Genomic DNA, 288,358 nt, shown 5'->3' on the forward strand with positions numbered 1-288,358 from the left:
CTCCGCGCTTCTCTCCAATACTAAATTGGTGATCCCTTGATGCCTCAGAACGCGTCCTAGGAATCGATTCCTTCTTCTAGTCAAGTTGTGCCACAAATTCCTCTTCTCCCCAATTCTATTCAGTACCGCCTCGTCAGTTACGTGATCTACCCATCTAATCTTCAGCATTCTTCTGTAGCAGCACATTTCGAAAGCTTCTACTCATTTCTGGTCTAAACTAGTTATCGTCCACGTTTCACTTCCATACATGGCTACACTCCATACAAATACTTTCAGAAAAAACTTACTGATACTTAAAACTATACTCGATACTAACAAACTTCTCCTCTTCAGAAATGCTTTCCTTGCCACTGCCAGTATTCATTTTATACCCTCTCTACTTCGACCATCATCAGTTATTTTGCTCCCCAAAAAGCAAAACTCATTTAGTACTTTAAGTGTCTCATTCCCTAATCTGATTCCCTCAGCATCACCTGATTTAAATCGACTACATTCCATTATCCTCGTTTTGATTTTGTTGATGTTCGTCTTATATCCTCCTTTCAAGACACTGTCCATTCCGTTCAGCTGCTCTTCCAGGTCCTTTGTTGTCTCTGACAGAATCACAATTTCTTCTCCAAGTTTTCTTTACTGTTCGCTCAATATACAGATTGAATGACATCGGTGATAGGCTACAAACCTCACTCCCTTCTCAACCACTGCTTCTCTTTCGTTCCCCTCGACTCTTATAACTGCTATCTGGTTTCTGTACACATTCTAATAGCCTGTCGCTCTCTGTATTTTACCCCTGCCACTTTCAGAATTTTAAATAGAGTATTACAGTCAACATAGTCAAAAGCTTTCTTTACGTCTACAAATGCTAAAAACGTAGGTTTGCCTTATCCTAATCTGTCTTCTAAGATAAGTCGTAGGGTCAGTACTGCCTCACCTGTTCCAACATTTCTGCGGTTCCAAACTGAACTATCCCGAGACCGACTTCTAACAGTTTTTCCATTCATCTGTAGAGATTCGTGTTAGTATTTTGCAGCCGTGACTTATTAAGCTGATATTTCGGTGATTTTCACACCTGTCAACACTTGCTTCCTTTGGGATTGGAATTAGTATATTTTTCTTGAAGTCGAAGGGTATTTCGCCTGTCTCATACATCTTGCTCACCGTATGGTAGAGTTCTGTCAGAGCTGGCTCTCTCAAGGTGGTAAGAAGTTGTAATAGAATACTGTCTTCTCCCGAGGCTTTGCCTCAACTTAGGTCTTTCAGTGCTTTGTCGAACTCTTCATCTACTTCCTCTTCCATTTCCATAATATTTTCCTCAAGTACATCGCTCTTGTATAGAACATTTATATACTCCTTCCACCTTTCTGCTGGTTGGTTCAAATGGCTCTGAGCACTATGGGACTTAACGTCTGTGGTCTTCAGTCCCCTAGAACTTAGAACTACTTAAACCTAACCAACCTAAGGACGTCACACACATCCATGTCCGAGGCAGGATTCGAACCTGCGACCGTAGCAGTCGCGCGGTTCCGGACTGAGCGCCTTAACCGCGAGACCACCGCGGCCGGCCACCTTTCTGCTTTCCCTTCTTTGCTTAGAACTGGTTTTCCATCTGAGCTCTTGATATTCATGCTAGTGGCTCTCTTTTCTCCAAAGGTCTCTTTAATTTTCCTGTAGGCAGTACCTATCTTACGCCTAGTGAGATAAGCCTCTACATCCTTACATTTGTCCTGTATCTATCCGTGCTTAGCCGTTTTGCACATCCTGCCGATCTCGTTTTTGAGATGTTTGTATTCCTTTTTGTCTGATTCATTTACTGATTTCTTATATTTTCCCCTTTCATCAATTGAATTCAATATCACTTTTGTTACCACAAGGATTTCTACTAGCCCTCGTCTTTTCACCAACTTGATCCTCTCCTGCCTTCACTATTTCATCTCTCAAAGCTACCCATTCTTCTTCTGCTGTATTTCTTTCCCCCATTCTTGTCAACCGTTCCCTAATTCTCCCCCTAAAACTCCACAACCTCTTGTTGTTTCAATTTATGCAGGTCCCATCTACTTAAATTCCCACCTTTTTGCACTTCCTTCAGTTTTAATCTACAGTTTCCCCTGGAAATGTCTTACAATTTAAAACCTGATTCATAAATCTCTGTCTCACCATCACATAATCTAACTGAAATCTTCCAGTGTCTCCAGGCCTCATGCACGTATCCGAATATGGGACTATTTTACATCCAGAATATTTTACCCAAGAGGACACCATCATCATTTCACCATAAAGTAAAGCTGCACGCTGTCGGGAAAAATTACGGCGGTAGTTTCCCCTTGCTTTCAGCCGTTCGCAGTACGAGCAGAGCAAGGCCATTTTGGTTAATGTTACAAGACCAGCTCAGTCAATCATCCAGACCATTGCCCCTGTAACTACTGAATAGGCTGCTGCCCGTCTTCAGGAACCATACGTTTGTCTGGCCTCTCAGCTGATACACATCCGTTGTGGTTGCACCTATAGTACAGCTATCTGTATCGCTCAGACACGCAAGCCTGCCCACCAATGACAAGGTCTGTGGTTCATGGAAAGAAACTACAATTAAAAAAATTAATTAAAAAGGTCGAAAGACAAGGAGAGGTTCCAAGTCAAAATGAAATCCAAACAAACCATCCAAATTCCCGAAGAGAAAAGAAAAACAAAATCAGAAAGAATGACACAATATTGTGCTAACCGGAAGGCGCTGATGGAAAGACACAAAGCATAAGAAACTGATTGATTTAACTCTCCCTAAAGTCGGGTGAAACGAAAGAAGACGAAAAAACTACTTTGTTATGTTAGATTAATGCATCATAATCTATATTCTGTAAAAAATCATACAACTGAAAATTTGTTTCCAAAAATCTGGAAAGGTTCTTGACCAATTTATTTCATATTTTTATACAATAATCAAACATTTGGACGTAGATAGACGATATACGTTTTTAAACAACAATCTACAGATCGTCTGTTAAAAGTGACTGTGAAAAGCAAATACTGTGCTGTGAAAATATGTAGTTTCCTTTTCTTCATGGTCACTTTTAACTGGGGCAACAGGGGATCTAAACCATTAGACAAATTGTTTCCCTCATATACGAGGTGCGCTCAAAAAATACGGTGAATGAATTTTTTTAGCAGCAGCCGCTGACCCTACAGCAGTTTTTCCGCTATCTTGATCCGTTGAGACAGGCGGCGTCAAGTTAGAATACGTCCTTACTTGTTAGTCAGCGTTCAGAGACGCTGGAGAGGTTATCTTTACCGTTTTGCCACTCATTATGGATTTCGAACATCGTGTGAACATTAAGTTCTGTTTCAATGTGCCAAAAAGTGCCAAAGAAACTCATAAATTGTAGAAATTGCTGTATGGCGATAATGCTGTTATTATAATGACTATTTACAAGAGATTCTAAATACATTTCATAACTTTAGATTTTTTAACGAAAATAGTACTTCAGAAGTGCATGAGGATCCAACTCCGGAATTACAAAAAGAAGTCAGGTCAGCTATCAATGACGCAAAATTATTAGTCAAACCTTTCCATAAGAAAATGCTTATCAACATGAACCCTCAGCCCCCAAAACTTGGTTCTCAACTCAAAAATTCGCAAACCTAACAATTCGATACGCCAGATTTCTAATACTACGAATAACGCGTACCATGATTCAGCCAAATTCCTGCATGAAACTCTGAAAAAATCAGTCGTTTTCGAGAACAATTGTTCCATCCTCAATAGTCATTTAAAATGCAGCCCTGATACCAAGTTGTTTGCACTAGACATCAAAATTCTTTGTACGAACGTTTCCGTACAAGAAACGCTTAGGGTCGGAGTAAAAAAATTCCGTGATTTCAAAAAAGAACTTTCAGATGAACAGCTCACTGACTTTATGAATCTAATTACAGTAGTGGTCAAATACAACTGTTCTGAATTTAATGAACAATTGTATCAGCAAACCGACGGTCTCACTATGGGAATTCCGTTAACTAGTATCCTTGCTGACATTTTCATTAACTCTCTAGAAGAAAAGTTCTTGAACTGTTTCTGAGCTACAGCATTCTCTCCTATTTCGGATATTTCGATGCTATTCCAGTCATCTACAAAGGACCTGTTGATGCCACTGACCATATTTTCAGTCTCTTTCACGAGAAAATATCCTTCAGCAGAGAACTCGACAATGAGGCCCTTCAATTGAATTTTATTCACTTGACGCTTACAGAGAAAAAAATAAAATCTCATTTAACTTTTTTCGTAGTGAAGCATATACACATCAGATCATACCTGCGTCTTTTTTGAAACCACAATCTCATAAAAACGCTTTCTTTCGCTCTGCTATTCATAGAGCTACTTCTATTCCACTCTCGAAAGAAAAATTCGAGGAAGAAATTAATTTAATCAAAACGTTAGCAGTTAATAACGAGTACGAACCTGCCATAGTGAAACAATCCTTAGAAAGAAAACTTAAAAGAGTTACTACACTCGGAACCTCTATCATTGAGACCAGACTAAAGAAGAAATTTTTTTCTGTTCCTTTCTTGGGGCCCATCTCCTATCAGATTCAACGCCTTCTTCGTAATAAATGCAACTGTAATGTCGCCTTTTCAACTAATAATAGTTTGAAAAAAAATGAATTCATAATTTAAAATCGACCCGTTCCCCTTTGAAAAAGTCTGGTGCCTACAAGATTTTTTGCGACACTTGCTCTTCTTATTACATAGGACAAACTGGACGTGCCTTTACAGTCAGACACAAAGAACACCTTTTAAAAAAAAATGGTACTAGCACCCAAAATTAGTCTTTGCCGACCACCTTCTGATTACAAGTCACGCGCTAAAGCTATTCACGATATCAACATTTTGCACACTGAGAAGAAAGGGCGTAGATTAAATGTTCTCAAAGAATTAGAAATTTTTAAATATCTTTCTGGAAATGATGGTTCAAATGTCTCTGAGCACTATGGGACTTAACATCTATGGTCAGCAGTCCCCTAGAACTTAGAACTACTTAAACCTAACTAACCTAATGACATCACACACATCCATGCCCGAGGCAGGATTCGAACCTGCGACCGTAGCAGTCGCGCGGTTCCGGACTGAGCGCCTAGAACCGCTAGACCACCGCGGCCGGCTGTAAATGATGGCCTCATTCTTAATGAGCAGCTAGAATTACGTAATAAAAGCTTCTTCAACGGTATAAAGCCGTTACTTGATATTCGATTTCGTGTTCCCTCGTGCAGTTACAGGAATATTCTCCTATCTAAATCGATTCATAACGTTTTGTTCATTAAATGGTTTGCATTAACTACATTTCATGTTATACCGTTTTTCTACTCGCTGAGTTATTCAGCCCCATTTTTAATTGTGTAACGGCGTTTTTAGCCTTTGAACTGAACTTCTAAGCTCTTATGTAGGCAAATCGTTACCATGTATGCTGCTGTCATATAAAATTAGCCTCTCACTTCAAGTATGAAATAATGTTCGCCATAATATTCGTCTGTCTATATTTTGAATGGTAAGTAGCCTGCTTGTGTTAAGCGGCTACTAATGTTCACCTGCCTGCAATTGGAAACCAGGGCGCCTCATTCTGATGCTACAGTAGCTCGACGTGTGAGCAGCCCATAGTGGCTTGCATTCTATATTTTCTATTTTAAAATGTTGTGCCTAAAGCTTTATCGCTTCATATTATTTTATATGTGACATGTAAGTAGTCTTTCTTTTTTGTAGTGCTAGTCAGTACTTACGATCAAAAAAAATTTTTTCCTAAAATTTTGTGCTTATGTTGTAGGCCAGTTTGAATGTGTTACCTCTGATCGAGGCACTCATAGTAGTGCGGAAACATAAGTCAAAAGACTTCATTTTTGCGACCGAGGGCTGTTATTGCTTTAATTTTAATTTTTTGTATTTTGATATGAACGATTTAAGAGCGGAAAGGAGTCGGCAGAAGACGAGCAACGGTATAGACGCCCACTGACCTCAAAAAACCGAAGAATACGTGCAAAAACTGACAAAAATCCTTCTTTCGAATAGGTGAATAACTATTAGAGAGCTTACCGAAGACATTATCATCTTGTACAGGACTCTGCAAAGCATTTTAACCGACAGTTGTCAAATGAAACATTTAGTGCAAAATTCGTTCCCAGGGTTTTGAGTGATGAATAGAGGGCTAATCGTGTGTCGGTTTGCAGAGTTGAAGGATTGTTTTCAGTCAGATCCGGTCTTCATGCCCAAAACTGTACTGGAGATGAAACTTGAGTTTGTGGGTATGAGTCTGAGACGAAAATTCAGAGTCTCCAACAGAAAACCAGGGATCTCCTCTTTCTAAAAAGTCATACTCGTTGAGTTTTTTTTTCGAAATTGATGGCATAGTACGATCAAAGTTCGTTCCAAGGGGAAGAAGTGTAAACGCCAAATTTTACCAGGGCGTACTGCAACGTTTGCGACACAATGTACGACGAAAGAGAAGAGAAAAATGGGAAAAAGTCTTCCTTCTGCATCAGTAAAATGCGCCGTGCCAAATCTCCCGTTTGATTCGCGAGTCTTTGGCCGGAAAAATTGTTGTCGTCTATCAAAAGCAGCCTTACTCACCAGATTTAGCGCCACGCGATGTCTAGCTCTTCCTAAAAATTAAAACCGTTCTTAAAGGGAGACGTTTCGATACCATTCCTCACACCGGGAGGTCCACGACAGAGCAGCCGAACGCCCTTCCAAATGAAGCCTTCCATAAATGTTTCCAGCCATGGACTCAACGTTACGTTAAGTGCATTCCTAGCCAAGGGCAGTATTTAGAAGAAAATTGAATCAAAATTTTTGTATGTTTATTACTTCGTTTCTAATAAATCATCGTATTTTTTGATCAAACCTCGTATGTTGTTTCTTCAATATGTTGTTGTTTTCGTCTTCAGGGCAAAGACTGTTTTGATGCAGCTCTCCCTGCTACTTTTCATCTCGAAGTAGCTACTGCAATCTACATCTTGCTGTGTCTGCTTACTGTATTCATCTCTCCCCCTACGATATTTACACACTTCACTTCAGTGCTAGACAGGTGATCTTCATCTACATCTACATAGATACTCTGCAAGCCACCGTATGGTGCGTGGCGGAGGGTAGCCTGTACCACCAATTCCCATTTCCTTTCCTATTCCAGTCGCAAGTAGAGCGAGGAAAAAACGGCTATCTATATGCCTCCGTTTGAGCCCTAATTTTTTCGTATTTTATCTCCGTGGTCCTTACGCGTAATGTATGTTGGCGGCAGTAGAGTCGTTCGGCAGTCAGCTTCAAACGCCGGTTCTCTAAATTTTCTTAATACTGTTTCTCGAAAAGAACGCCGCCTTCCCTCCGGGGATTCCCATTTGAATTTCCATAGCATCTCTGTAATACTTCCGTGTTTTTCAGACTTACTGGAAACAAATCCAGCAGTCTGTCTCTGAACTGCTTCGCTGTCTTCCTTCAATCGGATGTGGTACGGATCCCAAACACTCGAGCAGTACTCAACGATAGGTCGCACCAGCGTCCTATATGCGGTCTCCTTTATAGGTGAACCACCCTTTCCTAAAATTCTCCCTACGACACTTCTAACATGGTCGTTCCACTTCATATCTCTTTGCAACGTGACGCCCAGATATTTAAACGACTTTACTGTGTCGAGCAGCAGATAATTAATACTGTACACCTTGATGTCTCATAATGTGCCCTATCAACCGATCCCATCTTTTGCTCAAGTTGTGCCACAAATTTCTTGTCTCCCCAATTCAGCACTCCGGCATCTGTTACGTCATTGACCCATCTAACATTCAGCATTCTTCTGTAGAACCACATATCGAAAGCTTCTATTTTATTTTTACCTAAGCTGTTTATAGTCCACGATTCACTTCCATACATGACTACAGTCCAGAAAAATACTTTCAAGGAAGACTTCCTCAGCCCTGAGTCTATACTCGACGTTGACAAATTTCTTTTCTGCATTAGTGCTTTTCTTGCTATTGCCAGTCTACATTTTATGTCCCCTCTACTTCGACCATCATCAGTTATTTTGCTTCCCAAATAGTAAAACTGATTTACTGCTGCAAGTGTCTCACTTCGTAATCTAACTCCCTCATCAACACCTCATTTAATTCGACTAAATTGAATTATCCTCATTTTGCTTCCGATGATCTTCATCTTTTATCCTCCTTTCCAGACACTGTCCATTTCGTTCTGTTGCTGTTCCAAGTCCTATGCTATCTGTGGCAGAATTATAATGCTTCTATTTCTTGTCCCTGGACTTTAATTCCTACTTCAAATATTTCTTTCGTTTCCTGCAATGGTCACTCAATGTGCAAATCGAATAATATCTGGGATAAGCTATAACCCTGTCTCAGTCCTTTCCTGCACCTCGATTCTTACAACTGCCAGCTGATTTCTGTACAAATTGTAAACACCCTTTCGTTTCCTGTATTCTACCCTTGCCACCTTTAGAACTCGCAAGAGAGTATTCCAGCCAATTTTGTCAAAAGTCTACAAATGCTATAAACGTAGGTTCGCCTTTCCTTAACCTATCCTCTATGACAAGTCCTACGGCCAGTATTGCCTCGCGGTGTCCTTCATTTCTCCTAAATCCAAATTGATCTTCCCCGAGGTCGGCTTCAATCAGTTTTTCCATGTTGCTCTGAAGAATTCGTGTAAGTATTTTGCATCCGTGACTTAACAAAGTCATAGCTCGGTAAAATTCACCCCTATCAGCACCTGCTGTCTTTTGAATTGGAATTATTATAATCTGGTTGAAGTGAGAGGGTATTTCGCGTGTGTCATACACACCAAATGGAAGAGTTTTGTTGTGGTTGGCTCTCCCAAGGCCATCTGTAGCTCTAAGGGAATGTTGTCTGTTCCCGGGGCCTTGTTTAGAAGAAATGGTTCAAATGGCTCTGAGCACTATGGGACTTAGCATCTGAGGTCATCAGTACCCTAGAACTTAGAACTACTTAAACCTAACTAACCTAAGGACATCACACACATCCATGCCCGAGGCAGGATTCGAATCTGCGACCGTAGCGATCGCGCGGTTCCAGACTCAAGCGCCTAGAACAGCTCGGCCACAACGGCCGGCGGCCTTGTTTCGACTTACGGCTTCCAGCCCTCTGACAAAGTCTTCTTATAATGCTACTACGGAATCTGAATGTTCCGAAACGTTGTAACGCTACTCATTTCCCACTGTGACTGTCGATACGATGTGCGAAATGCCACGCTCATACTTCTTGGTGTGCGCCGCCCTCTCTTGATGAAGCTGTGTATCGCATCTGACGGAGTCACAGAAAGAATAGGTCGTAAAAGATGTTAGTGATAGGCATGCGGAAATAAAAATACCAGCGCAAAGTACAAGGGCCTGGAATGGTGCCATCAAGCCAGAGGAACGGGCGTGAAGGCCGTGCGTGAGTCAGTATCCCCACGCGCCGCACCTTAACCAGCTCCGCTCTGCGGCCGTATTGAAGAACACAGCATTTACCGTAGTTGGATGAGATTTACGGCACAGTGCCCGGTGTTTTCTTTGCGGTATCCTTGTGGCCGTGAAGGTATTTACGGATACAGGCCAAGCACCGTGCGTTGTGCACCTGACAAACCTATCCAGATTGCTATTTATGTACTTGATACGGATACCAATCATGTGCGGCTTACTTACAGAACTGCTGCTGCCCCTTCGTGTACGACGTACAGTTTTACAGTCTCTTGAATTGCCATCCCATAAAATGCCACGCTGTTTGAACTACCCTTTTGTCTGGGCGTAAGGCAAATAACTTATCATCGTAGTTATTTTACTGGCTTCGGATCTAGATACGTAAAATACGCTACTGGCCATTAAAATTGCTACACCACCAAGATGACGTGCTACAGACGCGAAATTTAACCAATAGGAAGAAGATGCTGTGATATGCAAATGATTAGATTTTCAGAGCATTCACACGAGGTTGCCGCCGGTGCTGACACCTACAACGTGCTGACATGAGGAACGTATCCAACCGATTTCTCATACACTAACAGCAGTTGACCGGCATTGCCTGGTGAAACGTTTTCGTTATGCCTCGTGTAAGGAGGAGAAATGCGTACCATCACGTTTCCGACTTTGATAAAGGTCGGGTTGTAGCCTATCGCGTTTGCGGTTTACCGTATCGCGGCATTGCTGCTCGCGTTGGTCGAGATCCAAGACTGTTAGCAGAATATCGAATCGCTGGGTTCAGGAGGGTAATACGGAACGCCGTGCTGGATCCCAACGGCCTCGTATAAGTAGCAGTCGAGATGACAGGCATCTTATCCACATGGCTGTAAAGGATCGTGCAGCCACGTCTCGATCCCTGAGTTGACATATGGGGACGTTTGCAAGACAACAACGATCTGCACGAACAATTCGGTGACGTTTTCAGCAGCATGGACTATCAGCTCGGAGACCATGGCTGCGGTTACCCTTGACGCTGCATCACAGACAGGAGCGTCTGCGATGGTGTCCTCAACGACGAACTTGGGTTCACGAATGGCAAAACGTCATTTTTTCGGATGTATCCAGGTTCTGTTTACAGCATCATGATGGTATAATCCGTGTTTGGCGACATCGCGGTGAACGCACATTGGAAGCGTGTATTCGTCATCGCCATACTGTCATATCACCCGGCGTGCTGGTATGGGGTGCCATTGATTACCTCTTGTTCGCACTGACGGCACTTTGAACAGTGGACGTTACATTTCAGATGTGTTACGACCCGTGGCTCTCCCCTTCGTCCGATCCCTGCGAAACCCTACATTTCAGCAGGATAATGCACGACTGCATGTTGCAGGTCCTGTACAGGCCTTTCTGGATACAGAAAAAGTTCGACTGCTGCCTTGGCCAGCACACTCTCCAGATCTCTCACCAACTGAAAGCGTCTGGTCAATGGTGGCTGAGCAACTGGCTCGTCACAATACGCTAGTCACTACTCTTGTGAACTGTGGTATCGTGTTGAAGCTGCATGGGCAGCTGTACCTGTACACGCCATTCAAGCTCTGTTTGACTCAATGCCCACGCGTATCAAGGCCATTATTACGGCCAGAGGACATTGTCCTGGGTACTGATTTCTCAGGATCTATGCACCCAAATTGCGTGAAGATGTTATTACATGTTTCGTTCTAGTGTAATATATTTGTCCAATGAAAACTCGTTTATCATCAGCACTTCTTCTTGGTGTAGAAATTTTAATGTTCAGTAGTGTATTTCGAGGAACGACGTACACAAGGCAAAAATTCATCAACTTCGGGAGCTTTTACGGTAATAAGGTCTTAATTAGTACAAAATTACTTAAAATGTAAACGTCAGTAAATCCTCTCCAAGTAATGGGCATTATACGAGGGCTATTCAGAAAGTAGACAACGTTTTGGCATTAAAAAAACTAAGTGCAAGAAATACATTTTACTATATACATCTGAAAGGGCAACTTACATATTACTTTTCCACATAGTCACCAGACTGAGACACTTATCATAACGGTGGACAAGCTTTGAAAGACCTTCGTCGTTAAATTCTGCCGCCTGAGACCTCAGCCAGCGAGTCGCTTCCGCCTGGAGTTCGGCGTCGTCATCAAAGCGCTGCGTTGCAAACCAGCTCTTCATCTTTGGAAAAAAGTGGAAGTCGCTTGATGCACGATCGGATCTGTAGGGCGGATGAGGGAAAATTTCCCGTTTGAATGAATTAAAGAGTTATTTTGGGCGGTTTGCGTTGAGGTCGGGCATCGTCGTGCAAAAACAAAATTTTGGACGTCAGCTTTCCTCGGCGTTTGTTTTGAACTGCTCCTCTAAGGCTTGGCAGTACCGGGCAGAATCAAAGAACAAAGTCCGCGAAACTTGTGGAAAAGAAAGCGAAACCTCCGTTATCGTGAAGCGACGGTTTTCACTAATCGTTTCATCAACTTTAGCGACAAGATCGTCAGGCACAAAGCTCGGGCGTCCTCTCTTCTCTTCATCATGAACGTTGGTTCGGCCATTTTTTAACCAAATGCACCATTTCCGGGACGGAATATTCACTCATTACGTTGTTTCCGTACACTTCACTCAGTTCACGATAAATTTCTGTAGGTTTTAGTTTTTTTTGCCAAGAAAAACCGTACTATAGACCGCACCTCACAATTGGTGGCATTTTCGATTTCAGCGCACATTTCAAATTCGAATATCGAAAAAACCAGACGCGCAGAGACGTTCCCGCTGTCACGCATGGATGCCGACTTAACTGCCGAGCACGCACGTACCAAAATATACGCGATCGATGGGCTTAGCGGCGTTAGACGGAAACGGTCGCTACTTTCTGAATAGCCCTCCTAGTTTTGGAGACTTTTTTTTAAAAGAAATAAGTAAATTAGAAATTGGATCGTAATCTCTAAACTGATTTGTTATTGTCTGTCTCAGGTGAACCGCTTCTATTAGGAAAATACGAGGGATGTCCAAAAAGTTACGCAAAGCATTTTTTCTCGGTCAGTTTTCGTTGAAAAAACGGGGAATTTGTTGTGCGACATTGCAGTGCCCTTATGCTTGCATGGATGCATGTCCAAAGGGACCTTGCGTAGTAATTCAGAATAACGCAGGCACTGTAACACCGTATTTTTCCGCCGACACCGGGCAAGCGACTTTCAAGTAAAATGCCTCACTTGCACAGAAATATACATAATGGCTGTCGAGTACAGGTTGACGGCATATGGAAGCTTGAGCCTGTCTCTGATATGTGTGCGGATGGCCGAATGGTAACTGAGCGCTAGTGATAACCGGATTCTGGTACGAGTCCGGCACAAATTTCATTATTGCCATTCCTTCCTGCAACTGATGGTTGTCCGTATTCGGAATTCCGAAGACACGTAATGAATTTCTTGTGGAATAACGTGAAATATTCCCGCTTCAGCCCCTATAGTTCCAATAGGGGACGGTGCTATACATAGCATTCGAAATGACTTATGTATCGGAAGAGCGTTGATTTTGGCTGAAAACAATAGAGGTTTTGTATCTCATTTTGTTCTATATTGTTCGTTGAATTTGTTCGGGGCAAACGTCTGATGACACCCGTTCAGATACTTCGTTCATCCGTTCATTCAGTTTCTTTATTACAGGACCCCGGGAGTAGACATCATTCCATTACAACTACCGATAGCCTTGGGAGAGCCAGTGCTGACAAAACTCTACCATCTGGTGAGCAAGATGTATGAGACAGGCGAAATACCCTCAGACTTCAAGAAGAATATAATAATTCCAATCCCAAAGAAAGCAGGTGTTGACAAATGTGAAAATTGTCGAACAATCATTCTAATAAGTCACGGCTGCAAAATACTAACGCGAATTCCTTACAGACGAATGGAAAAACAGGTAGAAGCAGAACTCGGGGAAGATCAGTTTGGATTCCGTAGAAATGCTGGAACACGTGAGGCAATATTGATCCTACAACTTATCTTAGATGATAGTTTAAGGTTGGGCAAGCCTACGTTTCTAGCATTTGTAGACCCAGAGAAAGATTTTGACAGTGTTGACTGGAATACTCTCTTTCAAATTCAGAAGGTGGCAGGGGTCAAATACAGGGAGCGAAAGGTTATTTACAATTTGTACAGAAACCAGATGGCAGTTATAAGAGTCGAGGGGCATGAAAGGGAAGCAGTGGTTGGGAAGGAAGTGAGACGAGGTTGTAGCCTATCCTGGATGTTATTCAATCTGTATATTGAGCAAGCATTAAAGGAAACAAAAGAAAAATTCGGAGTAGGAATTGAAATCCATGGAGAAGAACTAAAAACTTTGAGGTTCGCCGATGACATTGAAATTCTATCAGAGAAAGCAAAGGACCTGGAAGAGCAGTTTAACAGAATGGACAGTGTCTTGAATATCAACAAAAGCAAAACGAGGATAATGGGATGTAGTCGAATTAAATCAGATGATGCTGAGCGAATTAGATTAGGAAATGAGACACTTAAAGTAGTAGATGGGGAGAGTAGATTTGGGGAGCAAAGTAACTGCTGATGTCCGAAGTAGAAAGGATATAAAATGTTGACTGGCAATGGAATGGAAAGCGTTTCTAAAGAAGAGAAATTTGTTAACATCGAGTATAGATTTAAGTGTCAGGAAAAAAAAAAGGTCGTTTCTGAAAGTATTTCTATGGAGTGTAGCTATGTATGGAAGTGAAACGTGGACGATAAATAGATTGGATAAGTAGAGAATAGAAGCATTCGAAATGTGGTGCTACAGAAGAACGCTGTAGATGGGTAAATCACATAACTAATGAAGAGGTATTGCATAGAAGTAGGGAGAAGAGATATACGGGCACAACTTGGCTATAAGAAGATATCAGTTGGTAGAACATGTTCTGAGGCATCAAGGGACCACCAATTTAGCACTGGAGGGCAGGGTGGAGGGTAAAAATCGTAGAGGGAGACCAAAAGATCAATGCACTAAGCATGTTCAGGAGGATGTAGGTTGCAGTAGGTACTGGGAGATGAAAAAGCTTGCACAGGGTAGAGTACATGGAGAGCTGCATCAAACCAGTCTCTGAACCGAAGATCACAACAACAACAACATTACGAAGGGCAGCTAACCCTGTGAACGAACCCGCTGAGCTACCGTGCCGGCATAGAAAACTAATCTGGACTTCTTACTACGGCAAATATATAGTGTTAAGGATAGTCCTTAACATTGTTGGCATCACATTGTCAAGCAAATTCAGGTAAATAATGTTAAAGGACGCATCTAAACACTGTTTACTTGCGAGCTTCGCAGATGTACATAGTCGCTTACAAAATGCCTACGTAGACCTGCCAGTCGACAAAAGCACCCTGAGCCGGACGAGGTCTCTACCACAATCATAAAGAGGTCGCTGAAGCCTGTCTGATGCCCTGCATTTCGGCCGGCCGCAACTAGCTGTGACGCTTACAATGTTGGAACGTGCGGACACTCTCATTTCAGTTGATCCTCGGGTGACAAACAACTTGCTATTCAGATTGAGATTTTCACTCTGCAGCAGAGTGTACGCTGATGTGAAACTTCCTGGCAGATTAAAACGGTGTGCCGGACCGAGACTCGAACTCGGGACCTTTGCCTTTTCCGGGCAATTGCTCCACCAACTGAGCTACCCAAGCACGACTCACGCCCTGTCCTCACAGCTTTACTTCTGTCAGTACCTCGTCTCCTACCTTCCAAACTTTACAGAAGCTCTCCTGCGAATCTTGCGGAACTAGGACCCCTGGAAGAAAAGATATTGCGGAGACATGGCTTAGCCACAGCCTGGGGGATGTTTCGAGAATGAGATTGTCACTCTGCAGCGGTGTGTGCGCTGATATGAAACTTCCTGGCAGATTAAAACTGTGTGTCCGACCGAGACTCGAACTCGGGACCTTTGCCTTTCGCGGGCAAGTGATCCACCATCTGAGCTACCGAAGCACGACTCACGCCCGGTACTCACAGCTTTACTTCTGTCAGTATCTCGTCTCCTACCTTCCAGACTTTACAGAAGCTCTCCTGCGAACCTTGCAGAACTGGTAGAGGACTTGCCCGCGAAAGGCAAAGGTCCCGAATTCGAGTCTCGGTCCGGCACACAGTTTTAATCTGCCAAGTAGTTTCAACTTGCTGTTCAACCGGGCGTCTCTGTTTCTGGTGCTGACGTACTCGTCCAGCAGTTGGGGTAGAGACGTGTGACCGCCGGATTCCTCGCCGCCTAACACAAGACCGTAAAGACCCCAGGGGGACCATCTGGACGAAACTGCTTTTGTGTAACGATGCTGATCGTGAGTTTTTGTCGAACACCGTCACAGGCTATGAAACGTGGACTCTTCGAATTGGAAACAAAACGGTGATCTAATGAGTGATGCCACACCATCTCACCTCTGCAGAAACGCTTCCAGTGCACACCCCCGGCATGGGAGTCATGGTCTTACGGGAGTGTGTAGAAGTATTCTATTTTATGTCCTCCCTCATACTGCAACGAACAACTCGGACCTTATTGTGGTATCCTCAGGGTATTTAAGAAACGACTTCAGCGCGTTTGTCACCACAAAAATGCAAACCAACTTCTGCTTCCCCCTGAAAATGAAACGCTTCTCACAAGTGTGCGAACCTGACAGGAGCTCACAAAACTTCATTCGACTGTTCTTCCTAACTCACCCTACATCCCGGATCTCTCACCTTCCGCTTTTCATCTGTATGGTCCAATGAATGATGCTCTCCACGGGTAGCAGTACGAGATGGAGAGGTCACTGGTAAAGCAGTGCATAGGCTCCGACATCGACCTATAGAGTGGTACCAAGCGGACGTACAGGTCCTATCCGGAAGTTGGCGTAGGGCTGTGTCATTGACCGGAGGTTGAATTGGAAAACAGGCTTTGTACAGCCAAAAGAGTGAGGAATAGTTTGTTGTATTGGAACCATGAATAAAATCAACCTACCTCCACACACAAAAAAATGTGTATCATTAGTCACTAAATGCCCATCGTAAAAATAAAATGCACCTCGTAAAATTAATTTGCCATTATAGAAATCGTAACTGGGGCCCTAGAACATGTATGCGACTGAGGAGAAGCCATAGTCACTAAAAGCGTGCAGGGATGTAATGTCAAAAAGACGTGTCTTCCAAGAAACTCGCCGGCCGAAGTGGCCGTGCGGTTAAAGGCGCTGCAGTCTGGAACCGCAAGACCGCTACGGTCGCAGGTTCGAATCCTGCCTCGGGCATGGATGTTTGTGATGTCCTTAGGTTAGTTAGGTTTAACTAGTTCTAAGTTCTAGGGGACTAATGACCTCAGCAGTTGAGTCCCATAGTGCTCAGAGCCATTTGAGCCAAGAAACTCGAGACGCCATAACGGTTTCTGTATTTAATCGTTTCCTTACTATGACTTAGTGTTATGACAATATTCCGTTTCACGAAAGTGGCGCAGTGAAGATTTAGCATAAATACGCCACTCTTCATGCGACTGGTTGTAATTAATATCAGTTAATGACAAATCATGGGCAAAAGCCTTCAGAAGGTCCTTAGATGAATATTAATTTCTTGTACAGCATTGTGGAACACCTTGGCGGCGATTCCGCAACTGTGGTGATGGTTTCGAAGAAAATTTCAGCACCAGTTGCAATGGAACTTACATATTATTCAGAATGAGAGATGTTGTAATGCATCCTGCAAAATAAGAAATGAATGACTAAAATGAAATTTTTAATGTTAATTGTTCGGGAGGTGGGACACATTACAATGACGGCAATAGCAGCACATTAATGACATCGTCAAGTAGAATTTTTGAGATGGAAAGGAATTAAGAACTCCTACTGTAGAAGACTAACCTACTTGCTGGATACGTTAAGGCACAGAGGCAAAGAGAGAGGAGAAGCTTGGTGATACCAGAGCGTGAAAATATGAAATCCAGTGTAATAAATTATCTGCATTGTAACAGAACTAGTAACCGCACTTCTAAAACGGAATTTAGACTGCAGGACAGACTTATGAGAATATAAACGTGCATTCGATACTGCCCCGGAGGGAAGGAGACGTTCTTTCGATGGGACACCATTGAGAAAATTTAGAGAACCGACATTTGAAGCTGACTACAGAACGATTCTACTGCCTCCAACATACATTGCAAGTAAAGACGACTAATATAAGATTCGAGAAATTAGGACTCATACGCAGGCATATAGACAGTCGTCTTTCCCTCGCTCTATTTGCGAGTGGAACGGGAAAGGAAATGACAAGTAGTGGTACAGGGTACCCTCCACCACGAGCCGTGCGGTGGCTTGCGGAGTGGCCGGCCGCTGTGGCCGAGCGGTTCTAGGCGCTTCAGTCCGGATCGCGCTGCTGCTACGGTCGCAGGTTCGAATCCTGCCTCGGGCATGGATGTGTGTGATGTCCTTACGTTAGGTTTAAGTAGTTCTAAGTCCAGGTGACTGATGACCTCAGATATTAAGTCCCATAGTGCTCAGAGCCATTTGAACCAGGTGAGGCGTAAAGCTTTCTGTCGCGCAGTCATCAAGGATACACGAGTGGGCCTTCAGTTCCGAAAGCCGATATGGATGAAGATTCGTTGAATGCTTCGCCCGCTGACACCTGTTGATGGTTCAGAATTGAAATCTGCGGCAATTTGCGGAAGGGTTGTTCTTCTGTCACGTTGAACGATTCTCCTCAATCGTTGTTGGTCACGTTCTTGCAGGACGTTTTGCCGGCCACAGCGATGTCGGAGATTTGATGTTTTACCGGATTTCTGATATTCACGGTACACTCTTGATGAAGATGAAGATGAAATGGGAGATACGATACTGCATGAAGAGTTCGACAGAGCACTGAAAGACCTGAGTCGAAACAAGGCCCCGGGAGTAGTCAACATTCCATTAGAACTACTGATAGCCTTGGAAGAGCCAGTCCTGACAAAACTCTACCATCTGGTGAGTAAGATGTATGAGACAGGGGAAATACCCTCAGACTTCAAGAAGAATATAATAATTCCAATCCCAAAGAAAGCAGGTGTTCACAGATGTGAAAATTACCGAACTGTCAGTTTAATAAGTCACAGCTGCAAAATACTAACACGAATTCTTTACAGAAGAATGGAAAAACTGGTAGAAGCGGACCTCGGGGAAGGTCAGTTTGGATCCCGTAGAAATATGGGAACACGTGAGGCAATACTGACCCTACGACTTATCTTAGAAGCTAGATTAAGGAAAGGCAAACCTACGTTTCTAGCATTTGTAGACTTAGAGAAAGCTTTTGACAATGTTGACGGGAATACTCTCTTTCAAATTCTGAAGGTGTCACGGGTAAAATACAGGGAGCGAAAGACTATTTACAATTTGTACAGAAACCAGATGGCAGTTATAACAGTCGAGGGACATGAAAGGGAAGCAGTGGTTGGGAAGGGAGTGAGACAGGGTTGTAGCCTCTCCCCAATGTTTTTCAATCTGTATATTGAGCAAGCAGTGAAGGAAATAAAAGAAAAATTCGGAGTGGGTATTAAAATCCATGGGGAAGAAATAAAAGTTTTGAGGTTCGCCGATGACATTGTAATTCTGTCAGAGACAGCAAAGGACTTGGAAGAGCAGTTGAGCGGAATGCACAGTGTCTTGAAAGGAGGATATAAGATGAACATCAACAAAAGCAAAACGAGGATAATGGAATATAGTCAAATTAAATCGGGTGATGCTGAGGGAATGAGATTAGGAAATGAGACACTTAAAGTAGTAAAGGAGTTTTGCTATTTGGGGAGAAAAATAACTGATGATGGCCGAAGTAGAGAGGATATAAAATGTAGACTGGCAATGGAAAGGAAAGCGTTCCTAAAGAAGAGAAATTTGTTAACATCGAGTATACATTTAAGTGTCAGGAAGTCGTTTCTGAAAGTATTTGTATTGAGTGTGGCCATGTATGGAAGTGCAACATGGACGATAAATAGTTTGGACAAGAAGAGAACAGAAGCTTTCGAAATGAGGTGCTACAGAAGAATGCTGAAGATTAGATGGGTAGATCACATAACTAATGTTGAAGTATTGAAGAGAATTGGGGAGAAGAGGAGTTTGTGGGCCATCTTGACAAAGAGAAGGGACCGGTTAGTAGGACATGTTCTGAGACATCAAGGGATCACCAATTTAGTATTGGAGGGCAGCGTGGAGGGTAAAAATCGTAGAAGGAGACCAAGAGATGAGTACACTAGCAGATTCAGAAGGATGTAGGTTGCAGTAAGTACTGGAAGATGAAGAAGCTTGCACATGATAGGTTAGCATGGAGAGCTGCATCAAACCAGTCTCAGGACTGAAGACCACAACAACAACAACTCTTGAAATGATCGTACGGGAAAATCACCACTTTATCGCTATCTCGGAAACGCTGTGTCCCATCGCTCGAGCGCCGACTATACCACCACGTTCAAACTCAGTTAAATGTTGATAACCCGCCACTGTAGCAGCAGTAACCGATCTAACAACTGCGCCAGACACTTGTCTTAAATAAACGTCGCCGACCGCAGCGTCGAATTCTGCCTTTTACATATCTCTGTATTTGAATACGCATGTGTATACCAGTTTCTTTGGCGCTTTAGTGTGGATTGGATGCTTCGACCACACTCAGTGATATGTTTTTTGAGTGGACAAGATGGATTGCTGATGCAACTAATTAGGTCTGAAGACGATCCAGTTTGATCAAATCATTGAATCTAATTACAAACTACACAAATGAGAAGAACAATAAAAGAAAATTATCTTAATTATGTAAGCAATTGCTGTCCCTCTCATGATGAGTATGTTGAAACGATTTTTTGGTTGGTCTGATTGAACTGTATGGTGCGATCAGATTTCAGCCTGTCCTGTGCTGGCTTCTTGGTTCACGTTTTTGTCGCAAATTATAGTCATCACTTTTCCCCTTCTTTCGAGACATTCCTTACACCGTTCAACACCTTCATACCAATAACTTGCCGGTTTACAGTATCGAACACAAATTACTTGAATTTTATTAATTAATTACTGTTGCCTGCACGCTGGCAAAACGGCTCACTTTTAATGGCTTAAAGACGACCTTCTTTACGCTTCCACATTACAAGCAGATGTACGATAAAATCTGAAGATCTACAAAGGTTTTTACTGTCCTCTTTTATTTAGATCGAAGCGGAACGTTCAGTTCAGCTTCTGTTAAAATGTTTCTTTGACTGCGCAATCGATCTATTAGCGTCCGCGCTAGATGCGCATCTTTACATTTACGTAAATTATATAAAACAAATGTCTTTCAAGGAATAGGCATCATCTCATAAGTTGATCATTTAATACACAGACAATGTTTTTTATTTCAGTCTTTGATCACAATATGAATTCTTTAGACGATGACCAGTTTCAGTCCGTAATGACCATCCTCAGATTTTTTTACACCGTGTCCTAAAGTGATAAGGCCATAATGGCATCGTCAAAACGCTTTAGGACATGGTGTAAAAAAAGATCTGAGGATTGTCATTAAGGACTGAAACCGGTCATGGTCTAGGGAATTCATGTTGTGATCAAAGACTGAAATAAAAACATTTGACAGCATTGGATCACTATTTGTCACAGTTGGTGAATACACAGATAGGTGAATGCCTTTCCAAGGGTACTCACAGCTTTCATACGACGGAAATCCCAATAATATTACACAATCCATACGCATCATACAACATAGCACCAAATTGTGCCGAACGATCTTCGTAGCGAATAAACATTTTAGAGATTTCTGGTGAAGCAGTTCCGACGAGGAGTATCAGTGAGATCGTCGCTGCGGGATATATAGGCTTATTTACCTCTCCTGTGGTATTTAAAACCGAAAACTTATATTCTTTAGCTTTTAAAAGACTGAAGCTAAAACCTAAATAAAACCACTGGAAATCATAACTAAAAACACCAAAAATAAATAAGAAGCAGAGAATTTTCTGAAACAGATTTCTTAAATAAATAAATAAATACATAATAAACAATGCATCGAATGCGTAGTATGTTAATTCCTAGTACCACGATGACTATTATTTTGTCAGTCCGCTACGTTCGACTGTGTGTTCGATACAGTTCCGCACTGTCGCCTGATAAACAAAGTAAGAGCCTACGGAATATCAGACCAGCTGTGTGGCTGGAATGAAGAGTTTTTAGCAAACAGAACACAGCATGTTGTTATCAATGGAGAGACGTCTACAGACGTTAAAGTAACCTCTGGCGTGCCACAGGGGAGTGTTATGGGACCATTGCTTTTCACAATATATATAAATGACCTAGTAGATAGTGTCGGAAGTTCCATGCGGCTTTTCGCGGATGATGCCGTAGTATACAGAGAAGTTGCAGCATTAGAAAATTGTAATGAAATGCAGGAAGATCTGCAGCGGATAGACACTTGGTGCAGGGAGTGGCAACTGACCCTTAACATAGACAACTGTAATGTATTGCGAATACATAGAAAGAAGGATCCTTTACTGTATGATTATATGCTAGCGGAACAAACACTGGTAGCAGTTACTTCAGTAAAATATCTGGGAGTATGCGTGCGGAACGATTTGAAGTGGAATGATCATATAAAATTAATTGTTGGTAAGGCGGGTACCAGGTTGAGATTCATTGGGAGAGTCCTTAGAAAATGTAGTCCATCAACAAAGGAGGTGGCTTACAAAACATTCGTTCGACCTATACTTGAGTATTGCTCATCAGTATATGATGCGTACCAGATCGGGTTGACGGAGGAGATAGAGAAGATCCAAAGAAGAGCGGCGCGTTTCGTCACAGGGTTATATGGTAACCGTGATAGCGTTACGGAGATGTTCAACAAACTCAAGTGGCAGACTCTGCAAGAGAGGCGCTCTGCATCGCGGTGTAGCTTGCTCGCCAGGTTTCGAGAGGGTGCGTTTCTGGATGAGGTATCGAATATATTGCTTCCTCCTACTTATACCTCCCGAGGAGATCACGAATGTAAAATTAGAGAAATTAGAGCGCGCACGGAGGCTTTCAGACAGTCGTTCTTCCCGCGAACCATACGCGACTGGAACAGGAAAGGGAGGTAATGACAGTGGCACGTAAAGTGCCCTCCGCCACACACCGTTGGGTGGCTTGCGGAGTATAAATGTAGATGTAGTTTCGTAGTCCGCTTTCTCTGACACATTTACGTCTCTCTAAAAATTGCTGGCAATCAAGACCACACCGGCTGCTTTGTAACGACAGCACAGCTGCGTGGTCCCGACACCGAGACAAATTGTCTCGCTGTTTGTCCCTCGAGCCCCGCATGACAGCAGTAATAGAGTCGGCCTCACATCAGACTGCGATGTCAGGACATTTGTCAGTAGCCAGCTCCGGAGCTCTTTAAGGAACGCCAATGTCGCAAACTGCTTTAAGATTAATACCTTACAATTACTTACAGCGGTCTCCTTTTCTGAGAAGTTTTGCAAGTGAAGCACATCGGTGCCTTGCGCTCGGTCCTTCTTCGTAATTCCACTTTCTCCGCAAAAGCGCGCCCAGCGAGAGTCACTTGTTTGCAAAGCACCGAGTACATAGCTAGTCGATAGGTCAGCGGCAAATATCTTAACACTGCTCCGTGTGATATTTCCGTCAGTTCAGAAACTTTGACCAATTCGGATCAATTAGAGTTCACTCCACCATGGGGAAATTTTTATACCGGCTCCTCGGTACTGCTCTGGTGTGCTTTAGACGTTCGGGCAAATGGCATTGGTGTTTCAGTTCTTCAGTATGTTATATAATGCAAATGGGCGAGGTTCCTGAGTCGATTAGGTTCTAGCCCTGCAATTTATTCGTAATCCACACACGGTTTTGTGTTTCCAGTGTATTTTCAAGTGATTTTTATTCAGAATAGCCTCTCGTTAAGCGTATTTGTCGATTTTTACAATGGGACTTGGTTATTCCTTTGTGACCATCCGAATCCAAGAGCACACATCGTTCGCTGCAGCTCTAATTATTTCATCCATGAACGTACACTGGTCAGCCAGGACGTTACGACCACCGACCTACTATTGTTGTAAACCCGTCCAGATGGCAGCAGCATCACATGGCGAGGAATGACTGCTACCCCAGATCACGTAAGAAACAGATTGCCCGATCGCTTAGTCTAGCACGCAACCCTTGTCAGGGAACGGCCACCAGGCGGCAACAGCGTCACACCCTTACTTGTGGCACCAACCACTAAATGGCAGTCCGTTCTGTGAAATATGTGGCAACATCGCCCGAACGCATGCAGCTTTCCCCCATTTGGCGTCTGTGAAGTACAGCTGTTTCTGACATACCGGTGGTGGTGGATCGAGTTGTCATGCCGAGGGCCTGCGGGTATATCAACTGTAGAAGAAGTAGACGGACAAATCCTGAACTAAAAATGTTCAGATTTCCCGTCAAAGATAAAGAAAGGTTACGGGAATGGATTTTAAATTTAGGTAAATCAATAAATTAGTTACGAGTATGAATTAATAAAGAGCCCTAAGCATTCGATCCTATCTAAATTTTGTCGATCTTATATTCTGATATAATGTGGCAGCTCTTCCTGTACAAGAATCATATCGTACAATTTTTAAATGAAATCTTTGCTGCGATTTGGACTTTTTTAAACTGTTTATTCACTTCACTATCGTAATTTTGGCTGTAGAGGCATTTTTGTGTGCAATGTGAAAACTGAAACCAATATAAGATATGGATAACAAAATGCAAAGCATAGTGTGGTAAAATTTGGTAAACAATTTAAGAAGCATTACCTTACAAGACCTAACCCTTGGTACTTGAAAATGGCTCTAGAGCTAAAATCGCAACAGTGAAATAAATGAATAATAGCCGTCATCTAACTGCTATGCCATCGGTCCCTCTAAATCCTGGTATATACTAGAGTGACCGAAGTGAACGAGCATCTCCGGCGGTAATTCAGTTGAATACCACCCTTCGACTGTGCTCTTTCGGTGCCAATCGAAGCGATAGGTGTTGAAGGTTCCAGCCAGCCAGCCCATCGGCGTGCAGCAGTCCAGCCAGCAGCGGTCCCCGCCAGCAGCCAGCAGCGGTCCCCGCCAGCAGCCAGCAGTGATCCCCACCAGCAGCGGTCCTTGCCCGCAGCCCACAGCGGTCCCTGCCAGCACTGGTCCCCGCCAGCAGCCACCAGCGGTCGCAGCCAGCAGTGGTCCTAGCTGCCCCATCCCCGGCTCCTCCCTCCTGCGCCTCCTCTGATCCCTTCCCTCCACTTCCTCCCTCTGTTCATCCGTTTCTGTGGCCCCCACTAGGATGGTCGCCCGGTGGGCTACGGCCCACGCTCAACTCTCCCCTTCGCCTTCATCGTCATCGTCTTCACTGTCGCCTTCACCATCGCCCTCACCATCTCCGGCGCCGACTCAAGCACTGGCACCTGCCACTCCCCACCACATTCCAGTCGTTCCCATCCCCCACACCTCCTCCGCCGCCATCAAGCGCCCCAGTGGCACCCCTGCCTCCTCTACTCCAAAAAAGGCTCCACCTCGTCCCCCTTCCCCACCCATGATGCCATGGATGTCTCCCTGCCTGTCCCTGCCCCCTCCTCCTCCGCTAACCCCTCCTCCTACCGCTACCTCCTCTCCCGTCCTGATCCCTCCCTTCTTGAAGCCCAGAACCTCACCCTCTTCCTTCGCCAGAATTTTCCTGGTGCCCCCATCTCCCTCCTCACTTCTCGCCGTGATTCGGTGCTCATCTCCTCCCCCAGCCCTACCCTTCACACAGACCTCCTTTCCCGCATCCCTGTCACCTGCTTTGGCCCTCATGCCTCCCTCACCTCTGCTCCTTCCCCACCTCCCTCCTGCCAACCCCAACCCCCACGTTGCCCGCCGACCCACACTGCTGAGATCACTCGGCTTAGTCCAACGATCATGGAGGAGGAGGTGTTGGCGGAGCTTCAGGCACATCCCCATCTGGAGGTGCGTGCGGTTTGTCGCATCCACAAAGCTGCCGGCCACACCCGCTTCATGCGGGTCTTTTCCGCGCACGTCCCCTCCAGAGACCGTCGCCTGAACGAGGGTTCCCTCCTTTTTAACCAACGTTATAAAGTTTACCCCTCCTGTTCCCCTCCTCAATCCATCTGCTGCCAGAGGTGCTTGCGATATAATGCACACACGACATCTGAGTGCTGCGAGGCCCCCACCTGCCCGCACTGTAGACAAGCCCACTTCTTATGGCAGTGCCCCAATCTCCAGTCCCCCCCCCCTCCTGCAATACCTGTAACCTCCCTCATCCTACTTACTCCCAGAAATGTAAGGCCCGACCCCCTCCTACCACTCCTGAACTCACCGTTCCTGTCCGCCCTCTGGACGCCCCCACCCCTCCCAGCAATTCCCTTCCCCCACCCCCTACCGCTGAGGACATCATCAGATTCCTCACCATCGTCCTTCAGAATGTTCATCCTTTTCAGCGACCCCACACCAACCAACAGATATCCCTCGCCGCCCGTTCCGTTTTCCACCTAAAAATGTATGCCACCTACTCCAACAACCAGGCCCATTTCACCTTCTCCTGTCTTGACACCCTCGTTTAAATCCCTGTCATGGTGCGACAGCACTGTATCCTTTTCAACAACATCCGTCCCCTTCCCGCCAACAAGAACCTCTTCCTGCACGCCCTTGCCACCCACCGCGTGGATGACGTCCTCCTCAATGAAACCTTCCTCCAACCCCACCACACTGTCCACACTTCGCCCTACCTCCTCCATCTCTCCGATAATCCCCTCCCGACTGCACGTGGCAGAGTTGCCATTGGTCACCACTGCCAGATCCCCATTAGGCTCCAACCTCTCCTTCCCGACCCCACCAAACACCTGATCCTCAGTCTCTTCTTCCCTGGCCTTACCGTTACCTGAGCCACCATCTATGTATGCCCTAACACCCCTATTCCCTTCGACTTCCTCTTCCACATTGACCGTACCTTCTCCTCCTATGTGATCGCCGCCGACCTCAACATCCATAGTCATTCCACCGCCTAGTTACGGCAGTGGCATCGGTTCCTCTCCTCCCTTCAAGGCGACCTCATCCCCATCCCCCAGCACGCCCGTCCCAAATCCAACTCCACTCCCGATGTTATCCTCTCTTCCCCCAACCTCCTTGGCCGCATAACGGTGGATGTCCTGGAGCCTATTGGTAGCGACCATCTCCCTGTCCTCCTCACCGTTTCAGATGGTCATCACCCCTGCCCCGAACCTTGTAATGACCCTCCCCCTAAGTACGTCCATGACTATTCCCGTGCCAACTGGAATGCCTACCGGGATACCCTCTCCACCCAGGTCGATAGCCACCCCTTCACCTTCCACCACGCTGACAATGTCACCCATGCCGCCTCCTTTCTCCAGCAGACCTTGTCTGAGGTCGTGGAGGCCCACGTCCCTACTGTCGCCATCCACCCCCACCGTCCTACCTTACCCCCACAGGCCGTCCTACTCCTCCATGAATCCCGCCGTTTCTACCATGCCTTCCTCCACACGCGTGACCCGGGCACACTATGACACCACCAGCAACTCCAGCGACACATTCGTAATTTGCTTGCGGCTAAGAAACGCCGGGACTGGCGACAGACATGCACCCATTTAAATGCTACCCTACCTATCAACTTGTCCAAGTTCTGGTCAGCCTTCTGTCGCCTTACCGGAACTACACCCTCCCCCTACTATCCTCTTCTCCATGAAGATCACCCCTTCCCAGACACCCTTAGTGAGTCCAATCACTTTGCCTCCTACCTCTTCGATGTATTTTCCATCCCCGATGAGCCCCAATTCGATTACTCCCTCTTCCTGGATGTCCACGATCGAACTGACACCTCTGTCCCTCCCCTCGCCCCTGGTCTCCAGTACTTGGACAACATTGCACACACAGAACTCAATGCCCCTATCACTACACAGGATCTCATTGCTACACTCCGCACAAAACGCAACACTGCTCCTGGTCACGATCGTGTCACCTACCGTCACCTTCGTGAAGCTCCTGTCTCTTTCCTCTCCACCCTGGCCAGGCTCTACAATGTAGTCCTGTCCACCAGTTACTACCCTGACCTGTGGAAAACTCCCCGTATCCTAATGTTCCTTAAACCTGGCAAACCTCCGTCCCCCGTCTCCTTCTACCATCCCATCAGCCTTACCTCGGTCTTCAGCAAGGTCCTGGAATCTATCCTCAGCCGACGCATCCACCAGTATCTCCACCAGCACCACCTTCTTCCCGTTACCCAGTGTGGCTTTCGGCCGTCCTTCTCTTCCAACGACCTTCTCCTTCACCTCACTCATCTCCTTTTCGACCAGCTTAATTCCTGTCGCTCCGCAATCTTCCTCTCCCTGGACCTCGAATGAGCTCATGACCGCGTATGGCATTCCGGTCTCCTCTTCAAGCTCCAAACCTTCGCCTTTCCCATTAACTACGTCCGTCTGATCAGCTCCTTTCTCTCCCGCCGTCCTTCTTATGTCACGATCCATAACACACATTCCTACACCTTTTTCCCCTCCACCGGTGTGCCCCAAGGCTCCGTCCTCTCCCCCCTTCTGTACCTTTTGTACACGGCGGACATGCCGCCGCCGTCACCCCCCGTCCACCTTCTCCAGTTTGCCAATGACACCGCCTTCCTTGCCTTTGCCCCCACCCTGCAGCACTCCCAACACCTTCTCCAATCCCATCTTGACCGGTTCACCGCTTGGTGCAACCAGTGGTTGCTCAAGGTCAATCCCTCCAAAAGCCAGGCGATCATTGTAGCCAAAACCACCCCTTCCTTCCGCCTCCTTGATTTCTATCTCACCATCTATGGCCGTCCTATCGCCCTCACTCCCACCCTTAAGTACCTTGGCGTCACCCTCAACCATCGCCTCTCCTGGACTCCCCATCTCCAGACAATCCAAGCCAAGGCACACTCCCGACTCTGTCTCCTCAAGCTCCTTTCCAGCCGTACGTGAGGTCTGGACCCCTCCACCATCCTCCACACCTATAAATCCCTCATCCGCCCTATCCTTTGTTACGCCCATCTGGCCTGGGTCTCCGCCCCCCCTACCTTTTATAAATCCCTTCAAATCCTTGAACACCATGCTCTCCGCCTCGCCTATCGCATCCATCTCCCCTCCCCCACGCGGATCCTGTATGATCTCATCCCCTTTCCCCACCTTTTCCTTGAGAGGCTACAGATCCTGTACACCTCCTGCAATCTTGAACCTCCTCATCCACTTGTCTCACCCATCCTCTCCCAACCCCGCCTGCTGCCGTGCCTGTATTCCCACGTCCCACCCGGTCTCCATCTCTCCACCCTCCTTACCCTCTCCCAAGGTGGCTTCCGCCAGCTCCCCCTCCCTGATGATGTCCTCCTCCCCTCCATCTACCCCTCCTCTCAACTTTGATCCTCCCCCCCCACTTCCTGTGTCCTTTCCTTTCGGCACCCTCCCTCCCTTCACTTTCCTTTTCCCCTGTCCCCTTCCTCCACCCCTTTTCCCCCAGGCTTTCCCCTCCTCGTTCCTCCCTTCCCCCTATCTCCCCTGCCCATGGCATCTGCTCTCCCCTCTCCCTCTCCCACCCCCCTCCCCTCTCTTGGCAGGTCTCTGGACTCGTACACAGTTAGTGAACATTCGCGCGCTGGAGATCAACGCCTCGTGTTTCTGTGTGTGCCGTCGTTTTGTGCTTAAGTGGATCAGTGTTATTCGTTCACGTGTGACAATTTTCGTCTCTTATCTGTCCACCATCTTTTTTTCTCTAAATGTCTTCGTTTGTATCTTTGTGTTTCTTTGAGGCCAGAGAGCGGCGTAGTATGCTGCTGCAGGCCTGCCTGTAAACAGGTTTCAAAATAACAATAAAGGAAAAAAAAGTGAACGAATGTAAAACCTCATTTACACTGCTGCAAACGAGTATTTATAGATAATTCGCCAATGTTCACTGCCATTCGTTTATACTTGTGAACAAGCGTTTATACTGGAATGAAGGGAGGAGAATAGAAGAGAAGGAGCATAACATCCAAACTATAGACGCTGCCTATTTTAATTTTTTTATCTGTGCGCTAATAATCCTCACACAGCTTTCACTCGAAAACAACACTACTTATAGTTACAGGTCTGCGCGAGTGAGGATATCCCCAGTAATAACTGTGTTGCAGATAAAAGCGTACGTCTGTTGCGAATATTTGCGGGTTATCTTTAAACTGTTCAAAGTAAATTTTTAACATAATTATGGTTTGCCGTCTGTGGCTCTTCAAAGTTGACACCGCCAAAATATGCTCGAAAAACACGCTTTCACTCGTATATTACCGCGTTTGCAGCCCCCTTTCAACAACAATCCCAAATTCATCGTTTTGTGCCACTCTTATATCATTTACGATAAGTTACATGCAAAGTAAAAGAATTTAAATTTGAAATGACTGTCACTGAAATAAGTCCAGCCTTAATTCGCGTCATAACCGAGTGCGGATTTTGAAAACTTTATAGTGTTAACCTGCACACGGAGATCTTTTTTACCACCATATTCCGTATCAGAAGAGCTGTATAGCAAAGAGGAAATAGACGGCATGGAAGGCGAGTGCAAAACCTATGCGACTGCATTACAGTAACTCGCGAGAAATGTTTATATGTTACTTTTCATTTATTTCATTTCGCATATGATTGTGAGAAATAAACTTGGTTTGTAGAATTATAGGAGCTAATCTACATTCTTAGATTGAAAACTGGGGAAAAACCACAGCCGATCATGAGCCACAGTCAGCAGTGTGATGAATGCATTTCGCCCGCAGCGCTCTAGCCGAACACAAATCAGCGTCATTCACGTCATCGAAGATACAGCGTTGCCAATTCCGCGACATGGACAGGTCAGTCAGCATTGTAGCGTCGCCTGCGACATCTGTTGATCGACGAGAAAACTACTTTTATGGTTGCCTCTTCCGCCGTAAGGACGGTCAATCTGTTTCTTACGTAATCTGGGCTGCTAATCAGACACGGGCGCGGTGCGTGTAGTATCAGTGAACGTGCTCTCCGTGTGTAGAATGGGAAAGATGCGCGATCCACTCTACTGGCCATTAAAATTGCTACACCAAGAAGAAATGCAGATGATAAACGGGTATTCATTGGACAAATATATTATACTAGAACTGACATGTCATTAAATTTATAATCAAGTTAGGTGCATAGATCCTGAGAAATCAGTACCCAGAACAACCACCTCTGACCGTAATAACGGCCTTGATACGCCTGGGCATTGAGTCAAACAGAGCTTGGATGGCGTGTACAGGTACAGCTGCCTATGCAGCTTCAACACGATACCACAGTTCATCAAGAGTAGTGACTGGTGTATTGTGACAAGCCAGTTGCTCGGCCACCATTGACCAGACGTTTTGAATTGGAGAGAGATTTGGAGAATGTGTTGGCCAGGGCAGCAGTCGAACACTTTCTGTACCCAGAAAGGCCTGTACATGACCTGGGACATGCGGTCGTGCACTATCCTGCTGAAATGTAGGGTTTCGCAGGGATTGAATGGAGGGTAGAGCCGCGGGCCGTGACACATCTGAAATGAAACGTCCACTGTTCAAAGTGCCGTCAATGCGAACAAGAGGTGACCGAGACGTGTAGCCAATGGCACCCCATACCATCACGCAGGGTGATACGCCAGTATAGCGATGACGAATATACGCTTCCAATGTGCATTCACCGCGATGTCGCCAAACACGGATGCGACCACCATGATGCTGGAAACAGAAGCTGGATTCATCCGAAAAAATGACGTTTTGCCATTCGTGCACCCAGGTTCGTCGTTGAGTACACCAGCGCAGGCGCTCCTGTCTGTGATGCAGCGTCAAGGGTAACCGCAGTCACGGCCTCCGAGCTGATAGTCCATGCTTCTGCAAACTTCGTCAAACTCTTCGTGCAGATGGTAGTTGTCTTGCAAACGTCCCCATCTGTTGGCTCAGGGATGTAGACGTGGCCGCACGATCCGTTACAGCCATGCGGATAAGATGCCTGTCATATCGACTGCTAGTGATACGAGGCCACTGGGATCCAGCGCGGCGTTCCATATTACCCTCCTGAACCCACCGATTCCATATTCTGCTAACAGTCATTGGATCTCGACCAACGCGAGCAGCAATGCCGCGATACGTCATCTTCGTGGTGTAGCAGTTTTAATGGCTAGTAGTGTATTTGAGTTCGACCGAGGGCAGGCTGTGGTGGCCCAGAGGCTCGCCACAAGTATTTCGGAAACTGAAGGATTTGTCGGGGGTTCGCGGAGTGTTGTGGTGAGTGTCTTCAACACGTGGCGAAACCAAGGTGACACCGTGTCCAGACGTCGTGGGGTTCGGCGCCCACCTTCATATAGGACGTTGTTGGCTGGGGAGACTGATAAAACAGAACAGTCGGCGTACTGTGGCGGAACTAACTTCAGACTTCAATGTTGGGCACAGTAAGAGTGTGTCTGAACACACAGCGCACCAAACACTCCAAACAATTGGCCTCAGGACCCGACGACCCATGCATGTGCCAATGCTAGGACAATGACAACGCGAACTACGACTGAAATGTGCTCTTGACTATCGGCTCTGGACGTTGGCACAGTGGCAGAGCGTAGCATTGTCTGATGAAGTCCGATATCTTCTTCACGGGCGGCCGGGGTGGCCGAGCGGTTCTAGGTGCTACATTCCGGAACCGCGAGACCGCTACGGTCGCAGGTTCGAATCCTCCCTCGGGGACGGATGTGTGTGATGTCCTTAGGTTAGTTAGGTTTAAGTAGTTCTAAGTTCTAGGGGACTGATGTCCTCAGAAGTTAAGTCCCATAGCGCTCCGAGCCATTTGAACCATTTGAACCTTTTTCACCATGCGGATGGGAGGGTGCGAATCTGTCGTCACCAGGGGAACAGCTCCTTGACACCTCCACTGTGGCACGGAGACAACCTGTTGGCCACTGTATTATGCTCTGGGGAACATTCACGTGAGCATGCTTGGGGCCAGTGGAGCTCGTGCAAGGTACCGTGACGACCAAGGAGTATTGTGCACTGGTGCAGACCATTTATATTCCTTCATGATGATCATGTTTCCAGACGGCAATGGCATTTTCCAGCAAGCTAATGCACCATGTCACAAGACCCTAAGTGTGATGACAGTGGAGAGTCCTAATTGATCTGCTGGCCTCCCCACCTCGCCAGATCTGAAACCGGTCAAACATATCTGGGATGTGAAGTTGGCGTCAAAGAGCTCATCGTCTCCCTCCCCGTAATTTACGGGAATTAGGTGATTAGTGTGTGCAGGTGCTGTGCCAACTCTCTCCAGCGACCTACCAAGGCCTCATTCCTTCCACGCCACGAAACCTCGTCGCTGTTATCCGTGCCAAAGTTGGAAATACCGGCTGTTAGGAAGGTAGACATAATGTTCTGGCTTGCAGTATATGTCTCCTTCTCTCGTGGAAACCATGGGAAACCTTTGTAGCATTCATTATGAGTTTTGTCAACTTGTACCGAGTATTTGTGCCATCCATGAGGGATTACCATTTATCAAACGACTCAAAAATGAGATCGACAGGAAGTGCAAAATGGCTAAGCAGGGATGGCTAGAGGACAACAAAAATGGTTCAAATGCCTCTGAGCACTATAGGACTTAACTTCTGAGGTCATCAGTCCCCTAGAACTTAGAACTACTTAAACCTAACTAACCTAAGGACATCACACACATCCATGCCTGAGGCAGGATTCGAACGTGCGACCGTAGCGGTCGCGCGGTTCCAGACTGTTCGCCTAGAACCGCTCGGACACTCCGGCCGACGGTAGAGGATAAATGTAAGGATACTGCCTACAGAAAAATTAAAGACACCTTTGTATGAATATCAAAAGCTCAGATGAAAGAAGAAGGGAAAGCAGAAAGGTGAAAGGACAATATTATGGAAATGGAAGAGTATGTAGATGAAGATGATATGGGAGATACGATATTGCGTGAAGAGTTTGACAGATCACTCAAAGACTTAACTCGAAACAAGGCCCTGGGAGTAGACAACATTCCATTAGAACTACTAACAGCCTTGGGAGAGACAGTCCTGACAAAACTCTACCATCTGGTGAGTAAGATGTATGAGACAGTCGAAATACCGTCAGACCTCAAGAAGAATATTATAATTCGAATCCCAAAGGCAGCAGGTGTTGTGTGAAAATTATCTAACTATCAGTTTAATAAGTCACGGCTGAAAAATACTCACACGAATTCTTTGCAGACAAATGGAACAACTGGCAGAAGCCGACCTCGGGGAAGATCAGTTTGGATTCCGTAGAAATGTTGGAACACGTGAGGCAATATTGACACTACGGCTTATCTTAGCAGCTAGATTAAGAAAAGGCAAACCTACGTTTCTTGCATTTGTAGACTCATAGACAGCTTTTGTCAATTTTGACTGGCATACTTTCTTTCTAATTCTGAAGGTGGTAGGGGTAAAATACAGGGAGTGAAAGGCTATTTACAATTTGTACAGAAACCAGATGGAAATTATAAGAGTCGAGGGACATGAAAGGGAAGCAATGGTTGGGAAGGGAGTCAGACAGGTTTGTAGACTCTCCCTGATGTTATTCAATCTGTATATTGAGCAAGAAGTAAAGGAAACAAAAGAAAAATTCATGGAGAAGAAATTAAAACTTTAAGCTATTTTGTCGAAAAACTTTAGGGTTCGCCGATGACATCGTAATTCTCTCAGAGACAGCACAGGACTTGGAGGAGCAGTTGAACGGAATGGACAGTGTCTCGAAAGGAGGATATAAGATGAATATCAACAAAAGCAAAACGAGGATAATGGAATGTAATCAACTCGGGTGATGCTGAGGGAATTAGATTAGGTAATGAGACGCTTAAAGTAATAAAGGAGTTTTGCTATTTGGGGAGAAAAATAACTGATGATGGTCGAAGTATAGAGGATATAAAATGTAGACTGGCAATGGCAAGGAAAGCGATTCTGAAGAAGAGAAGTTGGTTAACATCGAGTATATATTTAAATGTCAGGAAATCGCTTCTGAAAGTATTTGTATGGAGCGTAGCCATGTATGGAAGTGAAACATGGACAATAACTAGTCTGAACAAGAAGAGAATAGAAGCTATCGAAATGTGGTGCTACAGAAGAATGCTGAAGATTAGATGGGGAGATCACATAGCTAACGAGGAGGTAATGAATAGAATTGGGGTGAAGAGCAGTTTGTGGCACAACTTGACTAGAAGAAGGAATCGGTTGGTAGGACATGTTCTGAGACATCGAGGGATCACCAATTTAGTATTGGAGGGCAGCGTGGAGGCTAAAAATCGTAGAGGGAGACCAAGAGAAGAAGGCTGTAGAACGTACTGGGAGATGAAGCAGCTAGCACAGGATAGGGTTGCATGGAAAGCTGCATCAAACCAGTCTCAGACTGAAGACCACAACAACAACGACATTAACTTCTCACATTTCTGTATACATATTTGAGGTAGAAGAACATTTTCCTTCTCTCGTATATACCACCACATGGCTTTGTTCATTCATATTCATATGAGGTGTTGTCGTGGTACCTAGTCTCATTTGTTTCGGAAACAACGCACCTACTCACCCGACAATGAGCGCACACAATATCTTCCACAAGATGAAGCAGCGATCAGGTGAGGAAGCCGCAATGAATTTCCTGTAGCAATTTTTGAAGGGTGTCGCATAGTCCTGCTGGAATTGTTTAAGTCCGTCGGAATGCACAATGGTTATAAATGGATGCAGGTGATCAGACTGGATGCTTACGTATGTGTCACCTGTCAGAGTCGTATCTAGACGTATCAACGGTCCCAAATCACTCAAACTGCACACCCCTACACCATTACAGAGCCTCTACCAGCTTTAACAGTCCCCTGTTGACATGCAGGGTCCATTCATTCATGTGATTGTCTCCATACCCATACGTCCGTCCACTCATCCGACCAGGCAACCAGGCAACATGTTACGAGCCATCAACAGCCCAATGTTGGTGTCGACTGGTCCAGGCGAGGAGTAAAGCTTTGTGTTGTGAAGCCATCAAGGGTACACGAGTGGGACTTCGGCTCTGAAAGCTCATATCGATGATGTTTCGTTGACTGGTTCCCACGCTGACACTTTATGATGCCCCAGCTTTGAAATCTGCAGCAATTTGTGGTAGGGTTTCACTTGTGTCACGTTGAACGAGTCCCTTCAGTCGTCGTTGGTCCCGTTGTTGGAGCATCTTTTTTCGGCCGCAGCGATGTCGCAGATCTGTTGTTTTACCGGATTCCTTATATTCACGGCACAGTAGTGAAATGGTCTTACGGGAAAATCCCCAATTCATCGCTACCTGGGAGACGCTGTGTCCCATCCCTCGTGCGCCGACTATAAAACCATGTTCAAACTCACTTAAATCTTGATAATTTTTAATTAACCAAACAACTGCGCCAGACACGAAAATGGCTCTGAGCACTATGGGACTTAACTACTGAGGTCATCAGTCCCCTAGAACTTAGAACTACTTAAACCTAAGTAACCTAAGGGCATCACATACATCCATGCCCGAGACAAGTTTCGAACCTGCGACCGTAGCGGTCACGCGGGTCCAATCTGACGAGCTTAGAACCGCACGCCCACACCGGCCGGCTGCGCCAGACACTTGTCGTCTTATATAGGCATTGTCGATTGCAGCACTGTACTCATCCTGTTTACGTTTTACGATTCTAACTTTTAATTGTAATCAAGACTTTAATGAAAATGGCACAGGTAATGTTAATCAGAACACTGGGAGGAGCTGTGGTCTAAATAACAATAGCTTTATTTATTCTTAACATCAAAAGATACAAAAATGCTAAAGAAAAGGCACACAAACATTTTTATTGGACAAACGCTTTGAATGATATGCGGTCTATGGTGAACAAACTAATCAGCTGTGGATCAATACACGACACTAAGCAGAACTAATGGCTTTACCTGACTTCATATAGGGTGATAAAAAAGTCAGTATAAATTTGAAAACTTAATAAACCACGGAATAATGTAGATAGAGAGGTAAAAATTGACACACATGCTTGGAATGACGTGGGGTTTTATTAGAACGAAAAAAAAAACAAAGTTCACAAAATGTCCGACAGATGGCGCTGGACAGCAAAACTGCTACCGTGACGGCTGAGAGGTACTCCGATATGCTACAGAATCGCATCATCCCCAGCGTAGCTGATAAACACCTGCTGGAACGTACGATGTTTATGCAGGATGGCACTCCACCCCATATTGCTAGACGCGTGAAAGATCCCTTGCGCGCGTCGTTTGGTGATGATCGTGTGCTCAGCCGCTACTTTCGTCATGCTTAGCCTGCCAGGTCCCCAGACCTCAGTCCGTGCGATTATTGGCTTTGGGGTTACCTGAAGTCGCAAGTGTATCGTGATCGACCGGCATCTCTAGGGATGCTGAAAGACAACCTCCGGCGCCGATGCCTCACCATAACTCTGGACATGCTTTATAGTGCTGTTCACAACATTATTCCTCGACTACAGCTATTGTTGATGAATGATGGTGGACAAATTGAACATTTCCTGTAAAGAACATCATCTTTGCTTTGTCTTACTTTGTTATGCTAACTATTGCTATTCTGATCATATGAAGCGCTCCTGTCGGACGTTTTCTGAACATTTGTATTTTTTTTGTTCTAATAAAACCCCATGTCATTCCAAGCATATGTGTCAATTTGTACCTCTCTGTCTACAATATTCCGTGATTTATTCAGTTTTCAAATTTATACTGACTTTTTGATCACCCAGTACATGTGACTCGATGGTATGGTCCAAAACCTATGCTACTATCAAGCATCTATACTCTACTATTCCATAAAGAAAAATATTGTTCCAAATAACAGGGTGCTGAGTAGCGAATACTTTACCCTCCTGCTGGTCAGGGCGGCACACCACGGCGCGCTCGACGACTCGAGCCGTGGACAGCGGCAATCTGTTATTAATGGCGCTTGCCCGGAAAAATGCAAGTACACGGTCTCACAGTCAGCTGATTCGGAATGAAGGTACTTCCCTATGAGCCTCTGAAACCCCGGTGGATTCCAGTGTGCAGGTGGACGCCTTTGCTAGTCTGCCAAACCAATTTGAGTCCGTGACATGACTATGCATGATGGAATATGTCAAATGTTTAGACGGTCGACTCAAAAGAGGTAAGTGCACCCACACATCACTCATTGTTTTGGTGATGCTAGAAGCAATACCTGTTACGGTTCAAATTGTGACTGGCACAGGGTCTAAGTGGCACACTAGCAAAGGCCACAAGTCTCACCATTTAGGTAAAGACCTGCAGTTCTTTACTAGCAAAGCACCAGTACAAGAGTGACCTCTTCCTTTTCTCTCTGTTTTATTCACCAGCTCGGTAGTCATGTCATAGAGTCAAATTGGTTTGGCACACCACCAAACGTGTCCACTTGCACATTTACATACTTCGACTACTCTCACTTCAGCCCAAGCCAATCACGAGCTGGAGCGCGGCACTCGAAGCTGGGAGACCAATCAGCGAATTTGAAAATTAATTGGCAGAAAAGGAAAAAAAGATTCAGCTTCGCGGCCCCTTTCGCACGTGTTTACGCCATGTCTTTTGCTGAAAGCTTGACCTGGATGGAACCACAGCCCTCCATAAAAACCGAGCGAGGTGGCGCAGTGGTAAGACACTGGACTCGCATTCGGGAGGACGACGGTTCAATCCCGCGTCCGGCCATCCTGATTTAGGTTTTCCGTGATTTCCCTAAATCACTCCAGGCAAATGCCGGGATGGTTCCTCTGAAAGGGCACGGCCGACTTCCTTCCCCATCCTTCCCCAATCCGATGAGACCGATGACCACGCTGTCTGGTCTCCTTCCCCAAAACCAACCAACCAACCAACCCTCCATAAAAAGATCGTTATCTCCCCTGTTGCGTCCATTTAGAACTTTTCAAAGAACGGCCATAAACTCCATAAAAGCCTCATGTCTTCACAAATATGTTTTGTAGCAGAGTCTGGATGTCTGGGCGCCATTTACCTATTCCATTGAAATTCGCAGAAATACAGTCGTCTCATCGACTTCCTGCTTAACAAGGGCTAATCCTCTGCTTTGCTGGCAGTCATCAACGCTCTGCACGTAGCAGCGCCGACACCTCAGCGCTAGTTAGCCAGCCGCTCCCCTCGGCCCAAAGCCGCCGTAAACTTTTACTGCAGTCGTTTCAATCGACACTCTCTTCATTTGAATGTAGGTAAATCTTGCCGCTATTCTGTCACTAGAGCACACGAGCAAGGGCGTTAACTACTGCCAACCATTTCAGCATACGAATGAAGTCAGATCGTATCCAGTATAGCAACCAAGTAATAAAGATCGACTTCTCTGTGAACGTTACAAAGCATAACACCCTATCAGAAGTAAGAGTGCCCTCTGTATTTGAATACGCTTGGCTATATTAGCTTGTTTGGTGCCAAGGACGTAGCGTGTAATTGTTACTCTGAGATGAAAAGTTCGCAACTGCTACTCTGAGATGAAAAGAATGGCACAGGAGAGAAATTCATGTCTTGTCTGCATCAAACCAGTCAGAAGACTGATGACTGAAAAAGAACGAAACTATATGAAAAAAGTATTAAAAAGACAACAGTGAGCCGTGTATCGATTCGTGCTACACCTTGTCTTTAGATTGCATTGGTTTGCCTTTTCTTCCCCTGGCATGTTTGTTTGTTATGTTGTCTGTCGTTAAGTGGCTGCTTGGTTGTCTTTTCCCTCTGCTATCAATATTTGCGTTTTTGCTTCCGGGAACCTGCTATGGAGGAAGTGAGATCTCTGACCGGTTGTAACCTCGTGTGGTGGCGCGGAAGTAAGGGCGTTGCGCTCAGAGAGTGTGTGGTGGACACGGGAGGGCAGTGTGGCTCTCCAGCGCGAAGCAGGCGTGGTCGGTTGTACCGAGTCGCCACGTGATGTATGTCGGTTGTGTGTAACGAGCGGGGTGTTGTGTGATGTCCTTAGGTTAGTTAGGTTTAAGTAGTTCTAAGTTCTAGGGGACTGATGACCATAGATGTTAAGTTCCATAGTGCTCAGAGCCATTTGAACCATTTGTAACGAGTGGGTCGAGTTGACGGAAGAGCACCCCGCGTGTTGGTTGTATACTGAATCGCTCCACGAGTAGTTAATGTTCATTTCGCCTTGGTGGGACGTTAACAAGCTTCTTTAAGTCCTCCGTTTCAACACTGGAGTTTAAAAAGGAGACACCTAATATGAAGGAGCAGTCACTAACCGTCAACGTTGCAGAGAAGACGTGAACTCCGGTGACAGCGTGTTGTCGCGTGACCGTGGCGTGTTGGGTACAGTGGCGACGCGTGCGCGGTCGGATGTGTGGATCCTTGTCATCGGAGGTCGTGGACTGCCTGTTCCAGCATAATTGCAAGTTAAGTTAGAGGAAGGTTTAATCATTAAGTAATAATTTTGTGTAACCAGCGTCTCTTCTGCCTTGGCCCTCCGGCGACCGGGTTTCCTGTCCCTGGCACCGGTGTAATTGAAGACAGTGATCTTTCCTCCTCCTCTCGTTACTGTCCGATGGGAGGTGTAGTTTTGGCAGTTTAATTGTTTCGCTATTCTGTCGTGGGATATGAGTAAACTCATGCTTCTTGTTGGTTGATCATGTGGTCGCTCATTCAGGACTGTGTGGTGTAATGTTTCTTTGCACGAGGTTAGCTCTAATTCTGTCAGCAAGTTAAGCCATCTTATTACAAGTTTTCGCTGGCTAAAAGTCGGCGTAGTGACCAGCCTGAGAGTGGCAATTGTGTTTACGGGCGTATTTAAATTGGTCAGTATTCTGTCTAGCCTGGGCATCCCTGAGTGGGTGATTTGTGGCCGCCTTACACGGGTCCGTCATATCTGTTACGTTCTAATTATATTCTAGGACACTTTCGTTTAAAATTTTTTTTAATTCCTCCAAGTTTGTATATTCCTTTTATTGCCATTAATCGTGTGTTTGCTGAGACCTGTTTAAATTTTTTAATGGCGGTGTTGGTAGCTTCACTAACTCACCGCACTTTATTAACAAATTTCTGTATTTACTTTAGTAGCCTGTTTACTAATGTTCTTAAATTTTTTTAAAATTGTTGTATTGTTATAAATAACTTCGATTGGCGTTAGCGTGTTTAAAAGTCTATTTATTCCCGTACTGCCAGTTTCTGTAAGATATGAATAAAACCTTTATGAAAATCTCAACTCGACAATAAACTATTAGAAATTTGGCCCCGTTTCCCAACTTGTGGTGTGGCTTGTAGTAACCGTAACCACTATGTCTGTCAAACAGGTTAGGACTAGATCGAAGGCCATGGTAGGTCTTACAATGTATACGTACACCAACGGCCTTTAGAACTGCAGCACCATGAAGGCAACACGCATGAACTGTACTATGTGCTTGGATACGAAAATGATCACCATTTTAGCACAACTGCATAAATGCGTAGGAATTACGCCATGTAAATTCTGTATATAAGGTAAGATCATGCAGTGCATTTCTTATTGAAATATCGGTGAATAGCGTTTGAATGCACGTATCTTATGAGTGAATCGTGTCATGGTTTGGGTAAGAAGTGGAAACATCTTGAGTCAGACGAGATTGCAGCAAGAGACGTGTGGAACACCATACAGCGACCACCTTTCCCTCTTCAGTGCCAACCTCTCCATCTCTGATCAGTACTTACAGCCAACAGGCTCAACAATTAGTTGAATATGCGGCAGGCTATTGAAGCAGGTAAAAAGGGTTCAGATAAGTGATTTTTCGGACAATCCATCGTTTATACAAATGTATTGTACCAATGTTCACGTGAATATGAAATGAATATGAAATAAACAAATACTGGATTAAACACATCTATAGGTCTTTTCGGGTTATAAGGGTAGATGTTTTTATATGTGGTACCTTAATATGACTCCGGGAGTAGACAACATTCCATTGGAACTACTGACGGCCTTGGGAGAGCCAGTCCTGACAAAACTCTACCATCTGGCGAGCAAGATGTATGAGACAGGCTAAATATCCTCAGACTTCAAGAAGAATATAATAACTCCAATCCCAAAGAAAGCAGGTGTTGACAGATGTGAAAATTATCGAACTATCAGTTTAATAAGTCACAGCAGCAAAATAATAACGCGAATTCTTTGCAGACGAATGGAACAACTGGTAGAAGCCGACCTCGGGGGAAGATCAGTTTGGATTCCGTAGAAATATTGGAACACGTGAAGCAATACTGACTCCACGACTTATCTTAGAAGAAAGATTAAGGAAGGGCAAACCTACATTTCCAGCATTTGTAGACTTAGAGAAAGCTTTTCACAATGTTGACTGGAATACTCTCTTTCAAATTGTAAAGATGGCAGGGGTAAAATACAGGGAGCGAAAGGCTATTTACAAAGCAGCGGTTGGGAAGGTAGTGAGACAGGGTTGTAGCCTCTCCCCGATGTTATTCAATCTGTATATTGAGCAAGCAGTAAAGGAAACAAAAGAAAAACTCGCAGTAGGTATCAAAATCCATGGAGAAGAGATAAAAACTTGGAGGTTCGTCGATGACATTGTAATTCTGTCAGCGACAGCAAAGGACTAGAAAGAGCAGCTGAATGGAATGGACAGTGTCTTGAAAGAAGGATAAAAGATGAACTTCAACAAAAGCAAAACGAGGATGATGGAATGTAGTCGAGTTAATTCGGGTGATGCTGAGGGAACTAGATTGGGAAATGAGGCACTTAAAGTAGTAAAGGAGTTTTGCTATTTGGGGAGCAAAATAACTCATGACGGTCGAAGTAGAGAGGATATAAAATGACTGTCAATAGCAAGGAAAATGTATCTGAAAAAGAGAAATTTGTTAACATCGAGTATAGATTTAAGTGTCAGGATGTCGTTTCTGAAAGTATTTCGATGGAGTGTAGCCATGTATGGAATCGAAACATGGACGATAAATAGTTTGGACAAGAAGAGAATAGAAGCTTTCGAAATGTGGTGCTACAGAAGAATGCTGAAGATTAGACGGGTAGATCACATAACTAATGAGGAGGTATTGAACAGAATTGGGGAGGAGTTTGTGGCACAACTTGACTAGAAGAAGGGATCGGTTGGTAGGACATGTTCTGAGCCATCGAGGGATCACAAATTTAGCATTGGAGGGCAGCGTGGACGGTAATAATCGTAGGGGGAGACCAAGAGATGAATACACTAAGCAGATTCAGAAGGATGTAGGTTGCAGTAAGTACTGGGAGATGAAGAAGCTTGCACAAGATAGAGTAGCATGGAGAGCTGCATCAAACCAGTCTCAGGACTGAAGACCACAGCAACAGCAACCTTAATATGTACGCACATCGGCGTTGGTTGTATTTTCTGTGTCAAACAGTCTCCCCACAAACAGCTCACAAAATTTACGAGAAGATGTTTCCTGTTGGGTCATAACCGCACCACTAAATGCACTACGCCTCTCAATATAGACTACCCGTTTTCTATCCAGGCGTTCGCGCTTCCACATCTGCCCTGCCGCCGGGCGGGATAGCCGCGCGGTCTCAGGCGCCTTGTCATTGTCTGTAGGGCTCCTCCCCATTGGAGGTTCGAGTCCTCTCTTGGGCATGAGTGTGTGTGTGTGTGTGTGTGTGTGTGTGTGTGTGTTGTCCATAGGGTAAGTTAGATTAAGTAGTGTGTAGGGTTAGGAACCGATGACCTCAGCAGTTTGGTCCCATAGAACCTTACGACAAATTTCCTAAACTTTTCTGCCCTGCCGCCCATGAGAAAATAAGCATTAATGCCTTGCTGTTGCTGCAAACTCTAGGAGGTATTAACCAACCTAAAAACGTAAGACTTGTAAAAGCTATAATTATTAGTCCGCAAACAATGTAAATACTTGTTTAATGGCGTTCAATACACTTTCCTCAGTCACCAGTAGCATTATCTACCCTTACACCATTACAACCTGTGTATTTTCTATGACACATTCAATCATAAGGTTTTAACTCTAATCTCTAAAGTCGCCACCTCGCGATCTAACGGCTTGCGTTCCTGCTTCTGGATCATGGGGTCCAAGGTTCGATTCCCAGCTAGGTTGGAAATTTTCTGTGCCTGGGGACTGGGTGTTTGTGTTGTCCTAATCGTTTCATCATCATCATCATTTGTAACAGTGCTCAGACTGGATTGTGAAAAAACTTGGATTGCGAAAAAAATTGGACTTTGTACAGCTGCTGATGACCGTGCAGTTGAGCGCCCCACAACTCCGACATCATCAATACCTCGAAAATATTAGAATTTTGTAATTAATTCTGTCCAAGTCATCTTGTATACTCCTATGGTCACTCAGAGAGGATGCATTCACATACATTACAGCATCATGAGCAAACAACTGCAGATAGCTGCTCAAGTTATCCAACAAATCATTTGTGCATATAAGAGCAGACCTACTAAACTTGCCCGAGACTCTCCTGACGATACTTTTGCCACCGATGAACACTCACTGCCCAGGACAATATGTTGATTTCATTTACTGCTCTACTTCAAAGACTTTCTGCAATTATAGAAGTATGGAATCTGCCCATTGGCCTTCATTTCTGGTTCGTAGGACATTGTGCAAGAAAATGGCATGCTGAGTATCGCATGAGCCATGTCCTGCAACAGTGCTGTAACTCGTGAAGTGTAGAAGTGCTCTGATTTTTCATTTTGTTTTTTGCTCTTTCGTTTATCACGAGTGGCATGAATGACAAAAAACTAATTAATTCAGTGCTCAGGTATCCCATGTCATATTATCTGTACAATCCAAACATCTGTAATTATGCCTGGAATGAAACTGGAGTGGAAATGAAAACAAATGCTAAGACACTCAGTCTATTTGAGTTATTATTTATTACATTAGTAGTAGCAACAACCAATGAACAAATATTTTAAACCATTTTTTGAAGATCGCTCCTTTGCATATAGTGTATTTCACACCTTCATTTTCTTACATGCAGGTATTTCATTACAAAACATCGGAAGTGCAGTATTCAATGAATATTTCTCTTAGGTGATATGTGTTAGTCATTGTGTCCTTCATTTTCAGGTAAGTAGTGTGTGACCACAACTCCTAACGTTTTAGACATGATTGTCTTAGGGAGCAAGACTTAATGTAAGTTTTTTAAAAAAATTATTTCAATTCAGTACAGTAGTCAAGCCATAGTTGCAGTAAATTGCAGAAAGTTCACACAACTAGTTTCGGTGATCCTCAGTCACCATGATCAAATCAACAAGTATGAAACAAGTCTGATTTTAGTTATAAGAACCTGAATTATAAGTAACATCTAACCACAAGACCTATGTGATGGGAATTAATAGTGCCGAATTTATCATGTTAAATTAAACCTCGTTATGCAGTAATGGCAAAGAAGCAATATCACTGCAAACTGATCGCTGTGAAGCCTTTATCTACACAGAACATTAAAATCTTAACTTGGTATATGTTCGATTAGGATCGGCGTTGTCCAACTACTTGCATAGCGAACCTGACAGGTGAAACTCTTCTCTTATTAATCTTAGTAATTCTGCCGTTATTCTGAAACATACATCGCTCAAGAATGAGATGGAACCGTTAACTGAAGTGTAATAACGGACCTTGATGAAGTTCATAAAATAACTGTGGCTTTACTACTGTACTGAATTCAAATAAATTTGAAAAAAAAAAATGGAAACTCATAACATTCACTTGCTTTGGTACATTCTTGTGCGTATTTATATCGTACTTGTAACGAAATCAAACGATAAGCAAGAGGTAGGGAGTAAGTCGTTTTTGCGTTTTGAAAACGCGTGAAATCATTATTTTGTATAATTTTTTAAAAAGTAAGCATTTCGGGAGAAGAAATAAAACCTTTGAGATTTTTATGAACACGTTATAAATCTGACGGAGGTCGCAAAGCGCTTCGAGAAGTAGGTGATCGGGAAGAATAGCGTCTTGACAAGAGGTTGCAAGATTGACACCTGCAAAATTAAATTGGAATAATGGAATGCTGAGTTGTTGTTGTTGTTGTTGTTGCGGTCTTCAGTCCTGAGACTGGTTTATTCAGCTCTCCATGCTACTCTACCCTGTGCAAGCTTCTTCATCTCCCAGTACCTACTGCAACCTACATCCTTCTGAATCTGTTTAGTGTATTCATCTCTTGATCTCCCTCTACGATTTTTACCCTCCACGCTGCCCTCCAATACTAAATTGGCGATCCCTTGATGCCTCAGAACATGTGCTACCAACCGATCCCTTGTTCTAGTCAACTGACTGACAGACAGACTGACTGACTGACAGAGAACGCCGGCAGTAGAAGAGGGTCATAATGTGTAATAGGCAGACATGTATCCAGACCATCACACAGGAATCCCAAACTTCATCAGGATCCACTGCAAGTACTATGACAGTTAGGCGAGAGACGCGAAAACTTTAATTTCATGGTCGAGCGGATGCGCATAAGCCACACACCACGCTGGTAAATGCCAAACGACACATCGCTTGGTGTAAGGAGCGCAAACATTGGACGAACGGTTGAAAAACGTTGTGTGGAGTGATAAATCACGGCACACAATGTGGCGATACGTTGGCAGGGTTTGGGTATGGCGAATGCCCGGTGAACGTCATCTGCCAGCGAGTGCACTGCCATCAGTAAAATTCGGAGGTGATCGTGTTTTTCATGGAGGGGGCTTGTACTCATTGTTGTTTTGCGTGGCACTATCACAACACAGGCCTCCATTCATGTTTTACGCTTTACTTCCTTCCCACTGGTGAAGAGGAATTCGGGAATGGCATCTTTCAACACCATCGCGGATCTGTTCGTAATGCACTGCCTGTGGCGGAGTGGTTACACGACAATAACATCCCGTAATTGTCTGGCCTACTCAGAGTCCAGACCTGAATCCTAAAGAATACCTCTGGAATGTTTTGGAAAGCCAACTTCGTACCAGACCTCAGCAACCGACATCGACACCTCTCCTCAGTGCAGCACTCCGTGAAGAATGGGCAGCCATTCCCCAAGAAACTCTCCAGCACTTGACTGCGAGAGTGGAAGCTGTCATCAACGCTAAGGGTGGGCCAACACCATATTGAATTCCAGCATTACCAATGGAGGGCGCTACAAAAATTTATGTCATTTTCAGCCAGGTGTCCGGATACTGTTGATTACATAGTGTACATCTGATTCACGAAATATGCGATTCAATAAAGTAACGGGTACAGTTGTTGTTGTTGTTGTGGTCTTCAGTCCAGAGACTGGTTTGATGCAGCTCTCCATACTACTCTTTCCTGTGCAAGCTTCTTCATCTCCCAGTACTTACTGCAACCTAGATCCTTGTCACTCTGCTTAGTGTATTCATCTCTTGGTCTCCCCCTACGATTTTTACCCTCCACGCTGTCATCCAATACTAAATTGGCGATCCGTTGATGCCTCAGAACATGTCCTATAAACAGATCCCTTCTTCTAGTCATACACAAATACTTGTATGTGACCTGTGGTAGTAGACAAATGCACGTTGACAGCTGCGAACCACCTGCATCCCTTTATGCATGATGTCTTCCCCGACAGTGATGTCATTTTCAGCAGTACAATTCTCCGTGTCTCGGAGCCAGAACGGTGCTACAGTGGTTTGAGGAGCATTATAGTAAACTCACGTTGATGTTTGGGCGACCATATTCGCCTGATGCACATCGAATGACCATTGTTGCATAAAAAGAATACAAAATGTAATCCCAAATTGTTATCAAGGAAACCTTGCATTACTGCAGGTATTAAAGCATCTTCAGAAATAAAAAGAAAACTGTATGAGGCAGCAAGAATTAGTGAAGACTCAGAAGTCATATTACACTGTAAAAATTATTGTAACATACAATGAAAAGTTGTCAGAAAATCAAGAAATATATGTGTTAGAGATCAAATTAAAAACTCGAGCAATAAAATCAAATCAATATGGAATGTGAGAATTTGAAGCCATTTGACTAATTTTCGATCGTCACTTTCTCAAAAATATGTAAAGGTTTTTTAACTACCGCTACCAGTCACAAAATTTGTTAACTAATATTTATTTATTGTGCGAAATGTTTCAAGGGTATACCTCATCATCAGGCTATATGGCATAAAAAGAAAACAATTTCACAATGGGACCATCAAGATGTTAAACAGTCTCTCCGTAAGTGCTGAGGCTATCTTTGTTCTTATGGCGTGGCAGTCTCGTTGTTATGAGCTGAGGTGTTTCCATTTCTGTGGCTCTCTTCGCTTTCTTGATCACTGTTCATGAATTTTCACAAACGTGCAAGTAACATGGAAACGCGATCACAAAAACAAATCTGTAGTGCAGTGGACAAGAAGGCAATCAAAATACAGTTAGTTTCGATTTGAGTATTGATCTGTCGATGGCCACATTCATTCAGGATCTCGTTATTCCCAATGTGGCCATGGATAAATATTTCCATTTCATTTGAAACAGGATTTGACCCCCAAATATGTAAAACGAAAGACAAATGGCAGTTCTTAACAATAATCCAATAAAAGAAGCTGAAGAAGAGAAACAGTACTTACAAGGGAACCTCCTCATCGCACCCCCTCACATTTAGTTATAAGTTGGCACAGTGGATAGGCCTTGAAAAACTGAACACAGATCAATCGAGAAAACAGGAAGAAGTTGTGTGGAACTATGAAAAAATAAGCAAAATATACAGACTGAGTAGTCCATGCGCAAGATAGGAACATCCAGGATACTGAGAGCTCAAGAGCGCCGTGGTCCCGTGGTTAGCGTGAGCAGCTGCGGAACGAGAGGTCCTTGGTTCAAGTCGTCCCTGGAGTGAAAACTTTATTTTCGCGAAGTTATGATCTGTCCGATCGTTCATTGACGTCTCTGTTCACTGTAATAAGTTTAGTGTCTGTGTTTTGCGACCTCACCCCAAAATCGTGTGATTAGTGGACGAAAGGACGTGCCTCTCCAATGGAAACCGAAAACATTTGATCGCAAGGTCATAGGTCAACCGATTCCTCCACAGGAAAACACGTCTGATATATTCTATACGACACAGGTGACGGCATGAGCGTCACATGACAGGAATATGTTGTCGGCCCACCTAACTTGTACACTTGGCGAATGGGTTAAAAGATTCTTCTACCTTGTCCGATTTAGGTTTTCTTGTGGATGTGATAATAACCCCCCAAAAAAGTGATGAAAACATAAGAGTTTGTGACATAAACTGTAAATAAAAAATTAAACTATTCGCCCGAGGGAAGACTTGAACCAAGGACCTCTCGTTCCGCATCTGCTCACGCTATCCACGGGACCACGGCGCTCCTGAGCTTACCCTCTCCTTGATGTTACGTATATTACGCATGGACTACTCAGTTTGTATATTTTGCTTATTTTTTCATACTTCCACACAACTTCTTCCTGTTTTCTCGATTGATCTGTGTTCAGTTTTCAAGGCTTATCCAATGTGCCAACTTATAATTAAATCTGAGAGGGGTGCGATGGGGAGGTTCCCTTGTTAAAAACGTCAACAACAAGCTCATCGAGGGCAATGCACTAGCAGTAAAATATGACAAAGGAAATACAGTAGTTATGATGGAAAAACATGATAAATAAATAAAACACTCAAGTTCTTTCAGAATAATCATATACAAGAAATCTCTCATGACCCCCTACAGAAATTGAACAGTAAACTAAATAAACAGTTGAATATAACATGCTTCTTACTAAAAAGGAAAGAAACACAGAGATAATTATGAACCCAACAGCCCCAACGTTAAAAGACTAGGCAAATATCCATAAACCTAATATTCCTATCAGAGCAATTGCAAATGCTATAAGTCATCCAGGCTACGGAGTATTGCGTAAGCTGCATTCAATTTTACAACAACAATACAAATTTAAAACCTTTTTTTTCAGTGAAAAATAGCTACCAAGCAATTCAGAGCATTAAGGAGTTTCGTATCCCATCCACTGCAAAGCTCATCTTCCTTGACGTAGTAAACTTATATAGCAGCGTACCTATCAAAGAATCCATAGGTATAATAATTTTTTAAAAGGTCAGACTATGTACACAGCTGAAGTAGTTGAATTAACAAAATTGCTCTACCTTGTACTTTCTTACAATAACACTACTGGCCATTAAAATTGCTACACCAAGAAGAAATGCAGTTGATAAACGGGTATTCATTGGACAAATATATTATACTAAAACTGACATGTGATTACATTTTCACTCAATTTGGGTGCATAGATCCCGAGACATCAGTACCCAGAACAACCACCTCTGGCAGTAATAACGGCCTTGATACGCTTGGGCATTTTGTCAAACGAAGCTTGGGTGGCGTGTAAAGGTACAGCTGCCCATGCAGCTTCAACACGATACCACAGTTCAACAAGAGTAGTGACTGGCGTATTGTGATGAGCCAGTTGCTCGGCCACCATTGATCAGACGTTTTCAGTTTGAGACAGATCTGGAGAATGTGGTGGCCATGGCAGCAGTCGAACGTTTTCTGTATCCAGAAAGGCCCGTACAGGACTTGCAACATGCGGTCGTGCATTATCCTGCTGAAATGTAAGATTCGCAGGGATCTAATGGAGAGCCGCGGGTCGTAACACATCTGAAATGTAACGTCCACTGTTCAAAGTGCCGTCAATGCGAACAAGACGTGACCGAGAAGTGTAACCAATGGCACTCCATACCATCACGCCGGGTGATACGCCAGTATGGCGATGACGAATACACGCTTCCAATGTGCGTTCACCGCGATGTCGCCAATCACGGATGCGACCATCATGATGCTGTAAACAGAACCTGGATTCATCCGAAAAAATGACGTTTTACCATTCGTGCACCCAGGTTCGTCGTTGAGTACACCATCGCAGGCGCTCCTGCCTGTGATGCAGCGTCAAGGGTAACGGCAGCCACGGTCTCCGAGCTGAGAGTTCATGCTATTGCAAACGTCGTCGAACTGTTCGTGCACATGGTTGATGTCTTGCAAACGTGCTCATCTGTTGACTCAGGGGTCGAGACGTGGCTGCACGATCCGTTACAGCCATACGGATAAGATGCCTGTCATCTCGACTGTTAGTGGTACGAGGCCGTTGGGATCCAGCACGGCGTTCCGCATTACCCTCCTGAACCCACCGATTCCCTATTCCGCTAACAGTCATTGGATCTCGACCAACGCGAGCAGCAATGTCGCGATACGATAAACCGCAATCGCGATAGGCTACAATCCTACCTTTATCAAAGTATGGTGCGCATTTCTCCTCCGTACACGAGGCATCACAACAATGTTTCACCAGGCAACGCCGGTCAACTGCTGTTTGTGTATGAGAAATCGGTTGGAAACTTTCCTCATGTCAGCACGATGTAGGTGTCGCTACCGGTGCCAACCTTGTGTGAATGCTCTGAAAAGCTAATCATTTGCATATCACAGCATCTTCTTCCTGTCGGTTAAATTTCGCGTCTGTAGCACGTTATCTTCGTGGTGTAGTAATTTTAATGGCCAGTAGTGTATTTCACTTTTGATGGTAAAATGTACAAACAAGATGTAGGCCGAGCAATGGGAAAGCCTCTGAGAGGAATAACTGCAGGGATTTTCATTAACCACCTTGAAAATAAACTTCTCAACAACAAATACGTAATAAATCAAAAAATGGTTCAAATGGCTCTGAGTACTATGGGACTTAACATCTGTGGTCATCAGTCCCCTAGAACTTAGAACTACTTAAACCTAACTAACCTAAGGACATCACACACATCCATGCCCGAGGCAGGATTCGAACCTGCGACCGTAGCAGTCGCGCAGCTCCGGACGAAGCGCCTAGAACCGCGAGACCACCGCGGCCGGCGTAATAAATCAGAAAATCGTACACTATTGCAGATATGTAGATGACACATTCATTGTATACAATGGAACTGATGAATAAAGAGAAACTCTATCATATAGGTTCAATAATTTACACCATACCATCCAGTTCACCATAGAACATGAGAAAGATAACGAAATTAATTTTCGAGACATTACAATATCTAACACAGACCAAACCCTAAAATCAATGTATACAGAAAACCAAAATACACATACACAGTCTTCAATAAATCTTCCACACATCCCAACTCACATAAAAAGCTGCATTCAGATCCTTTTTAAACAGAGCACAGAAATTCCCACTTAACGCAGCTGACTATGAGACAGAAATGAACACTGTCAAATATATTGCACGTAATAATGGCTATCACAAACTTGAAATAGACTCACATTCACAATGCGTAAATATAAATGACAACAAACTATGTGAAACAACTTCCTCACACAACATCCAAAATCCCAAGTACATACCGTGACCATATTTACGTGTCATATCTGAGAAAAAACATACATCAGGATCACCTTTGCCATCAACAACAACTTCAAAAAGAAACTCAGTTTCTCACATCCTACAGAGAAACTTAACAAATCAGGAATTTATAAAATTATATGTAGTCATTGCAACAAATATCTTATTGGCCAAACAGGAAGAAATTTTAAAACCCACTTTAAAGAACACATTGACTGTTTCAGACATGGCAAACCGAATAAATGAGCTATAGCGAAACATATAAATGAAACAGGATGCAGTGTTACAACGATCTCAAAGTACTACATAATTTAGAAATATAGCTGGAAAATGGACATCTTGGAAGAAATGAAAATATTCATCTATGGTCACATAGGGAATAACGAGATTCTGAATGAAATGCCTGACTTCAAAAATTCCCATTTATTTTCCAATTTCACTACAGTACTCTTGGAATAAAAGATACATAATATCACAGTCATTTGACTCCAGCCCCAGCAATAGCTTAGGGAATGTGTAAAATAAATAGCTTTATATCATCGTTTGTACAATACTATTGTAACAGGTGCTCGCTCAATTTCTAATGTGTTTCGTCAACCTACTTCTGCAATACTACAGAAGACATTGTAAACATCTGACAGCACATAGAGCAACAGACCGATAGTCAAATCGAAACCAGCTGTATTTTCACCGCCATTCTGTCAACTGCACTACACATTGGTTTTGTGATCGTGTTTCCAAGTTGCTAGTGCATCTGTGAATATTTGTGGCCAGTCATCAAGAAAGCGAAGAGAGCCACAGAAATGGAAACACCCCAGCTCATCACAACGAGACTGCTACACCTTAAGCACAATGATGACAACCACACTTATGAAAAGACTGTTTAACATCTTCATGATCCCATTGTGAAATTGTTTTTGTAATGCCATATAGCCTGATGATGAGGTATACCCTCCAAACATTTGGCACAATATATAAATAATACATTAGTTAACAAATTTTGTGACTTGTAGCAGTAGTTATAAAATATTGAAATATGGAATGATGTTAGAAAGGAGAAAGAAAAAGTAACCACTGGGGGTAGGTAGTATTAGTATTAATTACAATGAGACCATTTAACCAACAGTAGACTAGCAGCTAATATATTTAACAACCATTTCTTAAGTGTAGGTGAAACAATTGGTGAGAATAGTTAAAAAGGTAAAGCCAAGAAGTACATGGAAGAGTCAGTTTTGAGAATCCTAGTCATATTAATTTTCACCTAAAAATCTCTTGTGAAATAAAGAAAATAATTAAATCTATGAAAAATAAACAATCTGTTGAAGTAGACGACATCTCTAACAAGTATAAAAACAACGTTGAGCAGTTACTGCTGATGTTCTGAGTGACATACGCAATGCATCACTATCCCAACGTATTTTCCCAGACAGGTTAAAACATGGCATTGTCAAGCCTGTCTACAAAAGAGAGGACACCACAAATGTCAATAATTACCGGCCAGTATCCTTGCTTACAGCATTTTCAAAACCCGACAAAACACTAATGCACTCAAGAATGGTCACCCACCTCAACAGTCATGGATTACTTATTAAATCACCGTTAGTAATTAAAAATTCTGTTCTATTGAGACTGTAACATACAATTTCTCTGGCCCTATAGTAGCCTTTCAGAGAAAACTGTCACCAATAGGAATTTTTTGTGATCCAAAGCATTTGATTGTGTGAACCATGACATTATGTCACAGAAATTACAATTCTATGGTATAAATGGAACAACATACGAGGTGCATTCAAGTTCTAAGGCCTCCGATTTTTTTTCTGCGGACTGGAAAGAGATAGAAACATGCACATTGTTTTAAAATGAGGCCGCATTCATCGTCAATACGTCCCAGACATGGCAGCACCGTACGGCAGATGGAATTTTACAGCCAGCGGCGAGAATGAGAGCTGTTTTAAATACTTAAAATGGCGACGTTTTCCTTTCTTGAACAGCGTGCAATCATTCGTTTTCTGAATTTGCGTGGTGTGAAACCAATTTAAATTCATCGACAGTTGAAGGAGACATGTGGTAATGGAGTTATGGATGTGTCAAAAGTGCGTTCGTGGGTGCGACAGTTTAATGAAGGCAGAACATCGTGTGACAACAAACCGAAACAACCTCGGGCTCGCACAAGCCGGTCTGACAACATGATCGAGAAAGTGGAGAGAATTGTTTTGGGGGATCGCCGAATGACTGTTGAACAGATCGCCTCCAGAGTTGGCATTTCTGTGGGTTCTGTGCACACAATCCTGCATGACGACCTGAAAATGCGAAAAGTGTCATCCAGGTGGGTGCCACGAATGCCGACGGACGATCACACGGCTGCCCGTGTGGCATGTTGCCGAGCAATGTTGACGCGCAATGACAGCACGAATGGGACTTTCTTTTCGTCGGTTGTGACAATGGATGAGACATGGATGCCATTTTTCAATCCAGAAACAAATCGCCAGTCAGCTCAATGGAAGCACACAGATTCACCGCCACCAAAAAAATTTCGGGTAACCGCCAGTGCTGAAAAAATGATGGTGTCCATGTTCTGGGACAGCGAGGGCATAATCCTTACCCATCGCGTTCCAAAGGGCACTACGGTAACAGGTGGATTCTACGAAAATGTTTTGAAGAACAAATTCCTTCCTGCACTGCAACAAAAACGTCCGGGAAGAGCTGCGCGTGTGCTGTTTCACCAAGACAACGCACCCGCACATCGAGCTAACGTTACGCAACAGTTTCTTCGTGATAACAACTTTGAAGTGATTCCTCATGCTCGCTACTCACCTGACCTGGCTCCTAGTAACTTTTGGCTTTTTCCAATAATCAAAGACACTCTCTGTGGCCGCACATTCACCAGCCGTGCTGCTACTGCCTCAGCGATTTTTCCAGTGGTCAAAACAGACTCCTAAAGAAGCCTTCGCCGCTGCCATGGAATCACGGCGTCAGCGTTGTGAAAAATGTGTACGTCTGCAGGGCGATTACTTCGAGAAGTAACGCCAGTTTCATCGATTTCGGGTGAGTAGTTAATTAGAACTTGAATGCACCTCGTATAAGTTGTTTAAGTCATATATACAGAACAGGAAGCAAAAAGTTTCGTTATATGGTTTAAGTGATGTAAGGAAGTTTACCACTTCATCTAACTAGGCTGAAATTACATTAGAGTCCGATCATATGTCCCCCTCTATTCTTGATATACACATATCAAAAAAAAGTTTTGGACCACCTCGGTTCCGAGAGTTCCGGAACCTGTACAGAAAATTGGAATACAGATCAACATAAACATCATTTCTGCCCTTTTTATTGTTCATGAAAACCACACATTGCATGTTGTACCACGATACAGAGAGACCTTCAGAGGTCCAGACTGCTGTACACACTGGTACCTCTAATACCCAGTAGTACGTCCTCTTGCATTGATGCACGTCTGTATTCGTCGTTTCATACTATCCACAAGTTCATCAAGGCACTCTTGGTCCGATTGTCCCACTCCCCAACAGCGATTGAGCGTAGTACCTTCAGAGTGGTTTATGGGTCTCGCTGCCCATAAACAGTCCTTTTCAACCTATCCCAGGCATGTTCATTAGAGTTCATGTCTAGAGAACACGCTGGCCACTCTAGTGAGGCGATGCTGTTATCCTCAAGGAAGTCATTCACAAGATGTGCACGATGGGGCGCGAATTGTCGTCCATGAAGACGAATGCTTGGACAATATGCTGCCGATATGGTTGCACTATCGGTCGGAGGATGGCATTCACGTATCGCACATCCGTTACGGTGCCTTCCATGACCACCAGCGACGTACGTCGGCCCCACATAATGCTTCCCCAAAACATAAGGAACCTCCACCTCGCTGCACTCGCTGGACAGTGTGTCTAATGCGTTCAGCCTGATCAGGTTGCCCCCAAACACGTCTCCGACGATTGTCTGGTTGAAGGCATATGCGATACTCATCGGTGAAGACAACATGATGCCAATCCTGAGCGGTCCATTCAGAATGTTGTTGGGTCCATCTGTACTGCGCTACATGGTGTCGTAGTTGCAACGATGGACCTCGCCATGGACGCCGGGAATGAAGTTGCGCATCATGCAGCCTATTGCCCACAGTTTGAGTCGTAACACCACGTCATGTGGCTGCATGAAAAGCATTATTCAACATGGTGGCGTTGCTGTCAGGGATCCTCCGAGCGATAATCCGTTGGTAGCGGTCGTCCACTGCAGTAGTAGCCCTTGGGCGGCCTGAGCGAGGCATGTCATCGACAGTTCCTGTCTCTCTGTATCTCCTCCATGTCCGAGCGACATCGTTTTGGTTGACTCCGAGACGCCTGTACACTTTCCTTGTTGAGAGCCCTTCCTGGCACAAAGTAACAATACCGATGCTGTCGAACCGTGGCGTGGACGGCCTGTGCATGATTGAACTACAGACTACGCGAGCCGTGTACCTCCTTCCTGGCGAAATGACTGGAACCGATTATCTGTCGGACCACTCCAGTCTAATAGGCATTGCTCATGCACGGTTGTTTACATCTTTGAGCGAGTTTAGTGACATCTCTGAACAGTCAAAGGGACTGTGTCTGTGATGCAATGTCCGCAGTGAACGTCAATGTTCAAGAGTTCTGAGAACTGGGGTGATGCAAACCTTTTTTGATGTGTGTATGTGAATGACCTCCCTTGTTATCTGAAACAAGAAGCTAAACAGATGCTGATGATACAAGCATCATTATTAATCCAGTAAAAGAAACCAATAGAAAAATAAATAATATCTTCAGAAAAATTACTGATTAGTTTACTGCTAATGGGCTTGCTCTGAACTTTGAGAAAACACATTACATCCTATTTTCTACTGCAAGGAGTAAAGTTCCTTCAATAAATGTAACACATTAACAGAAGTCAGTTGCCAGGGTAGAGCATACTAAGTTTTGGGTGTACATATAGATGAGAATTGTAAAATTCATATTTTGTATCTCCTAAAGTGACTAGATTCAGCAGATTTTGCAATCAGAATAACTGCCTTTTTGAGATTACAGAAATTAGTAAGGTAACATACTCTGCATACTTACACTCTCTGATGTTATACGGAATAATATTTTCACACAACTCAACACTTAGGTGAAGGTGAAAGTTATTCACTGCTCTAGTGGTTAGAATAATGTGTGGGACTCATAGTCGCACATCGTCTAGCCACCTGTTTAGAAGTTTATGAATTCTTACAACAGCCTCCCAGTATATTTACTCAGAAATGAAATTTGTTCTTCTCAACGACATGGACCAGTTTGAAAACAACAGTGACATTCATGATTATAAAAGCAGAAGAAAGAGGGACTTACACTATTCTCTATTTAACATATCTTCACCGGCCTGAGAGGCCGTGAGGTTCTAGGCGCTACAGTCTGGAGCCGAGCGACCGCAACGGTCGCAGTTTCGAATCCTGCCTCGGGTATGGATGTGTGTGATGTCCTTAGGGTAGTTAGGTTTAAGTAGTTCTAAGTTCTATGGGACTGATGACCTCAGAAGTTAAGTCGCATAGTGCTCAGAGCCATTTGAACCATTTTTGAACCCATCTTTGGTACAGAAAGGGATAAAATATGCTGCTGTAAAACTTTTCGGTAAATTACCAGATGAAACAAAGTGTCTGACAGCAGTAATAGTTTCAATAATAAAATGAAATCATATCTCCTCGACAACTATTTCTGTACCACAGATGAACTCTTGAATAGGAATAAATAAATGTGTTGGTATAATATGTGCATTTTGTTCCATTTGAGGGAGTATGGTAGATATAAAAACTTTAAACTAAAAAAAAAGAAAAACCAATTGATTCATGTGTGTATTTCTTATGCACTCGACACGTTCCACATCATAATAGTTACGGTGAGATTGATCAATTGAACATATAACCAACTAACAAACTATGGAACCCATCTGGGTCGCTATTGGGCGCCATCATAGCGTACGCATATCTGTGGGCCGTTATTTACCGATAGCACATGACCTGTGCGGTCAAATCTAATGCCACATATCTCCACAAACCTACCAACAAATTGTCGGATCTCTGATACATAGTCAGTGACGAATTTCGTTCCAAACAAGCTGTTTAGCAGGTGGATATGATTTTTTTGGCTTATCAGTCTAGACGATGTACAGTTTTAAGTGATTTCTAAGTAAAGGACGATATGGTGCAAGGTAATGTTTATACATTCAAGAAGTGTTTTCTTGTGCTTTATTTTACAAAAACTACTAATCATGAATTATGTCGCTGCAACCCGAGTTCCCTATTATCTACATCTACATCTACATTTATTCTCCGCAAGCCACCCAACGGTGTATGGCGGAGGGCACTTTACGTGCCACTGTCATTACCTCCCTTTCCTGTTCCAGTCGCGTATGGTTCGTGGGAAGAACGACTGTCTGAAAGCCTCAGTGCGCGCGCGAATCTCTCTAACTTTACATTCGTGATCTCCTCGGGAGGTATAAGTAGGGGGAAGCAATATATTCGATACCTCATCCAGAAACGCACCCTCTCGAAACCTGCACAGCAAGCTACACCGCGATGCAGAGCGCCTCTCTTGCAGAGTCTGCCACTTGAGTTTGCTAAACATCTCCGTAACGCTATCACGGTTACCAAATAACCCTGTGACGAAACGCGCCGCTCTTCTTTGGACCTTCTCTATCTCCTCCGTCGTCCGCCCCAGTAGCTGAGTGGTCAGCGTGACGGATTGCCGTCCTCTGGGCCCGGGTTCGATTCCCGGCTGGGTCGGAGATTTTCTCCACTCAGGGACTGGGTGTTGTGTTGTGTTCATCATCATTTCATCCCCATCCGGCGTGCAGGTCGCCCAATGTGGCGCCGAATGTAATAAGACCTGCGATATGGCGGCCGGACCTGCCCCGCGAGGGGCCTCCCGGCCACTGACGCCAAACGCTCATTTCCATTTCCATCTCCTCCGTCAACCCGACCTGGTACGAATCCCACACTGATGAGCAATACTCAAGTATAGGTCGAACGAGTGTTTTGTAAGCCACCTCCTTTGTTGATGGACTACATTTTCTAAGGACTCTCCCAATGAATCTCAACCTGGTACCAGCCTTACCAACAATTAATTTTATATGATCATTCCACTTCAAATCGTTCCGCACGCATACTCCCAGATATTTTACAGAAGTTACTGCTACCAGTGTTTGTTCCGCTATCATATACTCATACAATAAAGGATCCTTCTTTCTATGTATTCGCAATACATTATATTTGTCTATGTTAAGGGTCAGTTGCCACTCCCTGCACCAAGTGCCTATCCGCTGCAGATCTTCCTGCATTTCGCTACAATTTTCTAATGCTGCAACTTCTCTGTATACTACAGCATCATCCGCGATAAGCCGCATTGAACTTCCAACACTATCTACTAGGTCATTTATATATATTATTGTGAAAAGCAATTGTCCCATAACACTCCCCTGTGGCACGCCAGAGGTTACTTTAACGTCTGTAGACGTCTCTCCATTGACAACAACATGCTGTGTTCTGTTTGCTAAAAACTCTTCAATCCAGCCACACAGCTGGTCTGATATTCCGCAGGCTCTTACTTTGTTTATCAGGCGACAGTGCGGAACTGTATCGAACGCCTTCCGGAAGTCAAGAAAAATAGCATCTACCTGGGAGCCTGTATCTAATATTTTCTGGGTCTCATGAACAAATAAAGCTAGTTGGGTCTCACACGATCGCTGTTTCCGGAATCCATGTTGATTCCTACATGGTAGATTCTGGGTTTCCAAAAACGACATGATACTCGAGCAAAAAACATGTTCTAAAATTCTACAACAGATCGACGTCAGAGATATAGGTCTATAGTTTTGCGCATCTGCTCGACGACCCTTCTTGAAGACTGGGACTACCTGTGCTCTTTTCCAATCATTTGGAAATTTCCGTTCCTCTAGAGACTTGCGGTACACGGCTGTTAGAAGGGGGCAAGTTCTTTCGCGTACTCTGTGTAGAATCGAATTGGTATCCCGTCAGGTCCAGCGGACTTTCCTCTGTTGAGTGATTCCAGTTGCTTTTCTATTCCTTGGACACTTATTTCGATGTCAGCCATTTTTTCGTTTGTGCGAGGATTTAGAGAAGGAACTGCAGTGCGGTCTTGCTTTGTGAAACAGCTTTGGAAAAAGGTGTTTAGTATTTCAGCTTTACGCGTGTCATCCTCTGTTTCAATGCCATCATCATCCTGGAGTGTCTGGATATGCTGTTTCGATTTAACGTAAGACCAGATCTTCCTAGTATTTTCTGTCAAGTCGGTACATAGAATTTTACTTTCGAATTCACTGAACGCTTCACGCATAGCCCTCCTTACGCTAACTTTGACATCGTTTAGCTTCTGTTTGTCTGAGAGGTTTTGGCTGCGTTTAAACTTAGAGTGAAGCTCTCTTTGCTTTCGTAGTAGTTTCCTAACTTTGTTGTTGCACCACGGTGGGTTTTTCCCGTCCCTCACAGTTTTACTCGGCATGTAACTGTCTAAAACGCATTTTACGATAGCCTTGAACTTTTTCCATAAACACTCAACATTGTCAGTGTCGGAACAGAAATTTTCGTTTTGATCTGTTAGGTAGTCTGAAATCAGCCTTCTACTACTTTTGCTAAACAGATAAACCTTCCTCCCTTTTTTTATATTCCTACTAACTTCCATATTCAGGGATGCTGCAACGGCCTTATGATCACTGATTCCCTGTTCTGTACATACAGAATCGAAAAGTTCGGGTCTGTTTGTTATCAGTAGGTCCAAGATGTTATCTCCACGAGTCGGTTCTCTGTTTAATTGCTCGAGGTAATTTTCGGATAGTGTACTCAGTATAATGTCACTCGATGCTCTGTCCATACCACCCGTCCTAAACATCTGAGTGTCCCAGTCTATATCTGGTAAATTGCAATCTCCACCTAAAACTATAACATGCTGAGAAAATTTATGTGAAATGTATTCCAAATTTTCTCTCAGTTGTTCTGCCACTAATGCTGCTGAGTCGGGAGGTCGGTAAAAGGAGCCAATTACTAACCTAGCTCGGTTGTTGAGTGTAACCTCCGCTGGACAAGGTCTCACTATCTATGTTTTAAGAGTGAATGTCTCTTCAGCCACAGTAACGTACTGGACTTGAGGGTTGAGTTCGTTGGCACATCTTCTTAATTTCGTAAGAGCTACTTCTACTGATAACCGGTCATCAACAAAAATACAAGCCCTATCACATTGTGGTTGTGTGCGAATATATTTTTCATCACCTCAAAGGGAAGCGGCGATCCTTTCATCGAGCAGAGCATGTACGACTTCCTTCCGTGTTCTCATCCAGAAAGTTCAGCGCTGCGTCGTTCGTGACCTCGACGGTCTGCCTCAATGTCCCGTCGTTTTTGTCTTATTCTTAGAACTTCAGCTCTCCCACACCTTTTGTTTGCGTAAAACCGTAGCTGCAGCTTATTCGGAGTGACAGGAAATTGTTTGAAGCGTTGCGTTCTGCGAAGCACTCAAGCAAATTGCGCTCGCTTTTTTCTGAAAGCAACGCGGCTACAGAAGCCGGCACGGCGATCCCATGCATTTCCTTTCTCCGAAAATTCACAGTGCTGGGTCGCCGAAATGGAAATTTCACTTCAATAGTCGCCTTTACACCAGAGAGAATGGAAGCAAACGCAATCGAATGCCTATCTGCATACAATTTGCTAGCGTTCACTACCCTTCGCTTGCATTTGGAGCAATCGTTTACACTAGAGAGATGACAAATAACAGGACATAACACGAGAACACGAGATCTGAACGCTGAGATCATTTTTTTCGTTTGGTTTGTGGTAAGTTGCTGTGGAACCAAACTACTGAGGCATCAGTACTAGGCTTACACACTACTTAATGTAACTTAAACTAACTTACGCTAAACACAACACAACACACACACACACACACGCACACACACACACACACACACACACACACACATACACACAAGCCGACCGCAGTGGCCGAGCGGTTCTAGGCGCTACAGTCTGGAACCGCGCGACCGCTACGGTCTCAGGTTCGAATCCTGTCTCGGGCATCGATGTGTGTGATGCCCTTAGTTTAGTTAGGTTTAAGTAGTTCTAAGTTCTAGGGGACTGATGACCTCAGAAGTTATGTCCCATAGTGCTCAGAGCCATTTGAACCAGACACACACATGCCCGAGGGAGGACCCGAACTTTTTGCAACCCTCGTTCACAGTACGAGCAGCCCTTAGCGGCTCGACATCTCACAACTGTTCATGACGTCGCCTTTCCGACTTAGATATTTTTTTAATATGTGACTTGTAAGTACTGCATCTTTTCGAGTCAGTACAAACTTTAATTTTATTAATGTGCTATATACCTAATATGTTTTAGAACAGTTAGTCTAATTCTGAAAACGACGCTCATAGTAGCGTCGAAACCAGGTCAATTTTGACTTAATATTTGTGACCGAGGGCTTATTTGTTCCAATATAATTCTGACACCGTCACTGAACTTTAGCAGCTATGTTTAAAGCTTTTTTTTAAAAAAAAAAGAAGTTACATGGTCAACAAAAGGCACGGCATACCTGCATTGCTCTTGGTCTTCCGCTGTGGCTTGGTGACTAATTAATTTTCCACATTAAGATTACGATGTGAACAATTGAAATGCATAGTGTCAAAAATATGTAAGTGATTAATGATCGAAGCAGAAGAAATCAATTAAAATTTGTGCGAACCCGGGTCTTCTTGCTTGCTAGGCAGACATGCTAACCATTACACCACCACAGTGACTGGCCTAGAAAACGTTTTGTTTCTACTTAACAACAACCGCAGCCCTCATGATGCCTTCCTTAATGGACGAAATATAGACAACACTTCAAACTCTCTAGGATTTTGCAGTAACTAAGCTCGCCATTGTTCCTTGTGTGTCGCCGCTGTCACATTCCAAGCGTGAGTGTTGTGGGGGATTGAGCGACAGGGGCTACTCGTTAAAAAATATATCGGCTCAACCACTTGTTTATAGTGCAAAACACTAAGATTGACGCGTTTCGGAAGTCAAGCTTCCATCATCAGAATAATAAAAAGTAAAAGAACCTGTTGAAACTCGCTAAAATGGAACATGCACCAGGCACAATAAAATTGATAATAAAATTAAAACATCGTGGCTACTTCCGTTGTTGCAGCCGTGTCTTCAAAGGGACAGCAGCGGTGCACCGATGCGACTAACGTGAGTTGCAGGGATTTTAGCTCGCTAATACTGTCTCCCGCCTACCCAGCCATGACAAACCCAGAACACACTCTAGCCTGTGTTGCGTCATTGCAGTCTACAGTGTCAGTGAACTTGCATTGGAACTGATTTGTGTTACCAGCAATAGAATATTTTTGTTAGTAGCTAGTTTCGTAATGAAGAAAAGAAAATATATTTGATACACACAGTGGTTACGGTTACTACAAGCCACACCACAAGTTGGGAAACGGGGCCAAATTTCTAGTGGTTTACTGTCGAGTTGAGATTTTCACAAATGTTTTATTCTTCTCTTACATACTTACGTACTGCTAGTACGGCTATAAACAGCCTTTTAAACACGCCGCTAACAGCAATCATGTAATTTGTAGCAATACAACAAATAAAATTTCTTTAAAAAAAAACACAGAAGCTAGCAGTACGGCAATAAACAACATTTTAAAACACGCCGCTTACGGCAATCAAGTAATTTATAGCAAGACATCAATTTAAAAATTTTAAAGAACATTAGTAAACAGGCTACTAAGCTAAATACAGAACTTTGTTAATAAAGTATGATGAGGTAGTGAAGCTACCAACACCGCCATTAAAACAATTAAACAGGTCTCAGCACACGATTAATAGCAATAAAAGGAATTTACAAAGTTGAAGGAATTTAAAAAACATTTGAGAGGTGGCGTGAGCCCCCTCTCATATTTCTGTCTTACGATTTTCGTCTCTAATTGCATGCGGTGAAAAATTGCTATTCCTTCACACGCGGACTTCTCACGCAGCGTCTCTCGTCACCCAGGTGGTCTGGTGACAGGCGGGCTCTGCGGATCTCGAGAAGGTTAAGCCGACGAGTGTGAGGGAGTCGAGTGAATGCTTTCCAGACGCCGACATTGTCAAAAGACACGCCTGGAGGGGCCTGAAGTAGCGGCTGGGCTAGAGGTTCCGTTACTTCGTAGAAACTTAGCGAAAAGGCTTTCTGGCGGGCTACCAGCGAGGAGTGGGAATGACTTGTGTACCCAGGCAGTTGTGGCGGGAAAATTCCCGCGCTTTCTACAAAATAGTAACTGTGATTGGCTTGCTCAAGGCATAGCTCCGTGACATAGCAAAATCAGCGCAGAAATTGGCGCCAAGAATCTCCATTGGTGGAATGGTAGTGCTCCGGCAATGGAGTGGAATTTTCCGCCGGTTTTCGAGTTGCTGATTGGAACATTTAACCACGGCCACTGTCGTGGGGGCGGGAATGTTCTGTGTTCGGCCTGTACTGGTGCTCAGGGTAGTCGGCTCTCGCCTTTCGGTCGAGGACGTCGAAGCAACCAGCCATCGCTTCCAGTACGCCAGATCGTGTTCTGGCAGTTAAGAAGACAGTTTGGTAATGTATGTCCGCAGCACCGGAAGATAGGGATTTTCCTAGGTGATAATCAGAGCTCGGCAGAGTGCGCCTGTTCGTCTTTTTCTTTGTTCTGTCTTGAGTAGCAGCAATTAATGTTGGCTTAGCTGTGTGTCTCTCTTAAGATTTGAGTGGCAAGGAATTGGCTCCACATACCACTTCGTCATAATCCTTACAATCTAGTTTAGGGACAACTTCACATTCACAGCGTTTGTTTGAGTATCCAATTTGAGCCAATTTGATGTATTGTAAATGTTTCATGTGTTTTTGTTTATTATTTTGTGTTTAGTCTTAATAAATCATATTGTTATTTTGGACAGAACTTTCATTCTGTTAATCGGTAGAGCAACACTATCATTCCTCACTATGTTAATGAAACCTTCGTTTATTTAACTTATTTATCAAATTAAATTATTGCAGGTGCCAAACTCTCTTCTACTCTACTGGCAGGGTTGATTAGAGTCAGTTCGTGTATTTTTTTTAATCCTTCTGCAACAGCAAAAGTCGGAGTTAGAATAGGGGGGGGGGGGGGGGGCTTAGAGCATCATTTACATATGTAGATTCTAGAAGAATTTAGTGTTAAATACACTGCTAGCCCCGGCACCTCGCATAAAATGGCGACCCTTACCCTCGGATCTTTACTGTGAATCACTGATTAACAAACAGTATTCTTAGTAGGAACATTCAAATTCTTTTTCTCTATTTTTTTTTAATAATTAATACCCTAGTTCTGTTTCTTGTAGTTCCGCGATTAGTTTTTAAGTAGCGGCGCATGATTACAGTTTTTGTTTTCAGTGTATATATTTTTTTTGTTCATTTTTTTTGTGTTTCGTTGATGTGGTGTCCGTACCACATCGCACTTTGTCGGATTTGTGTGCGGTTTCTGTACCACATCAAATTGCGTTTGTGATTACAGCGTTGGAACAGCGTTGTTGAAATTGTATGTCTATGTGTAAAAATACAGGGAGTAGATTACTTTTACTGGGTATTTTAGATAAATTTTGTTTCTCATGAATGATCACGAGAAGTAAGGCACGACTATTAGTGAGCGAAGCTAAAACAAAAGTGGATACTATAATGGATAAGGGGCACGTTACTGACGGGGATAGGTTCGGAGGTGAGATGGGCACATTTTTAGCAGGACAGGACGACAGGGTCATTGATGAGGACGGTGATTTGGACGCGATCTTAGAGCAACGTCGCGACCGTGATTATGATAGTGAGGTAGAGGATGAAACAGAGACAGGCACACCGGTCGAGACGGCAGCAGAAGTTTATAATCAAACGAACGAGAGCAGACAGGGGCCAGCTCGGTCACGTCAGAGCTCTAGTGCCCAGGTGTCCAGAGTTACATCGCCCATGTGTGACGAGGATCAAAAAGATGACATTAACCCAATACTGAGCTTCCTACGATCAATGAAAGAAGAAGATGAGAAACAGCGTAAGAAGGACACTCAGACTATAATTTCGCATATAGGAGAAATTCGTGGGGAATTACTAACAATAAAGAAAGAATGTGGAGAAGCAAAACAATTGTCAATGGTAGCACAAAAAGTAGCAGGCCTAGCCAAAACGGCAGCAACAGGGGCAATGAGAATCGCAAAAGTAACTTCTCAACTTGCAGGTCGCTTGCGACGTGCGACACAAGCCCACTCAAAATCCCTAGCGTTCTTAAAAACCCAAGGTAATATTGCGGTTACGAACATCACGAAACGAATGAAAGAAGTAGAGAGTCGGATAGCAAAACTAGAGCGAAACGGGCACACGAGCACTGCACGTTCGGATACCAATGATGGAGTACACAGAATTGTGTCTCCGAGGAAAAGCCCGCCGTGCTCTAGCCCAGTGACAGAGTGCGGAACTAACAATGCACACGCAGAAACACCTAGTAATAGCTCCAATAATTGTAGCCCACTTAGGAGAGTGAATTCTGAGTGCCACTGCCACTGTGATACAGAGGTAGCACATCACAGTTATCAGCAGACGTGCAAGTATCGGAAACGAGTGACAACACCAGTGCGAGGATCGGACAGGATTTTGATCACAATCACTTCCTGTCGATACTAAAATTCCAAAAGTTCAGAGATAATGGAGGGTCGATGCATCCCAAGAGATGGGTGATGCAGTTTACAAATTCATTACCGTCATCATGGCCAACCTTGGCAAAATTAGAATTCATGTGTGGACACATCGAAGGCCAATCCGCAGAAAAGATGCGGGGTGTGGCAGCGACGTGTCAGACTTATCAGGAATTTGTTGATGCGTTCCTGGGGATCTACTGGTCAAAGGAAACGCAAGACAGGATTAAAGAGGAAATAATATTTTGTCCTGAACTGGAAGTGTCCGGGCAAAGGAGCGCAACCAAATTTTTTGATGATTTACTCAAGAAGAATCAATTTTTAGATAGTCCATATAGCAAGGGAGAAATCATAAAATTTTGTTTTTCCAAATTGCCTGTTAGGTATCAACAGACACTTGTCGCCAAGTGTGGATCTGACATAGAAGCATTCAAGAGTCTATTGCGCGAACTCGAAGTAGTCTTCGATAAACAAGACGCAAAGGACAGGAAGAAGGCGCAAAATAACAAATACCACGGGCCAGCAAGGGCAGACGACAACAGATCGCATAATCGCGCTCGTCAGTTAGGAAACCAGGGTTACGGAAATCAAGGTTAGGCAATTCATGATTATGGAAACCAGAGACACGGAAACCAGAACGTCAGGGAACAGGGTCAATCTAGACAAGGAATCTGGGACAGGAGGAATAACGAACGGCAAAGCGACCGTAACTGGAGAGAGCGAAATCAAGGACCACAGGAGAACCAGGAGATTGAAATTAGACCTGCAAATCCTAATGCACGTCAGAGGAGGGGGAGTCTGACAAGGGATTGGCGCTAGTCCATAGGACTCCACCACATCTCTCACACAAAGAAGTTCGTGGAATAATAGTAGTTTAAGTGGTGTACATAGTAGAACAGGCAAATATATGAACCTTTCTTCGGGGAACAATAATCGTTACATTAATAGATTAAGATTGCTAAAGTATTAACTCGCTGCGTTGTCTTGCATAAGAATTTACTGCTGCTATCCTCTTTTTGTTTATGTTCGCGATCTCCAATGTCGATGGAGTAGGAGACACTACCTTTTCATGAGCAATGTTTTTGTCCTTTCCTGTCTGGTGTCCACGTTAAGGGATAAAGATGAGTGACGAGATGTCGCACAAACGGGTGCATACAAGAACGTGCTCTTAGAAGCGTTCTGAGAAGTCGTGATACGCTCCATAGCGGCCACAACCAGTTCGTGAGACGTTCATACCAATGCTTGCAGGCACGCGTCAGTGCACTGCAAGATTGTGGTATATTGCGTGATTTCGAGGATGAATATGGGCAGTATAGTTTTTGCAGAGCTGTGCCAGCATCGTTGTCTTTCAAGTCGGGGTGAACCTGTGAGCGTTTGACCCCAATGGTGCCCTAGACGATAGAAATGCGGGCACAAAGGCTACCATGCCAATGTGCAGGTTGGGGATTTAGCGTGCTACTCGTGACTGTCACAGATGAATAACCAAGGAATTATACTTGGAGATTCGTGACATACTCTGTAGCTGGCGTGTGTTGGGCGACTCAATCCGCAACAGGAACCAGTCCTGGCTTGGTCATATTACATTGCCTCTGGTAAGGTGTGCTTTGATCGCGAAAACCGCATCACATAGAGAAGGAAGTTGCAACTATAAATTTATTGTCGTGTATAGCCATGGCTAACCCAGTCTCTGGAGTTTCAGTGAGGCGTAATGAAAACTTGGAGGTCATGTCGTACGGCGCGCACATCACTGTCGTCAATAGCGGCGAGCAGCGAGACATCTCAACGTAACAGGAATTACGTAAGAGTATTGTATAAGGTAAACAAAAAAAAAGAAAAGAAAAGAAAAGGGGGTACGATATACTAGGATAAGTTAAACTGTAGGATTTAACAATAACTAGATTAATATAGTGGGGGTTTTCTACCACAAGTGTTTGGTGCGCGCCTGTTGGGACGCTATTTTTCAGGTCACCAAACCACAGACCCGAGATGGAGGGACGACGGGCGAGCGTAAGTAGAATAGTTGCATGTTCTTTATAGCACAGTAAAACTTCGACCTGCATAATAACATAATTTATTCAAAAGACATAGAATGTAGATCGTTGGCAAATGGTAGTTAATTCATCAGCATGTCTACTGTCGATCTATATAATTAATAGTAATATTAGTGCGGGCCCGCACATTTAGTTGTCCATCCAGTATAGCGTCACACACCATGTACAGTAGTGATATTGGTCTCTACACAAATATCAAGATAAATTATTTCCATACACCAAGATTTTGTTTAATGATAGCCATAGATTAATAACTATAAAAGTAAAATAAGAGTGTCTGGAATGACAGACTATCAATGTGTCATTATGTAAATTTATTATAACATAGAAGGTCATGGGAAAAAGTTAGGCATAAGATTTTTGTCAGAACTGTGCAGATGACGGGTATCGTGGCAATGCAGAGGCCAGCCAGAGCAAAAACAAGAGGTCTTCGGCTACCTGCAATAAGGCGAGCGTCCGGTCCTGCAAGCTGACAGTCACCGGGCCGTATACCTGAGGGATTAGACGGGATCCTCGCCAGGCCACAAGCGAAAGTGAGGCTGGCCATTGACACTGACACGTGACCCACACGCAACAGCCTGCTAGCTTTCCGGACGCGGCAGCCGTTTGGAGGGATTCCCTGCGGCAGACCACGTTGTCGTGAGTACACGAAGAAGATCACATATCGTGTCAGAACCTGCGCCTCATGTGCCTCAGGACAGAAAGGGACGCTATATACTCACCTGTTTGGGTTTTTACAACTCACTAGCATTGGCCGATCTGCTTACACAAAGCAGTATCGTGCCACACACTCTAACAAATGAATGATCTCATTTCTAACAACTCCTCTCTATTTGAGAGCAGTTGTAGCAATCGTCGCTCCTAGTTCGATCCTGTATGGATGACCTCACACACTTGTGGAGTCACTCCACGTGCCATCATCCCTCGTTGAACTGCACTGCGTCTTCCTACCGTACTGCCATGATCATATGCGTGGGTCTTGCTGCAATCTCAACAGAGTACTGCAGATGATCCAGCACACCCCATTGCCGTTGCAACAACGTAGCAACAACACCCGACGTTTAGCCCTATGTGATGTTTCTAACAATGTGATTTAGTGCCTCATTCTCAGCACAGTCGTGAACATTGTGCAATGTGCACGCACAACTTGATGCCCCATGAACCTTGTTTTCTTTCTTAAATTTCTTTCTGTAGTGTTGTTTTTGTAATGTATGTTATATCTTGTATGTGTTTGTGTTTTACACTGTAATTCTTATTACAAATTACTGTATTGTTCTCCACACCATGTTTTTTTTGTATTTTGTATTTATTGTTGTGTGTATGCAAACAGTGTGCCTGAAGTCCCCATAAACTGAAGCAGATACCATCACTGTCATTGTGAATGGACCATCAGTTCAGGGAACATTTTGTAAAGGTTATTCTTGCTGCAGGGAGACAGAATGAATCGGAGGTTGTAACTAGATTCTGAAAGCTCACAAAGAGATTGTTAACTTAAATAGTATCATGTGTGAGTGAGTTCAGGTTAGTTTCACGATTCAAATTGTTGTAAAATCTTGGGCATTTAATTGCGGAGCACTCCAACTCTGATTGTAAAGAATAAACTGTTCCATATTTGGCTCACATGCCCGGGCCATATTTTGAGCGTGAATGTCTGTGTGAATCGGTGTTTGGAAGGGGCTCCCTGGGTATGGATGTGTGATGTGAGTGTTAGTGTTCCATATTAAGAAGGTGAAGTTGGCTACATCATAAATAATCCTCCCTCTATGAGCTGCATTTCTCAGTTGCAGTGATTTTTTTATAGAGTGCGGCATGTGGAGTCAGTTTGTAAGATTGTTCTTGGGCTATTGACTCACTACCTTGCTCCTAAGTGACCCAACCGCTCACCAATTACAATCTAAAATGGCGTAGGGGCTATGAGAGGTGGCATGAGCCCCCTCTCATATTTCTATCTTACGATTTTCGTCTCTAATTGCATGCGGTCAAAAGTTGCTATTCCTTCACACGCGGACTTCCCGCGCAGCGTCTCTCGTCACCCAGGTGGTCCGGTGACAGGCGGGCTCTGCGGATCTCGAGAGGGTTAAGCCGACGAGTGTGAGGGAGTCGAGTGAATGCTTTCCAGACGCCGACATTGTCAAAAGACACGCCCAGAGGGGCCTGAAGTAGCGGCTGGGCTAGAGGTTCCGTTACTTCGCAGAAACTTAGCGAAAACACTTCTGGCGGGCTACCAGCGAGGCGTGGGAATGCCTTGTGTACCCAGGCAGTTGTGGCGGGAAAATTCCCGCGCTTTCTGCAAAATAGTAACTGTGATTGGCTTGCTCAGGGCATAGCTCCGTGACGTAGCAAAATCAGTGCAGAAATTGGCGCCAAGAATCTCTATTGGTGGAATGGTAGTGCTCCGGCAATGGAGTGGAATTTTCCGCCGGTTTTCGAGTTGCTGATTGGAACGTTTAACCACGGCCACTGTCGTGGGGGCGGGAATGTTCTGTGTTCGGCCTGTACGGGTGCTCAGGGTAGTCGGCTCTCGCCTTTCGGTCGAGGACGTCGAAGCAACCAGCCATCGCCTCCGGTACGCCAGATCGTGTTCTGGCAGTTAAGAAGACAGTTTGGTAATGTATGTCCGCAGCACCGGCAGATAGGGATTTTCCTAGGTGATAATCAGAGCTCGGCAGAGTGCGCCTGTTCGTCTTTTTCTTTGTTCTGTGTTGAGTAGCAGCAATTAATGTTGGGTTAGCTGTGTGTCTCTCTTAAGATTTGAGTGGCAAGGAATTGGCTCCACATACCACTTCGTCATAATCCTCACAATCTAGTTTAGGGACAACTTCACATTCACAGCGTTTGTTTGAGTATCCAATTTGAGCCAATTTGATGTATTGTAAATGTTTCATGTGTTTTTGTTTATTATTTTGTGTTTAGTCTTAATAAATCATATTGTTATTTTGGACAGAACTTTCATTCTGTTAATTGGTAGAGCAACCCTATCATTCCTCACTATGTTAATGAAACCTTCGTATATTTAACTTATTTATCAAATTAAATTATTGCAGGTGCCAAACTCTCTTCTACTCCACTGGCAGGGTTGATTAGAGTCAGTTCGCGTATTTTTTTAAATCCTTGTGCAACAGCAAAAGTCGGAGTTAGAATAGGGGGGGCTTAGAGCATCATTTACATATGCAGATTCTAGAAGAATTTAGTGTTAAATACACTGCTAGCCCCGGCACCTCGCACATTTTAAACAAAAGTGTCCTGGAATATCATTAGAACATAACAGATATGACGGACCCGTGTAAGGCGGCCACAAATCACCCACTCAGGGATGCTCAGGCTAGACAGAATACTGACCAATTTAAATACGCCCGTCAACACAATTGCCACTCTAAGGCTGGTCACTGTACCGACTTTTAGCCAGCGAAAACTTGTTATAAGATGGCTTAACTTGCTGACAGAATTAGAGCTAACCTCGTACGAATAAACATTACACCACACCGTCCTGAATGACCGACCACATGGTCAACCAACAAGAAGCATGAATTTACTCATAACCCACGACAGAACAGCGAAACAATTAAACTGCCAAAACTACACCTCCCATCGGACAGTAACGAGAGGAGGAGGAAAGATCACTGTCTTCTATTACACCGGTGCCCGGGACAGGAAACCCGGTCGCCGGAGGCCACAAGGCAGAAGAGACGCTGGTTACACAAAATTATTACTTAGTGATTAAACCTTCCACGAACTTAACTTGCAGTTATGCTCGAACAGGCAGTACACGACCTCCGATGGCAAGGATCCACACATCCGACCGCGCACGCGTCGCCAGCGTACCCAACACGCCACGGTCACGCGACAACACGCTCTGTCACCGGAGTTCACGTCTTCTCTGCAACGCTGACGGGTAGTGATCGCTCCTTCATGTTAGGTGTCTCCTTTTAAACTCCAGTGTTGAAACGGAGGATTTAAAGAAGCTCGTTAACGTCCCACCAAGGTGAAATGAACAGCAACTACCCGTGGGGTTATTCTGTGTACAACCAAGACGCGGGAAGCTCTTCCGTCAACTCGATCCGCTCGTTACACACAACCGACATACATCACGTGGCGACTCGGTACAACCGACCACGCCTGCTTCGCGCTGGAGAGCCACACTGCCCTGCCGTGTCCTCCACACTCTCCGTGCGCGCAACGCCCCTACTTGTGCGCCACCACACGAAGTTACAAACTATCACTTCCTCCATAACAGTTTCCAGGAAGCAAAAACGCAGATATCGATATCAGAGGGAAACGACAACCATGAAGCCACTTCATGACAGACAACATATCAAACAAACACGGCTCAATATTCATTTGATCGGAGCTATAAACTGGAAGTTTTTGCATATGTAGAAGAACATGGAAACAGAGTAGCTGAGTGACATATCGGCCCTCCATCAACAGAAAAAAGCCGCTCTCAACTTCGGGCTCGTAAAGAAGAACTGAAAAAATCAGGGAGACTATATGTGCAAATAGAGGATTAATGAAAAATGGGCAAAACTAGACGACATATTGAAATAGGTTCAAGGACATCGTCAAAATGTCATTGGAATTAGTAAAAAAAAAAAAAAAAAAAAATCAAATACACGCTCGTAAGCTAGCCCTACTGTTGAACTTAACAGACTTTAAGGGTGGAGTTGATTGGTGCTACGCGTTTATGAAGTGTCATAGAGGTAACATGTGAGTTAAAAACCAAAATGTCCTACAAATTGCGACAATATGGAAAGAAAAAAATTATTGCCTTTCCTTTGCTTTATTATTCAACATAGAAAGACAACCAGTGTGGAACTAAGCCAAATAGCGAACATGGACGCAACTCCTCTGACATTTGATGTGCCGAGTAACAGTACTGTTGCCATAAAAGGTGCTAAGACTGTAACCATAAAAACAAGTAGACGTGAAGAATGTCCCTTCATGTTGTGTTGACGATGCTAAACTTAATCCAGTGATCATTTCCAAGCGCAGAAAAATGCCAGATCCTGAAATAAAGCCGGACTCTGTTGTTCATGTACTAGACTAGTGTTGGATGGACGAGTCTCGTATTAAATTCTCCATTTACAGGGTGTGGGAGAGGGGGACATGCGCTTTATTGAAAAACAGTTCTGTTCTTGTGCTAGATCAGTTTAGTAGTTAATTGAAAGATGCTTTGAAAGAGAATCTGAGACAGGTAAATGCAGATCCTGCTGTTATTCCGGGAGAACTCACTTTGTAACCTCCCCACAGAAATGTTAAATGAAAAACAAGAAAAATGGAGCCAAGTGTAACCACTCCACACGTAAATTTAATTAAATGAAAATTTGAAATGGAAATGGAGCCAAGTGTAACCTCCCAGCAAAAATATGTTAAATAAAAAAAAATGTGAAATGGAACCATGCGTAACCTCCCCACAAAAATTAAGGAATGAAAACTGACCAAAAACCACACAAAAATATTAATTAAATAATGACCCATGAACGAAATGTGACCTCCTAACAGAAATAATAATATCTGGTAAATTTTATAAGGACAGCAGCGCTGACCTTCGGCCCTGTATTCTGAATAAAACAAGCAAAATTTCTTACCTCAATAAAAAACTGCAACTATATCTGCTCTTATTTATCGACACAGGTTCGTGCAATGCTGGCGTATATATATATATATATATATATATATATATTATTCTTGGAAGGAATGCATAGGAAATATTCTTTAAATTGAAATGAATGCTTTTTCTTCAAAAGAGTGGAAAAATTCTTTAAATTGAAATGAATACTTTTCTTTAAAAGAGTTACTTTATAAAAAAATTATTATTGAGGCTTTTTTCTGAACAATTTAAATTACAATTAACATACATTATTAAATATGCGCAAGGCTGCTTCTTTACCTTCTACAACAGTACTCATCCTCCAGAGTCCTGACCAGAGTCGCGACCAGAGCACTCAGCCGACGCATGCCGACTCCCTACTACCGTATCCGACTGACTACTACTGTCGACTCGCGCAGACTAGCCCAGACACGCGACAAGCAACAACTAACAATAAACTACTCTCTGGTCAGAGATTCTGTCATGCCTCGCCCATCGCCAGCGAAGCATACACCTTACATAACCCTCCAATGGGGGGGGGGGGGGCAAAAATTTGGCAGCGATGGTGAGTCAATTGGACTTGCCATGAGCAACAAATTTTTCTTAATTAATTATCTTTACAATTACAGAATATATAACTGCAGAACATGAAATAAAATATAGTGCACACGCACTGAGTACAGACATATCAAGCAATGGCAAAATGTATACACAATGAGTACAAAACATATTAACAAATGGCAAATGTGCACACGCCCTGTAGTAGTGAACATATCAGGAAAACACAAATGAATAAGCAATGAATACAAATCATGTTAACAAAATGACGAAAGTGGACACGCATTGTAGTACAAAACATATCTGGGAATCACAAAATGTATACGTAATGAGTACAAATGGCATAAAGTGCACACGCACTGTAAAAGTCTCTAATATTTTTTTTACAACAAATAAACATATTAAGAAGTGAAATAAAGTGCACATGCACTAAAGAAGTCTTTAGTATTTTTAGGACAACTGATCTTGTTAACAAATGAAAGGAAGTGCACACGCACAGTATATGTCTTTATCATTTTACGAGAATTAGGAAAGGAATGGGAAGGATTGCGTCATGGTTGTAGCACTTTAGTTTGCACGCAGCTGCACTGAAAGTCCATATCTTTCTACAGAAGCACAACACCAAGTGAGACAAGCTGAAGCTCTTTTCCTTGAAGTATTAATCAGTGTAGCCAAGACACTGAAATGTCGTAATAATATTCCATGCTGTCATTTTGGTAGTACACTAGGTACACCAAACAGTGGGACAATAATAACATCTCCATCGCTCAAGGTGGTGGACAGCATGTCGTGTCAACACAATGTTCTTGTAAAGTAGACCAACGTAGAATTAGTGCAAAAACCAAATATAGTGCTTCATGATCATGAGGATAGACAGGACAAATGGATATTGCAGTAATTTCTGGTAATTAGGTCAGAAGGTGAAGGACATTAAGTCACATAGTAGTCTTCATTGAGAATTACACTACTCTAACAACTGATTTGAGTAATTGGCGGCACTCATCGCCCAGTTATTGAACATTTCTGTACCATGTATGTAGTATTACAGAATAATGTTCATAAAATTAACTGAATATAGTAATTATTGGCACTCATTGCCCAGTTACAAACCATCAGAAGTCATCATTCAAAACAGAAGCAAATGATTGGCATAGTATTAACATAATTCACTTAATTATAGTAATCATTGGCATCATAGGTAATCTTATTACAATAAACAGTGGCATTCATTGGCCAGCTACAAAGCAATTTTTTTTTTGTATTATTCAGAAGTCATTACTCAAAATGAGTTAATTATTGGCATAGCATTTATACATAATTAATCTAATTATAGTAATCATTGGCATCATAGGTAATCTTATTACAATAAACAGTGGCATTCATTGGCCAGTTACAAAGCATTTTTTGTATTATTCAGAAGTCATTATTGATGTGACATACTATTCAGAGCTGATCAGTATTATTCAGAACTCTCTTAAATTAGTAGCATTATTTGGGACTGGTAATTACTTTGTTTGCTTTTGAGTTATTGCTGCAAATGAAGATGTGTAACGTCATTCGTCATGAGTCAGCTGTAGCAAGGTTATGAAACAAGTAGAGTATATGTGATCACATTCATAAATGACATAGGTTTAATAAACAACTATTTATACCATATTAATTTCATGAATAATTTCTCCTGCAAAATATACAAAATGGATTATGAAACTGAAAGAAGAAACGCATATAGTGCTGAAAAGTAGTGAACTTCGAATTAACAGGTAGTGAGATGTGCAAAGAAATATATATGTTCTCTAGCTGTCCTTTCCAAAATATTCAGTCATCATATCACGCGATATAATGCATACTGTCAAAACGAACTGCAACAAATACTTAAATAACTACATAGCATCTCTTAACTAACAGTAAATATATAAACTTCATCATTATTTTCATCTGCAAAGAAAAACTTCATTATCCATATCACCATAACTCCATTATTATCATCACCTGTAAAGAAAAACTTCATTATCCATAGTAGCATATTCTTCATCATTATTCATCACCATTCATTATCATCTGCAAAAGAGTCACTTCATTATTCATTATACAACTATTCCTTATTTCTATCATATTTCACCACTAAAACTAAGATGTGTAGTTCTGTCTGACAGCCTGCATCAACCGCCTCGTATTCTGAAAGAAAAATTAGTTAATACTGCTATTCTACGATGTGTATAGTATATTCTTGTTAATGCTTGTTAATTCTGATCCATTTACTCTTCATCACGAGTTATTGCATCCTCTTTCGTTCATTCCGAAGGTGAAATTCCCATTTCTATTTAATTTATTTCGTTTACACGTTATTTCTTTCTGAAAATGATGAACAAAGATTAATGTCTTGCATTTAATTCATATACCCTTTAGATAAAAACTGGTTTATAGTAACATCATTGAGCATACAGCATAGCATGACAGAAAACGTAATATGTCAAAAACATCGACAGTGTTTACAAGCAAAATGTACACAGTGTATCACAATGTAGCAGCAAAATATATATATATATATAAAATAGTCACGATGTTTAGCTATCATAAGGCAAAATGTTAAAGTCAACTGGTGTTTGTTATATCTTAAATATTTCATAGTACATACAAACAAAACAGTAAAACAATCATACATACATAAAAAATGGAAAATATGTACGGTCTGATGTGTAACGACAACAAAAGTGACCTGCTAACCTTACCTTTCAGGGCACTTGCCAAAAAAAATACGATAATCATCAGTAAGTAGTCACATAAATATAATTGCATAAGTGATCATAAAATGTGTAAGTTCATCTGGAAAAATATGCACGGTCTGGTGTGTAACGACAAGAAAAGCGACCTGTTAACCTTACCTTGCCGGGCACTTGCTAAGAAAAAAAATACGACAATCATCAGTAAGTAGTCACATAAATATAATTGAATAAGTTGTCATAAAAATGTTTAAGTTCATCTGGAAATATATGCACGGTCTGATGTGTGACGACAAGAAGAGCGACCTGCTGACCTTACCTTGCCGGGCACTTGCCAAGAAAAAATGCGATAATAATCAGTAAGTAGTCATATAAATATAATTGCATAAGTGGTCATAAAATGTGTAAGTTCATCTGGAAAAATATGCACGGTCTGATGTGTAACGACAAGAAGAGCGACCTGCTAACCTTACCTTGCCGGGCACTTGCCAAGAAAAAATATGATAATCATCAGTAAATAGTCATGTGAATATAATTGCATAAGTGGTCATAAAAAATTAGGAAATGGCATTACAGTGTGATAAATCATAAAGTATGTTCATTCAATAAAAGGTTTGACGTTGGATACGTGGTGGTTCCCTTTGGTTTTTCTGGTTCTCAAAGTTTCGACGTGTGCTACATTGGGGTGAGGAATGCTGCGAATTCGATATGGACCTGCGTATAGAAGCTCAAATTTACTGCATCTATTCTTTGCTTTGTTGGATAAATAGTGTGTACGTACTAATATCTTCTGTCCAATGTGAAAGTCACGGCATGTACAAACCTGTTTTTGCTGTCTTCTCAGGCGCTCTGCGGCACGTTTGATGTTGTTCAGCGCAATGTCAATTATTTCATGGTGTCGTAGTCGACGAGATGTAGGAAATGTTACTAATTCTTGAATTTTGTTAGGTGGTTCAACATTTTTCAGTATAACCGACGGAGATAGCATACTAGATTCATTCGGTATGGAATTAATTACATCTTGGAACGAGAGTATGTGTGTCCCCCAATCAATATGTTTTTTATGGCAGTAAATTCTACACAGTTTACCAATTTCTTTCATTAATCGTTCACAAGGGTTCGAAGAAGCATGGTACCTGGATATATATATCGGAGAAATGTTTCTAGCTCGTAACATACGTGTCCATATAGCAGATCGAAACTGTGGTCCATTGTCGGAAATTACTTTCAACACATGCCCTACATGAAATAAAAAATGTTTTAAAAATGCTTTCGAAGCAGTTTTAGCAGTAGCTTTGTGTAACGGAGTGAAAGTAACAAATTTTGAAGTGAGTTCAACAGCGACAAAGATGTAGCAAAAACCTCTATTACTTCTGGGAATCGGACCAAAAATGTCTACAGCGGCCATGTGTCTTAATTTAACAGGTACAATGGGATGTAATGGAGGAATATGTGAAGTATCTGATTTAGCTTTCTGGCAGATTTTACATGACGCTAAAACTCGTCGAATACGTTTCTCCATGTTGGTAAAATAACAGTTCTGTCTCAGTATAAGAAAGCATTTTCTGGCTCCGTAATTTGCATAACTTAAATGAGTACACCAAATTAATTTGTTAACAAGTTCGTCAGGAATGCATAATAACCAATTGTTGCTGTCAGGATGAGAGCGGCGAAACAGAACGTCATTGCGTACAGTGTAATGGTTTCTAATGGTAACATTATTCCTATCTTGCCAAAGGTGTTTAATCTCTTTCCATACGTTGTCTTTATTCTGATCTTTTGCTATGTCCTGTAATGACGACGAAATAAAATTTTCAAATGCAACTTGTTGAATGTACATGACGCTGAAATTTGCTTTGCAGAAGTTGGTTGCGACGTCTTGCTGATTGTTGCTGAGAGAACGGGATAGTGCGTCTGCTACAATATTTTGTGTGCCAGGAATGTGAACAATTGTAAAATTAAATTCCTGCAAATAATGTTTCCATCCGCTTAATCTGTCGTGTGTAAATTTATCCGAAAGTATAAATTGTATCGCTCTGTGGTCTGTGTAAACGGTCGTATGTCTTCCATTAAGAAAATGCCGAAATCTCGTAAAAGCCCATACAACACATAATGTTTCAAGTTCAGTAACAGAATAATTGCGCTCAGCAGGTGGCAGAATGCGACTTGCAAAAGCGAGGTTTTTAATTACTGTACAACCATCTTCTTCAATTTCCTGAAAAATGTGTACACCTAAAACGGTGTTAGAGCTGTCAGTGGCAATGGAAAAATTTCTGGTAAGATCTGGGTGCGATAAAAGTGGTGCATTCAACAAGGCACGTTTCAAATAACATTCTCGTGAACAAGATTCTGCGTATCAAAAGTATTGCTTGCGTTACTGGAATATGCAACCCGTACTGTATTTATTCAAATTTTCTGACGTGTTATTATTTTCGGGAGGATGCTGTGGCATTTCGATTATTTGAACTGCTCTGTTATTTCTTCCAGACGTATTACGCTCTGAATGATATCTACTGTCTGGTTCATTCATGATAATATGTTGTTGCTGATGTTCTTGCTGCTGGTAAGACCGACTGTTATTAAACGTACGCTGAAAATTGTGCTCATTATTTTTACGTCTGTCATGATTGTCATTTCTATACGGTGCATTGCGATACGAATTGAAATGGAGTGTTTTCTGTACGTACTGATTTCCTTGTTGCTGTGCGTTACTGTTTGTTGGAGCTGACGCTATACGTGTACGCGGCGAAACATTAAAGCTTGGTTGACCTTGTAGACTACATTGTTGGTTAGGTACGCTAACCGGCTGGTTTTGTTGCTATTGCGGTGAAAAACCTCTATTATTACTAAAACTGTAGTTCCTTTTGCTGATAATTTTTTGCACATACTGATGATTAAAATTTTCTCTGATATTAAAGTTCTCGTGGTTGTCATTTCTGGATCGTCTAATGAAAAATCGTCACTTTCGGTATATACTTGTCTTATCGGGTTTTCTTTAGTCATTTTTCTTAATTCTAGGTAGATCGATAGTTAAAGAGCTGTTTTGATAGATATGATAGATACAAAGGATAGTAGAAGAGAAGGCAGCAGTGCAGAAAACTAAAGATGAAACAGCACTACTACGGCTCGGGGCCCTGTGCGCGCTACGGCACATATTCATTAAAGCGTAATGAATCCCCTGAGGTCTATTACGCGCTGCAAATACATTTTAGCTTTTGCGTTACAGGCAATGCTGGTGAAAATTAAAAAATAAATTGCTGTATCCATGCTAATTGTAGTTTCTGCATTACAGATAATGGCGATGAAAGTACAAAAATAAATCGACGTATCCAGTTCAAAGCGTGTATCTGTGCTCTATCATTTTCGAATACCTTAAATTTTTTTACAGTTACAAATTGCTTATAATCAACGTTCTCGTCACTGAATGTGTGAACAGGTTCACGATTACATAAGAATCTGTTTGTCTGTATCTTTTCGGATTTTAAGTCGCGTAGTTTTTCGGATTTTAAGTCGCATAGTCCATGTAAATTGCTTAAGTTATACTGGCTGTGTGAGTATGACAAATGATCGGAATGTGCCGTATGCTGTGACATGTTAGTGACTGAAACATTTTCCATTTCTGTCACTTTAATACGTTCGTCAATTTGGTTGTTCTGTTGTTCACATTTTTTATCGACTTCTGTATCCAGAGTGCGTGAAAGTTCTGGTGACTTTAAATTAAACTCGTCGCGTATCTGTGTTGCGTTTTCTGAACATTGTTCAGTGACTGCATTAATTTCATCTCTAATTGATTCTGTTGTGGCTGCATGTGTATTATTTAGTTCTTGTGCAACAGACGTAATTCATTACGTTTCCTAGCATGAGCCTTACCTTCTTCACATGATTGTTCTTTCGTGTCGTGACGTTGCACGGTAACAGCTATAATCTGTTCACAAAGTTGTTTGTTCTGTTCATTACGTTGTCGTGGTTTTCGTTCGGCTGTTTAAATCTTTCATTAATTTGTTTGTTATGTTCACTAAGTTGTTTGTTCCGTTAATCAAGTTTTTTGATCATGTCGTCTTGTTTTTTAATAACTTGTTTGAAATTTTCACTATTGTGTAGCAATAATGCCAAAATTTGTTCCAATTTAAAATTAACAACTCTATTCTCTGTGCTGTTTCATGGCGTACCTGTAATTGTCACGTTTTGTGTAACCATTCGGTCATTTTGTGATTTTTGAAATTGTTTGCTAATCGGATGTGCACTGGTAGTCACTACCTCGCAATTAAATAAATCTGTCGTACTCTGATTACACTGTTCATTTTCATTAGAAAAATTTATTTGCTCGTCACGTAAATCCTGCAAATCGGGTGTGTTAAGCTGGGCAGCGCTCATTGCAACAGAACGCCCCGCGTCATCAATAGTCGTTAAATTGACAGAGGACACAATTGAATTCGTCTGTTCATCACTAGGATCAAAATCAATATTAGTGGTCGGTACGCACTGATTGTCTACAAATGGAGGATTGTCATCATTACACTGAGTGTCGCAAGTACTATCGGTCATATTATTTGGCTCGGCTATTTCACTCATTATACATCGCGATGTACTGTTAACAGTTTTTCGCGGCATTTTTCACAAATCAAAATTATTCACTAATGAAACAAACACAATGCAAAATGCAACAAACACAAATACAACAAAGAGCAACAAATTGCCGATGATCTGTGGAAGAAAGAGTGACAAATTAGTAAATGCGTTGCGCCAAATGCTAATTACATTTAAGTAAATAAGAGCAGATATATGACTACTTCTCAGAAGATTCCCAAAGAAATACGATCCTCGCCGGATGTCGCCAAGTGTAATCCCCCCACAGAAATGTTAAATGAAAAACAAGAAAAATGGAGCCAAGTGTAACCTCTCCACACGTAAATTTAATTAAACGAAAATTTGAAATGGAAATGGAGCCGAGTGTAACCTCCCAGCAAAAATATGTTAAATAAAAAAAATGTGAAATGGAACCATGCGTAACCTCCCCACAAAAATTAAGGAATGAAAATTGACCAAAAACCACACATTAATATTAATTAAATAATGAACCATGAACGAAATGTAACCTCCTAACAGAAATAATAATATCTAGTAAATTTTATAAGGACAGCAGCGCTGACCTTCGGCCCTGTATTCTGAATAAAACAAGCAAAATTTCTTACCTCAATAAAAACTGCAACTATATCTGCTCTTATTTATCGACACAGGTTCGTGCAATGCTGGCGTATTTTTTTTTTTTTTTATTCTTGGAAGGAATGCATAGGAAATATTCTTTAAATTGAAATGAATGCTTTTTCTTCAAAAGAGTGGCAAAATTCTTTAAATTGAAATGAATACTTTTCTTTAAAAGAGTTACTTTATAAAAAAATTATTATTCTGAACAAATTAAATTATTACAATTAACATACATTATTAAATATGCGCAAGGCTGCTTCTTTACCTTCTACAACAGTACTCATCCTCCAGAGTCCTGACCAGAGTCGCGACCAGAGCACTCAGCCGACGCATGCCGACTCCCTACTACCGTATCCGACTGACTACTACTGTCGACTCGCGCGGACTAGCCCAGACACGCGACAAGCAACAACTAACAATGAACTACTCTCTGGTCAGAGATTCTGTCATGCCTCGCCCATCGCCGGCGAAGCATACACCTTACAACTTCACAATTGCAACCTCTTGATTCGATGAAACCTAACATGAATTCAGACCGAAGGTAGCTGTAAAACGACTTACAATCTAACAAATCTGTCAATGAATAAAACAGTCGTTGTCTAGAAGAAGAGAAGACATTACTGTTAAATCTTTCAAAAAGTGCGGCATAAGTAACGCTCTCGATGGCAGTGAAGACTATCTTACACTCCTGGAAGTGGAAAAAAGAACGCATTGACACCGGTGTGTCAGACCCACCATACTTGCTCCGGACACTGCGAGAGGGCTGTACAAGCAATGATCACACGCACGGCACAGCGGACACACCAGGAACCGCGGTGTTGGCCGTCGAATGGCGCTAGCTGCGCAGCATTTGTGCACCGCCGCCGTCACTGTCAGCCAGTTTGCCGTGGCATACAGGGCTCCATCGCAGTCTTTAACACTGGTAGCATGCCGCGACAGCGTGGACGTGAACCGTATGTGCAGTTGACGGACTTTGAGCGAGGGCGTATAGTGGGCATGCGCGAGGCCGGGTGGACGTACCGCCGAATTGCTCAACACGTGGGGCGTGAGGTCTCCACAGTACATCGATGTTGTCGCCAGTGGTCGGCGGAAGGTGCACGTGCCCGTCGACCTGGGATCGGACCGCAGCGACGCACGGATGCACGCCAAGACCGTAGGATCCTGCGCAGTGCCGTAGGGGACCGCACCGCCACTTCCCAGCAAATTAGGGACACTGTTGCTCCTGGGGTATCGGCGAGGACCATTCGCAACCGTCTCCATGAAGCTGGGCTACGGTCCCGCACACCGTTAGGCCGTCTTCCGCTCACGCCCCAACATCGTGCAGCCCGCCTCCAGTGGTGTCGCGACAGGCGTGAATGGAGGGATGAATGGAGACGTGTCGTCTTCAGCGATGAGAGTCGCTTCTGCCTTGGTGCCAATGATGGTCGTATGCGTGTTTGGCGCCGTTGAGGTGAGCGCCACAATCAGGACTGCATACGACCGAGGCACACAGGGCCAACACCCGGCATCATGGTGTGGGGAGCGATCTCCTACACTGGCCGTACACCACTGGTGATCGTCGAGGGGACACTGAATAGTGCACGGTACATCCAAACCGTCATCGAACCCATCGTTCTACCATTCCTAGACCGGCAAGGGAACTTGCTGTTCCAACAGGACAATGCACGTCCGCATGTATCCTGTGCCACCCAACGTGCTCTAGAAGGTGTAAGTCAACTACCCTGGCCAGCAAGATCTCCGGATCTGTCCCCCATTGAGCATGTTTGGGACTGGATGAAACGTCGTCTCACGCGGTCTGCACGTCCAGCACGAACGCTGGTCCAACTGAGGCGCCGGGTGGAAATGGCATGGCAAGCCGTTCCACAGGACTACATCCAGCATCTCTACGATCGTCTCCATGGGAGAATAGCAGCCTGCATTGCTGCGAAAGGTGGATATACACTGTACTAGTGCCGACATTGTGCATGCTCTGTTGCCTGTGTCTATGTGCCTGTGGTTCTGTCAGTGTGATCATGTGATGTATCTGACCCCAGGAATGTGTCAATAAAGTTTCCCCTTCCTGGGACAATGAATTCACGGTGTTCTTATTTCAATTTCCAGGAGTGTATATACGAAGAGGACAACTAAGACGACAAAGAGGGAGAAGAAGAAAGTTCAGATGACGATTTTCAGGGATTTTTAAAGGTCAAATCGGTTTTATAAACTAACAAAGGGACCGTCCGGTCTCGAGAATTCTGTTCGGGATGAGACTCACGTGGTTGGTAGTATACCTCAAGGGTGTCCACTCCTAGAAATCTTAAAGCGCACTATCCAGAAAATTCCGAGAAAAAGGGCTCTAAAGTTTTAAGTGTAGCGCATATGCACCTCATATAGGTGAGAAATAGCATTTCAGTATGCAAGCGAAATAGCTCATCTAGTACCTTGCTAGAATGTCATACGGCCTTTCCGCGTTCGATTCTACCTGCGGGCTCGCCTTTCATTTTTTTTCATGTTTTAAACATTATACCAAGTTTTAAATAATATGAATATATGAAGATCGTATCTGTTCTTTCGGACATGAACAGATACCATTGGTGATCCCGCAGCTCTCGAAGAATGAAATTATAATGAAATCCAGACCATTAGCTTCTTACATGCGTTGATAAATATCAACAGCGACAGTTCAACTTACTTCTGGCACGCTCCCCGAGAGACCCACATTTCGAACTTACTGTCCACACCATACATTTGTAGTGCCCCTGGCTTACCTGCCAATGATCTTCAGTGTAGATGCACTCACATTGCTCAAACTCTTACGGGAATCAGTAGATTGACTGCCGCGAGTAATGAGTGTAGCGGGCAGGGGCACTACAAATGTAGTGCGTGGACAGTAAGTTGGAAATGTGGGTCTCGCAGGGAGCATTCCAGTCCCTACAGTCGTATTATCGTCTCAGTCGGATAGAGCGTCTCTCATCCAAGCGGGAGCTCGCGGGTTCGAGTCCCGGTCTGGGCACACAGTTTCAACTGTCCCCGTTGATATTTATTAACGCCTGTTAGCAGCTAATGGTATGTATTTCATTTCAGTTCACGCTGGAAGTAGAAAAGAATGGTACAATCCCATTTCTAGACGTCGAAGTATGCAGGAGAAAGGAGGGCACACTGGGGCACAGAGTATATCGCAAGCCTACACATACAGACAGGTATCTGCACGCCCAATCCTACCACCACCCAGCGCAGAAGATGTCTGTCATCCGTTCTTTGGCAATGCGTGCTCAGCGCCTAAGTGATGCTCAAAACATCACACCTGAGCTTAAAAGGTTACGCACAACGTTTCTAGCCAATGGCTACAGCAGTAAGTCGATCCACACAGCCTTGTCGACCAACATAAGCAGGAAAGATAAGTAGGAAATAGACAAACTGCAGCCAACAGTGCGCTTACCCTACGTGAAAAACGTTACTGACCGAATAGGCAAACACCTTCGCCGCGTTGGGGTGCAGCCGGTCTTCTATAGTGGTCGTAGGATCCAGGATGTGCTAGGCTCCACCAAGTTTTCCCACATTAGACGTTCCTTACGTTAAGGCCTATATTTGATATAGTAGACTTCTCTTGGCCAGGAATGCCCTTTTTGCCAGAGCTAGTCGACTTTTTATGTCCTCCTTACTCCATCCGTCATGGGTTATTCCCCTTCCAAGATATCAGAACTCCAGCACTTCTTCGGTTTCCTGGTTTACAGTTTTTATCTTATCGTTAGCCGTCTTCAAAGCGGCAATTCTGAAGCTATCTGTCTGTCTTCTTCAAACCCATATTTGCACGATACAGATGAGACTGTAGACAGACAGTTCTTTCCTTTCGTACCCTACACTGTTTATTCACTGAAAGCGCTAATTTTTAGTGAAAGCACGTTTTAGTCTTTCAATTCCTGATTTAGCTGCGTATGTCCCTGTAAGCAGGTAGTCCAGTTGCGTTTCCACCTTCTATCTGACAAATATTCTTCATTAACGTGTGTAGATATTGCAGAGTTACTGCTTGTATTTGTGATTCTATGTGACTTTAATACTAGGTACGTTGATTCTGTACGTTATTACTGGAATAATTTGGAAGATGTAGTATGTTATACTGCAGTCTCATTATTTTATTCTTGTTGTATCTACAGGACTGATGTTGGTGCTGACCGGTGTGGCCGAGCGGTTCTAGGCGCTACAGTCTGGAACCGCGCGACCGCTACGGTCGCAGGTTGAAATCCTGCCTCGGGCATGGATGTGTGTGATGTCCTTAGGTTAGTTAGGTTTAAGTAGTTCTGTTCTAGGGGACTGATGACCTCAGAAGTCCCATAGTGCTCAGAGCCATTTGAACCATTTTTGAACTGATGTTGGTCACGCAGTGATTGAAATCGATTTAAGACAGAAATAAAGATTTCTACTTCAATTACCAATGCTGACTCTTTTTTTTTTTTTGTTGCTGATCCAGATGTATTTGCTATGAAGGTCCTCTTAATGTTTGTGATGACAAAGCTAAAAAAGGGAAGTATCAAAGACCAACCTTTCGTAAACTAAGTTGTAAATCCAGGTATATGTTGCTCACCTTCAGTCTTCACACTTCATTCTTTTGCCTAAGTTTCATATTTTCTATCTTTTCGATGTATGTGTGCATCTTTGAAGATCAAGAAGAGTTTCTTCCAGATATCGCTCCCAAATAGCTTTTCAACCGGCCACTACGACTCTCTATTAGTTAAAATCTTCTCTCTCGCGAACCAATTGGCGGCACTAAAGAGAGAGCTGTTATTGTTCGAAGGACGGACTGAAACTGGGGGAAAACGTGGCGGCGAGAAGGAAGGGGCACATTTTACAGACTCATCGCCGATCATCGGAAAATATGACTTCAACAAATTTTGAGAGTTACCTGGAATTCTGGCGAATGGGACTGTGTCGCAGAGAGATGCAAAGCCCGAATGTGACACTGCCAAGGCGTGTTCAAACAAGAGCGTTTGTCGAAGAATGAGGGTGGCTCAATGATCGTAAAAATCCAAGACCAAATCGCCACTATCATTCTCTCGCTCTTTAATTAATTCATGTAGAATTCATCTTCAGATTCAAAGTTACATCGAACAGTTACTCCTCTGACAAGTCGAGGCCACCAGCTTGGAAAACGTTCTCTACAGCTACACACACTCTATTGAGACAGGAATCTTTTACTTGAGTGTTGCTAGTGTGAAACATAGCTGGAGTGTATTCATCGCGGAGCACTCAGGTAAATTACAGATCGTTTTATCTCTCAGAGCCGGGCAGCGGAGAACACCGCAGCTACCGTATTTATTTCCTTTTCAAAACAAGCCTCGGTCCTTGTACAAGGGCACGCCGAAAAGAAATTTTATGTGAAAACTCTTAAAGCTTTTAAAATAAAGCAAACCTTATTACAGTTCTACACCTTTTTTTCTTAGTGTTTACATATTTGCAGCCCTCTGCCGCTAGTGGAATCTGAAAAAAAAAATGGTTCAAATGGCTCTGAGCACTATGGGACTTAACATCTGTAGTCATCAGTCCCCTAGAACTTAGAACTACGTAAACCTAACTAACCTAAGGGCATCACACACATCCATGCCCGAAGCAGGATTCGAACCTGCGACCGTAGAGGTCGTGCGGTTCCAGACTAAAGCGCCAGACCCGCTTTTTTTCATTATCCTTTTTTTTTATTCCACAAAAACAGTAACAAAAATGGCTACAATGAAATGACATAAATAAGGTGACAGATAATTGCAGTCGTAAATTACAGCATTCAAAGACTGAGTCTTTAGCAGTAGCATAGTTTAGCACCTTCACTGTCACCTTCAACTGGTGGCAGTTCAGCATGGCACATTTTCTTCTTCTGCAGCCTGAGGCTCCTCATCATCATTTACCAGACCCAAATTAATCACTCAGTAAATCCTTGATGTGTGTTCCTTCCAGGGTAAATTACGTGGTCAGGAGAGAAGTCCCGAACAGCGACGTCGCAAAACACTTCACTGCCTTGTTATTTTTGTCAGTTCCAGCCTTCTAAACGCATCCTTAGCGAGTTCTTCCTTTATATCAGACACCAGATGTTTGTCGTCATATTCTTGTATGCGCTGTACTACTGATTTATTTTTCATGTGTGACTTGCAAGTGAGGTTAGGGCCGGGAACATGACCCAACCCATTCCCTCTCTACTAGGAATCTAGTTCCTAACCTATACCCATTCTGTTGAAGACAATTCAGAGCATGTTACCATATTTCTTATTGTGATTCTGATATTTAAGTATTTTCTCGAATTCATTTTCCATATACATCTTGTATTCAATATGTTCATGGCTCCCAATATTGTTAAAAACATAACTTGTACATTTTCCCATTAACCAAATCTTAATGGGCAAATATACATGTTATGTTTTTAACAATATTGGGAGCGATGAACATATTGAATACACGCTCGGCCACTCCAGCTGGCGAGAAATCTGAACTGTAGCGTTCGTATAACATGGCAGTGTATGGGGTCTCTATATCGATGGGTGAGAAACAGCATGCTGTAATCGAATTTCGAATTCGAAGAGTTCTCCCACACATGGAGCGCCCTCTCCCCCAGCGTGAAAATGCTAGACCACACACGAGCGCTGCGTTATCTGCAACAATGCGACGCCTTGGGCTCACTGTTATCGATCATCCTCCAAACAAACTTGGCTCCATCCGATTTTCATCCGTCCCGAAACGTAAAGGATACCTTCAAGGACTTTACTTTGATAGTGATGAAGCGGTGCAACCAGCTTGTAGCTCCGTCAACAAAGTGAAAAATTCTACAGCGATGTTACCAACAGACTGGTCTCTCATTGGGAGAAATGTGTTTGTGACTATGTTGAGAAATACGGATGCAGAGTGTTAATAATGTCCGTTTTTCAGTTTCAGTATGTCTTCTGAGCCGTGTTGCGGCCATTGGTAGGTTGGCATCGTGTAATAGGGATAGTGGCGCCACGTTTTCTTCTTCTGTTTACTAGCGCCACTGCGTTTGCAAGCATCGCGATAATTCCGTTAGTATGGTGACCCTCGCAGATACTGAAATCTAATATACCAGTGATCGAATAGAAATAATTCAAAAGCCGAGATCTATTACATACTGTTTCAACACACTAAAGGTGCCATCATCGGATCTGAACATAGATTAACATTTATAAACCATTTGGACATACAAGGTGTTTCAAAAAGACCGGTATATTTGAAACGGCAATAAAAACTAAACGAGCAGCGATAGAAATACACCGTTTGTTGCAATATGCTTGGGACAACAGTACATTTTCAGGCAGACAAACTTTCGAAATTACAGTAGTTACAATTTTCAACAACAGATGGCGCTGCGGTCTGGGAAACTCTACAGTACGATATTTTCCACATATCCACCATGCGTAGCAATAATATGGCGTAGTCTCTGAATGAAATTACCCGAAACCTTTGACAACGTGTCTGGCGGAATGGCTTCACATGCAGATGAGATGTACTGCTTCAGCTGTTCAATTGTTTCTGGATTCTGGCGGTACACCTGGTCTTTCAAGTGTCCCCACAGAAAGAAGTCACAGGGGTTCATGTCTGGCGAATAGGGAGGCCAATCCACGCCGCCTCCTGTATGTTTCGGATAGCCCAAAGCAATCACACGATCATCGAAATATTCATTCAGGAAATTAAAGACGTCGGCCGTGCGATGTGGCCGGGCACCATCTTGCATAAACCACGAGGTGTTCGCAGTGTCGTCTAAGGCAGTTTGTACCGCCACAAATTCACGAAGAATGTCCAGATAGCGTGATGTGGTAATCGTTTCGGATCTGAAAAATGGGCCAATGATTCCTTTGGAAGAAATGGCGGCCCAGACCAGTACTTTTTGAGGATGCAGGGACGATGGGACTGCAACATGGGGCTTTTCGGTTCCCCGTATGCGCCAGTTCTGTTTATTGACGAAGCCGTCCAGCCGTCCAGGTAAAAATAAGCTTCGTCAGTAAACCAAATGCTGCCCACATGCATATCGCCGTCATCAATCCTGTTAGCGAATGTCTCTCGTGCAGCAATGGTAGCGGTGCTGAGGGGTTGCCGCGTTGGAATTTTGTATGGATAGAGGTGTAAACTCTGGCGCATGAGACGATACGTGGACGTTGGCGTCATTTGGACCGCAGCTGCAACACGGCGAACGGAAACCCGAGGCTGCTGTTGGATCACCTGCTGCACTAGCTGCGTGTTGCCCTCTGTGGTTGCCGTACGCGGTCGCCCTACCTTTCCAGCACGTTCATCCGTCACGTTCCAAGTCCGTTGAAATTTTTCAAACAGATCCTTTATTGTATCGCTTTTCAGTCCTTTGGTTACATTAAACCTCCGTTGAAAACTTCGTCTTGTTGCAACAACACTGTGTTCTAGGCGGTGGAATTCCAACACCAGAAAAATCCTCTGTTCTAAGGAATAAACCACGTTGTCTACAGCACACTTGCACGTTATGAACAGCACACGCTTACAGCAGAAAGACGACGTACAGAATCACATCACTTGCAGCGCCATCTGTTGTTGAAAATTGTAACTACTTTAATTTCGAAAGTTTGTCCGCCTGAAAATCTACTGTTGTCCCAAGCATATTGCAACAAACGGTGTATTTCTATCGCTGCTCGTTTTGTTTTTATTGCCGTTTCAAATATACCGGTCATTTTTGAAACACCCTGTACATGATACAGACCAGCTGATATAAAATCTTTGTCACAAAAATTAAGAAACAACTGCTCTCCTGGTCATTCTTTTCGAAAGATACGTAAAACCGAAATCACAAGATAAAACTATATGGTTCTCCACAAAACAATGTTAGAGTGTCCAACCTCCCGCCGGAAGTTGATGACACTTTCAGAAGGACTTATTGACTCCTTACGATAACGCGAGAAACCTCCGTCGTGAACGCTCCTCTACTCAGCACAGATTACAGTGTTAAAAGTGGAAATCGTTCCGTGTAAAAGCAAGTCATACGCAATATTCCATCACATTAAATGTGCGGTTACCGCGTCCGTGTCTTGTATACTGGTCAAGAGGGAACCTGCTTCCTATCTAATTAAAGTGGATAACTTCGGTCTAATTGTCTGCGGAGGGTTTTTGTATTAAGGCCGTCATTAGTGCAGCGCCGCAAATTAACAGTTGCTGATCTTTTTCCTTCTACTCCCGCCGCCCGCCCTACTTCTGCTTCGGATTATACAGGGTGTTACAAAAAGGTACGGCCAAACTTTCAGGAAACATTCCTCACTCACAAAGAAAGAAAATATGTTATGTGGACATGTGTCCGGAAACGCTTCCTTTCCATGTTAGAGCTCATTTTATTACTTCTCTTCAAATCACATTAATCATGGAATGGAAACACACACCGGCCGAAGTGGCCGTGCGTTTAAAGGCGCTGCAGTCAGGAACCGCAAGACGGCTACGGTCGCAGGTTCGAATCCTGCCTCAGGCATGGATGTTTGTGATGTCCTTAGGTTAGTTATGTTTAACTAGTTCTAAGTTCTAGGGGACTAATGACCTCAGCAGTTGAGTCCCATAGTGCTCAGAGCCATTTGAACCATTTTTTTGAAACACACAGCAACAGAACGTATCAGCGTGACTTCAAACACTTTGTTGCAGGAAATGTTCAAAATGTCCTCCGTTAGCGAGGATACATGTATCCACCCTCCGTCGCATGGAATCCCTGATGCGCTGATGCAGCCCTGGAGAATGGCGTATGTATCACAGCCGTCCACAATACGACCACGAAGAGTCTTTACATTTGGTACCGGGGTTGCATAGACAAGAGCTTTCAAATGCCCCCATAAATGAAAGTCAATAGGGTAGAGGTCAGGAGAGCGTGGAGGCCATAGAATTGGTCCGCCTCTACCAATCCATCGGTCACTGAATCTGTTGCTGAGAAGCGTACGAACACTTCGACTGAAATGTGCAGGAGCTGCATCGTGCATGAACCACATGTTGTGTCGTACTTGTAAAGGCACATGTTCTAGCACCACTGGTAGAGTATCCCGTATGAAATCATGATAACGTGCTCCATTGAGCGTAGGTGGAAGAACATGGGGCCCAATCGAGACATCACCAACAATGCCTGCCCAAACGTTCACAGAAAATCTGTGTTGATGGCGTCATTGCACAATTGCGTGCCGATTCTCGTCAGCCCACACATGTTGATTGTGAAAATTTACAATTTGATGACGTTGGAATGAAGCCTCATCCGTAAAGAGAACATCTGCACTGAAATGAGGATTGACACATTGTTGGATGAACCATTTGCAGAAGTGTACCGGTGGAGGCCAATCAGCTGCTGATAGTGCCTGCACACGCTGTACATGGTACGAAATGGTTCAAATGGCTCTGAGTACTATGGGACTTAACTTCTGTGGTCATCAGTCCCCTAGAACTTAGAACTACTTAAACCTAACCTAAGGACATCACACACACCCATGCCCGAGGCAGGATTCGAACCTGCGACCGTAGCAGTACACGGTACGGAAACAACTGATTCTCCTGTAGCACTCTCCATACAGTGACGTGGTCAACGTTACCTTGTACAGCAGCAACTTCTCTGACGCTGACATTAGGGTTATCGTCAACTGTACGAAGAATTTCCTCGTCCATTTCAGGTGCCCTCGTCGTTCTAGGTCTTCCCCAGTCGCGAGTCATAGGCTGGAATGTTCCCTGCTCCCTAAGACGCCGATCAATTGCTTCGAACGTCTTCCTGTTGGGAAGCCGGTCGAAGTGGCCGTGCGGTTAAAGGCGCTGCAGTCTGGAACCGCAAGACCGCTACGGTCGCAGGTTCGAATCCTGCCTCGGGCATGGATGTTTGTGATGTCCTTAGGTTACTTAGGTTAAACTAGTTATAAGTTCTAGGGGACTAATGACCTCAGCAGTTCAGTCCCATAGTGCTCAGAACCATTTGAACCATTTTTCCTGTTGGGACACCTTCGTTCTGGAAATCTGTCTCGATACAAACGTACCGCGCCACGGCTATTGCCCCGGGCTAATCCATACATCAAATGGGCATCTGCTAACTCCGCATTTGTAAACATTGCACTGACTGCAAAACCACGTTCGTGATGAACACTAACCTGTTGATGCTACGTACTGATGTGCTTGATGCTAGTACTGTAGAGCAATGAGTCGCATGTCAACACAAGCATCGAAGTCAACATTACCTTCCTTCAATTAGGCCAACTGGCGGTGAATCGAGGAAGTACAGTACATACTGACGAAACTAAAATGAGCCCTAACATGGAAATTAAGCGTTTCCGGACACATGTCCACGTAACATCTTTTCTTTATTTGTGTGTGAGGAATGTTTCCTGAAAGTTTGGCCGTACCTTTTTGTAACACCCTGTAATGAACAGTCAGTTCTGACAATCGTGTCAATGATTTTCCGGCTTTACCTACGCAGCAGGTTCAGAATACTATTGCCCCAGGATAGAACCTATACCGGCGACTAACAAGCTACGTCACACTCTGGATGGTGATGGCGAGGATTTGGCTGTGCCTTCTGCGCCAACCTCCTTCGCATCGACTGTGTCCCCTGTTCCTCTCGACGTTACGATACCCCCCGTCCGTTGCACGGTGAGTGGCGAAGAATTTATCTCCAGCATCCCTCCTGCTCGCGAAGTGGCTCCTTCTGCGCTGCCTGTGAGTGGAGAGGGAGCTGATTGCCCCCTTCGTCTTCGTGTCCTCCGTTACAGTCTGAGACAACTCAATGTCCTGCCGCTCCTTCGTCTTCAGCCGCCGACGGTTTCCTGCATTTGACGACTACAGCATTTCCCGAGGAGAAACTAGCGATCAAGTATCACCTGTTGTATTGGCAGTTCCACAGAATGCTTCCACTTTAGAGACTGGAACTGCATTACATGACGCTAGTTCTGTTGGACAGGAAGCTGTGTCTATGACTCCTCCCACACCTCCGTCTGCAGAGGCCGCCATCCCACGCAGCCGACAGACACAGCGTATAGAACCTGATTATGCGGTGACACGTAAGAAATCTAAGAAAAAAGCTTGCGACGACGGAGTTTCTGATCCCCCGATGTCTTGATTCCTCTGTGGTTTCCGCACTGGACCTTGACTCTCTTGTCTACCTAATACTACTCGGAGGTTCCGTACATCCCTGTCCAGCTGTGATCAATGACCCGAGCCTACACGTTCCTTTCCTTAAAGTTAATCGTGTGGAATCAGAATTGCGATTGCTTTCGCTGCGTAATTTGATTTATGATTCATGTGCGGACAGGAGGTGTTATTTGGTAATTTCTCCTTACCTGGTTTTCGTATGATATTTAATGTAGCACCCGAGTATTCTATGGGAACCACCTTATTCTTTCGCAAAGGCATTCCTATTGCTGAGAGTGGAAATGTTGGATTCTGGCAGGGGAATAGGCTTGTTTCTTTTATAAGCCCCTTGGCACTGGTCGCCTAGTGCATCGTAAACGTTTTTATAAAGAGTATATTGTTTATCTGTTGCGTAAGAGTCATCCGCGTATTTTGTTGGGTGGTGATTTTAACTGTGTATTGCGTCCTGCAGATCAGTCTCCAAATTTTAATTTCTCTCGTCAATTACATGTGTCCACGAGTGACAGCAAAATGGCTCTGAGCACTATGCGACTTAACTTCTGAGGTCATCAGTCGCCTAGAACTTAGAACTGATTAAACCTAACTAATCTAAGGACATCATACACATCCATGCCCGAAGCAGGATTCGAACCTGCGACCGTAGCGGTCGCTCGGTTCCAGACTGTAGCGCCTAGAACCGCACGGCCACTCCAGCCGGCCGAGTGGCAGCAGCAGCGTTTATCGATACCTAGTACCTTGGTACTATCTTTGGGAGGACTTCAAGGTTTTTCTGGGCCGGAGTGTGTTGGGCAGTTCGGTTGGGACGGAGCAGCAGTGAGGTCCAACAGTGCGAGGACATGCCGGGACGGCTGGCGGCACGCAGGCACTGCCGGATCGAGGGGCTGTAGTTGCGAGGGCCACAACCTCGTTCTCCAACAGACCCAGGATGTTTGACTTGAGTGAACATAAACTCAGTAGTGAAACCTCCACTATTTTGAGATCCAGCGATGCTGCTCGCAGGGTCGCTGATACAAAGAGCAACGACTGGAATGTTTGGAGTTGGCGAAATTAATTAGCCGTCCTCCACCCTATATTAATAATCATTGAATTCCTTGTGTTTGTTGATGAAGTTCAACCAGCGGTATTTTTCTGCCTAGTGGCCGCTAACGCCCCAGTTACCTGCCCTGGGAGTTAGCGTATTTTCACGGCAGTGTACCTTTCCTCGCCTTGCCGCTGCTGTGCGGTAAGGCGTGTAGTTCGACAGCCTCCTTGATTGTGGTTCGGATATTTGTTTCTTTTGGACTACTTTGGTCGTAGTGGTTCCTTCTGAGGACGCAGTGCTGTCCACCGGTTCCGCCTTGCCTGCATTATTCCATCGTTGTGCTGGTTACCAGACATTAGATAGATTTTGCAAGAGTGTTGGCCGGCGTTTCAACTGTCACTGGTTCGAGTTGCTGCCTGTCTCGTCGTTTACAAAATTGAGAGACTTTCCCAGGTTGATCCTTGGAGCACTGTCTGAGGCTCACTTCTCTCTTGATTTGATCAGATTGTGATGATCGTCAACAAGGCCTTCAGCCACAAATGCAATTTGCCTTAACAATTTTAATTAGCTACTGTCTCTTAATATGATTGCCCTTTTTATAATATTTTAGTAAGATTTTGCTATCTAAGCCTTCAGCCGTCAAATTGTTTTTGAATAATTACTGTTCGGGCCTTCAGCCAAAAAACAATTTGAATTTCTTATCAATAAGGTCTTCAGCAATGTATTCAATTTTGTCTTAAGAATTTTTAATTAGATATTGTATCTTAATAGGATTGACCTTCTTTGTAATATTTTAGTAAGAATTTGCTGTCTAGGCCTTCATCTGTCAAATTGTTTTGTCTAATTTCTATTGGGGCTTTCAGTCGACAAATAAGTTGAATTCTGGTCAATAAGGCCTTCAGCTGTGAATGCAATTTGTCTTAAGAATTTTTAATTTGATATTGTCTTTTAATATGATTGTCATTTTTATAGTATTTTAGTAAGAATTTGCTATCTAGGCCTTCAGCTGTCAAATTGTTTTAGGTAATTACTATTGGGGCTTTCAGCCTACAATTATTTGAATTCCTTGTTAATAAGGGTTTCAGCCGTGAATGCAATTTGTCTTAAGAATTTTTAATTAGATATTGTCTTAAAAGTCAAATTTCATAATTGTTCCTTTTTGTCAACCTCATATGTAATTGGTTCCAAATAAAGAGTAAGTAATTGAAAAAACTGAGCAACCAACGGTAACTGAGTTGCCTACGAAGTGTATTTTTTAGGAAGAATGTAAGTTCCAGGTTTTTCGTCCCGTCGACGATGAAGCAATTAGGAAGCGAGGAAGAGAAAGAAAGGAATCGAGAATAACGGTAAGAAAATCGGCTGTGTGGTACCCGAACCCGGAATTACTCTATAGCTATTTAGGGATATCACATAAGCCTAAATATGGATGGCCGTAGGAGTATTCGAGACACGGACCTTCCTAAAGCGAGTCCACCGCCTTGCTACTGCGCGACCTCGCTCAGTCAAATGGTTCAAATGGCTCTGAGCACTATGGGACTTAACATCTATGGTCATCAGTCCCCTAGAACTTAGAACTACTTAAACGTAACTAACCTAAGGACATCACACAACACCCAGTCATCACGAGGCAGAGAAAATCCCTGACCCCGCCGGGAATCGAACCCGGGAACGCGGGCGTGGGAAGCGAGAACGCTACCGCACGACCACGAGCTGCGGACCTCGCTCAGTCACATACAGGTTTTTTGACATAATCAAAGTGAATTTAATTGAATTTTCTAATTATGAGAGTATTCAGGAGCCAACGATTTCAACTCTTAAAAACCAATCACAGGCTTTTTTAATTCGATACAACCGGTTTCAACAGTCTTATCTGTCATCTTCAGGTCTTAAACATTTTTTGTAATAAAACATGTTCATTTTATGGTGAACCTCTTGCACAAGATTTCAAGTGGATAAAACTCACTCTATAATGTGCTGAGTTTTATCCTAAATCGTTCAAATGGCTCTGAGCACTATGGGACTTAACATCTGAGGTCATCAGTCCCCTAGAACTTAGAACTACTTAAACCTAACTAACCTAAGGACATCACACACATTCATGCCCGAGGCAGGACTCGAACCTACGACCGTAGCGATCGCGCGGTTCCAGACTGAAGCGCCTAGAACCGCTCGGCCACACCGGCCGACTGAGTTTTATCCACCTGACATCTTGTACATGAGGTACAGCGTAAAATGAACATGTTTTACTAAAAAAAATGTTTAAGACCTGAAGATGATAGCTAAGAATGTCGAAACCTGTTGTCTTGGATAAAAAATACTTTGTTCGATCTTGGCTTTTGAATAGTTTTTAAAAACGAATTTAGGTCACCACTGCACACACTATCAATTATGGTTTTGGAAGTTAGCTGATCAACACATTTTAGTAAAGTTAATCGAGGTTCAGTGTCTAGCAACATATATTCTTGATTTCGAGGATACCTATGATAGCAGATCAGCCAATCCCATTTATAATTGCCCATACTTTCTCACCTCAGTTTATTACAAAGGATCTAGCACACACACGCACACACACACACACACACACACACACACACACACACACACACACAACACACAACACACACACACACACACACATATGTATATATATATATATATATATATATATATATATATATATATATAAACTAGTTGGTCAAAAGTATCTGGAAACCCCAATAAGAATGCAGAAGTGTGAGTAGTAGAAGTGATGAGAGGCAAAACTGCCAGCATAAAAGGAGGTAACAGCAGATTCGGTCGGTGAGAAGAACTGAGTCACTTCCAAAATGAACTAGTCAATGAATGTCACTATAGAAACAAATCCACTGGGAACATTTCAACCCTTCTGAAGCTTCCCGATTCAGATTATGTTAATGTAGTTGTGAGCCAAAGCGAGACCAGGCAGAACTCACGTACTGATGGACGGAGACCGTAGAGCATTGTGTAGTTGTAAAGAAATCGTAAGAAAACAGCGGAATACATCACTAGTGAGTTCCGAAGTGCAAACAGCAGCCCTCCCGGCACAGTGACTCTACGCAGTACAATGGTCAAGCATCTCCTGATGAGCCACATACGCTAAGTGATCGAAAGTATCCGGACCTCTGGCTGAAAATGACTTACAAGTTCGTGCCGCCCTCCATCGGTAATGCTGGAATTCAATATGGTGGTAGCCCACCCTTAGCCTTCATGACAGCTTCCATCCTCGCAGGCGTATGTTTAATCAGTTGGTGGAAGTTTCTTGGGGAATGGGTAGCCGATTCTTCACGGAGTGCTGCACTGAGGAGAGGTATCGATGTAGGTCGGTGAGGCTTGGCACGAAGTCCACGTCCCAAAACATCCCCAAGGTGCTCTATAGGATTCTGGTAGGACTCTGTGCAACCACTCCATTACAGGGATGTTATTGTCGTGTGACCACTCCACCACAGGCCGTGCATTATGAACAGGTGCTCGATCGTGTTGAAAGATGCAATCATCATCCCTGAATTTCGGAGCGTCCCATTCTGCTCTCTCACAATGTCTAATGTCTCCTGCGCTTATATGGAGTACCTGGCAGTAGGTGGCAGCACAATGCACCTAATATGAAAAACGTATGTTTTTGGAGGTGTTCGGATACTTTTTATCACACAGTGTACTTCTGCAGTCAATGCTAAGTGATGGTTCATGAGGTGTGAGGAATGGGAAGACTGAACACTCCATTACTGGAAACGAGCGATTTCATGTGATGATTCACGCACTCCGATGGAATGGTTTGGGTCTGACGAATTCCTGGAGAACGTTAGCTGTCATAATGTGCAGTGCCAACAGTGAAGTACAGAAGAAGTAGTGGTACGGCACGGGTGCAAAAAAATAGTTCAAATGGCTCTGAGCACTATGGGACTTAACTTCTGAGGTCATCAGTCCCCTAGAACTTAGAGCTACTTAAACCTAACTAACCTCAGGACATCACACACATCCATGCCCGAGGCAGGATTCGAACCTGCGACCGTAGCGGTCGCGCGGTTCCAGACTGTAGCGCCAAGAACCGCTCGGCCACCCCGGCCGGCTGGTACGGGTGCACATTTCCTTTTTAGTGTCATGTTCCCGTACTGGGCTTAGGAAAACGCTAACCGTTGAGGGATACGAATACATTTTACAGCGTGTGTACTGTGAACAGTTTTTACCAGCATGACAACGCGTCCTATTATAAAGCAGAATTTGTGAGGCAATAGTTTGTGGACAACAGAATTCCTGAAATGGTTTGACCTTCTCAAGGTAGCGACCTGACTGGAAAACATTAGAGATGAGTCGACTTCACTTCCAGAGAACCGAGTGTCGAACATCATTATCTTGAAACTTCCTTGCAGATTAAAACTGTGTGCCCGACCGAGACACGAACTCGGAACCTTTGCCTTTGGCGGGCAAGTGCTCTACCATCTGAGCTACCGAAGCACGAGTCACAACCGGTCCTCACAGCTTTACTTCTGCCAGTATCTCGTCCCCTACCTTCCAAACTTTACAGAAGCTCTCCTGCGAACCTTGCAGAACTAACACTCCTGAAAGAAAGGATATTGGGGAGACATGGCTTAGCCACAGCCTGGGGGAGGTTTCCAGAATGAGATTTTCACTCTGCAGCGTAGTGTGCGCTGATATGAAACTTCCTGGCAGATTAAAACTGTGTGCCGGACCGAGATTCGAACTCGGGACCTTTGCCTTTCCGCGGGCAAGTGCTCTACCATCTGAGCTACCGAAGCACGACTCACACCCGGTACTCACAGCTTTACTTCTGCCAGTATCTCGTCTCCTACCTTCCAAACTTTACAAAAGCTCTCCTGCGAACCTTGCAGAACTAGCACTCCTGAAAGAAAGGATATTGCGGAGACATCATTATCTTTTCTGGTTTGGTCCTTGAAGGAGAATGGGCAACAAACAATCAAATACCGCATTGAAAGTGCCTTCAGCAGAGTTCGAGACGTCATAACAATGAAGGGTGAACACATCCCAAATGACTGTCTACTAATAGGAATCCGGATTCTTCTGATCAGACAAAAAGCGAAGCATCCAAGAGACAATATGGGATGTCAATGTCTGTGAGAGGCAGAACTGCTGTCAGAGTGCATTTTTTTGCAGACAGTATCCACATTTGCCACAGAATGTGCCTACAAAATTACCTCAATGTGTGAAACATAGTACAGCAGATATGATGTCATAAACACTGAGATGAATTAAAAAGTAGCTTTTTTCAAAACGAAGCGCAAATTACACAAGCTACTCTCGTGCGGCGTTCGATAATAAGAGCAGTTAGGGACTTCGAAGAAAATGAAGGTGGTGCTTTCAAATACAAACGTTTTATATCCTTAACGTCACATATTGACGTATTTGTAATCATAGGTCTGGAGCTGTTTACACGACAAGTAAAAGACAAGTAAAAGACGCCCCACGAAAGTATAACCCAAATGGGACGGAAATGGGTAGATGTGGAATTCTTCCAATCCATCTGTGGCATGAATCAGCAAGCCAGTGTTTAATAGTAGTAGTTGGTTGCAAAAACGGGTTTCACCTTACTTAGGCATCTTCAGGCTGATCTTAATTTGGTATTTCATGGGACGATCCATTTGGCAGTGTAGTTAAAGGGCATCATCGAGTACTTCAGGTCAACATTGCCTTACTTAATCTCAGTAAATACTTTCTAGATGGGCGTCTGTTGACCTGATGTACTCGACGATGCCCTTTAGCTACACTGTCTAAAGGATCGTCCTCAGAAATACCAAATTAAGATCAGCCTGAAGATGCCTAAATAAGGTGAAACGCGTAGTTGAGAAATATAAAAACTAAAATTGCAACCAAGACTTTTTTCAACTAATACTCGGTAGATGTGATGTACATATACGAAAGAACAAATTATTACAATTTTAGAAGAAATGGATTATTTATTGAAGACAAAGGGATTCACAAGTTGAGCAACTAAATAATCTGTTGGTCCTCCTCTGGCCCTTATGCGAGCCGTTATTCGGTTTGGCACTGATCGACAGTTGTTGGATGTCCTCCTGAGGAATATTCTGCCAAGCTATGTCCTATTGGCGAGTTGGATCGTCAAAATCCCAAGCTGGTAGAAGGCTTCAAACGTTTTCAAGTTTGGAGAGAACCAGAGAGCTTGTTGTCCAAGAGAGGGTTTTCCAAGCATGAAAACAGGCGGTGAGGCATTGCTTCCTGAAAAGTAAGCCCAGAAAGGCCAGTCACGACCGTGAACTAAGAGGAGTGTACCAAATCGTCGACATACCACTGTCTTGTAAAGTTGCCACGGATGATAACCAAAGGGGTCGCGGTATGAAATTAAATGTCTCCGCAGACCATAACTCCTGATTGTCAGGCTGTATGGCGGCCCACAGACAGGTTCATATCTCACCGTTGTCTGGGGCGTCTCCAGATATGTTTCCCTGCTTATTTTTTTCTATGTATTTACACGTCAAGTTCCGTAGGACCAAACTGAGGACCAAATCTCCAAGGTCATGGGACGTGTCAGTACATGAAATTACAACGTAAAAGTAATAACAGATAAAAATAAATGTTTATCAGGCCCAAAAAATTCAGTCCATAAGTATAAGTAAACGCAGTCAACAATACAACAAGAGTCAGCTTAATTTTTCAAGGAAATCCTCGACTGAATATAGGGAGTGACCCATGAGGGAACTCTTCAGTGGAACTCTTCAGTTTCGATTTGAAACGCGTGGAATACTGCTAAGATTTTTGAATTCGAGTGCTAGCTTACTGAAAATGGATGCAGCAGTATACTGCACCCCTTTCTGCACAAAAGTTAAGGAAGTACGATCCAAATGCAGGCTTGACTTCTGCCGAGTATTAACTGAGTAAAAGCTGCTTATTCTTGGGAATAAGCTAATGTTGTTAACAAGAAATGACAGTATGCAATATACATATATTGAGAGCCCAATGTCAAAATACCCAGTCTCGTGAACAGGGGTCGACAAGAGATTCGTGAACTTACACCACGTATTGCCCGAACCGCGCGTTTCTGAGCCAAAAATATACTTTTATAATGGGAAGAATTACACCAAAATCTAATACCATACGAAAGTAGACTAATTATCGTGTAGAACGATCACTCACTTCAGATACCGTTCCAATAGCAAAAATGGCAGCATTCATTCTTTGAACAACATCTTGAACGTGGGTTTTCACGTCAGCTTACTATCTATCTGAACACCTAGAAATTTGAACTGTACAGTTTCACTAATCATATGCCCATTCTGCGAAATTAAAACGTCAGGTTTTGTTGAATTATGTATAAGGAACTGTAAAAACTGAGTCTTATAGTGATTTAGGGTTAGTTTATTTTCTACAAGCCTTGAACTTATGTCATGAACTGCAGTATTTTAAACCGGACCAATGTAGCACACAACATCCTTTACTGCCAAGCTAGTGTCATCAGCAAACAGAAATATTCGAGTCTCGGTCGGGCACACAGTTTTAATCTGCCAGGAAGTTTCATAACAGCGCACACTCCGCTGCAGAGTGAAAATCTCATTCTAGAAATATTTTAGTTACCCATAATACTAGAGGGAGTATCATTTATATAAATAAGGAACAGGAGAGGCCCCAACACTGAGCCGTAGGGCACCCCCCCCCCCTTCTCCCACCTGACTGTACCCCACTTAGACCCAACAACGCAGCCATTGTCAGCCGGCCGGTGTGGTCGTGCGGTTCTAGGCGCTTCAGTCTGGAACAGCGTGGCCGCTACGGTCGCAGGTTCGAATCCTGCCTCGGGCATGGATGTGTGTGATGACTTTAGTTAGGTTTAATTAGTTCTAAGTTCTAGGCGACTGATGACCTCAGAAGTTCAGTCTCATAGTGCTCAGAGCCATTTGAACAGCCATTGTCATCATTGTGAATAATGACCTTTTTCTGTCTGTTCCTAAAGGAAGAGGTGAACCAGTTGTGAGCTACTCCCTGTATTCTACGCCAACCAGCATCTTTGATCCCAACTACACATCCTCCCTCAAATGACATGTGAGTATATTTTTCATGAGTCTCTCTGCGAGGCTTAGTTACTGCCCAACTGAGTACACAGAAAGAACTTCATAAATACTTCATGTTCTGGTATCGACAGATCCCTTGTTTACTATCCCCGCCAGATGCGCCGTAAATATTACGCTGTACATCCTCTCTCAAATGATGTCATATGTGTATATTCGTCACACGTCGATCTGCAAGGCATAATTACTGTCCAACTGAATAATGGAAGCCAGCCGGAGTGGCCGAGCGGTTCTAGGCGCTACAGTCTGGAACTGCGCAACCGCTATGGTGGCAGGTTCGAATCCTGCCTCGGGCATGGATGTGTGTGATGTTGTTAGGTTAGTTAGGTTTAAGTTGTTCTAAGTTCTAGGGGACTGAGGACCTCAGCAGTGCTCAAAGCCATTTGAATAATGGAATGAAATTCGTAAAGATTTTATGCCCCGTTATCGACATGTCCCTCCCTTTCCTATCGCTTGCCAGCTGTCTGTTATAAAATATGCTGCAGCTTCACACAGTCACACACTGACCGCCAAATTTTACAATTTTGCATTTTTCGTAATTACCTGTATGAATATCAATTTGTGGCTGATTTGCGTAGATCCTTAACTCCTTCACGGTGAATCTTTTCTTCCATTTAGAGTGTATATGGGAGTCGTTTCTTCAAGAATCGATTATTGGGGGTTACTGGTGCAATACTAAATGGGGATAATGGAGACAGGTCTTGTGGCGTGTAAAAAGTAGGTGCATAAATAGAAATGTGAATGGGTGAAAGATCAAAGTCAGGGAAACTATCGTGTGGCTCTACGACCAATTTGCAGTCTTCAAGAAGGGTCGTCGAGCAGATGCGCAAAACTATAGACCTATATCTCTGACGTCGATTTGTTGTAGAATTTTAGAACATGTTTTTTGCTCGCGTATCGTGTCATTTCTGGAAACCCAGAATCTACTCTGTAGGTATCAACACGGATTCCGGAAACAGCGATCGTGTGAGACCCATCTCGCTTTAGTTGTTCATGAGACCCAGAAAATATCAGATACAGGTTCCCAGGTAGAAGCCATTTTCCTTGACTTCCGGAAGGCGTTCGATACAGTTCCGCACTGTCGCCTGATAAATAAAGTAAGAGCCTACGGAATATCAGATCAGCTATGTGGCTGGATTGAAGAGTTTTTAGCAAAGAGAATACAGCATGTTGTTCTCAATGGAGAGACGTCTACAGACGTTAAAGTAACCTCTGGCGTGCCACAGGGGAGTGTTATGCAACCACTGCTTTTCACAATATATATAAATGACCTAGTAGATAGTGTCGGAAGTTCCATGCGGCTTTTTGTGGATGGTGCTGTAATATACAGAGCAGTTGTAGCATTAGAAAATTGCAGCGAAATGCAGAAAGATCTGCAGTGGGTAGGCGGTGCAGGGAGTGGTAACTGACCCTTAACATGTACTGTACTGCAAATACATAGAAAGAAGAATCCTTTATTGTATGATTATATGATAGCGGAGCAAACACTGGTAGCAGTTACTGCTGTAAAATATCTGGGAGTATGCGTGCGGAACGATTTGAAGTGGAATGATCATTAAAATTAATTGTTGGTAAGGCGGGTACCAGGTTGAGATTCATTGGGAGAATCCTTAGAAAATGTAGTCCATCAACAAATGAGGTGGCTTACAAAACACTCGTTCGACCCATACATAAGTATTGCTCATCAGCGTGGGATCGATACCAGGTCGGGTTGACGGAGGAGATAGAGAAGATCCAAAGAAGAGCGGCGCGTTTCGTCACAGGGTTATTTGTTAAGCGTGATAGCGTTACGGAGATGTTTAGCGAACTCAAGTGGCAGACTCTGCAAGAGAGGTGCTCTGCATCGCGGCGTAGCTTGCTGTCCAGGTTTCGAGAGGGTGCTTTTCTGGATGAGGTATCGAATACATTACTTCCCCCTACTTAAACCTCCCGAGGGCATTACGAATGTAAAATTAGAGAGATTCGAGCGCGCACGGAGGCTTTCCGGCAGTCGTTCTTCCCGCGAACCATACGCGACTGGAACAGGAAAGGGAGGTAATGACAGTGGCACGTAAAGTGCCCTCCGCCACACACCGTTGGGTGGCTTGCGGAGTATAAATGTAGATGCAGATGTAGGTGATACGCCGGGACGGCACCTGTTCAGTTCTTAGGTTGCCGGCGCTGGGCTGGCGTTGCAAATGCATGTGCGCCGCTGCCACAGAGCACCCCCGTGACCCAAATCGGCTTTGCTGTCGGCTGGGAGCCGGCAGCTGTTTGTCGCGCCCGGCTAATGCTCTTGGCGAGCACACACGCAGCAGGTGCTGGCGCTCCCGTGGGGAAGCTACTGCGCAGCTACAGGAGCCTGTTCCACTGATCCCGTGGTGGTAGCTGGGAATTTGGGTCAGTCCGGGAATTCGTGTCTATCACGCCCAGTGGCTTTAACCTACAGTCCAGATCCAAGCCTTCACTGTGATCCATTCCTCCAACTACGATTACTGAATGTCACTACTAATTTACTGTTTAAAATTACTGTAGCATTCACAGTGCTGTGTTCTCCACAAGATACCAGGCAGCGTATGTACACCGACATGACAAAAATCATCGTGTCGGACCTGCTTTTGATTGTCGTAGAGCAGCAACTCGACGTGGCACGGATTCAAGTCGTTGGAAGGCCCCTGAATAAATATTGAACCATGCTGTGTCTATGGCCAAAGTGTTGCCAGTGCCGGATTTTCTGCACGAACTGACTTCACAATTTTGTCCCATCAATTGTCAATGGCTGACCAAATCATCCATGTCCAGAATCTTCTCAAACCATTCGTGAGCACTTGTCGCCTGGTGACATGGCATCCATAAAAACTCATTGGTCGTTTTGGAACATGAAGTCTATGAATGGCTGCAAATAGTCTCCAAGTAGCAGAACTATTTACAACCAATGATCGGTTCAATTGGACCAAAGGACTCAGGCCGTTCCCTGTAAACACAGCCCACAACAATATGGAGCCACCACCGGCTTGCACGGGGCCTTGTTGACAACTTGGGTCCATGGCTTCATGAAGTGAACGCCACACTCGGACCCTACTGTCAGATCTTAGGAGCAGAAATTGATTGAGACTCATCTGACCAGCCCAAGATATTCCAGTCGTCTAGGGTCCAGCTGATATGGTCATGGACAAGGACTATGTTACGCATCCACCACACAAATATGTTTCTTGTTAATGAGCTCTGAAACGAACTGTTTCTGCTATTTAGTTGATATGTCATTGCCAGGAGATCCTATGGATAGTCTGGCTGCCTGTAATCACTGTTGCTGAATTAGCACCAGCCAGGAGGCCTTATCTACAAATTTCTCCGCTTCATACCCTGCAGAACAATGACTCGGCTGATTAACAGCATGCTAAGTGATCGGAAGTTCCAGGTAATCACTGGAAGCAACATAAGTAAGGAGAGGAAGCTGAACAATCGATTGCCTCAAGGATCAGTTCTGTCACCCTTACTGTTCAACCTATATCTATCTGATCTACCTGACACTTCGTCCAGAAAATACTGCTATGCCGATGACCTCGCTCTAGCTGTAAAACACTAGGAAATGAAGACAACAGAAGAGATTCTAGCCAATGACTTGTCTGCATTAGATAATTACTGCAAAATCTCGAGACTCCAACAGAAGTGTGTTGCTTCCATCTGAATAACCGGTTGGCGAATGTAAATCTAGAAATAAGTTTCAGAGGCAGAATTCTTCGTCATAATTGAAACCCAAAATATCTTGGTGTCATCCTGGATCGTACACTATGCTTCAAACAACACCTTCTTAACTTAGTTCAAAAGTTGAGGACTCGAAACAACATCCTCCATAAGCTATGCGGAATTACCTGGGGATCTTCAGCAACCACCCTGCGATCTTCAGCTCTGGGCTTGGTGTACTCAAGTGCTGAGTATTGAGCACCTGTTTGGACGAACAGTCATCATACAAGGCTTGTTGATACCCAGCTGAATACGACTATGCGCATAATATCTGGTGCAGTCAGATCTACTCCAGTTTATTGGCTTCCACTGTTGACCGGTATAATGCCTCCTAATCTACGCAGATGTGCTGCCCTTATGAGAGAATTCCACAAGATCTCCAGAAATTCTAACCTACCCATGCATAGCGACCTGCCACTTTTAAACCGTAAGAGACTGAAATCACGCCATCCAACTCTGTGCTATGCTGCTGACATGGTCGCTAAGGATTTCAAACCACTTGAAGAATGGAAAGGTCGGTGGGAAGCAGTGATAGATGTGCACCTGCATAACATCTTCTCAGGTGCTAAACTTCCAAGTGGATTCGACCTACCACGCAAGACCTGGACTACTCTCAACAGAATCCGTACTGGCCATGGCCGATGCAGGGATGCTCTATTTAAGTGGAAGAAGCTGCCTAATCCAGCCTGTGACTGCAGGGCTCCATAGCAGACTGTTCACCACATTGTCAGTGAATGCAGCATTGGAGCCTATCACGGCGCCAAAGAGGACTTCCTGCTAGCAACTCCAGATGCAGTGCGCTGGATTGAAGGACTGGATATTCAGTTGTAAAGACAAACTTAATTTTCTTGTGTGTCAATATGTTCATTTGTATACGTAATTTAATTTCATAACATGTCTGTATTAGCCACACGCTAAATAATAAATAAATAAATAAAAACCACACAAATATTTCCCAAGTGGACACTCATCCGCCAAACATGGATATAAGCAACCACAAGTTCCGCTTAGTTAGAGTAATACCTAATGACAATCATCACACAATCGTCAGACAGCATCAAGACAGTGTCTCAGCGAGTACCTCAGATGTAGAATCGCCGCCAAGAAGGTCCAATTAAGAAATTATACACACATAAAAAAAGTTTTGCATCACCCTAGCTCTCAAAACTCCTGAAGATAGACATTGACTGTGAATATTGCATCACAGACACAGTCCCTTTGACTGTGCAGAGATGTCACTAAACCCGCCCAAAGATGTAAACAACCATGCATGAGCAGCGCCTATTAGACGAGGGGGTCCGATAGCTCATCAGTTCCAGACATTCCACAAAGAAGGAGGTACACGGCTCGTGTTATCTGTAGTTAAACCATGCCTAGACGATCAATACCGCGGTTCGGTTGCGTCCGTATTGTTATTTTGTGGTAGGAAGGGTTCTCCAGGCATCTCGGAGTGAACCAAAGCGATGTTGTTCGGACATGGTAGAGATACATGAAAATGTAGGAGAAAGGAACTGTCGATGACATGTCTCACTCAGGCCACCCAAGGGCTACTACTGCAGTGGATGACCACTACCTACCGATTATGGCTCGGAGGAACCCTAACAGCAACGCCACCATGTTGAATAATACTTTCCGTGCAACCACAGGACGTCGTGTTACGACTCAAACTGTGCGCAACATGCTGCATGATGCGCAACTTCACTCCCAACGTCCATGGCGAAGTCCATCTTTGCAACCATGACACCATGCAGCGCGGAACAGCTGAGCCCAACAACATGCCGAAAGGACCGCTCATGATTTGCATCACGTTCTATTTATGTCGATGAATGTCGCATAGTACTTCAAGCAGACACTCGTCAAAGACGTGTTTGGAGGCAACCCGGTTAGGTCGAATGCCTTAGCCACACTCTCAAGCGAGTGCAGCAAGATGGAGGTTCCGTGCTGTTTTGGGGTGGCATTATGTGGGGCCGACGTACGCCGCAGGTTGTCATGGAAGGCACCGAAACGGCTGTACGATACATGAATGCTATCCTCCGACCGATAGTGCAACCATATCGGCAGCGTATTGGCGACGCATTCATCTTCATGAACGACAATTCGCGCCCCCATCGTGCTCGTCTTGTGAATGGCTTCCTTCAGGACAACGACATCGCTCGACTAGAGTGGCCAGCATATTCTCCAGACATGAACCCTATCGAACATGCCTGGGATAGATTGAAAAGGGCTGGTTATGGACGACGTGACTCTGAGGGATCTACGCCGAATCGCCGTTGAGCAGTGGGACAATGTGGACCAACAATGCCTTGCTTAACTTGTGGATAGTATGCCACGACTAATACAGGCATGCATCAATGTAAGAGGACGTGCTACTGGACGTTATGGGTACCGGTACGTACTGCAATGTGCACCACCACCTCTGCAGGTCTCGCTGTATGGTGGTACATGCAATGTGTGGTTTTCATGAGCAATAAAAAGGGGAGATATGATGTTTATGTTGGTCTCTATTCCAATTTTCTGTACAGGTTCCGGAACTCTCAGAACGGAGGTGATGCAAAACATTTTTGATGTGTGTATGATGTCCGTTCAAGAAGTAATGTAACACTTTTCGGCTCGTTTTGATTGAAGAAATGGAGAATTTGTTGTGGGACGCCGTGAAATATCCCACCTTCAGCCCCTGTAGTTTCATGAATTATGACACCTGGCGTCGCTATATGTAGCCTTCAAAATGGCGTCTGTAACAGATGTGCGTTCCAAGCAGAGAGTCGTCATTGACTTTCTTTTGGCCGAAAGCTAGAGCATCGCAGATAATCGTAGGCACTTGCAGAGTATAGTGCAACGGAAGACAGCAAAATGAAAGCTGAAATTTTTAATTTAGTATTTGAGAAATCTTTCACGCAGGAGGATCGTACAAACATACCGCCGTTTGAGTCTTGCACAGGTTCGCTGGAGGACATAGTGATAGACATCCCTGGGGTTGTGAAGCAGCTGAATGGGTTGAAAATAAATAAATCGCTAGGTCCTGATGGGATTCCAATTCGGCTTAACAGAGCGTACTCTACTGCATTGGTTTCTTACTTAGCTTGCATTTATCGCGAATCTCTTGCCCAACGTAAAGTCCCGAGCGACTGGAAAAAAGCGGAGGTGAGGCTTGTATATAAGAAGGGTAGAAGGATGGATCCTCAATATTACAGACCAATATCCTTAACATCGGTTTGTAGCAGGATTCTCGAACATATTCTCAGTTCGAATGTAATGAATTTCCTTGAGACAGAGAAGTTGCTGTCCATGCATCAGCACGGCTTTAGAAAGCATCGCTCCTGCGAAACACAACTCGCCCTTTTTTCACATGATATCTTGCGAACCATGGATGAAGGGTATCAGACGGATGCCATATTCCTCGAATTCTGGAAAGCGTTTGACTCGGTGCCCCACTGCAGACTCCTAAGTGGTGGTGGTGGTGGTGGTTAGTGTTTAACGTCCCGTCGACAACGAGGTCATTAGAGACGGAGCGCAAGCTCGGGTTAGGGAAGGATTGGGAAGGAAATCGGCCGTGTCCTTTCAAAGGAACCATCCCGGCATTTGCCTGAAACGATTTAGGGAAATCACGGAAAACCTAAATCAGGATGGCTGGAGACGGGATTGAACCGTCGTCCTCCCGAATGCGAGTCCAGTGTGCTAACCACTGCGCCACCTCGCTCGGTGCAGACTCCTAAGGTAAGAGCATATGGGATTGGTTCCCAAGTATGTGAGTGGCTCGAAGACTTCTTAAGTAACAGAACCCAGTACGTTGCCCTCGATGGTGATTCTTCATCGGAGGTGAGGGTATCATCTGGAGTGCCCCAGGGAAGTGTGGTAGGTCCGCTGTTGTTTTCTATCTACATAAATGATCTTTTGGATAGGGTGGATAGCAATGTGCGGCTGTTTGATGATGGTGCTGTGGTGTACGGGAAGGTGTCGTCGTTGAGTGACTGTAGGAGGATGACTTGGACAGGATTTGTGATTGGTTTAAAGAATGGCAGCTAACTCTAAATATAGATAAATGTAAATGGAGACCGCTTATAAAACACTAATTGGTTCATCTGTAAAGGAGACCGTTTATAAAACACTAATACGACCAATACGATACTGCTCGAACATTTGGGATCCCTATCAGGTCGGATTGAGGGAGGACATAGAAGCAATTCAGAGGCGGGCTGCTAGATTTGTTACTGGTAGGTTTGATCATCACGCGAGTGTTACGGAAATGCTTCAGGAACTCGGGTGGGAGTCTCTAGAGGAAAGGAGGCGTTCTTTTCGTGAATCGCTACTGAGGAAATTTAGAGAACCAGCATTTGAGGCTGACTGCAGTACAATTATACTGCCGCCAACTTATATTTCGCGGAAAGACCACAAAGATAAGTGAGATTATGGCTCGTACAGAGGCATATAGGCAGTCATTTTTCCCTCGTTCTGTTAGGCAGTGGAACAGGGAGAGAAGATGCTAGTTGTGACACGAATTACCCTCCGCCACGCACCGTATGGTGGATTGCGGAGTGTGCATGTAGATGTAGATTTAGAGTATCTAAAGAGACCTGGCAATGAACAAAAGCACAGTCAGTCGTTGTATGAAGCTTCAGTCATCATCTGAACAATGTCACGAAAACCTGTCCCATCTCCCATGTGCCAGCTGACCACCCACAGCTGTCATTTCTACAATACTGAAATGTACAGACACTCCCATTCGAAGTGGTCAACAGATCACAATCAGACACCTCGCTGCTCAACTGGTCGACTGTGTTGGTAGTGCTGACACATTCGTCCATCAGTTGGGGTGTATTGTGTATTGTATTGTGTAACCGGGGACCTGGAAACATCGGAGAGGGTTTGTCCTGCTGTAGCCGCCAGGATGGTTTTTTGGAGCCTACCATCGAACAGTATAAACGAGTGGTGTGCGCAATAGGGGACTGCGCATCTTCTGCACCACACGCCCTGTCACTGCCAAACGTAAGACGTCAGTTTTTGCGTACAAGGGAATCTCCCCATCGCACCCCCCTCAGATTTAGTTGTAAGTTGGCACAGTGGATAGGCCTTGAAAAACTGAACACAGATCAATCGAGAAAACAGGAAGAAGTTGTTCAATACTTTTGATCACAGTTTTAAACGACTTATCTTTCTGTAGAAGTAATAGATTAATTAGTTATTTATGGCTTATGTGCAAGGGAATAAAGGCTTAGAAATGCAAATGTCTCAAACTTTTGTATGCATTTGCTTATAATTGTTTTCCTTCAATGTCAATGATATTTCGTTGGTTCAGTCCCCAAAATTTCATTCCAATGTCGACGATCACCATCTTCATCTAGGTGCCATACTTGAAGATATTAATACAGTGATCGTCCATATGAAGTATGATATGTCTTCCATGCTAAGCTGGTTGTGGTACCTGTGACTTAAACTAAATAGACTTCTTGAAGAATTGTTTCATATTATTATCGACGGTATTAGATTTCCTAGTAAATAGTTTTAAAAAAACTAAAATTAAAAAAGTTAAAAAAATACCTGGAAGAATGTGGGTTAAGCTTTGGATGGGCTTCTCAAATCGGCAGAGAATGCTTTCACCACATGCAGGAGGGCTCCCTCAGGCCTTTGTGCCCTCAACAAATTCCGAAACATACACTATGTGATCAAAAGCATCCGGACACACACAGAAACATATGTTTTCGTATTAGGTGCATTGTTCTGCCACCTACAGCCAGGTATTCCATATGAGCGGCCTCAGTAGTCGTTAGACATCGTGAGAGACAAGAATGGGGCGCTCCGCGCAACTCACAGTCACCGAATGTCTCGACGCGAGAATTTCACACTTCTAAACATATCTAGCTCCACTGTTTCCGATGTGATAGTGAAGTGGAAACGTGAGGGGACGCGTACAACACAAAAGCATACAGGCCGACCTCGTCTGTTGAGTGACAGAGACCGCCGACAGTTGAAGAGGGTCGTAATGCATAATAGGCAGACAGCTATCCAGACAATCACACAGGAATTCCTAATTGCATCAGGATCCACTGCAAGTACTATAACAGGCAGGAGGTGAGAAAACTTGGATTTCATGGTCGAGCGGCTGCTCATAACCCACACATCACACCGGTAAAAGCCAACCGACGCCTCGCTTGGCGTAAGGAGTGTAAACATTGGACGACTGAACGGTGGGAAAATATTTTGTGGAGTGACGTATCAGAGTACACAATGTGGAGATCCGATGGCACGGTGCAGGTATGGGGAATGCCCGGTGAACGTCATCTGCCAGCGATTGTAGTGGCAATAGTAAAATTTCAGAGGTAGTGATGTTATGGTGTGGTCGTGTTTTTAAAGGAAGGGGCTTGCGCCCCTTGTTGTTTTGCGTGGCACTATCACAGCACAGGCCTACGTTGATGCTTTAAGCACCTCCTTGCATCCCACTGCTGAAGAGCAATTCGGGGATGGCGATTGCATCTTTCAACTCGATCGAGCACCTGTCCATAACGCACAGCCTGTGACGGAGTGGTTAGACGACAATAACGTCCTTGTAATGGACTGGTATGCACCGAGTCCTGACCTGAATCCTATAGAAATCCTTTGGGATGTTTTGGGCCGCCGACTTCGTGACAGGCCTCACCGACAGACATCGATACCTCTCCTCAGTGCAGCACTCCGTGAAGAATGGGCTGCCATTCCCCAAAACACCTTCTAGCAGCTGAATGAACGTACGCCTGCGAGAGTGGAAGCTGTCATCAAGGCTTAGTGTGGGCCAACACCATATTGAATTCCAGCATTACCGATGGAGGTCGCCACGAACTTGTAAGTCATTTTAAGCCAGGTTTCCAGATATATTTCATCACATAGTGTACTTCCATGGGATGTGAAACGTATACTTGTGCAATCACTCGTTCCAACGAACCTCAGCTGTTGTGATGTAATCCAACACGGTGGAAGCGCCGAGCTTACTACACACTTGCCATGAATACTTATATCTGCAACATCCGTCTACCTGACTGTATTCCAATCAGAATTGGCGGTCGTAAGATTTAGTAACGTGTGTTAAATTTTCCATCGGTTCTAATCAAATTGCTTGTGCCTGGAGTACCACCTCAGTTGCGCAAGTGTATTCATTTTTTTTCTGTCAGAAAGGTCACTGTTCACAGTAACTGAAGGGAAGTCACTGCATGAAACAGAAGTGTTATCTGACCCTCCTCCCCCCCAGGAAGTATTACAGGCCCTCTGCTGTCCCTAATATATCTAAACGGTTTTAGAGACAATTCGAGCAGCCATATCACATTGCTTGCAGATGATGTTGCCGATTACTGTCTAATCATCAGAAGATCAATACGAATTACAAAATCATATTAAGTATGTTATGTGTATGGTGCGAAAAGTGGCCATTAACTCTAAATAACGAAAAGCGTGAGATAATATATGCGAGTACTAAAAGAAACCCAGTAAATAACACAAATCTAAACGCTGTCAATTCAACTAGATACTTATGGATTATGTAGAAACTAAACTGGAACTATGACACAGAAAATGTTGTGGGGAAGGCAAAACAAAGACAGCATTTGGTAGAATACATAGGATATGCAACAAATCTAGATTAAGCTATTTCTAGAGTATTGTTGCACTGTATATAACTCTTTCTATCCATTTCCTGCTAGCCCTAATTCACTCCATCACCTGCCCTATCCACCTCACCCTGTCGCTAGCCATGTCCATCAGCGCATGTAGCCCCTACAATACACTTCAATAAAGTCGGCTGATATTACTCCAACAGCATCCCTGTAATACAGGGCAGGCTATATATCAGGGTTGGAAATCTTTTATGTGCTCCTGATGAACAGTGTGCCCTGCAAAATAGGTTGATTTGGCAGCCAGTACTGTTCCCACAGAACATACCTGTCATGCAGAGCAACATACAAGCAAGGAGCTGAAACAAAAGGATTTCTCGTACCCTTGAACTTATTGGAGTAGGAGGTTATTAACCCCACAGTGACGATATTCATGAGGCTGCCATTTGTATGTCACACTTCTTTGAAATCGATCTAATGACTTGGGAGAAGATTCAGGACATACACATGTCATGGTGTAGTGGGACGCGAAATTGAAGCGTCACCCATCCACCAGTGTCAGTCCAGTTTGCAGGTGAATATAAGTTTAATTTAGTGTTTTGTTTATGTATTTTGTAATATTTGTAATGGTTGTGAATTCTCTAAAGTTTGTATTTATTTTTATGTTTCATCTACGGAGAGGGCGGCGCAACAAACAGAGAAAGCATCTTCACTGCCGGGACCAGAGAGAAAATTGCTGGCCACTATACGTCGCGGGTCGACAGCCAAAGAGCAACAGAAGATCCTGAAACCGAATTGTTTCGTCGTGCTTTTAAAAACTGAAAAAATAAGAATTTGTAATGTTTCTACAACAATGACGTCATAGAAAGTTTAATCATGTTGTAAATGATCAGTCCTACCTTGTCAAGGCTCATGTTCACGTCTATATGTAGAATATAGGAAGATAATAAACTAGTGTATACTACAAAAGTTTAAATACGTATTCCGAGAATTTATTTATGAAGAATTATATTAAGGAAGGAGTATCATTGATTTATTTGACAAGATTATTAATTTTTGACAACGTTCATCGCGAGTTTGAGTCTTAAAAGTTTATTCAATGTGGTTTTAATATTTATTAAAGCAGATAGCTTGCATTAATATAATTTCTGAGAAGAAACAAACGACCTCTAAATTGAAAAAAATTTGCGCAAACCAATTGGACTGAGTGACGTAATTCTGCGCATACGACTCAAATGATGATGTTTTAATTACAGTTTCGTTCAAGAACCATTCAGAGACAATTTTAAAAAGAATTTAAATAATTTTGAAGTGTTTTGTGACTGACGTAGGTGACGAAGTCTGCACATGGTCATATGTCAAACGAAAATCATTTGTACAAAACTTACGTCGTTACATTACAATGGGCTTGCATAATGGTCAGGAATGCATAATCAATAAAGGGCAACAAACACCACTTTCGTCACAAAGGTCGGTCTTTTTTGTTTAATTGCACATATATGCCTTTTCTACAGAAATGAAGAGTAGAGGTTAGTGGTAGCAGACTTGGTTTAAACCTCATACATTCTGGAATATTTGACTTTAAAGAATGGCAACAACACAGTGGTTTCTGCCGTCTGCTGTAAACAGACCACTATCAGAATGCACATTCTACCTACACTGTTCAGTCTTGTAGTATCTGCTGCTGGGGCCTGCTATGCTGCTGACAGTGTCAAGCACTATAATACACTGTGACGCATTTCACACAAATTTGAGACAGTGCTTTCCCTGTTTTGTGTGACTTGTGACATTTGTGGTGACCTCATCGATATTCCAGTCTTGTGTAACTAGATATCATGTTATTTTACCACATCTGTATCAGTGTATGCTGAATGCTAGCCAAATCGACAGCATCGTTCCATCATACCATTTCCAAAATCTCGACAGTTCTCATCGAAACACAGAGCTGGGCACCCAGAAGTCATCAACCTTCAAACAGAGCAGCTAACAATGACAACGAAGCTTCTGTTCTGGCTGCTGTAGTGCACGAACCTGAGGTGAGTGTTGGGGGTGACAGATTGCACACGGTTCTGCTGGAAGTTGTGGTAGTGTGTGGAGAAGTTCGTGAAGGCATACATTTCACCTGTATCATGTCTCACTCTTCCAAGAACTGCACAAGAGTGACTTCGAATTCCGCATTGAAGTCTGTCGTTTTCGATTTCAGCGGCGGCAAGGTCATCCGGACTTCCTTGGTGATACATTGGTTACAGGTGAAGCTCTGTTTAAGGTCATGCAAATCTGCTGGACATGCACTACTGATCCATGAAAAATCCCCACTGAGTTTTTGCAGTTGTTCGTCACTGAAATTGGGGTCACAATGTTTGATGCAGCGTCATTGGCACCTGTGTTGTAGGTCTCTGTTTTTATCGGATGATGTTAACCGAACGGCGATATGTATCATTTCTGCAAGACACTCTACCCCATCTCCTGGAGGGCATATGATTGGAAATGTGTCTATCAATGCTGTTCCATAGAACTTGTGGATGCAATGTCTCCAAATAGGCGGATACATGACGTTCAGCGACTTGGGCAGCCTGGTCATCAGACTTGGCGCCATTCTGTGGGGTGCACTTTGAACATCTGTTAAGGTGATGCACGTTCATCGGACGTCGTGCTGCCAGTTTCTTTTTTTTTCTGAATGCAGTTTCTGTGCTGGATGCCATGTACGAATTCGAAGTTTCTGTGGGCTATGTGCCACTAATAATTCTGTTTAGGACACTAAAACCACGTTTTATCATCGGTTTACGGCTCTAGTTTTCATTTCTGTAGAACAAAACATACGTATGGCATGTAAGAAACCTAGCTTTCTGTTGAAACTGGTGTACGTTAGCCTGTATGCATTATGCATTCCTGACCATTGCGTGACCCTCTGACTTAGGTGCAGCCCTGAGCAGAAGGCGACTATTGGGAGACTCTCGCAGTTCCTTACGCGCCAGTTTCTGTTGTAAGGATGATACTGACTCGTGGTCGCCAGCGGGAGCAGTGATAGAAAATTAAGAATTATTTATTTCCTTAAAAATATACACTACTGGCCATTAAAATTGCTACACCAAGAAGAAATGCTGGTGATAAACGGGTATTCATTGGACAAATATATTGTACTACAACTGACATGTGATTACATTTTCACGCAATTTGGGTGCATGGATCCTGAGAAATCAGTACCCAGAACAACCACCTCTGGCCGTAATAACGGCCTTGATACGCCTGGGCATTGAGTCAAACAGAGCCTGGATGGCGTGTACAGGTAGAGCTGGCCATGCAGCTCCAACACGACACCACAGTTCATCAAGAGTAGTGACTGGCGTATTGTGACGAGCCAGTTGATCGGCCACCATTGACCAGACGTTTTCAATTGGTGAGAGATCTGGAGAATGTGCTGGCCAGGGCAGCAGTCTAACATTTTCTGTACACAGAAAGGCCCATACAGGACCTTCAACATGCGGGTGTGCGTTATCCTGCTGAAATGTAGGGTTTCACTGGGATCGAATGAAGGGTAGAGCCACGGGTCATATCTGAAATGCAAAGTCCAGTGTTCGAAGTCCTGTCAATACGAACAAGAGGTGACCGAGACGTGTAACCAAATGGCACCCATACCATCACGCAGAGTGATACGCCAGTATGGCGATGACGATTACACGCTTCCAATGTGCGTTCACCGCGATGTCGCCAAATACGGATGCGACCATCATGATGCTGTAAACAGAACCTGGATTCATCCGAAAAAATGACGTTTTGCCATTCGTGCGACCAGGTTCGTCGTTGAGTACACCATCGCAGGTGCTCCTGTCTGTGATGGAGCGTGAAGGGTAAACGCAGCCATGGTCTCCGAGCTGATAGTCCATGCTGCTGCAAACGTCGTCGAACTGTTCGTGCAGATGGTTGTTGTCTTGCAAACATCCCCATCTGTTGACTCGGGGATCGAGACGTGGCTGCACGATGCGTTACAGCCATGCGGATAAGATGCCTGTCATCTCGACTGCTAGTGATACGAGGCCGTTGGGATCTAGCACGGCGTTCCGTATTACCCTCCTGAACCCACCGATTCCACATTCTGCAAACAGTCATTGGTTCTCGACCAACGGGAGCAGCAATGTCGCTATGCGATAAACAGCAATCGCGATAGGCTACAACCCGACCTTTATCAAAGTCGGAAACGTGATGGTACGCATTTCTTCTCCTTACACGAGGCATCACAACAACGTTTCACCAGGCAACGCCGGTCAAGTGCTGTTTGTGTATGAGAAATCGGTTGGAAACTTTCGTCATGTCAGCACGTTGTAGTTGTCGCCACCGGCGCCAACCTTGTGTGAATGCTCTGAAAAGCTAATCATTTGCATATCACAACGTCTTCTTCCTGTCGGTTAAATTTTGCGCCTGTAGCGCTTCAACTTCGTGGTGTAGCAATTTTAATGGCCAGTAGTGTAGGCAGCGCTTGAGTAGTGGTTGGCATAATCTGTCTGTGACCACTGAGGAATTATGTAGTAAGCGGCCTTCAGCCCACTCACGGCAGCTGGCAGCGCACTGGCGGTTCGCCGCTTGCGTTGGCCGCTGCACCATCTGTAGCGTGACGCCACGACAGTGACTGCCGGCGGTGCATGTACTGACTGAACTTACACACGCCGACTTCGGAGGTGCTTTGTATTGTATAGTATTTTAACTGGGGACCTAGAAACGACGGAGAGGCTCCATCCCCGCTGCAGCCGCAGTGGTCCACAACCCCACGACGGCTACCGCAGTCCACTTCACCCCTCCGCCGCCCCACACCGAACCACTCTTTCAGGGTTATTGTGCGGCTCAGCCCCCGGTGGGCTCCCCGAGGGAATGTCTCACACCAGACAAGTGTAACCCCTACGTGTGTGTGGTAGAGTAATGGTGGTGTACGCGTACGTGGAGAACTTGTTTGCGCAGCAATCGCCGACATAGTGTAGCTGAGGCGGGGTAAGAGGAACCAGCCCGCATTCGCCGAGGCAGAGGGAAAGCCGCCTAAAAACCATCCACAGACTGGCTGGCTCACCGGACCTCGACACAAGACCACCGGGCGGATTCGTGGCGGGGACCAGGCGCTCCTTCCCACTTCGGAAAGCCGTGCGTTAGACGGTCGGTCTAACCGGGCGGGCTGGGAGGTGCTTTGTCCCATCCCGCTCACCACCCTTCTTCGTCGTCCTTCCTACCACGATGACAGTTGCCGTGTAGCTGTGAAGTTGGACGATATTGGTCTGCTATCCAGGTAGGCCCTATTCAGTCCGTCAGAATGTGAGAAACGCTGGTGTCCTGATCGTGGTGTGATGAGAAGACCTCCACCTCCTCTCATCTCTGGTGTTGAACTCTGCCACTGGTGACTATGGCGAGGAAGCCATCTCTGCCAGTAGCAGCTGCTGTTGTCTGTAGCGTGCAGAAAATCGACAACATACTTGTTCCAAACGTCACTTTGCTGCAGTCAGAGAATGGAGTACGACCATGATGTATCCCACTGATCCGTCTGACCGACTGTCTTCCGAGCAAAAATACTGTGGTACTTATGGAACGAAGTAGTGGCTAATGTTTGCCTGGCGTCATTCGTCATGATCGCATAACACTTGCTATAATAAAGGTATCAGAGGTTTTCCTTCCGCCATGCTTGCTTAACGGCTTTGTTATACTATAGATCAGGTTCATAACAGCTGTCGGTAGCGTTTTTTGCATTCGCCTTAGCCTTTCTTACGCCACATAACGAAGGTGACGCGACGCTGTTTGCCTGCTCTGACCCACTGCTCTCTGCTAACGTCTGCTGCCTAGCTCGCCAGAAACGCCTATGTAGTGTTTTGATGTTTTCGTTGTGGCCGCCTCGTTTCGACATTGCAGTAATTTAGCAAGACAGCTTCGCTTCGGAACTGTGAAAAATTTACCCGTTTTACTGCCCTGTACAGGGTTTCAAAGCAACACCTGGAGACCCTTGTATTTTCCACATTTTGTGTCATTTTGGACATACAGTACATGAGAGGCCAGATTTAGGTGGGACAACCTGTATAAAGGAAAACATTTTTGTGACGTTCTACAAAATCTGATCATCGAACAGCTTTCGGTTTCTTAGGCCACTGTCAGGTGACAAATGAATGTCACGTACACAGATAAAATGACGTGTGTCTTACGTCGGTATTACTGATAAAGATCCTAAATTTTAAGTTGACAAACCAGAATAGCTCGAAAAATAAGCTTAACACGAAAAAATGTGTAGAATCCAAAGTAGGTTATTTTCGAGGTGTACATCTGTTGGTGCTAAAATTAGCCCGCCACCCTACCCCCCTGGGGGTGCGGCGGGAGCAAACTTTAAAATTTAAAATGTGAACCCACATATTTATTGCACAACCAGGTTCTAAATAAAAAAACTACGTGCATCTTGTCTTAAACATTTGTTTTGATTCTTGGTAATAGAGTCTGTATTTCAAGAAAATCCATGTTCTCATTTTTGCGTGGAAAATGGTTACGGATACACAAAAAACACTTATTTACTTCGTAAATTTTGATGCTGTAAAACTAAAAAAAAACTTTCTAAAAACGCCACCCTATGGGGAGAGAGGGAGAGTTTTAGTTTTAGCGAATCAAAATTTACGAATTAAATAAGTATTTTTTATTTATCTGTACCTAGTAGGCGTTATTAATAGTAACCTCAAACTTTTCATACCTGATACAGTTATCTGATATGAAGTACTATAAAGGCACATTTGCATGCCGAGCGTGAGTTTCCTCGGAAACGCGAGATATTAATTAAATAAATAATCAGTGACAAATAAATAAAGCCTATGGCACACAACTGCAGCGCTGTGTCGCTGATAAAACAAAAGTACATTTTCGTTAGTCGTATGTTTGATTAAAAAAAAAGAGAGAGTTCTCGTTGAAGTGGTGCGAGAAGCACGTATTTTAGTTTATTGTCTGGCACACCGCCGTATTTCATGATATAGAAAATTGCAACCATACTAGGCACTCGATTCTGTAAAGAATTTATATTTATAAAAGTAAGTAGGATTATGAACTGTAGGCTTATTCATTGAATATATCTGATTTAACTAACTGTGTAATTTTTTTGTTTAGTAGACAATCACCTCTGTACGACGTTTTGGCATGGCTGGCAAATTATTGTAATATTGAGATTTAGATTATGAGTCCGCACCTACCGCAGCAGTCTTTGGAAACGATTTAATTACGAAGTCCGATTATTTCAGTTTTATTTCACGGTCAACTACGAGTAACATTGCCTTTACGAAAAAGCCATAGTCAAGCGTCTGATACCGAATAATCAAAACCTGACGACTCATAGGAGAGCCAATCAGACAGATAAAAATAATTAATATTTTAATTTATTTTATTTTATTTTATTTATTTTATATTGGCGACTGCGTGTCGGACTTGTTATTTTGTCATTTGTTACATTGTTCTCTTTGTTTCATGTGAAAAATCAACCTTCTGGTCCTGGACTTGACTATATGAGAAAAAAAAAAAAATCAGAAGATATTTGCCAATTATAAAATTTTGCGGGAAGACGCAAAGAAGCTTCCAGCAAAATAAGGTAAGACGCAGCATCTTTGCATTAGCAGGCTTGACCAGACGTATAATTCAGTGTATTAGCTTTTCAGTAAAATTCTGTAGTGTTTCTTTTCCGCATAACAGTTTCAGTGATAAATTCCATTCTCAGTATTTTTCCTTAAACAATAACGTATGCAACAATACCAATACACGAGTGTACAATATGGCCGACTTCTGTACGATATCATGTAACATGGCCAGCAGCCATTACCAATAATCTCAAATTCAGTTTATATTTTTAAATTAACAGACAGCCATTGTTGCTACGACCGATTCATGCTCAACTGCATTTTATTTTAAAACCAGTGTCAAACATTAATTTCTTGAAATATATAGCACGTGTGGCATGGTAATAACTAGAAAACAATACGCAAAAATGGAACAGCAAAGACGTACTATTCAGACGCAATCCGACTCGGACGAGAGACAAATGTTAGAAAATGACTTTACGACAGCAACCGGTAGTGACGATACATCAAATATTGACGCAAGTGTCAACGGAAATTTTGACAATAGGCCGTCCACCACAAAAATTTCAAAGTCTCAGTCAGAGCCCATGTTAATACATGACGTCACGTCTAATGACGCGGCGGGGGCAGAGACCTTGCAAACAGTAAACATTGCCAACATGTTACAAATGCTAATGAAACAAAACGCAGAAAATATGGCAACCTTAAGGATGCAGAACGCGGAAAACATGGCAACCTTAAAGACACAAAATGAACAGTTAAAGACACAAAATGACGAAATTAAATCTGATCTCATAGCAATCAAGGCATGTAATGACACTTTGTGTAAACGTGTGGAACTTATAGACGCCACACTGACCGAACAGATGACTGAACTCAGTACGAAATTTTCCAAGCTTAATACGAGACAAGAAAAGACTACAAATGACGTAGCACTTTTACAGAAACAATTAAAAAACCTTAATGTCACGTGTGAAGCTCTTACTGAACAAATTCAAACATATCCTTCAGTACACGACAACCTTGAAAAACGAATTACTGACGTGCAGAATAAATTTGACGATGTTGAACAACACCTGACTGACATCTTACAATCTGATGCCACAGCTCATTTTCAAAATATTAATAAAGAATTTCATGATTGGGTAGAGAACAAAGACAAACATTTTGATAGATGCATACGTGAAAATTTACCAACAATTGTGCACGACTCCGTAGCGGAATACATCACTAATAACAAACAGCTGATTAGTGACGCAGTGCAATCCGTCACTGCACCCATGAGACAATTCACCGATCAACCACAGTCTGAATGTAACGAAAATATCAGTCAAAATGTACAGTTCAGAAACCAATATACATTCGAGTATGACGCACACATACCGCACACCACAAACACACAAGAACAAAACACACCACGACTACAACACATACCACGACGTGCAACCACAAACACAAGCTATTATCATGGTAAACCACAGCAACATTATCGTAATTACTCGCCAGCTGAGCATTGCAGTAATTACAGTGGAACAAATCCATATCATAATGCAAAGGAAGAAGAAAGCTTAATAAAACACAGGCAATTTCAGATTTTTATCCCAGAAAAACGAACCATTCATCCGGTGATTTTTCTTAAATGTTTTAGTAACGCATTTCCACGCACTTGGAGTGACCGGAAAAAGATTTCATATATTGTCGGTTACATCCAAGGCGATGCAGCTGTCTGGGCATACAGTCAAGCTGACGTATGTACCACGTACAGTGAGTTTGAGCGTGCTTTTCTGAACAAATTCTGGTCGCAATCCGTCCAGGAGCGACTCAGAAGACAAATTTTAGAACCTGAAACTTTTAACAGTAAAAATGGTAACTTACGCAGATATTTTGAAAAATACTTGAACATGGGACATTTTTTAGACGAACCAGTCGCAACACGTGATATACTCCGAGCGTTGAAGGCCAAATTGCCTTTCAACATTAAGGAAAAACTTCTACATATCCCGGATGACGATTCAGATTATTTTTTAACAGCTTTAGATTCGGTTGACATGTTACTTGAAGATCAGCGCTTCGCGCGGCAAAACAGCAGCCACAATGTTTACACTAGTGGTATGCAAAACATGCAGGCTTGCCAACACAATTCTGGCGCGCCCACAGTTGGATACGCGGTACAACAAAAACAGCAAACTCACATGCCGTCTCAGTACGGAAATCAAAATCAACACGCGTATTCCAATACGAACAATAGTTACAACAGTAATAACATTTCATGCGGCAATCCATACAAAAGGCACCGCGGTAATAACTGCAACGGTAACAACGGATACAAAGGTAATAACAAAAACACAAACAGAAATAGAAATAATAATAACTACGAGCCAAGACAGCATCAAGGTTGGACTCGTAACGATCAGTACTTTCATTCAAACTCTGCTTTACCACAGCAGCCACCAGGTCAAAATTGGAGCATACCTTACGACCGACAGGTAAGTTATAATGCGCAACAGCAACAACAACCGCAAAAGTTTGGAGATCATAATAGGCAATATCCGAATGTGAATATAATAGAAATGACACCTGATGCACAACCTCAATCTGTGTCAGTACCTAGTACAAATGCTAATCCAACAAACTAGAAACAGTCACTACTTTGCCCCAGGTCGTGGCTGAAGAATCCTTGGGGGGCGGCTTCAATGTTAATCAGTTATTTGACACCACACTTGAACAACAGAATAATGATGTGCCTAATAATTCTAAACAAAAAACTACCTGTTTTATTTATAAGATACAACCACAATAACAATATATCAGATGAACTTTTACAAGACAGTACACAATGTCGTTTAAACACAAATGAAATTGTTTTAGCATCCACTACTGGTGTAGTAGGTGGGATTCCAACTACTATTATCCTAGATACAGGTGCAGCTGTGAGCGTTTTATCTTTTAATTTTTATAAAAAGATGTGTGAATTGGAACCTGTGCCTGAGTTTCCTGCCCAAAACTGTAAAATAACTACTGCACTAGGTAATAAGTCATGTAGGGTTACGAAGCAAGTTTTTGTAAACGTTAAAATAGGTAATGGAACCGTACAATGGCCATTCCTGGTTGTACAAAACCTTGTGACAAATTGCATATTAGGAATAGATATTATGAGCGAGAAGGACTGCATTATAGACTTCTCCAAAGGTAAATGTATTTTAAATGATAAAGGCAGTGTAATTATTATTGATTTGGACAGGAGAACTCTAAAGCATGACAAACACTGTACAGGGTACAAGGTTCAGTTAGTACTTGACAAAGACATTCAAGATATGCAAACACACTCATCTGACACAGAGCTAATGGACTTGAAAACATTGCTTGATCATAAGATAAGTGAAGCTACAGCTCTCAGTGTACATGAACGTATAAAACTACAGGAAGTGTTATCCAAATATTTACAAGTTTTTACCAAACGATTAGGTGTTATCAACACGTATGTGTACAAGATTGAAGTTAAGCCTCACAAGATCTTCTACCATAAGACATATAACGTACCGTTATCTCAACGACCTGCTGTGTGGCAAGAACTAAAACAAATTACAACATAGATTATAAGTAGTATAGAAATTTTCATTTCAGCGGTTCCAGTGACGCAGTTGAAGACAGAAGAACTTCTCTTTCAACGCCGCGGCACCACCGAGAAGACTGAATATTAAAGTAAAATTTATGATTACGTAGCAGTGAATGATATATAAATTTTTCACGGAACATTTGTGACTGTAGGTACCACTGACCTGGTATGACACCTGACGAACTGACAGACGTCATCTGAGAAGCGATCTTTTACTTTGAGAAATAGATTAGACGCACATCTCTCAACACGAAAAGCATCTATCAGTAGTCAAGGCCACACAGACACTCTACACACACGCACAAAACGCGAGGAATCGAACATTTTCTCTCTCTTACTATTTTGAATATTTATTGAGTAGTGAAAACGCCTGGTCTTGCCTACTGATGTAATGAATGTTGTGTCTAACCTATCTTAATTTCAGATGACATCACAAAAAACATCGATAATATCCCAGCAAAACCGCTAAAGAGGATGTAAATATCTGCAATTCATGTAATCAAATATGACACAATGTAATAACCTATAGCTATGTAATGATGATGTAAACATGTTTATGTGCAACTGTATTATGTTTATGCTAAGAAAATATGTGACGTGTGTATGTATTATTACTTATGTTTTTTTTAAACTGATGTATAATGTAACTGTTACTGTGTGAAAATTTGAACGATAACGAGTGCCAAAATGTGAAAAACTTTTTAAAAAAAAAAAAAAAAAAAAAAATTGCGTAGTGAACCACTATTCACGGACATTAACGTACATTACTAAGTCTGCAACTACGCAGAAACCTATGTGAAAGAAACTGTTAATGACATTCATGATGCATCGTACCTTTGTTAACGCGATGAACGATTTCTTCGATGAGTAACCACGAACATTTAGGTGAGCTATATTTAAAAAAAAAAAAAAAAAACTGAATATGTGAAGTGCATAATTCGTGCATCGTCTAGCGACATTACTACAGTACCCAACTTCAAGATGTTAACTGGATTAAATGGACACAAAGTGCCTGTCCAGAAAACAACACGACGGGTGGAAGAATTTTGGTTGGAACTTCAGGGAATGAAATGTTCTCGAAATGTGACGGACACGCTTACCTGGACTGTCCAAGGATCGACGCCAGCTATGTGCCGTCCGAGGTTCTGCAACCAAGCTTCCACGGAATATCGAAAACGAACTGCATATGGACTAATTACTCGACGGGTCACGTCTGATCTGTAATAAACAATGCTTTTTGTCACAACGAACTGCATCACAACGACTATAATGGAAATAGGAAATGGACATGCTTGTGTATCAATCACGTTGTTATACAACGATGTTACTGTGATCAAAAAAACTTTACCACGACGATACTAACCTGTAAAAAATTATTGTGCAGCAGATGAATATGAACTGTGATAACGACACCATGTGTATAGGTCAACGCACCTGAAAAATACGGACATTTTTCTTTGAAGCATTTCATTGCAATGCTATGTAACTAAGAACATTCAACAATCTAAAGTTGTATTGTATTATAACAAATATTGTAATTTTAAAACTAAGTTACCTGTCATAGAATGTAGTCTTCATATGTAATCTTGGTGGAATATTTTCTTTGTGCAACGACTAAGAAATGCGCGCGCACACGAACGATATGAACTGCAATACTGTGCCGCGTGATCTAAATTTACGAAATAACGGCAGTGCCGTAGTTACACAGACGCTTCTGCGCATGCGCGCACTCTGTTTTGCCAACATAAGAACTTTTTCGGCGCACGCGCGTCATTCAAATTTTGTGTATAATATACAGTATAATGTAAGTCATGTAAATAGTTGTAGATAACTTAGATTTTCTTGTGCCTTTAGGTGAATTGCTCGCCTGCAGGTGTGTCCTTTCGCCTCGCAATTCAGGGGGCAATATAAAGGCACATTTGCATGCCGAGCGTGAGTTTCCTCGGAAACGCGAGATATTAATTAAATAAATAATCAGTGACAAATAAATAAAGCCTATGGCACACAACTGCAGCGCTGTGTCGCTGATAAAACAAAAGTACATTTTCGTTAGTCGTATGTTTGATTAAAAAAAAAGAGAGAGTTCTCGTTGAAGTGGTGCGAGAAGCACGTATTTTAGTTTATTGTCTGGCACACCGCCATATTTCATGATATAGAAAATTGCAACCATACTAGGCACTCGATTCTGTAAAGAATTTATATTTATAAAAGTAAGTAGGATTATGAACTGTAGGCTTATTCATTGAATATATCTGATTTAACTAACTGTGTAATTTTTTTGTTTAGTAGACAATCACCTCTGTACGACGTTTTGGCATGGCTGGCAAATTATTGTAATATTGAGATTTAGATTATGAGTCCGCACCTACCGCAGCAGTCTTTGGAAACGATTTAATTACGAAGTCCGATTATTTCAGTTTTATTTCACGGTCAACTACGAGTAACATTGCCTTTACGAAAAAGCCATAGTCAAGCGTCTGATACCGAATAATCAAAACCTGACGACTCATAGGAGAGCCAATCAGACAGATAAAAATAATTAATATTTTAATTTATTTTATTTTATTTTATTTATTTTATAGTACTATCCCGAAAAAAGCTGCATAAATATTCACTCTGATCTGGTTAAGGCTTCAAAGCAGTGCAAAGATTAAGAACTTGCTTTAAATGTTCAGAGATGTAAAACTGTGCACTACACAAAACGAGAAAACGTAGTATCCTATAACTATATCACCAAGGTGCAAATGAAGTCGCTCAAAACACAAAAATGGTTCAAATGGCTCTGAGCACTATGGGACTTAACATCTTAGGTCATCAGTCACCTAGAACTTAGAACTACTTAACACACTTAGGACATCACACACATCCATGCTCGAGGCACGATTCGAACTTGGGACCGTAGCAGTCTCGCGGTTCCGGACTAAAGCGCCTAGAACCGCACGGCCACAAGGGCCGGCCTCAAAACACACAAATAGATGTGTGTATCACTTTGCAGGGATATTAAATCGAACGATCAGGGAGTAAATAAAGCAGAATGCTTTGGAAATCCATCCCGCTTACAAAGAAGATTGCTTGTAAAAGACTAGTGTAACTAATCCTAAAAAACTGTTCACCTGAGTAGGTCCTGCAGCAGATAGAACTAACGCTGGGTGCTTGCAAGTTACAACACCTCCGATTTTTTTCTCCCGGTTTAATCAAACTAAAACCGCGAAACTTGTTTTAATTCTCGACTTCATATCCCTGCAGCCGTACACTTTTTTCACAACAATGCGAACGATTCATTATGAGTCTGGTTTAACCAGTGGAATATCGCTGATGTAATTGGGGCACAGCTAACAAATGTGTGACCATGATGATTTGTTAGGAACAGGCAATAGTGGCTGTGAGCTAGATAAAGTGATTAGGGAGCATGAAATGTGACTTCAGAGTTGTTATTACGAAGAAACCACAGCACTGCTTTCGCCCTGTGCTCTGGTGCGTTGTCCTGATGAAAGAACATACATGCAGCCTCTACGAGCCGTTTTCCACGCGATGGCGGAAGGACGCTGATCTTCAAAACGTGTTTGTGGAATGCATCTTCCACCATGGTGCCGTCGGGAACGCACTGATTGAGGGTTACACCATCGCTACCTCTACATCTACATACATACTCCGCAATCCACCATACGGTGCGTGGCGGAGGGTACCTCGTGCCACAACTGGCATCTTCTCTCCCTGTTCCACTCCCAAACAGAAGGAGGGAAAAATGACTGCCTATATGCCTCTGTACGAGCCCTAATCTCCCTTATCTTATCTTTGTAGTCTTTCCGCGAAATATAAGTTAGCGGCAGCAAAATTGTACTGCAGTCAGCCTCAAATGCTGATTCTCTAAATTTCCTCAGTAGCGATTCACCAAAAGAACGCCTGCTTTCCTATAGAGACTCCCACCCGAGTTCCTGAAGCATTTCAGTAACACTCGCGTGATAATCAAACCTACCAGTACCAAATCTAGCAGCCCGCCTCTGAATTGCTTCTACGTTCTCCCTCAATCCGACCTGATAGGGATCCCAAACGCTCGAGCAGTACTCTAGTATAGGTCGTATTAGTGTTTTATAAGCGGTCTCCTTTATAGATGAGCCACATCTTCCCAAAATTCTACCAATGAACCGAAGACGACTATCCGCCTTCCCCACAACTGCCATTACATGCTTGTCCCACTTCATATCGCTCTGCAATGTTACGCCCAAATATTTAATCGACGTGACTGTGTCAAGCGCTACACTACTAATGGAGCATTCAAACATTGCCGGATTCTTTTTCCTATTCATCTCCATTAATTTACATTTGTCTATATTTAGCTGCCATTCTTTACACCAATCACAAATCCTGTTCCTAGTCATATTGTATCCTCCTACAGTCACTCAACTACGACACCTTCCCGTACACCAGAGCATCATCTGCAAACAGACGCACATTGCTATCCACCCTATCCAAAACATCATTTATGTAGATAGAAAACAACACCGGACCTACCACACTTCTCTGGGGCACTCCAGATGATACCCTCACCTCCAATGAACACTCACCATCGACGTTCTGGGTTCTATTACTTAATAAGTCTTCGAGCCACTCACATACTTTGGAACCTAAAATCACTTTTTCAGCACTGGCGCATACCCAAATTCTTTTGCTGGCTAAGAGTGTGTGCGCTTCCCCTGGGTTCTGGCACTTCGTTTCAGAATTAAAAAAAAAAAAAAAAAAAAACGGCGTCTATATTTCATCTACTGACAGAATCGATGAAAATAGAGTTCCATTATTGCCGTCACCACAATTCAACATTGCCTTTCGACGTACCACGCGCGCCATCTTGTGGATGTCCGTCAGCATTTGTGGCACCCACCCGGAGGACATATTTCACATTTCCAGATCTTCATCCAGGATCCCACACAAATGCCAACTCTGGAGGCAATGTGTCCGACAATCATTCGGCGAACCTGCAAGACCGCTTTCCCCTCACACTCGGTTACGCCGTCAGACTGGCTGGTGCAAGGCCGAGATTGTCTTGACCTGTTGCGCAATGTACCCTTTGTCGGCCGATAAGTATCAAATACAAGTGATGGAGATAATTAGATCTTCACAGTGATAAGCAATGCACAAGTAAAGGTTTGCCATGCAAAGGACACGCCACAAAAGCGACACCAAGATGTAAATCTTATCGACTAGTTACTAAATGCCCTATCTGTTGCTGATTCTGAAATATAAAATAAGTATTCTCGGTGATCGTCGATTATATCAGGTAACTTGTGTGTCCCTACCTTGGATTTCCATATAATTCAGCTCTGCGAGAAAAGCATCAAACTCGGCTATAAGTTCAAGAGACATCATAAATTGACCATTATGTAATGAATGGAATCTTTCAACGTGTCCACGTGTGGGACTTCCTTATCAACACACTGCGCCAACACAATTTTTGTTTTGTTTCAACATATGACTCGAAATGGTTATCTGTTGTTTGGCTTTTTTCTTGTTAAGAGTGATAACTCAGAATCTTTATGTTCAAGTGAATTCTCGTGATGAGATAAAATATTAGAAATATTTCTCCAATCTGCAATACCATTAGTAGCAATCGAAAAATTTACATAGTGCACAAAAAAACAGCACCGGTGCTACAGGAGTATACTAGAAAATCACAGAAAGTTGATTCACCATTTAAAAGTTTACGGTACACTTTTGTTCAAATATCGAGTTTTATCGCCTATTGATCTTCTTGGATTTGAAAAATCATCCTTACGATTTTAATTAATGTCACTTTGTAAGAGAATGTCGATTGTTGATTCATCGACACACCATTGTGCAGGATCATCACTAACGAAGTTATTTCTTTTTGTAACGTCTGACTCGAAACTTAGTTTTTCGTGAAACTCGAAATCAGGAACAATTTGCTTTTCTTCATTTTTAACTTTTATTTCGTCCCTATTTACTTCTTTTACAACAGTTGGAGTGTCAGAAATATCATCAGTACTACTTGAACTCGAAGTAGAACCAGCAACACTTCGTGCGAAAAGCTTATCTACTCTGCCCAGCGTTTGTAGAACATTGGCTTCGCGTTCTCGCCTTTCCTTCGACAATTTCCGAAATGCATCCATTTAATTTTGCACGTTTGCTTTTTTTCACTGTTATTCATGTAAAGGCATTTACAAAATTGTCAACCTACAGTCAAAACGATAGAAAAAGATTTGTAAAAGGAAAGAAAGACTATATCCAGGTCCACCGCAGATGAGGACAAGTTTTTTACTTTGAACACGGTACACATTGGTTTCTTCTTCTTTTTTCGCCAAAAAAAGTAACTAAGTAAATAAATAACTAAAATTTTAAAACTGTTGTGAAGTGTAATTCAGACATTACTAGATATTCTGCTTATGATTTTTTTGGCATAAACACGCGTTTAAAAATGTAAAACATTCCCAGTATCAATATGTTTTGTTAAATGGGTGTCATTAAATCAAAGCTCAGATTTTGAAGACCACAGAGCTTTCACATTAATTACAATAATGGAGGGTTGACCTGATACTTCCCCGTAATTTCTATAGGAAATTGAAGTGTTCTTTTTTACATACTGAGGCCCACACATGTGATACTATTTAAGAAATTGCTGATTAGTTTATCAGCCGGCCGGGGTGGCCGAGCGGTTCTAGGCGCTACAGTCTGGAACCGCGCGACTGCTACGGTCATGGATGTGTGTGCTGTCCTTAGATTAGTTAGGTTTAAGTAATTCTAAGTTCTAGGGGACTGATGACCTCAGAAGTTGTCCCACAGTCCTCAGAGCCATTTGAACCATTTGATTGCTTTATCACAGCTTTCCAGGGATCCTGGTATTTTCGCAGGGAAAATATGGTGGGGTTAAATAGAAGCCGACAACATTCTCGGAATTGTATTGGACCTGACAGCTTACTTCAAAATATTTTGAACCATCATGAAGTGACACGAGACAGAAATCCAATGTTGAATTTCCATTCAGTCACCAAATAAACTATGTATATTTACAAGCTTGTACTGTCGAATTTCGTTATTAAGGCTTATTTAAACTACACTCATACTCATAAATTAAGGATAATGCTGATACATGGTGAAACAACGCTCTGGTGAGCGTTTGCGGGTTTAAACCACCTCGGGATATGACCACGCCGTGCGTTTGACCTGCGGTCGTCATACGGTGGCGCTGGCAGCAGTCCACAAATGCAGATGTCTGTTGGTGCATGTCAGAGTACGGTGCATTGAGTAAGTGTGCAGACGTTTTCAGACGTGCTAATGGTGACTGTGTGTTGAAAATGGCTCAAAGAACACATATTGATGACGTTATGAGGATGAGAATACTACGATGACTGGAGGTTGGCCAAACACAGCAGGTCGTAGCACGGGCCCTCCGTGTGCCACAAAGTGTGATCTCAAGATTAAGGCAACGATTCCAGCAGACAAGAAACGTGTCCTGGCGTTATAGTACGGGACGTCCACAGTGTACAACACCACAAGAAGACCGATATCTCACCATCATTGTCAGCAGAGGCCACGGAGTACTGCAATAGCCTTGCTGGGGACCTTACCGCAGCCGCTGGAACAGTTGTCTCCAGACACACAGTCTACAGACGACTGAACAGACATAGTTTATTCGCCTGGAGACCTGCAAGGTGCACCCCTGGTCGCCCGTGAAGCCTGGTGACAAGAAAACAGTACATGGTTATTGGAACAGTGGTCCCAGGTTATGTTCACGGACGAGTCCAGGTATAGTCTCAACAGTGACTGTCGACGGGTTTTCATCTGGAGTGAACCAGGAACCAGATACCAACCCCTTAATGTCTTTGAAAGGGACCTGTATGGAGGTCGTGGTTTGATGGTGTGGGGTGGGATTATGATTGGTGCACGTACACCCATGCATGTCTTTGACAGAGCAACTGTAACAGGTCACGTGTATCGGACGTCATTTTGCACCAGTATATCCACCTTTTCAGGGGTGCAGTGGGTCCCACCTTCCACCTGATGGATGAAACACGCGACCCCATCAAGCTGCCATCGTGAAGGAGTACCTTGAAACAGAAGATATCAGGAAAATGGAGTGGCCTGCCTATTCTCCAGACCTAAATCCCATCGAGCATTTCTGGAATACTGTCGGTCGACGTATCGCTGCACGCCTTCAAACCTCTACGGCACTTCAGGAGCTCTGACAGGCACTGGTGCAAGAATGGGAGGCTATACCCCAGCAGCTGCTCGACCACCCAATCCACAGTATGCCAACACGTTGTGCAGCCTGTGTACGTGTGCGTGGTGCTCACATCCCGTATAGATGTTAGCGTACATTCGCAGGAAACAGTGGCGTTTTGTAGCATACGTGTTCCGAGACGTTTTCCTCAACTTACCACCAATATCGTGGATTTACAGATCTGTGTCGTGTGTGTTCCCCATGTGCCTACGCTATCAGCGCCAGTTTTGTGTAGTGCCACGTTGTATGGCACCACATTTGGCAATTATCCTTAATTTATGAGCATGAGTGTAGTAAGTTGTTTAACAATATTAAAAATTGTCGTTTGTAAGCGCAGTTATTTTAAAACGTAAAGGGATAAAATCAGTACAGAGCAAAAAAATGCCACCCCCCCCCCCTCAAGATGCCGTCCCTGCGCCCGTACCTAGTGGGCCTATATGTACCGGGTGATCAAAAAGTCAGTAAAAATTTGGAACCTGAATAAATCACGGAATAATGTACATAGAGAGGTACAAATTGACACACATGCTTGGAATGACATGGGGTTTTGTTAGAACCAAAACAATACAAAAGTTCAAAAAATGTCCGACAGATGGCGCTTCAGAATAGCAATAATTAGCATAACAAAGTAACACAAAGCAAAGATGATGTTCTTTACAGGAAATGCTCAATATGTCCACCATAATTCCTCAACAACAGCTGTAGTCGAGGAATAATGTTGTGGACAGCACTGTAAAGCATATCCGGAGTTATGGTGAGGCATTGGCGTCGGATGTTGTCTTTCAGCATCCCTAGAGACGTCGGTCTATCACGATACACTTGCGACTTCAAGCATCCCCAAAGCCAATAATCGCACGGATTGAGGTCTGGGGACCAGGGAGGCCAAGCATGACGAAAGTGGCGGCTGAGCACACGATCATCACCAAACGACGCGCGCAAGAGATCTTTCACGCATCTAGCAATATGGGGTGGAGCGCCATCCTGCATAAACTTCGTACCTTCCAGCAGGTGTTTTATCAGCCAGGTTGGGGATGATGCGATTCTGAAACATATCGGCGTACCTCACAACCGTCTTGGTAGCAGTTACAAAAACCGAATCCCGTATTTCCTCGAAGAAAAAAGGCCCCATAACGGTAGATGTGGTATATCCAACCCATACCGTTTACTTTCTCGTCGTGCAATGGAGTTTCCACGACAATTCTAGGATTTTCGGTAGCCCAAATACTGCAGTTGTGGGCGTTGACCAACCCTCGGAGCGTGAAATGAGCTTCGTCGGTCCACAACACGTTACTCAACCAATCGTCATCTTCCGCCATCTTTTGAAACGCCCACACCGCAAATGCCTTCCGCTTCACTAAATCGCCAGGTAACAGTTCATGATGCCGATGAATTTTGTACGGATAGCATCGGAGGGTACGCGTAATTGGAAACGAAACAGTAGTGTATGGAATGCCGGTGCGACGTGCGACTGCACAAGCGCTAACTTCCCCGTGCATAGACGAACCCGCTACAGTCTCTATTTCTTCCTGAACTGTCTCAGCAGCATTACGCCTTGTGCTCGGTCGGCCACTACGGCTTCTATCGTCTTCACAACCCGTGGCTTCGAACTTCGAAATAATTCTCGCCAGAGCTGCCTTTGACAACGGACCTTTACCCGTTCGAATCCCCTTCCTATGGCGATAGGATCGTAATCCTGAACTAGCACATTCCCCATTCTGATAATACAGCTTCACTAAAAACGCCTTTTCAGGTAACGTCAACATGATGCGACTGCTGGCGCATCTGATCCTCGCTCTCATTACAGCTCCTGTTATACACGATTGTCATGCGCACTCACTGACGTTTTGCTGTCCAGTGCCATCTGTCGGACATTTTGTGAACTTTGATTTTTTTTTCCAAATAATACCCGATGTCATTCCAAGCATGTGTGTCAATTTTTACCTCTCTATCTACACTATTTCGTGGTTTATTAAGTTTTCAAATTTATACGGACTTTTTGATCATCCGGTAAATCCTCGCCACTGTGGATGGATGTACATTTCATTATGGTAGTATCTATAAACAAAACAAAAGTCACATTATTTTATTTCTTACACTTTAGTTATCACATCACGCTCTGTCGTGTTTCAACTGTCACACCCATCAACATACATTCCACACATACGTGACAACATCATCACATTTCTCACTCAAGTAGCGATGAATTTCAGCCTGTGTCGCACTGCGCAAATGGAGAAAATGAATGACTACATGTTTTGCTTGTAATGAAAATGTCGCCATTTTAAATATCAAAAAGAGTAGTTTGTCACGATTGCCGCTGCAGCTAGAGTTCTGTGTGCTGTACAGTCCTGCCAACTTTGTTATGCATTTACAAGTGCACGAGTACTTTAAAACAAAACGAATGTATGTATCTACCTGTTTCCAGGTCTGAGAAGAAGAGCGTCGGAGGTATTATAACTTGAATGCGCCTTGTAGCGTTTTTAATTTTTAGAAATATCAAATAGGACACTAAAAAAACGTAGTGTCCTATAACTACAGTATCAACTAGCTACAATACTGGAATCAGTCAACTCATACAAATACCTGTGCGTAACATTTTGTAGGGATATGAAACCGGGCCCTCCCGCCGGAGGTTCGAGTCCTCCCTCGGGCATGGGTCTGTGTGTTGTCTTTAGCTTTAAGTTAGTTTAAATAGTGTTTAAGTCTAGGGACTGATGACCTTAGCAGTTTGGTCCCTTAGAATTTCACCCACATTTGAACATATGGATAACATGGTCAAGCGGAATACTACACACTGAGGTTCAAATGGTTCAAATGGCTCTGAGCACTATGGGACTTAAGATCTGTGGTCATCAGTCCCCTAGAACTTAGAACTACTTAAACCTAACTAACCTAAGGACATCACACACATCCATGCCCGAGGCAGGATTCGACCTGCGACCGTAGCAGTCACGCGGTTCCGGACTGCGCGCCTAGAACAGCTAGACCACCGCGGCCGGCATACACTGAGGCGCCAAAAGTCATGTAAAAGCGGTATGCACGTATACAGATGGCGGTAGTATCGTGTGCACAAGGTATAAAAGGGAAGTAAACTGACGGAGCTGTCATTTGTGCTCAGGTGACTCATATGACTAGGCTGTTGTTGTTGTTGTTGTTGTTGCCTTCAGTACTGAGACTGGTTCGATGCAGCTCTCCATGCTACTCTATCCTGTGCAAGGTTCTTCATCTCCCAGTACTTATTGCAACCTACATCCTTCTGAATCTCCTTAGCGTACTCATCTCTTGGTCTTCCTCTATGATTTTCACCCTCCACGTTGCCCTCCAATTCTAAATTTGTGATCCCTTGATGTCTCAGAACATGTCCTACCAACCGATCCCTTCTTCTGGTCAAGTTGTGCCACAAACTCCTCTTCTCCCCAATCCTATTCAATACCTCCTCATTAGTTATATGATCTTCCAATCTAATCTTCTATTCTCTTCTTGTCTAAACTATTTATCGTCCATGTTTCACTTCCATACATGGCTACACTCCATACAAATACTTTCAGAAACAACTTCCTAACACTTAAATCAATACTCGATGTTAACAAATTTCTCTTCTTCAGAAACGGTTTCCTTGCCATTGCCAGTCTACGTTTCATATCATCTCTACTTCGACCATCATCAGTTATTTTGCTCCCCAAATAGCAAAACTCCTTTACTACTTTAAGTGTCTCATTTCCTAATCTAATTCCCTTAGCATCATCCGACTTAATTCGACTACATTTCAATTGATTAAGGCCCCATGACAGGGGTTAACAATCTCTTAATGCGGAATAGCAGATGGAGCTAGATGCGTGGGAATTCCATTTCGGAAGTTGTTAGGGAATTCAATATATGGAGAACCATAGTGACAAGAGTTTGCCAAGCAAATTTCAGGCAGTACCTCTCACCACGGACAATGTAGTGGCCGACGGCCTCCACTTAACTATCGAAAACAGCGGCGTTTGCGTGGATTTGTCAGTGCTAACAAACAAGGAAAAACTGGTTGAAATAACCGCGGAAATGAATATGGGATGTACGACAAGCGTATCCGTCGGAACAGTATGGCCTATGGCAGCAGACCACTGACTCGAGTACCTTTGTTAACAGCACGACATTGCCTGCAGCGTCTCTTCTGGCGGACTGGAAAACACCGATCTGCTCAGATGCATCCTGATTTCAGTTGGTAGGGATCAAGTGTGGCGTAGATGTCATGAAGCCATCTAGACAAATTATCAACAAAGCACTATCCAAGCTGATGGTGGCTCCATAATGGTGTGGCCTGTGTTTGTGTGGAATGATCTGGGTCCACTTGCCCAACTGAACCTATCATTGACTGTAAATGGTTGTGTTCAGCTACCTGGGGAACATTTGCTGTCATTCATGGTATCCACGTCCCTAAACAACGATAGAATTTTTACAATGACAATGCACCATGTCACTGGGCCACAGTCGCTTCCGATTGGTTTGAAGAACATTCTGGATAGTTTGAGTGAATGATTTGCTGAGCCAGATAGCCCGACATCAGTCGCATCGAACACTTATAATCGAGAGGTCAGTTCACGCACAAAATTCTGCACTGACAATACTGTTGTACTTACGGACAGCTATAGAGGCAGGACGGCTCAATATTTCTGCAGAAGACATCCATCGACTTGTTGAATCTATGCCACGTCGAGTTGGTGCACTATGCCAGGCAAAACAAGGTGTAGAAAAAGTGTGTGAATGGTGGCAAGTTTGTTTGGTCCATGCCAAAGTGTGATGTAGGCACTGAAGAAAATGAACTAGCTGTCGCATGCTGATGGAAGCAAATTGTCCCGAGAAAGCCTACTTACAAAATTACAAGAACTTGCTTTAATTGATGGATCCAGGAACATTCTATCACCCTCTACATACCGCTCCTGTAGAGCCTGCAAACGCCAGATGAGATTAATTGCAGCACACAGAGATTCATTTAAAAAATCATTCTCCCCACGCACCACACTTGGATGGAATGGGAAGAGACCTTTATAACTGGTACAGTGGGAAGTACCCTCTGCCACACACTTCACTCTGGTTTCTAGAGTATCGATGTTGGTGCAGCTATTTCCACCTTTATTCGCAATGCTAGTTCAGAGTCTGTATGTGTACATAGTATGAAGTCGGCCGCTTTATTTGCTGTGGGCCTCTGCCTCTTTCCCTGAATATGCCTCAGCTCCCGAGCGTTAATCTCGCAGACGTCGGCTCCCCTCCATCTGCCGCGGTTTTCAGCCAAGGGAAGCGAAAACTTGGCACCACTGGCTGCACCTGAGCCCCGGTAATTCCGAGGGGATTCCTCCTACCCACTCTCTCTCTCTGCCTCTCTCTCTCTCCCTCTCTCTTACCCTCTCCCTGTCTCTCTCTCTCCCTCTCGTCCCCTTCCTCTGGCGTTAATACCGTCGGCGGGAACCTCGCGTCTGTTGCGGTGCAAAGTTGGCAGAACTGTGGAAGGCACAAGCCGGAGAGAAACTTGAGCTGTCCCATAGTACCAGCGTACGTTGAGTAGATTACTGCCGCCAACGGTTGGCAGCAGCGGCTTCCATTGAACATGAGAAGCGAATAACTTCTGAAAAGTTCCTCCATTTGCATTTTGTTAGTTAGGTGCTAAGCTGTTTCCATTTTCACAGTTTGCTCGTTTCTTCTTCATTCCCTCTTCTACTCTTGTAGCTGCAGGCTTATCAGCTGCAGCAACTATTATGTGCTTCAGATAAACACTAAATACAGGATGTAGAAAAACTAAATACACAGAATTTTAGGATGTTTGGAAGAGATAAAAAGAAAAACTTTTTTTGTACAACAAAAATGACAGAGGTTCGTCGTCATTTCCCCACCACAGGTCCTTGACGCTACTTTTGTTGAAAGAAAGAACAGTTATATTGTTTTGGATATGTTGCTGAAACTGTCATCAGTTTACATTAATGCACAGCTAGAATCAACATGCTACTCTATATTACTACATGGCCAACCTAGTGCATGGCGACCCAGAGCAGTTGCAGGCTGCCTATCTAACGGCGTTTAGGGGCAGCGAAAATTTGGTTTTCAATCCCTCATGTACTTACTGAACGAATTTAAATATTAAAATGCTCTGATAGTTTACTCATTAAGTGGAATAACCTTATATTCAGAGTTTAACACAATAACACAGGTGTCACAGTTAGAAAGAGTGTATAAGGCTATTTATGTGTAAAAGTGCAATTGGTCCCTTAACCATAGTGAAAATGAAATTGGTTTCACTTGCAACAGTTAGCTACATCTTCCAGCTACTTCGACTTCGATATTTGTCATAGTGTTGTGCCAGCTTCTCAACACCCCCATCATAGGAGGTAGCGACCTGCGCTTTCCACCAGTTCTCCATGCAGGACTGCAGCTCGTTGTCTGTGCCGAAACGTTGTCTTTGTAGTCAGTGGTTCATGTCAGCGGAGATGAAACTCAGGAGGAGCTTAGTCTGGGCTGCATGTTGACTGATGAAACATTTCCCATCGAAAACGATGAAGGAGAGCCTTCGTTTCCCCTGCAGTGTGTGGCTGACAATTGTCATGAAGAGGGAAATGCAAGACATTTACGCTATGTGGGCTGCATGAAATAAGACGAAATCTCATAACATGTAAGCTTTCACGGCCGGCGTCTTCATTAATTAAAACTTCCGGGCTGAATTGCCGTGGTCCATATATAAAACTGCTTCTCCTTCCTGACGTTTCGTTGCCTACTGCGGGCAACATCTTCTGAGGTGAGTCGGCGACTGGCTGCTAGGCGCTGGTGGCCCCACTTATATAGAGCGCTTAGATGGCGCCACCACTCATCACGTGATTTCGACTTTAAAACTATCTCTGGCTAGTGCAAGCTCTCTCGATCATAGGTAATCGATAGTCACTTCGTTGGTATATGTCCAGATGCGACTTTAGGGCACAACTTATATAGGAAAGATACACAAACCGATCGTTACCTACATAAGGATTCGAATCAGAGAGGGGAAGAAAACTCATGTGCACTCCGTGTGCATACCGGGGGGAGTCATTCCAGATGTGGAAAGGGTCCTTCCGGATGCCATGAAGGGTACAGGGTGCACCCATCTGCAGGTGGTCGCTCATGTCGGCACCAATGATGTGTGTCGCTATGGATCGGAGGAAATCCTCTCTGGCTTCCGGCGGCTATCTGATTTGGTGAAGACTGCCAGTCTCGCTAGCGGGATGAAAGCAGAGCTCACCATCTGCAGCATCGTCGACAGGACTGACTGCGGACCTTTGGTACAGAGCCGAGTGGAGGGTCTGAATCAGAGGCTGAGACGGTTCTGCGACCGTGTGGGCTGCAGATTCCTCGACTTGCGCCATAGGGTGGTGGGGTTTCGGGTTCCGCTGGATAGGTCAGGAGTCCACTACACGCAACAAGCGGCTACACGGGTAGCAGGGGTTGTGTGGCGTGGGCTGGGCGGTTTTTTAGGTTAGATGGCCTTGGGCAAGTACAGAAAGGGCAACAGCCTCAACGGGTGCGGGGCAGAGTCAGGACATGCGGGGACCAAGCAGCAATCGGTATTGTAATTGTCAACTGTCGAAGCTGCGTTGGTAAAGTACCGGAACTTCAAGCGCTGATAGAAAGCACCGAAGCTGAAATCATTATAGGTACAGAAAGCTGGCTTAAGCCAGAGATAAATTCTGCCGAAATTTTTACAAAGGTACAGACGGTGTTTAGAAAGGATAGATTGCATGCAACCGGTGGTGGAGTGTTCATCGCTGTTAGTAGTAGTTTATCCTGTAGTGAAGTAGAAGTGGATAGTTCCTGTGAATTATTATGGGTGGAGGTTACACTAAACAACCGAACTAGGTTAATAATTGGCTCCTTTTACCGACCTCCCGACTCAGCAGCATTAGTGGCAGAACAACTGAGAGAAAATTTGGAATACATTTCACATAAATTTTCTCAGCATATTATAGTCTTAGGTGGAGATTTCAATTTACCAGATATAGACTGGGACACTCAGATGTTTAGGACGGGTGGTAGGGACAGAGCATCGAGTGACATTATACTGAGTGCACTATCGGAAAATTACCTCGAGCAATTAAACAGAGAACCGACTCGTGGAGATAACATATTGGACCTACTGATAACAAACAGACCCGAACTTTTCGAATCTGTATGTACAGAACAGGGAATCAGTGATCATAAGGCCGTTGCAGCATCCCTGAATATGGAAGTTAATAGGAATATAAAAAAAGGGAGGAAGGTTTATCTGTTTAGCAAGAGTAATAGAAGGCAGATTTCAGACTACCTAACAGATCAAAACGAAAATTTCTGTTCCGACACTGACAATGTTGAGTGTTTATGGAAAAAGTTCAAGGCAATCGTAAAATGCGTTTTAGACAGGTACGTGCCGAGTAAAACTGTGAGGGACGGGAAAAACCCACCGTGGTACAACAACAAAGTTAGGAAACTACTGCGAAAGCAAAGAGAGCTCCACTCCAAGTTTAAACGCAGCCAAAACCTCTCAGACAAACAGAAGCTAAACGATGTCAGAGTTAGCGTAAGGAGGGCTATGCGTGAAGCGTTCATTGAATTCGAAAGTAAAATTCTATGTACCGACTTGACAGAAAATCCTAGGAAGTTCTGGTCTTACGTTAAATCAGTAAGTGGCTCGAAACAGCATATCCAGACACTACGGGATGATGATGGCATTGAAACAGAGGATGACACGCGTAAAGCTGAAATACTAAACACCTTTTTCCAAAGCTGTTTCACAGAGGAAGACCGCACTGCAGTTCCTTCTCTAAATCCTCGCACAAACGAAAAAATGGCTGACATCGAAATAAGTGTCCAAGGAATAGAAAAGCAACTGGAATCACTCAACAGAGGAACGTCCGCTGGACCTGACGGGATACCAATTCAATTCTACACAGAGTACGCGAAAGAACTTGCCCCCCTTCTAACAGCCGTGTACCGCAAGTCTCTAGAGGAACGGAGGGTTCCAAATGATTGGAAAAGAGCACAGATAGTCCCAGTCTTCAAGAAGGGTCGTCGAGCAGATGCGCAAAACTATAGACCTATATCTCTTACGTCGATCTCTTGTAGAATTTTAGAACATGTTTTTTGCTCGCGTATCATGTCATTTCTGGAAACCCAGAATCTACTATGTAGGAATCAACATGGATTCCGGAAACAGCGATCGTGTGAGACCCAACTCGCCTTATTTGTTCATGAGACCCAGAAAATATTAGATACAGGCTCCCAGGTAGATGCTATTTTTCTTGACTTCCGGAAGGCGTTCGATACAGTTCCGCACTGTCGCCTGATAAACAAAGTAAGAGCCTACGGAATATCAGACCAGCTGTGTGGCTGGATTGAACAGTTTTTAGCAAACAGAACACAGCATGTTGTTATCAATGGAGAGACGTCTACAGACGTTAAAGTAACCTCTGTCGTGCCACAGGGGAGTGTTATGGGACCATTGCTTTTCACAATATATATAAATGACTTAGTAGATAGTGTCGGAAGTTCCATGCGGCATTTCGCGGATGATGCTGTAGTATACAGAGAAGTTGCTGCATTAGAAAATTGTAGCGAAATACAGGAAGATCTGCAGCGGATAGGCACTTGGTGCAGGGAGTGGCAACTGACCCTTAACATAGACAAATGTAATGTATTGCGAATACATAGAAAGAAGGATCCTTTATTGTATGATTATATGACAGCGGAACAAACACTGGTAGCAGTTACTTCTGTAAAATATCTGGGAGTAGGCGTACGGAACGATTTGAAGTGGAATGATCATATAAAACTAATTGTTGGTAAGGCGGGTACCAGGTTGAGATTCATTGGGAGAGTCCTTAGAAAATGTAGTCCATCAACAAAGGAGGTGGCTTACAAAACACTCGTTCGACCTATACTTGAGTATTGCTCATCAGTGTGGGATCCGTACCAGGTCGGGTTGACGGAGGAGATAGAGAAGATCCAAAGAAGAGCGGCGCGTTTCGTCACTGGGTTATTTGGTAACCGTGATAGCGTTACGGGGATGTTTAATAAACTCAAGTGGCAGACTCTGCAAGAGAGGCGCTCTGCATCGCGGTGTAGCTTGCTCGCCAGGTTTCGAGAGGGTGCGTTTCTGGATGAGGTATCGAATATATTGCTTCCCCCTACTTATACTTCCCGAGGAGATCACGAATGTAAAATTAGAGAGATTAGACCGCGCACGGAGGCTTTCAGACAGTCGTTCTTCCCGCGAACCATACGCGACTGGAACAGGAAAGGGAGGTAATGACAGTGGCACGTAAAGTGCCCTCCGCCACACACCGTTGGGTGGCTTGCGGAGTATCAATGTAGATGTAGATGTAGATCCTAGGCAGAAGAGAGGAGTCATAATAACTTTAGTTGACAGGGCTAACAACATCTGTGAGCCAATTTATTTGCAAGATGAATTAAGCCATTTGCATACGGCTTTCAAGAGAAATGGGTACACTGACAACGAAATACACTCCTGGAAATGGAAAAAAGAACACATTGACACCGGTGTGTCAGACCCACCATACTTGATCCGGACACTGCGAGAGGGCTGTACAAGCAATGATCACACGCACGGCACAGCGGACACACCAGGAACCGCGGTGTTGGCCGTCGAATGGCGCTAGCTGCGCAGCATTTGTGCACCGCCACCGTCAGTGTCAGTCAGTTTGCCGTGCCATACGGAGCTCCATCGCAGTCTTTAACACTGGTAGCATGCCGCGACAGCGTGGACGTGAACCGTATGTGAAGTTGACGGACTTTGAGCGAGGGCGTATAGTGGGCATGCGGGAGGCCGGGTGGACATACCGCCGAATTGCTCAACACGTGGGGCGTGAGGTCTCCACAGTACATCGATGTTGTCGCCAGTGGTCGGCAGAAGGTGCACGTGCCCGTCGACCTGGGACCGGACCGCAGCGACGCACGGATGCACGCCAAGACCGTAGGATCCTACGCAGTGCCGTAGGGGACCGCACCGCCACTTCCCAGCAAATCAGAGACACTGTTGCTCCTGGGGTATCGGCGAGGACCATTCGCAACCGTCTCCATGAAGCTGGGCTACGGTCCCGCACACCGTTAGGCCGTCTTCCGCTCACGCCCCAACATCGTGCAGCCCGCCTTCAGTGGTGTCGCGACAGGCGTGAATGGAGGGACGAATGGAGACGTGTCGTCTTCAGCGATGAGAGTCGCTTCTGCCTTGGTGCCAATGATGGTCGTATGCGTGTTTGGCGCCGTGCAGGTGAGCGCCACAATCAGGACTGCATACGACCGAGGCACACAGGACCAACACCCGGCATCATGGTGTGGGGAGCGATCTCCTACACTGGCCGTACACCACTGGTGATCGTCGAGGGGACACGTGCACGGTACATCCAAACCGTCATCGAACCCATCGTTCTACCATTCCTAGACCGGCAAGGGAACTTGCTGTTCCAACAGGACAATGCACGTCCGCATGTATCCCGTGCCACCCAACGTGCTCTAGAAGGTGTAAGTCACCTACCCTGGCCAGCAAGATCTCCGGATCTGTCCCCCATTGAGCATGTTTGGGACTGGATGAAGCGTCGTCTCACGCGGTCTGTACGTCCAGCACGAACGCTGGTCCACCTGAGGCGCCAGGTGGAAATGGCATGGCAAGCCGTTCCACAGGACTACATCCAGCATCTCTACGATCGTCTCCATGGGAGAATAGCAGCCTGCATTGCTGCGAAAGGTGGATATACACTGTACTAGTGCCGACATTGTGCATGCTCTGTTGGCTGTGTCTATGTGCCTGTGGTTCTGTCAGTGTGATCATGTGATGTATCTGACCCCAGGAATGTGTCAATAAAGTTTCCCCTTCCTGGGACAATAAATTCACGGTGTTCTTATTTCAATTTCCAGGAGTGTAGATCGAGCACTCCACCCTAGAAGAAAAGTGTCCGAAAATACGCGACCACAACAACCGTCGACTGGAAAAGTTTTTCTTCCATTTATTCATAAGATCACGGACCGTTTTGGGAAAGTTCTGACCAAGTTTCAAGTGGAGACCATCTTTCGACCTACCAAGAAAATTAGTGAAAGCTTAAGATCGGTGAAAGACGCACGACACCCCTTGGCCACCCCTGGTGTGTACAAAATTCAGTGTGGCTGTGGCATGGTTCATATTGGAACAAGTAAAAGGAGTGTGAATACCCACCAAACGAAACACAAAAGGAAGTGTAGACTGGGACAAATTGACAAATCAGCTGTAGCGGAACACGTTTTCAAAGACGGTGATCACGAAACAAAATTTAGTGAGACAAACGTGATAGCTAGGACCTCACATCATTATACCCGCATGTATAGAGAAGCTATAGAGATCTACAAGCACGAAAATAATTTTAATAAAAAAGAAGAAGGATTAAAACTAGACAAGATATGGCGCTCGACACTGCACCAACGAAGTGACTATCGATTACCTATGATCGAGAGAGCTGGCACTAGCCAGAGATACTTTTAAAGTCGAAAACACGTGATGAGTGGTGGCGGTTTCTAAGCGCACTATACAGGGTGTTCCAAAAAGGTACGGCCAAGCTTTCAGGAAACATTCCTCACACACAAAAAAAGAAAAGATGTTATGTGGACATGTGCCCGGAAACGCTTAATTTCCATGTTAGAGCTCATTTTCGTTTCGTCAGTATGGCTTCATTCAAACGTGATCAAATTGTAAATTTTCTCAATCAACATGTGTGGGCTGACGAGAATCCGGACGCAATTGTGCAATCACGTCATCAGCGCAGATTTTCTGTGAACGTTTGGGCAGGCATTGTTGGTGATGTCTTGATTGGGCCCCATGTTCTTCCACCTACGCTCAATGGAGCACGTTATCATGATTTCATACGGGATACTCTACCTGTGCTGCTAGGACATGTGCCTTTACAAGTACGACACAACATGTGGTTCATTAACGATGGAGCTCCTGCACATTTCAGTCAAAGTGTTCGTAAGCTTCTCAACAACAGATTCGGTGACCGATGGATTGGTAGAGGCGGACCAATTCCGTGGCCTCCACGCTCTCCTGACCTGAACCCTCTTGACTTTCACTTATGGGGGCATTTGAAAGCTCTTGTCTACGCAACTCCGGTACCAAAAGTAGAGACTCTCCGTGCTCGTATTGTGGACGGCTGTGATACAATACGCCATTCTCCAGGGCTGCATCAGCGCATCAGGGGTTCCATGCGACGGAGGGTGGATGCATGTATCCTCGTTAACGGAGGACATTTTGAACATTTCCTGTAACCAAGTGTTTGAAGTCACGCTGGTACGTTCTGTTGCTGTGTGTTTCCATTCAATGACTAATGTGATTTGAAGAGAAGTAATAAAATGAGCCCTAACATGGAAAGTAGTTGTTTCCGGACACATGTCCACATAATATATTTTCTTTCTTTGTGTGTGAGGAATGTTTCCTGAAAGCTTGGCCGTACCTTTTTGTAACACCCTCTATAAGCGGGACCTCCAGCGCCTAGGAGCCAGTCGTCGACTCTCCTCAGAAGATGATGTCCGCAGTAGGCAACGAAACGTCAGGAAGAGAAGCAGTTTTATATATGGACCGCGGCAATTCAGTCCGGAAGTTTTAATTAATTGAGGTGAAATCTCTCACCGGGCCCCCGTACATGGCGAGAGACGCTAATTATCTGGGCATCTTTGCGTGCTCATTGTGCGCTCAGAACTGAAAAGAGCCACGTGACGTCATCGACGGGCGCATTAGACTCACTGTACAGCACACCTCTGCAAAGCTTCACCAGATTTTCATTGTGGTTTCCATCTCGAGATGGACTGGACCTCAATAAACGAATATTTCGTTTACGTCCTGAGGCAGTGTAGTTCACAGCGTGATACACAGACTACTCAACCAGTATTTGAGAATGAGAGCAGTCGCTGGCTTCCAACAAAGTGCTTACATAATTTCAAACCTTTTATAAACTTTTTCTCCCTTAGGTGCTTAATGAGAAATATTTAACAAATTAACTCATTTGTAAACTTCTCAGACTTCTGAAACGGTTTTATATACGGTAGTTCGATTCTTTAAAGGATCAGGGTTTACTGGTGTCTGTGTAAAACACTCAAAACGGAAAGGGGTTTCACGAGTAATGACTACAACTTCAGCCAAACGGAAAATCAACTCTTCTACAGTGTCTGTCGGTGTTCATACACCAAACGCTTAATCTCTCCACAAAAAGATATCCACAGGAGGTGAGCACCATTTCCAGGACAATATTCATCACATGGCAGTTTGAATATCATCTCTGAACACCAGTTATGAAAAAACCACCATGGAACCCTATAGGAAAAGCGCTACATCTCTTATATTTTTCTGACAAAAAAGTATTTCTTTTCATTCCCTTTAAAGACTAAAATTTTGTATGCTTACGTTTCTTACAACGCCACCCACATGCTACAAGCCACACTAGAGCGCATAGCAGACGGCTCATCATACCAGTATTATCGAATTTTATTATCGAATTTCCTTCCTATTCTGTTCACGTATTGAGCGAAGAATCAAGACTGTCTAACGGGCTGATTTTTTTCCAGCATATACAACCTCTTGGGACTCATTGATGAAAGAATAGAGAACAAGGAGAGTCTACTGAACCTATGTCCAGAAACGTATGGCTCCATGCTAGAGACCATTTATTCAGTCATGGACTGTTAAAGAGACTGTGCTCTTATACACTCTGTATCACGCAGCCACAGTTACAGTATGCATGGTTTTCTCCTGGAGGATGGTACTGATCCTCTAACATCATGCCCTAGCACACTCTCCTGCCATAGTACACTACTGGCCATTAAAATTGCTACACCACGAAGATGACGTGCTACAGACGCGAAATTTAACCGACAGGAAAAAGAAGCTGTCATACGCAATTGATTAGCTTTTCAGAGCATTCACACAAGGTTGGCGCCGATGGCGACACCTACAACGTGCTGACATGACGAAAGTTTCCAACCGATTTCTCATACACAAACAACAGTTGACCGGCGTTGCCTGGTGAAAGGTTGTTGTGATGCCTCGAGTAAGGAGGAGAAATGCGTACCATCACGTTTCCGACTTTGATAAAGGTCGGAGTGTAACCTATCGCGATTGCGGTTTTTCGTATCGCGACATTGCTGTTCGCGTTGGTCGAGATCCAATGACTGTTAGTAGAATATGGAATCGATGGGTTCAGGAGGGCAATACGGAACGCCGTGCTGGATCCCAACGGCCTGGTATCACTAGGAGTCGAGATCACAGGCATCTTGCCTGCATGGCTGTAACGGATCGTGCAGCCACGTCTCGATCCCTGAGTCAATAGATGGAGACGTTTGCAAGACAACAACCGTCTGCACGAACAGTTCGACGACGTTTACAGCAGCATGAACTATCCGTTCGGAGATCATGGCTGCGGTTACCATTGACGCTGCATCACAGACAGGAGCGCCTGTGATGATGAACTCAACAACGGACCTGGGTGCACGAATAGTAAAACGTTATTTATTCGGACGAATCCAGGTTCTGTTTACAGCATCATGATGGTCGCATCGGTGTTTGACGACATCGCGGTGAACGCACATTGGAAGCGTGTATTCGTCATCGCCATACTGCGGTATCACCCGGCGTGATGGTATGGGGTGCCATTGGTTACACGTCTCGGTCACCTCTTGTTCGCATTGACGGCACTTTGAACAGTGGACGTTACATTTCAGATGTGTTACGACTCGTGGCTGTACCCTTCATTCCATCCCTGCAAAACCCTACATTTCAGCAGGATAATGCACGACCGCATGTTGCAGGTCCGGTATGGGCCTTTCTGGATACAGAAAATGTTCGACTGCTGCCCTGGCCAGCACATTCTCCTGATCTCTCACCAACTGACAGCGTCTGGTCAATGGTGGCCGAGCAACTGGCTCGTCACAATATGCCAGCCACTACTCTCGATGAACTGTGGTATCGTGTTGAAGCTGCATGGACAGCTGTACCTGTACACACCATCCAAGCTCTTTTTGACTCAATGCCCAGGCGTATCAAGGCTGTTATTACGGCCAGAGGTGGTTGTTGTGGGTACTGGTTTCTGAGGATCTATGCACCCAAATTGCGTGTAAATGTAATCACATGTCAGTTCTAGTATAATATATTTGTCCAATGAATACCCGTTTATCATCGACATTTCTTCTTGGTGTAGCAATTTTAATGGCCAGTAGTATGCATGTATCCTCGCTAACGGAGGACATTTGGAACATTTCCTGTAATAAAGTGTTTGAAGTCACGCTGGTACGTTCTGTTGCTGTGTGTTTCCACTCCATGATTTGAAGAGAAGTAATAAAATGAGCTCCAACATGGAAAGTAAGCGTTTCCGGACGCATATCCACATAACATATTTTCTTTCTTTGTATGTGAGGAATGTTTCCTGAAAGTTTGGCCGTACCTTTTTGTAACACCCTGCATATCCGCAACAGGAGCGATGTGGTCCCCGTTGTGCAGGCGGGAGATTGTGGAGACAGGAAAGACGGTGGCGCCAAATTAAACTGCGGGCTTCCCGCGGTGGGGGCCGGGATTGGAGCGCCGCCCGCTCCCTGGGCTGGGTAGCGGCGCAGCGACGCTCGTGGCTACGGCGGAGGCGCCGAGCTGCTCCGCTTTTGTTTCCAGACCGCCGGAGATCGGCCGCAGGAGAGACAAAGGGAGCGCACACAATGGCGGGATCCGGCCCACGGCGGACGACGGCTCCTTCCTGTGGGGAGGGGAGGGAAAAGGAGACTTCCCCCCGTCGCCTTGCTTGCTCAGATTCCCCTCTGGGAGCACACCTACAAACATGGGGGACGTCGCAATTACGTTTGCCTTTGTAATGTCACAGCCGTAGCTGCAGTATAAAAGAAGTGTACTAGAGAGCGTTTCTATTGACCCACGTACAGCGTGAGGCGCTCAAGGCATTACAGCCTTCTGGCTTTGAGACCGCTTCAAGATATTGAAACGCGGTTTTTGGCGGGTTAAAAGCGCAGAGGGGCACATAATACTGTTGCATGATTAATCCTCTTAAGGGGGGTAGGACGACAAACGGGCCGACTTGGAGCAGGAGAGGCACCACAGGACATTTTAATTTCCACTGTCTATACTTTTACAGATAAATTCATAAAACTTTAACAGTATGACCAGGAAGGTTTAAGGATTCATACTCATTGCAGTGGATGCTCAAAGAGGTAACAAAATACATTTTTATTTTATTTTAATTTTCATCATTTCTTCACTTACTACTGGCTGCATTTCTTGCTATAGGTACACTATTCTTTCTAAGTAAGAGAGATTCTTCGATGACTTTTGCACAACATACAAAGCATACTTACAGGTGTATGAAACTCTAGAAGTTATTTAATTTATGAAAAAATGAATGAACTGCAACATTTTAAACTTCATGTTTAGAAAAAACTCAAGTTTTATAGTTAATTATCTCAATTTTTTCCACAGTTTTTTAATAGATTTGGAAAATTCTAGAGTTTCATACACCTGTAACTACTGTTTGTATGCTATGAAAAATTCATCGAAGAATCTCTCTTACTTAGGAAGAAAAGTGTACCTATAGCAACAAATGCAGCCAATAATAAGTGAAAAAATGATGAAATTTTACATGTAAAAAACGATATTTTGCTACGTTTTTGAACTTCCACTGCGATGAGTGTGAGTCCTCAATCCTTCCTGGTCATGGTGACAAAGTTTCATGAATTTATTTGTAAAAATATAGACAGTAGAAATTAAAATGTCCTGTGGTGACTCTCCTGGTCCAAGTCGGCCCGTTTGACGTCCTACCCCCCTTAAGGACATTGGTTTCTGGCAGATTGTAGAACGCAGAGGGACACCTAATATTGTTCCATGATTAATCGTCATAATGACACAGGGCACTATTTCAGCTCCATATTATGTGAAAATCAGTACCTATTTCTTTCGTCCACTATTTACTCTACTGGCCATTAAAATTGCCACACCAAGAAGAAATGCAGATGATAAACGGGTATTCATTGGACAACTATATTATTCTAGAACTGACATTTTCACTCAGTTTGGGTTCATAGATCCTGAGAAATCAGTATCCAGATCAACCACCTCTGGCCGTAATAACGGCCTTGATACGCCTGGGCATTCAGTCAAACAGAGCTTGGATGGCGTGCTGCCCATGCAGCTTCAACACGATACCACAGTTCTTCAAGAGTAGTGACTGGCGTATTGTGACGAGCCAGTTGCTCAGTCACCATTGATCAGACGTTTTCAATTGGTGAGAGATATGGAGAATGTGCTGGCCATGGCATCAGTCGAACATTTTCTGTATCCAGAAAGGCCCGTACAGGACCTGCAACATGCGGTCGTGCATTATCCTGCTGAAATGTAGGGTTTTGCAGGGATCGAATGAAGGGTAGAGCCACAGGTCGTAACACATCTGAAATGCAACGTCCACTGTTCAAAGTGCCGTCAATGCGGACAAGAGGTGACCGAGACGTGTAATCCATGGCACCCCATACCCTCACGCCGGGTAATATGCCAGTATGGCGATGACGAATAAACGCTTCCAATGTGCGTTCACCGCGATGTCGCCAAACACTGATGCGACCATCATGACGCTGTAAACAGATCCTGGATTCATCCGAAAAAATGACGTTTTGTCATCCGTGCAACCAGGTTCGTCATTGAGTACACCATCGCAGGTACTCTTGTCTGTGATTCAGCGTCAAGGGTAACCGCAGCCTTGTTCTCCGAGCTGATAGTCCATGCTGCTGCAAACTTCGTCGAACTGTTCGTGCAGATGGTTGTTGTCTTGCAAACGGCCCCATCTGTTGACTCAGGAATCAAGACGTGGCTCCACGATCCGTTACAGCCATGGGGAGAAGATCCCTGTCATCTCGCCTGCTAGTGATACGAGGTCATTGGGATCCAGCACGGCGTTCCGTATTACCCTCCTGAACACACCGATTTTATATTCTGCTAACAGTCTCGACCAACGCGAGCAGCAATGTGGCGATACGAAAAACCGCAATCGCTATAGGCTACAATCCGACCTTTATCAAAGTCGAAAACGTGATGGTACGCATTTCTCCTCCTTACACGAAGCATCTCACCTGGCAACGCCGGTCAACTGCTGTTTGTGTATGAGAAATCGGTTGGAAACTTTTCTCATGTCAGCACGTTGTAGGTGTCGTCACCGGCGCCAACCTTGTGTGAATGCTCTGAAAAGCTAATCATTTGCGTATCACAGCATCTTCTTCTTGTCGATTAAATTTCGCGTCTGTAGCACGTCATCTTCGTGCTGTAGCAGTCTGGTAAATAATAAAGAAGAAGATAATACTTTCGTAAACAACTGACCTCACTTCGCGATGTCGTCTCCTTTCAATTACAAACAATGAGGTGACGAAACGCGTGGGATAGCGATATGCACATATAAAGATGGTGGTAGTATCGCGTGCACAAGGTATAAAAGGGTGGTGCATTGGCGGAGCTCCCATTTGTACCCAGCTGACTGATGTGGAAAGGTTTCCGACGTGACAATGGACGCACGACGGAATTAACAGACTTTGATCACGGAATGGTAGATGGAGGTCTAGACTCTAGATACCTGGGACATTCCATTTCGAAAATCGTCAGAGAATTAAAAAAAAAAAAAAACATTTCAGGCGTTACCTCTCACCACAGACAACGCTGTGGCCGACAGCCTTTAACTGAGGGCAGTGACCCTGTGACTTTTACGTTGAGTTGTCAGTGCTAGTAGACAAGCAACACTGCGTGGAATCACCGCAGGAATCACTATGGGGCATACGACGAAGGTATCCGTTATGACAGTGCGCCGAAATTTGGCGTTAATGCGTTATGGCGCCCGACAACCGACTTGAGTGCCACTGTTAACAGCACGACAGACATTGCCTGCGGCACCTCTGCTGAGGGCCCTGGCTTCGTAACCATATCACTTGGACCGTAGACGACTGTGAAACCGTGGCCTGGTTCGGTGAGTGCTGATTTCAGAAGGTAAGGGCTGATAGTAGATTTCCAGCGTGGCGCAGACCCCATTAGGACGTGGACCCCAAGTTGTCAACAGGGCGGTGGCTCCATAATAGTGTGAGCTGTGTTCTGTTCACATGGAACGGACTGCATTCTCTGGTCACACCGAACCGCTCATTGACTGGAAGTGGTTATCTTCAGCTACTTGGAGACCACTTGCAGCCATTCATGGAATTCATGTTCCCAAGCAACGTTGGAGTTTTTATGAATGACAATGCGCCGTGTTACCGGGCTATCATCGTTCGCAACTGGTTTGAAGAATTCTTCAGGGTTATAAGGCCGTGGTCCATGGAATACTTCTGTTCCTAACGTTTCGTCCAATACTACGTTGGACATCCTCAGAGGTATGGCTGCTCCTGCTGAGTCCTGCCGACTGACGAGTCGGGCGTCGGAGAGCGGCCCAAATACCGAGGAAAGTGGGCGTGGTCTAGCTTGCACATAGTAGCAGAGAGAAAACTACTCGAAGATAAAATGTAGCTATCGATAATAGTCCATCACAGATAAAAATCACTTATCGATTCTGTAACGCCACTGTCCATATCTCGCTTAATTTCAAGGCCTCTTCTTTTCTATTAAAATTATCTTCATGTTTTAATTTTCAATAGCCTCCCTATACAGTCGTGGCTAATAGTTCGTGGTAGCACTTAGAACTGTAGGTTCAGAAAACTTAACTACATGGTCACCGGACTGAAGTGCATGTTCCGCAACGGCCGATTTATCTGTTTTTCCCAGTCGGCAAAGACTTTTATGCTCCTGTACCCTCGTATTCACACTTCTTTTCGTAGTACCAATACAGACCTTGCCACAGGTACACGGAATTTTATACACACCGCTAGATGATAATGGTGGCCTTCTATCTTTAACAGAACGAAGCACTTATCCAATTTTCTGGTAGGTTTGAATACCGGTTTCACTTTACGTTTCAGCAAAATTTTGCCGATTCAATCTGTAACCTTACTAATGAAAGGTAAAGACACCGTGTTCTTCCATTGTTGAGTACCATCCTTGTCCTTTGGCCAGCTGTAATTAGGTCTTAAAGCTCTATTAATTTCTTTGTTTCACTACCCATTCTTTTCGAAGGCCTGTTTCAGATGATTCAGTTCCGTATCCAGATGTTCCGGTGTACAAATCCGTTTTGCCCTGTCCACTAAACTTTTGATTACACCTCTTTTTTGTTGTGGGCGATGATTGGAGTTCTTATGTAAGTATATATCAGTATGTGTGCTCTTCCGAAACACTTTATGTTTTAGACTGCCATCGGTCTGTCTCATGACTAACGCATCGAGAAACGAAATAGCCTGGTCTTTTTCCATTTCAATGGTAAACTGAATTTTAGGGTTTGTGCTATTAAGATAATCAAAAAATTCGTCTAAGGCTTTTTTACCGTGTGTCCAAACCACGAATGTGTCGTCTACATAACGATACCAGCAACATGGTTTCTTATTTGCTTTATTCAACGCTAACTGTTCAAATATCTCCATGTAAAAATTGGCAATCGCAGGGCTCAACGGGTTACCCATGGCAACACCATCCACTTGCTCATAAAACTCCTCATCCCACTGAAACTGGCTAGATGTGAGACAGTGTCTAAACAGAGCGGTCAAATCTTCAGGGAAAACTTCCGTTATGTAAACCATAACTTCATTGACCGGAATCATAGTAAACAGAGTAAAATAGATAAATCGGCCGTTTCGGAACATGCACTTCAGTCCTGTGACCATGTAATTAAGTTTTCTGAAACTACAGTTTTAGGTGCTACCACGAACTATTATCCACGACTCTATAGGGAGGCTATTGAAATTTATAAACATGAAGTTAATTTTAATAGTAAAGAAGAGGCCTTGAAATTAAGCGAGATATGGACAGTGGCGTTACAGAGTCGATAAGTGATTTTTATCTATGACGGACTATTATCGATAGTTACATTTTATCTTTGACTAGTGTTCTCTCTGCTACTATGTGCAAGCTAGACCACGCCCACTTTCCTCGGTATTTAGGCCGCTCTCCGACGCCCGACTCGTCAGTCGGCAGGACTCAACAGGAGCAGCCATACCTCTGAGGATGTCCAACGTAGTATTGGACGAAACGTTAGGAATAGAAGTATTCCATGGACCACGGCCTTATAACCCGGAAGAATTATCAACAACAGTACCATGCGGTCGTGAAAGCCTTTATTGTATGGTTTGAAGAATTTTCAGGACTACTCGAGCGAATGATTTGGCCATCTTGATCACCCTGCGTGAACCTAATCGAACATATACAGTACACAATCGAGACGTCATTTACTGCACGAATTCCTGCGCTGGCAACACTTTCGAAACCATGGACGGCTATAGAGGCTGTGTGGCTCAGTGTTTCTCCAGGAGATTTTCCAGCGACTCGTCGAGTCCATACCAAGTTGACTTGTTGCACTACACCGTGCAAAAGGAGGACCGACTCGATATTAGGAGGCATCCCATATTTTTTTCACCTCCGTGTAGATTTCTTCCAGCAATCGTCCATCTTTTTCATCCCATCGGAAAAACTGGTTCTCTCAGTTTCGACAAAATACTTGTTCTCTGCAACCATCATTAGCTCATCTGATGAAAATTGCTTCCCAGAAAGAAAAGTTTCAAGTTAGGGAACAGGATGAAGTCTCTTGGGGCTAAGTATGGTTGATGGGGAGTATGAAGAACCATTTCAAAACCCAAGTCACACACTTTCGCCATTGTTATTGCTGATGCTGGGGATGGTGCATTATCGTGGAGGAACAGCATATTTTTGCTTACCAACAACAACCAAAATTAATGCACAAAATGTCCTATAAGCTTCCTCAAACGCCTTCATAACACATATGTCAAGGAGACCAAATTTTTACGAGATATGTATGAAATGAGGGCCGAGATACTAGACGTACTCAATCCCCCCAATTATGTAGGGCTACATTAACCGGAAAAAATATTGTTATATCTCATAGAATTTTTTTTTTCTTCTTAAATGAACCAACTAAGACCGATGTGCCAATTTCGATTCCTCATTCGTTTCTTTCGGTTGCTTTCTACCGATACTCTTTCACCTGCTCTATATGATCTATCTTCCTGTTCCCTGATCATTTCATACCAGTTTTTTCACGCTTCTACCTTGGAATCATTCCATATTAAATACCTTTTCCCTAACAACTTCTCTGTCACTTGCTTCTTCAGCTTCTATATTACTTTTGGCACAATCCTTCTCTAATTCATGGATCCAGCTTGTTGTTGACTTCGTATCACGCAAATATTTCAAGATATTTCGGTTAGTCTATTGTCTTTTTCTTGTTATTTCTGGTATGTTCTCTATGTTTCGATAAATTTCATCATTAAAATGTAATTTCCAACGTTCCACAGTGTCTCGTGGACCTTATATGATTCGCCTTTCTAGTATTTTTAGCTGCACTATATTTTAATGCCAGACACTCTCTTGCACATAACAATTCTGCATTCACTACTATGTCATAATGACTTACTTTTCCATTTTTATATAGGAATTTTTTGTTGCAAAAGTCTTTGGTCATACCTTATCCCTTTCCCATTTTATGTCTCCTTTCCTCCACAGAAGATTTTTCGAAACAATTTTCTTGGAGTGTCTCCACTGGATATTTACTTTTTCTAATCATTTCAGTTTGGCCAGTATCTGCTTTCAGAAATTTTGGTGCATTTAAATGTTTGCAATATTTTTCCTCCCTCCATGAATTCATAATCCGATTATATTGGCTGTTCCTTTTAGGAAATCAATTTGTGTTACAGCAGATGTCACACTTTCGGTAAGTGTAGCAAAGTCATCTGTAAATACGAGATAGTTCATTTCATTATTTTTGTTTCCTCTTTCCACCTTTATTGATGATATATTTATTCAGTTTTTCATTCGACATTATCACTGTTTTTTCTAAACCATAATTAGAAGGAATTGGAGGTAGGCCATCACCTTATTGTACATCTGTGTTTATTTGGAAGGGCGGATATACTTCTGCCATTAATTTCATTTTCGATACTGAACAGTATTGCACAAATTACATTTGCTACTATAGACTTGATACTGAACTGTTGGGTAATTTTGCCTACACTTTCTCTGTCAACGAAATATAAGGGCTTTTTGGAATCAACAAACATTAGTGCAGTAGTTTTTGAATTCAGTAAACTGGCGAATGACTGACTTCATAAGAAATATTTGTTCAAAACATGATCTACCGTTCCGAAAACCACATTGATAATCATCTAAATGATTGTTCAATGTTCGTTCTACTCTGTTTAGTAAAATCTTCGAAAATATTTCACTTGCAACTGTTAACAAAGTGGTTCTTCTCTAGTTGTTAACGTCTTGTTTATTGGTATTCTTATGCAAAGGATGTATCAAGACTACCTTCCACGCTCATCAGATTTTTTCTCTTTTCCAGATCTTCTCAAAGATTAGTTTTAGCTCATTATTTATTTTTAGTAGAGATAACTTAAAAATACCAATCAAAGATCTTAAAATTTAAATTTTTAAAATATTTTTCCATTTTAAATTTATTTATCTCTGAAATAAATATTAGGTCTACTGGAGATATATAAAAAATTGCAAGTTACAGAAAAAAATAGTGCAATGCTTTATAAACTTAAGCAGATATGTAGATAAATTCCGAAAAATTCAACTTGCAGGAAACAGAACTAAATAGTCCCTCAGTAAACTTCTAAAGCATAGTCTCCATTTTGTTCCATTTCTTCATCTTCATGCTTGTAATTGGTATTTCTATTTGCACTTCGGGCTTCTTTAGTGGCTTAGACAGCGAATTTCTCACCTGCCTGTACCTGTAGTTTGTCACATGTAAGCAATTGGGTCACTCACGTTAGAGCCACATTTTATACGCTAATGCCTCAAAACTTCCAATGAAGCTATCACTCCATCATTGAAACATACCTCTGCACACAAAAGAATATCTGCACCCACAAATATCTGTAGAATATAGAAAATAACTTTCAGTAGGAAATAAACCAAACATTTCACCAAATCAAAACTAAACAGCAAAAATACTAAATAGTTTTCTATAATGACATAAAGGGGCAAGGCAATGTACACGACCCTAACTCTAAAATTTCTATATAGCAATCATACTGATATATCAATATTATCAGAAAAGGCTGTAGAATCTGATAAAGTCATACAAAAATCGGTCTTTCCATCATGTACGTAATATATATCAACTGAGATATTGAAAGAACTGTGGTTTCCTGAAGTAGAATAAGTTACTTTTCCTTATGCTATCTGAAACCCATTGAAAGACGAGTGCAGTCGTAAGGGATCCACGTTCCCTTGCTTGATATAAATTACAACTCGTTAATAAATTCAGTTCGGAGGGGCATACCCCAGAATTGCTTAAGTGTCTAAACAAGTCTGTATTTACCGTGAGAATAATTTCAGATGTAGGAGACATAAATATAAAAAAATTGCATACTTTGCTTACTTTCATTCTTTTACGTGATTTGGGGGCGTATTCTGGGGCAACTCATCAAACCGAGCAAAAGTTTTTAGGGTGCAAAAGCGCGTGATAAGAATAATTTGTGGTGTAAATTCAAGAACATCTTGTAGAAGAAACCTGTTCGAGGAACTTTGTATTCTAGCCGGCCAGAGTGGTCGAGCGGTTCTAGGCGCTTCAGTCTGGATCCGCGTAACCTCTACGGTCGCAGGTTCGAATCCTGCCTCGGCCATGGATGTATCTTATGTCCTTAGGTTAGTTAGGTTTAAGTAGTTCTAAGTTCTAGGGGACTGATGACCTCATATGTTAAGTCCCATAGTGCTCAGAGCCATTTTTTTTTTTATTCTAACCAATGCTTCTCAGTATATTTATTCCTTAATGAAATTTGTTGCAAGTAATACATCTCCATTTCCAACCAATATCTCAAAACATAGTATCAGTATTATAAATAAGAACAATGTACATAAATACCTAAAATGACTTACCTTGATCCAAAAAGGGGTCCATTATTCAGGAACACACACATTCAATAAATTGCCAACAACCATTAAAAACTTGGTTTCAGATAAAGCACGGTTTAAACAGAGTTTGAAAAACTTTTTGATCAGCAACTCCTTCTACTTCATGGATGAATATCTCAACAGAGACAAGCTAAATTAAGTAAAAATGTCGGTTAGATTTCAGTTTTGACAACACTTGGCTAAAATTAGGTGTATTGTGTATGATAAATTTATTAATAGTGCATAACGGTGTTTCATTCTCACAGCGTGTTAATTCTGTAAATATTAGCTGTTCCAGTTTGCTGCATTGTATTAACCTATTTCGACTATCTCCTGACAAATTTTCAGGGCAGTAAGTATTATATCAAATGTTTTACGTTTTTATGTTATACTTTCTGACATGTTCCACACCATCGAGAACATCTCATTCTTTGGGTATATGGAATGAAAACTGACTCTAATCAAATTTAATCTGTTGTTAATTTACATATGGTACAACTACCGCAGCTATCGATAGCTGCGATTAGAGCGCCGAGTATGCTGTTGCAGTTAGCTTAGTTTTGACTTGATTATTGTGGTCCAAAGGCAACAGTTCAGCGCGTTAATTTCTCCATGAGGATCTCTCAACAATGGTCATTACATTAATGATTAGTGAGAAGGCACATTTTCATTATGAGTGATCATAAAAGGAGAGTTGTGTGCATAGTATCTGAGCGAATATTACGGCAATGCTCGTGTCTATTGCATCAGTCAACCTGGATTGTAGTATTCTTAAATTGTAGTGGTGGACGTGTGTGCGTGTGGATCAAGTGAAGGTTAGTATATTATTTAGGCCTGTGTTACGACTAAACGTCACTAGTCTGTGAGGCGAAGGGGTGACTGCTTCATATTTTTGTTTAATTTGCCGTAATGACTTTGATTACACTGGAAATTTAATCCACTTGAGCATTAGTATGAAGCCCTGCAATACCAGTGTGACATTTCCGTTTCTGAACCAACCCCCCTAGCCTGCTAGGCACGATCATGAACTAACTTTAGACTGCTCATTTAATTTCAGTTGTTGTTATTGTTATGGTCTACAATCCGAAGACAGGTTTGATGCAGTTCTCCACGGCACTCAGTCCTGTGCAATTCTGTTCATCACCGGAAAATTACTGCGACTTATATCCATTTGAACCTGTATTTTTCTCTCTTGCCCCTCACACTACCCTCCAGTACTAAATTGGTGATCCCTTGGTGTCTTAGAAAGTGTCCCTTCTCTTACGCAACTTACAGCACAAATTTTTTTAACCTTGATTCTGATTAGTTATGCGATCCACACATCTAATCTTCAGCAGTTCCTGTAGCACCATATCACCGAAACTTTTATTCTCTTCTTGTCTCTTCATATCTGTGCAAGGTTACACATAGAGTTGCCAACTATTATTCAAGGATATGCGGGAAACCAGAAATTTATATGCGAGAATTGATAAAAAAAAGGGGGGGATCTGCCTTCACGTGTACAGAAACGAGAGGAAAAGAGTTGGAATAATTTTTGTCACTGTTGTTTAAAACTCGGAACAAAATTAACAAAATAAACTCTTTGCTAATACAAAGTAATCATTCACACAAAATTAAATTAATTAAATAAAGCACTTTGATCGATTGATTAGTTTTTCTTTCTGATGGAGTACTTGTCTTATGATTCGGCACATTTGACCAAATTTGTCTTCTTCAAAATGTTATTTTAAAAAATATTTGCAATTGTACCGAAAGTTAATTTTTACTTTTAGTTTCGCCTTTACGTGTTCAACACTCAGTCTGTTTCTTGAATTAGTCCACCTGCTCCCACAAAGTGAAAACATCCTCTCAGCAGCGGCGTTAGAAGACACAATAAACTGGAAATCCCTTAATAAGCTCGGTATATTCGAATGCTGAAATAGTTTATACCAAACTTCATAGATACTCTTAGATATTTTTTTCACTTGACAGTGGTGTTCGTTTATGATACTCAGTAATTTTATATATAATTTCCTTAACACTGCAGTGCTCAGTACAAAATTCGTCCATATCTAGGAGTTTGGTGAATGATAACTTTTCGCAACATGTAGACAGATTATTGTAAAGATTATTGCAAATAAATGTATTTTCCAAAGCAAATATTCGCATTACTGCGTAACTATTATCTTCTGAAAAATAAAAGTGGTCATCCAGGTACTTCAATGCATTTTTGTAACATGTGTTCAAACCAATTCTGATAGATTCTTGCCGGCCGGGGTGGCCGAGCGGTTCTAGGCGCTACGGTCGCAGGTTTTAATCCTGCCTCGGGCATGGATGTGTGTGATGTCCTTAAGTTAGTTAGGTTTAAGTAGTTCTAAGTTCTAGGGGACTGATGACCTCAGTAGTCAAGTCCCATAGTGCTCAGATCCATTTCATTTTTATTATTTTTTTTATAGATTCTTGACCATCAACTGGTGATGGCATTTGAGCAAATAAATCCAAAGAATTTGTCTTTATTTCTTTAGTGTATTTTTAGGCGTAAGTGCGTCAGGATGTTGTAGGTTTCACTAAATGAAGCATTATCTATTTCCTAAAACATGATGACGTTGTGAAATATTTTTATAGCATTACCCAAAAATCCAAGAAAGCATTTTGTTTTCTTTGCGTCGTTCTCATCAAAATACGTATTTTCTCATTACAACTGAACAATTATCTCAAAGAGTTATAAAACATGACTTCTACGCGGCAAACCAGTGTAGAATTTTCCTAGTAGCGGGATGCAATGACAGCCACTTTATTCTGACGCGTCTTATAAAAATTTGGTATTCTATTCTAGCATCAGCAAAGCGTTCTTTGAAGGTCTGGACTCTCTGTACATAATAGAATAAGTGCCCATACACTTTATGTACCAAGTTCTTCACGTCAAACTCGCAATTTTTTCCTAGCATTACGGTCGACATTTTGTACCATGTGCGCTTAACACCCTTCAGCAAGACGTTCGTATTATCTTGTGAAAGTAGTTTGTGAACTGAATTACTTGGACCAAAATTAACTTTGGCGTTGTCGGCTGACTAAGCAGATACGTTTTTGAATTATAAATCCAGCGCTTTGTGTGGTGTGACCGCCAGTCACCACACTTGCTAGGTGGTAGCCTTTAAATCGGCCGCGGTCCGGTAGTATACGTCGGACCCGCGTGTCGCCACTATCAGTGATTGCAGACCGAGCGCCGCCACACGGCAGGTCTAGAGAGACGTCCTAGCACTCGCCCCAGTTGTACAGTCGACTTTGCTAGCGATGGTTTACTGACAAATTACGCTCTCATTTGCCGAGACGATAGTTAGCATTGCCTTCAGCTACGTCATTTGCTACGACCTAGCAAGGCGCCATTATCATTTGCTATTTATCTTGTGATGCATGTACAATCAGACCGATGTTCACCAATTATGGATTAAAGTTAAGTATTCCAGCAGCTATGTACCTTTTTTGCTAGACTCAATTCCTTTAACTGTTCCAGACCTCACGCCAGCCTGCGTGAGCTTAAACGCGTGCCCTTCGGCTTCCTCCAAACCCCGTGAATTGGCTCCTGCCAATTCACAACACTTTGAATCTATTTTATATATCTATCGCTTTTTCATCCTGGTCTTCACAAAAATCAAGCAGGCAGGTGGTGATTCCATTCTCTGGAGAGTAAAGTCTGATAGTTACTGGAAATAATTTTAAATGTCCATGATTTCACGCATCTGTCGAAATGCTGTAAAACACGCCTGACCTTAGTTTTTCCTCGCTATCTTTGATTGATGCTGGAGCCAAAACACTATAAATTAATCTCTCCAGAAAATTTGGATATTTGTGGTAAGGTCTTATGGGACCAAACTGCTGAGGTCATCGGTCCCTAAGCTTACGCACTACTTAATCTAACTTAAACTAACATACGCTAAGGACAACACACACTCCCATGCCCGAGGGAGGGCTCAAAACTCCTACGGAGGGAGCCGCGCGGACCGTGACATAGCGCCCTTGACCAAGCGGCTACCCCGCGCGGCTATCTCCAGACTCAAGCAAAATTTTTCTGTTACTTTAATTATCTTTTGATAAGGGTGTAGCATATGGATGCCATCGATCAGCACAGTAACGGTAGTCTTTTGTTACTGTTCATCTGGATAGAGATTGTTCCACGTCCAGCTGGTGGGACACTAGGACTCCATGCGACTGTTCATGATGCGAGATAACATGCCAAAGATGTTCGGGCTCACATGCGGTTCCCCTTCATCGAAATGTCTTGGCTCAAACTCGTCTAGGGGTTGAAACGCATGTGTCGCATTACACACCCTAAACTGGACACTTGTGACCCTTTGGTTAAATTGTAAGATGGCAAGATGCCCCTTACATGAAGTCATTAAAGATCACCTAACTCACGTTGAGCGAACAGTAGGGCTGAACAAAATGACTGACAAGACACAATGCATCATGTAGAGGGTATAGTATGGACGGTTTGGAATAATTAACGTCGGGTGATGGTTTTAAAGTAATTCACATGACATGAAAACTTTGTGGAAATGAGTCGATTTACTGGACGCTAGTTTACCCCAGGGAAGTATTTAGAGTTGACCATGGCCAGCTGGGTAATGGCAAAGGAAGCGACAATAGGCAGCTTAAGGCGGCTCAAGCTCTGAGAAAGTGGTAACGCGGCACGGCCTCCAGCTGCCTTAAGATGAGTGACAGCATGGGTGGTTGACCCTGACCCCATGCTGGTGTACTGGGAAGCTGACGGAGAACTTGTACACCTGTTGATAAATGTCTGTCGTCCCATTTTCAGGGAAACATGCAAGAAAGCTGCAAAAAGCTACCGTGGAGCAGTCAACAGAGGTCAAAATATGCATGTTCGTGACTATAGCAACTTCACAGTGAATTCACAGTCCACAGAGTCTGAAGTAAATCAGGTGAAGAGCGACAGAATGAAATACGCCGGCCTCCGATGGGAACATAGGACCGAGGAATTTGAAGTACTCTCCTGGGAGTCAGAATTCCGGAAAAATTGGTGTTTGTGCAGACGCTAACCTTGATGGGTGGCCTGGGAGGAGCTAAATAGCAGAAGTTGAGAGGAAGTGAAATTTTGTGGGAATTTGTTCCCAGAGCAGGCATTGGTCCGCTCTGGGAAGTGACGCATAATTAATGCGACTTGCGCTGCAATTGGCGTAAGTGATTTTGCTGGAGGGGAAACCAAGGCAAAGAGCAGACTGTGAGAAGTCTCTGTAGTGGTCTTCCGTTCCCAGCTTGCCTAGAGTGCAGACGTGGCGTACTTTACTCAGCTTGCCTGAGAAAGAGTGAGCATCTCTGCAGTATAGGACTTAGCAAAGGGGTCCGCAGCTCGTGGTCGTGCGGTAGCGTTCTCGCTTCCCATGCCCGGGTTCCCGGGTTCGATTCCTGGCGGGGTCAGGGACTTTCTCTGCCTCGTACTGACTGGGTGTTGTGTGCTGTCCTTAGGTTAGTTAGGTTTAAGTAGTTCTAAGTTCTAGGGGACTGATGACCATAGATGTTAAGTGCCATAGTGCTCAGGGCCATTTGAACCATTTGAACTTAGCAAATGGAACGATTGAGCTTGGAGATAGAAAGTTTTGGTTCAGCTATGTACTGAGCAAGATAGCTAGGAGTGAATAGACGAGCGCAGCCTTGCAGCACCACGAGGTCGGCCGACGTCCAGACAACGACGCCGCTCTGCCACGCTGTATTCGGAGATATTGCGCCCGCTCCAGCCACTGATTAATTTGTTGGATCACGTCGGCAAAGTTTCCACGAGGGTTTCATGGGCCGTGTATTATAGAATTTTTCTCGCACTTTGCGTTACGCCTGGGTCAGTCGATAGGAATTACTTTTGAGTTATCGCGCTTTACTCCACACAAACGCAATTTATTACCACTGCCTGATAGGAGAGTCTTGTAATGTGTTGATTGGCGGTCGGGAGTTAAAATAAATTTGTGCTAATCGACTGCATCTGTTTTCAATCAAGTAGTTGAAATCCCAAGTCATTTTCTTAATTAATTTTATGTTCAACATTTGCATCTGGTGTTCAATAGCAGAATATAACACCAATGTGCACCCCTTTTTAATTAAAAGTGATCAATTCTGAATAAATTAATGTCAACTCTGCCACCACAGTTCAATCAGGAGTTACAGGGCCACATTACTTTTTTGCGTTATCCGATATTGCGGCAGTTTTGCACTCCCTGTTGATGGTTCAAATGGTTCAAATGGCTCTGAGCACTATGGGACTTAACTTCTGAGGTCATCAGTTCCCTAGAACTTAGAACTACTTAAACCTAACTAACGTAAGGCATCACACACATCCATGCCTGAGGCTGGATTCGAACATGCGACCGTAGCGGTCGCGCGGTTCCAGACTGAAGCACCTAGAACCGCTCGGCCACTCCGGCCGGCTCCCTATTGATCTGTCAGTCAATTACCTGGGATGAACACACGCCAAAACCAGGTAAGTGATGGGTGGGGTGTTACAAAATTGTGTGGATGACGGCAAATTTGCGAAATACAAAGCTAATATAACATGAAATAAGGGTAATAGTAATATCGGGAACTAAATTAACGACCTGTAAATGATGAAGCCCACCCAGTTGCGCTTTGGTTAGAATAATGTTTATTCCAACAGCAAACTAATAGCGAAAGTGGCCGTATTTAGAGTTACTGTTACACTCGAGCGCATATCCATTTGACACAGTTCGATCATTGACAATATCATCGCGACACACAAGTCTAATACTCCACCTCGTCATTTACCTACCATCCTAAGGGAGCCATGGGTCTGATGATGGTTATGCAAAAATAACCGAAACCGGTTACCTATATCATTGAAACATAAATGGTGTGATCAAGACTTAACTTTAGTCAAAATATAATAATCTATTGATCACTGTATTCCAAAAATGTTTACCAAATTTTACATGAAAGGTTAGAGTTCACACCGGGCGCGCGGCTGCTCACCGCTCAGAGACAGTCCCGCAGTCCCGCGATACTACACAACGCAAAATTTTCTAAGTCGTTTCACTTCCTAGCAGAAGACCGACTGTCCGCTTTCGCGTCTTAATCGGAACTGTATCCTTTGGTGTCTCCAGCCGAACTGTCCTCTGCCCGTCCCCGGCCGCGCTTCCCGAGCGCCGAACAAATTCAAATGGCTCTGAGCACTGTGAGACTTAACATCTGAGGCCATCAATGCCCTAGACTAGGAACTACTTAAACATAACCTAAGGACATCACACACATCCATGCCCGAGGCAAGATTCGAACCTGCGACCGCAGCAGCAGCGCGGTTCCGGACTGAAGCGCCTATAACCGCTCGGCCAGAGCGGCCGGCGATCGCCGAACGTACTCCTGAAGCCGTCCATATGATTGGCTACAGCTTATTCTACATTATTTTAAGTTTTAACATACTTGAATAATCAAAGCTTGACCAGTTTCACGTTCTAAACAATGTAACAATTATATCCATTGTTAAATTTTTTTTACATAAAACCAATACAAGATCCGTCTTAACTTTGAATGTCACGGCCAGTAACCTTGCTCCAATGTGCTTTCTGATAACTAAATAAAAAACAAAACTGACTATTATGCCCTAAACTTTAGAACAAATATTCTATTACCTAATGATTCAATAAGGTGTCATGCTGTCATTGTTTAATGTGTTTTGTGTGGAGGACATGAAGATTATCGGTTCTAGGCGCTACAGTCTGGAACCGCGCGACCGCTACGGTCGCAGGTTCGAATCCTGCCTCGGGCATGGATGTGTGTGATGTCCTTAGGTTAGTTAGGTTTAACTAGTTCTAAGTTCTAGGGGACTGATGACGTCAGCAGTTAAGTCCCATAGCGCTCAGAGCCATTTGAACCATTTCGACATGATGATCTGATCCTTAACTGAAAATACTGATAGTTTAAATTTAAGCAAATGAAGTTATGGAGCTGATATTTACAACATTTGTCATTTTGATGATGCGTTTCTATACGAAATGTCGATCGTTAAGATCGACTAAAGCGCTCAGATTTTAGCATTCAGGTCTTTGTTACAAAACTTGTGAATTCCACTTTATCAGTAAACCCTAAACTATTACAGATATGAGCAACATTCAAGTTTTATTGGGATCGCCATGAAAATTTATGAATGATTTTAGAATAAAATTACTGTGGCTTTATTCCCCGAATTGCTACAGAATTAAATAGTACAGAATTAAATAGTTTTCATAAATGTTTCCGCCATATTTAACACTGCCACATCTCCCTGGCCACAAACTTCTACTGGGTTTCCCTATGACGTACGTTCTCGTCTGTCTCATAGGCAGCAATAGACAACAGACGCCTGTGAGTTTCGCCATCTCGTGGTGAATCTGCACCGTTTGTGGTACACAGTCCTGGACGGCAGTGTTCGTTTCACAATTCCTTTAGGCTGATTCTTTCGGCCATATACTTAAATGAGAGCGAAATGCTCGTTAACTCTCAATGATATATGACCAAGGAAGTCATAACACAAATTTATGTTTTTCAATGGTTATTTAACATTTAGATACATTACTTACAGAGTATTACTAAAGTATGCCACAAGAAAAGTAGTTCCAATCATCAGTATTTCTGAAATTCTGGTAGTACATCCCAGTCGCCTTTCAGTTGAGCAAGTCAAAGAAACAGTTTCTCCCATTAGTAACATACAGATATACTTGGCTTTCGAAGCATATGAACTTGCTTTTAGCTTGGCAGTCCTTGTTTCGGTACCTCATCCGTTTATTTTCGTCTGTAATTGGACAGAGAGGCAAATGTCCACTCTTACTTTTCTTAACATCTATGTTTGGAAATTGAATTATCTTTGCGCGTTTCCTAGGAGCTACTTCACGAGATTCAAGTTCAGAGTCTCCGGGGCAAATGTCCTGTCGTATTGCAGTTGCAGCTCAACTCAGGAATTCATCAATATTGATCTTAAAATGCAATACATCCACGGTTGATTTCTTGCTAGCACCTAGCGCCTGCTGATCTTTTCTGTGTTCAGTCCACGAGTCCACAATCACCAAGTCATTTCTGGAAGAAGACTCTTACAGGCCACTTCTTTGTGCAGCCACAAAGCAGTGAACGAAACATGCGAGTCTAGCCAAAAGCAGAAACCAAGTATCACTGAGAACAAAAAATCCAAAGACGGCTTACTGAAAACATGGTTGCAGTGTCGAAGACTTGCACTTAAAAACAGAGAAGTAACGTCCAGGTGGCTGGACGAGAGAAATGGGAAGGTTAAAGAGGACGCCATAGTTCTATCGAGCGATATTTTTGACGCGATTTCGGAACGATTCAATATTATGGGGCAAAATTATGAATCACGTTCAACAGAACTGTACGACATGTTATGGTTTACGGCACGGTAAACTTCTGTCAACTCTGCAGCTATCACTTTTAACCTCGTCTGTCTTCAGTACATCGAGCTTTAAAAATCGCCGTAGAGTCTGAGTACTCTTTCGAGCTCTTTCACCCTGTTGGTGCTACACGACGCTAACATGTCGTTTAACATCATTCAGACCTCCACGCGATACCATTTTGATACACACCTTGTAAAAACCTTTAAGCTCATTTGTGACAACTTTTTTTTTTCAAAAAAGGATACAAATTCTCCTCTCCTACATTATTTATTTTGTACGTATACAGGGTGTTACAAAAAGGTACGGCCAAACTTTCAGGAAACATTCCTCACACACAAATACAGAAAAGATGTTATGTGGACCTGTTGAAGGGCGTAAAAGAGAAGCAGTTGGTGAGAAAGAAATGAGACAGGGTTATTGCATATCCCATTCTTGGCAGTAGGAACACATCTATATACGCTTTTTGTATCTTACTTTACCACCGTGGCTGCCAATTTTTTCTTAATCAGAGATGACTCAAATCGAAACAAATTGTTCAAAAATAACACTAAACACTGTTGTGCTAAGTGCTAAGCACACGGCGACGGCGCAAACGCGAGGCAGCCAAGCAGCTTGGGAGGGAGGGGAACGAGCGAGCCACCGAACGCTATACAGGGTGTTACAAAAAGGTACGGCCAAACTTTCAGGAAACATTCCTCCCACACAAATAAAGAAAAGATGTTATGTGGACATGTGTCCGGAAACGCTTAATTTCCATGTTAGAGCTCATTTTAGTTTCGTCAGTATGGACTGTACTTTCTCGATTCACCGCCAGTTGGCCCAATTGAAGGAAGGTAATGTTGACTTCGGTGCTTGTGTTGACATGCGACTCATTTGATGTATGGATTAGCACGGGGCAATAGCCGTGGCGCGGTACGTTAGTATCGAGACAGATTTCCAGAACGAAGGTGTCCCGACAGGAAGACGTTCGAAGCAACTGATCGGCGTCTTAGAGAGCACGGAACATTCCAGCCTATGAATCGCGACTGGGGAAGACCTAGAACGACGAGGACACCTGCAATGGACGAGGCAATTTTTCGTGCAGTTGACGATAATCCTAATGTCAGCGTCAGAGAAGTTGCTGCTGTTCAAGGTAACGTTGACCACGTCACTGTATGGAGAGTGCTACGGGAAAACCAGTTGTTTCCGTACCATGTACAGCGTGTGCAGGCACTATCAGCAGCTGATTGCCCTCCACGGGTACACTTCTGCGAATGGTTCATCCTAGAATGTGTCAATCCTCATTTCAGTGCAAATGTTCTCTTTACGGATGAGGCTTCATTCCAACGTGATCAAATTGTAAATTTTCACAATCAACATGTGTTGGCTGACGAGAATCCGCTCGCAATTGTGCAATGACGTCATAAACACAGATTTTCTGTGAACGTTTGGGCAGGCATTGTTGGTGATGTCTTGATTGGGCCCCATGTTCTTCCACCTACGCTCAATGGAGCACGTTATCATGATTTCATACGGGATACTCTACCTGTGCTGCTAGAACATGTGCCTTTACAAGTACGACACAACATGTGGTTCATGCACGATGGAGCTCCTGCCCATTTCAGTCGAAGTGTTCGTACGCTTCTCAACAACAGATTCCGATGGATTGGCAGAGGTGGACCAATTCCGTGGCCTCCACGCTCTCCTGACCTCAACCCTCTTGACTTTCATTTATGGGGGCATTTGAAAGCTCTTGTCTACGCAACCCCGGTACCAAATGTAGAGAATCTTCGTGCTCGTATTGTGGACGGCTGTGATACAATACGCCATTCTCCAGGGCTGCATCAGCGCATCAGGGATTCCATGCGACAGAGGGTGGATGGTTGTATCCTCGCTAACGGAGGACATTTTGAACATTTCCTGTAACAAAGTGTTTGAAGTCACGCTGCTACGTTCTGTTGCTGTGTGTTTCTATTCCATGATTAATGTGATTTGAAGAGAAGTAATAAAATGAGTTCTAACATGGAAAGTAATCGATTCCGGACCCATGTCCACATAACATATTTTCTTTCTTTGTGTGTGAGGAATGTTTCCTGAAAATGTGGCCGTACCTTTTTGTAACACCCTGTATAGCGTTCGGTGGCTCGCTCGCTCCCCTCCCTCCCAAGCTGCTTGGCTGCCTCGCGTTTGCGCCGTCGCCGTGTGCTTAGCACTTAGCACAACAGTGTTTAGTGTTATTTTTGAACAATTTGTTTCGATTTGAGTCATCTCTGATTAAGAAAAAATTGGCAGCCACGGTGGTAAAGTAAGATACAAAAAGCGTATATGGATGTGTTCCTACTGCCAAGAATGGGATATGCAATAACCCTGTCTCATTCCCTTCTCACCAACTGCTTCTCTTTTACGCCCTTCAACTCTTATCACTGCCGTCTGGTTTCTGTAGAAGTTGTAAATAACCTTTCGCTCTACTGTATTTGATCCTTGCTACGATCAGAAATTTAATTCAGTATTTTCAGAAAGCTTTCTCCAGATCTACACTTAACTCTGTCCATGAAGGTCCAACAGTACCGATCGGCCGCCATGTGATCATCAGCCCACAGTCGTCACTGGACGCGGATACAGTGGGTCATGTGGTCAGCACACGGCTCTCCCGGCCGTATGACAGTTTACGCGACCAGAGCCGCTACTTCTCAGTCAAGTAGCTCCTCAGTTTGCCGCACAAGGTTTGACTGCACCTCGTTTGCCAATAGCGCTCGGCAGACCGTATGGTCACCCATCCAAGTGCTAGCCTAGCCCGACATCGCTTAACGACGGTGATCCGACGGGAAGCCGTGTTACCACTGAGGCAATGCCGTCAGATCTACGAATGGTATAAACTTATATTCCTTTACTACTGGCAGTATATTCTGGCCACGTCTGCGCTCCTCCATGACGTCACTGAGGCCGTCATCAATCGCTGCCATATTATCGCGTAACTTTTTGAAAAAGTGAATGAAATAAAATATCCTTTCCAATTTGGAATGTAATGTTTCGTTAAAAAATCTCTTTTTATGTTCGTTAAAGGTCGCGGCTAAATTTTCTCAGGGCGCTATCGCCAGAAATGTCACACGTATTCCAACGTAAAGACATCCGTCTTACTCACGATGGATAGAAAAATATCTTTAATGTTACGCTATAAGCAAATAAATTATATTACTCAATTAATCATTTACTTTTGTCTGTGTGGCTTGATGCTCCAGTATAGCTGGCTATGTGTAATGGCAGCGTATACAATTGAAATAATTGTTTTTAATAAAACTGTACCTCTGGCCTACAAAAAGAAATGAAAAAATATTACAAGTCGCCGTTCTGCATTTATTTAAATTATTTTCTTTTATACTTTTTGCAATGAAATGATTATTAAAATAGTTTTGTCATTTTTAATACGAATGGCGTCGCTGCAACAATGGACTTACACAAAATGGCCAGGGCAATATTTAATTATTACGCAAATGATAATTATGCGTCGGAGAAGGTACTTTTTGCTACTAACAAAAAACACATACTACTAAGCTATTCACATATATATATTTAACAAAAATTGTCGTGACACTATATATAATTGAAATAATTATTTACAGACAGTGGTCTATATGCGGCCGTCAGATAGGACATGAGAACCAACGAGACAATAGCGTGAAACAAAGAAATCTTTTTCTTGTGTACTACGATACAGAGATAATAGTAATTACAATTATATGAGACCGTTGTCATAAATATAAATAGACAAGAAATTAAAAAAAATCAGAGATGGAACATTGTCATGCTGATGGGAGTAAGTCATCTGCACTATGTATAAAGTCCAAAATGCGTCACAAGGAATGCGGGCAAGCCCGCATTCTTGTGAGATTTCCCGGTCCCCCCCCCCCCCCCCGCCCCCCGCCCCCAAGAGGTGAAGGTTCGGGAAACAGTTAATGTGGTTCCCACTAAGCAATTATTCACTCACAGGTGTATGGCTATTTAACAGTATGGACACTTATAGAATTCCTGACATTGCACACATCACACATGCTGCTTCGCCTAGCTCCAGTTTCTCTAAGTTTGAATCTGTCAACTTTTTTTTGTCATCAGTCTTTGCACTGGTTTCTTTGATACCTCTATACCTCTTCTGTGACAACCATTTCATCTCAGAGTAGCACTCGCAAACTAAGTTCTGAGCTATTTTTTGGATTTATTCCACTCTCTGCTCTCTGGCTTCCTCTAGAGTTGTTTTACCCTTTACAGCTCCCTCTAGTACCATGGAAGCTATTCCTTGATGTCTTAACAGATCCTATCCCTTCTTTTTGTCAGTGTCTTCCATATGTGCCTTTCTTCGGCGATTCTCCGAAGAACCTCATCTTATTTGTTCACTTTATTTTCAGCATTTTTCTGTAGCTCCACGCCCCAAATTCTTCAGTTCTCTTCTTTTCCGTTTTCCCATAGTCCATGTTTCACTAACATATAATGCTGTGCTTCGAAAGCAAATTCTCAGAAATTTCGTCCTCAGATTATGATTTGTGTTTGATATTACATGACTTCTCTTGGCCAGGAATGCCCTTTCGCCAGTACTAATATGATTTTTTGTACTCCTCATCCTCATGGTTTATTTTGCTGCCTAGGCATCAGAATTTGTTAACTTCACCTATTTCTTGATCACCGGTTCTATTGTATAATTTCTCAGTATTCTCATTTCTGCTACTGTTCATTACTATCGCCTTTCTTCGATTTACTCTCAGTCCACATTCTGTACTCATTTCATTCAACAGATTCTGTAGCTTTTCTTCACTTTCACAAGGGATGGAAATGCCATCAGCGAATGTTATCATTCATATCCTTTTACCGTGAATTTTGATTTCACTCGTGAACCCTTTTTTTTATTTTAGTCATTGTTCTTTCTATGTATAGATTTAACAGTTGCACCGAAGGGCTACATCCCTGTCTTACATCGTTTTTAATCCGAGCACTTCGTTCTTGGTCTTACCCTCTTATTTTTCCCTCGTGGTTCTTATACATTTTGTACAGTACCAGACTTTTCATACAGCTTACCTCCATTTTTCTCAGAATTTCGAACATTCATGCACCATTTTAGATTGTCGAACGCTTTTTCCAGGTCGATAAATTCTATGCACGTGTCTTGATTTTTCTTCAGTCTTGCTTCCATTGTCAACAGCAACATCAGAAGTGCCTCTCTGATGACATTACGTTTCCTAAAGCCTAACTGAACGTCACCTAACAGATCCTTAATTTTCTTTCCCATTATTCTGTCTATTATTCTTGTCAGCAACTTGGATGCACGAGTTGTTAACTTGATTGTGCGATAATTCTCGCACTTGTTCCCTCTTGCAGTTTTCTGACTTGCGCGAATGACATTCTTCCGGAAGTCGGGCGGTATTTCGTCAACAGAACTGAAGCAGTGGCAGCCCTCAGTCGCAAAAAAAGAAGTCTTTTGACCTAGGTTTCGGAACTGCTATGAGTGGATTCAACAGAAATAAAACACTCACACTGGCCTGTAACATAATTACAAAACTATAGCAAAAATATTTTGAAGTCTAAGTACTAACCAGGAGTACAAAAAAGAAACAGTATTTACACGTCACGTATAAAACTAAATATCAGACTGATGCTACCGCAGCACAACAGGTGTGAGCAGCCCATAGTGGCTTTTATTCCAAAACTTTTGTGACTAAAGCTTTATTGCTTGATATTTTTGCGGTTTTTGCATGACAGTCTGTGCAGCCAATTTTAATAATGTTGGTTTTATGGTATCTCCATGCTTAAGTCCTTGAAATATTTGGAAGTTATTGTAATATTTGCTATTAGCTTTCATTCTGCTTTGGTGGTATCCCCAGCTTCCGTAATCCTGAAAAAGACCGTTTCTGTTGACACTGTCATAAGCTGCTTTAAAGTCCAGATACATATCATGCAACGTTATATTGTACATGTAATACTTTTCCATTATTAACGTAAGGATGAGCATCTCATTTGTTATTCCTCTTTCCTTCCTGAAACCGCACTAGTATTCCACAAACGAGATCTCTGCATGTAGCCGCGCGGCGCAGTCGTGCGGTCTCGAGCGCCTTGCCACGGTTCGCGTGGCTGTCCCCGTCAGAGGTTCAGTCTTCCCTCGGGCATGGGCGTGTTTGTTGTCCTTAGCGTGAGTTAGTTTACGTTAGATTAAGTAGTGTGTAAGAATAGAGACCGATGACCTCAGCAGTTTGGCCCTAAGGAACTTACCACAATCCCAAATGCTTCTGCATGTGATCGTAGTTTCTTGTTCAGTATTCTACTCGGTATCCTTATCAGTATTTTGTAGGAAGCATTCAGCAGTGCTATTCCTTTGTGGTTAATGCAATTTGTCCTAACAACCTTCTTATGTTTTGGAAGTATGATGGATGTGTTCCAGTTTGTTGGCACCTTTTTCCTTCTCCATATTTGCTAAAGCAGCTCACGCATTTTCTATAATATACCTGTGCCACCATACTTGAAAATTTCACTTGGTGTCCTATTTCTCCCATGGCTCTGTAGTTCATCTCCTTAAAAGCTACAATCACTTCTTCCAACGTTGGTTCCTCTTCATTGTCATAAATACCAGTTTACTACACCTCTTCCTGTTCTTCAAATTCTTTGATTTTTCCAGATTTCACTAATTGTTCAAAATATTCGTCCTACCTTTCAACAATTGTAGTTTCAACTGCAATCAACTTTTACTGCTTTATCCCTGCGTACCGTTGTCTGAGGCTACCATCACTTTTCATCTATTTTATGTCCTTAAACATTCCTCTGACATCCCCCTCACTTCTGTTTCCTCGATGTTTTTCAAATCTATTTTTACTAAAATTCTCTCTTTTTCCTCATGCAAATATTTGTTCGTTTCCATCTCATTTCATCATAATTTTGTCTGGCGGCCCGTGAATGTCTTTGCAGCAGCTCCTTCCTTGTGCTATTTCATTTCTTAATAGCCTTCTTACAGTTATCATCGTACCACGCTGGAATGTTTCAGCCTATGACTCGCGACTGGGGAAGACCTAGAACGACGAGGACACCTGCAATGGAGGAGGCAATTCTTCGTGCAGTTGACGATAACCCTAATGTCACCGTCAGAGAAGTTGCTGCTGTACAAGGCAACGTTGACCACGTCACTGTATGGAGAGTGCTACGGGAGAACCAGTTGTTTCCGTACCATGCACAGCGTGTGCAGGCACTATCAGCAGCTGATTGGCCTCCACGGGTACGCTTCTGCGAATGGTTCATCCAAGAATGTGTCAATCCTCATTTCAGTGCAAATGTTCTCTTTACGGATGAGGCTTCATTTCAACGTGATCAAATTGTAAATTTTCACAATCAACATGTGTGGGCTGACGAGAATCCACACGCAATTCTGCAACCACATCATCAACACAGATTTTCTGTGAACATTTGGGCATGCACTGTTGGTGATATCTTGATTGGGCCCCATGTTCATCCACCTACACTCAATGGAGCACGTTATCATGATTTCATACGGGATACTCTACCTGTGCTGCTAGAACATGTGCCTTTACAAGTACGACACAACATGTAGTTCATGCACAACGGAGCTCCTGCACATTTCAGTCGAAGTGTTCGTTCGCTTCTGAACAACAGATTCGGTGACCGGTGGATTGGCAGAGGCGGACCAATTCCATGGCCTCCACGTTCTCCTGACCTCAACCCTCTTGACTTTCATTTATGGGGGCATTTGAAAGCTCTTGTCTACGCAACCCCGGAAGCAAACGTAGAGATTCTTCGTGCTCGTATTGTGGACGGCTGTGATACAATGCGCCATTCTCCAGGGCTGCATCAGCGCATTAGGGATTCCATGCGACGGAGGGTGGATGCATGTATCCTCGCTAACGGAGGACATTTTGAACATTTCCTGTAACAAAGTGTTTGAAGTCACGCTGGTACGTTCTGTTGCTGTGTGTTTCCATTCCATGATTAATGTGATTTGAAGAGAAGTAATAAAATGAGCTCTAACATGGAAAGTAATCGTTTCCGGACCCATGTCCACATAACATATTTTCTTTCTTTGTGTGTGAGGAATGTTTCCTGAAAGTTTGGCCGTACCTTTTTGTAACATCCTGTATAGGCGTTGCCGACCGCAGCGCCGTATTCTGCCTGTTTACGTATTTCTGTATTTGAATACGCGTGCCTATACTTTTGTTTGGCGCATCAGTGAGTTACTTCTCAATGCAACCTAGTAATTTTTGTTTCATTGTGTGCCACAGAGCTGAACTCTGGTTCCTGTGTAAAGACCTTTCTGTTACTGCGTTCTAATCCCGCACTGTCAGCTCGTCTCCTCTCTCTCTCTCTCTCTCTCTCTCTCTCTGTGTGTGTGTGTGTGTGTGTGTGTGTGTTTTCAACTCTAGACGTGGGCTCGGTTCTGGCGCCCTACTTTCTACTCTCCGATAGAAACTAAACAAAAAATAACACAAGGCGCCAGGGGCCGAACTGCGTCTTTCAGCTGATGGATGGCGGCAATTAACTCGTGACTCCTTCCGCATCTGTTTATCTGCGTCGCCGGGCTCTCGCTGCTACACTAGGCGCTCGCTAACAACACGGCACTGAACCAACACCGACTCAAAGGAAGGCCTCGGCGCATGTTGGTGACGTCACGTCAGCTAGGCACGGCGAACGCCCGGTCTCTTGCAGGCAGAAACGCCTCGGCGCGCCTCTTATTTTTGGACAATGGTGGTGTTTTGGACTCTGCAGTTTTATTTAGATGAAAGATTTTCTTACTATCGTAAAGCTACAAATGAAGATCATAGTTCTGTATTACTGAATCCTGTCGAAACAAACGTAGAGCAATATGAGAAGATGCTTTGCCCCATTGCAAGCTTCGGAAATTTTACATTCAAGTAACTATATTTACTTGATCCATTGTGCTATCGAAACTTACCCCAACCCCCTTACAATGAACTCGTTTCTTTTATTTATTTATTTATTTATTTTCGTTTGACATCGTCACTGGAAACGTGAACTAATTTACATGTGTAAATATTCAACTGTTGCCAGTCATTAGATTACAGTTGTTTTCAACGAAAGGAATTCTAAACAGGAAACAAAATAGCTCCATACATCTAAAACACTGCTGAGCTTAAACTTTTTTAAACATGCACATTAGAAAAGATAAATATTCCCCTCTTGCAACTTAAAGGAGAAACTTTATACGATAAAAAAATTTTATTTGATAAAACAAGTATCTCTCTTTTGCTTCTTCTTCTGTCCCCCACCCCCTCCCATAACGTGTACAATCGGAAGATATTTCATTAACATTCAGTGCTCCTCACCCCATAGACAACCAAGATACCTAAAGAAGAGCACCAATATGTTCACAACCCAGTACAAACGTAACTTCCTCAGATTTACAAATAAGGTAAAGAAGCACGAATTCTGTTGCTGCTGGACCGTGAAGTTGTTTTTGTACGTCAGTCCTTAAAACAGGTCGTAATTTAAGTTCAGGAGTACACTATTTGTTAAGAAGTGTAATGAATTGCACAATTAGTTGATTGCAGAAATCTCTCAGAACAATGTTTGTTGGCCAACTACCGCCAATAGTTTCACCTTTTCCTGTGTCAGAGAGGGAGACACCACCATTACGAGTATGCCTGCAACAGACCTAGCGTTCGCCGTTCCTAGCTGACGTGACGTCAGGAACAAGCGCCGAGGCCTTCCTTTGAGTCGGTGTTGACTGAATTCGCCGACCCGTAGTGGAGTGCAGGTTCAAATGGCTCTGAGCACTATGGGACTCAACATCTTAGGTCATAAGTCCCCTAGAACTTAGAACTACTTAAACCTAACTAACCTAAGGACATCACACCCACCCACGCCCGAGGCAGGATTCGAACCTGCGACCGTAGCAGTCTCGCGGTTCCGGACTGCAGCGCCAGAACCGCTAGACCACCGCGGCCGGCTGGAGTGCAGGAGGTGGGGATATTCCTTATAACGGCCGGGATCAGCAGATCCACATTCTGACCAATTACTACAGCACTGGGGAACGGCTGGTTGAACATACGCTTCAGAACATTCGCACATTTCCAAAAATGAGACGCACGTCAAGCAAATGAAAATAATTGCTCAACTCAGGCAGATGAACGAGTACCTTTGAGCAAATTAGTTAGTCCCGCTTATAAATCCCCTACTGCTTAAACATTCTAGCTTAGATGTGTGAAACAGCTTCAAACGCCTGATTACTTTAGAAATGAGTTTCAGATATTTGACGTTAAGCATGTAAGCTAGAAAAAGTTTAAGATAGGTTTGATATTACACTTAAATTTTGCTGGAATTCGCTAAATACTTTTATTGTAAATATTGGATGAATATAGTCTACATAATCAGCGCCCAATTTTCAAGCTTCTCAATGATTGTGACACATCTCCTGAACTATGACGGCATGCTGAAACGTAATGCCTCGGTTTTTTTTTTTTTTTTAACTCTTAAGGATTTTTAAAGAGCGCAGACCTTATTAGTGGCACATGGTGCCATTGCGGGTCAGTGACGCGATAAGTAAAGCGTAAAAATGAAGCAAAGACAATTCGGGAATATTTCCTGTGACGATAGGAGCATATGTATGTATTTCTCAACATGCTTACGCAGGCCACGAATATATTTCTCTCAACGAGAGACCAGTCTATTGACACCGTCACCGTAGAATATTCAGCTCTGTTAAAGGAGTGACAACCTCACCTTTACTAACACCGCTTCATCACTACCTAAGTGGCGTCCTTTAATGCGTTCTTTGAGTTCTGGAAACAGATCAAACTCGGGTGGGCCAAGTCGGGACTGTATGCAGGATGTTTGATGACAGCGAATCCACGGCGTTGGATTGTTGCGGATGTCGCAACGATCGTCTGTGGTCTGGCACGGGCGAGGGATCATGGTGTAGAAGGGAGTGCTCCGTGTGTGGATGAACTCTTCGAATTCTGAACTCGATTATCAAATAACTCTGTCACAGTATTATACTGTGACATAGTTATTTTACACACTGTCACGGTATACGCTGCAGGTTAGAGCCCTCCTTTAAGGCATAGAAATTGAAACAAGTGAGCCCTCGGTCACAATTTTTAGTCTTATCGACCAGGTTTCAACACTTCTACGAGTGCCTTCTTCAGATTTGAGACTTTCAAAGTGGTTTGTAACATAATTACAAATTTATGGAAAAATTTTTTTAGATATAAAAGAAAGTACTGACTAACATTACCAGACATAGACAGTACCGACATGTCAAGTATAAAATGAGTAACAGGCCAGAAGGGCTTTAGTTACAAAAAATTCAGAAGGAATGCGTGCAGGCGAGCCTCTACGGGCTGCTCATACCCTCCCAGCCACAAGTTGCAACGGATTGGGGCGCCCGCGTTAACAAGAGCGGCAGGTGAAAATTACATTGAATCGAGAGTGTCATCTAGTGGCCGCATGTGCAACTTGGCTACTTAACATTCAAATGTAGACAGGCGAAACTTCTAATGAATATGGTTCAGTACATAATATAAAGGCCAATATTTTGTTTGAGAGCGACAGTAACGTTTTGTCAACATCAGATCTTAGAAGTACAGTTTGAAGCATAAAAACTTAATTACGGAAAATACAGAAAGGGATGAATAACACCGCTTGCAGAAAAGGATATAACATGAAGTACAGCCAATAAACCTTTTAATAAATGAAAAATTATGCGATGACTTAGATGGAAAAATACGTTTCGGTGAACTGCACGAGGAGACCCGAAATTAAATGTCAAGTAACGGCTTTACACCGTTAAAGAAATTTTGTTGCTCAACTGCAGCTGTTCATTGAGAATGAGGCCATCATTTCGAGAAATATGTTTAAAAATCTCTAATTCCTCAAGAATATCTAATTTACGCCCCATCTTTTCGGTGTGTAAAATGATGCTATGGGAAATAGCTTTAGGCGCGTGCCCTGCAGTCAGAAGATGGTCGGCAAGAGAGGAATTTTGGGCGCTAGTACCTTTTTCCTTAAAAGGTGTCCTTTATACCTGGTTGTAAAGTGACGTCCTGTTTGTCCTAAGTAGTAAGAAGAGCAGGTATCTCAGAAAATTTTATAGAAGTCAGAACTTACTAAAGGGGAACGAGGCGATTTTAAATTATGAATTAAGTTTTTTTTTTCAAGTTATTATTGGTAGAAAAGGCAACGTTGCAGTTATATTTATTACGCAGAAGACGTTGGATCCGATAAAAGATGGGCCCCAAGAAAGGAATAGAAAATATTTTTCGGGGTTGGATTCAATGACAGAGGTGCCGAGCGTAGTAACTCTTTTACCAGTTTTCTTTCTGAGGATGTCATCCACCATGCCAGATTTATACTCATTATTAACTGCTGTCGTTTCGAGTAAATTGATTTCGTCGTTGAACTTTTCTTTCGAAAGTGGAAGTAGCTCGGTGAGTGGCAGTGTGAAAAAAGGCGTTTTTATGAGACTGCGGATGCATGGAAGACGCAGGAAGGATCTGATTAGTATCTGTTTCTTTAGGAAAACGTATCTGAAATAGGAGAGAATGCCTAGTGATGTAGCTGAAAAACAGTTAAAAAGTTTTTCCTCTAGAGAGTTGATGAAAATATCAGCAAGAATACCAGGTAAGGGATTTCCCATAGCAGGACCGTCGGATTGTTGGTACAGTTGTTTATTAAATTCAAAATGGTTGTACTTGACTACGACTGTGATGAGATTCATGAAATCAGTGATTTGTTCGTCTGAAAGATCTTTTTTGAAATGGCGTAAAATTTCTTCTACGATTGTAAGCGTTTGCTGTACAGGGACATTACTATAAAAATTTTTGATGTCTAATGAAAATAGCTTGGTGCCTGAACTGTATTCTGAATCTTTTATTTTATGAACTAGGGCGTGAATATTGAGAAAGGAATAACTGTTCTCTAACACGAATGATTTTTTTCAGAGATCCATTTAAAAATTTGGCCAAATCATGGTACGCGCTAATCATAGTATTAGATATCGGACGTATCGGATGGTTGGGTTTATGGATTTTAAATTGAGACCGAAGTTTTGGGGGCTGAGGGTTCATGTTAATAACCATTTCTTATGAAAAGGTTTGATTAGAAGTTTTGCATTATTGATAGCTGACCTGACTCCTTTTTGTAATTCAGCTCCGAAATATTATTTTCGCTAAAGAAATCTAAGGTTTTGGAAATATATTTACAATTGTAAGCAATAACTTAAGAGCACCCTTTGTCAGACTTACTTATTAGAGCATCTGCCTCTTTAAGTTTATTATTAATGGAATTGACCAATTTTCTATCGCAATGCGTAACATTATGAAGAGAAGCTGCATTTTTTCTAAGCAATTCTAGTTTGACATGTGTGGTGTGCGTACTGTAAGACCTTCGGTACACATACCATCAGATTATTTGACTTGTCGCTCTAACGAAGTAGGCGAGTGTCAGCAATACGTCTCTTGGTCTTATCGTGGCGTGTTTATCTTCTGCCATTAGGTCAGACGATAGAAATGTCACTTGCACGTTTAGAGCAGCAGATTGACGCTGACCAACTTTAAACAGAACTTGATTAATTTTCACACACATTTTTAAAATAATAACAAGCATAAAAATTACTTAACTTGGTTCGGGATGCTATTTACAATTGACAATCTGAAGTTCCGTTGGTATTGGTACGTTAATCTTAGTCTCACATATATCTCTGATACTTGACAAAAGTGTCCATACATTTATCTTCATGGGTATGTACAGGAATATGATAGTCTTATTGGGCGCAGACTGAAACTTGACTATAGACTGGTACAGACAAACGTAAAACTCGCACAGACTGGTACAGACTAATGGAGACTAGTAAAGACAAATGCAGACTGACTAATCGGATGTCAGTACAGTCGTTATAATATCTCGCACGTTCATGTATCACTGCGCGAGTGTGATCCGTGAGGAGGAGAGGTTCTACATTAGCAGCACTCTCATTGGCTGCGTTACATATTAACACGCAGTTCGGCGGAAGCAGAATTTGGTCCGTCTCTATGGCAGCGCCATCTCGTAGTGCGGAGACGGACGAGCGCTGCGCCTATGCTGTTGTGCATAGCGGGGCGCGCTGTAGTGGGAAAGTTGTGTACGCACTGACTACGCGGAACTATGTGCACAACAACATGTGTTATCTGTTTTTTACAACCAAGACCAATTTTATTTATCGACAAACATTTTTCAATAACCTTTTTGTCAGACAATTTGGGCATGACATTGTACTTCAGCCCTTTTTCTGCTAACACAGTTTCATTCTGTCTAGAAGTAATGTTAGTTTTATTTAGAATTCTTTTATAAAAGTAATGACTGCTCTTCTTACAAAAGTGCTTTGCGGACATTTTTCACCAGGAAACAGACAAAATATTCATTATAATTTTCGCCTGTCTACATTTGAATGTTAAGTAGCCAAATTATACCTGCAGCCACTAGATGACACTCTCGCTGCAATGCAATGTTCACCTGCCGCACTTGTCAACGCGGGCGCCTCAGTCCGTTGCAACCTGTGGCTGTGGGGGTATGGACAGCCATTAGAGGCTCGCCTGCACACATTCCTTTTGAATTTTTTGTGACTAAAGCCCTGCTGGCCTGTCATTTGTTTTATACTTGACATGTCAGTACTGTCTCTGTCTGGTAATGTTAGTCAGTACTTACACATTTAATATACACTACTGCCCATTAAAATTGCTACACCAAGAAGTAATGCAGATGATAAACGGGTATACATTGGACAAATATATTATACTAGAACTGACATGTGATTGCATTTTCACGCAGTTTGGGTGCATAGACCCTGAGAAATCAGTACCCGGAACAACCACCTCTGGCCGTAATAACGGCCTTGATTCGCCTGGGCATTGAGTCAAACAGAGCTTGGATGGCGTGTACAGGTACAGCTGCCCATGCAGCTTCAACACGATACCACAGTTCGTCAAGAGTACTGACTGGCGTATTGTGACGAGCCAGTTGATCGGCCACGTTTTCGGTTGGTGAGAGATCTGGAGAATGTGCTGGCCAGGGCAGCAGTCGAACATTTTCTGTATCCAGAAAGGCCCGTACAGGACCTACAACATGCGGTCGTGCATTACCCTGCTGAAATGTAGGGTTTCGCAGGGATCGAATGAAGGGTAGAGCCACGGGTCGTAACACATCTTAAACGTAACGTCCACTGTTCAAAGTGCCATCAATGCGAACGAGAGGTGACCGAGACGTGTAACCAATGGTACCCCATACCATCACGCCTGATGATACGCCAGTTTGGCGATGACGAATACACGCTTGCAATGTGCGTTCACCGCTATGTCGCCAAACACGGATGCGACCATCATGGTGCTGTAAACCGAATCTGGATTCATCCGAAAAAGTGATGTTTTGTCATTCGTGCACCCAGGTTCGTCGTTGAGTACACCATCGCAGACGCTCCTGTCTGTGAAGCAGCGTCAAGGGTAACCGCAGCCATGGTCTCCGAGCTGATAGTTCATGCTGCTGCAAACGTCGTCGAACTGTACGTGCAGATGGTTGTTATCTTGCAAACGTCTTCATCTGTTGAATCAGGGATCGAGACGTAGCTGCACGATCCGTTACACCCGAGCGGATAAAATGCCTGTCATCTCGACTGCTAGTGATACGAGGCCCTTGGGATCCAGCACGGCGTTCCGTATTACCCTCCTGAACCCACCGATTCCATATTCTGCTAACAGTCATTGGATCACGACCAACGCGAGCAGCAGTGTCGCGATACGATAAACCGCAATCGCGACAGGCTACAATCCGACCTTTATCAAACTCGGTAACGTGATGGTACGCATTTCTCCTCTTATGTGAGGCATCACAACAACGTTTCACCAGGCAACGCCGATCAACTGCTGTTTGTGTATGAGAAATCGGTTGGAAACCTTCCTCATGTCAGCACGTTGTAGGTGTCGCCACCGGCGCCAACCTTGTGTGAATGCTCTGAAAAGCTAATCATTTGCATATCACAGGATCTCCTTCCTGTTGGTTAAATTTCGCGTCTGTAGCACGTCATCTTCGTGGTGTAGCAATTTTAATGGCCAGATGTGTACATAGAGTCTAACTTTACTACTTGTCTTATTGTGTTAAGGGGAGCCGGAAGTGGCCAAACCCCAAAAAATTACGATTTTTTTTTTGCTACCGAAAATTGATTGGAACATTCCTCTTTAATGTAAACTTTGAATTATTGTTCTACTCGCCCTAGAAGTGGAGTTATTACCATTTTCCCCCACGCCTGCAGAGGAAATGGGCGGCCGCTGAATGCATCTAACACCCTCTCGTGACTTCCCGGCGAACTGCTTGGGATTTTCTCGGCCTGTTACTCATACAGCGCCTTATGTTACGCATACAGCGAGTGTACAAGGGTTGGTTACATTGTTTTCTGTGACAAATATTTCCTTACAGCTTACTCCTATTTTCCTCAGAATTTGGAACATCTTGCTCCATTTAATATTATCGTGCACTTTCGTTCTGGTTACGATGCCACGTTTTAGTAACCGTGTATGTAAGAAGAGGAAGAACGTAGGGAAAGGAAAATTAACACTAATGCCAAGTTGCGATACTACAATGAATAAGAGCGCGGAACATCGTCTCTTTGCTGTTTACCGTTTCGAATTAGTTCAGTGTTGCGCCTGTTGTTGGTAGTATTATACTTCTTGTGTAAAGCGGGTAATATGCAGTATGTACAAGAATCAGGAGGCAGCAATAAAACCAATTTTTCGTGACTTAACACAGCCAGAATTGTTACACAAATGTCTACACGGAAAGACGCAGAATGGTAATGAGAGCGTAAACAATTTGTTTTGGAAAGTGATTCCTAAAAGGGTGTTTGTAAGCATAAAAACACTGCACTTTGGCATTTATGATGCAATAGCAACCTACAACCAAGGGAACAGTGTGAAATGTGAAGTTCTGAAGGCATTAGGATTTACAGCTGGGGTGAACACTGTACGAGCACTAAGAAATATTGACAGAGAAAGGATAAGAGGAGCAGAAAGAGAAAGGCATATGAAGTATGATGGAACAACAGGCCAGAAAAGAAGACAGAAGAGAAAGTTTTTGGAGGATGAAGAAGAAGACCCTGATAATCCATCCTATAGTGCAGGAATGTATTGAGAAACTTTGATAGCCATTTCCCGTAAATTAGAATTTTTCGAATATAGGGAACATTTTCTCAAAATCCACTCAAGCTAGAGAGATGATATTTTCATACAGCACTCCTAGTGGTCAAACTTACATTGTAACACAGCCATTTGGCAATATGTTCAGTAGTTTCATTTCAGTTTAATTATAAAGCAATTATTTGTAAAAAAAATTGGGTCATTAATAAAAAAAAATAATTGGAAGGAACCTAGAAAAGATACTCCAAAATCCCTCTGTCATACTGCAATACTAAACCACTCTATATGTAAAAAAAATCAAATTTTTCTATTTGGTAGTTTATTCACAAATGTTCCTCAAACTTAGTGATTTTAACATGGGCAGCATAGGCACCTCCGGCTCCCCTTAAACTTTCAACATAAGATTGTACCTCTTAATGATTCCACTGGTCCCCATTGATGGCTGAACTGCTATCCAGAAACACAGGGACTCCTGAAGAAGATCGCAGGAGACCGATGGAAACGTCGCTCACTGAAAAGGTTATAAGAGAAATGTGATGTGAGCTAACAACTCAGAAGGTTTTATCGTCAAATTAGTTGCTGTTGTTGGTTTTTAGCCTGCTGTTGTTGGTGTTGATGGTATTACCTCTCCTGTAGTCTTCATATTCAGCCAGAAAACTAGCTTGATACAGCTGTCCACTCTAGTCTACCCTGTGCAAGACCATTCATCTCTTCATAACCACTGCAACCTACATCCACTTGTATCTGCTTGCTATAACACAGACTCACCTTCTTCTACAATTCTTAACCCTTACACTTCCTTCCATTACCACATTATATTTTAGGACATTAGAAAGGGTTTTCTTTTTTTTTAATATTACTGCCACATTCTGCCAAACACCAACAGAAAATTCACTTCAGTGTTACAAGTTAATTATTACTTCATGCCTTAGTACGTGTCGTGTCAGCCGATCTCCCTGATTCAGTACTACCCATCTAATGTAAAACATTATTTGTAGCATGACGTTCCAAAAGCTTTTATTCTCTTCTTCACTGAGCTGCCTACTGCGTAACTTTCGTATAAGACCGTATTCCAGACGAATCCTTTCAGAAATTACAGATTCATATTCAGCATTAACAAATTTCCCTTTTATAGTCGTCAGTTATTTTGTTGCGCCGACGGCAAAACTCGTCGACTACTTTTAGTGCCTCGTTTCACCTTATTTAATTTCACTACCATCGTTTTAATTTTCTTGATGTTCATCTTACATTGTTTCAGGTTGTTATCCATGTCATTCAGAGAGCACACATGTGGTTTGGTGCCTCTGACAGAATTACAAAGTCTTTGGCAAACGTAGAAGTTTTATCTCTCCCCAGGTATTTAATTTCTTTTTCTTAGTTTGACTTTGGTTTCCTTCGCTGCTTGTTTAGTTTACATACTAAATAACATTGCTGATAAGCTACAGTCCTATCTCAACCACTACCCCTCTTTCATGTACCTCTACTTAACCCTTGCAATATCAGAGGGGAGGCAACATTATGCCCAACTTTTTGGAAAATATCGTAATCTAGTCATGTATTTTATATTTTAAAATTCTGAAAAAATTGTCGTTTTTGTTGATTTCTTACCAGATTTCGTAATAGTGTTGTATCTTCCAGTAAAACGTAACCCAAAAATTAGTCTTTTTAGTGAATGTGACTTTTCGCAAGAAATGTCGTATTCATATTTCCCGAATCACTCCCTTCTTACATATCTCTATATCTTTGAAGAGTATGCTGGTAATAAAACTCCATCAGAATTAATGAAATCCGTAATTTAAAAAAAAAATGTAATGGTCACTAAATACGACTTCTCTCTGTGTACACATTACGGAAAATATGTTGTTATTGTTAAGATTGTGCCAAAAGATATTTTGAGGCTCTGGACTCTACTTATACACCAGCACCTATATAAAAGGGATGTTTTTCATAAAAGTAAACAACAATTGACTTTTTTGCAGTGAGTATAAAGCTCCCCCCACGCTGGCCTTTGCTAGCACGCTTTATGGAAAATGCTATGGTTCAAACTGCAGTCTCCTTTCCGTATGAGCTGCAAACAAAATTTGGCTCGCTGTTTTTTATCGCTGCTACCTTGAAGTTTTCAAATAATATAATAACCAACATTGTCAAAAGCTTTACCTACAAATGCTACAGAAATAGGTTTGCCCATCTTCAGTATGTCTTCTAAGATATTTCGTTGCGTCATTAACACGTCACATTTTCTACATTTCTCCGGAACCGAGGCCGATCTTCCCCGATGTCGGTCGGCTTCTACCTCTTTTTCCATTCATTGATCATTCGTATCACTATTTGGTAACCACGACTTAATTAAACCCGTAGCTCGTTGGCATCTACAGCCGTCAAGATCTGCCGCCTCTCCTACCAACCAGGCATAGAATTGCAAGTGAATTGGTACTAACAAGGGAAGCTCCCCATCGCACCCCCCTCAGATTTAGTTACAAGTTGGCACAGTGGATAGGCCTTGAAAAACTGAACACAGATCAATCAAGAAAACAGGAAGAAGTTATGTGGAACTATGAAAAAATAAGCAAAATATACAAACTGAGTAGTTGATGCGCAAGATATGCAAGATCAAGAACAATGTGAGCTGAGGAGCGCCGTGGTCCCGTGGTTAGCGTGAGCAGCTGTGGAACGAGAGGTCCTCGGTTCGAGTCTTCCCTCGAGAGAAAAGTTTAATTCTTTATTTTCAATTATGTGACAAACTCTTATGTTTTCATCACTTTTTTGAGAGTGATTATTTTTGTGTTAGCAGAAGAGCCAACACCGTGTTACGGGTGGAGGCCGAAATGCACGCGTTTTAGCTCAAGCAGGCTGGCGTGAGGAGGGAAGAACTATACTGACGTGAGGTCTGGAACATGACAAGGAATGAGAATTCAGAAAGCGGACGTAATTAGTTCGATACTTAACTTTAATCCGTTAATGATTAACGTTGCTCTTGACGGTACATGATTCACAAATCTGTTCAAAATACATTCTTGAAGTAATTATTGTAACTGATTATGGCGCCTTGCTAGGTCGTAGCAAATGACGTAGCTGAAGGCTATGCTAAACTGTCGTCTCTGCAAATGAGAGCGTATGTAGACAGTGAACCATCGCTAGCAAAGTCGGCTGTACAACTGGGACGAGTGCTAGGGAGTCTCTCTAGACTAGACCTGCCGTGTGGCGGCGCTCGGTCTGCAATCACTGATAGTGGCGACACGCGGGTCCGACGTATACTAACGGACCGCGGCCGATTTAAAGGCTACCACCTAGCAAGTGTGGTGTCTGGCGGTGACACCACAATTATCATATCCACAAGAAAACCTAAATCAGGCAAGGTAGAAGAATCTTTTTACCCATTCGCCAAGTGTACAAGTTAGGTGGGTCGACAACATATTCCTGTCATGTGACGCACATGCTGTCACCAGTGTCGTATAGAATATATCTGACGTGTTTTCCTGTGGAGGAATCGGTTGACCGATGACCTTGCGATCAAATGTTTTCGGTTCCCATTGGAGAGGCACGTTCTTTCGTCTACTAATCGCACGGTTTTGCGGTGCGGTCGCAAAACACAGACACTAAACTTATTACAGTGAACAGAGACGTCAATGAACGAACGGACAGAATAACTTTGCGAAAATAAAGAAAGTATACTTTTCACTCGAGGAAACACCTGAGCCAATGACCTCTCGTTCCGCAGCTGCTCACGCTAACCACGGGACAACGGCGCTCTTTTTTTCGTTTTTTTACCACTTTTATTTTTTATTTTTTTATAATGTTTTTTTATTATTATTTCTTTGAGGAGGGCGGGGGGGAGGGGGGCAGAGCGATCAGGGGTCGTAACCCGAGGCCTGGTCACAGTGTCCCCCTCGCCCGTCAAGGAATCAGGGATGGTAAAAGGAAATCTTTTGTGGGAATTGCTATTTATTTATTTATTTTTATTTACTGTTTTTAATATATTCGTAATTTGGTTTTACTTTATACCACAACAAAAGTAAATGTACCTAGCACCGCATCGTGTTCTGAGTAAAGAAAAATATATCTCGGCCGGTCCCTACACCGAGGTAATGTATATGGGAAAAAAAGCACGTCTTCACGCATGTCATATGTTATTCCACCGAGAATCGAACTAAGTCTTGTCGGCTCTCTCAATGGGTGTCTTCTCCTACCTGTTGATGATCCATCTGCGTGGAGGGTCGCGTAGGGCACTCCCTAAGTAATTAGAAAAGTACTGTCTGTATTTTGGGTTCCGTACGATCTTGCAATGACGTTCTTGTAGGTAGTTCCAACAGTCGAATACGAGTACATCGTTCTTGAGCTCAGACTATCCTAGATGTTGCATATCTTGCGCATGGACTACTCAGTTTGCATATTTTGCTTATTTCATAGTTCCAAATAACTTCTTCCTGTTTTCTCGATCGATCTGTGTTCAGTTCTTCAAGGCCTATCCACTGTGCCAGCTCGTGACAATCCGACGGGGGTGCGAAGGGGAGGTTCCCTTGTAAGTGTGCGCCCCACCACTCGCAGAGAGCGGACGTGTGCCGCAGGTGTGAAGACAGACTGAGTGAGCGTTGCACCACTCGGGCCGCGCTGTCGGTTATCTCGACGACACAGACCGGCTCTTCTCGTTGTCGGAGGCAGGCGGTTCTCCTTGCTGGTCGCTGCCATTGCGTGTGGTCTCGGCAGTAAGCGCGTCCCTGCCGTTAGTACACTGCCCTGGCGTCCAGTTTCCTCAGCTGCAGCCGCGCTGTACGACAGCAGCGGCGTTTTCCGGTTGTCGAACAGGCCCTCCCCCATCAAATGTCCCACGCTTATCGTGTAGCAACGAGATGAGAACAGCCACGTCTTGCAAGGTACCTGGTACAAGTACACCAGTGGGGCAAAGACATCTACATCTACACACATACTCCGCAATCCACCATGCGGTGCATGGCGGAAGGTACCTCGTACCTGCCTATATGCCTCTGTACGAGCCCCAATCTCTCTTATCTTATCTTTGTGGTCTTTCCGCGAAATAAAAGTTGGCGGCAGTAAAATTGTACTGCAGTCAGCCTCAAATGCTGGTTCTCTAAATTTCCTCAGTAGCGATTGACGAAAAGAACGCCTGCTTTCCTATACAGACTCCCACCCGAGTTCCTGAAACATTTCCGCAACACTCGCGTGATGATCAAATCTACCAGTAACAAATCTAGCAGGCCGCCTCTCAATTGCTTCTATGTCCTCCCTCAATCCGACCTGATAGGGATCCCAAACGCTCGAGCAGTACACAAGAATAGGTCGCACCAGCGTTCTATAAGCGGTCTCCTTTACAGATGAACCACATCTTCCCAAAATTCTACCAATGAACCGAAGACGACTATCCGCCTTCCCCACAACTGCCATTACATGCTTGTCCCACTTCATATCGCTCTGCAATGTTACGCCCAAACATTTAATCGACGTGATTGTGTCAAGCGTTACATTACTAATGGAGTATTCAAACATTACAGGATTCTTTTTCCTATTCATCTGCATTAATTTACATTTATCTATATTTTACATCAATCACAAATCCTGTCCAAGTCATCTTGTATCCTCCTACCGTCACTCAACGACGACACCTTCCCGTACACCACAGCATCATCAGCAAACAGCCGCACATTGCTATCCACCCTATCCAAAAGATCATTTATGTAGATAGAAAACAACAGCGAACCTACCACACTTCCCTGGGGCACTCCAGATGATACCCTCACCTTCGATGAACACTCACCATCGCGGACAAAGTACTGGGTTCTATTATCTAAGAAGTCTTCGAGCCACTCACATACATGGGAACCAATCCCATAAGCTCGTACCTTAGTTAGGAGTCTGCAGTGGGGCACCGAGTCAAACGCTTTCCGGAAGTCAAGGAATATGGCATCCGTCTGATACCCTTCATCCATGGTTTCCCAAGATATCATGTGAAAAAAGGGCAAGTTGCGTTTCGCAGGAGCGATGCTTTCTAAAGCCGTGCTGATACATGGACAGCAACTTCTGTGTCTCAAGGAAATTCATTATATTCGAACTGAGAATATGTTCGAGAACCCTGAAACAAACCGATGTTAAGGATATTGGTCTGTAATTTTGAGGATCCGTCCTTCTACCCTTCTACACTGAAACACAGCGAGAAAAGTGTGCTTCAACATAAATGTAGATACTAGCCAAGCCTGCAGGTTGCATTGTTCTACATTTTAAGACAAAAAAAAATAAACATGCACCACGAAGGAATTATCCGACTTTAACGGAAAACGGTAGATGTGATGTACCAGGTGATCAAAAAGTCAGTATAAATTTGAAAACTTAATAAACCACGGAATACTGTAGAAAGAGGTAAAAAATTGACACTCATGCTTGGAATGACATGGGGTTTTATTAGAAAAAAAAATGTCCGACAGATGGCGCTGGACAGCAAAGCGTCAGTGACTGCGCATGACAATCGTGTATAAAAGGAGCTGTAATGAGAGAGAGAATCAGATGCGCCAGCAGTCGCAGCATGTTGACGTTACCTCAAAAGGCGCTTTTAGTGAAGCTGTATTATCAGAATGGGGAATGTGCCAGTTCAGCGTTACCACCCTATCGCCATAGCAAGGGGATCCGAACGGGGAAAGATTCGTTGACAAGTGCAGCTGTGGCGAGAATGTTTTCGAAGTTCGAAGCCACGGGTTGTTTAGACGATAGACCCCGTAGTGGCCGACCGAGCACAAGGCGTAATGATGCTGAGACAGTTCAGTAAGAAATGGAGACTGTAGCGGGTTCGTCAATGCACGGTGAAGTCAGCGCTCGTGCAGTCGCACGTCGCACCGGCGTTCCATACACTACTATTTGGTTGGCACTAGGCGTACCCTCCGATGCTATCCGTACAAAATCCATCGGCATCATGAACTGTTACCTGGCGATTTAGTGAAGCGGAAGGCATTTGCGGTGTGGGCGTTTCAAAAGATGGCGGAAGATGACGATTGGTTGAGTAACGTGTTGTGGACCGACCAAGCTCATTTCACGCTCCGCCCACCACTGCAGAATTTGGGCTACCGAAAATCCTAGAACTGTCGTGGAATCTCCATTTGCACGACGAGAAAGTCACGGGATGGATTGGATATACCACATCTACCGTTATCGGACCATTTTTCTTCGAGGAAATGCGTGATTCTGGTATTGTAACTGCTACCGTGGCGGGTGAGGGGTTCGTCGGTATGTTACAGAATCGCATCATCCCCAGCCTGGCTGATAAACGCCTGCTGGAACGTACAATGTTTATGCAGGATGGCGCTCCACCCCATATTGCTAGACGCGTGAAAGATCTCTTGCGCGCGTCCTTTGGTGATGATCGTGGGCTCAGCCGCCACTTTCGTCATGCTTGGCCTCCCAGGTCCCCAGACCTCAGTCCGTGCGATTATTGTCTTTGGGGTTACCTGAAGTCGCAAGTGTATCGTGATCGACCGACATCTCTAGTGATGCTGAAAGAAAACATCCGACGCCAATGCGTCACCATAACTCCGGACATGCTTTACAGTGCTGTTCACAACATTATTCGTCGATTACAGCTATTGTTGAGGAATGATGGTGGACATATTGAGCATTTCCTGTAAAGAACATCATCTTTGCTTTGTCTTACTTTGTTATGCTAATTATTGCTATTCTGATCTGATGAAGCGCCATCTGTCGGACATTTTTTGAACTTTTGTATCTTTTTGGTTCTAATAAAACCCTATATCATTCCAAGCATGTGTGTCAATTTGTACCTCTCTATCTACATTATTCCGTGATTTATTCAGTTTTCAAATTTATGCTGACTTTTTGATCTCCCAGTACATGTACAGACACAAATTATTACAATTTTAGGAAAACTGGATAATTTAGTCAAGGGACAGAGATGCACCAAATGAGCAAGTCAATAGCGTGTTGGCCCTCCTGTGGCCCTTATGAAAGCATATATTCAGCTTGGCATTTATTGATGAGTTGTTGGATGTGCTCCTGAGATATATCGTTCCAGATTCGCGTGTTAGATCGTCACATTAACGAGCCTGTTGGAGAGCCCTGCCTATAATGCTCTAAGCGGTCTCGTTTGAGGAGAGATCCGGCGACATTGCTAGCCGAGGAAGGGTTTGGAAATGATGAAGACAGCAGTAGAAACTCTCGCCCTGTGCGGGCGGGCGTTATCTGGCTGATGTGTAAGCCCGGGGTGGCTAACCACGAAGGGCCACAAAACGTGCTGTAGGGTATCGTCGACGTAGCGCTCCGCTGTAAGGCTGCCGCGGATGGCAACTGAACTCAATTCACCGAAAATAATTAAAAGCGTGAAGTCTCCTACATGATTACTAAACGTAATGCATTAAGTTATTGTACCACATTTCGCCGCTTGTTTAGCCGTTTACCTACATCGATTTTTTTTTATGTTTCGTGGGCAATAGTTCATATTTCCACGTTCTCTCTCGTTACAGGAGACCCTCGGATACCCATACACATGGAACATGTTTACGCAGAGCACCTTTCTTGGGAATCGTTCTTGCTAGAGCATTACCGGCAGTGCTGGATTAGTACAGGCATCGACTGCTGTGGTGTGCGTACTGTAAGACCTTCAGATTATTTGACTTGTCGCTCTAACGAAGTAGGTGAGTGTCAGCAATATGTCTCGTGGTCTTATCGTGGCGTGTTTATCTTCTGTCGTTAGGTCGGACGATAGAAATGCCACTTGCACACTTAGAGTAGCAGATTGATGGTGACCAACTTTAAACAGAACTTGATTAATTTTCATACACATTTATGAATATAATGAAAATCATAAACCTTACTTAACTTGATTCTGGATGCTATTTACAATTGACAATCTGAAGTTCCTTTGGTCTTGGTACGTTAATCTTATTCTCACAAATCTCTGACACTTGACAAAGTGTCTATTCTAATACCTCGAGCGTTCAGGTATCACTGCACGAGTGTGATCCGTGAGGAGAAAAGGTTCTACGTTAGCAGCAATCTCATTGGCTGCGTTACATATTAATACGCGGAATTTGGTCCATCTCTAAGACAGCGCCATCTCGTAGCGCGGAGACGGATGAGCGCTGCGCCTGCGCTGTTGTGCTTAGCGGGGCGCGCTCTATTGGGAAAGTTGTGTATGCGCTGACTACGCGGAACTATTTACACAACTACTGCTCTTGCAAACGTCACAGCATGAGCTGACAGAACGTCTTAGTGCGAAGAACGTACACTCATGCTCATAAATTAAGGGTAATTGCAGAATGTTGTGCCACACAACGTGGCACTACATAAACTGGCGCTAATAGCATAGGCACATAGGAAACACACACGGGACAGATCTGCAAGTCCACGATATTGGTGATAAGTTGAGAAAAACGTCCCGAAACACATGTGCTACAAAACGCCACTGTTTCCTTCCCATGTGCCCCAACACCAATATGGGATATGATCACCATGCACAAGTACACAGCCCGCACAACGCGTTGGCATACTCTGGATCAGGTGGTCGAGCAGCTGCTGGGGTATAGTCTCCCACTCTTGCACCAGTTGCTGTCGGAGCTCCTGAAATGCCGCAGGGGTTTGAAGACTTGCAGCGAAACGTCGACCGAGAACATCCCAGGCGCGCTCAATGGGGTTTAGGTGTGGAGAACAGGCAGCCCATTCCATTCGCCTGATATCTTCTGTTTCAAGGTACTCCTCCACGATGGCAGTTCTTCCATCAGGATGAAGGTGGGCCCCACTGCAGCCTTGAAAAGCCAGATACACTGGTGCAAAATAACGTCCTGATACACCTGACCTGTTACAGTTCCTCTGTCAAAGATATGCAGAGATGTATGTGCACCAGTCATAACCGCACCCCACACCATCAAACCACGATCGCCATACAGTGCCCTTTCTAGGACATTAAGGGGTTGGTATCTGGTTCCTGGTTCACGCCAGATGAAAACCCGACGACAATCACGGTTCAGACTACATCTGCACTCGTCCGTGAACATAACCTGGGACCATTGTTCCAATGGCCCTGTACTGTGTTCTTGACACCAGGCTTTACGGGCTCTCCTGTGAGCAGGGGTCAGTGGTATTGACCTTGCAGGTCTCCGGGCGAATAAACCATGTCTGTTCAGTCGTCTGCAGACTGTGTGTCTGGAGACAACTGTTCCAGTGGCTGCAGTAAGGTCCCAAGCAAGGCTACCTGCAGTACTCCGTGGCCGTCTGCGGGCACTGATGGTGAGATATCGGTGTTCTTGCGGCGTTGTACACTGTGGACGTCCCGTACTGTAGCGCCTGGACACGTTTCCTGTCTGCTGGAATCGTTGCCATAATCTTGAGATCACACTTTGTGGCACACGGAGGGCCTGTGCTACGACTTGCGGTGTTCGAGCAGCCTCCAGTCACCCTAGTACTCTACCCCTCATAACGTCATCAATATGTGTTCTTTGAGCCATTTTCAACACAAAGTCACCATTAGCACGTCTGAAAACGGCTGCACAATTACTCGCTGCGCCGTACGCTGGCATGCACCATCACACCTCAGCGTTTGTGGACTGCTGCCAGCGCCACCGTGCGACGACCGCAGGTCAAATGCACCGCATTATCCTTAATTTATGAGCATGAGTATAGTTCTATTTTTGTCCAAAGTGAGAAAATTTTGTTACTCAAACATCGAAGCTCATAGGGAGCATATCTTTTAGAACTGAGAAAATCCTACTTTATTCTGCTGTACATTTCTATAATCTGAAAGACTGAAAGTTACTATTGTGGTTTCGAAACTAATTCAGAAATGCCTATGAGGGGCATTTACGCAGTTGTGTTGGAGCGCGTTTTGCGCACTCTTTCGGTTGCTATCCTAACTGATATCTCAGTCAAACGCGCAATTGCAAACGCAATGTAAATGAAATGAAGGCACGGGAGAATACAAGCTATAAAATGCTAAAAGAAACTATTTGAACCTAATGAATGTCAACCATAAAGATTTCTATGAGAACGAGGACTGATAAGGGCAAGAAACTGCTGTAAGCAAGAACAAGGAAATATTGTAGATATACCTACTGCCGATACCATTAATGTTCTGCCCAGAGGCAGGTTTTCAGATGGTAACTTTCCATGCTCTTCTGTCTTCTGCCATGCTCTTTAGCTCCACGTAGCTCCCGCTTCTCTTTACATCTTCCATCATCTTGTATCTCCTTCTGCCTCTCAATTTCCACTCACAAACTAGTTCTTCCAAAGTGCCTGTTAGCAAGCATTCCCGTCTCAAGGAATGTTGTAATGTTATGTGAATCTCACTGCCCTTTTTTTTTTAACTAATTTGTGTCTGATTTTATTCTGAGAAGCTGAGTAATATTTGTAAATACCGTAAATGTAAATGTGATTCAAAAAGTACTTGAAGTGAAGTGAAGCGCAGCTGGATAGCAAGAAACTCTTTAGCACGCAATCCCCCCAACGATAGTAGTGGTGAATCTTTGAGTATGGACTCTAAAAATAAGACAATTGATTTACATAAAAAAAAGAAAAGAGGACTGTTAACCTGTATCTTGTGGAAAGAGGACGTGTTGCTAGGCCGTAACTCAGAACGTATTGTTACATTCAATGAAAACTGATATTTTAGTAATAAAACCAAGTAAAGTATGTGTCAGAGTTGCCAAACAATTATGTATACAAATTTTCTGTAAATGAAGAATAGAAATATCTTGTTTTTGGAAAAGGAGGTTAACTTCATTGTGGTCGCTGTCTATCAATCGACAGAATTGTAAGTGTACAAAGTTCACTAAAATAGAGGAAAAGAAATTCATTCTCTATAGTTTTCATTCAATAAGTAACAACCTCTCATAATTTCTTAATTACAGTAATTGGATTATGTTCTTGTACAATAGTATGGTGCTGAACTCCACTATCCAATTTTGATGTCGCAGGACGTGTAGTTTGAAGGAACTTTGTGTGTCAATCAATCTCCTTTTCTCACGAAAAGCAGATTGCTGTTTGATCTTATTCGCTCACAACAGTGGTCCCTTAGGTATGAAAAGCTACGACAACTTGGGCTCAAAGCTATCCGCAATACGGCCAAGAAATTAACAGAGTCGTATTTTAAACCTTAAAGAACAATAACTTCCTCCAAATTGCAATAAGTCACCAACTGGTGCAGAAGCTGATCATTCAAGGAGGCAGCAACCAAAATTCAGGTACCTGTTACGACTTAAAGTAAAAATTTCAATCAAAAATCAATCTCTCTCACTCCAAATACATATATAAATATTCATATTATTAAGATAAAAGTCATTTTATAATGTGCCATCCACTTCTTCTTCCTTTCTCTTACAACCTGCAGCAGTCTCATAAAGAGGATGAAAACTGGCTTTGCATTTACTGCTTGAAGCGATAAAATCAATCAAAAAGAAATCAAGAATTTGATGTAAAAAGACTTACACGATTGTGCCACAGAAAACAATATTTTTTGTGTGCATAAATTGCAAGTTGGACAGTGATGATGAATAGGTCCTTAATTAAAACTTCTATTTAGGTCATATTATGCTAACAGGTAGAAGCACGCCAAAAAAATTCTTTTACTGCCAGTAAAATTTTTGTATTTTAACGTGTTAATTGTTCCCTACCTAGAACACGTTTATGCACTCAAACCTATATAAAATTATTTTCCAGTCTTAAATGTAATGGCGTGTTAGAAGTATATATACCAATTTATACTTTAACAACCATGTTATAAGACTAACCGATTTTAAACACGATAAAACGAACAAAACATTTTTAAAAATTCCGACAAGAAATCCGGGTAAAAGCGCTCCGGTCTCTACACACATATATATTTCAACTTTTTTTATTCGTCATGGTACTCTTCCAGATGAAGAAAGAAATAATAGCATAAATGTAGACTTACACGATGAAAATGAGTTCTGCAAGTCCATCTCTTCCAACACCCCGTTTCCATACCTGCAACAATATAGAACCTCAGTGAAAACATTGACTGGAAATGAAATAATCGTGGAATTGAATAACATTACCAATTTTGGTACAAGTTGATATCATATGCATGGTTTCAGCTTACATTTTTGCTACGTATACTTATAGAGGCAGAAAATTTCGTTTAATCGTTAACGTGACGAATTGTACAAATATAGTTGTTTTTAATGAGATAACGGCTATTATAGATGAAATATCCCAAATTTTGGCCTTTATTCTGAGGTATCAGTGGACGCCAATTGACTAATTTACCATACCTCTTTGCACTGGGCGAAAAACACTTGTAGAAAAATGTGTTTAAGTTAGTCACGTCGATGTTGGAGGTCCACTTATTCTCCGTACTCGCTCAGAAAAAATGTAGAAGTCGTCCACCTTATGCAAGAACCATGCTATGGTTTGTCGTTACCTAAATATAGTTAAACATTTTACGATCTTTCTCCAATGGGACTTCTTATTTATTTCATTTTTACACGATGCTGTTAGTTCTGTATGCCGGTAGCTTCACGTCTACCACATTTTTTACAGCTAGAGTTTCTTTATATTGTGGTCATGTGTTTGTAACAGCAAGAAATAACAACAAAAGAAATTAGTGCAGTAACATGCCACAAACAAGGGGAGTAACACCATGCCATCAAAAAGCTCGTGACAAGCTGTCGACCATGTGCAAGATATAAGCTATGAGCATACACTGCGCATAAACTGCTGAAACATGTCTGGGTAATGACGAAACTATAAAAATGATGACAAACTGCCTATTGGGTTCTGTCTCGGGTTCTTCGGCCGACGTTCACATAATGATTTTTCTGACGTTTCGCCAGCACGAGTGGCTGGCATTGTCAAAGATTCACCCTCCATTGCCGGTGGTGAACTGGAGCCGAGCTCGCGGCCGCAGACTGTATGTACCTGGCGCGCCAACGTCCGAGGGCTTCTCTGCGGTCATTTCCGGTGCGGTTCTCCTCTTGCTACCTGTGACGGTCGTTCGCTGCAGTACGGGAAGCCAGGATCCGTTTACCTTAATGCTTTCCTCTTTCTTGTTCAAAGTGTTCGCGTGTTTTTGTATTTCTACAGCTTCTCTGAACAAGCGCGTTTTTCTCTACAGCCAGAACTTCCGTGTCGGCGAATTTTATTACGTGGTCGGTCTCATTCAGTGCGTGCTCTGCCACGGCCGATTTCTCCACCTGCCCCAACCTACAATGTCGCTTATGCTCTTTGATCCTGGTGTTGATGGATCGTCCAGTCATTCCGACATAAACTTTTCCGCATGTGCATGGTATACGGTATATTCCCGACATTGCAACTGGGTCTCTTTTCTCCTTCGCCGATCTAAGACACTCTTTGATCTTCCTTGTCGGTTTGAAAATCGTCTGCAGCGAATGACCGTCGCATGTAGCAAGAGGAGAACCGCACGGGAAATGACCGCAGAGAAGCCCTCGGACGTTGGCGCGCCAAGTACATATAGTCTGCGCCCGCGAGCGCGGCTCCAGTTCACCACCGGCAATGGAGGGTGAAGCTTTGACAATGCCAGCCACTCGTGCTGGCGAAACGTCGGAAAAATCATTATATGAACGTTGGCCGAAGAACCCGAGACAGAAGCCAACAGGCAGTTTGTCAACAAGTGGCCACGAAAGCCTTAACAATTTTGTATAAAAATGATGTTTTGCATGAGGTGAAATTTCTCTTCAGTTTTGCGCAGGGTTTGATTAGGCTTTTGTGTGCTCTCCTGAGGCAGGCTTCCCCGCAACTGTTGTAACTATTCCTTGATATCCTGCATCTCGGCACTGGGGTGGGGTTGAACACGTCTGTGGATCTTAGTGATCACCACGCAGAGATTTGACAGAGATGCGTGTCATGTGTGTGCGAGCATTGTCTTCCTGAAAAATGGCACCGAAATAGCGTCACATGGGAGGTAACATAAGACCGGCGGTGAATCTTAGTTGCCACGGAAGTACCTAATCATCAAGTAGACACTGGGCAGAGATGCGTGTTGTGTGTGGACGAGTGTTGTCTTGCTGAAAAATGGCACCAAAGTATTGTCACATGAAGTCACAGGAAGTCCATGACATACAGTTGTGCTGTCGGAGTTCTAATCACTACCAGCTGTGACCTGAAGTCATACACGATGACACCCACTACCATGATGCCAACCAACAGTGACACCGCTGTACCTCTCAAAAACATTGGAAGAATGGAATCTCTCCTTAGACCGCCTCCAACTCGCCCACTATTGTCATCGAGAGCAGTTGGGTAGCGCGGAACAGTGATTCTTCACTGACCACCTTGAGCCGTTGTTCATCAGCTGCAGCCCATGTTTCGACAAGGCACCAGCCCAAATTCATCCGTTTGTGTTGTTGCGTTAATGGCAAGCTACACTGGGGTCGTAATGCCTTAGTCTGTATGCTGCTAGTCTCTGATGAGGGGTTCTCTGAAAATTGACTATTCCTAAATTTTGAGAAAAAGAAAATACGCTACATTCATATCTGTACAATAAAAACAGCGTAGTCATACCACAAGCTGATGTAGCAGTAAACATGAGTCAGGAAGTAGGATTAATAGTCCAAATTTTTGGCTGTATGCATTGATGAAAACTTGAACTAGGGGAAGCATATTACTAAGTTACTCAAACAATAAAGTCCTGATAGTTTTGTTCCTCGTATATTTGCTAAGCTTGGAAACAAACTTATCAATCTGCTGGAGAAGCTTATTCCTTAGAAAGGAAGTATTGATTGCACTAGAGCAGTCAGTAAGAATAATATGTGGTATTCGCTCAAAGATGTCATGTAGATACCTCTTCAAGGAGCTAGGCACTTTAACTTCGACATCACAATACATATATTCTTTAATTAAATTCATCATAAATAATCTATGACAATTTGAGAGGAAAGGCTATGCTGTCTATAATATTAGAAGAGAAAATGACGTTTATAATCAGTTGTTAAAACTGTCAGTGACTCAGAAAGGAGTTCAATATGCAGCAAAAAAAATTTTTTTTGATCATATGCCCAATAACACAAAATGTCTGACATGTAGTGAAGCAAGTTTTGAATCTAATTTAAAAAGATTTCTCCTGGACAGCTCCTTCTATTCCGTTGACGAATTTCAGTTTAAAAACTGGAAGCCAGCAAAAAAACAACTAACTAACTTTGGTACGAGGGACCCATGGTCTCTGGTGGCTCATCACTACGTATTGCATTTAGTTTGGTTTCTTTCCCCAATCAGCTTTGCACCTGTTGTCGATGCGGTTTGCAGTCCGAAAACGGCTTTAATGCAGCTCTCCATGCTACTCTAGTACGTGCAAGCTTCTTCATCTATGGATAACTACTGCAAACTACATGCATTTGGACTTGCTTACCCTATTCATCCCTTGATCCCCCTCCCCCTTTCTGGGGAAAAGAAAAACCACCACCCCTCTCACATCTCTACCTGCATACAAGACAATTTCACTAACTTACACTAACTCACACACACACACACACACACACACACACACACACACACACACACACACACACATATATATACACAAAATCGATCCATAGGTTGGCAACACTTACAACACGAACGAAAACAAACGAATAGGCATAAACACTGTAGCAGTGATGAATGAAAAACAGTTACGGAAGTCAATAGTCTAGACCAGGAAATAACGCAAAGTGCCAAAAACTGCAAATGTGAAATGAAGGCTGTCGACATCAACCACTGATAGAAAGAGGGTAAGGTGCAGACTATGCAAAGAAAAACGTAAGTAGCTTACAGACCAACTTCATGAAGAAAACGCTGTTTTTAACCGAAAAGAATAAAAAAATAAATGTACAAACGTGTGTATCCAATTTACAGAACAGCACAGAAGATGTTTTGTAAATAAAAGCGAAACGCGACTGGTGTAATTCATTTTAATTACATTGCAATCACGTCTAGACAGCTAACCTATAATAATAGATACATCGAAATGCTTTGGGAGTTTGTGAACCAGTTATACGTTGAAGAAGTTACCTTCGGCTGTTACAAACAGGATGGCGTCGCATGCCACAGGTCCCGAGTGACAGTGACTGAGATCGAATCATTTTTCTCTGGCAGAGTGATTTCGAAAGGACTGGGGCCCCGAGGTTACCTAAATGAACACCACCCGACTTTTTCCACTGGAGAGGCCAAAATGCAAGGTCTACCAGAACAAACCTCACAACTTGGCACGTTTACAAAAGAACGTCATAGGTGAAACCGAGGCAGTGGGACCGGAGGTTCTGGCAACGACATTAGAGAATCTGCGCTGTCGTGTTCAAATGTGTTTACAAGTTGGTGCGGTCAGCACCTTCAATGATTCACCTTTATTTCCCCACGAACAAGGTATAACATGCCCATTTCATTTCGCTTCCTGATCTTTATGCGAAGACTATAAATTGCAGTTTAAGCAAATATTAGTTTATGGGACTACCTTGGAGACTGCCTGTACTTTCACAGTAGGAAGAGTGACTGCAGTAACAAACAGAATTAATTACAATTTCGTTATTACTGTCAAACGAGCCACAAGAGACAGTTGGTCCCTTATATCAAAAAACTCAAATGCTCCTGGACAAGCTCTGATAATTTATTCGTGTCTAAATTACCCCATAAGTCCACCTGTGGAACCACCCACAAATATTAACACGATCTACCAGGTGATCAAAAAGTCAGTATAAATTTGAAACCTGAATATATCACGGAATAATGTAGATAGAGAGGTACAAATTGACACACATGCTTGGAATGACATGGGGTTTTATTAGAACCAAAAAAATACAAAAGTTCAAAAAATGTCCGACAGATTGCGTTTCATCTGATCAGAATAGCAATAATTAGCATAACAAAGTAAGACAAAGCAAAGATGATGTTCTTTACAGGAAATGCTCAATCTGTCCACCATCATTCCTCAACAATAGCTGTAGTCGAGGAATAAGGTTGTGAACAGCACTGTAAAGCATGTCCGGAGTAGTGGTGAGGCATTGACGTCGGATGTTGTCTTTCAGCATCACTAGAGATGTCGGTCGATCACGATACACTTGCGACTTCAGGTAACCCCAAAGACAACAATCGCACGGACTGAGGTCTGGGGACCTGGGAGGCCAAGCATAACGAATGTGGCGGCTGAGCACACGATCATCACCAAACGACGCGCGCAAGAGATCTTTCACGCGTTTAGCAATGTGGGGTGGAGCGCCATCCTGCATAAATATCGTACGTTCCAACAGGTGTTTATCAGACAGGCTGGGGATGATGCGATTCTGTAACATATCGGCGAACCTCTCACCCGTCACGGTAGCAGTTACAAAACCAGAATCACGCATTTCCTCGAAGAAAAAAGGCCCGATAATAGTAGATGTGGTAAATCCACCCAATACCGTGACTTTCTCATCGTGCAATGGAGTTTCCACGATAGTTCTAGGATTTTCGGTAGCCCAAATTCTGCAGTTGTGGGCGTTGACAGACCCTCAGAGCATGAAATTAGCTTCGTCGGTCCACAACACGTTACTCAACCAATTGTCATCTTCCGCCATCTTTTGAAACGCCCACACCGCAAATGCTCTCCGCTTCACTAAATCGCCAGGTAACAGTTCATGATGCCGATGGATTTTGTACGGATAGCATCGCAGATTACGGCTAAATGCCAACCAAACAGTTGTGTATAGAATGCCGGTGCGACGTGCGACTGCACGAGCGCTGACTTCCCCGTGCATAGACGAACCCGCTACAGTCTCCATTTCTTCCTGAACTGTCTCAGCAGCATTACGCCTTGTGCTCGGTCAGCCACTACGGGGTCTATCGTCTAAACAACCCGTGGCTTCGAACTTCGAAATCATTCTCGCTACAGCTGCATTTGTCAACGCACAAATCGCCTTCCTATGGCGATAGGATCGTAACGCTGAACTAGCACATTCCCCATTCTGATAATACAGCTTCACTAAAGGCGCCTTTTCAGTTAACGTCAACATGCTGTGACTGTTGGCGCATCTGATTCTCTCTCTCATTACAGCTCCTTTCGTACACGATTGTCATGCGCAGTCACTGACGTTTTGCCGTCCAGAGCCATCTGTCGGACATTTTGTGAACTTTTTTTTTTTGTTCTAATCAAACCCCATGTCATTCCAAGCATGTGTGTCATTTTTACTTCTCTATCTACATTATTCCGTGGTTTATTAAATTTTCAAATTTATACTGACTTTTTAATCACCCGGTATATCATACACGAACAGTAAGTTTGTAATACACCTCTGAAAACCAAGTACAATATAGCTTAAGGACTAATACGACATCCGTACGTGGTAGAACCGCGTTGTTCCATACCTGTACCCCAGTTTATTCTCTGGTGAGCTTTCGCGCTTACTAAATGAACTTTTAACGAACTGCGCTCTCTGGATCTTCTCTGTTCCCTCTATCAGTCCTATCTGGTACGGATCCGAGACTAACGAACAGTTACGTAATGAAACTTGAAACTTACTGGCAGATTAAAACTGTGTGCCGGACCTAGACTCGAACTTGGGACCTTTGCCTTTCGCGGGCAAGTATCATATCAGCGCACACTCCGCTGCAGAGAGAAAATCTCATTCAGGAAACACCCCCCAGGCTGTGGCTGAGCCATGTCTCCGCAGTATCCTTTCTTCCAGGAGTGCTAGTTCTGCAAGAAATCAGCGGCCAGGGATCCTTCAGATCCAAAGACTTACAGGCCAATATGCCTAATAAACACCCTAGCAAAGATTCAGGAGAAGCTACTGTGTAAGCGCCTGCAAACACACAGAGCTCTCAGGGGTATGAGCCAACACCAGTTCGGTTTCAGATCTGGCAGATCAATAGATGCCATCAACCAGGCCCTGCACATAGTTAACACCACAAAACAGAAATACGCCATGGCAATAATGATTGACATTGCCGGAGCATTTGATAATCTTTGGTGGCCAGCACTGTTTCAGAGGCTAAGACATCTTGAGGTACCGCAATCACTGTACAACAGTTTTCTGGACTACTGTAAAGACCGAGTAGCCGAATGGCAGATGGACAGCCGCAAAGTAATTAAAAGAATTACCAAAGGCTGTCCTCAAGGATCGATCTGCGGCCCCATCTTCTGGGACATAACAATCGAACCCCTCCTACAACTTCTGGATGGGGATGACAGGTCAGACGGAATTGTCGCCTACGCAGATGACCTATTAGTTGTAGTCACTGCAAACAACAGAGCCCAGTTAGAAGAGAAAGCCAGTGGATTACTACAAACAATTACTCAGTGGTCTCACAACAACAAACTCAGGATAGCCGAAAACAAAACAACATACACTTTACTGAAAGGATCACTCCAAAGGAATCCTTCGGTTAAAATTGGGGACACAAACATCAAGTGAGCACGCATTACGCGCTATCTTGGGGTACACATAGATGAAAACTTGAATTTCCACGAACACATAAGGCTGACAACAGACAAAGCAGAAAAAATACTCCACAAACTGGTGAGGCTAAATTCAAAACAGTACAGACTACCTCTACCAGTCATACGTACATACCACTGTGCGCTCTTCGAATCAGTACTCAGCTTTGCAGCTAGCACGTGGGCACATAGACTGAACGTGGTCACCAACAAAGCATCCGTCAGACGAGGGCAGAGAAGTGTCCTACTTAGGCTATCTGGAGCCTTCGGTACCACCTCAGCGGATGCACTGTGTGTGGTGCTCGGAATATGCCCCATAGATATCACGATCAAATACAGAGCTGCGAGGTACTGGTTAAAGGTGGGGAGACTAGATAAGGTACACACAATAACCGGTGTGCCCATAGAGACGATACGTCACCTTAAAAGTTGGCGTTTGGATACATGGCAAGGTGAGTGGGATGTAAGTGATAAGGGGCGTAGACTGCACGACTTCCTCCCTGACAAAAGGGAGCGGTTGAGAATGAGACATATCGATCCCAGCCGCGGTATGGTACATTTATTAACCGGACACGGACCTTATCCCACGCACTTAAACCGCGTGAGTCTGAGGCAGACACCTACATGCACATGCGGGGAAGAAGGTTCCCCAGAACACACTGTCTTTTTCTGCGGGCAATACACGAACAATAGACATACACTACACTTAGATTACACAGATACAGACATAGATATATACACAGCAATAAGAGACGAAGAACAATGGGCACAATTAAACGCACTGACAAACAGTATTTCAAAAACAACACATGAAGAGTATATACGGACACGACATTACCGACATGCCTATGTGCAGCGTAACAGAAATCTCCAGAGGATGGACAGCGATACCCACAGTGACAGCGAAAATAGTGAAAATGGGGAGGAACAGGAGGAGGAAGCTGAGATGTGACAGTAAATAAGCAAATTGCTGGCAATCTAGCCAATAAAACACCAAATGCTGTACAAGGATGCGCACCTAATGTAGTTAATACATAGGATTAGTAACAAATAGGATAAGAAACATCATTTCTCTACTAATAACCATTTGTGTGTGTGTGTGACTGGCGGTCAACGGCTCGATGAAACCATTCCGAGGTATTCACCGTCAATCACACTTGGTGATGGTACTAACATATCTCTCATCTATCCTATCTTCTTTTTATATTCTTCTTAAAAACAACAAAATTTTATTTATATTTCAACCTCAAATTATTGTTATTTTGAATCATTCTTTATAAATGTTGTAGATAAAACAAAAGGAAAGAAAACTGTAAAAAGATGAAAAACGAAAATTGTAAGATGTACGACCTGTTTTAAACATCAGGTAACAGGTCTATAATTTGGCAATAAATAAATAAAATAAATAAATAGTTCTGCAAGATTCGCAGAAGGGCTTCTGTGAAGTCTGGAAGGTAGGAGACGAGGTTCTGGCAGAATTGAAGCTGTGACGACGGGGTCGTGAGTCGTGCTCGGGTGGGTCAGATGGTAGAGCACTTGCCCGCGAAAGGCAAAGGTCCCGAGTTCGAGTCTCGGCCCGCAGTTTTAATCTATCAAGAAGGTTCAAATCAGAATAGAACTGACACAACATGTACCCTCGTACTTGTTCATCGGCGGATGCAGAGCTATAGTCACCTACGATGGACAACCCAAAACATGCTCAGGCTGCGGGAAAGAGGGCCACGTCCGTTCCGAATGTATGCAGCGGAGGATAGTGCAAGTTCCAAACGGCGAACCCGTACCTCCGTCCAGTTTGACGCCGCTGCCACAAACGTATGCGGACGCATTTCGAACGGATCCCATCCCGAAGAATGACCAGCTACAGAATCCTGACAGTTTGCGGGAACCAATTGCGGCAGAGAGCGCCTCCAGTGACGAAACGACGCACACGTTTACCGATCCGGCGCCGACGACGCACTTAACCGAGCGGAAAGGATCGGTAGTAGAAATGGAAATTGATCCTGCTGTTGTGCCGACAGCTGCTTTCGTCCCTGAGCACCGGGAGTCACTTCCGCACTCGGATACGGAGGCGCACACGCGCAAACAACGATCGCCGAAGCGCCACAAGAAACGACGGCTAGCGCCGTCGGATACCTGCTTACTGCAGTCCACGTCAGACGGACTTGGGTGTGACGCCGATACAGTGCATCCGGATGCGCAACGGGAGGTTCTACCTCCCACACAGCAGTACGACACGAATCATGCTACACAGGGGTTGAATACAGACACACCGGACGGAAAGCCGACGGAAGGAGTCCCTCCACCCACCGCAGCAACGCCACCGCCTTCGGTCAGCCCGGCCGGAGAGACACGACGGGAGCTGGACCTCCAGCACAGGAACTGGGCCGACGAATCCGATACTCACCCACAGACCGACGACGCACTCGCAATGGCGAGTGCTGCGTCCACCGGATGTTAACCGCGCAGAAGATGCAGGCTGACGCACGGACAGCATGTCGCCGAGCAGCAGCACGCAAATGAACATAAGCGTTCATGTGCGCTTTACGCACTGAGGAACAGCGGCAGGCATATCGAACAGCCTCTATTAATATTAATACGATCAGAACGCCTGTCAAATTGCAATTATTACGAGACATGTTGCATGCGTCGGAAGTCGACATCGTTCTGCTGCAGGAAGTGTGTGTCGAGAGCTTCCCCGCCCTCTATGAGTACGATACGTACATTACACCTACTACCGACGGCGGCAGCGGAACAGCGATACTTCTACGTAGCGGCATAGTGGCCGAGGACGTGGTGTACCTGCCGTCAGCGCGAGGACTGGCGCTCACAGTGCTGGGAGTACGGGTAGTTAACATTTACGCACCGTCCGGGTCAGACAGACGGCGCGACCGATCCCGATTTTACGCAGAGGAGATTGCAACACTATTCTTAGGTCGGTATGATCATGTCTTATTTGGAGGTGACTTGAACTGCGTGCTCGCACCAAAAGATCAATACCCACGCTATACTTCATGCCCGGAGCTGCGGCAACTCATACAGGACATGACTCTCATTGATACATGGGAGAAGATACATGACGACAGACGTGGATACACCTACGTCACGAGTCACTCTGCAAGTCGTCTCGATCGTATTTACGTAACACGTCGTCTCGAACCTGCGATCCTCGATGCGGAATTGTGGCCTGTCGCCTTTTCAGATCACATAGCATACATATGCACGGTCTCCCTGAGTCGTCAACAGGTGTGGAGGAGTCGCAGTGTTTGGAAACTGAATACAGCACACCCTAGGGAACCTGAGTGCAGACGCTTAGTCGGAGACACTTGGCACGTGTGTGAACAACGCCTCCCGACGTATCCGACGACGTTGCAGTGGTGGCTGGAATGCGTTAAGCCTGCATTGCGCCGAGCGTTAATTGCATACGGACGAGAGCAGATGATGTGGAGGCGATACACGACGGAATTTTATTTCACGATGCTCCGCGAACTTTCTGTACAAGCACCTTCACAGGAGCGTCGTGCCGGTATAAAACGAGCACAGGCCCAAATAATTTCCATAACGCGCCGCCGACTGGAGGGTGTCGCAATCCGTGCAAGGGCCTTTGAAGGAGTCCGTGGAGAATCCCCGTCGATGTATCACGTTATCAGAGAAAAACAACGTAGTCGCAAAACCTTAATACAGACGGTCGTACTGCCAGATGGTCGCCGCATGACAACGCAAAAAGACATTGCCAGCGCTTTCGAGGACCACTACGGTCATCTCTATGAAGAAGCGGAACACGATCAGGCAGCCTTTCATGAGGTCCGACGAACGCTCTCCGCGTGTCTCGACGAGTCGGCCAACCTGGAGTTAACAGGTGAAGTCACAGTTGACGACGTAATGGAAGCGATTGATAAGGGAGCGTCGCACAAATCGCCGGGGCCCGACGGGTTTCCGTTAGAGTTCTATCGTACATTTAAATATCTCATGATTCCACGATGGACTGCCATGTACTGCGAATTGATGTCTCCCGACGTGACTCTTCCACCCTCCTTCGTGGAAGGAATGATCATCCCCATCCACAAACCATCTGGCGGCACAGGGATACAGGCCTACCGGCCACTGACCCTTCTTAATTGCGACTACAAGATCTACGCCAGGATACTTGCAGCACGCTTTAAACGCGTAGTACGCCAAGTGATTTCACTCGACCAAACCCAGCTAGGAGGCGCTAGCAATATACAAACGGCACTCAGCGACTACCGCGATGTTATCGCACTGGCTTCAACATGTCGTCTCCGGGGTGTATTGGTATCGATAGACTTCGATCGCGCATTTGACAGGCTGAGTCATGCTTATCTCACGGACGTGATGACGAAAATGAAGTTTCCGGAAAGTTTTGTCACCGTCGTCATGAGACTACTCCACGGAGCCGCATCCAAAGTGCTCATCAATGGACGCTTGGTGGGGCCCATTCACCATCTCACGATCGGTCAGACAAGGGTGCCCGCTGTCAACGATATTGTATGCCATCGCTGTCGAGCCGCTGCTTTGCGGGCTCCGGAATCGACTCCAAGGAATGACGATAAGGCACAAGAAGTTTATATGCCGAACATACGCAGTTGACCTAGTGCTTTTAGCACGGTCAGGCGACAAGGCAAGAGCGGCCTTGCATTGGATTAATTTGTATTGTATGGCTACGGGAAGTCGCCTGAACATGGCAAAGTCGGGAGCGATGAACATCGGGAGAGGACTCCCGACAGGAACTGTAGCACCATTACAGCCGGTCAACAAAACGAAATGCCTAGGAATTATCTTCACTACAGACGTTCGACGCACGGTGGCACTGAGTTACAGACATCTTCTGCAAACAATTCGTGCGAGTGTCCGAAGTCACAGGTTAAGGGCACTGGATATGATACAACGGGTCACCTTTGCCAACACTTATCTAGCCTCTCGCATCCCCCACCTGGCACAAGTTCTTCCTATGCCTGTGGTGTTGGCCCGCCGAATCCTGGCGGCACTAGGATATTTTGTGAGCACAGGTCTGCTTTTTAAGGTAGGATACGAAACGCTCACCCTTCCTCGTAGTCGTGGAGGTCTTGGACTAGTCCACGTACGCGACCGAGCAGTGGCTATTTATGTAACCACAATGATAAAGAAGTGGACACGACACCAGACAAGTCTCACGGGCAGCTTGATAGACGAACTCGCTCCACCTTCTCGTTCGGCTCCGGTAGCGGTGGCTCACATCTCACCATCGCTTGCCCATATGCGAACCTTCTTTGTGGAACACAGTTATGTACATATGGAACTACCGACTACCAGGACGGCAACGGCACGTGATATACACTCCTGGAAATTGAAATAAGAACACCGTGAAATCATTGTCCCAGGAAGGGGAAACTTTATTGACACATTCCTGGGGTCAGATACATCACATGATCACACTGACAGAACCACAGGCACATAGACACAGGCAACAGAGCATGCACAATGTCGGCACTAGTACAGTGTATATCCACCTTTCGCAGCAATGCAGGCTGCTGTTCTCCCATGGAGACGATCGTAGAGATGCTGGATGTAGTCCTGTGGAACGGCTTGCCATGCCATTTCCACCTGGCGCCTCAGTTGGACCAGCGTTCGTGCTGGACGTGCAGACCGCGTGAGACGACGCTTCATTCAGTCCCAAACATGCTCAATGGGGGACAGATCCGGAGATCTTGCTGGCCAGGGTAGTTGACTTACACCTTCTAGAGCACGTTGGGTGGCACGGGATACATGCGGACGTGCATTGTTCTGTTGGAACAGCAAGTTCCCTTGCCGGTCTAGGAATGGTAGAACGATGGGTTCGATGACGGTTTGGATGTACCGTGCACTATTCAGTGTCCCCTCGACGATCACCAGTGGTGTACGGCCAGTGTAGGAGATAGCTCCCCACACCATGATGCCGGGTGTTGGCCCTGTGTGCCTCGGTCGTATGCAGTCCTGATTGTGGCGCTCACCTGCACGGCGCCAAACACGCATGCGACCATCATTGGCACCAAGGCAGAAGCGACTCTCATCGCTGAAGACGACACGTCTCCATTCGTCCCTCCATTCACGCCTGTCGCGACACCACTGGAGGCGGGCTGCACGATGTTGGGGCGTGAGCGGAAGACGGCCTAACGGTGTGCGGGACCGTAGCCCAGCTTCATGGAGACGGTTGAGAATGGTCCTCGCCGATACCCCAGGAGCAACAGTGTCCCTAATTTGCTGGGAAGTGGCGGTGCGGTCCCCTACGGCACTGTGTAGGATCCTACGGTCTTGGCGTGCATCCGTGCGTCGCTGCGGTCCGGTCCCAGGTCGACGGGCACGTGCACCTTCCGCCGACCACTGGCGACAACATCGATGTACTGTGGAGACCTCACGCCCCACGTGTTGAGCAATTCGGCGGTACGTCCACCCGGCCTCCCGCATGCCCACTATACGCCCTCGCTCAAAGTCCGTCAACTGCACATACGGTTCACGTCCACGCTGTCGCGGCATGCTACCAGTGTTAAAGACTGCGATGGAGCTCCGTATGCCGCGGCAAACTGGCTGACACTGACGGCGGCGGTGCACAAATGCTGCGCAGCTAGCGCCATTCGACGGCCAACACCGCGGTTCCTGGTGTGTCCGCTGTGCCGTGCGTGTGATCATTGCTTGTACAGCCCTCTCGCAGTGTCCGGAGCAAGTATGGTGGGTCTGACACACCGGTGTCAATGTGTTCTTTTTTCCATTTCCAGGAGTGTATATCACATCTTGACTCGACGACGGCCGAATAATGCCGTAGAGCGCCGCCAACCAACAGTTACGTGGTCAGTGGTATGGCGTACAGTGCACCACCCACACCTTGATACGGGAACGCGCGCACTGTGGTATCAGGTGGTAAATGGGAAATACGTGACTCGTTCCAGGTTGCATACAGTTCATATGGCGGACGAGCCACTGTGTCCGCAGTGCAATGTTGTAGACACTGAGGAGCATCGCCTGATATGCGGTCCTTCGGCGTACGTATGGTGTTTGGTCAAAAAAATGATCGCCTTCCTCCTTCGGGTGGGGCCGCAAACAATAGAACCACGCACACTACTTCTCCCAGATAGGACATATTATCCCCGAACGAAGACAAACGCAGTGACTTGGATTCGAGGTTTGACTGTGCCTTATCTTTTCCGCGACGGCAGTAAAAATGTGCTTGACTTTTGGGCCTTACTACAGGAACATCACTCACAGCGTATGAGACATCCGAGAGATCGAACATATTACGCAAATTTTTTAGGGAGTGCCTTGCTTGATCCCCCACCCAGTTGGGGTGTCCCGGGTAGGAGAATGTAGTTATTGTCTATAAGTATCAGAACAAGAAAGGACCAAGACAGTGGAGAGGATCCACAAACACACGTGAAGACGTACCCGACACCAACGCGAGGCGTGACGGGATTAGCGAGGTACGCGCCTAAAAGAGGAACGTAGAACGTTATTGTTTTGTACTGACAGAAGCAGGATACTTTATTTGATTTTTTTCACTATTATGTAAAAAAAAAGTCCACTTGTTTACGTTTCCCAGAAAAATTTTATTTTATAGAGTCATCGTCTTATATATTTAAAAAAAATGGTAGAAGCAGTTTATGTTTTGGGCTCGGACTATTACGCCAGAGATCTCGAGTTCGATTCCTCCTCTGTCCCGAGTTCGAGTCTCGGTCCGGTAATTTGAACTAAAAAAAAAAGGCGCTGTAGTCATGGACTGTGCGGCTGGTACCGGCGGAGGTTCGAGTCCTCCCTCGGGCATGGGTGTGTTTGTCCATAGGATAATTTAGGTTGAGTAGTGTTAAGCTTAGGAACTGATGACCTTAGCAGTTAAGTACCATAAGATTTCATACACATTTGAACATTTTATTAATAAATTTGGAACAGAGTTGTAAAGTTACTGTAGTGTAGAACGGACTACCATCAGTAAGTGTAGACTAGCTTTCTCCTAGTAGGCCGGCCGGTGTGGCCGAGCGGTTCTAGGCGTTTCAGTCTGAAACAGCGCGACCGCTACGGTCACAGGTTTGAATCCTGCCTCGGGCATGGATGTGTGTAATGTCCTTAAGATTAGTTAGGTTTAAGCAGTTCTAAGTTCTAGGGGACTGATGACCTCAGAAGTTAAGTCCCATAGTACTCAGATCCATTTGAACCATTTTTTTTCCTAGTAGCTTTGCTCAGTTTAGATCGTACCAGCGTTACCGCTATATTAGATGTCTTCCATAACTGTTGGGCGTTAGCTCATAATGATCGCTTTCCTTACGTATGTGATCTGTATTTCAGTAGAATCCCCCAAAAACCGCATCCGGTTAACTCTCTAGGAACTGAATGAGTGGAACCACGCGACCGCTACGGTCGCAGGTTCGAATCCTGCCTCGGGCATGGATGTGTGTGATGTCCTTAGGTTAGTTAGGTTTAAGTAGTTCTAATCTCTAGGGGACTGATGACCTCAGATATTAAGTCCCATAGTGCTCAGAGCCATTTTTGAACTGAATGAGGATACAAATAAAGTCAGGGAACCTATGGAATATTGTTGTTCTGATATTATCAATGTTTAGTTCAGGTTTATTCGAATATTGTTGACTTCTAACGTAAAACAGAGGGATTTTGCAGTAAAAGTAAAGGAAGCAAAACAGATTTGTCATACACTGTTCGAAACGTAATCTCCTCAACAAAAAGCTAAAACTATCAAAAACTCAAAACACAAATATATCAAACATCTCTTCAGTACTACGTGATTTCACATAAAACATGTTTCTGATATTCATAAACAAGTTTTGCATTTATCAATAATAACAGGAAATTCTTGCCTTTCATCATGATGAGTACAAAATAACGACAATAATTATATACATTTTTTTGTGTTTGTGTATGTTAACTGCATCAAAAGTAATTGCCTTGGTTACATAAAACCGTAGAAGAATTACGTGATTAACTAATTTTTATTACTTATAAAATGCATTACACAGACTGAGTCGCGAAAGACGTAACACCCCCATTATTCCGGAGGCTATTGCACGTATCGGCATTCGGTTTTTGGCGAATCATAGCCGACCATGAGGCACATACGTTGGTACATGCACAATTATCACAGCGTTTATATTAACTGAGATAATGAGGCAAGTACATATTTTTTTAAATGGGACGCTATACTTTTTTACCATTATTCGAACGCTCTGGAAAAGACGCGTATAGTGATGTAACGCATGTTGCTATTGTGATTCAAACATCGCTTAAAAGATGCAACACTTGTCCACAGTACGAGCAGCCCTTAGCGGCTCGCCGTCTGACAAGTGTTCATGGCGTCGCCTTTCCGGCTTAGATCTTTTTTAATATGTGACTTGTAAGTACTGCATCTTTTCCAGTCAGTACAAACTTTAATTTTATTAATGTATTATATACCTAATGTTTTAGTACAGTTAGTGTAATGCTGAAGACGACGCTCATAGTAGCGTCGAAACCAGGTCAATTTTTGATTTAATATTTGTGACCGAGGGATTATTTGTTACAATATAATTCTGACACGGTCACTGAACCTTAGCAGCTATGTTCAAAGTTTTATCGCTTAAAAGACGCTGGGCAATATTGTACGATTGAAGGTCGAGGCGGTCGGAAGCGGCTGCACACTGTAAACACGCCTCGCGCGACCCGCAGGCCCAGTTGCCGTGCTCCATGCAGCATGCACGGCCTACGCTACGAAGGTAAACCCTCATCCGCCATCTTTTAAGAAAACTTTGAATCACCATAGCAACATGCGTTACATCACTATATGCGTCTTTTCCAGAGCGTTCGAATGATGGTAAAATAAGTATAGCGTCCCACTTAAGAAACATGTACTTGACTCATTATCTCGGTCAATATAAACGCTGTGATAATTGTGCATGTACCAACGCATGTGCCCCATGGCACATGATTCGCCGAAAACCGCATGCAGATACGTGCAAGCGCCCCCGGAATAACCTGTATATCATGTAAAGATATAAAGTACACAATGGACTAACACTAAATGATGATGCCGGCCGGTGTTGCCAAGCGGTTAAAGGCGCTACAATCTGGAACCGCGTGACCGCTACGGTCGCAGGTTCGAATCCTGCCTCGGGCATGGATGTGTGTGATATCCTTGGGTTAGTTAGGTTTAAGTAGTTCTAAGTTCTAGGGGACTGATGACCTGAGAAGTTAAGTCCCATAGTGCTCAGAGCAATTTGAACCATTTGAGCGACTAAATGATGTGTGGTATGTATGTACAAAATAAACAACCAATACTACCCATTATTCAGCCATTTACTATCTTTTTCATGTAGTTTAGAGCGCACGTCTAAATTAGAATTTTGTGTTTCCACATTAACCGGCCGCAAAATAACGGGAGAAAGTACAACTTCCTAATCTAAACTCCGTCTACACATGCCTCGGATGGTCCAACCGTGTCGACCGACCGCCGTGTCATCCTCAAGTGACAGGTGTCACTAGATGCAGGTATGGAGGAGCAGCACACCGCTCACCCGGCCGTTGTCAGTTTTCATGATCGGAGCCGCTACTTTTCAATCAAGTACCTCCTCAATTGGTCTCACAAAGATTGAGTGCACCCCAATTAGCAACAACGTTCGGCAGATTTGGGCGGTCAACCACCAAGTGCTAGATAACCCCGACAGCGCTTAACTTTAGTGGTCTGAGGCGAAACGGTGGCACCTCTGTTGCCGTAGGCAATCCTATGTTATGTTGTTCTAGTATATCTTCTCACAGCCCATCCATAGAGGGGACACGATAACGAATTTTTCAAAGAATAATTGGCGTGGGACGTGGCATTATTTTATCAGCGCAAAGTAGTGTTATAGTACAACAAACGATTTTCAGTAGTTGCCACGAGGGGGAAGGAGATATACGAGGGGGGACCCAAAAGAAACCGGACTCCGAGGGCGCTGCCACTCGTAGACATAATGCAGGGTTCTCACGCTAGATGGTGTCAGTAGAGACCTTCATGAAACAGCTGTGCAGACGGCGTCAGTGTAGAGCTGAACGTGCAAGTGTGGTATTGTGTTTCTCTGACTGTCGGCGGCTTACCTCTGCGAAGTCGTTATGGCAACTTTAAAAGAACAAAGAGTGTGTGTGAAATTTTGTTTCCTGCTTAAAAAAACTGCAACGGAGACGCACCAAATGCTTCAGGAAGCTTTCCAGGAGGACGCTATGAGCCTCACACAGGTTTTCGAGTGCTTTGAGCGCTTTAAACGTGGTGAGATGTGGGTTGAAGACGAAGCTTGTTCTGGACGCCCTTCAACGCCGCGAAATGAGGAGAACATTGAAAAGGTCCGCCAAAAGATCAACGAGGATCGTCGCCAAACGATCGACCAAATTTCAGCAGAGATAGGAATCAGTTGGAGCTCGTGCCAGAGGATTTCGAGTGAGGATTTGCACATGAGACGTGTTGCTGGTAAATTTGGTCCGCGCCTTCTCACACAGGAGAATAAAATCATCCTCATGAATGAGTGTCGAAAACAATGATTGCACGTGATCCAAACTTCTTGAACAAAGTCATTACAGGGGATGAGAGTTGGTGTTACGGGAATGACCCAGAAACCAAGCAAGCGTCAAGCCAGTGGAGGACTCCCAACTCTCCCAGACCAAAAAAAGCAAGGCAAGTGAGGTCAAATGTGAAGGCGATGATCATTGTCTCTTTTGATGTCCGTGGAATTGTGCATCGGGAATTCGTACCCCCTGGCCAGACTGTTAACCAGCACTTTTACTTGGATGTTTTAAGGCGTCTGCGAGAGGATGTGAGGAGGAAACGCCCGGAACTTTGGCAATCAGGTGACTGGTTTCTGCATCACGGCAACGCTCCAGCACACACGGCCTTACGAGTGACCCACTATTTGGCATCTCAGAGGTGGTCTGTCGTTCCCGACGCTCCGTGTTCTCCGGACCTAGCCCCGTGCGACTTTTTCCTACTTCCACGAATGAAAAAAAACGCTAAAAGGGTAGCGTTATGACGATGTGGAGGCAGGCGGTAAAAACAGCTTCGCAAAGGGCACTGGACAATATCAAACATGAAGAGTTCCAAACATGCTTCCAACAGTGGGAAAAGAGACTTGACAAGTGCATCACATGTAATGGAGAGTATTTTGAAGGTGAATGAAGTAATTTTGCAAACAGTATAAGTAGGCTGTTTAGGTTTTTATGTTGGTAACGTAGCGCTCTATATGAAAATCACTGACTGTTCTGTGTGCAGTCTGTGTCTGGTTTGCATTGTTGAAAAATTCTCTATTGTGTTGGGTAGTTGGTTGTGAACAGCGCGTAGCGTTGCGCAGTTGGAGGTGAGCCGCCAGCAGTGGTGGATGTGGGAAGAGAGATGGCGGAGTTTTGAGAGCGGATTATCTGGATGTGTGTCCATCAGAGACAGTAAATTTGTAAGACTAGATGTCATGAACTGATATATATTATGACTTTTGAACACTGTTAAGGTAAATACATTGTTTGTTCTTTATCAAAATCTTTCATTTACGTATCGTCCCCTTAGAAAAATTATAAATGACTATGCTTAAACTGACACACAATATTTTAAGCGCAACGCAATCTGACTTTTAATAATCCCTACAAAAGAATGGCCCTGACTAACAATAACCTGTACCTTTCATGAATCACTTACCTCTCAAAAATCTTCGTTACAGGAATTACTGCAATACAGCGAGCGCCAATACTACCAGCTAAATCAAAGATTCTAACTACTGAAGGCACTAACTACTGATAGAAATAGTTACCAAATGAAAGATTTTGATAGAGAACAACCAATGTATTTACCTTAATAGTGTTCAAAAGTCATTATATATATATATATATATATATATATATATATATATATATATATATATATATATCAGTTCATGAAATCCAGTCTTACAAATTTACTGTCTCTGATGGACACAGGTCCAGATCATCCGCTCACAAAACTCCGCCATCTCTCTCCCCACATCCACCACTGCTGGCGGCTCACCTCCAACTGCGCAACGCTACGCGCTGTTAACAGCCAACTGCCTAACACAATAGAGAATTTTTCAACAATGTAAACCAGACACAGACTGCACACAGCACAGTCAGTGATTTTCATATAGAGCGCTACATGGCGTTACCAACATAAAAACCTAAACAGCCTATTTATAACAGGTTCATCAATAAATTTTTTATGACAACAATCCGGTTTCTTTTGGGTCCCCCCTCGTATTAGACAGGAAAAACGTGTTTTCTTGCATGTAGCGAGCTGTTGATCACATTCACTTGCAGGTCCTCCACCTCAAGGCGGTGCAGACGTGCGGGAGGCCACCGTGTAAGAAGTGCGGAACTGTGGTGCCTGGCCTCGAATGCGACTCTCTCATGCACTTTCGGTTCGACCCTGCAACCCTAGAACGCGCGAAAACGAGAGGTAGGGCGAAGGGCGAGCACTGAGGTCGGCTGTTGTGTGTCCGAAGCACCGGTGCAGTTACTCCGCTGACGAAGGACGGAAGTACGCGTGGCTGATCGCGGGCCGAGACCTCACAGCTCAGCGTGCGAAACTCGCCGCTGTTTCTCATTAACTACTTGAAGTTTACCTCTTGCTACAGAGCAGGAGGTTGATACGTGAAACGTACTATACCGCAATGGCAAAGTACACGGTGTTTCAAAGCGATCTGACTTCACAGCATTGTACAATGTCTGATAAGAAGTACACGTACAGCCCTACGTAATGCGGAACTGACCGCAAGACGTCACCATAGGTGGACCTCCGCCTGTACGTGGAGTGTTGTATTGTCAGTAGAGAATCGGTAACAGCAGAATAGATAGTCACGAGAGTTCAGTGACTCAAAACGTGGACTGGTCATTGGCTGTCACCTCAGCGTCGAATTCATCAAGAGAATTTCAACCTTTTGACTCTGGCTAAGTCGATTGTTGGTGATGTGACTGTCAAGTGAAAACGCGTAGGAACAATCTCGGCTAAATAGAGTTGCTTCGGTAGTTTTGGTACAGTACACACATGACACACACAGTGGTTACGGTTACTACAAGCCACACCACAAGTTGGGAAACAGGGCCAAATTTCTAATAGTTTACTGTCGAGTTGAGATTTTCACACACAAATGTTTTATTCATATCTTACAGAAACCAGCAGTACGACAATAAATAGCCTTTTAAACACGCCGCTAACGGTAATCAAGTAATTTATAGCAATACAACAACTTTTAAAAAAAATTTCTTTTTAAAAAAAATAGAAGCAACAGTACGGCAATAAACAACCTTTCAAAACACGCCGCTAACGGCATTGAAGTAATTTACAGCAATGCAGTTTAAAAATTTCCTTTAAAAACCGCAATCAAGTAATTTATAGCAATCCAACAGTTTTGAAAATTTCTTTGAAAAAAAACACACACAAGCTTGCAGTACGGCAATAACAGCCTTTTAAAACATACCGCTAACGGCAATCAAGTAATTTATAGCAATGCAACAGTTTAAAAAATTTAAAGAACATTACTAAACCGGCTACTAAAGTAAATACAGAGCTTTGTTAATAAATTACGTTGGGGTAGTGAAGCCCCCACACCGCCATTAAAAAAAAAAAAAAAAAAAGATCTCAGCAAACACACGATTAATGGCAATAAAGGAATGGAGCAATTTAAAAAGAAAAGTGTCCTGGAGTATCATTACAACTTTACAGATATGACGGACCCGTGTAAGGCGGCCACAAATCACCCACTCAGGGATGCTCAGGCTAGACGGAATACTGACCAATTTAAATACGCCCGTAAACACAATTGCCACTCTCAGTCTGGTCACTGCACCGACTTTTAGCAAGCGAAAACTTGTGATAAGATGGCTTAACTTGCTGACAGAATTAGAGCTAACCTCGTGCAAGGAAACATTACACCCCACAGTCCTGAATGAGCGACCACATGATCAACCAACAAGAGGCATGAATTTACTCATAACACACGACAGAATGGCGAAACAATTAAACTGCCAAAACTACACCTTCCACCGGACAGTAACGAATGGAGGAGGAGGAAAGATCACTGTCTTCAATTACACCGGTGCCGGGGACAGGAAACCCGATCGCCGGAGGTCACAAGGCAGAAGAGACACTGGTAACGCAAACTTATTACTTAGTGATTAAACCTTCCACTAACTTAACTAGCAATTATGCTCGGCCGGCCGGTGTGGCCGTGCGGTTCTAGGCGCTTCCGTCTGGAACCACGTGACCGCTACGGCCGCAGGTTCGAATCCTGCCTCGGGCATGGATGTGTGTGATGTCCTTAGGTTAGTTAGGTTTAAGTAGTTCTAAGTTCTAGGGGACTGATGACCACAGAGGTTAAGTCCTATAGTGCTCAGAGCCATTTGAACCAATTATGCTCGAACAGGCAGTACACGGCCTCCGATGGCAACATCCCCAAAGCTGTGGGTACCGGGCGTGAGTCGTGCTTCGGTAGCTCAGTTGGTAGAGCACTTGCCCGCGAAAGGCAAAGGTCCCGAGTTCGAGTCTCGGTCGGGCACACAGTTTTAATCTGCCAGGAAGTTTCTCTTATACTCAATGATGAGTTACCCCAGAATATGATGCCATACGAAAGCAGAGAATGAAAATAGGCGTGGTGAGCTAATTTACTCAGATGTATATCGCCAAAAATTTGCAATAACCCTAATACCATAAGTAGCTGCACTCAAACGTTTCAGCAGATCCTCATCGTGTTTTTTATAGTTCAACCCCTTATCAATGCATTCACCCAGAAATTTTGAATATTCTACCTTAGCTACCGATTTCTGATCGAAGTCTATATTTAATGAGAGCCCATTTGCAGCGAACCACTTAATGATTTTCTGAAAAACATCGTTTCCAATTTCACCACTTAATTCTAGTCTGTGGGGTGTGATAGCTATACTTTTATCAGCGGCAAAAAGTACCAGCTTTGCATCTACGTGAATACAGAATGGCAGACATTGTGGGAAGACACGGGCATCGAGGAGGATCCCTCGTGGTATGTGCAGGGATTGCGTTTACCGCTCTAACCACTCTTCATGAAATTGTACGGGTGAATCGGCAAGGTTTAACTGCTGTGAGGTATCGTGATAAGATTTTGGGACTTCATCTGCGGTTGTTGCGAGATGGTGTGAGACCAGACTTCTTACTGATGCAAATGCTCTACCTCATAGAACACGGGTGCTTGATGTTTTCTTGGAAGTTATTATACCCATGGCGTGGCCTGCTCGCTCTCCCGATTTCAGTCCCGTAGGTCATGTCTGGGAAGCACTGGTATCACATCAGCGTCCACGAACCACTCTCCAAGACTACACGTACCTCTGGCAGGATGAATGGGCGCCGCAGCCTCAACATGTGACTGATGACGTCATTCACAACAGGCCCCGTCGTTGTCAAGCCTGTATTGCCGCATCCCGTACTGACCACATTAACCAGTTGTCGGAACGTGTGTGCAAATCCGTTAAGTTGGGAAAAACGAATAAAATTTTTGTCTACGGCTACGCATGTTGCAGTCGTTTGCATTCTTTACTCCTTACATCTTTTATATACTACTGGCCATTAAAACTGCTACACCAAGAAGAAATGCAGATGACAAACGGGTATTCATTGGACAAATATATTATACTAGAACTGACATGTGATTACATTTTCACGCAATGTGGGTGCATAGGTCCTGAGAAATCAGTACACAGAACAACCACCTCTGGCCGTTATAACGGCCTTGATACGTCTCCGCATTGACTCAAACAGAGCTTGGATGGCGTGTACAGGTACAGCTGCGCATGCAGCTTCAACTCGATACCACAGTTCATCAAGAATAGTGATTGGCATATTGTGACGAGCCAGTTGCTCGGCCACCATCGACCAGACGTTTTCAGGTGGTGAGAGATCTGAAGAATGTGCTGGCCAGGGCAGCAGTCGAACATTTTCTGTATCCAGAAAGGCCCGTACAGGACCTGCAACATGCGGTCGTGCATTATCCTGCTGAAATGTAACGTCCACTGTTCAAAGTGCCGTCAATGCGAACAAGAGGTGACCGAGACGTGTAACCAATGACAGCCCATACCATCAAGCCGGGTGATATGCCAGTATGGCGACAACGAATACACGCTTCCAATGTGCGTTGAGCGCGATGTCGCCAAACACGGATGCGACCATCATGATGCTGTAAACAGAACCTGGATTCATCCGGAAAAATGACGTTTTGCCATTCGTGCACCCAGGTTCGTCGTTGACTACACCATCATAGGCACTCCTGTCTGTGATGTAGCGTCAAGAGTAACCGCAGCCATGGTCTCCGAGTTGATAGTCCATGCTGCTGTAAACGTCGTCGAACTGTTCGTGCAGATGGTTGTTGTCTTGCAAACGTCCCCATCTGTTGACTCAGGGATCGAGACGTGACTGCACGATCCGCTACAGCCATGCGGATAAGATGCCTGTCATCTCGACTCCTAGTGATACGAGGCGTTTGGGATCCAGCACGGCGTTCCGTATTACCCTCCTGAACCCACCGAGTCCATGTTCTGCTAACAGTAATTGGATCTCGACCAACGCGAGCAGCAATGACGCGATACGATAAACCGCATTCGCATATAGGCTACATTCCGACCTTTATCAAAGTCGGAAACGTGATGGTACGCATTTCTCCTCCTTACACGAGGCATCACAACAGCGTTTCACCAGGCAACACCAGTCAACTGCTGTTTGTGTATGAGAAATTGGTTGGAAACTTTCCTCACGTCAGCACGTTGTAGGTGTCGTCACCGGCGCCAACCATGTGTGAATGCTCTGAAAAGCTAATCATTTGCATATCAGAGCATCTTCTTACTGTCGGTTAAACTTCGCGTCTGTAGCACGTCATCTTCGTGGTGTAGCAATTTTAATGGCCAGTAGTGTACTTTACTACCACCTGTTTACGCTGTCTTGTGGCAAAATAGACGAACTGCAAAATTTCCATTTGTTGCCTTAATTTTGGACACCAATGTGGTCATGCATTGATCGCATACACAGAGGGATCGAAATGAGGCAACGTTCGAAAGGTATCCAACACACGTAGTGTATAGGTAACGCGGTTACGACCTGAAATGACCACATCTACTATGAAAGCTACCGTCGCCTACGATCATGACAGTCTACAGGAGCCTATGGTGGTTTTACAACCATACAGCTAAACCGAGAGCAGCAAGACCACATGTACCGCCGCGCAGCGACCGTGGAGCACTACGCAGGTTGGTTCAAACAAAACCGTAATAAACCAGCGGAAGGAACCATTGGTTAACTCCGAAGTGCTGCCATAAGACCAGGTAGCACGATGACTGTGCGTAAGGCGTAGGGAGTAGCTCGAAATTTAGGGCGGACTTCAATGCGAGATGCTTATGTTTCCGGAATGAAACTTTGTCTCGTAACCTGGCAGAAAATCCAAAGAGATTTTGGTCGTTTTGGGTTAACGAGCATTTCACTCTCATTTAAGTATATGGCTGAAAGAGTCAGCCTTCAGGAAGTGTGAAACGAACCCTGTCGTCCAGCACCGAATGCCACAAAGGGCGCAGATTCACCACGAGATGGGGAAACCCACAGGCGTCTAGTGTCTATTGAGGCCTAAGCGCTGTACTGTTTGAGTGAGACAGACGAGAACCTACGTCATATTGAAACACAGCAGAGGGCTTTTATGGGCAAGGAGATGTAGCAGTGTTAAATATGGGGGACCTAAGATCGGCGATAAAGGGAAACATTTATGAAAACTATTTAATGATATAGTAATGCACGGAATCAAGCCACAGAAACTTTAATCTGGCATCCTTCATAAATTTTCATGGTGATCTCAATAAAACTTTAAAACTGATCGTATCATATCAGTTGGTAGAGCACTTGCAAGCGAAAGGCAGTCCCGAGTTCGAGTCTCGGTCCGGCACACAGTTTTAATCTGCCAGGAAATTTCATATCAGCGCATACTCCGTTGCAGAGTGAAAATCTCATTACGGATACATCCCCTAGGCTGTGGCTAACCCATGTCTCCGCAGTATCCTTACTTCCAGGAGTGCTAGTTCTGCAAGGTTCGCAGAAGAGCTTCTGTGAAGTTTGGAAAGTTAGGAGACGAGGTACTGGTAGAATTGAAGCTGTGAGGAAGGGTGGTGAGTCGTGCTTGGGTAGCTCAGTCGTTAGAGTACTTGCCTGCGAAAGGCAAAGGTCCCGAGTTCGAGTCTCGGTCCGGCACACAGTTTTAATCTGCCAGGAAGATTCATATCTATAATAGTTTATTTTATACTGTTAAAGTAAGATTAACAAGTTTTGTAACAAAGTCTTGAATGCTAAATTCTGAACGCTTTGCTCGATCCTAACGATCAAAAATGGTTCAAATGGCTCTGAGCACTATGGGACTTAACTGCTGTGAACATCAGTCCCCTAGAAGTTAGAACTACTTAAACCTAACTAACCTAAGGACATCACACAACACCCAGTCATCACGACGCAGAGAAAATCCCTGACCCTGCCGGGAATCGAACCCGGGAACCCCGGCGCGGCGGTGCGGGAAGCGAGAACGCTACCGGACGACCACGAGCTGCGGACAGATCATCATTTCTTCCACGCATTCCACCTTATTGAATCATTATGTAATAGAATATTTGTTGTTAGGTTTAGTGCATAATAGTTACTTTCGTTCTTTGTTTATTTTCCAGAAAGCTCAATGTTCCACGGCTAATAGCCGTGGCATTCAAAGCTAAGAAGGAAATTGTATTGGTTTTATGTTAAAGAATTCAAAATTTATTAAGTAATGGATATTATTGTTACGTTATTTAGAACGTAAAAGTGGTCAAGCTTTGATTATTTAAATATGTTAAAATGTAAAATAATGTAGAATAAGCTATAGTCAATCAGATGGACGGCTTGAGCAAACGGAACTGCCCTAGTCAGTTGAGTGATATTCGGCGCACGGGAGACGCGGCCGGGGTCGGTATAAGGGCTCCTTTGAAAAAAATTAAATTTGTTTACTACTACTAGGCTAATTACTGTTTAGCTCTACAGGACCTTTATAATGAAATCTCTCCTTCACCACCTTGTATTGTCTTTCTATGTGCGTGACTATGTTCACTGTTGTGGGTAAATAAATACAACGTGCACAGGGCGATGTGTGAAACTGATAGCGATTACACGCTTCCGCTGTTGTAGAAATCTGCTCCAGTGCTGCAGACACCGTGTTGAGCTGAAAGTGGGTAACCATAGTACGGAGAAATAATCTTCGGGGCTCTGTTGCATAGCAATCAGATTGCTTTCAGTTCTGAGAAATCTCCAGGTACAAGTGTGGATTTGAATGATCCATGAAGTGACTTCTTTTCCGAAGAAAGCATCGAACTATTTCACTAGAACTGAACGCTCTCGTCGGAACTGTTCTCAAGCTGGTATTTATTATTAAATCACAATAGAAGTATACGCTGGTTGTAGAAATGAACAATATTTTATTGTTCTATTAACTGATTCCCTTCCATACACACATATATTTTACAATGTGAATCAAAATTTCGCAATGGCGTCGATTTTTACATCACAAGAATGGGCCTTACTCTTAAGAAGAACAAAAGCTCTATACCCTAAGAATAATTATGTGAGCGCTGAACGCCACAGAGTAATAAACAATATCTTTCTTTCTCTCTCTCTCTCTTTCTCTCTCTCGCACTGTCACAGCAAGTTACGCTGCATGATACATCATATCGGGTGGAGACAGTTCTGGTCTAGAAATCATCCAGTACAGTTCGGCGGGAGACACCAAGGGGGTCCGCAGCTCGTGGTCGTGCGGTAGCGTTCTCGCTTCCCACGCCCGGGTTCCCGGGTTCGATTCCCGGCGGGGTCAGGGATTTTCTCTGCCTCGTGATGACTGGGTGTTGTGTGCTGCCCTTAGGTTAGTTAGGTTTAAGTAGTTCTAAGTTCTAGGGGACTGATGACCATAGATGTTAAGACTCATAGTGCTCAGAGCCATTTGAACCATTTGAACACCAAAGGGTACAGTTCGGATTGAGACGCGAAAGCGCACAGTGGGTCTTTAGGCAGCTAGTAAGTGAAACGACTTGAAAATTTCCCGTTGTGTGGTATCGCGGGACTTTGTCTCTGAGCGGTGAGCAGCCGCGCGCCCGGTGTGAACTTCTCGCATAGTCAACGAGGTGAAGTATCGAACTTGTATTTCGCGATGAGATTGCGTGTGATAGAACTGTGTCAAATGGATATGCGCTCGAGTGTAACAGTAACTCTAAATACGACCACTTTCGCAATTAGTTTGCTATGTGAATAAACATTATTGTAACCAAATCGCAACTGTGTGGCTTAGGAGGAGGAGGAGGTTAGTGTTTAACGTCCCGTCGACAACGAGGTCATTAGAGACGGAGCGCAAGCTCGGGTGAGGGAAGGATGGGCAAGGAAATCGGCCGTGCCCTTTCAAAGGAACCATCCCGGCATTTGCCTGAAGCGATTTAGGGAAATCACGGAAAACCTAAATCAGGAGGGCCGGAGACGGGATTGAACCGTCGTCCTCCCGAATGCGAGTCCAGTGTGTGTGTGGCTTACATCGTTTATGAGTCGTGAATTTGGTTCCAGATATTACTATTATTATATGTCATATTAACTTCATACAATTTCGCAAACTTGCCATCAGCCAGACAATTTAACCAAAGGGTCACAAGTGTCTAATTTAGCTCGTGTAATGCGACACGTGCGGTCCAAACCCTAGACGAGTTTGAGCCAAGACATTTCGAAGAAGAGGAACCGCATGTGAGCCCAAACATCTATTGGGTGTTAGCTGGCATCATATGTAAAGTATGCTAGTGGCAAGACACAATCAGTCCCTTCTCTGTACGACAGCAAGAATTACGTAACACAGACAAATAGGCTCCTTTCAGAGTATGCCAATGCTATCCCTCCATACTTATCGATCATATACAGCCGCTCGCCCGACGAAAGATCCGTACCAAATGACTGGAAATTAGCACAGATCACACTAATATTCAAGAAAAGTAGTAGCAGAAATCCACTAAATTACAGGCCCGTAACATTAACGGGTTGCGCCCGTGGGCTTTGGCCCCCGGTTCGAAGCCCGCCATCGCTATTATTTTGATTAATAATTAATCAGCATTGGTGGCCGAAGACTTCCGGTTTAAAAAGTCACACTCATTCTTCCAACGGCCTTGTCAAAGAGGGTGAGTGGACAGAGGTTCAGGGAGCTCTCTTGCCCTTAAAGGAGGAAGAATCAGCAATGATTAACGGTATGAGCATGCAGAAGGCAATGGAAACCACTGCATTAAAGACACATACCGTGTATCCACAGGACATGTGGCCTGTAATTGAAAAATTTTCATGATCATCTCTGTTTTGGCAAAATATTCCGGAATAGTCCCCCATTCGGATCTCTGAGAGGGGACTGACAGGGGGAAGGTGGCCATGAGAAAAAGACTGAATGATCAACGGAAAGATAAAGTTGTACGAGTCGGGACGTGGGATGTCAGCAGCTTGAACGTGCTGGGGAAACTAGAAAATTTGGAAAGGGAAATGCAAAGGCTCAATCTAGACATAGTAGGTTTAGTAGGGGCCACCGAAGTGAAGTGGAAAGAAGACAAGGATTTCTGGTCAGATGAGTACAGCGTAATATCAACTGCAGCGGAAAATGGTGTAACAGGAGTAGGATTCGTTATTAGTAGGGAGGTAGGGCAGAGAATGTGTTACTATCAATGATAGGGTTATTCTTATCAGAAGCGACATCAAACCAATACCGGCAACGATAGTGCAAGTATTCATGCCGGCGTAGCAAGATGAAGAGAGAGAGAAAACATATATGAGGTTATTTAAAGGGAGATACAACACGCAAATGGAGATGAAACTCTAATAGTCATGGGGGACTGGAATGCAGTTGTAGGGGAAGGAATAGAAGAAAAGGTTACACGAGAATGTGGGCTTGGGACAAGCAATGAGAAAGGAGGAAGACTAATTGAGTTATGCAATTAATTTCAGCTAGTAACAGGGAATACTCTGTCCTAGAAACACAAGAGGAGAAGACATACTTGGAAAAGGCCGGGTGATGCGGGAATATTTCAGTTAGATTACATCATGGTCAGACAGAGATTCCGAATCAAATTCTGGATAGTGAGGCGTATGCAGGAGCAGACATAGACTCAAATCGCAATGTAGTAGACACGAAGAGTAGGCTGAAGTTTACGAGATTGGTCAGGAAGAAGCAATACGCAAAGAAGTGGGGTACGAAAGTACTAAGGAATGACGAGATACGCTTGAAGTTCTCTACGGCTGTAGACAGCAATAAAGAGTACTCCAGACAGTACAGTTGAAGAGGAATTGACATCTCTAAAAACGGCAATCACTGAAGCTGGAAAGAGAAACATATGTACAAAGAAGGTAAATGTAAAGAAACCATGGCTTATCTGATCGGTTAAAGGAGGAACTACAAAAATATTCAGGGAAATTCAAGAATACAGAAACACAGGTCACTGATGAATGAAATAAATAGGAAGTGTAGGGAAGCTAAGACGAAATGGATGCATGAGAATTGTGAAGAAATTGAAAAAGAAATGATTGTCGGAAGGACTAACTCGGCGTACAGGAAAGTCAAAACAATCCTTTGTGAAATTCAAAGCAAGGGTGGTTACATTAAGAGTGCAACCGGAATTCTATTGTTAAGAGAGCAGATAGGTGGAAAGAGTACAATGAAGGCCTCTACGAGGTCTGATGTGATAGGAGAAGAAACAGAAGTCGATTTCGATGTGATAAGGGATCCAGTATTACAATCAGAATTTAAAAGAGCTTTGGAGGGCTTAAAATGAAATAAGGCAGAAGGGATGGCTAACATTCCATCAGAATTTCTAAAATAATTTGAGGAAGTGGCGACAAAAATGGCTATTCACGTTGGTATGTAGAATCCACAATGTATCGTCTGACATTCAAAAAAATATCATCCACACAATTCCGAAGACTGCAGGAGCTGACAGTTGCGAGAATTATCGCACAATCAGCTTAACAGCTCATGCATCCAAGATGCTGACAAGAACAATATACAGAAAAATGAAAAAGAAAGCTAAGGATGCGTTAGATGACGATCACTATGGCTTTAGGAAAGGCAAAGGTACCAGACAAGCAATTCTGACGTTGCGGTTTGTAATGGAAGCAGGACTAAAGAGAAATCAAGACACGTTCATAGGATTTTTTTACCTGTAAAAAGTGTTTGAGAATGTAAAATCGTGCAAGACGTTCGAAATTCTGAGAAAAATAGGTGTAAGCTATATGTTGTTGCTGTGTCCTCAGTCCTGCGACTGGTTTGATGCAGCTCTCCATGCTACTCTATCCTGTGCAAGCTTCTTCATCATGAATCATGGACCTTGCCGTTGGTGGGGAGGCTTGCGTGCCTCAGCGATACAGATGGCCGTACCGTAGGTGCAACTACAACGGAGGGGTATCTGTTGAGAGGCCAGACAAACGTGTGGTTCCTGAAGAGGGGCAGCAGTCTTTTCAGTAGTTGCAGGGGCAACAGACTGGATGATTGATTGATCTGGCCTTGTAACACTGACCAAAACAGCCTTGCTGTGCTGGTACTGCGAACGGCTGAAAGCAAGGGGAAACTACAGCCGTAATTTTTCCCGAGGGCATGCAGCTTTACTGTATGATTAAATGATGATGGCGTCCTCTTGCATTAAATCTCCGGGCGGGGACTACTCAGGAGGACGTCGTTATCAGGAGAAAGAAAAGTGGCGTTCTACGGATCGGAGCGTGGAATGTCAGATCCTTTAATCGGGCAAGTAGGTTAGCAAATTTAAAAAGGGAAATGGATAGATTAAAGTTAGATATAGTGCGAATAAGTTAAGTTCGGTGGCAAGAGGAACAAGACTTTTGGGCAGGTGAATACAGGGTTATAAATACAAAATCAAATAGGGGTAACGCAGGAGTAAGTTTAATAATGAATGAAAAAATAGGAGTGCGGGCAAGTTACTACAAACAGCATAGTGAACGCATTATTGTGGCCAAGATAGACACGAAACCCACGCCTACTACAGTAGTACAGGTTTATATGCCAACTAGCTCTGCAGATGATGATGAAATCGACGAAATGTATGATGAGATAAAAAGAAATTATTCAGCTAATGAGACGAATATTTAATAGTCATGGGTGTCTGGAACTCGATAGTAGGAAAAGGTAGAGAAGGAAACATAGTAGGTGAATATGGATTGGGGCTAAGAAATGAAAGAGGAAGCCACCTGGTGGAATTTTGTAAGCTGTAGGGAAATACAATGTCTACAAGACGCAAGAGGGTATAATATGAAGAAATGCTCGGATTAAAATAGTGTAAGACAGGGATGTAGTCTTTCGCTTATACTGTTCGATCAGTACATGGAGGGAGCAATGACGGAAATAAAAGAAAGATTCAGGGTTGGAATTAAAATTCAAGCTGAAAGGATATCAATGATACGATTCGATGATGACATTGCTATCCCGAGTGAAAGTTAAGAAGAATTACATGATCTTCTGAATGGAATGAACCGCCTAATGAGTACAGAATATGGATTGACAGTAAATCGAGGAAAGACGAAAGTAATGTGAAGTAGCAGGAGTGAGAACGGCGAGAAACTTAACATCAGGATTGATGGTCACGAAGTAGTTAATGTTAAGGAATTCTGTTACCTAGGCAGCAAAATACTCAATGCGGGACGGAGCAAGGAGGACATCAAAAGCAGGATAGCAGTGGCAAAAAAAGCATTCCTGGCCAAGAGAGGTCAATCAGTATCAAACATAGGCCTTAATTTTAGGAAAAAAAATTCTGAGAATGTACGTTTGGAGCACAGCATTGTATGGTAGTTAAACACGGACTGTGGGAAAACCGAAACAGATGCGATTCGAAGCATTAGAGATGTGGTGCTACAGACGAATGTTGAAAATTAGGTGGACCGCTAACGTAAGGAATGAGGAGGTTGTGCGCATATTCGGAGAGGAAAGGAATATGTGGAAAACACTGACAAGGAGAAGGGACACGATGACAGAACATCTGTTAAGACATGAAGGAATAACTTCCATGGTATTAGAGGGAGCTGTAGAGGGCAAAAACTGTAGAGGAAGACAGAGATTGGAATACGTCAAGCAAATAATTGAGGACGTAGGTTGCAGTGCTACTCTGAGATGAAGAGGTTAGCACAGGAAAGGAATTCGTGGCGGGCCGCATCAAACCAGTCAGTAGACTGATGACCAAAATATATATAAATATAAGGTGAACATTAGGAATGCAGTGAAACATCAAATCTCCGAAATCGCTGCGGCCGGAAAAAGACCTGCAAGAACTGGATCAACAACGTCTGAAGAGGTTCGTTCAACGTGACAAGTTCATCCATCCGAAAATTGCTACCGACATCAACGCTGGGACATCAGCAAGTGTCGGCGTGCGAATCATTCAGCGCTTCATCATCGATGTGGGCTTTCGGAGCCGAAGGCCCACTCGCGTACCCTTGATGAGTGCACGACAGAAGGCTTTACTAAAATGTAAACTTTCCTCCATTGAAGAGAGTGCACAGAAAGGTCTCTGCAATTCGGTTGCACTACCACCGAGGCTTTATGGATTGCCCAAAATTAATACGGAAAATGTGGCGTTAAGACCGATACTAAGTGCCATTGGTTCGCCCAGTTTTTGACTACGCTCTTAAAACCACATGTGGGCCGTTCGGGCTCTTGTATAAAGAATTCGACACATTTCGTCAGCAGATTGAATGGCATAGTGGTCCAGCCGGAGGACATATTGGTCAGCTTCGATGTGGTATCGCTGTTTACCATGGCTCCACTTAATGATGTATTGGAACAACTGGATCGAATTTTTCCTGCCGATATTTCAGAACTGTTTAAGTGTTGTTTGACGACCACATACTTCAAGTGGAATGAACAGCTTTATGTGCAAACTGATGGCGTGGCTATGGGAAGCCCCCTAAGTCCCGTAATTGCAAACTTTTTTATGGAGAAATTCGAAGAACAGGCCTTAGGTACTGCCAGCAAAAAACCAAATGTATGGTTCCGATACGTGGATGACACGTTTGTGCTGTGGAGACATGCCAGGGAGGAATTAAGCCGGTTCCACGAACATCTGAATAGTATAAACTCGAGAATTCAGTTTACAATGGAGGAGGAGGTAGACGGCAAATTACATTTCCTCGATGTGCTTGTTTTTAGAAACGAAAATGGTACTTTGGGCCACTCAGTGTACCGCAAACCTACGCACACGGACCGTTATGTGCACCGGGATTCGAACCACACCCCACAACAGAAGCGGGGTGTTATCAAGACGTTAGATGACAGAGCTAGAAATATTTGTGACCCTCAGATGGAACATCTCCACAATGCAGTAATGAAGAACGGATATTCGTCCGCCGAAATAAAACGTGCGTTGAGGCAGCCACGCAGAAATCATAGTGACGTACAGGCTACTGCAAATCTCTAAGGTTTTCCTGCTGTTTGTTAAAAATGTAACGTAAAGAATAGGGAGGATCTTGACGAAGCAGAATATTACCGCAATTTACAAGCCCACCAGGAAAATACAGGAATACCTTAAGCCTGCCGAGGACACTCGCAAACCATTGGAAAAAGCTGGAGTGTATAGGATCCCATGCAGCTGTGGAGATGTTTATGTGGATACCACTAAAAGAACTGTTTCTAAACGTTTGGAAGAGCACAATGGCAATTGTAGAAAAGGAGAAACGGAACGATCAGCTGTTGCGCAACATGCTTTCCAGCCAGGGAACCACAATATTCGTTTCGAGGAGACGCAAGTACTAGTGGCCACAAGCGGATACTACGGAAGGCTCTACAGGGAGGCAATCGAAATCGCCAAACACCCTAATAATTTCAATCGAAAGGAGGAGGGCGTGAAATTAAACGGTATATGGATGCCGGTGTTAAAGAACACGTATACCACCCGTCCACTACTGGGTGATGGCAACGGCGATCGACGGCGACGGACAGCGGCCAATTGCACTGACGTTTTCAAAACACGTGACGTCACGCCGCGGTGCGGGAGCGCGCGGACACGGAATTTAGCGGCAGTCAGTAGCGAGCCAGTGGGTGTGTTGGACCTTCCATCGAGCTACGGCCCACCTTGAAGATGTCTCCCGCAGTCGAAGACGAAACGTTGGGAATTGACACAGAATTCATCAATCGACCGCGGCATAACAGCCCAGATAATTATAATGGACAGAAAGCTTTACTCCTGGCTTGGGCCCGTCAACACCGACATTGGACTGTTGAAGACTTGAAACATGTTGCCTGGTCAGACGAGTCGCGTTTCAAACTGTATTGAGTGGATGGACGTGTAGGGGTATGGGAGACAACCCCATAAATCCATGGACCCCGCATGCCAGCAGTGGACTGTTCAAGTTGGTGGAAGTTCTGTAATGGGGCGTGTGCAGTTCGAGTGATATGGGACCCCTGATACGTTTACATACGACTCTGACAGGTGACACGTACGTAAGCATCCTGCCTGATCACCGGCATCCATTGATGTTCATTGTGCATTGCGACGGACTTGGAGGCCAATTCCAGCAGGCAATACGACACCCCACACGTCTAGAATTGCTACAGAGTGGCTGCAGGAGTACTCTTCTGAGTTTAAACACGTCCACTGTCCACCAAACTCCCAACACATGAACATTATTGAGCATATTAGGGATGCCTTGCAACGTTCTGTTCAGAAAAGATCTTCACCCCCTCATACTCTTACGGATTTATGGACAGCTATGCAGGATTCGTGGTGTCAATTCCTTCAGACATTTGTCGAGTTAATTCGACGTCGTGTTGTGGCACTTTTGCGTGCTCACCGGGCCCTTACGCGATATTAGGCAGTTGTACCAGCTTCTTCAGTGTAGGAGTGCACACACAACTTTCCTGACTAGAGACATAAGCGGGATCAGTAACCTGAAGTCTAATATGGAACCGGGCGTGAACCTCGAACAAACAACGAGAAAACTACTGAACTAAATAGTCACAGCACTGGCGCAGCAAATTGCAATTACAGCCATGGTTACTGCCGATGTTTGGCTCACTAGTAGCCTTTAAATAAAATCGAAAGCTCACCAGACATATCCCTACAACCAACCAAAAAGGACAGCCGAACTTGTACCAGCCACTCGGCCACAGCGGCCGGCCCTATCATGTGTTATTTTAGTTCCAGGGTCGCAGAATTCCGTTTCTCTCCCTCTCTCTCTTTTTTCTCCAGATTTTGATGTTAAGTTTACCGCTACTCCTCTTCAGTTTACTACCAATCTGTTTTTTGTACTCATTGGACTTGGTATTCTATTCAACACATCGTGTAGTTCTTCACTTCTACCGAGGCCCATTGATAACTTTCATCCAGAATTGTAATTTCTCTCCCGAACTTTTTTCTTATTTCCGTCAGTGTTTCATCGATATGCAGACTGAAGAGCAGGGACGAAACACTGCATCCCTGTCTTACATACTTTCTATTTCTAGCACTTCGCTGTTACTCTTCCATTCTTATTGTTTCGCCTTAGTTCTTGTACACATTGAATATTATCCGTCTTCCCTGTTGCTTACTCTCATTTTTCTCAGAATTTCGAACACGTTACAACTTTTTACCTTGTTGAAATTTTTTACAAGGCATTTGCTATGAACGTGTCTAGATTTCTCTTAGTGTAAGGTGGGGCTAGATGAATTGTTTCAAGCTTTTGGCCCACAAAAGGTACTAATTATTCTACTATACATTTCAAACTGTAATGGTGAATATATCATGATCATGTGTGTAAAGGCAAATTGCTTCAAGATCTATTCTTTTGCATTGTAAGTAGCAAAATATAAAACGTTGAAAGAACGGTGAAATTAAAAATTTGTCGGGCTATTTGTAAATGGGGCTACATGAGTCATTGTAAAGTGTCATGAAGTTATACACAACATGGAAGGTAACACTTTTTAATTGTACCAGTAGTTGGATGAGTTTCTCACACAGATTTCGTGGAACCACACCTTGTACTTATCGCACCTGATCTACTCCCCTTTCTTCACAGCTCTACAGCGTAATATTTGATATTACAGAAACCCCCGGCTCAGCTTCAGGTGATGATAAAGATGAATCTTCTCTTGGATTTATGAAGATAATGTTGCTGAACTCTGACTTTTTAAATTTGTTGGAAGATTAGAAAGATTTGCAGGGTCTGTGTTTTCTTCCGATTCTATGGTAACAGAACGGGATCTATAATTCAGGTATGCGGACGAAGGAAGTGTGGTGTGCTTACTGTAAGACCTTCGGTACACACACCATCAGATTATTTGACTTGTCGCTCTAACGAAGTAGGCGAGTGTCAGCAATATGTCTCGTGGTCTTATCGTGGCGTGTTTATCTTCTGCCGTTAGGTCAGACAATAGAAATGCCACTTGCACGCTTAGAGTACCAGATTGATGGTGACCACCTTTAAACAGAACTTGATTAATTTTGAACCACATTTATTAAAATAATAACAAGCATAAAAATAACTTAACTTGGTTCTGGATGCTGTTTACAATTGACAATCTGAAGTTCCTTTGGTCTTGGTACATTAATCTTATTCTCACATATCTCTGATACTTGACAAAGTGTCTACTCATTTATCTTCATGGCTATGTACAGGAATATGGTAATCTTATTAGGCGCAGTCTGAAACTTGACTATAGACTGGTACTGACTAACGCAGACTAACGCAGACTAATGCAGACTGACTAATCGGAGGTCTGTACACTCGTTATAATACCTCGCGCATTCAGGCATCACTGTGCAAGTGCGATCCGCGAGGAGAAAAGGTTCTACGTTAGCAGCAATCTCATTGGCTGCGTTACATATTAATATGCGGATCGGCGGAAGCAGAATTTGGTCCGTCTCTTAGGTAGCGCCATGTCGTAGTGAGGAGACGGACGAGCGCTGCGCCTGCGCTGTTGTGCTTAGCGGGGCGCACTCTATTGGGAAAGTTGTGTACTCGCTGACTACGCGGAACTATGTACACAACAGGAAGGAATTCGTGTAATGGTATTGTGTTGGGACTGAAGGGGAAAATCAACATTCACTCAAATTCTTTTATAGCATTTCCTAAATTATCATCACGTCTCTAGACTACGTCGAAAATTATACCAAAAATTAGTTTTGTAGGGGTGGCTGAGGGATTGTAGTGTGTAATGAGGCTACATGAATACTTTGATACATAAGAAATAGTACATATTACGTCGCGTTTCAGAAAGTTTCACGAAGACTGCTGCTTGTGTAGCAACGATCATGTAACAGAATGGCGTCCGAGATGGGTGCACGGGCAGAGCAGTAGAATATTTTCTTATTTGTATCCACATAGCCCCACGATTGAGAAAGCCCCATCCTGCCCTAAGTCTGCTGGCACACCACTCGCCTTGCAGCCAGGTTCTCGGCCGCCTGACCCCGAACGAACTTTCACCTTCCCGGTCTCACTGTCACTGCCTTCACGCCTCCGATCTCGAAGCGAGCCACGCCGTCCTAACCAAAAGATGTTCTACTAAAGACTGTGGCGCGAGCTATCGATCGTTCAACGGTTCAAATATGATATACTGCACTGCACTGTAGTTCCTTCTCTAGATTGTCGCACAGATGACAAAATGGTAGATATCGAAACAGGCGACAGAGGGATAGAGAAACAAAATCGCTCAAAATAGGAAAGGCCGCTGGACCTGATAGGATACCAGTTCGATTTTACACAGAGTACGCGAAGGAACTTGACCTCCTTCTTGCAGCGGTTTACTGTAGGTCTCTAGAAAAGCGTATCGTTCCAAGGGGTTGGAAGAGGGCACAGGTCATCCCCGTTTTCAAGAAGGGAAGTCGAACAGATGTGCAGAACTATAGACCTATACCTCCAACGTCGATCAGTTGTAGAATTTTGGAACACGTATTATGTTAGAGTATAATGACTTTTCTGGAGACTAGAAATCTACTCTGTAGGAATCAGCATGGGTTTCGAAAAAGACGATCGTGTGAAACCCAGCTCGCGCTATTCGTCCACGAGACTCAGAGGGCCATAGACACGGGTTCCCAGATAGATGCCGTGTTTCTTGACTTCCGCAAGGCCGTCGATACCGTTTCCCACAGTCGTTTAATGAACAAAGTAAGAACATATGGACTATCAGACCAATTGTGTGATTGGATTGAAAAGTTCCTAGATAACAGAATGCAACATGTCATTCTCAATGAACAGAAGTTTTTCGAAGTAAGAGTGATTCCAGGTTTGCCGCAGGGGAGTGTCGTAGGACCGTTACTGTTCACAATATACATAAATGACCTTGTGGATAACATCGGAATTTCACTGAGGCTTTTTGCGGATGATGCTGTGGTATATCGAGAGGTTGTAACAATGGATAATTGTACTAAAATGCAGGAGGACCTGCAGCGAATTGGCGCATGATGCAGGGAATGGCAATTGAATCTCAATGTAGACAAGTGTAATATGCTGCGAATACACAGAAAGAAAGATCCCTTATCATACCTACAATATAGCAGGTCAGCAAGTGGAAGCTGTTAATTCCATAAATTATCTGGGAGTAGGCATCAGGAGCGATTTGAAATGGAATGATCATATAAAGTTGATCGTCGGTAGAGCAGATGCCAGACTGAGATTCATTGGAAGAATCTAAAGGAAATGCAATCGGAAAACAATGGAAGTAGGTTACAGTACACTTGTTCGCTCACTGCTTGAATACTGCTCAGCATTGTGGGATCCGTACCAGATAGGGTTGATAGAGGAGATAGAGAAGAGCAGCGCGCTTCGTCACAGGATCATTTAGTAATCGCGAAAGCGTTACGGAGATGATAGATAAACTCCAGTGGAAGACTCTGCAGGAGAGACGCTCAGTAGCTCGGTACGGGCTTTTGTTGAAGTTTCGAGAACATGCCGTCACCGAGGAGTCAAGCAGTATATTGCTCCCTCCTACGTATATCTCGCAAAGAGACCATGAGGATAAAATCAGAGAGATTAGAGCCCACACACAGGCATACCGACAATCGTTCTTTCCACGAACAATACGAGACTGGAATAGAAGGGAGAACCGACAGAGGTACTCAAGGTACCCTCCGACACACACCGTCAGATGACTTGCAAAGTATGGATATAGATTTACATCAGACAAATATATCAGCCGAGGCGTCAACGTGAGTTCACTGTAATTCTCCTCAAACCACTGTAGCACGGTTCTGGTTCCGAGATACGGACAAGTATGCTCCTGGTAGATGACATCACCGTCCCGTAAGACTTCAGGCATGAAGGGATGCAAGTGGTTCGCAGCTGTCAGCGTGTCTTCGATTACTGCCACGCGTCTCATGGGTTGGGTTGGGTTGTTTTGGGGGAAGAGACCAAACAGCATCGGTCTCATCGGGTTAGGGAAGGACGGGGAAAAGTCGGCCGTGCCCGTTAAAGGAACCATCCCGGCATTTGCCTGCAGCGGTTAAGGGAAATCACGCCAAACCCAAATCAGAATGGCCGGCCGCGGGATTGAACCGTCTTTCTTCCGAATGCGAGTCCAGTGTGCTAGCCACTGCGCCACCTCGCATGGTATAGGACCCATGGAAATCCAGGGAAGTGTCTACCATAATACTGCTCCCACCAACCTGCGTCTGTGGCGCGCTACAACTTTCGGGCTGTGGCCGAGCGGTTCTAGGCGCTTCAGTCTGGAACCGCCCGACCGCTGCGGTCGCAGGTTCGAATCCTGCTTCGGGCATGGATGTGTGTGATGTCCTTAGGTTAGTTAGGTATAAGTAGATCTAAGTTCTAGGGGACTGGTGACCTCAGATGTTAAGTCCCATAGTGCTCAGAGCCATTTGAACCATTTGAACTTTCGGGCTGCCGTACACCCACATCAACCTAGTGTTCTTCACCTGAAGAGTCGGCACGTTTCCGTTTAAACACAATGGTCCCGGTCCACTACAGTGGTAACTGATGATGTCGTTGGGTCAACATGTGAAGACATAGGGATGGTCTGCTGCGGAACTCCATGTTCAACAATACACGATGAACAGTGTGCTCCGAAAGGCTTGTGCGTGCACCAGCATTGTGCTCTTTCGGCAGAGATGCCGCAGAAGACCATGTATCCCACTTTACAGAGCAGACAAGCCTCCGAAACGCACGCTATGTAAAGACTCGTTGACGTCCAACCATTTAGCGTCTACTGGTACAGTGGTAGTTTGCCTGTCCTTCTTTCCGTAGATGCTCACGACAGTAGCTCGTGGACATTCGACCAGTTTCTCCGTTTTCGAGATACTCGTTCACAGTCTCTACGTAATAATTACCTGTCCTTTGTGAAATTCGCTTATCTCAGTGGATTCCCCATTTGCAGCCCATTTTTTCGCTAGGATGATCCCCCTCTATGTCTGCTCTTCTCACATACTTTTGTTACTACGTCACGTTCTCGAAACGCGACCAGGAAGCGTCCAACGCCTCGGTGGGCGGTAGTCATAACGTTTTGGCTGTTCAGTGTGCATTCTTCGGATCACCTTGCATTTACTAGTTCTGGATATAATGCCTTATCTGCCTCGATCTGTATAACTGAAAACTAGAACATAAGTCATACAAGGTACTCCGTCTCTTCCTAAAAATGTTTATTTGGGCTGGTAAGAGCCTCCTCCCGTTTGCGCACGCGGTGTGCAAGTGCTAAGCTGGGTTCAGGCTGCGACATAAGGGCGCGGTCTCTCAGGCGAGCCTGCGGAAACCTGGCGAATGGCAGCCACGTGTCGGCAGTGCGTCCTCGACTATCGAGTCCTGCGATGGACCTCCCGAACTTGGCGGACAGAAGCGCGTTGCTTGCCCTCTTCCGTGTAGTCGCGACTGCATTTCATTTCATTCCACGTCAAGGCGAGACAACGGTCCAGCCAGAAGGACGTCGGCTCATTCACCTTGCCGGTAAGAGAGCCACGAAATGTATCAAAGAGCGTGCAGGCGCCGTGAACCGGTTGTCACAGAAACAGCTATCAAAAAAGCTCACCGTCACCTTGTAATTACCGTCCGATCGGCATTTTACCCGCCATTATTTAGAAAGTTGGTATATTCGTCCACAGACTTTATACGCAATTGTATTTAAAATGTCACTTTAATACAAAGGTAAAATAATTTCAAAATTTAATTAATTCACACCTGTTGTTTTGGTCTTCAGTCCAGAGACTAGTTTGATGCAGCTCTCCATGCTACTCTATCCCGTGCAAGCTTCTCCATCTCCCAGTGCCTACTGCAACCTACAGGCTTCTGAATCTGTTTAGTTTATTCATCTCTTGGTCTCCCTCTACGATTTTTACCCTCCCCGCTGCCCTCCAATACTAAATTGGTGATCCCTTGAAGCCTCAGAACATGTCCTACCAACCGATCCCTTCTTCTAGTCAAGTTGTGCCACAAACTTCTCCCCAATCCTATTCAATACCTCCTCATTAGTTATATGATCTACCCATCTAATCTTCAGCATTCTTCTGTAGCACCACATTTCGAGAGCTTCTATTCTCTTCTTGTCCAAACTAGTTATCGTCCACGTTTCACTTCCATACAAATACTTTCAGAAACGACTTCCTGACACCTAAATCTATACTCGATGTTAACAAATTTCTCTTCTTCAGAAACGCATTCCTTGCCATTGCCAGTCTACATTTTATATCCTCTCCGACCATCATCAGTTATTTTGCTCCCCAAATAGTAAAACTCCTTGACTACCTTAAGTGTCTCATTTCCTAATCTAATTCCCTCAGCATCACCTGCCTTAATTAGTCTACATTCCATTATCCTCGTTTTGCTTTTGTTGATGTACATCTTATATCCTCCTTTCAAGACACTATGCATTCCGTTCAGCTGCTCTTCCAAGTCCTTTGCTGTCTCTGACAGAATAACAATGGCATCGGCAAACCTCAAAGTTTTTATTTCTTCTCCATGGATTTTAATACCTACTCCGAATTTTTCTTTTGTCTCCTTCACTACTTGCTCAATATACAGATTGAATAACATCGGGGAGGCGCTACAACCCTGTCTCACCCCCTTGCCAACCACTGCTTCCCTTTCATGCCCCTCGACTCTTATAACTGCCATCTGGTTTCTGTACAAATTGTAAATAGCCTTTCGCTCCCTGTATTTTACCCCTGCCACCTTCAGAATTTAAAAGAGAGTATTCCAGTCAACATCGTCAAAAGCTTTCTCTAAGTCTACATATGCTAAAAACGTAGGTTTGCCTTTCCTTAATCTAGCTTCTAAGATAAGTCGTAAGGTCAGTAATGCCCCGCGTGTTCCAATATTTCTACGGAATCCAAACTGATCTTCCCCGAGGTCGGCTTCTACCAGTTTCTCCATTCGTCTGTAAGGAATTCGTGTTAGTATTTTGCATCCGAGACTTATTAAACTGACAGTTCGGTAATTTTCACATCTGTCAGCACCTGCTTTCTTTGGGATTGGAATTATTACACTCATGGAAATGGAAAAAAGGACACATTGACACCGGTGTGTCAGACCCACCATACTTGCTCCGGACACTGCGAGAGGGCTGTACAAGCAATGATCACACGCACGGCACAGCGGACACACCAGGAACCGCGGTGTTGGCCGTCGAATGGCGCTAGCTGCGCAGCATTTGTGCACCGCCGCCGTCAGTGTCAGCCAGTTTGCCGTGGCATACGGAGCTCCATCGCAGTCTTTAACACTGGTAGCATGCCGCGACAGCGTGGACGTGAACCGTATGTGCAGTTGACGGACTTTGAGCGAGGGCGTATAGTGGGCATGCGGGAGGCCGGGTGGACGTACCGCCGAATTGCTCAACACGTGGGGCGTGAGGTCTCCACAGTACATCGATGTTGACGCCAGTGGTCGGCGGAAGGTGCACGTGCCCGTCGACCTGGGACCGGACCGCAGCGACGCACGGATGCACGCCAAGACCGTAGGATCCTACGCAGTGCCGTAGGGGACCGCACCGCCACTTCCCAGCAAATTAGGGACACTGTTGCTCCTGGGGTATCGGCGAGGACCATTCGCAACCGTCTCCATGAAGCTGGGCTACGGTCCCGCACACCGTTAGGCCGTCTTCCGCTCACGCCCCAACATCGTGCAGCCCGCCTCCAGTGGTGTCGCGACAGGCGTGAATGGAGGGACGAATGGAGACGTGTCGTCTTCAGCGATGAGAGTCGCTTCTGCCTTGGTGCCAGTGATGGTCGTATGCGTGTTTGGCGCCGTGCAGGTGAGCGCCACAATCAGGACTGCATACGACCGAGGCACACAGGGCCAACACCCGTCATCATGGTGTGGGGAGCGATCTCCTACACTGGCCGTACACCACTGGTGATCGTCGAGGGGACACTGAATAGTGCACGGTACATCCAAACCGTCATCGAACCCATCGTTCTACCATTCCTAGACCGGCAAGGGAACTTGCTGTTCCAACAGAACAATGCACGTCCGCATGTATCCCGTGCCACCCAACGTGCTCTAGAAGGTGTAAGTCAACTACCCTGGCCAGCAAGATCTCCGGATCTGTCCCCCATTGAGCATGTTTGGGACTGGATGAAGCGTCGTCTCACGCGGTCTGCGCGTCCAGCACGAACTTTGGTCCAACTGAGGCGCCAGGTGGAAATGGCATGGCAAGCCGTTCCACAGGACTACATCCAGCATCTCTACGATCGTCTCCATGGGAGAATAGCAGCCTGCATTGCTGCGAAAGGTGGATATACACTGTACTAGTGCCGACATTGTGCATGCTCTGTTGCCTGTGTCTATGTGCCTGTGGTTCTGTCAGTGTGATCATGTGATGTATCTGACCCCAGGAATGTGTCAATAAAGTTTCCCCTTCCTGGGACAATGAATTCACGGTGTTCTTATTTCAATTTCCAAGAGTGTATATTCTTCTTGAAGTCTGAGGTTATTTCACCTGTCTCACACCTATAATCATACTATTTACGATAAAGTACGGAACTGCCTTTTAAAATACATTAATAATCTATTTGTATTCTTTACGGAACTGAATGGCAGGCAGTTTGTTTATTGCCATACGCATTTGGCTTCTTTTATTTTTGAAGCGTCTTCAGAGACCTCTAATAACCTAAAATGCAGTTAGGTGATAGGGAAGAAGATAGTAATTCCTTCAGATCTTGTGCGTTATTGCCCTATGTGCGTTCACCCTGTTGTCGCCAAACACGGATACGACCATCATGATGCTGTAAACAGAACCTGGATTCATCCGAAAAAATGACGTTTTGCCATTCGTGCACCCAGGTTCGTCGTCGAGTACACCATCGCAGGCGCTCCTGTCTCTGATGCAACGTCAAGGGTAACCGCAGCCATGGTCTCCGAGCTGATAGTCCATGCTGCTGCAAACGTCGTCGAACTGTTCGTGCAGATGGTTGTTGTCTTGCAAACGTCCCCATCTGTTGACTCAGGGTTCGAGACGTGGGTGCACGATCCGTTACAGCCATGCGGATAAGATGCTTGTCATCTCGACTGCTAGTGATAAGGGGCCGTTGGGATCCAGCACAGCGTTCCCTATTACCCTCCTGAACCCACCAATTCCATATTCTGCAAACAGCAATTGGATCTCGACCAACGAGAGCTGCAATGTCGCGATACGATAAACCGCAATCGCGATAGGCTACAATCCTACCTTTATCAAAGTCGGAAACGTGATGGTACGCATTTCTCCTCCTTACACGAGGCATAACAACAACGTTTCACCAGGCAACGCCGGTCAACTGCTGTTTGTATATGAGAAATCGGTTGGAAACTTTCCTCATGTCAGCACGTTGTAGGTGTCGCCACCCGCGCCAACCTTGTGTGAATTCTCTGAATAGCTGATCATTTGCATATCACAGCATCTTCTTCCTGTCGGTTAAATTTCGCGTCTGTAGCACGTCATCTTCGTGATGTAGCAATTTTAATGGCCAGTAGTGTATTTAAACCGACAAACTCTGGGAGGTTGTAGGGGACATCAAAACAAATATTTCTCCCTAACGTCATTTTTTCCTGTGAGGATTATTTAAACCGGCAGGGGGCCGTATTACGCTCTTCAGCTGTTAGAGGCCATATTACGATCTTCAGTTGTTAGAGGGCGTATTATGCTCTTCAGTTGTAGGCAACTGCTGTCCACCAGTGCAATAGTGCATTGTCTCTGTCTACCAATGGAGCGATACACCTGGAGTGAGTACACTGATATGGTTGGTGCGTACTACGTAGCACACCACAAGGGACGAGCTGCACAGCGGGTTTATCAACAACAATATCCTAATCGCCGTATCCCCCATCATACGACCTTTGATGCTGTGTACCAACTTCTGCATGAGACCGGGTCATTTAGCAGATTACCTGGACAGGGACGCCGTTGCACGGTAAGAACGCTGCAATTTGAGGAAGCTGTCTTGCAGCATGTTGTGTGGGAGCCTTCAATCAGCACTCGTAAAATTGCACGTAACATGTGTACGAATGAGACGAATGTAAGAACAGTCCTTCGAGAGCAGTTGTTACGTCCATTTCACTTACAGCGTGCCCACAACCTGGAACCAGTTGATTATCTACACGTAGCACAGTTTTCACAGTGGTACCTGGAACAGTGTGAAATGCATCCAACATTTCCATCCTCTGTGTTGTTTACCGATGAAGCAACGTTCGGGCGTGATGGAGTCTTCAACATGCACCATTCGCATGTTTGGAGTGAGGATAACTCACATGCCACAGTTACTAGCGCTCATCAAGTGCGGTTCTTCGTTAATGTGTGGGTCGGTGTTGTTGGGGATTGTTTAATTGGGCCGTATCTGCTACCTAGGCCATTGAATGGCAGGCACTATAACAATTTTCTCGCCATAGCATTGCCAGAATTGCTGGAAGACGTCCCGCACCCTACAAGACAACGCATGTGGTTCCAACATGACGTGGCGCCGGCACATTTCAGTCGTATTGTGCGTCGACTCCTGGACCGACGGTTCCCAGAAACGTGGATTGCCAGAGGTGGTCCTGTACCATGGCCTGCTCGATCCCCAGATATGTCTCCTCTGTACTTTTTTGTGTGGGGAGAGATCCGCAACCTTGTTTACGCAACTCCTGTCGCATCAGAAGAGGATCTGGTTGCCAGGATAGTAGCAGCAACAGGAACAATTCAGGATACTCCTGGGGTTTTTGACCGTGTCGGACAGAACATGTTCCGACGGTGTAGCCTTTGTTTACGTGTCAATGGAGGATTTTTTGGAAATCTACAGTAATTGAAATTGGGTTGTGTTAGTGTGTTGTCTCTTGGTCATAAAAAATGGAAAAATGTTTGTTGGTTTAATTAATTTGCCACCAGAGAAATCTTCCTCAACCGCTTTAAATACTACTCATAGGAAAACTGACGTTAGTGAAAAATGTTTGTTTTGATGTCCCGTACAAACTCCCAGAGTTTGTCAGTTTAAATACTTTTCACCCTGTAATCATACTATTTACGATAAAGTAAGGAACTGCCTTTTAAACTACATTAATAATCTATTTGTATTCTCTACGGAACTGAATGACAGGCAGTTTGTTTATTGCCATACGCATTTCGCTTCTTTTAGTTTTGAAGCGTTTTCAGAAGCCTCTAATAGATGGAAACCTAAAATGGAGGTATGTGATGGTGAAGAAGATAGTAATTCCTTCAGATCTTGTGCGTTTTTGCCCTTATGTGGGTTCTCTTTGTAAGGGGTCCGTAGGCCCTTACTATAACTTTGCACTCGGCACAGGTCGATAGGGCGAACAATCGATTGTGACGTGTTGCGAGAGCGAGTGTGGAGATGCGCCAGAGTGGTTGGCGGGAATGGTGTGTGTGTGGAGGCCATTATTGGAATACAAGGTTTTTAACCGAGGAAGGTGTCACCATCGCCGTGGTTAGACCCCAAAATAATAAATAAATACCGGGAAAGTGATGAAGTATCGTTATAAAAGTGATCAGTGACGTTTTCTAGTGCCGATATTTAGTTTCACGTCTACCGCGCCGGCTTAACCTTGGATTGCAGTGTTGGATGCAGTGATGGATTAGCGTGTGACGATAATGGCAAATGAAGAAAGCTTGTGCTGAGATTAGCCGTAATTAGATATGTATGACTAAGGCAGTGGCTGTCTCCTTTTCGTGTTTTGACAAGAATATGAGTTCGTAATTAGTAAAACTGTGTTGGTGTTCCTTATTACCATACATTCACTATTATAGTATTGCACAGGACGAACTGGAAAGTAACAACTTCCGAGCAGTCAGTTCTGATTACCAGTCCCATTAGGTTCACGGTCATGTTAATAATAAATATTGGGCTGCTATTAGATCAGATCAGGTCGGGATAAAAAACGGAGGTATTACATCTTTCCTCGAAGATAGGCCGTATTCTTGAGAAACACTGTGTGAAGGTGATCTTCCGCCCCCCCTCTCCCCACCTCCCACGAAGATTGCAGCTTTACTCGGCTCTGTGACGGACGATTTACAGCTGCGTAAAGCGGGTGTGTATCAGATTCCTTGCGGAAATTGTGAGAAGTCGTACATAGGTCAAGCAACACGCACCGTTCATGAGAGGTGTGTGCAGCATCGAAGATACGCACTCTTATTACAGGCAGACAAGTCAGCTGTGGCCGAACATTGTATTGATACTGAGCATTCCGTGAATTGCAGTGATCTGAAGGTTTTTTTAACATCTACCTCTTCCTTTTGGGATTCTGCCTTCAAGGAAGCTCTAGAGATTAGATTAGCTAATAATTTAATTTGGACAAAGCTTGTAATCCGGCTCTTGGGGAAATTAAACTGCAGAGAAGTGGTCATGGTGCCACCGCCACTGATCATACATCGATAAGCGAATCAAATGACTGTACGCCTTCGCCATAGACAGCGCATGTGTAAGAGTATTTCTCTGCTGCCGACCAACATCTGTGACCTGCATGCGCAGTACCGTCGCTATGAAGCATATAAGGCCGCACTTGGCATCTTATCGTCCAGGCAATCATGTTAGGCCGCACCACCCGCTCCTTTCATCTCCATGATTTCTATCTCACCCTTTATGGCCGTCCCATTCAGCCCAACCCTGAGATACCTTGGCCTCACCCTCGACCGACACCTCACCTGGACCCCTCATCTCCTGACCATCCAGCAGAAAGCCCATTCCCGCCTCCGCCTTCTGAAACTCCTGTCTGGCTGGACATGGGGATTGCATCATTCTACCATCCTCCACACCTACAAATCCCTCATTCCTCCTATCCTCCAGTGTTGCCTGGATCGCCGCCCCCACCCGCGTTTATGAGGCCCTCAAAATCCTCGAACACCATGCGCTCCGCCTTGCCTTCCGTATCCGCCTTCCTTCCCCCACACGGCTCCTGTATGAACTGATCCCCTTCCCCCACCTCCTCCTGCTCCTCCAACATCTCCACATCCTTTACATTGTCCGCAGACTTGATCCCCCCCACCCGCTGGTTTCCTCCTTCCTCTCCACCCCCCGCCCGTTGCCGCACCTCTATCGCTGTATCCCTCCCTCTCTCCACCTCCACACCCTCCATCAGGGCATTTCCAGCGCCTCCCCCTCCATTCCAACTATATTCTGGCCTTGTCCCCCCCCTCCCCAGGGCCCCCTTTTTCCTCTCCCCTCCTTCTCTAAGAGCGGATTTTCCTCCTTCCCCCTCTCAGACCCTGCACCCCATCCTTGCCTCTTTCCTTCCCACATCCCTCCCTACCTGGCCCATTGACCCTCTTGACTGCGCCCTCTGCCCATCTCCCCCCTCTCTTCCGCTCCCTCCCTTCTTCTGGTCTCCCTCATCTCCTTGCGCCTGGCAGATCCTCTGTTTTGATCATCGTCAGTGTGCCACATCAGTGTTGTGTTTAGTGCTGTTTCTCCTGTGTGTCAAGAGGTGTGATTTTAATTGTGTGCTGCCTTGAGGTTCGCTGTCAGTGTTTGTTATGTGCTACGCCATCCGTCGATACTTTCATGCTCCAGTCATACTGTGCCTTGTGTTCTTTTAATTGTCGCAGTGTGTGGTTTTTCTGTGTGCGCTACTTTTTTACGGCTTTAATCTCCATTTTACATTCTGTTGCCTTCCATGATGTTCCCCCTTTTTTATATCTATGTTCACCATATTCTCTCCTTTGTATATTTTTAACTGTCTTCTATTGTTTGTTTCTATGTTTTTCGGCTGAAGAGCAGCGCATATGCTGCTGCCAGCCCACCCCGATGGGGAATTGAAATACAATAAAGGAAAAAAAAAATCTTGTCATCAGTCTTGTGACTCACTCTGAGGATGGCCGGAAGATACACGGCCGAAATATCAGTGTTGGAAATTTTATTTGCGCGGCTGCATGCCCGAAATTTAATGGGCCTCTGATAGATGTTTCTTCTTACAAATGTAATAAATTATGTAGTAGTTACAATATGTTACTATGTTACATTTTGTCATGTTCTTCTCTTGTTTTACAGACTATAATCAACATTTGCAGCACAAATTTCGTGAGGTAAAATTATCGTTTGGCGTTACTTACTATTTCCAGAGCTGATAGCCCATATGTGTAGTCCTGAAGATGTGTTCATCCAGTCCCCATGTTCCAGCGTTTTTTCAGCCACATTTGTCACAACACATCACTTACTTCAGTTGCACTTTTCATTATGTGACACTTGCACTTTTCATTTTGCGAATAACATGTGTGTATTTTCGGTGTGTAGTGTTGCCTACTGTCGCTGGGTGTTTATCTTTCGTCTTCTGTTTGTGTCGTGCGCTTAGTTTGATATTTTCCATTTGTTGTGCGTGTGTGTGTGTGTGAGAGAGAGAGAGAGACAGAGGGAAAGAGAGACAGAGGGTGAGAGCGAGAGAGAAAGAGAGAGAGAGAGAGAGAGAGAGAGAGAGAAGGGGTATGTTTCAGATTTCTGTTTGTTACTGTTTTGGTGGCTAATGTGATCAGAGAGTTTTTGTATATATGGATTTGGTCATTAAGGTCTTCCCTTTTAACTGCAAGGGCTCATTGTACGTGAAACTTTTCTTGTAATGTAATGTAACGAAAACAGAAAAAAATGACGATATTTCTGTTCTGTTCATCACACCCTTGTGACGCCCAGAGTTACCAGGGAACAACCGTGCAACTACAGATAGTAGGCTATTGTGCAAGGTGACTGTCCCGAACACTCGTAACTATATATAAACACGAGGCTCTAAAACACACAGTTATAACAGAAATAAAGATTTATTTCGTTTATGCCCAAAATTGATATTCAGATTTTAATTTTGACAGATGTGGAATCAAAGGCGCTGACTAACAAACAAGCGTCGTTCCATGGGACTTGAAAACGTTCGTGCACGAGAACATGGTGTTGCACAAGAATGGAAATCCACGTTCCACTACATTGCGGAACGTCAAATACAGAGTCAGACCCGTGGACAATGCGATCCAGCATCGGTTTTACGACACAAGCAGACCTGAGGGGGCAGCATACCGTACATACTATCAAAATAATACGACGCACCACGACGGAATTATCCGAATGGGACGGAAATAGGTAGACGGGATGTACTTGTGTAGACAAACAAATGATTATAATTGCAGAAAAATTGGGTGATTTATTAAAGAGAAAGAACTTCACAAATTGAGCATATACACTACTGGCCATTAAAATTGCTACACCACGAAGATGACGTGCTACAGACGCCAAATTTAACCGACAGGAAGAAGATGCTGTGATATGCAAATGATAAGCTTTTCAGAGAATTTACACAAGGTTGGCACCGATGGCGACACCTACAACGTGCTGGCATGAGGAAAGTTTCCAACCGATTTCTCATACACAAACAGCAGTTGATCGGCGTTGCCTGGTGAAACGTTGTTGTTATGCCTCGTGTAAGGAGGAGAAATGCGTACCATCACGTTTCTGACTTTGATAAAGGTCGGATTGTAACCTATCGCGATTGCGGTTTATCGTATCGCGACATTGCTGCTCGCGTTGGTCGATATCCAATGACAGTTAGCAGAATATGGAATCGGTGCGTTCACAAGGGTAATACGGAACGCCGTGCTGGATCCCAACGGCCTCGTATCACTAGCAGTCGAGATGACAGGCATCTTATCCGCATGGCTGTAACGGATCGTGCACCCACGTCTCGATCCCTGAGTCAACACATGGGGACGTTTGCAAGACAACAACCATCTGCACGAACAGTTCGACGTCGTTTGCAGCAGCACGGACTATCAGCTCGAAGACCACGGCTGCGGTTACCCTTGATGCTGGATCACCGACAGGAGCACCTGTGATGGTGCACTCAACGACGAACCTGGGTGCACGAATGGCAAAACGTCATTTTTTCGGATGAATCCAGGTTCTGTTTACAGCATCATGATGGTCGCATCCGTGTTTGGCGACATCGGGGTGAACGCACATTGGAAGCGTGTATTCGTCATCGCCATACTGGCGTATCACCCGGCTTGGTGGTATGGTTACGCGTCTCGGTCACCTCTTGTTCGCATTGACGGCACTTTGAACAGTGGACGTTACATTTCAGATTTGTTACGACCCGCGGCTCTACCCTTCATTCGATCCCTGCGAAACCCTACATTTCATCAGGATAATGCACGACCGCATATTGCAGGTCCTGTACGGTCCTTTCCGGATACAGAAAATGTTCGACTGCTGCACTGGCCAGCACATTCTCCAGATCTCTCACCAATTGAAAACGTCTGGTCAATGGTGGCCGAGCAACTGGCTCATGACAATGCGCCAGTCACTACTCTTGATGAACTGTGGAATCGTGTTGAATCTGCATAGGCAGCTGTACCTGTACACGCATCCAAGGTCTGTTTGACTCAATGCTCAGGCGTATCAAGGCCGTTATTACGGCCAGAGTTGGTTATTCTGAGTACTGATTTCTCAGGATCTATGCACCCAAATTGCGTGAAAATGCAATCACATGTCAGTTCTAGTACATTTGTCCAATGAATACCCGTTTATCATCTGCATTTCTACTTGGTGTAGCAATTTTAATGGCCGGTAGAGTAAGTAACGTGTGCCCTTATGCCAACAGTTATTCGGCTTGGCGTTGATTAATAGAGTTCTTGGATATGAACCTTTCTGGTAGATTAAAACTGTATGCCGGACTGAGACTCGAACTTGGGACCTTTGCCTTTCGCGAGTACAACTAACGCCACGTCCTCACAGTTTTACATATGCCAGTACCTCGTCTTTTACCTTCCAAACATCATAGAAGCTCTCCTGCAGGTTCGTGGATGTCTTCCTGATCGATATAGTGCCAAATTCTATCCAATTGAGCTACCCAAACACAACTAACGCCACGTCCTCACAGTTTTACATATGCCAGTACCTCGTCTCCTAACTTCCAAACTTCATAGAAGCTCTCCTGCAGGTTCGTGGATGTCCTGCTGATCGATATAGTGCCTAATTCTATCCAATTGAGCTATCCAAACACAATTAACGCCACGTCCTCACAGTTTTACACATGCCAGTACTTCGTCTCCTACCTTCCAAACTTCATAGAAGCTCTCCTGCAGGTTCGTTGATGTCCTCCTGATCGATATAGTGCCAAATTCTATCCAATTGAGCTACCCAAACACAACTAACGCCACGTCCTCACAGTTTTACACATGCCAGTACCTCGTCTCCTACCTTCCAAACTTCACAGAAGCTCTCCTGCAGGTTCGTGGATGTCCTGCTGATTGATATAGTGCCAAATTCTATTTAATTGGCGCGTTACATCGTCAAAATCCGCATCTGGTAGGGAGTCCCTGCCCATAATACTCCTAACTTCCTCAGTTCTGAAGGCATATGGAGACGTTGCTGGACATGGTATGATCTGGCAGGCACGAGGGTAAGCAGTAGGAATTGTCGTCGTGTGCAGGCGGGCCCAGGATGGTTTTGCCATAGAGGGCAACAGAACGGGGCGTAGACTGTCATTGACGTAATGCTGTCATGTAAGAGTGCAGCGGATGACAACCAAAGGGGTACACACCCATGCCCGAGGGAGGACTCGAACCTCCGCCGGGACCAGCCGCACAGTCCATGACTGCAGCGCCCTTGACCGCTCGGCTAATCCCGCGCGGCACAGTGAAAGTATTTATGATATCTTGCCACTGGCGTTGTTTACATATCTCCAGTATCTCTCTGGATTTTCTGCTAGATTTAGAGACAAAGTTTCGTCTTGGGAAGTATTAAAAATTCCTCGCATTGAAGGCTGTACTACACTTCGAGCTTCTGTAAAACATCGCCAAAATTGCAGATTTGTGTCCTTTTTAATTTAGCATGCTTCTTTCGTTCCTCGTTATAACCTTGCAAAGAATCGAGCTCCGACTAAGAAACTCTGTGATGGTGTCTGTCCTACTTTACATATTCAGCCTCGGAAGTCATACATATTTCCCACAGATGGGTTATTTAGGGGAGACCTCGGTTGTAGAAGTTCGCATTTGGGCTGTTCAGGATAAGGTCCACCTTGTCGCCATTCTACACATGCCTGCCCTGCAATGGTTTCTGCACCTAATGAAAGAGGGGGACTCACTGGGTACTATGTCATGAGAAAGCGGGGTCGATGTAAAGTTTGATAACACAAGAAAATAAGAAAACAGCATGTATGAGTGCCCAGTTTAGAATGAGCGGTATTTGTGAATGAATGATGTGTGTGTAGTGTAATTGTAACGTGTTATATGAAATTGTCTTTCAAACAGATAATGATTAATTATTTTTATCGCAGATCTTCTTACACTCTTTTAAATTGTAAAAATGTTAACACAGATTTACTGCACTCAACTCTACGGTGTGTTAAATAATTTATTAATAATTATTTTATTTTATTGAAGTTACGCTATCATGCAGATACGTTACTGCACATCAAAGCAAAAACAACATATGAACATGATCTCTTTTGGTCTCATGGTTGGAAATTTTGTGGTTAGTTTGTATGTACATTTATTAGTAGCAGACTGGTTTGTTAATTTTAAGCGCATGAAGTATATTTAGTCATAGCATTCTCTGTAATGGCACGTACGTCAAAAATAATGTACGCGACGTTAGTGGCCCACTACAGCACAATTTGCATCATAAAATGAAAATAATGACTAAGATACTTTAATACTTCGATAAATGCATAAACTGAATAAGTTATCTCAATAATATCTGGACTAGAAGAACCGTAATTACCAAAAATAGTTGTACCGAACGTAATGACGGACAACAACAGGGTGAGATAGTAATTAATAAATTTTTAGTAACTGCAGGAAATGACACAATTATTCCATAAATAAAGGATGGTTTAGATAGCAACAAATGCCATTTTGTGTTCTGAAAACTATCTAGATAAATTAACAATTATTACACATAGTACAGTCCTCTTAATATGGAAAGTAGGAAGAGTGCGTCTTGGTAGGGCAACGGTACTATTTAAAAAGGTAAATGTCTACTCTTTTATCTGACATATGAGATTCAACAGAATATGTAGTGTATTCTTTAATCGCTGTCTTTACAGATAATACGAGTAAATCGTCCGTGTCTTTGTCCTTTTCGCTCGATGCACTTCAATGAAAAAATGTCCACGTTTTTCATAATATTAAGTCTTTTTTTTTGGTCAAGTATATTCACAGCGAAAAGTACTCTAGGAGACGGCACACTGGAACGCGCATAGTCTGTTAGCACCACATCAAGGCAGTCAAAAAAATACAGTCAGCTTCACCTTGTCCTATGATGGCTGAGTTTTCCGGTGGCGCCGAATGCACAACTTTTCACTGCTCGTGTCGTCCTTCAGTCTCAGGGCCATATTGCTTCAACCGGCACGATAGTCAAGCAGCTACAGAAATTATTGTATGGATTGACCTCACAGGGATGCAAACATTTCCACTGCTGCCCCCGGCACAGGTCCACTTACGTGCTGCGCCATTTTCTTTTGGCCTCTGCGTAGCTGGACTGCAGTCATGTGCTTGCAGACAAACGAACATTAATCATGTAACTTCATTTTTTAAAGGTGTTAATTAAAACTTTACGATTATCCACCGTGCATGGACAGCACACACTGAGCACTCTCCCAGTTTGGACTGTCGGCGGTGTGTTGTGCAGTTACGCCCTTACGAAGATAGCGAAGAATCGATTGATTGAATCTGGGTTACCACGTTACCAACACAACATTTACCCATTTATAACTGCGTTGGCTTCCAATGCCGGAGTCAGTTGACACAAAAGTTTTCTGAAAAGGAGCCACTTGAGTACGAGGTCGCGAAAGGCTGTCTCGCATATTATCTACCATGCACCACAATAGCAGCAGCCAGTGGCAACAGGGGCGGGACTGGAGGTATCCAGCGCTGAGCAAAGCATGAGACTACAGAGCGTAGTTGAGTTCCTTAGTCTACAAGTAACTCACAACAGTGCTACAGTGCTAGTGGGACTGATACAAAGCACAGCAACGGAGGAAAACTAAACACTGCATTACATCTAAAGTAACAGTTGCCGATGTTGGCATTTTGTGAAAAACAAGCTGAGCCATGCACGACTCGTGTTCATGCCATTTATTGGTTGTCATCTTCTATTACGGTACATCTACATCTACATCTATACCCCGCAATCCACAATACGGTGCGTGGCGGAGGGTACCTCGTACCACAACTAGCATCTTCTCTCCCTGTTCCACTCCCAAACAGAACAAGGGAAAAATGACTGCCTATATGCCTCTGTACGAGCCCTAATCTCTCTTATCTTGTGGTCTTTCCGCGAAATGTAAGTTGACGGCAGTAAAATTGTACTGCAGTCAGCCTCAAATGCTGGTTCTCTAAATTTCCTCAGCAGCGATTCACGAAAAGAACGCCTCCCTTCCTCTAGAGACTCCCACTCAAGTTCCTGAAGCATTTCCGTAACACTCGCGTGATGATCAAACCTACCAGTAACAAATCTAGCAGCCCGCCTCTGAATTGCTTCTATGTCCTCTCTCAATCCGACCTGATAGGGATCCCAAACGCTCGAGCAGTACTCAATAATAGGTCGTGTTAGTGTATTACAAGCGGGCTCCTTTACAGATAACCACATTTTATTTATTATATTTATTATTATTTAATTGACGTGACTGTGTCAAGCGCTACACTACTAATAGAGTATTCAAACATTACGGGATTCTTTTTCCTATTCATCTGCATTAATTTACTTTTATCTATATTTAGAGTTAGCTGCCATTCTTTACACCAATCACAAATCCTGTCCAAGTCATCTTGTATCATCCTACAGTCACTCAACGACGACACCTTCCCGTACACCACTGCATCATCAGCAAACAGACGCACATTGCTATCCACCCCATCCAAAAGGTCATTCATGTAGATAGAAAACAACAGCGGACCTACCACACTTCCCTGGGGCACTCCAGATGATACCCTCACCTCCGATGAACACTCACCATCGAGGACAACGTACTGGGTTCTATTACTTAAGAAGTCTTCGAACCACTCACATACTTGGGAACCAATCCCATATGGTCGTACATTAGTTAGGAGTCTGCAGTGCGGCACCGAGTCAAACGCTTTCCTGAAGTCAAGGAATATGGCATTCGTCTGATACCCTTCATCTATGGTTCGCAAGATATCATGTGAAAAAAGGGCGAGTTGCGTTTCGCAGGAGCGATGCTTTCTAAAGCCGTGCTGATGCATGGACAGCGACTTATCTGTCTCAAGGAAATTCATTATATTCGAACTGAGAATATTTCCGAGAATCCTGCAACAAACCGATGTTAAGGATATTGGTCTGTAATTTTGAGGATCCGTCCTTCTACCCTTCTTATATACAGGCGTCGCCTGCGCTTTTTTCCGGTCGCTCGTGACTTTACAGTCTGCAAGAGATTCGCGATAAATGCAAGCTAAGTAAGGCGCCAATGAAGTAGAGTACTCTCTGTAAAACCGAATTGGAATACCATCAGGACCTGGCGATTTAATTAATTTCAACCCATTCAGCTGCTTCACAACCTTACTTGCCCGTGAGCGGCAGCAGCAGTGCGTATCGATAAGTGCACTGTCGGACCATCTCTGGAGCGACCAATAGTATTTCCAGGACGTTGTGTGTCTGTCTGTCAGTTGGAGATCGGACCAGAGTTGGAACGTGGCAGAAGTGAAGGGCGATCGGGAATCAGCAGCAGTGCAGTCGGACACGGAGCCCCAGTGAGGTCCGCACAGCCAGTACCACCGGAGACGACCGTTGGTTGATCGTTCGGTCGGTCGCCTCATGGACGATGTGTATCTGGGTGGGTTCCTTCCTGTGCAGAGATGTCGGTTGTGTTCCCTCTGCCAGGTTGGGTCCGAGCCGGTGTCTCCCGGACGTTGTCCATCCGAAGGAAGACAGTGAGTCGGAGACGCACCAGCAGTCGAGTCGCGACGGAGCAGCCGTCGCGGACGGACCAGCAGTGTAGTCGGTCGGTTGGCGCGGAGCAGCAAGCAAACTCCCGTCGCGCGGAGTCGGGCTCGATCCGCTGGCAGCAAGCACGCACGGTTTGAGTGCGAGGTGCTGCTTGCGAGTGCTACGAAGTTCGTAGCCCACCGATCTCGCACTTGAAAGTTGAGTCCTCACCTAACCTACTATCAACCTGTGTGAATTTGAGTTGGCTAAGATTCCAGCAAGAAGGTGGGAATTTAAGGAGATGGGACCTGGATAAACTGACTAAACCAGAGGTTGTAGAGAGTTTCAGGGAGAGCATAAGAGAACAATTGACAGGAATTGGGGAAAGAAATACAGTAGAAGAAGAATGGGTAGCTCTGAGGGATGAAGTAGTGAAGGCAGCAGACGATCAAGTAGGTAAAAAGACGAGGGCTGGTAGAAATCCTTGGGTAACAGCAGAAATGTTGAATTTAATTGATGCAAGGAGAAAATATAAAAATGCAGTACATGAAGCAGGCAGAAAGGAATACATACGTCTCAAAAATGAGATCGACAGGAAGTGCAAAATGGCTAAGCAGGGATGGCTAGAGGACAAATGTAAGGATGTTGAGGCTTATCTCACTAGGGGTAAGATAGATACTGGCTACAGGAAAATTAAAGAGACCTTTGGAGAAAAGAGAACCACTTGTATGAATATCAACAGCTCAGATGGAAACCCAGTTCTAAGCAAAGAAGGGAAAGCAGAAAGGTGCAAGGAGTATATAGAGGGTCTACACAAGGGTGATGTACTAGAGGACTATATTATGGAAATGGAAGAGGATGTAGATGAAGATGAAGATGAAATGGGAGATACGATATTGCGTGAAGAGCTTGACGGAGCACTGAAAGACCTGAGTCGAAACAAGTCCCCGGGAGTAGACAACATTCCATTAGAACTACTGACGGCCTTGGGAATGCCAATCCTGACAAAACTCTGCCATGTGGTGAGCAAGATGTACGAAACAGGCGAAATACCTTCAGACTTCAAGTAGAATATAATAATTCCAATCCCAAAGAAAGCAGGTGTTGCCGGCCGGGGTGGCCGAGCGGTTCTAGGTGCTATAGTCTGGAACCGCGCGACCCTACGGTCGCAGGTTCGAATCCTGACTCGGGCTTGGATGTTTGAGATGTCCTTAGGTTAGTTAGGTTTAAGTAGTTCTAAGTTCTAGGGGACTGATGACCTCAGAAGTTAAGTCCCATAGTGCTCAGAGCCATTTTTTTGAAAAGCAGGTGTTGACAGATGTGAAAATTACCGAACTGCCAGTTTAATAAGTCACAGCTGCAAAATACTGACGCGAATGCTTTTTAGACGAATGGAAAAACTGGTAGAAGTCGACCTCGGGGAAGATCAGTTTGGATTCCGTAGAAATGTTGGAACACGTGAGGCAATACTGACCTTACGCCTTATCTTAGAAGAAAGATTAAGGAAAGGCAAACCTACGTTTCTAGCATTTGTAGACTTAGAGAATGCTTTTGACAGTGTTGATTGGAATACTCTCTTTCAAATTCTGAAGGTGGCAGGGGTAATATACAGGGAGCGAAAAGCTATTTACAATTTGCACAGAAACCAGATGGTAGTTATAACAGTCGAGGGGCATGAAAGGGAAGCAGTGGTTGGGAAGAGAGTGAGACAGGGTTGTAGCCTCTCCCCGATGTTATTCAATCTGTATATTGAGCAAGCAGTAAAGGAAACAAAAGAAAAATTCGGAGTAGGTATTAAAATCCATGGAGAAGAAATAAAAATTTTGAGGTTCGCCTATGCCATCGTAATTCTGTCAGTGACAGCAAAGGACTTGGAGGAGCAGTTGAACGGAATGGACAGTGTCTTAAAAGGAGGGTTTAAGATGAACATCAACAAAAGCAAAACGAGGATAATGGAATGTAGTCGAATTAAGTCGGGTGATGCTGAGGGAATTAGATTAGGAAATTATACGCTTAAAGTAGTAAATGAGTTTTGCTATTTAGGGAGCAAAATAACTGATGATGGTCGAAGTAGAGAGGATACAAAATGTAGACTGGGAATGGCAAGGAAAGCGTTTCTGAAGAACAGGAATTTGATAACATCGAGTATAGATTTAAGTGTCAGGGATCGTTTCTGAAAGTATTTGTATGGAGTGTAACCACGTATGGAAGTGAAACATGGACGATAAATAGTTTGGACAGGAAGAGAATAGAAGCTTTCGAAGTGTTGAGCTACAGAAGAATGATGAAGATTAGATGAGTAGATCACGTAACTAATGAGGAGGTATTGAATAGAATAAGGGAGAAGAGGAGTTTGTGACACAACTTGACAAGAAGAAGGAACCGGTTGGTAGGGCATGTTCTGAGGCATCAAGGGATCACAAATTTAGCATTGGAGGGCAGCGTGAAGGGTAAAAATCGTATAGGGGGACCAAGAGTTGAATACATTAAGCAGATTCAGAAGGATGTAGGTTGCAGTAAGTACTGGGAGATGAAGCAGCTTGCACAGGATAGAGTAGCATGGAGAGCAGCATCAAACCAGTCTCAGGACTGAAGACCAGAACAACAATAAGATTCCAGCCGTTTTCCTGTGGAGTTTAACTTAATTTAATTTATTCCCTGTTATTGAAGTTGAACAGCGGTATCTTCTACCTTGTGGCCATTGACTTTCCGGTTACCTGCCCTGGTGGTTGACGTAATTTTCGGCGATGTATTTTCCTCGTCTTGTAGCTGCTGTCCAGCGTGGCGTGCAGTTCGACGGTTTAGATGTTGCTGGTCGGTGTTGGCGCCAATATTTTGTGTGTCGTGTATTGAAATCTTGTGGTCGTTTTGCTGGTTGTGTGGAGCGGAACGGATTTGGTTGGTTGGTCGGTCGGCTGTCTGTCGGTTGGGTTGTCTCCAGATTAAGAAGTCGTTGGACAGGCTGCCTGTTTCACCTAAACGGGTCTTAGTATTACAATCCCAGTCCGACCCTTGGAAACTTTTGAGCGCCATTCCTTGTGTGTTATGTAGTAATTTTCCTGTTTGGATTTTTGATTGATGTGTGGCTTTCAGCCGAGTTTTAATGTGTCTTAAATTAATGACTTGTCTTGCTATTAAGGCATGAGATTGTTATTCTTTATTTTATATGAAATGTTTTAAGATAAGGCCTTCTGGTTTCTGATTGAAACTCTTCTTATTACCTAATATGCGGCCTGCAGCCAAGTTCCATTAAAATGAAATTGCTAAGGCCTTTAGCCTGTTTAGTTTGAATTCTTGGGTGAAGCCTGCAGAAGAACCTTGTATTTCAGTTTCTTGCTTAGGCCTTGTGTCTTGGATTTTGAGTGTGGCCTTCAGCCAATCTAAAGTTAATCTCATGGAGGTCGATTATTGTTTTGAGTATTTTGCATCCTTGTTGTAATTTTGCGTCTTGATGAATAAAGTGGTTCAACTGGTTCTGAGCACTAAGGGGCTTAACTTCTGAAGTCATCAGTCCCTTAGAACTTAGTACTACGTAAACCTAGGTAACCTAAGGACATCACACACATCCATGCCCGAGGCGCCTAGAACCGCTCGGCTACTCCGGCCGGCTGATGAATAAAGTTTGTATCTTGAATTAAACTGATTGCAACAAATTTTGGCCCTTTCCGCAACCTGATCTGCTCTGTCCTGCCGGCGCGGGAGTTTCAGAAACCCAAGAAGTTTCTCAGGCTGGAAAAAGAGTTGGCAGATGAACAACCAGCGTTCCTGCAAGATGAGCCACTGGAATGTGTAGTGTCCTATACACTCGACTATGCGGAGAATGTACGTGGTATAACGATGACGAAACGTGTTTAACGAGAAAAATGATATCGATCGCAGTTGTTCATCATCTATGCGAACAGAGGATCTCAAATCCGAATTATATGAATGTGTGGTGTCTGTTCTTTCGGACAGGTGGAGTGTGCACAAAGGAAAGGAAATGAATGGAGAGGAACTGATGATCTCAGCTGCATCGGGACGTTACGCGGAATCAGCGGCGACCTGTCCGAAAGGACACACATTACTCATTCATCTAACCGATTCGCCTCGCTGGGCAATAAATCCACACCTTCAGTGTGGATGCACACCTACGTCCGACCTACCGTGGGAATCTCAAATTAGCGAGCACGGAGGATTTCGGATAGGTGGCGCTGGATGGAAGTGTGAGTCGGCCGGGGGCCGTGCTCGCACTATTCGTCCGCGAGACTCAGAGGGCCATAGACACGGGTTCCCAGGTAGATGCCGTGTTTCTTGACTTCCACAAGGCGTTCGATACAGTTCCCCACAGTCGTTTAATGAACAAAGTAAGAGCATATGGACTATCAGACCAATTGTGTGACTGGGTTGAAGAGTTCCTAGATAACAGAACGCAGCATGTCATTCTCAATGGAGAGAAGTCTTCCGAAGTAAGAGTGATTTCAGGTGTGCCGCAGGGGAGTGTCGTAGCACCGTTGCTATCCACAATATACATAAATGACCTTGTGGATGACATCGGAAGTTCACTGAGGCTTTTTGCAGATAATGCTGTGGTGTATCGAGAGGTTGTAACAATGGAAAATTGTACTGAAAGCAGCAGGATCTGCAGCGAATTGACGCATGGTGCAGGGAATGGCAACTGAATCTCAATTTGGACAACTGTTATGTGCTGCGAATACATAGAAAGATAGATCCCTTATCATTTAGCTACAATATAGCAGGTCAGCAACTGGAAGCAGTTAATTCCATAAATTATCTGGGAGTAGGCATTAGGAGTGATTTAAAATGGAATGATCATATAAAGTTGATCGTCGGTAAAGCAGATGCCAGACTGAGATTCATTGGAAGAATCCTAAGGAAATGCAATCCGAAAACGAAGGAAGTAGGTTACTGTACGCTTGTTCGCCCACTGCTTGAATACTGCTCAGCAGTGTGGGATCTGTAGCAGATAGGGTTGATAGAAGAGATAGAGAAGATCCAACGGAGAGCAGCGCGCTTCGTTACAGGATCATTTAGTAATCGCGAAAGCGTTACGGAGATGATGGATAAACTCCAGTGGAAGACTCTGCAGGAGAGATGCTCAGTAGCTCGGTACGGGCTTTTGTTGAAGTTTCGAGAACATACCTTCACCGAAGAGTCAAGCAGTATATTGCTCCCTCCTACGTATATCTCGCAAAGAGACCATGAGGATAAAATCAGAGAGATTAGAGCCCACACAGAGGCATACCGACAATCTTTCTTTCCACGAATAATACGAGACTGGAATAGAAGGGAGAATCGATAGAGGTACTCAAGGTACCCTCCGCCACACACCGTAAGGTGGCTTGCGGAGTAGATGTAGATGTAAACACTGTGTCCGGATGGGGCAGTGATTAACGCAAATGCCTGGTAAGCGGGTGATTCCGGTTTCGAGTCCCAGTCGGGCACACATTTTCACTCGTCACCGCTTATTCCGCAGAAACTCCACGGACAGCTGATATCAATAGTCCCTTCCCTTTCCTTTCCCTTCTCGCCCCCCACCCCCCACACCTCCACCCTTCCCACCTTCAATTTCCGTGCCATGACTTAGAATGTTGCAGGGTGCCCATTACCTGATGGCAGGAGCGGGTGTCAGGTGGTTACGATGTGCCTGCTGAGCCATATGGCGATTCTCCCTCGTGATCAGACGTTGTCCAGTAGGGCCTTGACTGTTTCTGTGCCTGCCTTCACATTCCTATGCAGACCAACATCGGGCCACAGTCACATCCGAATGCACCTCAAATCTGTTATTGGACGATTCGACCAGTCACTCAAATCAAGACCCACAGCAGGAACCCTTTCAAACTCTGTCAGATGCTCTACATCTACATCTACATTTATACTCCGCAAGCCACCAACGGTGCGTGGCGGAGGGCACTTTACGTGCCATTGTCATTACCTCCCTTTCCTCTTCCACTCGCGAATGGTTCGCGGGAAGAACGAATGCCGGAAAGCATCCGTGTGGGCTCGAATCTCTCTAACTTTACATTCGTGATCTCCTCGGGAGGTGTAAGTAGGGGGAAGCAATATATTCGGCCATGTTTTCACGTGCTTCATGTTTTTGGTCAGGTTGTATAATGTTACATTCAAAGACCTCCCAGTCATTTTAGTATCTCATCAGAGAATAACTACGAGCACTGTAGTCACGCGTTCCGTAAACACACTGAAGAGCCAAAGAAACTGGCACACCCTTAATATCGTGTAGGAGCCACGCGAGTACCCAGAAGTGCCGCAACACGACCTGGCATGGACTCGATTAACATCTGAAGTACTGCTGAAGGGAACTGACACCATGGAGCCTGCAGGGCCGTCCATAACTCCGTAAGAGTACGAGGTGGTGGAGATCTCTTCTGGACAGCACGTTGCAAGGGATCCCATACGTCCTCAATACTGTTCATGTCTGGAGACTTTTGGTGGCCAGCGGAAGTCTTTAAAGAGCGGGGTTGGGCGTTGTTTGGGGGAGGAGACCAGACATCGGTCTCATCGGACTAGGGAAGGATGGAGAAGGAAGTCGGCCGTGCCCTTTCTAAGAAACCATCCCGGAATTTGCCTGGAATGATTTAGGAAAATCACGAAAACCTAGATCAGGATGGCCGGACGTGGGATTGAACCGTCGTCTTCCCGAATACGAGTCCTGTGTGCTAGCCACTGCACCACCTTGCTCGGTCAGAAGAGCTCTCCTGGAGCCACTCTGTAGCAATTCTGGACATGTGGGATGTCGCATTGTCCTGCTGGAATGCACAATGGACATGAATGGATGCAGGTGATCAGACAGGACGCTTACGTACGTGTCACCTGTCAATCTTATCTAGACGAATCAGGGGTGCCACATCGCTCCAACTGCACCCGCTCCATTCTATTACAGAGCATCCAGCAGCATGAAGAGTCACCTGTTCAAATGCAGCGTCCATGGGTACATGAAGTTGTCTCCATACCTGTACACGTCCATCCGCTTGATACAATTTGAAACGAGACTCGTCCGACCAGGCAACATGTTTCCAGTCATCAACAGTACAATGTCGATGTGCACGGGCCCAGGCGAGGAGTAAAGCTTTGTGTCGTGCAATCATCGAGGGTACACGAGTAGACCTTTGCCTCCGGAAGCCCATATCGATGATGTTTCGTTTAATGGTTCGCACACTGACACTTATTGACGGCCCAACACGGAAATCTGCAGCAATTTGTGGAATGGTCGCACTTCTGTCACGTTGAACGATTCTCTTCAGTCGCCGTTACTCCCGTTCTCGCAGGATCTTTTTCCGGCCGCAGCGATGTCGGAGATTGGATGTTTCACCAGATTCCTGATATTCACGATACAATCGTGAAATGGTCGTACGAGAAAATCTTCATCGGTACCTCGGAGATGCTGTGTCGCATCGCTCGTACGCCGACTGTAACACCACGTTCAAACTCACTTTAATCTTGATAACCTGCCACTGTAGCAGCAGTAACCAATCTAACAATTGCGCCAGACACTTGTTGTCTTATATAGGCGTTGCCGATCGCAGCGCAGTTTTCGGCCTATTTACATATCTCTGTATTTGAATACTCATGTCTATAACAGTTACTTTGGCGCTTCGGTATACTTCCTCCAATATCATACCAGGAAACGCTCAAGAAGTAAGGTGCGACTTTCGATGAGCACGTTAACTCCGCAGAACGTACTACGACCAAACGCGGGATGACTTCCGCATCCCTTTACACCCCACAGATGTTTCGGAACGTATTCCCACAGGATGTGTAACGTAATCTTACGCAATCATCCGTTTTGTCACCCTTCCATTACGGCGATATAATCCATGTATGGCGTAACCTCTAGACAGTTACAAACAGCGATGAGTTTTTGCGTGTGTTACTCGTTGATTCGACACAAACGGCACTGCTGGTATCGAAGATGGACGTAAAATTGAGAAAAATGTGTTTATACAATTAGCCTGGCAGAAAAAAGAAGTCGATGAACAAGAAGATGAAAGAAATTGGAAATGTTGCAGTGCAGAACTAGGTTAACAAATAAGAGATTAAGAGGCAGTAGAAATTTTACAGGAGGCGAAAGATATCGACAGAAAGAGTTCATAAGAAGAAGTGACGCGTTAGTATGATATCTAACACGGCTTCCAGGCACAAATATTTTGGTCCGTTGAGGAGAAGAAAACTGAGAGAATTGTATAACATGTAAAACTGATTATAATGAATTGTCGGTGTACTGAGTCCGAAGATAAATCAATTTTAACAGTAGGAAGGGTTAAAGTAACGACGAGATTAAATCTGTTGAAGCTGAGATGAGTATTTAAAAAAAAGACTGTAGTGTGAAGGCCATAGGTGCACCGGTTGCTTCACGTGGTGTATTTCAACCGGCGCAGCCCTGCGGGATTAATGAAGACCGCAACTTTCACACAATTAGGGAAGATTTATGACCACTGCTGCTTGATATCTTAAAGTGCGTCTAAGAATTCTCGCAGACGCGCTGGCATTAAGCTCCACGCAAGGCCGTGAAGGCCCAATGGATGTCTACTTGCCGCCATGTCGTCATCTGCCTTGCGGCGTCGTGTGGAAGCGGTATGGCGGGGGGGGGGGGGGGGGGGGGGGGGCATGTGCACTCCAGGCCGTTTTGCAGATTTTCCACACATTGGAGCTGCAACTTCTCAATCTAGTAGCTCCTCAGTTAGCACCACAAGGCCGAATACACTCCATACCAATCTTCACACGAAGAACTAATTATTGGCCGTAGCGGGAATCGAACCCGGCTCCTCCGCATATCAGCCATCTATGTTTGCCATTTTCTTTGTCATAAACCTTTCTCAGCCATCACATAATTTCATGGTGTACCACGCATACCACTTGTTAGAATAACGTATGAATGGAAAAAAGAGTAATGTTAGCGTCATTCGATCCACGGACCTTGCACTTAACGAAACTTCGCGCTTAGAGCAAACGATAGAAAAATGTATTGGCAGTGAGAATCGATCCGGAGACACCGCACCCACGAAACCAGACGCTTACTTGCTTTACTTTTTTTACACAAGACCAACAGGGCCACAAAAATGAAATAAACTGCGAAGCAACTTGCCTGAAAAGGGGCCATAACAAGATAGCCACAAGGACCGGCCAACTCAGCCAATACCTTAACGACGACCTAACCAATACCTTGACGATGAAATACAAGGTTCAACATATTGGCGAATAAGTCGTAATACTGGGCCGGCCGGAGTGGCCGTGCGGTTGTAGGCGCTACAGTCTGGAGCCGAGCGACCGCTCCGGTCGCAGGTTCGAATCCTGCTTCAGGCATGGATGTGTGTGATGTCCTTAGGATAGTTAGGTTTAATTAGTTCTAAGTTCTGGGCGACTGATAACCTCAGAAATTAAGTCGCATAGTGCTCAGAGCCATTTGAACCATTTTTGAACGTAATACTGTGGCAGGCGTAAACACTTCCAATTTGCCAATTTGCAGTGGCCAAATACTGCCGGGAGACGAATGGGTTCGTATCGCCCCCTCCGGCTACAAAGTAATGAACGTAGTGGCCCAACAGCCATTCTGCAGTATTTGACTTTACCCTCGGAAACTAAGAGGAGTTTGGATGCAAGAGGATATCAGCCGAAAGGCAGTCTCAACCGATAGAGTCAGGAACGCTAATTGTCTTTTAAGCCAGTGCCAGTCCGCTTTGTGACGATGATCCATTTTGTCGCGTGTCTATGGTGGGTCAGCTACTGTGTTGATCTGTGACACTAACAAGGGAACCTCCCCATCGCACCCCTCTCAGATTTAGTTATGAGTTGGCACAGTGAATAGGTCTTGAAAAACTGAACACAGATTAATCGAGAAAACAGGAAGAAGTTGTGTGGAACTATGAAAAAAATGAGCAAAATATACAAACTGAGTAGTCCATGCGTACAGAAAGAAGATGCTGTGGTATGCAAATGATTAGCTTTTCGGAGCATTCACACAAGGTTGGCGCCGGTAGCGACACCTCAACGTGCTGACAGGAGGAAAGTTTCCAACCGATTTCTCATCCACAAACAGCAGTTGACCGGCGTTGCCTGGTGAAACGTTGTTGTGATGCCTCGTGTAAGGAGGAGAAATGCGTACCATCGCTTTTCCGACTTTGATAAAGGTCGGATTGTAGCCTATCGCGATTGCGGTTTATCGTATCGCGACATTGCTGCTCGCGTTGATCGAGATCCAATGACTGTTAGCAGAACATAGAATCGGTGGGTCCAGGAGGGTAATACGGAAAGCCGTGCTAGATCTCAACGGCCTCGTATCACTAGCAGTCGAGATGACAGGCATCTTATCCGCATGGCTGTAACGGATTGTGCAGCCACGTCTCGATCCCTGAGTCAACCCACGGGGACGTTTGCAAGACAACTACCATCTGCACGATCAGTTCGACGACGTTTGCAGCGGCATGGACTATCAGCTCGGAGACCATGGCTGCGGCTACCCTTGACGCTGCATCACAGGAGCGCCTGCGATCGTGTACTCAATGACGAACCTGGATGCACGAATGGCAAAAAGTCAGTTTTTCGAATGAATCCAGGTTCTGTTCACAGTATCATGATAGTAGCATCCGTGTTTGGCGAGATTGCTGTGAACGCACATTGGAAGCGTGTATTCGTCATCGGCGTACTGGCGTATGGTTACACGTCTCGGTCACCTCTTGTTCGCATTGACGGCACTTTGAACAGTGGACGTTACATTTCAGATGTGTTACGACCCGTGGCTCTACCCTTCATTCGATCCCTGCGAAACCCTACATTTGAGCAGGATAAAGCAAGACCGCATGTTGCAGGTCCAGTACGGGACTTTCTGGATACAGAAAATGTTCGACTGCTGCCCTGGCCAGCACATTCTCCAGATATCTCACCAACTGAAAACGTCTGGTCAATGGTGGCCGAGCAACTGGCTCGTCACAATACGCCAGTCACTACTCTTGATGAACTGTGGTATCGTGTAGAAGCTGCATGAGCAGCTGTACGTGTACACGCAATTCAATCTGTTTGACTAAATGTCAGGCGTATCACGGCCGTTATTACGGCCAGAGGTGGTTGTTCTGGGTACTGACTTCTCGGGATATATGCACCTAAACTGCGTGAAAATGTAATCACATGTCATTTCTAGTATAATACACTCCTGGAAATTGAAATAAGAACACCGTGAATTCATTGTCCCAGGAAGGGGAAACTTTATTGACACATTCCTGGGCTCAGATACATCACATGATCACACTGACAGAACCACAGGCACATAGACACAGGCAACAGAGCATGCACAATGTCGGCACTAGTACAGTGTATATCCACCTTTCGCAGCAATGCAGGCTGCTATTCTCCCATGGAGACGATCGTAGAGATGCTGGATGTAGTCCTGTGGAACGGCTTGCCATGCCATTTCCACCTGGCGCCTCAGTTGGACCAGCGTTCGTGCTGGACGTGCAGACCGCGTGAGACGACGCTTCATCCAGTCCCAAACATGCTCAATGGGGGCAGATCCGGAGATCTTGCTGGCCAGGGTAGTTGACTTACACCTTCTAGAGCACGTTGGGTGGCACGGGATACATGCGGACGTGCATTGTCCTGTTGGAACAGCAAGTTCCCTTGCCGGTCTAGGAATGGTAGAACGATGGGTTCGATGACGGTTTGGATGTACCGTGCACTATTCAGTGTCCCCTCGACGATCACCAGTGGTGTACGGCCAGTGTAGGAGATCGCTCCCCACACCATGATGCCGGGTGTTGGCCCTGTGTGCCTCGGTCGTATGCAGTCCTGATTGTGGCGCTCACCTGCACGGTGCCAAACACGCATACGACCATCATTGGCACCAAGGCAGAAGCGACTCTCATCGCTGAAGACGACACGTCTCCATTCGTCCCTCCATTCACGCCTGTCGCGACACCACTGGAGGCGGGCTGCACGATGTTGGGGCGTGAGCGGAAGACGGCCTAATGGTGTGCGGGACCGTAGCCCAGCTTCATGGACACGGTTGCGAATGGTCCTCGCCGATACCCCAGGAGCAACAGTGTCCCTAATTTGCTGGGAAGTGGCGGTGCGGTCCCCTACGCCACTGCGTAGGATCCTACGGTCTTGGCGTGCATCCGTGCGTCGCTGCGGTCCGGTCCCAGGTCGACGGGCACGTGCACCTTCCGCCGACCACTGGCGACAACATCGATGTACTGTGGAGACCTCACGCCCCACGTGTTGAGCAATTCGGCGGTACGTCCACCCGGCCTCCCGCATGCCCACTATACGCCCTCGCTCAAAGTCCGTCAACTGCACATACGGTTCACGTCCACGCTGTCGCGGCATGCTACCAGTGTTAAAGACTGCGATGGAGCTCCGTATGCCACGGCAAACTGGCTGACACTGACGGCGGCGGTGCACAAATGCTGCGCAGCTAGCGCCATTCGACGGCCAACACCGCGGTTCCTGGTGTGTCCGCTGTGCCGTGCGTGTGATCATTGCTTGTACAGCCCTCTCGCAGTGTCCGGAGCAAGAATGGTGGGTCTGACACACCGGTGTCAATGTGTTCTTTTTTCCATTTCCGGGAGTGTACATTTGTCCAATGAATACACGTTTATCATCTGCATTTCTTCTTGGTGTAGCAATCTTGGCTTTAGAACGTTTTTACAGATGCTTTCTTTTGAATATCGGAAAGTCCCAAACACCTGTGGGGACAAGCACATGCAACCACCTCGGATGGAACTCTGAAAATATGATGCTTCCGTAAAAAACGACTAGACACCTGTTTCAGTTTCCTAGCCATCATCGCGCAATGGGGAAAGATCTGAGCATCGTAGTGTGCTTAGCACAAGTCGTAGGTATCCAGGATCCAAATTTTCTGATGCAGGTTACGGGAAAGCCGTGCATGTTCGAGAGTTGTACCTCGTGTATTCCCCGTAACCGACTTCCAATCAATTGTTGCTATTTTAATTGGAGAACGATCAATTATGACCTACAAAGACTTCCGTCAATCATCAAGCATTGCTTGCGGAATGACAGCATTATGAAAACCACGTAAATTCATGAATCGGCAATTTCCTTTGTTGATGCGATCATCAGATACAAGGCAAAAGGCATAAACGGTAGCACTCAACATCTGACGCCGTTCACATCTCTCATATAATGCACCATGGCTGGTGACGACACCAACCAAGAATAACGCAAATGTTCTCCGGTTGCTGATCCACCTGTTACAGAGCATTACAGTTCTAATCATTTACTCACCAATGATGTGCAGGTGTATGAAGCTACATTGACATTCAGCCATGTTTTCCACGTGCTTCATTTTTTTGCTCAGGCAGTATAATGTTACATTCAAAGACTTCCCAGTCATTTTAGTATCTCATCAGAAAATAACTACGAGTACTGTAGTCGCGCAGCCGGCCGGTGTGGCCGAACGGTTCTAGGCGCTTCAGTCTGGAACCGCGCGACCGCTACTGTCGCAGGTTCGAATCCTGCCTCGGCCATGGATGTGTGTGATGTTCTTAGGTTAGTTAGTTTTAAGTAGTTCTAAGTTTTAGGGGACTGATGACCTCAGATGTTAAGTCCCATAGTGCTCAGAGCGAGTTGAACCATTTTTGTAGTCACGCGTTCCGTAAACACACTGAAGAGCCAAAGAAACTGGCACACCCTTAATATCGTGTAGGAGCCACGCGAGTACCCAGAAGTGCCGCAACACGACCTGGCATGGACTCGATTAACATCTGAAGTACTGCTGAAGGGAACTGACACCACGTATGCTGCAGGGCCGTCCATAACTCCGTAAGAGTACGAGGTGGTGGAGATCTCTTCTGGACAGCACGTTGCAAGGGATCCCAGACATGCTCAATACTGTTCACACCATTACACCGTCCACGTACACGCACACCTAAGAGTTCCCTCATTGTAAATGAGTGTCGATCCTTCTTAGAAGGGTCTCAAGTGATGGAACAAACAACACCACTGAAAGCAGACTTCCGTCTGGAAAATGCGATGGTAATCGGCGCTATTGACCATCGAAGCATGGATACCTGGAAGCAAGTCAGACAAGATCCTTCGACCGTCAACAGCGAACACAACAACTTCCGGTATCTGCAACAGGAAGCCATGACTAACACAATCGAACTCCACTGGTAATGTTTTCTAATGCCATCGACATACCTTCTATTACGTCGTCATCTGGATTATTTCCTCATCTGCTGGAGTCCGGCAAAGCCGGTCTTCCACGTACATCTACACTGTGCACTGACAGCTAAACAAATTGGTACACGTGCCGAATATCATGTACGGTCCCCGCGAGCACGCAGAAGTGCCGCATCATGACGTCGAATGGACTCGACTAACGTCTGAAGTAGTGCTGGACGGAATTCACACCATGAGTCCGGCAGTGCTGTGCATAAATCCGTAAGAGTACGAGGGGTGGAAACTTCTGAACAGTACGTTCCAAGGTATCCCAGATATGCTCAATAATGTTCATGTCAGGGGAGTTTGGTGGGCAGCGGAAGTGTATCAACTCAGAAGAGTCTTCCTGGAGCCACTCTGTAGCAATTCTGAACGTGTTGGGTGTCGCATTGTCTTGCTGGAACTGTCAAAGTCCGTTGGAATGCACAGGCAGGCGATCAGACGGGATGCTTATATACGTGTCACCTGTCAGAGTCGTATCTACACGGATGAGGGGTCCCCTATCATTCCAACTGCACACATCCCACAACATTACAGAGCTTCTACCAGTTTGAACATTCCCCTTCTGACATGCAGGGTCCATGGATTCTTGACCCGTACACGTCCATCGACTGAAAATAATTTGAAACGAGACTCTTCCGACCAGGCAACGTATTTCCAGTCATCAACAGCCCAATGTCGGTGATGACAGGCCCAGGCGAGGTGTAAAGTTTCGTGTCGTGCAGTCATCAATAGCACACGAGTGGGCTTTCGGTTCAGAAAGCCCATATCGGTGATCCTTCGCTGAATGATTAGCACGCCGACACTTGTTGATAGCCCAGCATTGAAATCTGCAGCAATTTGCGGACGGGTTGCACTTCTGTCACGTTGAACAATCCTCTTCAGTCGTCGTTGATCCCGTTATTGTACGATCTTTTTCCGGCCGCAGCTTTGTCGGAAACTCGATGTTTTACCTGATTCCTGATATTCACGGTACACTCGTGAAATTGTCGTACGAGAAAATCCCCATTTCATCGCTACCTCGGAGATGCTGTGTCCCATCGCTGGTGCGCCGACTATAACACTACATTGAAACTCCCTTAAATCTTGATAGCCCGCCATTGTAGCAGCAGTAACCGATCTAACTACTGCGCCAGTCACTTTCTGTCTTGTATAGGCGTTGCTGAGCGCAGCGCCGTTTTCTGCCTGTTTACATATCTCTGTGTTTGAATACACATACCTATACCAGTTTCTTTGGCGCTTCTATCTGCAACAGGATGCCATGAGTGACACAGTGGAACCTTACTGGTCATGTTTTCTAATACCATCGACATATCTTCCATTATGTCGTCATCTGGGTCATTTCTCATCTGCTGGAGTACGGCAAAGACGGCCCTCCATGTACAGTCATGCTCAAAAATATCCGAACGACCTGAATTGCTTTTAGCCTGATTCGCATGCAACCTACATAATGCAGCTGTGTAACAGGACCTGTAATCGCTCTTTGGTACAGTCGTTTGACTATTGAAAATGGTTCCAACAAATCACCACTAGAAAACACTGCTCTGTATCGCAATAACTCAAGATGTAAAGTAATACTACGATACTAGAAATATCAGGGAACACCTTATCACAGATAAGACTGTCCTTAAGGCTTGTAAGCTCACATTTATTGCAATAAATGACATACCTGAAATGTTACCACTCTCATTATTACGTCAGATAGGTAATGCACGTAGTAAGTTTGTCGTATTCATGATTTCCTCTTCAAAGTAACATACCGTACTTGTTATTTAACACAAAATGACATTAAAAATTTAAGTTATTCACGAGCAGCTAGTTGAGAATATTTATGAACTTCAAATGACACGACGAACCGTCTCGTTCAGCATATGGACTCAAACCCAGGCCATGCAGACTAAGATTTCGTGACTGACGGAAACTAACAGTCATTCCTGACTAGGCATACAGAGAGTGATATACTTCGATTTTAGAAAGTATCAGATAGCAAATATCGACTTTACATTACATAACGTAAACATTTTTAACGGACGCGAATTCCTACCAAGCATCTATTGTCCCTGTTAAAAACTACGAGAGATGTTAAATATTGCTTCTTCACAAGTAACTTACTCGAAATGCCGTGAGGTAAAGCTTTCTGTTGGACAGGGATTCGAACGCAGAACCTAATCGGATTGTTATCGAAGCACAATCAACTGTGACATATCGGATTTTCTCGGCAGTAGCTAGATGTTTTAATTGAAATGACGAAACGAAACATTAATTTTTTCCTTCCAAGGACTCTAACACAGCACATATCGCTGTTATATTCTAGAGAAAACGAACGTTAAATATGGAATTGTTACACCAGCAGCGACATGTGAGCATGTTTCAACTAGAAATAATATGACGAAGAGTTCAGTGCTGACTGGGAATCGAATCCCACACATATCGTTGTTAACTACACACAAACAGACGTCAAGTATCGAATTTTTTTAACATCCTTGAACTTACAGTGACCTCGCAAATAGTTATATGTCTCACTAGGAGTCAAAAACGTCAGATGTCATTAGTGTTGACAACGAATGAAAATGCTTTAAAAATCAAAATTATTATCCACCAGCATATAAGTGTTCTCATGCTAGAGCTTGATAATTCATAATGAAAACCTTAGTGCCGGGTCAGGATTCGAACTCGTTCACGCGCAATATGTGGAGATGTTGAGGAATCTGCAGTTTTGAACAAACAACAAATTGTAGTCGAGTTGTATTATCACGAAGGGATCAAATTCCGCGTTAAGGGCGGTCTGAGTTGCATTCCCAGTGCAGAACCAATTTTATCGGCATGCAGAAGCTCAAATAAAAGATGGAGTAAGTGTCCTGTGACCCTACATAGCGTTTCTTTCGTCACTAGAAATAAATAACTAGTATGAGAAAGGATACTGGTGATAGAGTTTCTACATGTCGCCACTCCTGATTTTATTGTGGTTCAACCTAACGTCTATTTCGTAGAGAAGGAATATCATGTTTAATGTGAATTTCAGACCACAATGCCATTATACCTTCTTCGCTTGACGTAGCCAGAAGCGAATAGAATCTGTCTCTCCCTATCAAAAAGCATCGGCAGAAGTTTGAATCGAACCTAGTCCGTCAGTTTATGAACCTATCATCAATTCACCCGACCACCAATTCCTCTTCTGTGTAACTCATTTTTCTATCATAACACCGATGCTGCACACTCTATGAGAATTCTGACACACAGGCTCCCTGTAGTGGTTTGCAGCATGTTCAGTACATTCATTTACTTGGCTGACCGAATCGCCGGTGCATACATTCGACTCTATTTTGTAATCACCGAAATAAAATAACGTAACTACCACCTACACAGAACTGCCAGCAGTGTAGGATGCAGAAATTTAAATAGGAAGTGTTCCTTTCCGTTTGAGCTACTCTATTGCGCTATCTGTTTGTTGAAACCGTCGTGCAGTGCAAAAGAAAAGCTGTAACTGTCTGTCTCTCAGAAGTCTAGATCCGGCCATATGCATTATCTCACAGCACTGTGGAATACGGAGTTCTGGAGGAACTGTTATTGACTTATGGAGCTGCTGTAGCTACGTGAAAGCTAGTAGCTTAATAGTAGGCGTCGCGCACTGTAGGTAAGACGTCGCGAGTTCTATTACATTCGCTGCTACATTTTTGTAAACGCAGTTGTGCTGTCTGCTGTTATCAATTTAATGGAACTTCGAACGTAATTCCTTTCACTTCTCAACCCAAAATAGTCGCATGCGGAAAAAGGGCTAACTTCTCAGATATTTGGTTCTTTTCAGGTTTAATAGACGGCCAGGCAGAGATGCACCTCGAAGCTTTTGTATTATGTATGGGGAGAGCGCATCGTGCTAAAATAGTCAGAAAAGTATTTTCTACATTAGCTGTCGTCTGGTAGTGGCATTTTATTCTTCTTCTAAACCTGTTTGACAGCTTTAACCCAGAACAAGGTTTCTACGTACATGTAATCAATAAACTGCATGTGAATTGTCAGACTGTTATAGACAACATCAGAGAATTCCCATATATCGTTGATGATTAATTTCTCTCTCATGTTTAGTATTGTTTTAACAACACTAAAAGAAAGCTTACGAAAATTGTGCACTGTATTATAAGAAATGAAATAAAACTACGTACGATAACCTTACGACAAAAGTCTGTTTTAATAAAAATGAGTGTCTGTACACAAGCGTGCCTCTATCGGCACGAATTAGTAAAATACTACTCACTTAGATTTTGATTGGGTCTGTGTTTAATTGGTATGCTGTGTCGTACTCAACAGGTATGCAAATATGGCATTTCATAAATAAAATTATGTATTCCTAGAAACCCAAAATTTGCTTGTCAGCAGCGGAGAAAGGCGTTACCTGTTGTGCAGCATTGTAAGTTTTTCACCATTGCACTATGAGCTGAAAGTATTTTCTTGCGATTTGCTTATCAGTTCATTTTCTTGATACTTACCACCCTGGCATGTGAGTCTTACGTGAAGAACAATAGTGAATTTCGTATCGTTGACGGTCTATTCGAATTTCTTCAGAGACGCTTGTATTGTGAAGCAGCTTGGCAGTCAGAAAGCCGAGATCTGTGACCATTAACACAATTTACTGAGTCGAGCTGCCAAGAGGATTTGATGTGTGAAGGTTTACTTCTGATTTAGTTACAGAATTTTTTCTGGAAATTCGCATGGAAAGGGAATATCAAGTGAATTTAGCGCGTCAATTCAGTACCATACACGGAAGTGATTGCACTGGCACAGTGTTGCCAAATGTTTGTGACGATGTTGCCAATTCTCAGCTGTGCTAGGAACAGCTCTGTAGCGGTATCCGAAGAGAATCCCATGCTCGTGTCATAGGTGGATACGGAGAGGAGGCGCGGGGTTTGATTGATATGCAGCGTTTTCTCCTACCAGTTGTGTTAAACAAACCATCACGATTACAGTTTCCCACAAAATATATACGGATAAAACACTTACCTTGGAACTGTGTGACAAAAGATTATTTCAGCACAACAAAAAGTCTTTGGAAATCAACTTTGTCCACCTGTCACGAAAAGTAAGATAACAGACACTTTGCACCTCGAAATCGATTGCATCTATGTGCAGTCTTGTGATCATACAAGGAGAATTTCATGAATTGCACGAGATTGTAGAAAAACGCTGGTGCGAATGGAAGCTGTAAGAAACACAGTTAACTAATTATTCTGTACCACGTAATAATCAATTCATTTGAAAATTCAGAAGAGAAGAAACTAAAAATTATGTCCATTTAGACAGAAACTAAAGTGCAGATGCGGGCACTGTGCAGATCTTCGCTTTTTCATCTACAGATCTATACAAATAATGTATGCTAACCAGCGTATTCATTGCTTTCATAATGTTTCCCTCTTTCCAGAATGAGATTTTCGCTCTGCAGCGGAGTGTGCGCTGATATGAAACTTCCTGGCAGATTAAAACTGTGTGCCCGACCGAGACTCGAACTCGGGACCCGAGTTCGAGTCTCGGTCGGGCACACAGTTTTAATCTGCCAGGAGGTTTCGTGTTTCCCTCTTGTTTAGACTTCTAATGATGAATTGCATCCACACCCATGAGTCTGATTGTTTCTTTGTATCCTTCCATCTACTATCTTTGTGTGCTATTGTTCGGTGTTCAAAAAGCAGAATATTATGCCTGCTCCCACGAGGTATTAAAACGAGGTCGCAAGAAGGCTAACGAATTACAATCAAAATACAGTGGGACGCCAATTTATCTGTCGTCATGATGTTAAGTCGACAGAAATAGTTGGGTATTATTACCTGCATCACCGGCATCCCGATGTCGTCTTCTCTTATTCAGATTTTCATATTACCCTGAACACAAGACGCCGAGATAAATGTGTATATTCTCCATGACGAAACATCCCACATTCCATTCATCCTGATCCATTCGTTACGTGCATCGGCGGCAATGAGTTATAGGAAATCTGTTGTGAGGTGGCGAATAACAATAACAATGGTAGTAATAACAAATAAATAACCAAGGGTGTTTCCTGCATTACAGACGATTAACAAAATAACCAAGAAAGGCTGAGTGTTTAATTGGCGCACTGCGTAGGTGTTCTTACCACTTTGTTACTGAATTCTGTTCTGGCTGTTTGCAGAGAGAAAAGAATGAACCCTGTAGCCATACATATAGCTAGTACAACGAGATATTACCTATCAACTATCCTTGCTTTACATCACGAGACGAAGATGGTGTCACTGAGCTCATATTTGAAATACATTTCTGTTTTCTCTATCTGTCTCTCTCTCCTTTTATTTTTCATTTTTTGAGGAAAGCATCGAGAAGCGCGAATAATAAGCAAGTAGGCATACAACCTGTTTACAGTTATTTTCATCGGGACACATAATGCAAAAAAACAACTTTTAAGTGTATTATTGCGTAATTCCAGTTATTGACAGTCTATTCGTGAGCTTGCTCGCACTATGTGGGGTGAAACCTATCACAGAAGCAAGCAGAACACAAATATTTCTTGCACAATGCGCAACACACAAACTAAACCTCGCTGCACTGACGTGTTGTCCGATATATCGCACGGAAAACACATCTATTCATGTTGCTAAATACAGCTATCAGATATCAATTTGTATGCGTACCAAGTGTGTAAAAGTATATCTTGAAATACGCAGAAAGGAACATTGAGGTATTCGACTGAAACATAGCCATGACCAAGATTGTAACTGGGGTCGACAGCATCGTCGTCTACCACCTTGACAACTCGAACGGTGACAGTACTCGGTCGGTTACTTACGTTTACTGGTATCAAAGCTACAGCATGAAAACACAAAAATGTTAATAACCCGAAGATCATTAATTTTGGAACCCATAGAAAGTAAAGCAGTCATCAGTCGGAAGAGTGGTTTGAACACCACAGTGCTTTAATAGGCACGGTCTTGTTGGAGGTGGTATGGCGTTGCTTTCCTCCGACCTTCGAGTTGACTTGCCTAGCCAGTTAATAGGGGAACCTACAGTTTAACGTGGCTTTCGGACCACTGTGCAACTCGGCATTTTTCACATCAACAAACACTTCCCGAGGGGAAATAAATATAAAATGGCACATAAAAATCGTGCGCCCGACGAGCGCTCTTTATCACCTTGCCACCATGCAGACAACACTGTGGTTTCTGCTTGGCATTAAAATTAGGATCTCTCGTTTGTGCCTGCGTTGGCACGTGCGTGTCCCTTAGGAGACCTTACCTTTGGGATTACCCTCGTATACGTGCGTGTAAACGCCTTTCTATGCCCAATCAAAGAAGACAAGAATACACAGTCTAGCTTCAATATTACAAATACGCCTCAGTTTGTGGATGAACACAGACTAAGGTTGATAAACATTTTTAATATTTAGCAGTATTGTACCCATTGGTGTTTTCAACCAATGATTCCCACAGCTACAGGAACACTACTTGTGATACCTCTTAGACAAAATACTTACGCAGTGCTATCATACGAAAAGATCAATCTGACACAAACTATGGGAAGTTTGTTTAACAACTTTCGTACCTGGATAAAGAGTTTTCCTATTTGAGATATCTGTGAACGTTGCTGCATCAGACGATTTAAGAAGAAGCTAGATTCCTTCAGCTACCCCAATGTTTAAAGAAATCGTCTTAACGGCACTAACTCGTGGTTTGTGAATCGTTTACCGATCGTACTCTGCCGCATTTCGCTGGTTAGAAGGCACAAAGCTTACTGACAAATTTCACTGAAGGAAAAGGGGGACGAAATATCTCCCACTTTAAGGTCATGTTGTTTTATTTAAATGATTACAAAATCAGGTAAAACTAACAGTGAGGTTGTCAGTATAAGCATATTACTGTTGTCAATATGATGTTGTACCGCCCAGGGCCTGTAATGCTAAATGGCCCGTTTAGGTCAGGCATATTGTATACAGAAGTGGGAGCTCCACTAAATTCCACAGTCAGCAAGCATTGCATACACACAGAAATTACTGTTACAGTGTACTTGTGGAGCCCAGTGGGTGAATTGTACATTTTCCGGTGAGAAAGAGCATTGGCAAACAGTCTTCGCTACATTAGGTTACGTAAACTGGTGTCACTCTGAGTCAGCGTCTAAGTGTAGGGACAATGAGTCGGATGTGGGTTTTGCAACTGTGAAATACTTTCCTACATTATAGAAGCGAATATTAAATTTGAACTAATATTGCGAAAATTTTGGACTTGGATAGCTTAGAATGAAAATCTGTTTATTACAAAGGAAAACAATTGATTTTCTGCCATACACAATTTGAAACAGGTCACGTCGATCAAATCATATGGAAGAACTGACAGCGACGTATATCGGAAGGCAGTAAGATCCCTTGGCTTTTGGTTTGGCAGCATTCGACAGGCATTTCTAAGCGCAAGTAAATGAAGAAGGGCAGCGCGTTTTTGTTATCAAGTAACGTCTTCATCAATTACTTTAGTTTTAATGTCATATACGAGTAATTGCTGATGTTTGATATTACCATGAAAAGGATTCCGTAGACAGGGAAAGAACCTGTTCTTGGGCAACTACTTCTATAATGACCGAAAGGCCTTAAATGATCTTCAAGCACATGTGATCTAGCAGCGGTATGAAGAAAATCATAGTAATAATGACGGTAATAATCGAATCATCCGGTAACTTCACACTTGACATTGGATTTTCTCGAACTAAGAAATTTCCTGAATTAGTGAAAATTTCAAAATGACTTTACATCGAGGCTATGATGCGTAGAAGAGTCCTTACATCCTGCTGACATGAGAATAGCATCTACTTAATTATTTAATAGACTCGCATTTTTTCCACCGCGACTAATTTTGTAAGCTAAGCACATCATCCGTTACAGCACACTCCTGGGGCTGGGAAATGTGGCCACAATGGTCTGATGGAACATATTAGCACAAGTGCAATGCGTGGGTTCAGGCATTTACTTTTAAGGGGCACAAACAGATTTACCTCTGGTAACCTCAAGAGAAAGACGTTATAATCCGGAATCCGCATTAAACATCACGTAGAGCCGGTTTCGTTTGGAAATGACATAGGTGGAGGTCGTGGTAAACAGAAATACTGTCGCCAGTAAACTTACTTACATTAGAAAATTTTATTTTATTTGATGAACCGATAGCCATTTAAAGGAACAGGGCTCTTATTTTACTTGTACTTGATTGAACTAGAGACGTTGAAACGTTTGGTGCTGGACTGTGATTCGAATTCGTATCTCCTCTTTCGAGGATCTGAATCTCTCGGAACAGTATAGTTCAATCATTTCGTTCCTTTTCCCAAGACTGCAGTCTTCTCTAGGTCTCCTGCAAAGGTAAGTATGTGGGTCCGAATCCTGATACAGTGCTGGCCGCTGTGGCCAAGCGGTTCTCAGCGATTCAGTCTGGAACAGCGCGACCGCTACGGTCGCAGGTTCGAATCCTGCCTCGGGCATGGATGTGTGTGCTGTCCTTAGGTTAGTTAGGTTTAAGTAGTTCTAAGTTCTCGGGGACTGATGACCTCAGATGTTAAGTCCCGTAGTGCTCAGAGCCATTTGAACCATTTTTACTCAGCATACCATGGCTGTACAATAAAACTGGAACACCAATAACGAAGTGGTGGGAACGAAAATGCTTTAAGTCAGGGATGCAAAAGTTCGTCCTTACTGTTCAGTTTATTCATCGAAGTAGCAATGAAGAAAATAAAAGAAAGATTCAAGAGCGGAATTGAAATTCAAGGTAAAAGGATATTAAGATCTTCAAATGACATTGCTGCCCTGACTGAAAGTGGTGACGAATTTCAGTACTTGTTGAATGGAATGAATAGTGTAATTTCTACAGCTATCGACTGTAAATCGAAGAAACACATAAATAATCAGCAGGAGGAGAAATGAGAAAATCAAGAAACCTTTTTTGGGAACAAATGTTGAAATACGGGAGATCTCCGGGAACTAAATGAAGTAGTTTTGGCTGAAAGTTATAGAGGGATGAGTATGAAGAATATTATTGAAAGGAGAAAAATGAAAAAGAGGTATACAATGCTCACCAAAAATACTGCAGTACCAAATGTTACACTGAAAGCAGGCCCTGTCCTTTCCTTTCCTTTCGTGTTATTCCGCTATGTGTTTATGCGTACCCTTGTGTGCGTCTGTGTGTTTACGTGATAAGATAAATTTGGTAATTTTTCCTTCTAATATTAATCTGCATTCACTGTTATGTGGAATACGGTTATCCTCAAATCTAATCTGTTTTTGTAGCTTATTGTTTACTTTGGAAAGATGTTAGGATATCATTTATTCTGCTATGTTTTCTTTTAATGCATATCCACTGTTCTAGTCCAAGCTTTTATTTACCATTGAAGCAGGCTTCACAAGAGATGGTGTTGTGAATTTCCATAACCAGCATTTATGAGCAGTTGTAAATTGCCAAGCAATTCAGGAAAGACGCCATCAATATCGATTCTCCATCAACGTATGGGCAGGCGCACTAAGCGATAAACAGAGCCGTGCGTGCTACCAAAAATTTAACTGAGGCATTTTGTCTGGACTTTATCATTAATATACAGGGAGAAAAGTACTTAAACCGACAAAATCTGGGAGGTTGTAGGGGACATCAGAACAAATATTTTTCCCTAATGTCATTTTTTCCTATGAGGAGTATTTAAACCGGTAGAGGAAGATTTCTCTGGCGGCAAATTAATTAAACCAACAAACATTTTTTTATGACCAAGAGACAACCCAATTTAGTTAGAGTAGACATTCAAAAATACCTCCATTGACATGTAAACAAAGTTTACACCGTCGGATCATGATCTGTCTGACACGGGCAAAAACCCCAGGAGTATCTTGAATTGTTCCTGCTGCCGCTACTATCTCGGCAACCAGATCCTCTTCTGATGCAACAGTAGCTGTGTAAACAAGGTTGCGCATCTCTCCCCACCCAAAAAAGTCCACAGGGGACATATCTGGGGATCGAGCAGGCCATGGTACAGGACCACCTCTGCCAGTCCACGTTTCTGGGAACCGTCGGTCCAGGAATAGACGCACAATACGACTGAAATGTGCCGGCGCCCCCTCATGTTGGAACCACATGCGTTGTCTTGTAGGGAGCGGGACGTCTTCCAGCAATTCTGACAATGCACTGGCGAGAAAATTGTAATAGTGCCTGCCATTTAATGACCTACGTAGTAGATATGGCCCAATTAAACAGTCCCCAACAACACCGACCCACACATTAACGAAGAACAGCACTTGATGAGCGCTAGTAACTGTTGCACGTGGGTTATTCTCACTCCAAACGTGCGAATTGTGGATATTGAAGACTCCATCACGCCCGAACGTTGCTTCATCAGTAAACAACACAGAGGATGGAAATGTAGGGTGCATTTCACGCTGTTCCAGGTACCACTGCGAAAATTGTGCTCTGGGTGGGTAATCAACTGGTTGCAGGTTGAGGACACGCTGTAAGTGAAATGGACGTAACAATTGCTCTCGAAGGACTGTTCGTCTGATTCATCCCCATGTTAAATGGCTCTGAGCACTATGGGACTTGACATCTGAGCTCATCAGTCCACTAGAACTTAGAACTACTTAAACCTAACTAACCTAAGGACATCACACACATCCATGCCCGAGGCAGGATTCGAACCGGCGACTGTAGCGGTCGCGCGATTCCACCCTGAAGCGCCTAGAACCGCTCGGCCACACCGACCGTCTATCCCCATGTTACGTGCAATTGCACGAGTGCTGAGTGAAGGATCCCACTCCACATGCTGCAAGACAGCTTCCTCAGATTGCAGCGTTCTTACCGTGCGACGGCGTCCCTGTCCAGGTAATCTGCTAAATGACCCGGTCTCACGCAGACGTTGGTACACAGCAGCAAAGGTCGTATGATGCGGGATACGGCGATTAGGATATTGTTGTTGTTGATAAACCCGCTGTGCAGCTACGAAGTACGCACCAACCGCATCAGTGTACTCACTCCAGGTGTATCGCTCCATTAGTAAACAGAGACAATGCACTACTACACTGGTGGACAGTAGTTGCCTACAACTGAAGAGCGTAATACGACCTTTAACAACTGAAGAGCGTAATACGGCCTCTAACAACAGAAGAGCGTAATACAGCCTCCTCCGGTTTAAATAATCTTCATAGGAAAAAATGACATTAGGGAGAAATATTTATTTTGATGTCACCTACAACCTCCCAGAGTTTGTCGGTTTAAATACTTTTCACCCTGTATTATCCATTTTGCTGGAGGCTGTGCCACTGTACCAACAAATAAGAATTTGTTTTATGCATGATGGCGCACCGGCACACTTCCGTCACAATTTGCGCCAACATCTGCCACAGACATTTCACGGCCGCTGGATTGGTCGGGGGGCCCCACACCTTGGCCTGCTCGTTACCCAGACCTCAATCCCCTAGATTTTTGGTTTTGGGGATACTTGAAGGAATCGATCTACGCCACGGCAGTGAACGACGTGCGGACGCTACAGGGTCGCGTCTTCAGTGCGTGCCAGCGGGTACAACAACAAACGGGTGTACTTCAAAGGGTGCGCCATTCGTTATGCCGCAGGGCGGAGGAGCCCGTCGTCATGAGTGGACGCCACGCTTAACATCTGTAAACGCGCGTTTGTCGCAGGACGTGTGCATCTCCAGACCCACGTTTACTGGACTTATGTCAGAAAGTGTGCATTTATGGACCCATGTTTATTGGATAACAATTCTAGTTTCGATGATTATTGCCACCTCTCAAAGTATTCGACACATTTCATTGAACACCCTGTACATGCATAATTTGAAAAAAAAAGGTTCCTTCTAGAGGTGTTTCTTTGAATTTTAGATGTCTCAGACGTTACTGTAACGCTTTTCTTTCCGTCAGAGTAACCGGTACGGCGTACCAGCGCCAACCGCCACATATCAAGAACGAAACTCTGTTTCTGAATGAGAAAGCCGTTGCGTAATCATTCCTTAAAAAGAGTATCACCACCCCAAATGGCATTTTGTGCATAAGAAAAACTAAAATAAAATGTTTCCGTCATTACCAACTCAGATTTACTTAATTTTAGTTTCATATTCCAATCCCAAAGAAAGCAGGTGCTGACAGATGTAAAAATTACCGAAGAATCAGTTTAATAAGTCATGGATGCAAAATACTAACGCGAATTATTTACAGACGAATGGAAAAACTGGTAGAAGGTGACCTCGGGGAAGATGAGTTTGGATTCCGTAGAAATGTTGGAACACGTGAGGCAATACTGACCCTACGACTTACCTTAGAAGCTAGATTAGGGAAAGGCAAACCTACGTTTCTAGCATTTGTAGACTTAGAGAAAGCTTTTGACAGTGTTGACTGGAATACTCTCTTTCAAATTCTGAAGGTGGCAATGGTAAAATACAGGGAGCGAAGGCTATTTACAATTTGTATAGAAACCAGATGGCAGTTATAAGAAAGCGAAGAAGTGGTTGGGAAGGGAGTGAGACAGGGTTGTAGCCTCTCCCCGATGTTATTCAATCTGTATATTGAGCAAGCAGTAAAGGAAACAAAAGAAAAATTCGAAGTAGGTATTAAAATCCATGGAGAAGAAATAAAAACTTTGAGGTTCGACGATGACATTGTAATTCTGTCAGAGACAGCAAAGGACTTGGAAGAGCAGTTGAACGGAATGGACAGTGTCTTGAAAGGAGGGTATAGGATGAACATCAACAAAATCAAAACCAGGATAATGGAATGCAGACGAATAAAATCGGATGATGCTGAGGGAATTAGATTAGCAAATGAGACACTTAAAGTAGTAAAGGAGTTTTACTATTTTGGGAGCAAAATAACTGATGATGGTCGAAGTATAGAGGATATAAAATGTAGACTGGCAATGGCAAGGAAAGCCTTTCTAAAGAAGAGAAATTTGTTAACTTCAAGCATAGATTTAAGTGTCAGGAAGTCGTTTCTGTAAGTATTTGTATGGAGTGTAGCCATACATGGAAGTGAAACATGGACGATAAATAGTTTAAACAAGAAAAGAATAAAAGCTTTTGAAATGTGGTGCTGCAGAAGAATGCTGAAGATTAGATGGGTAGATCAAGTAATTAATGAAGAGGTACGGATAGGATTGGGGAGAAGTTTGTGGCACAATTTGACCAGAAGAAGCGATCGGTTGGTAGGACATGTTCTGAGGCAACAAGGGATCACCAGTTTAGTACTGGAGGGCAGCGTGAAGGGTAAAAATCGTAGAGGGAGACCAAGAGATGAATATACTAAGCAGATTCAGAAGGATGTAGGCTGCAGTAGGTACTGGGAGATGAAGAAGCTTGCACAGGATAGAGTAGCATGGAGAGCTGCATCAAACCAGTCTCTGGACTGAAGACCACAACAACAACAACAACAGCATCCACTGTACATAGCTCTCAGTAATTCATTCAGAGTCTTACAGTGCTTGAACCATTCTGCACTCACTACGAGGATATCATCTACATAGACCGTTATTTCACTGGTTAATATCACACCTAGCACCTTGTCAACAGCTGTGATAGACACGCAGACAAGTTCAGTGTAACCTTCACCAGTGTCTTTCAGTTACGGAGATAAGATGTACACAACAGAACTATTTTGTTTATTTTTAAATCATAACTTCTCTCTTTTTTTATTTTTTACTCAATATTTTACTTTCTCTCCCCAGGACCTGCTCAAAAACGTTTCACAATGTCAGTGCATAACATTCCCGTAAACATGAGGTGATTAGAAACGCAACAGAAAACTGGCTTCGTCTACTTGCTGCGCCAGACCAAGCCAGTTTGCAGTCGCATGAGCACCAGGCTGACATTCGTGGCAGCGCTCGACACTGCTGCCAACCCCTGGGCGTTCCGACACTGGCCTGAGGACATGGTGGAGCTGCAACCGCACTGGACGTGACATGGCCTCTTTAGTGTGTTGCGCGATCGTAGTTTTTGCTCTGGGCTACAAGATCGAACCACTACGAATCGTCTAAAACCATTCGACGAAATTTGAAAGTGATCCGAAATAGCAAAAGGGAGGGGTTGTACGCCTTTTCAGAGGTTTCGTTTCGCGCCCTGGTGTGGCATGATCACGGTGGGAGGATGGGGGGGGGGACTGTGGTATACTAACATATGCTCTAATAAAACGGTAAAGGGTCGCTCTAAGACCCACAGTTCGGCGACGCCTGCCTTGCCACCCAAGCACATTTGTTGGGCACGTTAAACCTGTCAGAGCAGCCACGAAGCTGAATCAATGTCGGAGATTCTAAGACGTGAGGGTTAGGCAACCCCTTGGACACATCTTTGGTGTGGTTTGCCTACTGAGGCGTAGCGCCGTATAACGATCTTGCCTTGGAGGGGGTTAAGTGGGAGATGTGTCTCAGAGCTGGATAGTGACAGATGGTGACGCGAGACTGGACGCGCACGTAGTTTATGTATCAGACGATAGAGGACAATATTGGATAGGGGGACTGTGATTTTAGTTTCGATTGTGCCCACTAGACTGTACTAACTAAAATAATAGAATGT

The 288,358-nt window shown here is 44.0% G+C and overlaps 1 non-coding gene across 1 annotated transcript; it reads left to right on the plus strand.

Moving 5' to 3' along the window:
- The first annotated feature begins 222,798 nt into the window (after positions 1-222,798).
- Positions 222,799-222,873, plus strand: Trnas-cga. The gene has a single exon. It is a non-coding gene; the product is annotated as a tRNA-Ser (tRNA).
- Positions 222,874-288,358: the final 65,485 nt, after the last annotated feature.

Source organism: Schistocerca piceifrons, chromosome 9 (assembly GCF_021461385.2).
Source record: "Schistocerca piceifrons isolate TAMUIC-IGC-003096 chromosome 9, iqSchPice1.1, whole genome shotgun sequence".
NCBI lineage: Eukaryota > Metazoa > Arthropoda > Insecta > Orthoptera > Acrididae > Schistocerca > Schistocerca piceifrons.